Source organism: Hirundo rustica, chromosome 22 (assembly GCF_015227805.2).
Source record: "Hirundo rustica isolate bHirRus1 chromosome 22, bHirRus1.pri.v3, whole genome shotgun sequence".
NCBI classification, from domain to species: Eukaryota; Metazoa; Chordata; class Aves; order Passeriformes; family Hirundinidae; genus Hirundo; species Hirundo rustica.
In genome coordinates, this window is record NC_053471.1 from 364,447 (window position 1) to 638,383 (window position 273,937).

The 273,937-nt window shown below is 50.7% G+C and overlaps 8 protein-coding genes across 41 annotated transcripts in view; 1 reads left to right on the top strand and 7 right to left on the bottom strand.

Moving 5' to 3' along the window:
- The window catches only part of KIF17 (kinesin family member 17), an 18,785-nt gene extending 3,669 nt beyond the window's left edge, over positions 1–15,116 (bottom strand). Inside the window, 14 exon segments of the mRNA XM_040084854.1 lie at positions 767–888; positions 1,014–1,102; positions 1,878–1,973; positions 1,976–2,024; positions 2,646–2,726; positions 3,289–3,305; positions 3,767–4,044; positions 4,046–4,202; positions 7,603–7,676; positions 8,463–8,581; positions 10,832–10,933; positions 11,296–11,434; positions 12,118–12,131; positions 14,913–15,116. Coding sequence (XP_039940788.1) covers positions 767–888; positions 1,014–1,102; positions 1,878–1,973; positions 1,976–2,024; positions 2,646–2,726; positions 3,289–3,305; positions 3,767–4,044; positions 4,046–4,202; positions 7,603–7,676; positions 8,463–8,581; positions 10,832–10,933; positions 11,296–11,434; positions 12,118–12,125 — 1,331 coding nt within the window. The 5' untranslated portion in view covers positions 12,126–12,131; positions 14,913–15,116.
- A 5,752-nt stretch (positions 15,117–20,868) lies between these two features.
- Positions 20,869–28,887, bottom strand: SH2D5 (SH2 domain containing 5). 6 transcript variants are annotated; one of them, XM_058423328.1, is made up of 11 exons: positions 28,384–28,843; positions 27,832–28,031; positions 27,069–27,292; positions 26,824–26,904; positions 26,638–26,712; positions 26,000–26,143; positions 25,702–25,911; positions 23,317–23,587; positions 23,129–23,231; positions 22,129–22,288; positions 20,869–21,195 (listed from the first exon to the last, which is right to left on the bottom strand). In XM_058423328.1, exons 3-11 carry the CDS (start codon positions 27,150–27,152, stop codon positions 20,986–20,988), a joined length of 1,338 nt encoding a protein of 445 aa, XP_058279311.1. In that variant the 5' UTR covers positions 27,153–27,292; positions 27,832–28,031; positions 28,384–28,843; the 3' UTR covers positions 20,869–20,985. The 6 variants fall into 6 exon arrangements, with proteins under 6 accessions (XP_058279311.1, XP_058279312.1, XP_039940509.1 ...); XM_058423329.1 differs by lacking the exon at positions 27,832–28,031 and having other exon boundaries at positions 28,384–28,887; XM_040084575.2 differs by having other exon boundaries at positions 23,317–23,479; positions 27,069–28,031; positions 28,384–28,887.
- Positions 28,888–30,488: 1,601 nt separating this feature from the next.
- Positions 30,489–51,216, bottom strand: HP1BP3 (heterochromatin protein 1 binding protein 3). Of its 3 annotated transcripts, none has more exons than XM_040084467.2 (13): positions 51,141–51,216; positions 43,463–43,661; positions 42,951–43,053; positions 41,572–41,722; positions 41,061–41,220; positions 39,922–40,065; positions 39,014–39,094; positions 37,119–37,273; positions 36,280–36,370; positions 35,450–35,609; positions 33,411–33,522; positions 32,390–32,527; positions 30,489–31,626 (listed from the first exon to the last, which is right to left on the bottom strand). In XM_040084467.2, exons 2-13 carry the CDS (start codon positions 43,556–43,558, stop codon positions 31,341–31,343), a joined length of 1,677 nt encoding a protein of 558 aa, XP_039940401.1. In that variant the 5' UTR covers positions 43,559–43,661; positions 51,141–51,216; the 3' UTR covers positions 30,489–31,340. The 3 variants fall into 3 exon arrangements, with proteins under 3 accessions (XP_039940401.1, XP_039940402.1, XP_039940403.1); XM_040084468.2 differs by lacking the exon at positions 51,141–51,216 and adding an exon at positions 50,735–50,751; XM_040084469.2 differs by lacking the exon at positions 43,463–43,661 and having other exon boundaries at positions 51,141–51,195.
- An 11,894-nt stretch (positions 51,217–63,110) lies between these two features.
- On the bottom strand, positions 63,111–204,929 carry EIF4G3 (eukaryotic translation initiation factor 4 gamma 3). 16 transcript variants are annotated; one of them, XM_040084802.2, is made up of 37 exons: positions 204,815–204,929; positions 162,255–162,330; positions 154,265–154,393; positions 136,594–136,689; positions 135,106–135,219; positions 131,675–131,707; positions 124,427–124,447; positions 121,855–122,034; positions 120,788–120,902; positions 117,479–117,579; positions 114,730–114,852; positions 110,091–110,226; positions 104,084–104,941; positions 97,215–97,303; positions 95,399–95,657; positions 93,777–93,934; positions 92,541–92,666; positions 91,364–91,474; positions 87,561–87,731; positions 86,405–86,602; positions 85,396–85,542; positions 84,884–85,120; positions 82,719–82,823; positions 81,287–81,419; positions 80,194–80,288; positions 78,572–78,665; positions 77,887–78,004; positions 76,377–76,600; positions 75,100–75,215; positions 72,934–73,106; positions 70,809–70,934; positions 69,782–69,863; positions 67,876–67,974; positions 66,862–67,008; positions 65,673–65,754; positions 64,174–64,320; positions 63,111–63,292 (listed from the first exon to the last, which is right to left on the bottom strand). In XM_040084802.2, exons 4-37 carry the CDS (start codon positions 136,621–136,623, stop codon positions 63,111–63,113), a joined length of 5,130 nt encoding a protein of 1,709 aa, XP_039940736.1. In that variant the 5' UTR covers positions 136,624–136,689; positions 154,265–154,393; positions 162,255–162,330; positions 204,815–204,929. The 16 variants fall into 16 exon arrangements, with proteins under 16 accessions (XP_039940736.1, XP_039940727.1, XP_058279330.1 ...); XM_040084793.2 differs by having other exon boundaries at positions 110,091–110,199; positions 154,265–154,408; XM_058423347.1 differs by lacking the exon at positions 204,815–204,929 and adding an exon at positions 204,017–204,069.
- A 5,656-nt stretch (positions 204,930–210,585) lies between these two features.
- On the bottom strand, positions 210,586–223,226 carry ECE1 (endothelin converting enzyme 1). 7 transcript variants are annotated; one of them, XM_040084585.2, is made up of 19 exons: positions 220,829–220,860; positions 219,866–219,927; positions 219,698–219,784; positions 218,648–218,789; positions 217,729–217,941; positions 216,309–216,433; positions 215,818–216,030; positions 215,543–215,734; positions 214,870–215,012; positions 214,671–214,785; positions 214,351–214,461; positions 214,003–214,101; positions 213,815–213,892; positions 213,346–213,449; positions 213,032–213,142; positions 212,840–212,907; positions 212,573–212,763; positions 212,384–212,479; positions 210,586–212,102 (listed from the first exon to the last, which is right to left on the bottom strand). In XM_040084585.2, the coding sequence occupies exons 3-19, from the start codon at positions 219,782–219,784 to the stop codon at positions 211,926–211,928; spliced, it is 2,265 nt and encodes a 754-aa protein (XP_039940519.1). In that variant the 5' UTR covers positions 219,866–219,927; positions 220,829–220,860; the 3' UTR covers positions 210,586–211,925. The 7 variants fall into 7 exon arrangements, with proteins under 7 accessions (XP_039940519.1, XP_039940518.1, XP_039940522.1 ...); XM_040084584.2 differs by lacking the exon at positions 220,829–220,860 and adding an exon at positions 220,220–220,297; XM_040084588.2 differs by lacking the exons at positions 219,866–219,927; positions 220,829–220,860 and adding an exon at positions 223,081–223,226.
- Positions 223,227–224,499: 1,273 nt separating this feature from the next.
- Positions 224,500–233,035, top strand: ALPL (alkaline phosphatase, biomineralization associated). Of its 2 annotated transcripts, none has more exons than XM_040084461.2 (12): positions 224,500–224,640; positions 225,651–225,741; positions 225,815–225,934; positions 226,899–227,014; positions 227,567–227,741; positions 227,829–228,004; positions 229,477–229,620; positions 229,760–229,829; positions 230,548–230,682; positions 231,327–231,518; positions 231,615–231,734; positions 231,833–233,035. In XM_040084461.2, exons 2-12 carry the CDS (start codon positions 225,684–225,686, stop codon positions 232,084–232,086), a joined length of 1,560 nt encoding a protein of 519 aa, XP_039940395.1. In that variant the 5' UTR covers positions 224,500–224,640; positions 225,651–225,683; the 3' UTR covers positions 232,087–233,035. The 2 variants fall into 2 exon arrangements, with proteins under 2 accessions (XP_039940395.1, XP_039940396.1); XM_040084462.2 differs by having other exon boundaries at positions 224,514–224,613.
- Positions 233,036–233,871: 836 nt separating this feature from the next.
- On the bottom strand, positions 233,872–242,214 carry RAP1GAP (RAP1 GTPase activating protein). Of its 4 annotated transcripts, none has more exons than XM_040084458.2 (21): positions 242,136–242,214; positions 240,552–240,628; positions 240,423–240,470; positions 240,267–240,305; positions 239,995–240,180; positions 239,154–239,248; positions 238,996–239,074; positions 238,859–238,912; positions 238,697–238,780; positions 238,517–238,617; positions 238,310–238,439; positions 237,647–237,802; positions 237,498–237,569; positions 237,328–237,414; positions 236,797–236,934; positions 235,821–236,071; positions 235,667–235,738; positions 234,736–234,829; positions 234,563–234,644; positions 234,415–234,482; positions 233,872–234,334 (listed from the first exon to the last, which is right to left on the bottom strand). In XM_040084458.2, the coding sequence occupies exons 3-21, from the start codon at positions 240,459–240,461 to the stop codon at positions 234,326–234,328; spliced, it is 1,836 nt and encodes a 611-aa protein (XP_039940392.1). In that variant the 5' UTR covers positions 240,462–240,470; positions 240,552–240,628; positions 242,136–242,214; the 3' UTR covers positions 233,872–234,325. The 4 variants fall into 4 exon arrangements, with proteins under 4 accessions (XP_039940392.1, XP_058279289.1, XP_039940393.1 ...); XM_058423306.1 differs by having other exon boundaries at positions 240,552–240,726; positions 242,136–242,195; XM_040084459.2 differs by lacking the exon at positions 242,136–242,214 and adding an exon at positions 242,013–242,050.
- Positions 242,215–243,257: 1,043 nt separating this feature from the next.
- Positions 243,258–273,460, bottom strand: USP48 (ubiquitin specific peptidase 48). Of its 2 annotated transcripts, XM_040084470.1 has the most exons (27): positions 273,327–273,460; positions 272,267–272,387; positions 272,039–272,180; positions 270,868–270,995; positions 269,311–269,435; positions 268,646–268,754; positions 267,323–267,456; positions 267,070–267,152; positions 266,383–266,562; positions 263,692–263,817; positions 261,418–261,567; positions 258,882–259,082; positions 257,510–257,624; positions 257,245–257,375; positions 255,868–255,939; positions 252,956–253,080; positions 252,679–252,801; positions 250,758–250,819; positions 250,203–250,313; positions 249,450–249,580; positions 248,676–248,782; positions 246,738–246,842; positions 246,190–246,345; positions 245,910–246,035; positions 245,134–245,182; positions 244,959–244,985; positions 243,258–244,860 (listed from the first exon to the last, which is right to left on the bottom strand). In XM_040084470.1, exons 1-27 carry the CDS (start codon positions 273,458–273,460, stop codon positions 244,838–244,840), a joined length of 3,096 nt encoding a protein of 1,031 aa, XP_039940404.1. In that variant the 3' UTR covers positions 243,258–244,837. The 2 variants fall into 2 exon arrangements, with proteins under 2 accessions (XP_039940404.1, XP_039940405.1); XM_040084471.1 differs by lacking the exon at positions 246,738–246,842.
- Positions 273,461–273,937: the final 477 nt, after the last annotated feature.

The following is a 273,937-nucleotide window of genomic DNA, read 5'->3' on the forward strand; positions in this document are numbered from 1 at the left end:
TGTAGGGACATGAGAGGGCTCCAAGTGCCCTTCAAGGACCTCTTTCACGAGGAAAAGGAAGCATCTCCATAACCTGTGTGGGCACTTAAGGCTCCCCTGCCTGCAGCTCCAGGCAGCATTTGTTACCAGGAACACACACTTTTTGGCATCCACGTTTGCTGACTTGAACATCTCAGTTTTTCTCTCATAATTCTGGCGCTTGGCCTCACTGAGCGCCACAGGGAACAGCTCTTCATCCACCCAAATGGGGCAAAGTTAGTCAGGGGGTAAAAACAGCCTGGAGGCGTGAAGGCTCCAGGCAGACCTTAGAGCTTCTTCCAATGCCTAAAGGGGCTCCAAGGAAGCTGGAGAGGGACTTTGGACAAAAGGCTGGAGTGCCAGGACAAGGAGGAATGGCTTTCCACTGCCAGAGGACAGGGTCAGATGGGATACTGGGATAAATCCTTCCCTGTGAGAGTGAGGAGGCCCTGGCACAGTTTGCCCAGAGAAGCTGTGGCTGCCCCTGGATCCCCAGAAGTGTCCAAGGCCAGGCTGGATGGGGCTTGGAGCAGCCTGGGACAGTGGAAGTTGTCCCTGCCCATGGCAGAGGGTGGAATGGGATGAGCTTTATGGTCCATCCCACCCAAATCAGTCCGTAACTTTCACTCACATGTGCCTGGTTTGGGGTTGCTGGAGCTCAGCAGCTGTGGTATCATGGCAGAAGGTACCTGGTGCTGCCTGTGGGTGCTGCCCAGGGACAGCTGGCACAAGAAGGGATGTCACTGACCTGGCAACCAGCTGCTGGTCTGCAGGCAGGCAAATCCCCAGGGCAGTGACAGCTCCTGCAGCTAAAGCACTGCCCCTGCTCACCCCACCACTGTCTGTGAGGGTCCCAAGTGCTGCTGGCTCCTGGGGACAAGAGGAAAACAAAGGCTGTAGCTCTTCAAAGACGCAGTCAGAGTCCTGGGAGATGAAGCACAATGTTACTCACTCAGGTTTGTTCATCCCAAGGGGAGAAGGAGCCTGGAGGGTACCTGAGCTGATGTTGGCTCTTCATGTGCTGCAGCAACAGCATCTTCCTATGAAGGTGTGTGGTCAGAGGTCCTTCCAGTCCGTGTGTCAGCTGAAAATAGGAAATCCCCACAATGTTGGTATGGAGCTGTGCAAAACCAGACATAAATCTGTGAAACCATCTCCCAAAGCCTTCACCCAAAGCTAGGAATGATGTGTCTGAAAGGAAAAGAGCTGTCATTCACCTACTTCTGCTGGTAAGTAAAAACCACGGAAGACTGAGAGGGTGTATCAGGTAAGGATTGTAGATTGTACAGGGCTGGGATAGCCTGGCTCCAAAAATAATCCATTTCAGAGCCTGGGGGTGCACATGAGGGGAGCGGAGGCGAGGCGAGACAAGCAATGGTGTGGATAATCCACCGGGAGAGCAAGTGCTGCAGCACATTTGCATACGGAGAAAGAGACTGCGGCAGGCAGCCCGGCCTTGGGAATGAGAACCCAGTGGGATGGGGACAGAGCAGCGACCTCTGCTCCAGAGACACACTGCCCTCAGTCAGGGGGAACTCTGCTACATGAGCAAAAAGCAGGCGTTTCAGTCAAAAATGAGCTTTTCATTGCCTCAAGGCTTATAGGGTTGGGTCAGGGTCAGGCTGGTCCCGGCAGGGAAAGAAGACAGGGAAATAGGGAAGAGGACAAAGCTGGGACAGTCTTAAATCTGATCCAGGAGAGGCAGAGTCCCTGCTCCCGCTGTGGATAAGGCTGGGTTGGGAGCACGGACTGTTGCTGCACTTGCTGCAGTGGCTGCCACAGATCTGAGTGCAAAACCAGCCTCTGCTCCGGAGGGAACCTGGGCTTGGCTGCACAGCCTCCACCCACCTCCTCCGCACCTGCTTCCTTCCTGAGGAGGTCCTGGAGGACAGACACCTTGAGATCAAAGTCATCCCTCAGGCAGCTGATGTCCTTCTCCAGGCGGGTGTGGGACCCTGCTGTGCGTGGCAGCTGGCCTGGAGCTGGGCCAGCCTCTCCTGGTACTCCTGCAAAGCACAGCAACAGCCCTGTGACTGTTCCCGAGGTCACATCCAGGTCCCTTCCAGCTCACACCTTATGCCCATCCCAATACAACTCCACCATCAGTATTCACTGACTTTTCCTGTGATTCAAGGTGACACAGTAGTGATTGCTGTTGATTAAAGTGACTGTTCAGCCCTAAAACCAGCTGCCTTTGGTGGTTGTGGTGCCCTGGAATGAACTTTCTAAAGAGCAAGGGGAGAGAATTGTTTCCCTCTGGCTCCTCGTTCTTCCTCCTGGCTCTGTACTCCTCCTTTTCCTCATCTCTGTACTGTTCCTAACACCTTTGACTACTGCTTTCCTCAACTCTATTCCTCCCTTTTCTGACAATTTCACATGCAGTTCCTCCAAAAATTCTTCCTGGGAATCCATTCCAATCCATCCCCAGAGCGGTGGGAACAAGAGGCGGGTTATAATAAGGCATGTGGCCTCCATAACACATGGTCTGTTCATAGGAGAAGTCCAAGGATTACAAAATATAGAAACAGAAAAAAGAGAAGTGTTCTGGAAAGGCTGTAATATTTGCAATGATTACAATGAAAAAAGTTTTAGTCAAAGCTACTCTGGGATTTCCCTTCCCAACTGACTTCTCTGATCAGTTGCTCCTCTGCTTCCAGATCCACCAGGGGCTTGAGGCAGGGAGCTGGATTTGCTCCCAGGTGAGCAGCCTAAGTGCTACGAAACAAAGTAGAAATAAAAATCACTCAGAGTCACTGGGTGGGATTGTCTGCAGAGTCCCTGGAAAGAGAACAAAGAAGCTGAGTGCCAGGAAAGAACATGTGTTCCAACATGCACAGCAACCCCTGTGCTCCTTCAAACTACGCTTGCTGCCAAAGCACCGCTGGCCCGGGGCTCCAGAGGTGTGGGGAGAGAGGGAGAGGTTCCAGCTTCAGGGAAATGTGGAAGTGAATGTAATTATATGGTATTTATAAATACAAGTATCTCTTTCAAAGAAAATCAGGAGACTTGTTTCCAGGGCTATGCTACAGATCTGGGAGATAAAAGACATTGCAAAGATGAAATATGCAAGGAAATTACCTTCTTTATTCACAGCTCTTTCTAAAAGGGGGCAGAAAGGGGGGAAAAGTCATCCTACAGCCTTATTCCCCTGCTGAAAATTGCTCTTTTTTAGGGACTAATTCTCCACAGGTGAGCATCTCCCTAAAGACTGTTCCTCCCTATTTGCTCCTACATCTCTTAGTCCTGCTCCAGAGGACAGAGCAAGTGTGCTGAGGCTGGGCTGAGTCCTCAAGCACTGCCATAAGGAGGGCAAAACTTCTCTTGTAGTGTCAAAAATTCACACTGTAGGAGAAGAGGGGCTGAATACTTACTTTGAAAAACATACATATATATATTTAATACAGAATTTTATGGTATTATTTCTTTTGCAGCTCATTTTTGTTCTTCCAGCTGAAACCTCTCTTCTGCAACTGACCAAATTCTATCCCACAATCACCAAAAATAACCAAGGATTTGAATTATGTCAGCCTTTTCTAACAGAATTTGTCCCTATTGAAAACACTGGGTTATTGAGATGGCCTTTGCCAGTGGAATAAGGTCAATTTGGCAGGAGTGAAAGAAAAGTCCGTAACCAGAATGGAGAACTCTTCCTCCAATAGGTAAGGGAAAAGTTGAGGTAAAATTTAGCTAACATTTTATGTATAAAACCCCCTTTTTTGACTTCTCTGCAGCCAGTAAAGGCTCCTACCTGACAAATCCCTCGTGCCCATCTGTTCAGCCAGAATGGCTTTCAGTTTCTTAATCTCCTCCTGGTGCTCCCTCAGCAGGGCATCCTTGGGGTCCTCCTTGGTGCAGGGCTTGTTCCTGATATTCCTGGCTCGATTTGCGTAGCGCAAGGTGCTGAGGCTTTCCTCCTAGCTGTCGTCAGCCCGAGACACGCATGCCACCATCAGGGTCCTGGTGTTCCCCCCCAGGGAGTCCTGGAGCAGCCTGGTCAGCTTGGAGTCCCTGCAGGGAATGTGTCTGGGCTGAGATGACATTGCCCAGGGCAGACAGGGAAAGATGGATTTTGGTGGCCTCTTTCAGCCATTCCCCTGTGGCACCAGTCCTTGACTGTCTCTCACTTCCTGCCAGATCCACCAAGGTGAGTTTGGCAGCCCTAAGGTGGCCCTGCCCTCGCTCATCTGCAGGGAAACAGTTCCCAGTTAGCCCTTAGAAGGAAGCGTCTCAACAATCAAGAACCAGGACTCTATCAGCACCACGTCCTGTTCCAGCCCTGTCCTTTGTCTGCTGTGGGCCCTGGCTCCCTGAATAAGTAAATATCTACTTAATCTGATTAACACTGCACATTTTAGTGCTTTCCTCAACAGGGTCCACAGCAAAAATTCATGCCTGTTCTTACCCTCCCAGTGAGCTCTGAACACACACACCCCTCCACATATTTCAACAGTATTTACAATTTTAGACAAAGCCTTCTACAAGTAACACAATCAGACCATGAGTTTATGCAACCTTTTTCCTCCTCAGTTTGTTTCATGAGAGGAAATTTAGGTCAGATATATAGAAATCCTTCCCTATGAGGGTGGGGAGACCCTGACCCAGAGAAGCTCTGGCTGCCTCATCCCTGGAAGTGTCCAAAGCCAGGTTGGACAGGGCTTGGAGCAACCTGGGATAGGGGCAGGTGACCCTGCCCATGGCCCAAACCCCCCAGATGAGGAGATGGATCCTGGTGAGCATCAAACCCAGTGAGCTGGTGCCATTCCCATCACTTTACGGCAGGAGCAGATTGAGCTGAGGCTGCCCAGCTGCCTGGACACTCACCTTACACGTGGAATACCTGCTTCCTGGCCTGCAGTTGAGGCTGGAATAGTGGGATGGCTCAGGGTCTCTGTGAGGAAGACAGAGTGCATCTGGCTCCTTTAGGAGCCCTGCCTTTTCACTGGCTCCTTACCTATCCCAGTCTCATACAGAGCAAAGAGTTGGACAAACATTCCTGAACTGCTGTCCAAAGCACTCCAACACTCTTGGATGTCCACATCCCAAATATTCCATAAGATTGCAAATTCAAGGGAAGAGCTCCTTTAGCACTCCAAGCAGAGAAAGCATCGAGATTTTAGCTGAATTTGTAGCTGCCCTTTTCAAGGCAGACTTCCACAAATCCTGGCCTTGAAAGGAGTCAGAGTTCTGCTTTACAGCTCTGGACAATACCTAAACATGAGCAATGAACAATCTGATGCATGAGGGAAAGCTGAAAGTTCACAGGTATTAAACATGATTTTAAAGAGTTAAGGTTTTAGCTAAGGGTTAGAAGCAATTTGTATTGATCAAGATGTAAGTTAGATTAGTAAATGGTAGGTTAATGATTATTAGATGCCCAAGCTAGAGCTAACTGTTATATTATGAGCTTGTTTATAGAAAAAGTGGAGCAATAACAGATTGAAACCACCAAGAACAATGGCCAGCACCTGGACTTCATATCAATCAATCAATCACAAAGCAGGAGACCTTGGATCATGCCAGAGGGTCACAGAGACCTGATGAAGACTCTCCTGACTTCATCCTTTGAGACCACTGACCCAATTCGAGACCACCGACCCAATTCAAGAGAAGAACTGCACACACATGAAGGACCGATAGCCTCATTTTAATACAGAGCGGGGATGGGAGGTGCTGGAGTTATGCATATGTATTGTAGGTAAGGTCTTGGAAAATAAATAGAGAGCAAAGAGCCTTGTTCGGGGCGGCCACGCCTTTCAGAGATTAATCCCAGTGAATAAACATCCCACTTTCTAACTTTAATTGGTTAGAGGGTCTTTGTCCGTGACTATATCGGTTTGCAATGACTCAGGTAAACACCAAAACCTCTAAAATTTGTTGTCCCAGGATATTCCTATTACAACAACACATTGGTAACTGTGGAGTTTAATGTTTGCTGGTGAGCAAACTTGTTTCTCTCCAGCTTGTTCTCGTGGGAGACGTGGGACAACAGGGTAAAAACACATGAGGCTGTAACAGAGCACCCTCTCCTTATCCTTTCTGAGTGCTGGGGTGAGCGGGCAGTCACAAAAAGGAGATTTTCTAACCCTTTCCCTTCTTCCTTTGACTCATGTAAATGCTGAGAGGCAATCAAAAAGCTGTTTTGGTTCCTGCCAGTCCTTTTACCCACCGAGGCTGTTTCCAGCTGAGAACTCATGGTTTAGTTCCTATGGTATGAGAAGGTCCCCAGACTCTTACTAAAATGTCTGGAGCAGCCTAAAGATCTTCCCTGTTTAATACCCTGTCAGCCCATTGGCCTGGGCTGATGGCAGCACACAACGTAAAGGAATAAAACATCTACTAATCTAAATAGGAATACTGTAAAATAAATAAGTATAAAAAAAAAATTAAAATTTTTAAAAGGTGTAAAAATCTAAGTAAAAATACTGATGGGAACTTGCATATTTCAAACATCTGCAGCCAAGATCTCAGTATTTTTCATAATTCCTAAATGTGTTACTTAAAAAAAAGGGTAACTTTATTCCATTTAAAAGATGAACTCTTTGTAAATTATTATTTAATACACCTGGAAAAGAAGTTTGAACTCTTTATGAAGCCCAAAGATGACAACAGAAATAGCAAATTCCTCAACTATTTCAGCCAATGTTCACCCCAGCAGAACCATCCAGTTTATGGGGATTGTCCAGAGCCCTCACCTTTCCCCTCAAATATTCCAGCTGGTTTTAACTGCCAAAACTGCAGGTTCCCCACCTGCCATCCCATTCCATGTCATGTTCTCAAAGCTTTAAATCAGAGAAATTCGGGATAGATTGAGGGCCCTGCAGCAATCTTGAGCACAGAAGAGGAGTGCAAATACTTCCTCCCTGTTGGGGTAAAGCTGGGATTTTACAGACCCACACAAGGCATCCAGTGTCTGCGCTAATTGAGAAATTCCCCAAAGCTCTCACTTAATGAGGTACGGTCATCAACATCTGGAGCCACAGTTTTGGAAGACATTTTGTAACTTTCCCCATGACTGAAACAGCTGAGGAAAACGAAGCCAAGCTGTTCTCAGCTGGGGTCAAAGACAAGGCAAAGGTTAACTCCTTTCTGCTCCCAGAAAAACTCTCTTGAGGTCCTCGTTCAGACCCAGAGAGGCAGCCCTTCCAGCTAAAGAAATGCCAGTAAGACACTCATGAAAGGAAAATTAGTCACTAAAACTTTATTAAAGGATTCTTTAATTCAATCTATAAGAATTATGCCCTATGATTAAACTCAACAAAGGAATTGTCAGGTGATATGACCTGAATGGTTTCATTTGGGAGGGACCCTAAGACCTATCTCATTCTACCCCCTGCCATGGGCAGGGACACCTTCCATTACCCCAGGGTGCTCCAAGCCCCATCCAACCTGGCCTTGGGCACTGCCAGGGATCCAGGGGCAGCCACAGCTGCTCTGGGCACCCTGTGCCAGGGTTCACCATCCTCACAGGGAAGAGGATTTTTCTCCTGGATCTACAGTCATGTGGGATCTAAGGGGAACTGTGGGATGATGAGTGAGCACACAGCTCCTGTGCCATGCTAGGCCCAGGGCAGGGCACCCAGGTACCCACCACAGGGCAGATTTCCATCCTGAGAGCGCGGATGGAGCGGGAGTGGGAGGAGCTCTTGTTCATGAGGGTGAAGGCTCTGTCCCTGCAGCTCTGTTCTTGTAGCTCTGTCCCTGCAGCTCTGTCCCTGCAGCCCGTGTCCCTGCAGCCCGTGTCCCTGCAGCTCTGTCCCTGCAGCCCGTGTCCCTGCAGCCCGTGTCCCTGCAGCCCGTGTCCCTGCAGTTCTGTCCCTGCAGCTCTGTCCCTGCTGCACTGTCCCTGCAGCTCTGTCCCTGCAGTTCTGTCCCTGCAGTTCTGTCCCTGCAGCCCGTGTCCCTGCAGCCCATGTCCCTGCAGCTCTGTCCCTGCAGCTCTGTCCCTGCAGCTCTGTCCCTGCAGCCCGTGTCCCTGCAGCTCTGTCCCTGCAGCTCTGTCCCTGCAGCTCTGTCCCTGCAGCCCGTGTCCCTGCAGCCCGTGTCCCTGCAGCTCTGTCCCTGCAGCCCGTGTCCCTGCAGCTCTGTCCCTGCAGCTCTGTCCCTGCAGCCCGTGTCCCTGCAGTTCTGTCCCTGCAGCTCTGTCCCTGCAGTTCTGTCCCTGCAGCTCTGTCCCTGCAGCTCTGTCCCTGCAGCCCGTGTCCCTGCAGCCCGTGTCCCTGCAGCTCTGTCCCTGCAGCCCGTGTCCCTGCAGTTCTGTCCCTGCAGCCCGTGTCCCTGCAGCCCGTGTCCCTGCAGCCCGTGTCCCTGCAGCACTGTCCCTGCAGCCTGTGTCCCTGCAGCTCTGTCCCTGCAGCTCTGTCCCTGCAGCTCTGTCCCTGCAGCCCGTGTCCCTGCAGCCCGTGTCCCTGCAGCCCTGTCCCTGCAGCTCTGTCCCTGCAGCCCGTGTCCCTGCAGCTCTGTCCCTGCAGCCCGTGTCCAGCAGCTGCTCACACTGGGCTGTGCTGTGCACGGCGTGCAGCGACAGCCCCTTCACGTACACCCCCTGCTCCGGGTGCTCCTTCAGCTGCCAGCAGGACAGTGCAAGCCAGGTCAGAACAGGAGGCACTGAAACCATGGAAAATTACACTGGGAATGGCCTGGAAGCTTGAGGGCTATGTGAAACTAAACTGAAGTATAAGAAAAACAGATCTGACTGCCACCAAAAACCTTGATTTCTTGAAGGAGGAATAAAACCACAGAAAAAGAGGGAACCACCTTCGTGGCTCAAAGTATTCAAGTTAAAAGTTGCTGATTGATTCAGACATCCCCCAGGCCATGAGGAACCCGGCTTCTATCCACCCTCCACCTTCTCTATTATTAAGCTGCATATTTTAAACAAGAATCAAAGCACATTTCACCTATTATGGCAAAGGCTCTAAGATCTCCTCAGTCATAGGAAGCTTTTTTTAATAACAAAGCACAGATACAGTATTCCCAGATATTGTTCCCAGTGCTTTGCTGAACTCCTTGCTCTGAGTGGGTGGATTGAGCTCACTGACAACATTCCCAAAGTACCACCCGTCACACACATGTGAACTGTCACCATTTTTCTCCAGATTAATTAATTTTAAATAATCAAAAATCCTATTTAGGACCCATTAAATACCCAACAGCATCTTCTCAGTAATTATCAACCACACAGATGAAGTTTCATACAGAATGTTAATAAGCAATGGAAATATCCAAACTTTTGAGTTACCCATCAAACCTACATAAAAAAATACAAAATAATCCAGAGATCCCTGCACTCCTACACCAGCCCCCTCCACACTGGGAATTTTAAATGAGCTGAATTAATTTTCCACAGCTCTGTTACAACCCCACATCTGCTAAGTTCATCACCAAAGCTATCTTTATCATGTCAGCTCGGATATCGAGTTATAGTTTTCATGATGGAGCAACAGAGACCACATTTGGCACCGTGACTTCCAAAGAGGAGGCTCAGATACTTCAGTGATGTTCACAAGAAATGATGTAAAATAGTGTTTGCTGTTAAAAAAAAAAATCCCACAAAACAGAGCAAAAGTGGCTGAAAACTTAACGGAGTGGGATCTATCCTCATTCCAAAGCCACGATGAATCCAGGTGCAGTCCCAGCCAGTGCCCTGTGATGGGTCTGTGCCACTGAGAACCCCAGGACTAGCCTGGCTCTGTCTGGGGCTGTTGCAGAGTCCCTGAGGAACGCCTGACCAAGGACATGGCTGTAGTCACTGAGCTGAAAGGCAAAGGAATGAACAAAAATAGGATCCTGGGGGCAATTGAGGCACTCAGAGGAATGCAGTGGGGCAGCCTGGGATTTGTTTCGGCAGGACACACTCCCGCAAGTACTCAGCGCAGGCAGCACCAAGGCAGAGTTACCCTGGAAACTGCTCTGCCCGGCTCCTGCCCTCCCAGCGCCAACGATGTCACCATGGAAACGCATGTCACCGCCGATGTGGAACAAAGGATGGGAAACTGCCGCAAGAAGTCCCTTCTCCCACTCTCCCTCTGCAGGAGACAGGCAAAGTACGCTTGGCACATGGAGCAGAGAGGGGTTTGCCTGCCTTAAAGCCAGAAACCTGTTAGAAATTCCTGCCCTGTAAGGCAGTTTGGGGCTGTTGCCACCCCAGAGTGTCACAAGGTGCTACTGCCTTGGCTACTGCCAGGGCAGTCCTACAGGGAACTAAATTGGGACAGGAGATTTCTTGCTCCCTCCAGAAATACATACAAAAGGATCTGCAAAGCCACCAAGAGGTAAATTTTATAAAGATCAGCCCCCGATTAGGGTTTTGGAAGAGTTTACCTTCCTGTGGTCCTGTCAACGTCACATGTACTCCCATGGGGAGTAATATCTGCTGTGTGTCCTCAAAACAGAGCAGCCTTTTTGGTTTAGGCAGATAAAGAGATCGTCCATGGCTCCACTAGATCAGATTAAACATTTATAAGGCCCAGAATCCTCTTGCTTTAGAGACAAGTATGAGATAAAGAGGATGAGGAAGAAATTGAACCATAAACACTTTATTCTGTCCTTGTCCAGTAAGGATTTCAAAGAGCTGCTGCTGAGCCACCAGTCACGGTCATGTGGGATACACTGGACATGTCTCCGACTGCATTCTGTTCCTAAACTTTCACTAAAATCCCACAAAAGTCCCTCTTAGCTTCCATATTCCTCATGTAACTTCATATTCTGGCATTCAAGCTTCTGACAGAGACCATTGTTGCCCTTCTGTAAGTCATGGTAACACCCCTCCGAGCTAATTAAAGCACTTAATTAAGACCCATTGAGCCTGCCTCACCTCCAGCTTCTGCTTGGTGTCAGCTCCTAGAAGGTCTCATATGTCCTCACTGTAGATCTCCAGGTAGGAGGCGCTCAGCGGGACCTTGGCATTTTCAGCACACTGCACAGCACACAGGATTTGGGGTGAGGCTGCACCCCACAGGCAGCCCGGGGAGCCCCTCCCACAGCTGGGTGCCCTCCACCCTGCAGCACCTCATCCAAGCTCCCCTGGCAGCTCATTCCAGGTGGAACCACTCAACACACTCACTGCAAGGGACTTTTGGTCCCTCCACACCCCAAGTCCACAATGTCATCTGGGATGAGGGTGCAGCTCACCTGACTGTGGACAGGCCTCAGCTTAAGGATGAGAAACAGTGCACCCCGAACCTGTCCTCATTCACACTTCACGCCATCAGCACTCATTTCTTGGGATAGGACACCAAAATGTTTTTAGCGAAAACTTATCCCCAGGATCTCTTTCACACCCAGCTGTATGCTCCCAAAGATGTGTTCAAATGGCCTGGGAATGATCCCTTTCTGTGAGGAAGGATCTGCAACTCCCTGCATGGGGAATGGCTTCCTACTGCCAGTCTGGCCATGGGCAAAGATGGTGCTGTTGTAATGAGACGTTAATTTTGAGGAACTAAGGATTTTTTAGGAAAGTTAAGATAATAAGTTGCTGAATTAGCTGAAGTAGATAGGTAATCTTTGTTCGCAGTTAACAGAAGCCGGATCTTAGATAAGCTACCCCGGATCTTGTAACTCATTTCTTGTCAGTTTATGTTTATGTAGTTGTGCTTGTAATGAAAAACAAAATGTGGTAAATAAGACATAAGATAGCTGCAGATTTCCTGCTTAAAGGACCCATTGAACACAGGAAACTGTAAGTTCTACCAAGGAATCATTTGTCACGAATGCATTGAAAAGGTAGAAAGGTCAGGACGAGGAAGACTCATCTTACTTCCTCATTTTAGGTGACCCCTCCCCAAAATAGACCCCCGACTCATTTTAAGAAACAAAGTACGCATGCTTAATAGCCTTTTTGCCAATTAGCATATGAAGCGAGGAATGGGAGGTGACAGGGGTATGAATATGCATTTGCATTTTGGATATTCAACACTTTTGTAAATAAAAGACTTTGTAATTACCTGTGAATTTCGCAGTGCGAATTAGGGAAATATCCCGCGTGCTGCCCGGCCGTAATAAACACACACTTTCTAACTTTAAACTGTTAGAGAGTTTTTGTCCGTCACAGTTGGGTATCGATACTAGATCAATACCCATATTTCTTTAATAAATCAGTAGCCTTCCATGACACCCTGGAAATGGGGGCAAACCAAAGAAAACAGCCATCATCTTTGCCTAACTGGAAATACATCGTCCAGATTCATTCCCACCCCCTAAAAGGTATTTTAAAGGAAGAGCTGGACGTAAACATCAAATGGCTGCTTAATCTTCACACGCCATCAGAGTATAGCAATTACAAAATTAGCATATAAATCAGTGTTTTTCTCTCAAAACAGGGAATCTTGAAGGGGTTGAAAAGCAGTTGACAACATCAACACTTAGAAAACCATAATATTTTTGCCACAAGGCACAAAAATCTTATGAGATTCAAAGAGACAACTAGAAAAATAGTTGGTTGTGGGGTGCCCAAGGGGATGGTCTCTAGCTTTGAATAATTTTTGGGCAATCTGCTCACTGCCACTTGTCCCTATTTCAGAGAAGTGTGGTAGGAAGAAAAAATAACAGGATTTCTTAAGGTTTAAATAAGAAAAAAAAAAAAAATCCTCTAATATCTACTCTTTCTAGTGCTGCTCATTCTCATGATCAGGAACTTCCATCTTAAAACCATTACGAGCCATTTAATCCATGTTACTTCTTCTAACAAAACTTTTTTGGGGTGGGAGGTTGGGGGGTTTTTTGTTGTTTGTTTGGGGTTTTTTGCTTAACAGGTTCGTTTCTGTTGGGGGTTAGGTTTGTTCCTTTCTTTTTCTTATAGAATTTTTTCCCGTAAGTTCCTAGGAGACTAAGTACTGATGCTTAGGGGTGCTTGACCAACACAAAGGAGGTGGCCATCGGGAGGGGAAAGATCACAGAGTTTTGGGGCAGAAAAAGGACAGGGCTGAGGCAGCTGGGGGTTCTTCTTGCTCTCGGCATCGGAGAGGATGGCCAGGCTGCTGCTTACTGCGAGAGGAATCCACTGTGCACACAAAGTCCGGTCCTGGGAAATCTACCATCATCTTCTCGTGTGCCCAGGAATTCTGAGCTCTTCTGCCTGCCTTGCTGGAGCTGGGCCAGCCCTGCCCGGCCATCACGGCTTCCCCAGCGCTGCTCTTTGTGCTACGCTGTAATCCCACAGCCCCCTGCCCTGCCGGGGACATCCCTCCTGCCCTGCCGGAACATCCCCCCTGCCCTGCCGGGACATCCCCCCTGCCCTGCCGGGATATTCCCCCTGCCCTGCCGGGACATTCCCCCTGCCCTGCCGGGACATTCCCCCTGCCTGCTAGGACATTCCCCCTGCCTGCTAGGACATCCCCCCTGCCCTGCCGGGATATTCCCCCTGCCCTGCCGGGACATCCCCCCTGCCCTGCCGGGACATCCCCCCTGCCCTGCCGGGATATTCCCCCTGCCCAGCCGGGACATCCCCCCTGCCCAGCCGGGACATCCCCTGCCCTGCCGGGACATTCCCCCTGCCCTGCCGGGACATCCCCTGCCCTGCCGGGACATCCCCCCTGCCCTGGGGGGACATCCCCTGCCCTGCCGGGACATCCCCTGCCCTGCCGGGACATCCCCCCTGCCCTGCCGGGACATCCCCCCTGCCCTGTCGGGACATCCCCTGCCCTGCCGGGACATTCCCCCTGCCCTGCCGGGACATCCCCTGCCCTGCCGGGACATCCCCTGCCCTGCCGGGACGTCTCTCCCTGCCTTGCCGGGGACATCCTGCCGTCCCAGCCACCAGCCCGGGAGTTTCCACTGCTCCAACTTGGTGCTCTCAGAGTCCCAAGAGATCAGACTGCCCCGGGCTTTGTGAAACAAAGCCCCTCGAGGTTCCTGGTTCTGTTTATTATTAATGCTGTAGTTGTTGTTATTTCTTTGCCTTGTTATACTTACTAGTAAAGAACTGTTATTCCTTTCCCCATAGCTCTGCCTGAAAAGCCTCTTTAATTTTCTAAATTATAATAACTCGTAGGGAGGGGATTTGAATCCCTCATTCCTAGAGAGAAGCCCTAACAGATACCTGTCTTTCAAACCGAGACAATTTCCCATCTCATCTGTTTTCTGTGCTGATTTGTTAACAAGGAAACAAAGGGATCCCCTATCCAGTCTAAGCCAGGCTGAGGTTCCCCATCTTCTCTAAAGTTTCCCACTTGACAGTAAAAATGTCCCTAAAATCATCAGTTTTACCAGAGAAGTTGTGGCTGCTCCTGGATCCCTGGAAGTGTCAAAGGCCAGGCTGGACAGGGCTTGGAGCAGCTTGGGACACTGGAAGGTGTCCCTGCCCATGGCAGGGGGTGGGATGGGATGAGTCTTAAGGTCCCTTCCCACCCAGACCCGTTTTGGATTCTATGGTGTAAACATCCACCTAAAACAATTAAATGTAACACTCTCCTCAGTGCCCTGCTGGCTGCTAACAAAGTTTTGTTTCTTCGATTTCCCAGCCTGTTGCCCAGACACTGTCTGCTCTCCTCTCCTCCCCAGGCTTGTAGCTAAACCTCTCAAAGCAGTGGACAGAGCTTTCTGCCCATAAATCATAGAATCCCAAATGGTTTGGGTTGGGAGGGACCTTAAAATTCATCTCGTTGCACCACCCTGCCATAGGAAGGGACACCTTCCAGTGTGGGGAAGGTCAAGTGGATCCTGCTTCACTCGTAAAACTCCTCCACCCCTGTCCCAAGCTATGTGTTCACAGAATATCCTCAGCTGGAAGGGACCCACAAGGATCAGAGTCCAACTCCTGGCCCTGCACAGACACCCCAACAATGCCACCCTGCACCTGAGAGCATTATCTAAATGCTCCTGGAGCACCTCCTTTCATTGTGCTGCCCAAAACTGCCCCCATGTCTGGCTGCGTGGGGTTGCCCTGGGTCCCCACTGACCTCCACGAGTGTGTAGGCGATCTCGCAGATGTGCTCGGGGCTGTGCTCCCCACCGAATGCCCCATTGAAGGAGATCTGTCTGGGGGCTCCACAGGGGCAGCGGGGTTCTGCAGGAGGCACCGGCCATGCGCCGTCCACGCTGACGATCACCCAACACCCCAGGGCCACCTCACACCCGCTCAGCGGCCGGCAGCGCACGGCCACCTTCACCACCTCCACTGCCCCTGCCAGCCACACACACCGGGGTCAGTCACACACACACCGGGGTCAGTCACACACACAGGGATCAGTCACACACACACACCGGGGTCAGTCACACACACACACACCGGGGTCAGTCACTCACACACACCGGGGTCAGTCACACACACACACACCGGGGTCAGTCACACACACACACCGGGGTCAGTCACACACACACACCGGGGTCAGTCACACACACACCGGGGTCAGTCACACACACCGAGGTCAGCCACACACACACACCGGGGTCAGTCACACACACACTGGGGTCAGTCACACACACACACAGGGATCAGTCACTCACACACACCGGGGTCAGTCACTCACACACACGGGGGTCAGTCACACACACACACACCGGGGTCAGTCACACACACACGGGGTCAGTCACACACACACACTGGGGTCAGCAACACACACTGGGGTCAGTGACACACACCGGGGTCAGTCACACACACACAGGGGTCAGTCACTCACACACACCGGGGTCAGTCACACACACACCGGGGTCAGTCACACACACCGAGGTCAGCCACACACACACACCGGGGTCAGTCACACACACACTGGGGTCAGTCACACACACACACAGGGATCAGTCACTCACACACACCGGGGTCAGTCACTCACACACACGGGGGTCAGTCACACACACACACACCGGGGTCAGTCACACACACACGGGGTCAGTCACACACACACACTGGGGTCAGCAACACACACTGGGGTCAGTGACACACACCGGGGTCAGTCACACACACACAGGGGTCAGTCACTCACACACACCGGGGTCAGTCACACACACACAGGGGTCAGTCACACACACACCGGGGTCAGTCACACACACACACCGGGGTCAGTCACACACACACACACAGGGGTCAGTCACTCACACACACCGGGGTCAGTCACACACACACCGGGGTCAGTCACACACACACAGGGGTCAGTCACTCACACACACCGGGGTCAGTCACACACACACACCGGGGTCAGTCACACACACACAGGGGTCAGTCACACACACACAGGGGTCAGTCACTCACACACACCGGGGTCAGTCACACACACACACCGGGGTCAGTCACACACACACAGGGGTCAGTCACACACACACCGGGGTCAGTCACACACACACACCGGGGTCAGTCACACACACACACAGGGATCAGTCACGCACACACACCGGGGTCAGTCACACACACACACTGGGGTCAGTCACACACACACACCGGGGACAGTCACACACACACACCGGGGTCAGTCACTCACACACACCGGGGTCAGTCACACACACACCGGGGTCAGTCACACACACACACCGGGGTCAGTCACACACACACAGGGGTCAGTCAGTCACACACACACACCGGGGTCAGTCACACACACACACACAGGGGTCAGTCACTCACACACACCGGGGTCAGTCACACACACACACACCGGGGTCAGTCACACACACACTGGGGTCAGTCAGTCACACACACACACCGGGGTCAGTCACACACACACAGGGATCAGTCACACACACACACCGGGGTCAGTCACACACACACACCGGGGTCAGTCACACACACACACCGGGGTCAGTCACACACACACACACAGGGGTCAGTCACTCACACACACCGGGGTCAGTCACACACACACACACCGGGGTCAGTCACACACACACACACAGGGGTCAGTCACTCACACACACCGGGGTCAGTCACACACACACACACCGGGGTCAGTCACACACACACACTGGGGTCAGTCACACACACACTGGGGTCAGTCACACACACTGGGGTCAGTCACACACACACACACTGGGGTCAGCCACACACACACACTGGGGTCAGTCACACACACACTGGGGTCAGTCACACACACACACCGGGGTCAGTCACACACACACCGGGGTCAGTCAGTCACACACACCGGGGTCAGTCACACACACACACCGGGGTCAGTCACACACACACTGGGGTCAGTCACACACACACACAGGGGTCAGTCACACACACACTAAGGTCAGTCACACACACACTGGGGTCAGTCACACACACACCGGGGTCAGTCACACACACACCGGGGTCAGTCACACACACACACCGGGGTCAGTCACACACACACACCGGGGTCAGTCACACACACACTAAGGTCAGTCACACACACACTGGGGTCAGTCACACACACACAGGGGTCAGTCACACACACACACAGGGGTCAGTCACACACACACCGGGGTCAGTCACACACACACACCGGGGTCAGTCACACACACACACCGGGGTCAGTCACACACACACACAGGGGTCAGTCACACACACACCGGGGTCAGTCACACACACACACCGGGGTCAGTCACACACACACACTGGGGTCAGTCACACACACACACCGGGGTCAGTCACACACACACAGGGATCAGTCACTCACACACACCGGGGTCAGTCACACACACACACTGGGGTCAGTCACACACACACAGGGGTCAGTCACACACACACACAGGGCTCAGTCACTCACACACACCGGGGTCAGTCACACACACACACTGGGGTCAGTCACACACACACCGGGGTCAGTCACACACACACCGGGGTCAGTCACACACACACAGGGATCAGTCACTCACACACACCGGGGTCAGTCACACACACACACTGGGGTCAGTCACACACACACAGGGGTCAGTCACACACACACACAGGGATCAGTCACTCACACACACCGGGGTCAGTCACACACACACACTGGGGTCAGTCACACACACACCGGGGTCAGTCACACACACACCGGGGTCAGTCACACACACACACCGGGGTCAGTCACACACACACACCGGGGTCAGTCACACACACACACCGGGGTCAGTCACACACACACTGGGGTCAGTCACACACACACAGGGATCAGTCACTCACACACACCGGGGTCAGTCACACACACCGAGGTCAGCCACACACACACACCGGGGTCAGTCACACACACACTGGGGTCAGTCACACACACACACAGGGATCAGTCACTCACACACACCGGGGTCAGTCACTCACACACACTGGGGTCAGTCACACACACACACCGGGGTCAGTCACACACACACTGGGGTCAGTCACACACACACACCGGGGTCAGTCACACACACACACCGGGGTCAGTCACACACACACCGGGGTCAGTCACTCACACACACCGGGGTCAGTCACACACACACACCGGGGTCAGTCACACACACACCGGGGTCAGTCACACACACACACCGGGGTCAGTCACACACACCGGGGTCAGTCACACACACACTGGGGTCAGTCACACACACACACACAGGGGTCAGTCACACACACACTGGGGTCAGTCACACACACACACCGGGGTCAGTCACACACACCGGGGTCAGTCACACACACACACCGGGGTCAGTCACACACACACCGGGGTCAGTCAGTCACACACACCGGGGTCAGTCACACACACACCGGGGTCAGTCACACACACTGGGGTCAGTCACACACACACTGGGGTCAGTCACACATGCACACTAAGGTCAGTCACACACACACACTGGGGTCAGTCACACACACAAACCGGGGTCAGTCACACACACCGGGGTCAGTCACACACACACCGGGGTCAGTCACACACACACAGGGGTCAGTCACACACACAAACCGGGGTCAGTCACACACACCGGGGTCAGTCACACACACACACTGGGGTCAGTCACACACACACTGGGGTCAGTCACACACACACACCGGGGTCAGTCACACACACCGGGGTCAGTCACTCACACACACAGGGGTCAGTCACTCACACACTGGGGTCAGTCACACACCGGGGTCAGTCACTCACACACACCGGGGTCAGTCACACACACACACCGGGGTCAGTCACACACACACCGGGGTCAGTCACACACACACAGGGGTCAGTCACACACACACACCGGGGTCAGTCACACACACACCGGGGTCAGTCACACACACATCAGGGTCAGTCACACACACACACGGGGGTCAGTCACACACACACACCGGGGTCAGTCACACACACACCGGGGTCAGTCACACACACGGGGGTCAGTCACACACACACACCGGGGTCAGTCACACACACATCAGGGTCAGTCACACACACACAGGGATCAGTCACTCACACACACCAGGGTCAGTCACACACACACTGGGGTCAGTCACTCACACACACCAGGGTCAGTCACACACACACCGGGGTCGGTCAATCACACACACACACTGGGGTCAGTCACACACACACAGGGGTCAGTCACTCACACACACAGGGGTCAGTCACTCACACACACCGGGGTCAGTCACTCACACACACCGGGGTCAGTCACACACACACACTGGGGTCAGTCACACACACACACTGGGGTCAGTCACACACACACCAGGGTCAGTCACACACACACACAGGGATCAGTCACTCACACACACCGGGGTCAGTCACACACACACTGGGGTCAGTCACACACACATCGGGGTCAGTCACACACACACACGGGGGTCAGTCACACACACACACTGGGGTCAGTCACACACACACCAGGGTCAGTCACACACACATCAGGGTCAGTCACACACACACACAGGGATCAGTCACTCACACACACCAGGGTCAGTCACACACACCAGGGTCAGTCACATGCACCCAGTCAGCCCCACACATCTGGATCAGGCCTACACACTGGGGTCAGCCTTCCCCCACAGGTCCCCCCACCCATCCAGACCAGCCCCACGTCCTCTCACTCGGCGGGACTGGGGCAAGCCTAACCCTGGGAATCTGCACCCATTGTGGTGGGAAGCACTTACACCTCACTGGGGGCATGCAGGGGAACGACCCCCAAGGCAGGGAGCCTGGGGAAGAACGGGAAAATATGGAGAAAAAGAGCTGGGAAGTGATGCAGAGAAAGGGGGAATTTGGGAACAAGTCTGAGGGGGAATTAGGGCAGCTCAGGGAGGAGGAAACCTGAAGGGGGGGATTTGTGAGGTAAACCCTGACGGGAAGCTGAAGGGCGGGAAAGCCAAGGGTAAGAAGCCCAGAGGTAACTTTAGGGAGCCGAGACACACCCAAAGGGACTGAGCAAGGGAACACCTGAGGGCCGGAGGGCGCGCACGGAGGGCGGCCAGAGGCGGCGGCCCCGCGCATGCGCGAGTGACCGCACGAGGTCGCCGCAGCGACCGGGGCCGCTGCGGGGGAGAGGCCCCGCCCACCGTGTCACGTGACTGCAGCGGGGTCACGCCTCTGTGTGTGTGTGTGTGTGTGTGTGTGTGTGTGTGTGTGTGTGTGTGTGTGTGTGTGTTTGTGTTTGTGTGCGCGTGTGCAGGGAGTGCGCGAGCACAGGTGTGCAAGGCGTGGTGGCACAGACGTGTGCATGTGCGTGATGGCACCGGTACCCAGCTGTGACCCCTGCGTGTGTGAGAGAGGGTAAATGAACACGTGGGTGTGCAACCTCCTGCGAGCACACCTGCGCCACTGCAGCAGCGCGTGGGGGTGCGAGAGCGGGAGCCCAAACGCGTGGTGCACTCGTGTAAATGCGTGAGTGCACAAGCGCGTGGTGCATTATGCAAGAGTGCATGAGTGTGAGTGCATGAGGTGCCTGGGCCAGAGAGCGTGTGCACACAGGTGTGAGCACACAGGCATGCGGCGGGTCACGCCGTGGGTGGGTGTGAGCAGCCAGCAGAGCCCTGCTCCGGATGCACGAGAGCCTTTATTGCGGGCGGGCAGGACAGCCCGGGCAGGGGGATAAGGCAGGCGGCAGCGAGTTAAAGCTGGGGGTGTCGAGGGACAGCCGTGCACGGGGAGGGACCCGGGCTTAGCCCCGCTCGTGCTGCACCCCGATGGGGGCGGCGGGGGCCCAGGCGGCCTCTCTCGCCCCGGCACCGGTGCTGGCCCCGCCGCCGGGGTCCCGCTCCTCGTAGCCGGGGTTGCGGCGGCCAGGGGCCAGGCGGCAGAAGCAGCCACCCGGTGGCCCGGAGTAGTGGGCGAGGAGGGCGGCCACGCTGGCGAACTCGGCGTTGGAGTGCTGCCGTCGGGAGAGAGGGGAGAGGGAGAGGTGAGCCCCTGTACAGGCTGTGCTTACACACCCTTGAACTGAGTGTGCCCACGCAGCAAATCCCTGCGTGCCCCTGTGCCAGCGCACCCACGCACCTCGCACACCCCTAGGCTCTGCACCCACGGAGCCAAGGCACCCACGCACCAGGCACAGGTGAAGGCGTGAGTCCGATGCAGCTGTGCATGCACCACACTGCACCCCCGCGTGGGGTACTGGGGCGCTGTGCGTGCCAGATACACCCACAGACCAAAGGCACCCTGACCTGGCTGGTGGATCAAATGCACAGCAGTGCACTTGTGCATCACATACCTGTGCATTAGTGCACCCAAAACTCAGGTATGTTACACACCGAAGGGCAGATGCACCGGTGCACCCACACCTGCGTGCCGAGCCCACAGGCAGCTGTGCCCCAAGGCACCCATGGATCGATGTGCCCACACTCCCACACCCATGTGTGCACCCACACCTGCACCTGAGCCCACCTTGGCGCATCCCTGCACCAAGGCACCAGTGCAGCCATGCACAAGCACACCAAGTGCGCTTACATGGTGCATTAAGCGCATGCACACAGCAGTGCATCCTTGTCCCGATGCACCAACACACCGGTGCATCAAGGCACAAATGCACTCACAGCCCCGTGCACCCACGCATGGGCGGTCCACACACACACAGAGTGTCAAGTAGATGCGTGTACGCACCGGTGCATCCATGCATGGGCACACCAAATGCACTTACGCAGCGCAACCCCGCGCCGAGGCACAACGCGGCAGCGCAGGGACGCACAGATGGACCACGCGCACTCGGAGCCCGGGGCTCCAGGTGCAGACACAGCCGCTGCTTACCCCGCTAAAGCCCCCGTGCCCTCATGCACCGAGCACCCCTCAGCCGCAGCCCCGCACTCACCTCCACGCAGAACCGGCCCTGGTGCGTCCTGGCCAGGCCGTAGCACACGACCCCGCAGGGCACCCGCACCCACAGGCACCAGCGCTTGGGCAGCCCGGGCTCGGGGCGCAGCAGGAAGGCGCCGGGCACGTCCCGCTGCAGCAGAGCCACCCCGGCAGCCCTGGGATCGAGGCGGCGGTGGGGCACGGCTGGGGATGGGGCAGGGGCGGGGATGGGGCAGGGCCGGGGATGGGGCAGGAGAGCCCAGGATGGGGCAGGGCCGGGGATGGGGCACGGCTGGGGATGGGGCAGGGGCGGGGATGGGGCAGGGCCGGGGATGGGGCAGGAGAGCCCAGGATGGGGCAGGGCCGGGGATGGGGCACGGCTGGGGATGGGGCAGGGGCGGGGATGGGGCAGGAGGGCCCGGGATGGGGCAGGAGAGCCCAGGATGGGGCAGGGCCGGGGATGGGGCAGGAGAGCCCGGGATGGGGCAGGGCCGGGGATGGGGCAGGAGAGCCCAGGATGGGGCAGGAGAGCCCAGGATGGGGCAGGGCCGGGGATGGGGCAGGGCCGGGGATGGGGCAGGAGAGCCCGGGATGGGGCAGGAGAGCCCGGGATGGGGCAGGGCCGGGGATGGGGCAGGGGCGGGGATGGGGCAGGGCCGGGGATGGGGCAGGAGAGCCCGGGATGGGGCAGGAGGGCCCAAGGATGGGGCAGGAGAGCCCGGGGATGGGGCAGGAGAGCCTGGGGATTGAACAGGAGGACTCGGGGATGGGGCAGGGCCAGGGATGGGGCAGGAGGACTCGGGGATGGGGCAGGGCTGGGGATGGGGCAGGAGAGCCTGGGGATGGGGCAGGAGGGCCCGGGATGGGGCAGGGCCGGGGATGGGGCAGGAGGGCCCGGGATGGGGCAGGGCCGGGGATGGGGCAGGAGAGCCCGGTGGTGGGGCAGGACCCGGCAGTGGGGCAGGGCCGCAGGGCTGTGGGTGCCGAGGATCAAGTGCTCGCACACGCCCACTCACCTGGCGATGCCGGCGAAGGCCCACACGCTCTCGGCGAGGACGCTCTCGTTTTCGGGCAGGAAGACCAAGCTCCTTGCCCCTTTGCTTTCCCCTCCCGCTGCTGCTGCGGGAACCCGTTAACCCACTCTTCGCCCCCAAACCTTCGCGGTACTTGTGTCCCCGTGCCTCAGTTTCCCCCCGGCACTCACCGGCGTCGCGGGGCTGCTGGTGGAGCTGTCCGTCGCCCCCGCAGTCCCGGTAGGCTCCCGAGCGCAGCACTTTGCTCCGAATGGCTTTCTTGCGCACCAGCACCGGCGAGCAGTAGGGATTCCCCGGGCGCCAGGCTCTGCCCTCCGCCTCCAGCCGCCGGTCCTGGGGATGGACGGGCTGCGAGAGCGGCCTGGGGGCTCTGGCCGTGGGGAATGGCAGGCGAAACACCATGCAGAAAAATGCTGTCGAAAGGATGCGGCACCAAAAAAGCTGTGCAGAACACCATGCAAAAACAAACGAACAAACAAACAAAAACAAAACAAAACAGTCGTGCAAAACACTGTGGGGAGAATGCAGTGCAAAAAATGCTGTGCAAAACATCATGTGCAGAAGAAGTGCCATGCAGAACACCATGGAAAAACGCCGTGCAAAAAAAATCACCGTGCTGTGCAAAAACAGTGCAAAAAGAGCTGTGAAGAGCATTTTTACTATGTAGACATTTCTGCAAGAAATGCCATGCCAAAACAGCCAGTGCAAACCGCCCTGCAAAAAGTGCCATGTCAAAAAGTTATGAGGAATGTGTAAAAAAAGTTATGCAAAAAAAGAGCATGGAAAGAAAGCGCTGTGCAAAAATGCCAAGGAAAAAATGCACCGTAAAACCTCCTGCAAAATCACTGTGCAAATAATAGCTGTGCAAATTGGCCGATGCCAAACGCCAGGCAGGAAAAGCCCTCAAGGAAAGGCTGTTTAAAACAGGCTGCGCAAAGCAGCTCGTGGGGCCGGGCTGTGCGGGATGGGCCTTGCAAAGCACAAAATACCTACGAGAAAAGGTTGTGCAAAACACTGCACACACACCACTGCGCAGAGAAAGGCTGCACGGAGAGGAGATGCAAGGAAACACCACGCAAGACACCAGGTAATGATGCGTGGTGTGATAACGTGCTGCTCAAAATGCGACAAAAGGCCACGCAAGAGCTGCCTGGGAACACGCTGTGCAAAAAACCCCCCTCTGCTAAAAGCACCATACACAGACTCCCGTGAAAGAAACGGGGCTCTCCTGTGCAGGGCAGGAGCTGGACTTGGATGATCCTTGTGGGTCCTTTCCAGCTCAGAAGATTCTGTGCAACGCCGTGTGAAGTAAAGGCCGTGGAGGAAAAGCCACACGAGAGCCCGCACACAAACAGGCTGTGCCAAAGCGCTCGTGTGAAGCGCCGGGCGAGGAAACAGCGTGTGAGAATGCCAGGTGTGGGAATGCCAGGTGTGAGAATGCCAGGTGTGAGAATGCCAGGTGTGGGAATGCCAGGTGTGACAACACCGTGCACACAGACGAGCAGAGGAGCAGCAGCCGGGGCAGGGCAGGGCAGGGCAGGGCAGGGCAGGGAAGGGCAGGACAGGACAGGGCAGGACAGGGCAGGGTAGGGCAGGGCAGGGAAGGACAGGGCAGGACAGGGCAGGACAGGGCAGGGCAGGACAGGGCAGGGCAGGGAAGGACAGGGCAGGACAGGGCAGGACAGGGCAGGGCAGGACAGGGCAGGACAGGACAGGACAGGGCAGGGCAGGGCAGGACAGGGCAGGGCAAGGCAGGGCAGGACAGGGAAGGGCAGGACAGGGCAGGGCAGGGAAGGGCAGGGCAGGACAGGGCAGGGCAGGACAGGGCAGGGCAGGGAAGGGCAGGGCAGGGCAGGGCAGGACAGGACAGGACAGGACAGGACAGGGCAGGACAGGACAGGACAGGGCAGGGCAGGGCAGGGCAGGACAGGGCAGGACAGGACAGGGCAGGGCAGGACAGGGCAGGACAGGGCAGGGCAGGACAGGACAGGACAGGACAGGACAGGGCAGGACAGGGCAGGGCAGGGACAGGGCAGGGCAGGACAGGGCAGGGCAGGACAGGGCAGGGCAGGGAAGGGCAGGGCAGGGCAGGGCAGGACAGGACAGGACAGGACAGGACAGGGCAGGACAGGACAGGGCAGGGCAGGGCAGGGCAGGACAGGGCAGGACAGGGCAGGGCAGGGCAGGACAGGGCAGGGCAAGGCAGGGCAGGACAGGACAGGGCAAGGCAGGGCAGGAGAGGACAGGACAGGGCAGGGCAGGGCAGGAGAGGACAGGGCAGGGCAGGGCAGGGCAGGACAGGGCAGGACAGGACAGGACAGGACAGGGCATGGCAGGGCAGGGCAGGACAGGACAGGACAGGACAGGACAGGACAGGGCAGGGCAGGGCAGGAGAGGACAGGGCAGGGCAGGGCAGGGCAGGACAGGACAGGACAGGACAGGACAGGACAGGGCATGGCAGGGCAGGGCAGGACAGGGTAGGGCAGGGAGGACAGGGTAGGGCAGGGCAAGGCAGGGCAGGACAGGGCAGGGCAGGGCAGGGCAGCAGCACCTACCCCGGTGCCCAGCGGGCCGGGGCCACCGGCCGCAGGCAGGCGCCGGAAGGACACGAGGGCATTGACATTTCGTGACACCTCCTCGGGGTTGAGGGGCTCCAGCAGCACCCCAGGCCCCGGGAGCTCTCCCTCGCCCGCCTGCTCCTCGGGGTGTGCCAGGAGGTAGCAGAGCTGGAAGGAGCGGCAGAGCAGGAGGTGCAGGGTCTGGACCTGGGGGAGGCAAAAGACACTGCGTGCAAATATTAAAAATAATAATAATGATGGTGTTTTGGGGGCTGTGGGGGGGTTGGGCCACCACCTCTCCTGGGAGCCCCACGAAGAGGTGGCAGAAGAGGATACTGGGGGGGCTCTGGGGGTTGCGGGCCACGAAGGCAAACTGGCGGTCAGGGAGGCTCCAGGTGCTGTACAGGATCCGACGCAGTGCATGTGCCATCAGCAGCGTCTGTGGGATGAGGGGAGAGGGGCTCAGGGGCACCCAGCTCCCCTAGGCCCCCCCAGGGGCACCCCTGTTTGCACACACAAAACAGCTTCTCAAGAGAAAAGCAATGCTCAGAGAGGTACAGCCCCTCTCCCAAGCACCTTTCCAGCAGAACACTGACACTTCCCCAGCGTCCCTGACTTCCTCAGCACCTCTGAGCTCTCCCCCCAGCATTCCTGACCCCCGTCCCCAGCACCTGTGACCTGCCAGCCCCAGCAACCCTGACTCCTCAGACCCCAACCCATCTCCCCAGCACCCCTGGCCCCCCCATCAGGCCTCAACAGCCTTGACCCTCCCAGCATCCCTGGCTCCCCTCCCCAGCAACACTGATTCTCCTCCCCAGCACCCCTGAACCCCTCAACACCCTGCAACACCCCTGACCCCCCTACTCAGCCCCCCTGAACCCCAGCACCCCTTCCCCATCCCCTTTGACCCCACCTCCCCCCCCAGCCCCCTACCTCGCCATCAGCACCGAGGACCTTCAGCCCCTGCAAGCTGAACCTCAGCACCACCGACCTCCTCCTGGGACAGTCCTGTCCGGGGGAGATGTGGCACTGGGGGTCTAGGCTGTGCCCCCTGTGGGTGCCCCAATTATTCGGGGTTCCCTGTGTTTCCCAGCGAGGGGAGCAGTGGTAGATCCTGACCTTCAGCGCCCTCAGCTGCTCCTCCAACTGCCCCACTCGCTGCTGCAGGTCCAGTTCCTCCACCATGAAGGATCCCACGTACTGGGGGGGCAAAAACCCCACCTGTGTCAGCAAAACCCCCCCACAAGGCCCCCCCAGGGCAACAGGCTGACACTGAGGTGATGTTTTGGGGAGTCCTGAGGGTGCAACAGCACCCAAATCTCATCTTGGGGTGTCACACCCCCACCCTGCCGTGGGTAAGTCACCTCTGCTGCCTTGGTGACAGACCGGGCTCGCTGCTGGGGGGCCGCAGGGTCTGGCCCCCGCCCATTGCCCGGCTTCTTCTTCATGGCAGCGGCGTTTGGGAGCGGAGGCTCGATCACGATGGGGTTAAACAACTCCAATGCCACATCTGAGTTATCCGGAGCCCTCCAGGGTGCTGGTGCTGGTGCAAGCACGGGGAGCCAGGGTCCGGCCCCGGTCACTGTCCCTGTGAGAAGGGAAGGGACAGACACAACTTGTCCCCACTGTCCCCTGTTTCCAGCCCGCTGAGCCCTGAGGAGGTGCTGCAGTCCCTGCACAGAGCTCCCCAAGCCCTGACGCCAATGCAGATGTCCCCAGGTCCCGGTGCAGATGTCCCCCAGGTCCCTGCCCCAATAAAATGGTCCCAACACAATGGTTCCAGCACCGTGACTGCACGGGTGATGTGAGGGTCCCCATCTGCTGTCCCTGAGCTCCAGCCGAGGGCTCCATGTCCCCACTGCAAGCAGCATGCAGGAAGTCCCTCACGTCTTGATCCCAAGGGTGATGTGAGGGTCCCCAGACCCCCACCCCAAACGTGATGGATGCAGTGCCCACATTCCATCCCCAGATGAAGCCCAAGCAATCCCTGCACGCCGGACATCCACTCTGGACCCCAAGGGAGGCACATGCAGTCCCACATCCCGAACTCCAGCAAGGTTTTGGGGTCCCCCCACATCCTCCCTCTCCCATCCTCCATCCCACTTCCCGCGGGTCACGCAGCAGCACCGAGACCCCCGGCGCTCTCCAGGGGTGATCCCAAAACACCAGCGATGAGGGCAGCAGATTTGAGGGTGCTTTTTTGGTCCAGAACAGCCACGGGGGAGTGCGGCGGACCCTTCTGCAGCCAGCCAAAGAGGGTTTGTGCTCCACAGCCCTCGGCCGGGCTGAGACCGGCAGAACTCGTGTCACAGAGGCCCCGCAGCCGCCTGGGGGCAAACGCGTGAAAGGGGGAGGGGGTCCGGCTGCCCCAGGCGCATCCTGATGGTGCGGGGGTCCCTGCGGTGCCGCGTCCCCGTCACCAGCGCAGGTTGGCCCCTTCTCCTTCCGGGCACAATTTGGGGGGTCTCCCCCCTCCCCCAGCCAATCCGCGGACAGGCAGCCCCCAAGCCCCGCCCCCCTTTTCCCACGTTTCATTTCTCACTGGAGCCCCCAGCCCACCGGCCACCCCGGGGGTCCCCGAGGGAGGGATGTTGACCCCCCCCCCGAATTTAGGTGATGCGTGACACCAGGCGCTAAGCATCCCCTGGGACCCCCATCCCACCGGACCCCCCGGCTCACGGGCAGCTCTCGCTCGGATGGCTCCGGAGAAACGCAGGTGAAAAATTGCCGCTGCTCCGGCTCTCGGCCTCCGCCGGTCGCTTTTCCTTCGCCGGCGGCTCCTCGGGCAGCTCCGGCCGCGGCGCGGGGACGCTCGAGCCGTGGGTGTCAGGCCCTCGCCGCCAGCCAGGCCCCGGCCAGCCCGAGCCCACCGAGCTCACGCCGGGCACGGGGCAGGCGGCGAACTCCCGTTTCCTGCCTCCGATCTGCCCGCGATGAATCACCGCAATTTTCCTCCTCGGTTCTCTCCGTTTCTTGGAAGCGACCGCCAGCAGGAACGCTCGTTCGGGATTTTGGAAAACGCGGCGGCAACTGATTTTCTCTGCGTCTTTTCCCGTCCCCTCCGGCGTGCCCAGCGGAGCAGCGATTTCTAACCCTGACACGTACACACGTGGCTGCTCGCTCGCCACCCCCTGCCCTGATGCTCAGACCCTTCTCACCCCAATTTCTACATTCCCTTTGGAGTTTTGCCCACTGCTGCCTGCTTTTGCTGGGAACAAAAAAAAAAAAAAAAGAGGGGTGGCCCTGGCCTCACTGCAGAGCAATGCCGTAACCCGGAGCCTCCCTCACACCCTCTGGGCCAGCCGAGGGAAGAAGCTGCCCTCAAACCCAGGGATGAACGAGCTTGGCTTCTGGAATAGGAAAGAAGTAGTTTGGGGAGGAGATGGGGACTAACCCTCAGTGCTGCATCCAAAAATCCCTGTCTCGTGCCCCAGCAATCCCGAGGGTGAGAGGAAAAGGGTCCAACCGGCAACATTCAACCCCTGGGTCACTGCCAGCACCAGCTGCTTCCAGACAGCACGAGCTGCGATGGCAGAGCCACCCGATCATCGACAGTGGAGAAACCGTGGGAAAAAAAGGAAAAAAATAGGACAGATGAGGCTGAAGAAACAACATAATGGAGCCCGGTCTGGCCAGGAAGCAGAGACTGGGGAAGAACGAGTGGCAGAGCCGGCACAAACCCCCCAGAAGGCGTTTGCTCTGCTGGCAATGACGACTTTCCCATTTAATCCCAGTCACTGCTCCTGGGAAGAGAGGATCACTCCTTTGGATTAAATACAACCAAGCCTGTGTCTTCTCTTTGGCTCGGTGTGCAGAAATGACTTCAAACCACAGCCAGAGTCTGGTGATGACCAAGCTTTTGGCACAGCTCTTATTTCAAGGTGCTCCTGCTCAGATGTGAGAAATCTGTGTCATCCAGAGCAGTGTTTTAACAAACCCCCATGAGATTGTTGGTGTGGGGATGCCATTGGGAAGAGGGAGATTGAAAAATGCCCAGCACCTGGGTGAAGACTCCTTGTCCCCATAAATATGCAAGCACTGAGAAGTTTCTCCTATTCATCTCACCACAATGCCAACAAACTCCATGGCTTCAGTACAAGCAGCCCTAGGAACAAGCCATTAACTAATATTTCTAATTGCTTTACATCCCTGTGGATCACTCTTTGATTAGAGCTTTCACTCTGTTTCCCCTCAGCTGTGATTTTTAACCTGCTGTTTGTACCCTTCTTACAGGAACAATTTGGGCCATTTCTATAGGAATTTTTTTAACTCCCAGTTAGAGGTAGCATACTGAGACAGCAGCTGAAAAGAATAAATTCAATGAAGCTGTTTTCTCCCTTTCTGTGTAATTCCCCTTCTCCCAGTTCTTTGCAGCAGCACATTGGAGACTCTCAGGTTCCACTGGCATCACTGCCCCGGGCACGGCAGAGTGGGGATGTGGCGAGATGCACTCTGAAGGCAGGTGCTGCTCTGCTGAGCAAGGTGGGGGAAGGTTTCAGCTGGGTTTTTTTGTCCTCACTGATCACTGACAAGGGGAGAAGAGGACCAGGAGGAGGTTCCAATGGAGCTTTTCTTCTCACTCACCTTTGTCTCCAGAGAAACCGGGGATGAGAAAGGTCAGGAGCTGGTCCAACTACAGAGCTTGGCAGTGGTTTGGGCTAAATCTTGTTGGCTTTGAACAAAGATCTGTCTCTGCAGCAATCCGTGGTGACTATATTCCCTCCACTCTACCATTCCAGGAGGAGAAGCTGGGGCAAGGAGAGAATGAACACAGAAGGCAGGCCTGGAATCTAGTTTCATTTTATTTTAGCAAACCGCATGTTCTTCACTTATCAACATCTCTACATTAGCAATTGTATAGCTCTCCAACTTCTCTTTAAAAAAGGGTAAACGAGAGGTGACAAACTCGGGCTTTTCATCTCTTAAAAACAGTTGAAAGTTGGGTTCAAGAAGACTTTGATATATTTTGGTTTTAAGGTAACAGATGTGGTGTGGAAACACTAATTCAAATCACCCGCCTAACCGAGAGCTGCCCCTTTTGGAGCCCCTCTGGCACCAGACCCTCGGGAGACGCTGAGGAGCTGACTCAGCAGCACCCCTGGGGCTGTGGCTGAGGAAAGCAGCACCTCGGGGCTCAGTGCAAGTGCTGTATGTACATGGCTCCCTCATGGAAGTGCCAAGGACCTCGGCATGCAGGGATCTAGAGAGGACTCCTCTGCCACGGCACCTTCTCATTAAAGAATCACATTCCCCCGATCATCCTGCTCCTGCTGTCTAAAGATATAAAGATCTTCTTTGAAGAATTGTTTTAAAAGCCAACCCTCCCCCCTCAAAACCCACATGGAACACCATAAATGTACAGATTAGAGACGTCCTAGAAAAGTCCTAAAATTATTGCAGAAAGTAAAGATGACTTGTTTCAGGGGAGGGACAGGCACGAGGCATAGCATCGAGTTTTAACGAATGCTCGGGTTGGTTTGATTTAGTTTTCAGCTTTCCCCCATCATTCAAGAAAAAAAAAAAAAATTAAAAAATTAAAGAAGTGTTTAAGCATCAGAACTAAAATACAAATGCACGTTGACTTATAAAACAAGATTGTGGATTTGACCATGGGATTCCCTGACACTGGAAACATTTTACTTTTTTGCCCGGAGAGATTTCCTCATGGTGGATTTGCCCTTGGCAGAGGGTTTCACTTCCTTCCTCCCACTGGCTGCTGGTTTCTTGGAAGAGCTGCCACCAGAGGCTTTCTTGATGGCTGAGGCTGCTGGTTTGGCTTTCTTAGCAGGGGTTTTGACCTTGGGAGGGGGCTTTGCTTTGCCCCGGCGGGCAGTGGGAGTTTTCCTTGGCTTGGGTTTGGACTCTCTTCGCTTCATCGGAGGGGCCCTGCTCCGGGATTTGGGGGGTGGTCTCTTCTGCATCCTGTCAGGAAGAGACAGCACAGGAACTCAGTGGAGACACAAACGGTACCCAGAGCAGAGCTGCTGTCAGCAATTTGCATAAATGAAGCACATCTTGGCATCCCTGTTCTTTGCCAGCACATTCAATGAGCTAAATCCCAAAGAGCAAGAGCTCCTCTGGTATCTCTACACCGAGCACTTCCCATCCCCACAGAGCTGCCAGAGAGGCTTCCAGCCCCTTTGTTAGGCAAATAAACATATAAATAATGACAGTGAATCAGTCAGCTGTCAGAACAATTAAGAGCCTAAGCACTATCTCTCCTCTCTAAACGGGATTTTATTACTTAACAAACAACACTCATATTAAGTCCAAATTCTGAGTGAGGCAGGTCTCATATCTGGCTACAGAGCTGCAAATAATTACTGTAGGGAAGAGCTGCAAATAATTGCTGTAGGGAAGCGGGTTTTTTAAGAAACAATAAATACCAAAAGTTCCATGTGAAATATCACCACACTTTCTAAAGAAGGAGACCCAAGGCAACACAAAGAATAAACACAGGCTCTCTCTCATCTGGAGGAGAAAAGAGGAAGGCTTCAAATTATGGAATGGGGGAGGTCAGTATCTCTGGAATAAGGAATAATTAGAAACTTCTGCCAACACCTGCAAGCAACAGCCCTGTGGATAGGTGACCACACTTAGAGACACACCTGAGCACTCTACAGCTTTATTATTTCACCCAAATATTTCACCCGAAGGAGCCCACTCATCTCTCACGCTGCCATACCTCTTCTTTGGTGGTGGCTCTTCCTCCTCAGACTCTTCCTCTTCAGATTCTTCTTCCTCCTCAGATTCCTCCTCTTCTTCCTCATCAGATTCCTCAGAATCCTCATCCTGCTGTTTCTCTGGATAGAGCACATCTGGGCTACAAGAGGGGTCTGGTCAGAGCGTGATTTGCTTCTCAGGATACAACTCCAGGGTAGGCAAGCCCTGGGTAACCCTGGCTCTCCTCTGGCACTGCAGCTTCCCCCTAAGGTTACAGCTTTAGCCTAATCCAGAAATACCCTCAGGAATTCTGTGATTGCTGCCGTCCCAACCCAAGGTCATTTAGTCTCTGCAATGTCAGAGGCATGACAGCCTGGGAATGCACCAACCCTAAGCTGTCCCTTCTCCATTTCCATCCCTTGTTGCTCCTTCCCTGCAAACCCAGGCAGAGAAACAACAAGGGCAGGATCAGACTCCAGCAGTTAAGCACGGCTGAAGCTGTGGGGACTCGTGTGCAATAAAGGGAGCTGAGGAGCAGGCACCTCAATGACTGTGCTGCCATTTGGCTCTTCCTGGGACACCAAGGCCTCATCCCTGGGCTCCACGTGACCCAGCACAATATCAGCTCACAGCAAGAGAAGAAAGGCTGTTTAGACTCAGAGTAGCTAATCTAGGTCATCCTCCCTCCTCCCATCTCTTCTCTCTTAAGGAAGGAACAGCTGGGTCCTGCTCCTCAGGATCACCCTGGCATGGAGAACCCACCCCACTCCCTTCTCAGGTGAATTGGTTTTAGCACAAAACACTTAAATAGCCCAGCCTGCAACAAAAGCAGCACAACAGACTACCTGAGATCCCCAGCCCGGTATTTCTACTGCCCTTAAAAGCTTCCCTTGCTAATGAAGTCAAGTCTCTGTTCACCCTCTTCACTAGTGATTAAACCGTCCAGAAGCTCTCTGTAGACAGGAGGTTAGCTCATGAACTTCAGCTCTGATACCTGAGCTGTGCAAAACTCCTGAACATCATTTTACAGACGAGCTCTTTACCTGGGATAATAAGGGAAGCAAAGCTGAAAGGTTCCACTGAAGCCTTTCCCAGAAATTTGCTCCATCCAGCCATTCTTCTCACATTTCTGCAGGGTTCTCTTCAGTAGATGCACTGTGAAAAAGAAATCAGAAAAAGGTTGTGTTACTATCTTTATCCTCTTGTCTGATCTAACTGCTCTCTGCTGTGCCCTCTGAAATCAGAGCTGGAGTCAGGATGGGAAATCCTCTCAGTCAATTTTCAAACAAGATAGAAGATACTGTTCCTGAGCACTTGGCAAGAGTGGCTTTAAACTCTCCAAAGGAAGGAGTTGAGAACAGTGCATGTTTCTGACGTCATGATCATGGGATGCTCCTTCATAAATAATTTTACAGCACCATGTAACTACCTCTTGTCCAAATTTAACCCAGATCTCAGACTGTCCTCTAAAGCATGTTTTAAAACGAGCCTTTTACCCTGGTTTTGATCTCCTCATGTTCTAAATGTTGTACGTGCTGCATCTTTCCCCATACTGTGGTTTGCTTTTTGTTTTGCTTTTTAAAGGGTAAAATATTTGGTCTAGAAATACAACAACTGAACTTTTTATTCCAGACTTTTATTCCAGCCATTCCATTGTGTACTGTGTAAGAAGTGAAACTCAAAAAGCAAGTACAGGGGAGCTTTGTCTCTGGCAAAGAGCTTGGGTGCTTTAGTCAGTTCAGAACCATTTTCAGCTTGAATTAGAGGGGCCATTTACATCTTGAGCTCCCAGAGAGAAATAAGGTTCGCTCTCAAGCATGTTCCAAAGTTTTTATAACCACTGGTCATAAAGGCTGGTTTTACTCTGCGTGTCAGAGGTCAATACCAGCACATAAAGGGTTTGACTCCAGTCAAGCCCAGTTCTGCGATGACGCATAAACTGGGGAGGAGAGCAGAGCTCTGGCTCTGCAGCGTGTACCCGCCTGCTCTTCACATCTCACATCTTCCTCTGGCTGCTCTCAGAACAAAGCAGAGATCATCAAAATTCCTTTTATGTAACGGAAGGAGAAAGAAAACAACAGATTGCAAGCTGAGATTTCCTTATCGGCCTTGCAGGCGTGACAAGCACTGGAGGCTGGCTCAACAGAGGCCCTAAGCACCAGGGACATTTCCAGTGGTCCTGAAAATAAACCATGCAAGGCCTCTGCCCTGAGATCAAGAAGTCACACTCAACACCAATTTCTAATTGGCAGAAGGCCTGGGGGCAGTCCTGGAACCCTGCACCAAACAGCTGTGCTGATGCTGTGCTCCAGCTCCAGGTGAAGACTGTGGGATCAGCAATCTCCTCTCTGCTCCTGAGGAATGGCACCAGCTCAGTGACACCACAGGAACAAAGTGATCTATGTTCAGGTTTGAGCAGAGACTGCTGTGAGCTCAGCCTGTCTTAACTGACCTCCAGCACCAAGCAACTGCATCAGGACTCAGCCCAAATAACCCAAATAAGCCATCAGGAGATCTGCTTGAAAACTTCTACTCAGGCAAAAGTCAAACCAGACATTAGTGTCACTCCTGGGAGCAAAGATATGCCAAATCTCCCTTCCAAATAAAATACAATTGGCTTTTCTCCTTACTTGTTTGACCTTTTAAAAATCAGATGCAAAGCAGGGCTTCAAACAAATCAGTAACTGGCATGCTCTTGAATGTTTTTAAAAAGTTAAACTACACAATTTCTCTAAATAAAAAGCAATAGTAACTGCATTGATACCAAGCTGTCCCTTTCAAAGCAGAGAGGGATGAAATCAACTTGGTGATTTAAGAACAATAAAGTACTTAAATACTATTCCCCCTTCCTGGCTATAGACAAGAGAATCGTGCATTCTGTCTCAGGAACTGGCCTTTGTCCGGCTTGAAAGGGACTGATGGGAATTAAAACCACAGAGCATCTTTGCAGCACAAAGAGCTGAGCAGCTGCAGCTCCCTGCAAGCTCAACAGAGCAGTTTAAAGGTGCTGCACAGGCACATCTGCAGCTGCAGGACTCTCTCAGCATGCAGAATAGAAGCGGCACGTGGATCAGTACTTTACCCTGGAAGTTGGAGTTGGTCCCTGGGTAATTTTCCAGGATATACTTCTTCAGCGCTGTGGTGGAGCAGGTCTTCGGTTCATTCATGGCCGCAATAGCAGACAGGATGGCATCTTCCATCAGAGTCCCACCCAGCAGGGGCTTCTCCCCTGATTTTTTCAGCTATTTTCCAAGGAGGAAGAGAAAAGCATCAAGACAAAATTCTCCCAAACCAGGTCAGGACAAGCTCCTCTGCACCAGGTGGGTCGGCGCTCCTGCATTAGCACAGATACGTTCAATATTAAAACACTGCACAGGGAACGCTGCTCTCCCAGCTGTGGGTGGGAGGGCAGGCCTAGTCAGTCAGCTGGCCTGGGGGGCTTTATCAGCAACACCTCACCCCAGTCCCCAAATACACTGCAAGGATGTGGCGGTCTAAGGGCCTATTGCTCAGGGGAGGAAAGAAAGCAAAATAAATCAAATCTTCCTCCATCCCATGGACCAAATGTACCCAAGAGACTTCCGTGGCACACACATGAGTAAATGATATCAGGCATCAAGGGTACCTTCTGCACTTCCAGGGAGGGATGGAAAGGAAAGCTTACCCCACCAGCTCCCTACTGTGCTGGTAAATCAGAGCTGAGCAGCGCATGCAGCACGCTCAGCAAGGGAACGGGGGTCTGCTCCCGAAACGGAGACCAAGAGGAGAACAAGAGTCCTACTGCTTCATAGCTGGACAAGTGCTAAGCGTGCCAGGCTGCTGAAGAAAGGGCTACCCAGTGAAACCGGGGGACAGGGCGCAGTAACTGACATCCAAGGCTTGCGGTCAACAAAGATGAACCCAGTCTCTGACCTGGAATGTCCCAGATGCTCCCTTCCCTGTGATCTGCTCTAACTGGCCCTTCTCTACAGCTCTCTGCAGGGCGTTCTTCAGCAGCTGGGGTCTGAAACACAGGAGGAGAAAGCTTTACTGACACACACTGACAGCTCCAAAAACAAACAGAGACGCAGCGCTTTGCAGCGTGTGAGCAGAGCGGCACTTCAGAGCGTCTGCCTACATGCAGACACTGTAAATGGAGACCTGTCAGCGAGGCTCGATGCCCAGGCAGAACACGGCACCACACTGGGAGCTGAGCAGCAGCGCGGGCTCGGTGTCACAGCACCGCCAGCACAGCTCGTGACACGGCAGCTCCGGGCACACGGCCCTGGCAAGGATCCACTCACCTTGAGCAGCACATTTGGACGTGGTGGGTACTCAGTCAGCTCACGGGCAAACAAGGGGCTGACAAAACCCTGGTAGAGGTGACCCGCAGGGTTTTCCTAGTATTGCTTCCCAAGCCTCAACTCGCTCTGTACAGGTCAGCTTAAAGATTACTGTACGTATGTGCTGGCTAAAGCATCCAGATCCAAGGGGGATGAGACCCCAAGGAGAGGCCTTCACATGCAGGCAGTAAAGGAGTGTGGGTGTGGTTAAGGTGTGCAGAGCAGCGCGCTGGTAGCTGTCAGGAACAAAGATGGGATGTGGAGGGATGCAGGAAAGGCACAGCTTTTCCTCAAGCTTTCCCACAGGCCCTGCAACTTGGAGCAGCACCTGGCTTAAATACCACACTGAATCACCATGAAGCGAGACAGAACCAGAGGAAGGCCCAGTTTCCCCAATCCTCTGCTTGCTAAAGCAACTCCAGCACTTACCTTATATCTACTTTGAGTTTGGGGTAATACTGAGACACGTATTTCTTGATCAGGCTGTAAGAAGCTTCCTTGGGCTCACACAGGCGGGTGAAGGCCAGCGGCAGGACGTCCTCCAGCTTCACCTGCTGCTCTGTGCTCGGGGCCAAAGTGCTTTTCTGAAACACACAGACTTTCATGCATCAGCAGGGCCTAAAACTCTGGGTTTCTGAATCAGCAATGCACATGTGGGGATAAGTGCTCCTGACACTTGGCTGCTGAGCTGGAAACTCAGGCGCTGCAAGGCAGCTCTTTAACAACTTCAAACGTTTTGCAGCTTAAGAGATATACAGCAAATCTGGCTGAATTTTCATAGGAGGTTTAGGAAAACTTTACAAATACAAATTGCTGAGTATCTAACATCTGTATTTTTAATTATTTCCTTCCTCTTGCTATAGATGTTTTCCTCTGCCACCCTTCAATGAGACAGAAGAAAAATCAGAGTCACAGAATCATTCAGTCTGGAAAAGTCTTCCAAGACCATCGAGTCCAAATATTAACCCAGGACTGACACATTCACCACCAGACCATGTCCCCAGCTGCCACATCTGCAGGTTTTTTGAAGACTTCCAGGGATGGTGACTCCTTGGATCCCCTGTGCCAATGCTTTACAACCCTTTGTGTGAAGATGATGATACATGCTGACACGAAACTTAAAACTTATCAAAGACAGAACCTATTTACACAAATCAAGTCTTCCCCAAAATGAACAGCTAAACAGGAGTCCTTTTTTCTTTTTTTTGAAGTAACATAATAAAATCTTGATTGAAGCCAACATTTCATTCTGAGTTTTCCTCCACCCCTTTTGTTACAATGAGAGGGGACAATCAAGGAAAAATGGTCTATTCTTCATACAGAAAATGTGCTGAAATTCAGTGATTTGATGCTGAACAGCAGCTCTGTGAACAGTGCAATGGGTGAGGGAGCTGCTCCCCTGCCAGACAAATTCATCCAAAACGTTTATTTTTGCTGCAACACAGAGAAAGCAACTGGGAACAAAGACACCCATATGCTGCAGAGAGAGGTGATGTGTCAGCAGGTATCAGCTGCCCTGCTCACACTTCTCATGGAGCCAGCGAGCTCTGTTTAAAAACTTCCACTGCAATTGGTTTTCTCCAGGGTCCTACCCCAAGTCTGTGAACATTTCCTTCAGTTTCAGGGTTTTTGGTCTCCCCAGAAGGCAAGAGATGACCACCAACTGGTCTAACTTCACCTGTCTCATCCCAAGGGATTGGCAATTCGAGCCAAACATTTTGTAACTGGAGCATTAGGAATGTGTTTTACACACTCAGCACAGCATGGAGTGGAGATCAGCAGTGCTGGAACCAGAACTAACTATAAAGCTCGAAAAACCATCCCCTTCACGCTGGCCCCCCACAACACCCAGCATCAGATGCTTTCTCCCAGAAGCCCTAGGATATTTTCTTCTTCTTCCCTCTGTCCTCACAGCTGATGGGAAAACATTCCCCTCAGTCCTAAAAACTGGAGTCTCCCTCTATCCACACAACAGATAAAACTCGCAGCAGTAACATAAACCCCTTTTCCAACACCTGAGAGGCATCTCTCTGCCTGGCAGAGACAGAGGAAGAGTTTAATGGTTATTCAGTTTTCTGCCTCTGAACCAAAGCCTAGGGGGTTAATGTAAACATTTTAAACCTGAGGTTTTGATCATTTGACTTGGGGTTAATTTCTCATAGTAGCTTTCTGATTCTGATACCAGTGGGATGGGTGTTTTAATTGCCATACTTGGGGAGAAAAAGCACAGCAAGGAGGAGAACACTGTACTGAGAACGTTGGGTAAGGTACAGGTGATTCAGTGCAATACATTCCAGAGTGTTGTTTAAAATGATCCATCTCACCTTTCTGTCTCTGGCCTTTGGAACAGTTTTTCCTGCATTAGACACCACCACAAAGCTCCCAGAAGCTCCCTTTCCTTTCACCTGGTTCAAGAGAAAGTCAGTTTCAGTCCTTAACAGAGTAACTCAGAATACTAACAACCTGAGAGCAACTCACTGACATCATGATCAAGATTTTGAATGTCACCCTGCAGTGAGTTTTTATGGCAGAGGCCTGATTTGAGCCCACTGAAACTTCAGTAAATTAGAAACTACAGCTAGACATTGGGATATATTCTGCTGTCCTGACCAGGAGATCCTGACAGATAATACAGGCATAAATTACAGAGTTAAAACCCACACTGCTGCAGTGTGACACTGCTGGACTCATATGCTGCCACAATGCTGAGTGACACAACACAGAAATGGCAGGAATGGCACAGAAACCAAAGGTGCCAAGTGTGTGACTGATACAACAGTGCTGACATCCTGCCAGTGTCCAACAAAGCAGAGACAGAGGGTGATGAACCTCCATGAGAACATGCTCATTCCACAGACCTTCTAATGGAGTTAAAAACTCCTGTGCAGTTGCCAGAATCATGGAATGGTTTTGGCTGGAAGGGATCTTAAAGATCGCCCAGTTCTACCCCTGCCATGGACAGGGACACCTCCCACTGTCTCAGGCTGCTCCAAGCCCTGTCCAGCCTGGCCTGGAACATTGCCAGGGATCCAGGGCCAGCCACAGCTTCCCGGGGCACCCTGTGCCAGGGCCTGCCCACCCTCACAGGGAAGGATCATTTTCCAGTATCCTATCTAACCCTCTCCTCTGGCACTCCAAAGCCAATTCCCCCTTGTCCTGTCACTCCAGCCCTTGGAAAGAGTCCCTCTTCAGCAATGCCATCTCCAGTGCTGCTCCACAAAGCAGCTCTTACCTGCCTAATGATTCCCCTCTCCAGCTCCCTTTTCAGTGCTTGCTTCAGGAGGTAGCCCCTCCTCTCCAGCTCCAGGGAAGGGTATTTGTGGATGATGTATTTCCGTATTGCAACGACCGAGGCCCCGCTCTTCTGAAAGCAGGCCTGAAACAGAAACAAAACATTAGAAACCACCTACACTGGAATTATCCTGAGTGAGGTGGAAGAACAGAGATTGGACTGATGCACACAGGCCACCGCAGGACGCCAGGGCTGGCCTTTTCCCCACTGTGAATCAAGTATAAAACATGACTAACAAAATACTTAACTTTCCTCTTCTGAACGCAATGCAAATGACACAAAAGCAGCGCAGCAAGCACATATCTACTACTCCCCTGCTCTGAAGCACTCACAAGGAATGGCTTAAAATACAAAAGTCACCTTTTGGCAATGCTGCACAACTGATTTACTAACATTTTATTAATGCCAGACAGAATAATCATTAATTCAGAACAATCTTTCAATTGTTTTTTTTTTAGAAGATGGAGGACTGACATCAGTAAATTAGTGAAACTTAAGGTGAAGTTCATCTTTTGAAGATACATGGGAAGGCCATCTTGCAGTTAAGGCTGGTGGAGTCCAGGCCTCCTCTGAAGGGAGCGACCAAGCCTTGAGGGGAGAGTAGCAGCACAGCTACAGCAGAAGTGATCTCTTACAGTCAGGAGAGATAAAGTAAACCAAGACCACTTTGGAATGCAGGTTTACAGTATCTCGGTCTGTCCTGAGTTAGAGTAAGTTAATACTAAAAGAAAGCACATCTATCAAATAGATGGATGAATCCAGGTAAATGAAGTTAAATGTGGCTAGGAGGCACAGCAAAAAAAATTATGACAGCAGTCAACCAGGTTATGCCATCTTAGCTGTGCCTCATAATGTAATTAAGGAGAGAAACAAATTTTAAACAAAGAAATGAGCTACAAGGCCCCTCAACATCCTCACGGACTCACATGTTAGCTCCACGGGCTTCCAGGCACAAGCACGCCCATCTTACACACTCAGCTTCCTGCTAACACCCAGTACTGTCACCTGTACCTCAGCAAGCTGAAATCGTGTGTTTTAGGACATAAACTGAGTAAAAACCACATTTGTGTCCTGCTTACCTTGATGGCCTCAGTCAAAATTGCATCCATTTTGGGCCGGGAGGTGGCTGCCATCTGAGTCTGCTTCTGTGCCCGAGCCAGCTGGCTGGCAGAGAGCGTGGCCCACGCAGGGATGGTCTTCTTCACCTTCTTCTCCTTCTCCTTAGACTGATCCTTCTCACTTAGGCAAAATACAGAGCAATAGTAAGACAAGTGGCACCAAAACAAGCCAACAAGCAGGACAAGAACACAAAAAAAAGCCCAGAACATCTGACATTATTTAAATTAACGTAACTTAAGGACTATTTTGATGTTTCTGTTAGCAAAAAAGAGACCATGTATCACTATTTAGCCTCACATGTTCAAGAACAGCAGCTCCACATGATCAGTAGCTTCTTCCTTAGTATCTTAAGGAGCAGCATCTTAAGACACCCATTTTCCTTTCCTCTCCCACTATCTTTTCTCTCTGTGGAGCCTGACGTCCTTCAGAAGCCTACCCAAATCCCTGAATTCAGCACCAAGCAAGCCTTACTCCTTTTTGGTTTCTTCTGAGGACTTTGTTTCCTCTTTCCCTTCATTCTCAGGTTCCTTTGGCTGTTCTGCTTCACTGGATACAGCAGGCACGGTTTCAGTCTCTTGTTCCTCTCCAACAGAGGCAGATTCCTCAGAGGTGACTTCTGCATCTAGAAAATGTGAAAAAGCATCAAGTCACTGTCCAAAACCAGCTTTTATTCTTTAGGAAGGTGGAGGGAAAAAAAGGCTAAACTTAAGAACACACCCCACAAATTATTTCCCACCAATTTATTTTCACTAACATAAGTGTGCTATTTAAAAGCAATTTAAAAAGTGAAGTACTGAAAAGAGCTTCCGTAAAGATGCAATCAGCCCCCAAATGCCAGAATAACTGCCAACAACATCATGCAACATTTTCACAATTAGTCAGTTCCAACAGTGTTCTCCTCTTAACTCCACAAGCTGCTGCTGCAGACAGGCCTGGGATTCTAAGAAGTAGCTTTGTTTATGACCCAGTTGTTTTCAAACACAAAAGCACCTGAAGGATAATTACAATTCCATCACATTTTCCCAGACTTGGCAAAGCTTTAGGTGGCACATGCATTGGCAGGAGCACTTGTATATCAGAAGGATCAAATCCAGTTAGAATTTAACTTACCAAGGAAATAAAAAATACATAAAAGTATATTTAGCTGAGAACAGGCCTTAGTGACTGGGCTGCCTATTAGATAAATGCATATAAATGGAAATTCCACACTCTCTGGATAAATAACTGCCCACCAACACTGCCCTGTGCAGCTTAAGCATTTCTGACACATTCCTGTGCAGTTTTCCCACGGAGGCATTTAAAATACGCAGTGAATTAAGAGTCAGTTTTGTAGGTAGCCTTTTTATTTGTGACACCAAAGAGGACAAAGAGTGAAGACTGCAGTAGTGAAATGACTCATTCTGGGACACTGAGGCCAAGCTGGTAAGACCAGCCACGTTAACATCAGGCTAGATTGCATGACACATTGTGGTAAAACATTTTTGCTCAAAAAAATAGAGAAAAAAAATTTGAATGCTCTGTTCTTCCATTCATGAATTCCATCTTTTGATCTCAAACCATCTTTCTGACATTACTGAAATTTCATAATCTCTTTACTCTAAAGGATGTGCAAACTTAAAAGGGACAATATTTAGCCATATTTTCAAGTCTGGAGTGACACAGGGTATAAAAGACAAAACAAGCGGGTTCAGACTGAAAACAGAGTCTGCAAAACACAAATCCTGGAAAAGCCTGGGACAGGGAGCCAAACATAAATAATTTTTTCATCCTGGCTGTAGTGTTTTCCAGGAGTTTCAGAGACAGCCTGTGTTTGGATATACATGAACCCCCCACTAGAACTATGACTGTACCTGCTTTGACCTCTTCCCCTTCGGCAGGTTTGCTTTTGGGAGGAGTTTCCCGGGAAGAAGAATTCACCGAGCGACGGATCGGCATTGTGTCGTCTTCCACTTTCTACAAAAAGCACGTGAAAATCAGCACAAGATGCTGGAAAGAATAGGAAAGTTTTGAAATGGGATTAAAGTAAATCAAAGCAGCATAGGGAGAGATATTGTGGTTTGCATTTTTTAGGATGTTAAAAGACAGTAGCCCTCAAACCAGCTTCTTCAAAGCATACTAGGAGAGGAGATAGTTCCGCATTTTACGGTTATAAAAGAAATAATTTCAATTCCAAATTACATGAGATGAGCATTTGAAGATTTTGACAGACACATCATCTCAGGGAAAGCAGAGAAGGGGAAGGAGAGTTTGTTAGACTCCCAGCCGAGTTTCCTACAAGCAGGGGAGAAAGAGTACTGAGTAACCTTGAGCAGGACTGGAAGTCAAGGACTGATCCAAGCTTGGAGAAAGGGCCAGCCCCTACCTCACTTAACTTGTCCGTGTGGATCAGCTGAGCTCCCGTTAAGAGTGGAAGCGCCTTATGATGCACGGGTTCAGCTTCAGACAGATCAGTCGACATTTAAAATTAATTTCTAGCCCCAAGTGCAGGCAACTGTGGAGCCCCAGGTTTTAACCCCAAGGACTTTTTCCTAATGGTTTTCACAGTGCAGTGAGGAGTCAACCTAAAGTACAGAAAAGATGTGGTGTGAAAATTAACAAAACAAAAACATCTGTGTCCACGCATCTATCAAATGAAAGATTAAAAAGAAAAGGCTAAATGACTTAATGACTAACACAACTGACAAGCAACACTTGCATTCAACAAAGGTGCTAAAACACGTATGCAAACTCGTGCGCTATGGCTGAAGCAGAAATGGGAAAGGTGCAAGCCAGACCTGTTCCATTAGAAGATGGCTGAAAGACAAAAAGGCTCTTTAAGTTAAGGGCAAGCATCGATGAGAAGCAGGCATTGCACTGTGCCCTGAGTGAGGGAACTGGCCACTCAGTGACTTTGGGTAAAAGCAGGAGCTAAGGAATTGCACCATTACATCTGTGAGGCAGAAGACACAAGCACTGGGAACCCAAGCCATGCCCCCTCAAAGTAAACCCAATGCAATTTAAAGAAATGAAGGAATCTTTTGACAAAAAAAATGACAATCAGAAGAGCAGTCTCCATGCCTTCTACCAGAAAACATAAGCTTGCCAAAGCTCTGCTCCAAACACATGCACTGTCATGGATAACAAATGAGTTAAGCTTAGTTTAACCTTCATCAAGTCTCACCCCCCTACTACCATTATGCTTTTACAGCCTTTCTTACCTGCTGCCCATCTGCCTGCACTGGCCTCTCCTAAGGAGAGGGGCTCCACTAATTCCATCACTTCCTCTCAGCATCCCCTTTAAAAACCTCAGAAGCAAAGCCTCACCTCCAGCAAACCATGGCTGGACCTGTCCCAACAGCACCCAAAGATAAGCTCCAGCCTGCCCTCCTCCCTTCCTGACAGAGAAACAGCCAAATGCCCCATCTTCACCTACTCTGGGTGTCTCCTTCTGCTCCAAAGGCAGACACCTACCATAAACTTTCTCTTTCAATAGGTATTTCTCCAGTCTGGGTGTTTTCCTCTTGAACAGACCCAGCATCAGTCCCAGCCCTGTTTTCAAGCTGACTTTCGCCACAGTTTCAGCACTGCTCTCCCCATTGCACGGGTGGATGCTCTGTACCACACCAACACCACTTCTTGTACGCCCAAACCCACAGTCCTGTCATTACCCAGCAGTGGGGATCCCTAATCAGTCAGAGGCACTTGTGACAGAAACTGAACAGCCACTCTGGAAACCCTCAGCATCAGGGAAAGCAAAGCCCAATGGCACTGCATGTTTTCTTCTGAGGCAAAACAGAAAGATCAAAACACACCGCATGCCAACAAAACAAAAAAGAGATGAGTGAAGCTTTCTTGTGAAATGTCAGGATGTGGAAATATACTAATTGCCAACTAGAATATACAGAATACAGCACAGCACTTAAAAAAATAAAATTGGCCTGTTTTATGGGACCTTCCCTCCTCAAGTGTGGAAAGTGAAAGGAAAATTTTCACCAGGCTTCAGCTCAATATCCAGTGTTTTTTCTAGCAAGCGGAGTCTAAAGCCCTTTAAGAAAATGCCAGAATTTTGAAGTGAGTCCTAAAATAACAAACTACAGACTCCTCCTCAGGGAAATCAGTTGGGAGCTACAAAAGACGCATTCCCTGGGATTAAACACAAACACAAGCCACACTGTGCCTGACATGGTCCCGGGGTTTAATTATTTTTCAACTGTGTGACCTGCACGACACATGCAGGAAAATAGTACTCCCAACTTTGACTTAAAATTCCCCAAGTTCCGAAAACCCTTTTGTTTAATCAGTGTATAAAGCACTGGAGTCTTTTTGCTCTCAAGAGTACAACTCAACACAGGACAGTTCCTTGCTTCTGCGCCTACAATACACGCAAACAAGCTGATACCCAGCAGAAATTCAGGCTTGTTGATTCCCTCTGCATTCCCAGGCATGGATCATATCCTGCACAAAAGGCCCAGGGAATCAAAGGGGCAGGAGTACAATCTCCTCCTGACTGCAGAGCACTGACCTCCAGGGCCAAGGTCAGAAGCCCCACCTTGTGAGAGCATCCTCACAGGGACTGCACCTGCCCGGCCCATTTCTTTCCACAGGGGCATCAGAAGTGGTTTTCAGTACTGAGTGCGAAATGTCAAGCACAAACAGGCCTGAATTCAGTTCCTCAAATAGATAAAGCAAAAAAAGAGAAAGTTTTGCAATGACAATGCAGAAAACCTCCATTCCCCTCTCCAAAGAAAACAGACCCGTGTAAGGAAGAAATCAAGTCACCCAAATCAACTGTTACCCGGACACTCTATTTCATAAGATAACTTTAAACCACAACCATCACTCAACAAAAAATCACAATCACAACCATCACTCAATAAAAAAATGAAAGTAACAACTGTGTTTTGCATTTACACAAACATCAAACAAACACTGTGCCTTGAAAGGGGGTAGAGGCCACCAGCTGAGGATGCAGTTTTCAAGGTGGCTGTTGGGTGATTTTAATGAACGTTTAAATCTGATCAACGGTGAGAAAAATACAATCACATCAGCAGTGAACACACCAGCAGGATACTAACCTTCACCAAAGTACAGAAAGTCACTCCTCACAGAGTTACACCCCTTTTTCTACAGGAAAACTGCAGGTACACAGGCTCCCAGACTATCATGAACTAATTATTCCAAAGCAGGTAATCCCGCAAGGAGCTGATAAGCAACACCCACCCCCCACAACTCCTGGATTTCTGGATTTCTACATGAGCAGGAATGTGTCCACTCTCCCAGCTCAGAGAGTAACTGCTAATGGGAGATTCAGTATTACAAAGAGGTTTTCAGGAACTACTCTGAACCACCTATAGCGATTTCCTCCTGAACTATCACATCATGAGGAATAAATAAAAGCAGGCTTCAGGTGAAAGATGTATTTGACAATATTTCCGAAGTGTGGAGTCTCTCCACTAATCTAAGATACACAAAAATGTTAAAAAAAAGGATGAGTTTTTGAATTTCTGCTGGCCATAAGATTCTTCAACTTATCTCAGCCTTCATTCTCCTTTGAGAGAGAATGCTTCAGGATAAATTAGGTTTTGAATGTGTCAGTCCAAGTAACAGGCTGGCAGAAAACTCCAGCTCACAGGGACTCAGGGTAGGACGAGCAGGCTGAAAACAAATATGCAATGGAAAAATGAGAAAGTGTATCCAATCCTGGGCCAGTGGGGTGTTCCCTTACTGTCACACGACACCTACGGGCAATTGATGTACTTAGATGTGACTGGGTACAAAGTACATAACACTAACCTAGAAATGAGGTCAAAAAGGGCTAAAAAAAGGTTTTATACACTTGCAGGTTAGAAGGCAGGGCGTCAAGGAGTTCAAATCCAATAACCTGACAAGTGATGCAAGCAAGAACAGCTGTTTGTTATCAGAAAGCCTTAAAGAGCAAAGTAAAACTGGGTTTAAAAACCAGGCTATTGATTTATTACTTACTTAATAGATTTATTACTTACTATTCTATAATGCACAACAGTATTTAAATTACTTGGAAACTGCAGGGGAAAAAAAAAAAAAAGCACAGGAAATGTTAATACCTCTGCAAATCCAAATCAAACGTGCCAAAACTCATCACCTTCTAAATTGCAAGCTGCACAATTCTTTCAAGGCTTTGTTCCCCCTGAAATCCTCAAAGCTGTTCCTTAAAAACACAGCCCAGGTAGCAGATACTTTGTCACACCCTCAGTATCTACATGGTCACAGGATATCCTCCAGCATCATCTCAGATACAGATGTGTCTGTCAGGAGTTCTCAGCTGGTGCTCTCACTGCCTGCCTGCCCTCCCAGGTGTTCCAACACTCTGCCTTTGGCTTTTCCACTCATGGAGCTGCCTGTGGTCTTAGCTAAGCCAGCCCAGGAGTACTTAGTCATTTAAACCAGCCTGAAGTCCTGCAGATTAATAAAATATGTTACTGAATAAAGAATACAAAGTTAGTTCCAACTTCTGATCCTTATTTGTCAACTCACTTGGAAACTCCTTTGCATGCGGCTCAGCACAGCTGGCATTCCCATCACTCCTGCTGCATCTGACAAGCTTTGTCCTGATTCTTAGGGCCACCACTTCCCAGGTGTCCCAGCTCCCTGGAATTTCCCCCTGATTCAGCTCCAAGGTCTGCATTTGCAGCTCCCCTGTGGTGGAGGCTCTCAGGGCTTTGCTCCAGGCTACCTGAGCCCTGTGCACCGCAGGCTGCACAGAGCAGCTTGTTTCAATTAACCAGGAGCAGTGGTCCAGCACACACTTTCCAGAGCTCTGCACTTGCCAGGCAGCACATTCCTCAGCCTGTGTTACAGCCTCCATTTCCATCCACTCCTGCCCTGGATGGGGTTATGGGGGAACAACAAACCCCACGGACTTTAGGGTTCAGGGGAGCACAGCAAAAATCCTTCACACTTGTAGCATCCAACCGCAGGAATTCCTACACTCAAAGATCCAAAGGAGGGTTTTTTTTAAGCCTAAAGATATATTTTCATTTGAAAACATTTTTGTTCAGTATTGAATTTGAGCCTCTGACTCCAAATGCCATGAATGCAACCCAACTTACACCTTGCCTATCCTGATTTTTACAGTGCACAGCCAAAATTAGACCCTGCCCTTCTGCACACACAGACGCTGCTTTCACTAAAGGGAAAAAAAAAAAAAAAAAAAAAAAGGTGGCACGTTATTAGAGTGGGGCTGATGCTCCTGCCCAGGCCTGAGCTCAGCACTTGTCTCTGTCAGGGTCCAACACAAGCAACCCCAAGCCAGCTCAATCCCCACATCTGCTAATTAAAACAGAAGTAACCACCCATGCCTCACCTTCACTGCTCTCCACACAAAGAACACCAGCTCAACAGAAAACCACTACAGGTTTCTGATTCTCTCTCCATCAACCTCTGACCTGCACAGAAGGAAGTAAGAACAGATCGTTCCCGTTGCCTGGATTATTTTCCATTCCTACACCCAGGAGTTTTTCCTCATGTCCCCAAAGAGCCACAGCCAGTGAGCAACTTAAATTACACCAGCATCAAACCTAAAACTCCCAGAAACTTTAGCCAAGGGATTAATACAAAGCAGAATTTCTGCCTGCTCGGCTGCCTCAAAATAATCCATCTCCACACCGATGCTCAGGATCATGACAGTGACAAGCTCCGAGGAAGAACAGTTTTGAACAGTTTTTGGCTAGAATGGCCCTTGATCCAAATTCTCCACACTCTGTCTATGCCACATGTCCACTGAGGGATGAAATCGCCCCCGTTAGAGTGCACAGAGTTCAGCTTTAAGTTTAAAACAAAGCCAGGTCACAAACTTAAAACAAATCCAACACGAAAATCCTCTGCTGAAAGTTTTCATAGCCTGGGATAAAATATCTTAATTCAGGATCCAGCTTCATGAATTTTGACAAACTGCTGACACCTGAATGAAAATTTAGGCTGCAAGTGTTACAAATCAGGGTTAGAACACTTTATAGGCCATCTTCTCCTTGCCTAGATAGATTAAATTTAAAACCACTGTATAAACTCTCCTCCCAACTACTACTTATTCAGCTATCATTTATTATTCTACAGACAAAACTACACATGATAAAAGCCATTATTTCATTGCAGTCTGTAAGAAATCTGCCCACACCTCCCATTACAGTCCATCAATGTAACACTTTTATTCCTTCTCACAGAAGTTTAAATCCTCAGAGGACCCCAGGTCACTTGTAACAAAATGCTGCCAAAAGATTTACATGTCACTTTCTGCTGAAAGGGAAAAAACCACAGGAAAAGATATTCTGAAGACAAAAACAATTCAAGGAGTTTCTGCCTGACAATTGTGCATAATGAATTGAGAAGATCATTAATTAGCAAGCTCACACAGGTAAATGAAAGCTCCAAAAGCCACTTTTTTCAAGGTCATTTATACCAGGTTCTTTCCCCCAGCAGGAATTATGGTGGTTTTTAATTTTTTTTTCTCTACTCATTTTTTATTTCTAAGGATCTCTCACTCTATCCAAGAATTTTTTGAAGTCTCACCTGAGGAAGGTCTGTGCTCTCCTGCCCAGTCCATCAAACACCTCCACTCTTGAACTGAACTCACCTCCCTCTCCTCTCACTGCTCTCATGGAGAAGGGATGCTGTTTACAAACACAAGCACTTCCGAACCTTTCCCGCCTCAATGGGAGCTGCTTGCCAAAGACTGCTGGCCAACTCTTTCTCCAAGATACTAAAAATACTATTTATGGTCAAAGCAAACAAAAGTCACACGCTGGGAAATCAGAATGCAACACTTACTGAATAGTTAGATAAGAACTGGGAAGTGACACACTTGCTAACCCAGAAATAATTCAGTAGGGCTCCTAAGAAGCGATAAATAATGGAGTATCTGAGAAACACCACAGCTATAAACAAACTATCCAAACTATCAGCTTTGCTACACTGTATAAAGGAGCGAACACACCCACCACCCCACATTATCCAACTCTTCTACTGCAGCACAGGCTGGGCAGCTCCCCAGCGATCTGCAGACACTGCGTAAACAGTCAAAATACACGTGGGAAGGATTTATTCTAAACAATGTTCCCAGTCTGGAGCTGTCCTCCGGTGGAGCAGGTAAGGTGCTGGGGCCCCCTGGCCTGGCAAGAGCCACTCCAGAAGCTGCTCCTTCTCTCCTTAAATCTTTGCGATGTTTTACCCAAAACCACCCCACAGCCTACAGCAGCAAGGATAACGAGACAGGAACGGGAGCCTGCCTGGAACAGCCCCATTCCAATTTAATCCGTGCACTACGGGGAAGAGGGTGATTAACATTCCTCAAGCGGGCTGTGAGCACCTGGGCGCAGGGAGGCACTCGGAAGCGCCTGGGAGCCCCACACGTCGGTCTGTATGCATCGCTATCAGCGCCGAGGGGGATTAGGGACCTCTTTTAGGAAACGGAGCCACAGCGGAGCCAGACTGAGGTTCCCCTCGAGTGGTGGCACTTCTCGGGCGTTGAGGAAGTGAGTTAGTGCAGGCAAAGCCCCAGACAACCACACAGCCAAGCAGCCGAAAGGCGGGAAGGCCGCGGCGGGAGCCAAGGCGCTCCTTAAGTTTATAAATAGCGATTATTTATTGTGTCGCGGCCCTGTCAGCCCCTTCCGCCTCTGACCTTCCCTGGGGCTCGCCCTGTGCCGGCGGGACGGGAGAGGCGTGTCTGAGGCGTGTTTGAGCTCCGCAGCTCCTTTGTGAGGGCCCGCGGGCCCGCACCCCGCCAGGCCCCGCGACACCCGAGGCCCGGGGCCGCCTCTTCGGGCCTGTGCCGGGCCGAGCCCACCGCGACATCGCGCCGTGCCCGCGCAGCGTGTCGCGACTCCCCGTCACGACACTCCCGCTCTCCCAGGCCTGTCAGGGCAGGGAGGGCGCGGGGGGGGGGACGCGCTGAGGGCAGTTCCGGGGCCCCTTCGGCGGCGCCGCCAGGCCGCCCCCGCGCCTCGCGCGCAGCACCCGCGGCCTCCCGGGCGCGGCCCCGTGTTCCGCCCGGCGCGGCGCCGGGGGCGGGCGGGGCCGGGACTCACCGGGCCCGGCGGACACAAAGCGGCGGCGCCTCCAATGGCGGCGGCGGCGGCGGCGGTAGCGGCGGGGGGGGGAAAGCTGAGGGGCGGGGCCGAGCGGGGGAGGCGGGGCCGCGGCCGGCGGCGAGGGAGGCGTGGCCGGGGGCGCCGCCGGCCAATGGGAGGCCGCGGGCATTTTTCGAATGCCGCCCCTTCCCCCTCCGCCAAGTCCCGCCGCTTCCAAGTCGCGCGGGAGCGCGCGTGCGCGGGTGGGGTTGCGCGCGCTTCCCGCCGCTGCCCTGCTGAGGTGATTGCTGGGGTCGCCGAGGGGGCGAGAGCCGCCCCGCGACCCTCCCCAGCCCCACCGAGCCCTCAGCTCGGCCCCGCCGGACTTCTAGCTCAGTCCAGCCTGACCCTGAGTCAGCCTCGTTGGATCCTCACCACAGCCCCGCCGGGCTGGAACCACGCCGCCGCCTTCTCAGCCCTGCCAGAGCCGTGTGGACGTGTCACTGTGTCACCTGCTCCAGGTGACTCTGCCTTGGCAGGGGTCTGAACCAGATCTTCTCCAGCGGTCCCTTCCAACCCCAACTATTCTGTGTGTACCCGGGAATGTCCGTTCCGAAGCACTCCAGCCTGTATCTCACCTGCAGCCTCTTGCTGCGTCGTCTTACCCTTTGTGGTATTCCCAGTGCCGCCTTCCCTTTGCCTCAGCCTCTTCACCCCCATCTCTCATTAGCTGTGTAATTATTGCCTGCCGCAATTACACCAGTCCCAGTGCTGAGGTCTGGCTGCAAGCTGGGAATTTTCTGCCACAACATGCTCACAAGTTCTCACATGCAGGAAGGATCTCTTTCCTGATGATGTTTTGCTCTGTTTCAGTCAGTTTTACCTGTGCCTCTGCTGCTCAGGGTGAGGATTATCATGGCAAGGCAGAGCTGAGGTGTGACCCACACTTGTATCTTCACTGTCACAGTAATCTCAGGGCTGTGCAGATACACTGAGAGGTAAAAACCGAGCTTTTCTTGTGTACCTCTTGCTATGCTTTTGTTCCAAGTTTACTTTATTTCGCTAGACCCACGGATGTTCTTTCGCCCCCCCCAACCCCTTCCTTCAAAACCCACCACTTTACTTAACTTTGAGTTTAAGGTAGAACTCCTAAATTCCCTACCTATTCTGATTTTCTGCCATAAGCATGCTTAGAATCACAGATTTATTAAAATTGGAAAAACCTGTTAAAGTCATTGAGTCCAGCCTTTCCCCTGGCACTGCCAAGGCCACCACTAAACCATGTTCCCAAGTGCCACATCCACACATTTTGAACAGCTCCAGGGATGGTGACTCCTAATACACCACAGCAATTTCATCAGCTGTCTCTTGTCCGAGTTTTCTCATTTTTGTTTTCTGCACGTTATCTTTACCATCTCCTGCCAACCCCTTCTGCATGCTTACAATTTGAACACCATATGGGCACTTAACCCATTTATCTGGGCACTTTTTTCCCTGCTGTGATGGGAAACCCCTCTGTGAGCACATTTAGAAGCATTTACATCATTCAAAGCACTGCAGAGGTGTCTCATTTCTGCAGTAATGCCTGTTTCTTGTCCAAGCTTTTCCCAACTCTTTCCCCCTTAGGTGACTACTGTAAGTTTACTACACCTGAGAATGCCACCTTCTAAAGCCTGGCTCTGTTCAGTCCTCTCCACTCCAGATGATACCTGTGATGTGGAGCCGACCAGCCCTGGAAGTGCCTGAGACAGATGGCTCCACTTTGCTGAACGTTCCTGTCTCGCCTCTGAGTGTGAAACACGCCCTGTGCAGCTGCAGAAAAATGTGTTCTTTGGCTTTTCTCCCCCTGCGGTGCCTCTCTGGCAGGAGGGGAAGGTAGAGCAGAGGGGAAGAAGAGGGAATGTGCTCCCTTACTGCTGTTTGTTAAGACACCAAGAAGGAAAAGATGAAATCAGACCAGCAGCTCTCCCTTTGCCCACTGCAAGGACGTGCGCCAGCACCTGTGCTGGCTGAGCCACAGAGCTACAAGCAGAGGAGAAAAGCTGTTGTTGTCTCCTTCTCTGGTTTTTGCCTCAAAATCCATCCCAGAGGGGAAGAGCAGACCCTTAACGTTCCTTACAGCCACACTGCAGGATCACAACCCACTGCTCTGTCTCCTCTGCTCCACTTTTTGGGCAGGTTTGTGCCGTTTGTGTCCCTCTTCCTGTTCCCACTGTGACACACAGTGTGTGTGACAGTGGCAGGAATGACACTGTGGGAACCTCAGAGCCAGCACGGGAGGAAGGAACAGGGAAATCCATGACCAGGGAATCAGACCACAGCAGGGAGCTGCTGCCAGAGTTATTTGTGATGGTGTCAAGCACTAGCATCGTCAGAAATACTTCTAGTAAGTATTAAACACTTTTAGTAAGTACTAAGCACTGTTAATAAGTACTAAGCCTTTTCAATACCTTTCCTGTCTGCATGTGCCATGGACTAGAAAGAGTCCAACTGTTTTTTTTCCCTGAAAATCATTCCATTTGATTCCACCTTGATGTCCCTTAGAGCTTTCCTAAGCCTCCCCACAGTTTTGGGCTTTGGCTGTGCTGCTTGCAGATCACCCGGACACGTCGCTTTTGTTCCCGAGGAGTCACTGCAAAATTTGCTGGTCAAGGGTTTTACTGTTTCCACCCAGTGTCCAGAGCAATGCCAGGTGTTGTTTTTCTCCTAGAAACATAGAACCTGTTGTGTTTCTGGTTTAGATAGTTTTGAATTATGTTTTAAATCTGCCCATGGAAACTCCATTCCAGGGGATATTTTGCTGACTTTCTTATCCTACACCAACTCATGTTTTCCCCACTTTGCCACATTTTTTATTTAAAGCGAACACTTTTGAGTTTAATAAACACCCTTCTGTGAGGCTTAACATCTCACCTGCCACATGATTATGACCTTTTTTTATTACCTCTGTCAAACTGTGCACCTGCTGAAATCATCTTCTGCCCATACATTCTTGAACCTGCTGCATCTCTGTTGTCAAATGTTGTTTCAACACTGACCTGCAGCTCTGAATACATTCAGGCCTTGCCTATGGTGTTGTCACCCCAAGTTTTGGTCGATTTTCTGCTTTTTCCCTTTTACCTCAGCTTTTACATTTATATTAGGAAGCCTTTTATCCCCTTCTGACCTGCAGTCTACCTGTCTTAGGGAGAATTAGAGCCTTTTTCCATCCCATCCCATCCCATCCCATCCCATCCCATCCCATCCCATCCCATCCCATCCCATCCCATCCCATCCCATCCTCCAGTCACCCCCAGACTGGGAAGCTCTTCCCTGTCACTCTGCTCTTTCACCCCTAAATCACCATGTTCTGCTGCTGCTTCTTCAGCATCTTCTTCTCTGAAAAACCAACTGTAATATCACATATATATACATAATCCAATATTCCCTGAGAAGGTTTTTACCTTCAGATCTCATTATCCCTGAATGTGTATCCAAGGGGGTTGTTTTGGTTCTGTGCCCAGCCATGAGGGGATGGTCACTGCTCTCTTTACCTTGACCCTGTGTATGTGCACAGGGAGTAATGCCAGGCACAACAATCCCATAACCATCACTGAACCAAACACTTAATTAATGTGGGTCTCTCACTTGTTGAGCCACACACAAACTTCCAGAGGCTTTCTGCCCACAGCAAAATAAGCATTACACAAGGACCTGTTATGTGGTGGTGTTGCCCTTCCTGCAGACACACACATAATTCTTGTCTTTATGCCTGGGCTGCTGTTTTAATTCTTACTTCTACTTTACTTATTAAGGGATTTTTTTTCCCTTTTACAGGTCCTGTAGAAATAGGGACTTTTAGTCCTTTAAACTGCAATTTTCCACTTTGGCGCTGATTCACTTCTCCAAATACATCTCTAATTACCACCAGAACAACTCACAATCCTCTTCCTTTACTTTCTTTCAGATGCAGAGTCTTAGTGCCACCCCTGCAGCTCCTTTAATTCTATGCAAAAATCACTCCTTTTCTGCTTTCAACCCCAAAAAGCATATTCTCTACATCTTCATGGCTTTCAAGATATCACTTTTGATCTCTTTATTCCCTATCAACTTCCTAATAATTAGTTCTCCATACAGTGTTACTTTACACCATCTCCCAGCTGAGCTCCCTTGCTGCCCCTCTCACACCTACCCTTAAGGTTCTACTTTCTTATCTTTATCTTTTCAAACATTCCCCCTTTTCCAAGGAGTAGCCCACTCCTCTATTCATTTTCAAACCAAACGACCCATTTTTACATCAGATCTAGCAAGTGAATAAAAATACACTTCAATACACCACAGTTTGTTTCATTCTGGAGCAAGTGTAGAATAGAAACACCACTGGAGCCAACAGGAATTTGCAGCAGGAAAATGTCATGGACTGAGGAGCCTCCACAGGCTGCTGCTTTTCTAGAAACATCCTAATTTGAAAAAAGATCCCAAGTGCTAATGAGGTGGATGCTGTCATCACTGGAGAACCAGGGACTGGAAGTTGTGCTTCTTTTTCTACACCACTTTTGGCATTGCAGTAAGACTTATTTTACCCAAAGCAGGCACAGGAAGTGACACCTCCACTAAGCAAGGAGCAGCTGAAGACCACCAACTCAATAATGCACACAGGGACAGCTCTCCCAAAGCCACATATCCCCACAGTTAAGAGATCTGACAGCAAGAACTTCCTTAACTCTGAACCAAACAGTTTCAAATGGAAAGTGAGCTGCATGCAGGGGCCGCTTCCCTCACCCAGGCAGGTAATAACTCGCTGCCAGACCTCCCTGCTGCAATGGTTTTACAGCCACAAAAGCTCATTTTTGGCTGGTGCACGTGCACTGCACACCCCTGCCACAAACAGCCTGGCTGGACTTCGGCCTCTGTGCCGTACGAGAGCACTGCCATGCCTATGAGCCTTGCTGGCAAAACAGTTCAACAGGAATTTAAAGCTTTTTTTGGTGATGGCTCTTGCTGGAAGAGCTCTAGAGCTGGCTCAGTCGTCATTCTGTGGAAAGTCTTGTCACTTGGCTTTTCTTTGAGACGTCTCAGCTGCAGCTCAGGCTCCTTCTGCTCAGAACATCCACCTAGTGATGCTGCAGGAGGCCTGGAGAATCAGATGCATTTCCTTGGAGAACAGGTAAAACACTCAACTCCCGTTTTGCAGAGATGATGGAAATTCCCTGAGCTTATGATCCTGGTGTATGAGCACACCCCGGGCAGGACAGAGCTGTGAGCTGGGCCCATTGCCGTGAATTCGTGCAGTGGTGGTGCCGAGTGCCTGCTCCCTTCACAGGAGGGATTCCCTGCACCCACACACGAGTGGGAAGTGGCCAGGACTAATGGATTATTCACTTCATGCCATCTGCAATGTCACAGAGCATTCACACCAGGTGTTATTTCAGAACAGCTCACCCTGCAGTGCTGAAATGACCCATTTCCCTTCACAGGTGAGACCCGAACGTACCAGCTGCACCTGCCAAGATGATCTTTACGGCTCCTTTCCATCCGTTCTCCAAAACGCTGTGATAAGCCACTTCTAACAGGACTCTGCTCCACACTCACAAATGCTTTGTACCTTGGGAGCTCAGTAAAATTCTGCCTTATGATAACATCTGCCATTAATTCTTGCAGGGGGCTGCAACAGGACAGCCAAGAGCTTCACTGCTCTCTCCCCTCACTCAGTAACACTGAGATTTCCCAGCCAACAGCATCTATTGCCTTCCCCACACCTACTCCCCTCTTTCCACATTTTGCAGCCACAGCATATCCATCCCTGCAGCTGGGCCAACAAATTGGGCAAATTCCCCTATGGAAAGGACTGAATGGAGCGGGGAGCCAGTTTTATTCCTGTTGCCATTTCAGCACAATTTAGCAGCTGGAAATGAGAAAAGAGAAGCTGGTGCTACAAGACAAAGCTTTCCACAGTCAGCATCCCCACAGCTGCGTTTAAAAGAAGCAGGAGTTATTTCAGCAAACAGATAGACAGTATTTCACCAAAGGTGGCAAATGGAGCCCCTTGAATAATACAGGGGTAGACAAGCTAAGGTTTCCTTGGATATTGTGATTTAGTCACGCTGCTGGAAGCTGAGTTAATCCACCTCTTGCTGCTGTTCTTTTCCCTTCACTGCTTTTCCTCCAATGGCTCCTTGCAGGTCGTCTATCCAAAGAAAGCCAAGCAGGATCCTCTGGGCTGAAGCCTCCCAGTCCCCAGGCTTCACCCTACAGCTGTTGCAGGTTGCATGTTGCCCCAGGCACAGCAAACCTGGAGTTTCTGTCAGCATGTGGGGCCTTGTGCAAACCTCAGGGCTGGCACCTCATGAAAAGCCAGATGTGTGTGAAGAGCTCAGGCTCCTGCTGATGCTGCTTGGCTTCAGATACTGCTCAGCTGGCAGCTTCCAGACCAACACCTTCCAAAGGGCAGAAAGGCCAAGTTCTAGTTCCAAGCCTGACTGGGAGGAACAGGAGCTTGGAGCACTTGCCAGCCCAAACACCTCCCAATGGGTTCACCCCCAGGTAGAGCCCAGCATTCCTGGCCCAGCTCCAACCACGCAGCATCTCACCCTCACATGTAACCTCCAGCCTGCAGCCAGCTCTCCTACAGGTGGTTCAGTGCCTCAAGGCCAGGGTTGTTTGATCTAAGGCACAAAAGCATTCTGGGGAGGTCTGATTTTGAGCTTTCTGCCACCAAAGTTATACCATCTAGAATCTGTGAAAGAAACCAAGCATAGAGGCCTAGCTAACAGCTTCTCTGCTCTGCCCAGGACACTTCTGCCAAAGCAACCATCTTTAGCACATCTACCAACAACTCATCATGGGACCAAATGCAGCAGAGCAATCAGCCATCATCTGGCAATGAAATAACAAATGTTTTCAGAATGCTCAGCAAATTAAGGGGACTTTTTAGAGACCCTGTTTTTCTTTTATCAGTAAAAACAATCTATAGCTTTGGAACAAAAGATCTGTGGGTCACAGCAACAACTGGTCTAAGTTACTACTGGCTTAAACCTGCCTTGTGCACACTAAAATCCATCCCTGCAGAGGATTCCCTTCTCCTGAGCCTCTCCTGCCACGTGGCCTACAATATCCTGCACCAGGGAGGGCTGATCCCAGGCAAAAAAGCCCCAGGAGCTGGATTCCATGATCCTGATGGTTCCCTTCTAACCCAGCATATTCTAAGATACTATGAAAAGATACTTGCATACACCAAGATCTGCTCTTGGACCTGAGGCTTTTTTGGAAGATAAGGTAAACCTGAACATGTTGACAGAAGCAGAGAGAGCACAGCATGCAGGATCTGACCTCATTCCCAGAAATGGCTGATCCCTTTCTGAAAACCATTTCTTACAAAGAAGCCAGTCTTAGGCAGACACCTGGCCTGAAAATGTGCTGTTTGGTGGCTTCAGGTTAGGGGACATTCTCAGTAATAGAGGGATGTAAGCAGTGCATCTGCTCCTTGCCTGTGCTTCTGGCAGTGCCCCAGCCTTGAGAAAATAAAGGTTCCCAGCAGTAGAAATGTTTTTAATGCCAGTCTTCTTTGCTGAGCTGTTAACTCCCTGCCACAGACAGGAGCCTGCACACAAGATGAGTTTAAATAGGAACAAGACTAGGAGAAAAAACCTCAGCATAACCTGCAGTATTCTTGGCGTAAACCTGCTGTCCTCCCCGCTGAGGCTTTGCTGTAACATCAGGCCAGTGACCATAGCTCATCTCTCCTCACTTACACAAAATGAGGCTCCTGCAAATGACATTCCCACGGGAACCTGCTTAAAATTATAATTCCCTTTTCTATTTCATATATCTTACAGGTTTTTTTTTTTTTGTATTTCAACACCCTTCACCAGAAACCGGTTACAAAGATCTTTTCATGGACTGCATCCTGAGGAGCCACAACCACCTGCAAACCTGTGCTGATCTAGCAGGGAACTGGAAAGCAATTGGGTGCAGTAAATACACGGCAAAGAACACAAGAGGAGCAGAGGAAGGAGTCAGGAGTTCTGCTCCTTGCAGTGACATTGTTGGGAGGCTGAAACTTCAGGTGACACACCCACAGCTGGAGACCTCAAGGCCTTGTGCATAAACTGCTCACAGCATGCAGCTGAACTGATTTAACTTCAGAGAACCCAAAACCTGCCATGCTGCAAACCCAACTTTGGGCAATTCTGAAAAACCCCTCGTGGAAATCTCCAAGTTCCTTCCTGGCCTTTGCAGGACACTAACAAGGCAAGTTCTCACCCCCTGGAATGTCTAACATTAAAGGCTCTAACAAAAAGGGGAAAGACTTTCCCACCTCACCTCTATCCACCTGCTGGCAATTCCCATTCCTTCCAGCCAGTGGTTTTCCAACTCTTTCTGCCAGAAGATTTAAGCTCCCCAGACACATTTCCCAGCCCTGACACACTGGATTCACAGGGCTGTTCAAAGGCTTTAGAGCAGATTTGTTCTTTCTGATCCAAGGCAATGAGACAGAAGTCAGTCCTTGCACGGCTCTGCAGTTGCACACTCACATTCCCAGCAGCTCTGACACTGCCCCCCTGAGAGGAATCCCATCATTTGCCTACACCGACTTGGCGAATATTTACCCCAATTTACATACAGACTGGCATCCATTTAATTCAACTATTTAACTGCTACAAGCCACCACATACTGCTCAAAAAACCCCCTTTTTGGAAGAAGAGCACCCCCAAGACCTTCTGCAGAGGTTTAACAGACACCCTGGAGCCCTGGTGGGTGAGGGTTCTGTGAGGACAGACGTTTTGGAGACCTTGAGAGCCCACCCAAACCTCTGGGCCCAATGGCAAGGCTGAGGCATCACTGGATGTGGTACACGCAGATACATGAGCATATATTAACAGTGAGAATATTTTTTTTTTAACAAAACATCAGAGAAAAGTGTTTTATTGTTACTAAAAAAAAAAAAAAAAACCAAAACAAAAAACCCCCAACCAAACAATACTCTAGTGTTTTAGGCCATGGATTCTCTATCTCAGATTCATGGCATGGAACACGTTAACAGGGCAAGTGGCAAGTGTCTCACGGACATCTCCCCTCTGGCCACAACCAGGCACCTCCTCCCTTCTCCGTGGTGATCAAATCACATCCTCAGGCAAGTACAGCAATTGATTATATGTAAAAGTAAGATTAGGAAAGTATTTAATGCTTTTGTAGCCTTTCTTCCCTTTATTTTTTTGTTTTGTTTTGTTTCTTTTTGTTGCTGGGATTTTTCGTTTTAAGAAGTGATTTAGCAGCTGGAAAGAAAAAAGACAGCATCACGTGAGCAGTCAGTGCTGCAGACACCCCCAGCAAGTGCTCCACAGGTTACTCACGGTCCATGGCCCACAGTTCACAAACCACATTTCAGGGCTTCCCCAGCTTTGATGGCGGGTGCTTCTCACAGCGAGAGCCAGCGGGTCATCTCTGGCGGCCGGAGAGACACGCGAGGGCCTTCCCCTCCTCAGCAGCAGCTCGGTGCGGGGGCCCGGCGGCCTGAGGCGCGGCGCGCTCGGGGCGGGGCGGGGCGGGGCGGGGCGGGCGGCTCCCGGCGCTGGGCTCCCCCGGGCTGGGCTCCCCCGGGCTGGGCTCCCCCGGGCTGGGCTCCTCCGGGCTGGGCTCCCGGCGCTGGGCTCCCGGCGCTGGGCTCCCCCGCGCTGTGCTCCCGGCGCTGGGCTCCCCCGGGCTGGGCTCCCCCGGGCTGGGCTCCCCCGGGCTGTGCTCCCGGCGCTGGGCTCCCCCGGGCTGTGCTCCCGGCGCTGGGCTCCCCCGCGCTGTGCTCCCGGCGCTGGGCTCCCCCGGGCTGGGCTCCCCCGGGCTGGGCTCCCCCGGGCTGTGCTCCCGGCGCTGGGCTCCCCCGGGCTGTGCTCCCGGCGCTGGGCTCCCCCGGGCTGTGCTCCCCGCGCTGGGCTCCCCCGGGCTGTGCTCCCGGCGCTGGGCTCCCCCGGGCTGTGCTCCCGGCGCTGGGCTCCCCCGGGCTGTGCTCCCGGCGCTGGGCTCCCCCGGGCTGTGCTCCCGGCGCTGTGCTCCCGGCGCTGGGCTCCCCCGGGCTGTGCTCCCGGCGCTGGGCTCCCCCGGGCTGTGCTCCCGGCGCTGTGCTCCCGGCGCTGTGCTCCCGGCGCTGGGCTCCCCCGGGCTGGGCTCCTCCGGGCTGGGCTCCCGGCGCTGGGCTCCCCCGGGCTGGGCTCCCGGCGCTGGGCTCCCGGCGCTGGGCTCCCCCGGGCTGTGCTCCCGGCGCTGTGCTCCCGGCGCTGGGCTCCTCCGGGCTGGGCTCCTCCGGGCTGTGCTCCCGGCGCTGGGCTCCCGGCGCTGGGCTCCCGGCGCTGGGCTCCCCCGGGCTGTGCTCCCGGCGCTGTGCTCCCGGCGCTGGGCTCCCCCGGGCTGGGCTCCCCCGGGCTGTGCTCCCGGCGCTGGGCTCCCCCGGGCTGTGCTCCCGGCGCTGGGCTCCCGGCGCTGGGCTCCCGGCGCTGGGCTCCCCCGGGCTGGGCTCCCCCGGGCTGGGCTCCCCCGGGCTGTGCTCCCGGCGCTGGGCTCCCCCGGGCTGTGCTCCCGGCGCTGGGCTCCCCCGGGCTGTGCTCCCGGCGCTGGGCTCCCCCGGGCTGTGCTCCCCCGGGCACAGCGCGCAGCGGCGGCCGCGGCGCCGGCGGCTCTCCGGAGCTCCCAGGGCCACAAGTCCCTGGATGACGCCGCTGATCCAAGTCACGCGGGAGAAACCCAGCTGGGGTCGGGCACCGTCTGCGCTCGGGTCACATCCCAGATTCACGAACCAGCTGCACCCACGCGGCCCTGCAGCCACTCACTGACCGCTCCCTGGCCAGGGAGTTTCTCGGCACAACGACCCCTTTTTTCCCTTTTTTCTATTTCTTTTTAAACAACAATTGCTCTCACCCTTCATTTTTGGTAGTCACACATGTGGACGCACGCTATATGTACACAATTTGGGCCCGAGGACCTACAGCATGCCAAGGAAGCCAGCACCGCTCAGGGTGGTGCACACATTCAGCAGCTGTCAAAGGAGAAGTCGTTTTACTTGCTTATAAACTTGCAATGTTTGTCTTTATTTTGTTCTTTATATTTTGAAAGTGAAAAGAAATAGTACTGAGTCAATTTCTTTTTTTCTTTTTTTTTTTTTTTTTTTTTTTAAATATTTGTTCTATGTATTTACAAGCCTTAAAGTTGCTCTAAAGGTTCTCAAAGTATCACTAGTACTTTTTTCCCCGGGGTAGCACGGTTTTCAATGAGTTATTTTCGGAGCACTCTGGTCCGCAGCGGTTTTCTCAAATGCATTTTCCTTCTGATCCAAGGTTATGTACGGTTTGATTACTATTTTCTTTTTAAATTTCTGAAGCAAGCTGAGAGGCAGGCAGAAAAATCTGATGACAATAAAAAAAAAAATTGATCTTGTCCTCATCTAGCTCACCCCAACCCCCTTCAAAGTTTTGTCTATTTATCATGCTTTGAAACAAAACTGAGGTGCGTATGAAGGGGAGGGAAATTTATTTCTCTGCTTTTGTTCTATTATACAATTTGTTTACAGAAACTGCAAATTTAAAAATTACACTGGCATTTGCAGTCCTTAAAATAATAAATTAAAAGTTTTCAACTTTTTGCTTTTGCTAAACAGATTTGTTTTGCTGTGTGTTTTCCTAAGTATGAGTCCTTGTTTAAAAAGAAAAGAAAAAGATTAAAACAGAAAATATTTTCTATAAATAATACATGTATTTTGGTTTAGTGCTCCCGCCCTCAGGTTTGAAGTTTACTTTTGTGGGGTTTTTTTTTTTTCAAGTACCTTTTTGCCTCCATGATCACCTCGGTGTTTATCGGGTTTTACCTCTCCCACTCGTGCGTGTGTGGGGCAAGGGGGGTCTGCGAGAGAGAATTGGCCTTGCTGCACTGTGATTGGCGAAGATGTGAAACTTTTTAAAAAAATACTTAAATTGTTTCTTTTTTTTTTTTGTTTGTTTGTTTGTTTTAAATCTGTATTTTAAGTTTTAATTATCCTCTGACTCCTCTTCAGCCTCCCGTAGCCACGTGAAGAACGCCGTGACAGATTTCAGCGCTACTCCTTTCCCGTTCTGCTCTGCCGGGTCCTTGCTGCTTTCCCACTTGTAGAAGGCATCCTCCGAAATGACCTCCTCGTCATACAGGCAATCAAAAAACATCCGCAACAAATCTGCAGTGATGGAAGGATGGGAGGGAACATCTGTCAGCGGTGCCCGAGGACACACACGGCTGCACATAAGGGGATTAATAAGACCTCTTGGCACAGGAGGTGGAGAGACAAGGAAAACAAAGGGTTCTTACTCAGTTATTGCTTCCTGGCTGCTCACACTCTGGTGAGGGGGAAAACCGACCCCTCTGACAGTGTCAGAGGAGAGGGAAAGCTGGGAATACGTTCTCTAGAGATGGGCTGGCAAGCAGGACCCACAGCAGCCTCTGGACCACGGATCTGGATTCCCTCCAACCCTGGGTTTTTGTGGCTCATCAGGAGAGATAATGCCCAGCTAATGCCATAAAGGACACTAAAGATGATCGTGTTGGATGTTTTGAGGCACTCTTTGATTTTGTGCTGCAGATTCCTTGGGAATCCCTGTTTCTCTGGCTACTCCCTTGCCTCTTGTCCCACAAGAGTTTTCTGTAGCATCTCTGGGACAAAACTCATCAGTGGACCAACTCATTCCCTCCAAGCCTACAAACATCTGTGGAGTAGTAATGCAATAACAACACCCATGCTGTCACATGCCCAGCTACTTCAAACTCAAAAGATTATTTTTTACTGCTCTTTTTTTGCTCTCTTTTTATCAACTGAGGTGTGTCCTTCCTTCTGTGTGGCTGCTCACAGGAGCAACCAAAAGAAGAGCCAGCCTCTGGCCAATCATTTGGGAACTTGAGCTGCTCTGAAAAGCTGGGATCTGTACAAGCTGACCCCACCCATACCAGCTTCCCTCATCTGCTGCCTACAAAGGTAAGGAGAAGTACATCCTCTTCCAGTCTCGCACAGAACCCCTCTTCCCTTATGCGGGCTCAAATCCCCAGCACAGAGGTAACACTTACTAGGAGGTTGATCAAGTTTTACTATTGATGCTTGTAGTGCATAAAGTGCTTGTAGTTCCTTCTCTGTGTCTGAGTCCAGGTACTTGAGTAAGATGGGCACTCTCTGTTTGATAACAGCAGTGTCCACTCGGAAGCTGGAAGAGTCCGCTGAGGGGAAGAGGAGAGAGGGTCAGCTTGGCACACGGCAACAGGATGTCTTTGACTGCCTTTATTTATGCAAACAGCAATCACAAACACAGATTAGAGGGGAAAGAAAAGGAAGATGAGAAACAACAGGAAGAATTTTTGGTTAATGGCTATTTCTGGAAGTCCTTACAGTTCCCCATGTTCAACCACTGCCTGCAGTGACCGCAGCTCTAACACACGCAGAAGCAGCACAACCTTACTTTGGAGTGCAAATTGTGTCTCCACAGGCAACTGCATTTAGAAGGTTAGAAGGTTTCTTTAAAAAATTTTTTTTTCTAAAAATACCAGGGCAGAAACAGAATCATAAGTTGCACATGATACAGGAAAGAGTGAATATATAAAAAATATGCATTAGAAGTCTGTCAGTCACAAGGATAAATTATTCAGCAACTTTCAAGTAAATCATGCAACCCAATTAAGAGATATTTTGAAAAAAAATAACCCTCACCTCAGCAAGGTCAAAATTTAAACCAGAGGATGATTTTCCTTACACAACAGGGAACCCTTAAACACTGGAAACCAAGTCCTGTGTCGTGTCTCTGTTAACACTAGATGGCACGAGCAAGGTTCTGTTCCCAGTTCCCAGGGAAAGGAAGGAGCTGGGCTGTCCCTCACCTCCCTCACACGGTGGAATTCAGCCCGTTCCCTCCCTCAAATCACAACTCAGAGCAGAACCAGACCCTTTACAAGCACCACTTTTTGCTGTGCCAGAAGGCAACAGTAAAGTTAAAGAAAACCAAGTGAAGCGAGCAGCTGTTTCTGGCTGCAGTGCTTTACTCAACAGCCCCCGCCCGAGGTTCAGAGGCTCACGTGTCTGACTTGGGAGCCCTCCCTTTCCTGTATTTCCAGCTGTACAGGCAATCCACATAAACCAGCTTTCCAAAACTGGAACTTGGGATATAAAACTCCTAAAAGCCTGAACCCCAGACTGGCTTCTTCCCGCAGCCCACGCTGGGTGCCCACGCATCTTTGCTGACACGGGAGCGGACGTGTTAATTGCTTTAATGATGATCTCAGTCATTTCCACCTTCGTTAAGAAAATCAATGAACAACGTGGCATTACCAGCGCTGTCTGAAACCCCTGCTCACACAAAGCCACTGGGACACACCAGGGTCACCTCAGCAACACGGCACCCAGGAAAGCACCCGGCTGTTACATGGGAAAGGGACACCTTGCTCTTGGGCACAATCCCAAATGATGGAGAAGCCTTAAAACACAGTCTAGGGCAGGGAAATGTGATATAAACCCGGAAAATACCAAATAATCCTCTGCAAATTTGGTTTGTGTGGTGTTTACGTTGCAAGTTACTCACCTATAATAGCTGCTTTACAAACTGCTGTCATTAAAGCTCTAAGGAATGTAGGTGAACTCATCTGGCTTTCGTCTAGATTAGCCTGGAATCAAGAGTAAATTGATTTCAAATTTACTTTAAATTTAAAATTTCGCAGGAGCGCGACCGCTTCCCAGCTCCAGCGCTGAAATCTCAGGCTCAGCTGCTGCTGCAGCGCAAACCCAGCTCACCCCTGCAGCACTCGGCCCCCCACTCCCTCCCTGACACTCCCTCAGGGACTCAACAGGCAGCAGCAGTTCCCAGGGGATCCCTGTGCCACCGAATGCCTCCCACAAGGAGCTGTTTGTCTGCAGAACCCAACCAACCACGCTGGGCTCCTGCAACAGCCTTACACAGTTTCAAAGAGTTTTAGGCTTTTCTAACAAACTTTACAGCGTGTTCCTTGGGTGGAGATTGTTTGCTTTGTAAAAGAAATTCAGGGAATGGCTGTGGAACCCGTCCAAGGCTCCAAAGAGCCTGTGGGTGATCCCAGATTTTCAGTGCTGCTTTCATTCCACTCTCAACTCCACTAACAGCAGTGGAAAAATGACATTTCTAACACATTGCTCTGCCATAGAAATAACTGAACTGAAGCTGACCAAGATTTAGTGTAAGCACAGATGGAAATGTGTAAGTTGGGTATAATTTCAGACACTTAACATCTGAGTTAAAGAAGGTAGCCAGAGACAGAGTAAAGACCAGGGGGTTGACAGGCCTTTTCCCCTTTTTTTCCTTTATTTTTATTTTCTCTTCCAGTGTCTGGCCCAGTGCACTGGGAAAAGGTGCTCTCAGAGACTTCCCAGGATGTTTTTACAGGGGGAAATTTGGAGAGGTCATGTCGGAAAAAAAGTAGTGAGAAGGTTCTCCTCCCTATTTTCTGAAGAAAAGATGTAACAGTGTACATCTAAAATGTACTAAGTGGCAGAAGCAGGATATTCAGTGTCCGAAAGTCTACAGTATTTAAAAGGTTACACAGTTAATATGGCTCAAAGTCTTCCTTCCTGAAGCTGACTCTTAAAATACTGATTATATTTTAGATTTTAATTCTTTGGAAGTGTTGATTGCACAGACCAAATCCTCACAACGTCCCATACCCTGAGATGTTCACACCAGAATATATTTACAAAAGCAGTTTAAACGTTCTGCAGGGAGGGTGAAAATCTCTTTGTACCTCTACCCAATCAAAGATTTGTTCATCATTCGCCTTGTCCTCAACAATGAGTTTTTCCAGCTGCTTGTTCAGCTCTTCTGCAGAGAGTTCTTTCTCTGAAAGTGCTTCTGAGGAACTGGAACAGTCAGACTCCGTGAACTCCAACTTCTGCAACACCACACGTGACGATGAGAATTAGTGAAATGTACTTTCATAGGCTGAATTACACCAGATTGATGCAGGAAACTACATTTAGTTCTGCTTCCTGACATCTTTCAGCTGCTCAGTCATTGTTCCAACAATATAAACATTCCCTGTTCCAAAGGTTAGGAAGTATTTTACAAACACGTGGGGACTCCATTATTCAGCAAAGACAATGAGGCACCTCAGCCAGCTCCAGCCCTGCAACAGCAGAGCAGAAAATCAAGTGTGTGTTGCCTGGCTGGAGCTACAGGGGCTGGAATGCAACAACCAGAGCTGGCATTGGCTCAAAGGAATTGCAGCCAATGTCCCAATTCCTTGAAAACTGTGACAGAAGAGCCACAGTCCCTTCAGCAAGGCCCAGGCCATGGCAGTCATTTCATTTCCTGCAGCACTTCCAAAGTGCCAGAACAGGGCAGTGGATCACTCGAAGCTCCAAAGGGAGACAGTGACTTCCTGAGGAGCAGCACCAGCAAGACGTGAGGTGTCTCCATCAGTCCTGCCTCCCTCCAGGATCATAATCCAAGGTGGGATGAGCGAATAACTGCTACAATTGTGGCACTTCTGCAGATTGTCCGTCCCTGCCCCCAAACTCACTTTTGAATGTTTTTTTTTCCGAGCTGGAGAAACAGGTCTCCTAGAGAAAGCCAGGAGACTGGAGATGTATGTCTGGGAGCAGTGGGGACAGGTTTGTCCTCCCTGTGCTTTGAAAGGTGGTGCTGAAATCATGCACCCCAATTTAGAGATACCTCACCCCATATTCCAACTTGCAGATAAGAAGGGGATGGAAGAGGATGAACAAACAGGATGATCAAGTAAATGATCTGAACTCACTTGTTCCATGAGAAAGGTATGTACATCCTCCCCTTTGGGCAAGTAGTCCTTCCAACTGAGGCCAGACTCTCTCCATAAGGCTCCCACTTTCTTATGGCTCTGAAACACAAACGGTTTGTCTATTGAAGGAGCTGAGGGACACCCCAGGAACTCACAGGGGCCGGAATGGTGCAGCTGTGTCAGGAGGAATAAAGGACAGTTCAGCCACCCAACAAACACCCAGCAATGAGTGAGAACATCTGGAGACCTCGTGCAAGAGAAACCACGTGTGCAATCCCCCCGGGTACGCACGTCCTCTCAGGTGGGCAGCGCCTCGTGACGGGGAACGGGCAAGGCAGAAGTGACACGGGGGGCTCACAATGACCTCCGAGGTTACCCAGGAGCAGTGACACGTGGAACAGGTCACTTCCCACGGCCTGACACAGAGCTGGCACCAGTGACTCAGATCCTTCTCCTGACTGATTCTGTCACTCACACTCCCTTGCCCTAACAGTAAGGCTCTGGCAAACTGCTCCTTTGAGAAAGCTCCTCATTTACACGCTGTTTTCTGCCCAGAGACCATGCCTCAAACTCAGGCACGTAATCCCAAATTCTCTCTTCAATTCCTAGAGTTTATGCAAACCTTGAGAGCAGTGCCTTTGAGCACAGACAGTTCAGCCTTTTGCAGCCTCTAATGTCACACTGACCTTTGAGCCTCCTGCCTCAGACAGCACAGTTCTGACATACACGGTTCTGACAGGAATAAAAACGCTGAGCACAACCAGCTCTTTTCACCCAAACGCTTTGCCAAAGTTTCGCCTTACAGCACCTGCTCACAGGAGATCACTGAGTAGCCTAAACCAAGCTGAGAAATGCAGCCTGATTTAAAGTTTACAAAGCAGATTACAATTTTCAGTTTACGATATAGGTTGTTAAGAGCCCACTGCGCATAGTTCCTGCTCTGACCCATCAAGATCTGGATCAGATGGCTGATGTTACACTGAAATACCTGAGTCCAAGTCTTGGCCTGGACAAGATCAGATCAGAAAGCTGTGGCAGAAACAAAGACCCAAGGCTGTGCTTCCACACCCAGAGCACAGCAGCTTTTCTTTCACAGTTTAAAAAAAAAAAATGGAATTTGACTCTCCAAACGAGCACAAGACTAAAGTAAATAAATAAAAAGTCACTCTGCACTGTTGGACTGAAATGCTCCTGGAACATTCAACCTTACTTGAATGCATGCTTGAAAAATAATAAAAAAAGGCAAGTGAGGGATTTTACAGGGTTGGAAATAGACACTATCCAAAGTGCAGGATTTAGCTGGCTCAAAAAAACCAAAAAAACCAAAAAAACAAAAAAAAGACAAAACCGGAGATGAGTTATAGGGAAACCACCAAACTGGTTGGACACGCAGCTGTGAGGTGTGAAAGAGAGCTCTCGGAGTCACGGGGTGAGGAGGTGTCACTACCCCAGTGCTGAGTGAACCTCAAGAGTCGGCAGGTTTAGTTTGGATAAGCACACAGCAGTCTGAGGCCATCGGAAGCTTATCCGAACCCTGAGAACCTCTCCGGTCTGCAAGAACAGTTCTCTCGCAAGATTCCCGGCACTTGCTGCTTCTGGTCAGCCCAGAAATCCCTTGAGCATGTCCCTCTTGCAGCATTTCAGCACTCTTAGCTTCTGGGAGAAGCCAGGTGCAAAGGTACCTGCAAAAGGGAAAAGCGATGAGAAAACAAAAAGTTAACTCAACTTTTTGGAACCTCGTAAGGCTTGGTTGGAAACTGGGGGTGCGAGGCAGGTTTCCTAAGTTATCTGGACTGGCTGGCCCATCCCTAAATGTCCTCACATGGGAATGGTGTAGGTTTCATGCATGAACACAATCGCTGCATCCACTCCTCCCTCCGGAGAACAGGACTACTGGGGCACTCACCATTTGTTTGCATAGAAGGTGCAAGATTTCAGCAAGCAAGACGCCGGCTCTTCCCACAGGAAGCAAGGGTTTGCTAAATTCTCTAGAATGAAAGAAAAACAGAAGTTTTTCCTTTATAGCTTCTATTTGGAATGCAAATCCAAGGGTAGTGATCAAACTGAGGCAGGAATCACCTTTAACTTCTGCCAGGAAGGATTTGATTAATGCAGCACTACTGATAAGAAATTTAGTGATGCAGTGACCTTCTCACAATATGGCTAATTACAAAGACTTGAATTTTACATTTTAAAAAAAAAAGTTATATTTAACGTCAAATCCACTCATTTTTGTGGGACGCTGCATTTGGGTAGAAGGAAAAGACTGTTATTTTCTTAATAAACTGGTAATAGAAATAGAAACCATTCAACTGGCTCACAGTTAGTCCCCAAATATGTAGGGACAGACAGAAAAGACAGGAATTCTGGTCCAGGAAATGGTTTCTGGTCTTGCAGACAAGATTTTGTGCCTTAAGGCAGTGTCCAGGTGGTAGAGACATGGAATCTCACCGTTTGGGCAAGGGTACCTCCCACTATCCCAGGGTGCTCCAAGCCCTGTCCAACCTGGCCTTGGATGCTTCCAGGGATGGGGCAGCCACAGCTGCCCTGGGCAAACTGTGCCAGGGCCTCCCCACCCTCAAAGGGGAGAATTTATTCCAAATATGCCACCCACCCTAGCCCTCCTTCAGTTACCCCTCTGAGCCACACAGCCCCTGTGTGATACCTCACTCTCTGCAAGTCTAATTCCCAAAGCCTCTGTGCTCCCAAATGACTCCACTCTACTGCAGTGGGATATTTTTAAGCTCAGATGAAACGAGCAGCAGACTTATGGATGAAACCCTTCTCCAAGGGTGCAAGCAGCAAGCTCCCTTCCCAGCAGAGCTCTCAGGCCGGTGTGGGCACCCAAGGATGTGCAACCAGCTTTCCATCAGCTCCTGATGGGAACCACGCTGAGAAAACACTACAGGCACAGCTGGGAAAACATCACTTACTGTATAAGTTCTCTCATAGAGATTCCTCCTTCTTTTAACATGGGGGTCACCAACTCAGCCAGGTACAACCAGATATGGGGTATATCTATGGCCATGTCATCCGCCATCTCTAGGGTCTCGGAAAAACTTTTGAAAGAGGAAAAAACATCGAGTATTAAATAAAATTTAACTGGAGACATTTCCTTCCAAGAGATCTGCACTTCAAAAATGTTTTGTAACGTGAAACAGGAGTAAAGAGTGAGAGGAGTGAGGAGAATCACAAAGGTAACAAAAAGCCTATTGCCATTTTATGCTTTTGGTACTTCCAAACTGCCATGACTGGATTTCTCCATGCAGTAACATGGAGAATATGTGGAAAAGACACCACTTTGTAGATCCAACAGATACATCCAGGAAACCTCTATTTATAATAATTCTTATATCCCAGTACCAAATAATTTGCTAAACAGTAAAATCTATAAAACTAAAAAGCATTTTTGTCTGTATATATAAACCATCGAGTAAATGAAACTTTCTTAAAAATATCCAAACGTTTAGGGAAGGGGGTTAATCCTAACAGAATTCCAAATGTAAGGTAAGCAGTGAAATGTCTGTAAGGAAGAGCTCAGCTCAGCTCAGGAGAGTTTCTGTCTGCAGCAGGAATTATAGGACTGCTCCCCAGTGATACACTTTTCCAGAATGGCTCAAAACTCTTCTTTCCCATTAAACCCTTGCAGGGGGCTTCACTTCCCATGCCTGGGAGATGGTAATTTTTCTGCTCTCCTGCCAGTTTCTGTCATGGTTCATTTCTCCCCAAAATCCTTGAAAACTCCTGTGTCCTGTTTAGTGACTATAAATACACATTTTCTCTCATGTTTCAAACCAGAAGACACCTCCACTGCTTTGTTCTTTGCATCCTCTGCTGCTCCTCCAGCCTTTCTGCCAGAAATTGTTTTCCTGTTGTGCATCTCCCCAGACGTGGGCTGGGACCAGTGTTCATCCTGTGATCCCTCATCACATGGTCACTTCTCCTGTGTCAGTAAGTGAGATGGTTTCTGGTGTTTTCAGCACCTACTGAACACCACTCGACCTTTCCTCATCTTCAGGAGTTGTTTCACATTGTTTATGGCACATTCAGAGCACAGATCCCAATATTTCATCAAGGTCCACTTATCCAAACCCCAGGAAACTCGAGAACAGCTTTAATCACAATACATTTTGAGGATGTATCACCTCAAACGAGTCCCTCTGACCATCAGTGCTGTGTGGATGCATTCCCTGTGGATATAGATTTCAGCTGTTCCATAAGGTTTTGAGCTCAGGCTACCTAAACCTTTCCTGTGAGCTGGATGAAATTCAGGGACAGAATTTCAGACGGGTGCAGCGATTCAAATTTAAGCCAGACAGAGCCAACTCCTCAGAAACTCAGGACCAAAGGGTTACTTCATCTGCTCCTCCACTGCTGCATTTGTGATTATTGCTGTTTTAACCCTTCTGCTCTGCACCCCAGCGAGGAACGAGTGCTGCCAGGGACCTCCATGGGAACAGGGACACCAGGCTGGGAACACAAAACTCAGGGAGCTGAAATGAACCAGCAGCTGAAACTTGGGTTTCTCAAGGCAGGTCCAACCCATGTGCTGCATGCTCCTCCTCAGCCCCTCGAGGATTCGGCCGCTCCAGCTGACATCCTGAGAAATGGCATTGTGTGGGTGAAGCCCTTTTCCCACTGGGAGGGTGGCTGAGGCTCTGGGTGCACGGGAGCTCAGGCTCCAGAGCTCCCAGCTACCGATGCTGTGTGAAGGATTCTCACTGTCAGGGATTTGCAAAAGGCAAACAGGGAGAAATGCAGCACAGAACAGGGATCTGAACACCCACTTTTAAACAGACACCTAGATCTGCTTCGAAATAAAAGCTGATATAAATATGAACACATTTATGTTCACTAAAGCATCTGAAACGCTTTAAAATGTATTACAACAATAATACTCCTTATAAATACACCCAGATGATACAGTCCTTCCAAAAGAATGTGTGGAAAGGGCAAGATACCAAAACGAGGTGGGAGATAATTTCTCTGCAGCACAGCATCCATTTGCAAGAAACACTGAGGAAAACAATCTGTGGATTCTCCGTGCAGAATACCAACCCCTTGAAGAAATCCTGCTTGCTCAGCTTTCCTGACTGCACCAGCTGATGTAACAACTGGCCCATGTGATCCCTGGTGATCTGACTCCGCTCCAGCGTTGACTCCACGCCCACGCGCACGAACACGGGCAGCAGGTTCTGGGCACTCAGCTCCTCCACACACTGCATGGCCTCCTGTGGAACGACACACATCAGTCACCCCTCAACTGAAAAGCAGCCAAAACGTGGCACAAGAGTACTGTAACACTGGGGATTTTTAGTGGAATGAGAATTTAGTGAGGCTGTCAGGCAAAGTGCTAAATTAGACTGTGGAACCTCATCACATAATAATAACAACAAAACCAACAGTAACAGCAATAATGGAATTTATACCACTCAGGTAACAATTTTTAAAATACACAATCACATTCCAGGGCTGCTTTGTGAAATGGTAGGATTGTCTTCTGGGTGCCACCAAAACACCTATTACTGCATCAAACATCAAGCCAAGTCAAAAAAAGGGTATCAGGTCAGATTTGTTACTGGTCTGACCTGGCACAACTGCCTGTGTTACAAACCCACAGCCCATCAAGAAGCAGAAAATAGCTGGGGAGCACTTGGAGGAAGACTTCTCCTTTCTAAAGCCCCCACTTTCTGATTTAAGCATTTTGCAACTTAAACAAAGAAAACACCAAGAAACTTCGAGAGCAGCTCTCAAAGTCCCACATCAAAAATCTGCATTGCGATCACAAGGACCTTCCAATGACCTTCTGAGTCCAGCCCACAGATCTCAGCGACCTTCCTGACCACAGACACCTCTCTGTGACTGGTGATGCCTTGAGTTACCCAGCCCTGGCAGCCCCAGCTGTGTTTCCTCAGCCCTGTAAGGCTTTTTCCTGCAGTCAGGAGCCCGGTGGTCCCGGCCTGCGTGCTCAGGGTGGAGCTCATCAGACAGATCCTGCTGTCCCAGGACACACAGAACCCTGCTGGCCAGCCCTGCTGTCACCTGCTCAGCAGTGTGAGTTCAGGCTCAGGGCACACTCTGAGGACCAAACACCTGCAAAGGCAGGAATTCACTCATGGGTGGCTGCAGGAAGATGAGTTTAAGCAGTTAGTCAGAGCTTTGCTGCACCTGAAGAGCACCAAGAATTCCCCAGTACCAAGTAACTCCTGATGCAAAGGAGCTGCCACGATTCCATGGACTTTTAACCAGCCCTGCCCTGTCTAATGCAATTCAGCTCCATTTGCAGCCAGCCACAGAAACACATCGCTGTGTTTGCAAACAGGGAACCAAAGTGGCTCCTTCATCACAGGGGGAGCCTTTGGAGTCTGTCCTAAGCAGGGAAAAGAGCAGAGACTCCTTGGCTCACCAGCCCCTGGGTCACAGGCCAGCTCGCTGGAAAGCAGAGCAAGGTTTTTCCTCTCCAAACGAAGTATTTAATAATTTATCCCAATAACTAGTTGTGAACTCTAAACAATCCATCATGACAATATTCCTCTTTCCAATTATTAATTGGAAGTCCAGTGAAATGGAAGCAGCAACTCTGCTTTTAGGGTGCTAAACCAGCAACTCCCAAGTGCTGCCATTTCAGACTTGGCAGGTTTAAAAATTTATTTCAGTGAAAGATCAAATGAAGCAGCTTTGCAGCCAATGTAACACTTCTTGCAAACTCCCAGGACGAGCTAAAAAATCCCATTTACAAGGGAAACAAAATTTCAACCTTTTAACTAGGAAGTGATGACAGCTGCTCAGTAATTTCCAATGTTTATTAAAGATCCTCTGGAGTGATTTGTTCAATATTTAGTATTGCTTTATCTGCCTCCAGATCAGAACAGCACATGCTTTGATAACTAAATGAAAACCTCTGTTTATTTTCCCACTAGCTTTTCTGCTTCCAAAATTGTTGGTATTATGGAGCTACTCAGTGATTCATGACAGATACACATCCATCTTGCTACTTAAAACACAAAGGCTGGGCTTTTTTTCCTATAACCCGCAGGGCAGAAGACAAGCCTGGGAGACACCTGTCCTGAAAGTGCTCATGGAGCTGCTCTTGCTGCCTGGATTCTGTCTGACCCTGTCACTTCTGCTGCCTCTGTGTGGGCTGGGCTCACAGAGACACAGCCAGGCCAGAAATCATGGCAGCCCTCAGAGCTTTCTATTAAGTGAGGTTTTCGTCTTGCTTACCTTAAAATCATTAATATGCAAGAACTCATCAATGATAGATTTGCATTTTCTCTCTATTTCCTCTTCTGACAGTGAAGGCTTTTCTTGCACTGGAGCTGGGGGAGCTTCTGGCTTGGCTGGTGGAAATATAACAACAAAAAATGTTTGGAAAAGGAAAATCGGCATTTTAGAGAACAGAAGTCACTAGGGCAGGCGTGTCCCTGTGCCCTCCTTGGGCACAGGGTAGTGCTTTGATGGGGCTTGGAGCAATCTGGGATAGGTGGAAGGAGTCCTTTGCCCACAGCAGGGGGTTGGAACTGGATGAGCTTTAAGGTTCCTTCCAACTCAAACCATTCTGGGCTTCTGCAATTCTTTCCTGGCTACTCTCCCCCCATATGAACTCCCAGTATTTCTGTAACTTGCCCTTGCAGGATCACAGCTGGCAGTGGCACAGGTCGAACACCTTCAAAGCTCTGCACCAACATTAAATAATTAAAATAGGCTGACTGCGATGGGCAGCAGCCCAAGGCAATCTCCCAATCACATCCCAAAACCCTGGTCCCCAAGGATTGTTCACAACATTCCAAAGCTTTGGGATAAGCCTGTGCTGGGGCAGTCGAGGTGTTTCCCTCACTGCAGCTGTTTCCAGATGTTTCCCAGGGAAGGAGCTGAACGCTGTCCTTAATAGAAAGGTTCTGTCCACTGGGAACACCACCCTAACTGTCCCCATTTTCCCAGTAACAGATCAGCCCAGGCTGGCGGGAGGGAAAAGCAGGAGCTGCGGGACTGACAAGGTGACAGATGTGTCACCCTGGTGTCACCAGGGCCGGCTCGGAAGGAGGGCTGGCAACAACACTAAAAAGCTGCTGTGCACCACCTGTCCCAGACCCAAACCTCTGCCCTGGGCACGGGGAATGCTTGCAAAGGGTCGATGTGGCTTTACTGGGCACTGAAGAAGCATTCCTGAAGAACTGACACTGGTCTGGGGGACTTTGTGCCCAGAAGCCAGAGGGACAATGACAGGATAAAAGAGGCAAGACAATGCCACGGGGTGATGTTGTGTTGGCACCTGCAGCCTTTCGACCCCACTGGATCCTACGGAGGATGGAGGGATAGATGGCAGAGGGCCGAGGCCCGGGCCTGCCTGACTCAGTTGTGTCCCCCAGCTCCGGGAGGTGCACCCCAGCTGCAGCAGCCTGACAGTGCGCTGCACAGACACCTGTCCTGCTCCTGACAGATTCTGCCTTGTGCCTTTCCACACGTTCAGCAAGACGCCCCGAGCACAGAGGAGCCCTTACCAGGTTCCTTGGCTTTGCTCCTTTCGGCCTCGGTGCTGTTCCTGTCCATCTCCATTCCTCCTGTCAGCTGCTTCACCGTCTCCAGCATCTCCCTGCGCTGCTCCTCCTGGGCCTGGTTGTCCAGGAGCAGCTCCTTGCTGCTGCTGCCCCGGAGGAAGGTGTTGGGCCGGGCCAGGGAAGGTGGCAGAGGTTTGTCATTCTTCTCCCTGCCCGTGCTCCCGCGACTGCCCAACAAAAACAGAGGTTAGAAAAGGCTCTGCTTCACTGCAGGGAAAAACCACCCCCAAGCCCCACAGGACTGCTGACTCCATTACTTACAGCTGCACCTACAACCAAAATTAACTGGGTTCTAGGGATGCATGAACACAAATAGCCAGGGTGGACTGGCACAGCTGATGCTTCCTAGAGCACATACGGAAAAGCAATGCTCTACAGCACCCATTTCATACATAGAATAGTGAATTTTACAACGCTGTTTCACTTTGAAATGGTGTGAGAGCTTTAGATTAGATGTAACAAAGAAGTTCCTCCCTGTGAGGGAAGTGAGGCCCTGGCACAGGGTGCCCAGAGAAGCTGTGGCTGCCCCTGAATCCTTGGAAGTATCCAAGGCCAGGCTGGACAGGGCTTGGAGCACCCTGGGATAGTGGAAGGAGTTCCTGCCCATGGCAGGGGGTGAGAACGGGTCATCCTTCAACTCTCTCCAACCCAAAGCATCCGGTGAGTCCATGAGAGTTGTATTTTTTACTCATTTATTGAACAATACCTCCCAAACAACGGGTGACAACAATCTATCCTACTGTGTTAATAGGTAAGATGGGCAAAACGATGCCAAAATGGAATAATTTCCAGGTAAGCCCAAGTTTTACTTGAAATAGGAGGGAAAACATTAGAGACACAACCCAGAAAAACACTTCAGCAGCTTGTGTGCACTGGAAGGAAAATCCAGCGACATTTTAAATGAACTGTACATTTATAAAATGTGTCCAAAGTTATTAAATTATTAAGGGTTAATATTGAGGGTTTCATGCTCCAAGCTGGTGTGGTTGCAGCCCTGAAGGAACTGGAGTGAGAGAGAGACTCTGCAGCTTTTTGTTGGATGTGAGAGCACGGGCAGGTCACACCTGCTGGGAAGGGGTTTATGCTGCATTTCTGCCAGGTTTTAGGTGTGTTTTCCTGGATAAATAAACCTACTGACCTGGCTGAATCCACAGCCATTAAAAATCCAACCCATTTATTACTACATTTTACCTGAAGAGTTTTTAATCTGTTAAACACAACTACCTTTGGCTGAAGGGCGAAGTGGAAACTAAAACATTCATCAAAATTGATTTAAAAATTAATTCCACCTCTCTCTCTCCTATGATATTATAAAACACAGGTGTGCTCAAAGCTAACTCAGAGGGGGAAAAGGACCCAGACATTCCTGGGAAAGCATTCTCTTCTTCCCAAGCACTGGTGCCCAGAGCAGGGGGTGCCAAGCAGCAGTGCAGAGTGATGGAGCCACACTCACCTCGTTAAGGCCCTGCGAGATTCTAGTTCTGAAGATGCAGATGAGGCAGATACTGGGGAGACTGGAGGCTGCAGGGCAGAAAATCTGTTCAGACTTGTGGCACTTGGTCGCAAGGAGTCTGGAGATTGTGGAGACAACACAGAGCAGAGCAACAAGGTCAGGAGCTGCTGACAGCTCAGCATCACTGAGCAGTTCAGCCAGAGTGATGGGGACAGAGCTGCAGGGCAAAGGCTGCTCCTGCCCCACTTCAACCCTTCTTGGCAGGAGCTCACACACAGAGGGGAGGACAGGAGCCTGAGGGGAGCCCTCAGTGGGGGCTGCAGCTCCTCCTGAGGGGCAGCTCTGATCTCTGCTGTGATCACGGAGAGGATCCAGGGCAGGGCTGGAGCTGTGCCAGGGAAGGGTTTAGGCTGGACATCAGGAAAAGTTCTTCCCAGAGGGTGCTGGCACTGCCCAGGCTCCCCAGGGAATGGGCACAGCCCCGAGGCTGCCAGAGCTCCAGGAGCCTTTGGACAGCGCTCCAGGGATGCCCGGGTGGGATTGTTGGGGTGTCTGTGCAGGGCCGGGGGTTGGACTCTGATCCCTGCGGATCCCTTCCAGCTGAGGACATTCCATGGTTCTGTGAAGCCCACCTGAACCTGCTCCTTGGCAGCAAAGCCGAGGGTGAGGGTCCATCCTGACTTACCCATCTCGCTTGCCTTGGCTCCACCACTGCTGCCCTTCCCCCAGCTGCCCAACTGGGCTTTAGGCACAAGCTGAATCTTCTCATCTATTGTGGGCTGTAAAACACACCAGGACGTACAATTACAAGGGCAAATCATATCGTTTAATAATAAATGGGAGATTTTTTTGGCAACAATCCCAGTCTTGTGAACACCAAAATACACTTTACATATTTTTGGAAGACCAAACCGTGGGCCAAGACAGAGGACACAAACAACAAAGGGCATCACAAAGAGCCTTTTCCAAAAGTCAGTGAGAGACATTCACAGTGAGCAGGAGCTTCTTTTTATTGGGAAATCTGAAACTCAGTATATCCATATTTGAAAAATGTTCAGATTATTTGTGATGTGTAAAACCAGTTTCACTGCCTGTCAACTCTCCAGTCATGGCTTTGGGGGATCTGCAGGGCACCAAACAATCCAGAGGGCAAAGGACAACAGGTTGCAGAACTTGGAGGGAAGAAGCGGTGTCTGTCAAGAAAAGAACATTGATTTTACAATGTTCAGTGGAGAATTTATTGACAAGGAGGTTGTGACCTCACAGATCTCAGGGGAGCTCCTCTCTCCTTCCAAAGCAGCTGCTGTGGAACCAGCTCCATTTGTATGGAACAAAGGAGAACAGCTTTTCCCAGGTGAGCTGTAAGCCCAGGCAGAAGGACCTGAACATCTCCTGCTAATGAAGCTTTGGAGACTGTTTTATGACTTTCAGAAGGAACAAACTGATTGGATCTGCATAAGGGCTGCAGTCTGGCCAGGTCCTGCTTTACAGCTCTCCAAGAATCCAGGCACTGAGTGTAAAAATTCAGGGTGAGTGGCATTAAGTGGGACAAGGGAATATTTAGGAGTCAATGATTTATGCAAGCCAGACTTCCTTGGCAAGAAAACCCAGAGCTGTTCTGAAGTTTGACAAAGAAGAAGTCTCCAACTTGCCCAGCCTGCAGCCTGGAAAACTGTCCCAACTCCAGCAGTCTAATGGTGAAATAACAGGAAGATGCTCATATGGAGGACGAACACGACAGTTTATCACACACTGGGGGATGCAACCGTGCCACCAAATTGCAAAACCTCTAAAAGCAGACAAGCTCTTCCCATTCTACTGGAGCCTCCTAAGTCTGGAGTGCTGCTGTTTGTGACACATCAAAGTGGATTCTCTCCCTGTTTTATTGAGGAGCAGTATCAGAATACGTCTCAAGAACTTGGGGCAGCCAAGGATTTCCAGCAGGTGTTTGAGACCCCCAGGTGATGTGTTTGAGACCCATGGAACACGGGTGCTGTGCTGCATCTCCACGTCACACAACACTCTGGCTCACATTTTCATCACTGAATAAAATGCGGATTTTCCCACTGTGAGAGCTTCCAGATTACCAAAAGGACACTGTGAACCTGAGAAAGAAAGTCTGCACCCTCCTTTCCTCAGGACAGAACAGGAACATCCAGAAGATAACACAGCTTGATTTACACCCAGTATGAACTCCGAGGGTTTGAAGTGTTCCAGCCCCAAGTTCTGACCTGTACACACTATCCCGGCGTTTCCTGGACTAACAGATGTTTTATCGCCCTGAAGGAGGCTTGTGCTGGCACCTACCTTGGTGATTTTAAGGAACTTGGTGGGGTCCAGCACTCTGCTGTTCTTTGCCCCCTGCACAGTGTTCCAGCCGCCTTCATCAACCCGCAGGACACCTGAGGATGACAAACAGAGCCACCCTCAGCTCACGCCACTGCTCGGAGTGCCCCGAGTCCTGCCCAGGACCAGCCTCCACACTGACGTGACAAAGCAGCCTGCCTGCCTGTGTCCTCACACAACAGCCTGCACACACCAGCTCCCACTGCTTCCAAGGGCTGCTTCTGCAAGGGACGGCTCCTGGCTGCAGTTTCTGCATTCCTGTGCCTGCTGCACGTTCACCAGCTCACGGAAGGAGCAGCTGAGATGCCTTCCTTCCCTGACACAACTCCTGCAGCGCTTGGCTGGTCTGATACAGAGCCCCTCAGGCATTCCCAGGCTCCTCACCTTGTCCTGGTGTCACTTTTAGGATAAATAAAGTCTGTATCTATTTTCTTTACACCCTGTTTTCAAAGCACTTTCATCTGACAATCCTTAGTATTAAAGAATCCTCAAAATTACTTTCTCCTTGCTCTGCTCTGTCCCAATCTTCATTTTCCCAGTCACTCCAAATTCATCTTCAGATAGTGCCCTGAGGGCCAGGAGCAATTTAAGGTGACACCAAAACACTCCTTCACACTGAGTCAGCACCTCATGACTTTAACAACTAAAGACAACACAGTTACTCCTGAAATGAGATGTTTTCCTCTTTAAATGAGATTCTGCAGTGCATGAGAATGGATGGCAAATCCGACTCCTAAGCATTAACTTGTTAGAATGGATTTTTGGCAGCCTGTCACAAAATCAAACACGGTTTGCATGAATGGAACTCGTAAGCACTGGTGGCCTGTGGTTGGTTATTTGCACCCATGAGATTTGCCCCTGAAAATCCCCACAGCCAATCCATGGCAGATCTGTTCCTTTTCCAGCCTCTTCCATATCAGGCCCCAATTCCCTTTGCTCATGACACTTCGGGAAAAAAAAAACTCAGAGATTTTTTTCTTTTATGTGTAATTCCCTCTAAGGCCACTGGATGTGAAATGAGTGAAAGGAGCAGCCAACTTGGCTTTTACTTTACCTGGTCTCCTCTTGTCTTTGGTCATGAGTTGTTGCACCTTCCTCTGTTCTTCTTGCTCTTCAATCTTGGCTTCTTTATGGATCTGCTCGATGGTCTTGGGGCCCTGGTCTGCTCTCCGTGACACCCAGTTGCACTGAGGAAGAAGCAAAAAAACCCAAACACATGCTCAGGGAAACTTCCAGGAGAGCCTCAAACACGGAATTTGAACACTGGGAACGAGGCCTAATCCTCCCATCCCTGTCACGCCTTAGAGGGGCTGGAGAAAGTCCTGTGGAGCTGGGACACATTATGGACATTATCCCAGCAGAGAGCAGAGCGTTGTACTCGGGTACAGAGACTGCAGCGAGGACCTGACTGAATTTAGGACACGTTAACCCCCAGCCTGCACATTCCCAGCTTCTCTTTCAAGGTTCAGAGGAAAGAGAAGAGCTGCTGTCACCCTCTGTTTATGACTGATACCCTTTGTGGGAGCCTTTCCTCCAAGCTTGAGGGAAAAACGAAACCTTGAAAATAAAAAAAGCAAGAAGTGACTGATTTTAAGTGGAGACAGTGCTCTGCACTCCAGGAATGGTGATGGCTGACACAGGAATCCTGCAGAGTGGAGCAGCAGGCACTCCAAAAACACTTTCCTCGCTTGATGTGTCTTTTCAGCCATGCAGTGCCCAGAACCTTCCAGCCCTGGAATGACCACACTGTCCCTTATCCTGCTGCAGCCTCATTTACAGCTCTTGGGGCAATTATCTGCCTGCAGCCAAAATGGTGATTTCAGCCTCCACACAACCCAAAGCAGCTCCCCTGGGGGAGAAATTAGAGGTGCAGGGAAGGTTTGTTCCACCCATGGTCACATCTTCACCTGCACTGCACGTGTACTGCCCCAGGACAACATGGAGACATTTCCTGGCTTTGAACAGCCAGACTTTGGGGAGAAGGGGAACAGATCCCCCCTTAACATCCCACCTGAGCTGTGAATCCCTCCTCTTGCATGAGAGCTTATCCAGCCTTGATATGGAAGGGAACCTGACAGACTGGCATGAGAGCTGGGCACGTTCACATGGGGGAGAGAAAGCCCCAGAAGACCCTAGAGCCCCTTCCAGGGCCTAAAGGGGCTCCAAGAGAGCTGGAGAGGGACTGGGGACAGGGGGAACGGCTTCCCACTGCCAGAGGGCAGGGCTAGATGTGATAGCAGGAAGAAATTCTTCCCTGGGAGGGTGGGCAGGCCCTGGCACAGGTTGGCCACAGAAGCTGTGGCTGCCCCTGGATCCCTGGCAGTGCCCAAGGCCAGGCTGGATGGGGCTTGGAGCACCCTGGGACAGTGGAAGGTGTCCCTGCACAGGGCAGGGGTGGAACAGGACGATCCTTGAGGTTCCTTCCAACTCAGACCAGTCTGGGCTTCTACAATTTCATGCTTTTACTCACTGGAGCTAGGACATACCAGCCTTAGGTCTATTACATCCTGAAGCATGAACCGAATCCTTGAAGAGGTTTTCCTCTCTTTCACAATCTTCTCCATCTGGTTAAAATACTGATCCATGCGGGGCTAGACAAGAAAAACATCATCAGCACGCTGGGGAGGAAAATGACAACACTCCCTCGAGGGGCACCCAGTGGGTCCTGAATTCTGGGATTTCTGTGCCAGAAACACTGGGGACACAGGGCTGCTCTCCAGAGAGGTGAGTGCTGGGTCTTGCACACTCCTCCAGCATGGATTGGAGGGTGCACAGGGCAGCACGTGCAGGAGATGAGGCACTATGTGCAGGTACACACTTTCCCTGGGTTTTCAATTACACAAACCATCTACAACCTCTGCATATACATAATAAACATTATATCCATTAAAAATATCTCAACCTGAGCTTCCTCTCCTCAAATCAGCTGTGTGCTCACCTCAGCCCAAGAAAAACTGGCTCAAGAAACAAAATGGGTACCAAACCAGCCTAAGACACATCATTCCGTGGTTCATCCCCCGAGCTGAGCCGGGCCAGACTGAGCAGCAGCTCTAGGTCTCTCTGCAAGAACAGTTTTATGGGCTCAGCTCACAAACTCCTTCTCATCCAGAAAATCGTCATGTGGTGGAATCCCAATAGGTTCACACTAAGACATGAATCAGGATCAGCAGAGAAGCTCCTGTTAGGTCTAAATTTGGCCCACCAAGCTCTAAAAAGCCTTTTTCTCAAAACAGGGCCTCTGGTTATTTCAAACAAGAGTTTCAGAGCAGTTTTCTATCACGTTTCTCACCTTTCACTAAAAACAGCTAAACCCTTGTCCTTGTAGTTAATCAAACAACAACAACAACAAATATCTATTAAAATTTGTGTCTGGTCTTGCCTTGGAAAGTTCCAGCTCTGGGAGCAAATGCTTCCAAAGTTAGGGATGATGGGGAAATATTTCCAATGGACTTTGTTCAGGAGTTTTAATTAAACTATGACTAACAGTTCAGCTTCAATAAAAACACATATATAATGTTTACCCCATTAAGAAGGATTCTCTCAGTCCTGACAGAAATAAGCAATCCCAAAGACAGGGCAGAGGTTATCTGGAATTGCTCTCTCTCTCAGTGCCCCACCATGCCTCGAGGGTGCAGAGCACCAAAATGTGCTGCTCAAAAAGCTTTCACAGTGCTCAAAGAGACCAAAACAGCAGCCAGGCCTTGCCCAGCCTGACCCCAGCTTGGAAGTCAGAGCTGGTTTTCTTCCCAAAGTCCACGGAGAAGCTGAACCCTGCGCTGGTGCCGCGCCTGGAGCTGCGTTCACAGCGCAGGGTGTTCAGCCTGGCGCTGCGGATAAACCACGCTGTTTTGGTCAATGCTCACAGAACAGGCTGGGAAATTCCCTCCCCTAAAGGCTCAGGATTGATCCTCTGTGATCCCTGAGATCCAGTGAGTGGAGAGGGAACTCCCTGCCTGGGGCAGCTGAACACAATCAGCTCCATTTGATCCCAGAGCCGAGTCCCACTGATTCCTGGCAAAACCCTCGAGTTTTTATCCCAAGCCAGGTTTTTGTGAAGGAGCAGCAGAGTGTCTGTGCCAAGAGAAGCTCTTGGAGTGCGCAACGCTCCGTGCTACAGATGTATTTGCTGGAAAACGGGGAGGAGGCTGCAGGAGCGCTGCAGCTGCAGAATGGCTGCCACATCCCGGCACAACTGGAGACGAGGATGACACGAAACACAGCACCCCCGAGGCTCAGGTGGGGTTTGGACCAGTTAATGAAGGTGTTCTAGATTTAACCTGAACAATACATTTCATGGTGGCTTTTGTAGGCAACGTAAACCTTCAACTGGAAATATTAATGTTTTGGGAACTACAAAGGAAGAGGGACGTTCAACTTGGGAAAAGTAAACATTGTGCATTTCTGGGCTGCATGTTTGGATAAAATCTTTGGAAATAACAACTGGAGAACACTGTTGAAAATGATACAGAATCTATTACAGAGCAGGGAGCGAGGCCAGGTCATGATGAAACTTCCACAGAGGAGTGGATGATTTCCTCATGCCATATGGAAATTCCTGAAGAAAAAACAAATCTTCAAATAAAAACGCTCCACACCCATTTTTCCAGCCCTGCCCAGAGAGCCTCATCCCTCGCTACCATTCCTGCCCCACCTTTGCCTTCTCAAAGTCCAGGTCCTTGCCAATGGTCGTGAGCAGGCGGCAAAGGCACTCGAGAGACTCCTCGTCGTGGTTTTTCAGCAGCTTCACCACGCAGTCGTGCATGATGGCCTCCGTCAGCATCTTCAGCTTGAAAAGCTCGCCAATGAATTTTATATTCCCGATGGATCTTCGCCGGGCTTTGTCCTTGGCCTCTTCTAGCTCGTCATGGAGCCGCGTCTTCTCCTCCGGCTGTAAAACAGGAAAACAGCTCTGCTGTTCCCAGCGCACAGAACTCTTGAAAAGGTCCAGTTTTATGTTCATAGACATTGTTCACTCTTTTTCTCCTAAAGCCCAAAAAGATGTTGGGATAAACCTACTGTCAAGGCAAATATTTTTTATTATCCTCAGGCACAGTGACAGAATGAAAGTCTCAACTCCAAAATCCCCCCAAATCAACTGCTGTCTCAAAAGGAAATAATTTTCTGAGAGAGCTCTGAGAACTTATGGAGAAAAACACCACTTACAGTGGTGGCAGCTTCGAGTTCTTTCTGCTTCTTTTCAAAGACATCATCGTCAGCCTTGTCCTTTTCAAACTCCTTCTGGCAGCGATTTAACAGCAACTTACGGAAATTTACCGTGCTCCCAGGTTTGTCTGCCATGGGCACTTTCAGCTGGAGTGAGAAGGAAGAAAAACATAAGCAGAAATAGGGATAAACTTCACAGAGGAGGGGTCACCCATAACAATTGATTTTGCTCTTCATGTTGAGCTGTGTGGCTCTGCAAGGCTGTGAGAGTAAAGCCTCACACCAGGATTCCCAGTGGAGTTTTATACTGCAGATGTAAGTCACACTCCAAACCTGGCTGACGCCACCTCTGCCCGGGGATGAATTACATTTCCATCCATAGCATCCCTTAAAAACACCCCCTGCTTAAAAACACTCCTGTTCTGTGCCGAAGACTTAAGCCATACTCCTTCACTGCAAGTCATGAAGGACTTGGGGACACGGGGGCTCTTTCGTCCCACATTCACCTCTGAGAATGATCTGTGCAAAGCCTGGCTCATCTTGAGCTCCCTTGGAACTGACAGACACAGAAGGGTGCTGAGGCCCTGGTACAGGGTGCCCAGAGCAGCCCTGGTTGCCCCACCCCAGAAGTGTCCAAGGCCAGCTTGGACTCGGCTTGGAGCAACCTGAGATAGTGGAAGTTGTCCCTGCCCATGGCAGGGGGTGGGACGAGAAGAGCTTTAAGCACCCCTTCCCACCTATGCTATTCCATGCTTCTGTGATTCCATGAACGCCCCAAATATGACTCACCTTGTGACCAGGTGGAGCAAGGAGTCCTCAACTCCCAACAACTGCTCCAAGCAAACCCCTCTGCCTTGGGCACGGCCAACAAACCGATACTCCACATTAATTATTCTTACTTCCACTCCCAAACCAACATTTAACTCGGCTCCCTGCAGCTCCTGTCACCGCCCAGCAGCCCCTGCTGAACCCTGCCCGGAGGAGCTCCCGTGCCGCGGGCACCTCTTACCGTCACCAGGCACCGGCACATGTTGGCATAGGCCACGGAGAAGCTGGGCTCGTCGATGGCCTTCTCAAAGACCAGGTCGATGACTCCCTTCAGCCTCTCCTCCGTGTCCACCGTCAGGTCTGTCACCTGCTTCATGAGCTGGTTGAACATCTGGGGCGTCAGCTTGTTCAAGATGCTTCGTACCTTGCGGAACAGCTCCTGGGCGACAGAAATGCTGCGAGTTCAGGCACAAGTGGTGCAGGTGGATTTCAGGAATGAGCCAGGACGCTTCCCACAGGGGAATGGAGACATCCTGCAGGAATGTCTGGGAAGCTGAGTGACACACCACACGTTTCTGCACAGCCCAACCCCAGTTCTCACCTGGCCAGCAAAAGACCAAGACTACAGGGCAAGAGTTTTGGAAACACCCAAGTGCTTTTGGCAAGTGCAACAGAGGCACAAAGCCCTTCCTGTCAGAAACACTCTTCTTTATATCAGTTTAATCCATGAGATATAAATTAACAGGGAGTGGCCTCTGTTTTCTTTAGCCAGAGGCCATCAACCTCTCCTATAACTTACTTAAAGGCACTTTATTTTTTCCTACCCAGGATGAAAATGAGGTCAACAATTCCACCATTAGCTCCAAGAAGAGACTTCCAGTGTCCTTCAAGACCATCCCAACTTATCCTACGAATTACAAGCTTTACCACCAGACAAACATCTCCCAGAGTGAGTGCCCCCAGAGGAGAGGAGGGGGAGAAGGACAGAGGGAGCTTCAGATGGCACTGTTGAGCACGGCCAGCTGAGGGATTCCACAGAGGAACCTCAGTCTTGCTGAGGATTCAGGGCAGAAATATGGTCTAAAAGATGAAAACCAAGTTCTGCGCTGGAAATGCAGGGTTCTTTGCTTTAGAATGGAGACAGAAATATTCCAGTAAAACAGCAGTAGGAAAGCAATACTGGAAGAGACAGGAGGTGGTCTGGTGTTCTCTGCTTAACATACAGGACTGGCATTTAAACACCAGGTCAAGAATAAACATACAAGAAATACCATCAAGGTATGGGAAAGCTGGGATTCCAACTGGAATCCACTGCCCTTTTTCAATGTCTGATACAAGAGAAGGCAAATCCCCACTGTCCGCAGCTGCTGTACCCTCAGACCCGTTTACACTCTCACCTGGGTTTTGACATTTTCCGGGTCCTCCGTTTGGTTTTCCCTCTTCAGGCTCGGCTTCCAGGCGTTCTCCGCCTTCTTCAGGTGCACATCCTCCTTCACACACACAGTGATGATCTTCCTGGGCTCCCTCCTCTGGCCCGGCTGAGATCTCCTCGGTCCAACATTCAACAACTAGGACAAAAACATCCCTTGTTATATCCCACTTAAGCTCAGGCTGGATAACACACTCCAGGGCAAACACCAACGCCCGCTGACGGCACCACTGACCACCAGCACACCTGCTGCGACACCAGGAGTCCCTTTGACCCAATACTGCTCTGGGCTGCTCACAGGGAACGTGGAGACACCAGACACATTTCTCTGGGCAGCTTTTCCCAACAGAGATAGGATGGCTCTGCCTACACAACACAGCGGCGCTCCGGGTGCTGCTACAGCGGGGCAGAACTGACCCCGACTGGCCAAAAGAGCCTCTTGGGAGTCAGAAACTCCACAACTGAGACAACACAGCAAGGTGTGGAAGAATTCAGCCCTTACAGGTGCATTTCAACCATGCCACCCCAAGCACTTAGACAATGATAAATTAGCAGCTCTGCCAGAAATGTTAAGTTTTACTTGAGATTGTTTCCAGTGAAGCCATTTTGAGGTGGGAATTATGTAAAACACAGTGTAGGAGTATCACTGCAGGTCCTGCACTCTAAAAGCCTAACAGATACAGGACAAACTCTGTGGTTTCACAGAAGAAAGAGAATCAGGTGCTCTGGAACTGCCTAAGCACTTCTGCCAATCCTGTGTCATGTGATGCTCCTCCTGAACAGGCACAAAACCTGCCACAGCCAGGGAGCTTTTCATCAGATGTACAGGTGGGAGGGCACAAGTCACCCCCAGACCTCCTCTTCATCATCTGGGGGCTGCTGATTAATGACTAAAGGTACCAGGTGCTGTTGGGAGGTTGCTCTTCCCCCACACTCTTTCACATTTCTGAACTCATTTATCATGAATGGCCAACCTCAAGGTACAAATTAACGCAGCAAAACTCCATTATCAAACCCGGTACTTCCCACAGCAGTAATTAATCTGCTCAGCAGCCACTCATGGAAGACGGGCCATTTCAAAGACGGCTTTGCTCAACAAAGGGATTCAACAAGCATCAAAAAGGCCAAACCACTGCAGTTACTTGAAGAGCTTCAATGAATAGGAGGAAAGGGCTCTTGGCTGGTGCCTCTTATGTCACACATCAGCCACAAACCTGGGTTTGTGGTTACTGAAAGGCAGCATTCTTCTTAAAGGCAGAAGGAGTTGAACCACTTTGACTGGTAATGTGTGCAAATGAACAGGATCACCAGCAGTGCTGGAGCTCTTGTTTGGGCGTCATTATGGGGTAACAGCAACAGAGGAAGATGTTGTCAGAAGACAACGACCTCACGCCATGCCCTGCTCCGTGCGCCCAGCGGTGCCTGGGAGAGGGCTCCCAGGGCAGGGTGTCACTGGGCTCCCCTCACCTTACAGAGACCCCTGTTCACATCCCCTGCCACACACAGAAAGAGCCCAGCAGGCTGAAACTGCACGGGGCGCAAGCCGTACGTACGAGCGCTGTAATTCACAGCATCATTTATCTCGGAAAAGATCGCCAAGATCATCGAGTCTGACCACTTGTATCACAACCGCACCAGCTGATCACTCCTGAGAAAACAACAGTGGAACAGGGAGCCTTCAGGGTGTTTGTGGGTGTCAGGCTGACACTGATCCCTCCCTGTGTCCCCTCGCTGTTCCGTGACCGACACCGGTCTGGCACAGCAAGGCCTGACAGCAGCCACGCCTTCACACACCTCTGGTGTTACACCGCCGCTGCCCAGCCTCTGACCACGCCGCAGACGCGAAGGGAAGAGACTTCCCTCCAGCTGAAAAACTCGACAATGATGTAACAGAAACTGACTGGCCACAGCCACGCGTGCCTGAGCTCACCACACGGCTCCTGCCCGCTCTGTAATCAGAGCCAGGCTGGAGTGTGCCTTGAGAACCCAAACCTTTGAGCCCATGCCCCCCAGAACAGGGGCAAAGCCAAGGGGAGGTGACCTGCAGCCACCCCATCTCCTGCACAGAGGCAGCTCTGGGCTGAAGGACCTCCCAAACACGCCAGGCTGCAACGCACCGGGACCGAGTCGCAGGGGCCAGCGCTTCCTTGGGGATGGAACCTCCTTGGGTGCGGGTCCATGCAAACGTTCCTTTTTAGCAAACACCCACCCCTGAAGGAGGTGACTCCCTTGGAAAACTGAGGGATGCATGGAGCACCAGTGTGTCACGTCACCTCCTCACATCCGACTGCCTTTGAGCCCAGACCTTTCAGGCATCATCAAAACAAGACTTTCTTTGAGACTGACCATTTTAATATCTGTGAATAAACTCAGTTCAAACTGTGTGATTAGGTTTTCAGTCAGTGAACAGAAGCTTCCTTTGAATATGTAATAAAAAAACAGATGGATCTAACTTTTAACAGAAATGGTCTAGGGGTCTGGGGTTTTCGGCTACAGATTTACACAGCAAGTTTAAGTGGTGCCTGAGCTCCGGCCTGGCTTCTTTTAAATAATGATGGGTCTGGGGCATGGGGCAATTACCAGGTGTTCCTGCACTAATCTGAATGACCTCTCTTCCAGAAAACGACGAGGGAAAGCAAAGGAACACAGGTACAGGACTCCAGCAGAGAAGCCAACGACTCACAGCAGCACAGACTGACCTGGTGCTCCCACTCAGGCCACAAGTCATGGAAAAACTTTAGAAACCATCCAAGGAATTAAGGAAGTGCTTCTCCCTCTCTAAGAGACTTTGAATGCAGACAGTGATATTGATCTTCCAAGGCTGGGAGAGGTTGTGCCTTCAGAGCAAGAACTGAGGTGATTTCAGTTTCCATCACCTCTTGGGAAGGACAAAGCAAATGCACCCTGTGCAGGGACAGACCCGCCTGCTCCAGCCCACCATCTCTGCTTGCATCTCCTCACCTGCCACGCTCCCCATACCCTGCCTACACCAAAGAGCCTTCGCAGCTGCATTCTGCTCCTGTGCAACTCCACCCCAGTGCCGTCTGACGCAACATTGGTTAGTGCCAGAAACAGTCATAAAACACATTCAGGCAAAAAGAGGGAAACAAAGACAAAAGCCAAGGAAGCGAAACAAAAGACTCTCAACGTGCTGGACGTGGTTAGCGCTGAGCTCTCAAGGTTACTTGGGGCAAGGAAGAGGCAGTGGTTTGATGGTTCATGGCATGGCCTGTGCAGAGGTGGGATGGCTGGGGACAGGCAGCGCACACGCAGGGATTGCCATGCGTCACGAGAGGGGAACGTCTGGCATTGCTGCGGCTCAGAACCCTCTGACCCTACAACTGCTGGTGTTGAGGACAGGCTGCTTAAACCAGGTCACCTTCCAGCCCTCCTCCAGAACAAGGCAAAGAGAGGCTCTGCTCTGCAAAGGCGCAAATGTAAGATGTATGTTATGTGCTGAATGCTCCAAATGAACGGGGTAAGCAGGACTTACCTTTTCTCCCCCTTTCCACAGGTCTGCAAAGTGCAGACCCTCGCGGATCCCGCTCAGGCCAACGTCCCAGCATGCCCTCAGCTGGTGATGTCCCACCCACCACTGAAGACTGCCTAGAGGGGTACAATGCAAGTCTTGTTTCGGTTTTTTTTAAACAAGGTTGCACCTTTTTGTAAAGTTTTCTGCCAGTCGTTCTTTATCAACAGTGGGTGTTGGGAAAAAAGGCAACTCTACAAAAAGGTGCAAAGTCTGGGGGGAGAGGGAGGGATTTGGCTTACCCCTATCGGCAGGTTCCTCAATGGTGGGTGAGACGAGACCAAGAGAGGGCATGCTGGGGGCCCACACCGAGCCAGGGAGGGCAATCCAGGGGTGCTCTGCACTTTGCAGGCCTGCAGAGAGACAAAGAGTGACAGCTGCGTTACCCAGACGCCGCAGGGCTCAGGACACTCAGGACATGGCAAGAGAGGAGGTGCTGCAGCACAGCCTGCACGTCCTGAACACCGGAAGCACTGACGACCTCACGAGGTTTTGTGGTGCTCCAAGAGAAACTGTGGCACCAAGGCAACTCCAGGACACAGATGTGCACCCCGTAACTGAGGCACCGGCCACGAGGCTGCTCCCAAACCAGAAATACTACATTGACCCAAAATCGCTGGGTTTGACTCCTGGAAACCTGCACACTTGGAAGTCGGGGTGATTCAAGGAACTCTTCTGGAAGCAGCAGGTTTGAAAGCTCCACAACGACTGTGTCGTTAGACACATCCAGATGGACGCAGCAGAAGCATCTTAATAGCTGAAAATCAGTGATTGCCCCTAATGGCGGCAGCGTCCTCCTCCAGTGGCACTGACGGGGTAGCACGTGCTGGGGGCACCTGTGCCCCACGAAAAGATATGGCAGAGGCACAAGTGAAGAACTCACAGTGGGATTTCAGAGTGTAGGCAAAGCCAGACACAGGGAGAACAAGGGAAAGCGAAAGAAAAGCAGCGGAAAAGGTGGGAAAACAAGGAACGAAGTGACCAAAGCAGCACATGGAAGCACAGAGAAAGCAGCAACACACAGGTGCCGGCTATATTTTGTTAGTTAAGAAAATCGCTTTGCTCTGTTGGTGGGTTTTGCAGCACAGCCCCCGGGGCTGACGCGCTGACGCCAGGTTTGCTGTACGACGAACGCGCGACCGCGCACGCGACTGCCGGGTCCTGGTGTGGAAACGCTTCCACCCCTCACACAAGGAAACGGGAAGGAGATCGAACCCTTCCCAAACAACACCTACCCGTGACAAACGTCCACAACTGTTTCCAATTTCCCTACATTTTGTCAGCCAAGCAAACATCACCCCTGCATTCATCCCGACAAAACGAGAACCGCCGGCGCATTGGAAGAGGCCCAAAAGCCTGAAGAGGGACTTCATCACTGTTAAGGCCAGTTTTTAAATGAGCAAGTTGGGGTAAACTCACACTTCCAGACACGTTTCTTCCCCCGGGGGCTTGCCTCCCAAAATCAGCGAAGGCTGGCGTGAAGTCGGGGCCTCGTGGCAGGATCCGAGGGTCCAGAGTCCTCAGTGGCAATTTTGGCTGACTGATCTGTGCCGTGAGCAGAGCACACAAACAGGGGCTGCTCAGGGGTGCTGAGCTACCAGAAGTCATGCAATCTACAGACAACATCTGCTAAACCGTAAGAGTCATATTAACATCCAAATTAAAGCTTTTAACAAAATGGTCAAGTTTTAGGCATCCACACTTATGCTAAAAATAAGCATTTAATTTAAAATACATCTTCTTCAGCAGACTATTGAGGAAACAGGTAGAGTTCAGAAACATTTCAAAGCTGACAGGAACTACGTAAATCATGGTAACATGGGCCTGTCTTGGTTCAGGAGAATGAAACTGCCACCTTCCCACAAAGCAATCGCTTTTGTGCCAACGTGAGAGGTGGGTAACCGAGCCCAGGAAGGTCGAACACAGAACAGCGAGAAACAATCACGGGAAAGTAGAAGGTAGCTGAGATAATTTTGGGAATAAAGCTGTGTTTTACAATTTGCCTGGGTATGAAACTCAGAGCAGAAATGTTTCTGCACACAAGGATCACCCACATGCCTGAGTCTCAAGAGTGAGTGCTGCGGTTCCATCAAAGCCAAGGAACTCCCCAGTTCTCCATGAGAGCAGAACGAGGCCTCGGTGTCAGCACTCAGAAATCTCAAGTATTTCACTAAGCCCAGACCTCCAGCAGAGACAATCAGCTCTGAGATCAGGCTGGAGAGAAATCCTGAAACTGCCCAAGAAAAGAGATCTTAAAGATCTTTTATTAGATCAGCTTATAAATAGTGAAGAAACTGCTTCAGATCAAAAAAGTTTGCCCAAAAGCTTCCCTCTGCTTTTTACTTGATCTAATAGATCAATTAATTGATCTAATAAAAGCCACTGTCTCTCCATCCAGCCTTGCTTGGATCCTCAGCTCTTTATGGCTGGGTCATTTTAACTTTTAATAACAACCTGGTATAACTTAATCTCAAGACCATCAAAAATACTTCAGTTTTTAATCATCTGTGCACATTCATCAGGCACCCCAACACCCTTATTTGCAGAATTTTGTGATGAGACCAACTATTCCCACTTCCCACCAAAACCCGGCATGGAAACAGTTCCATAATGAGGCACTGGGTATCTTTATTTATATCAAATCCCTGCACATACCTGTTTTATGGGCTCTCCTCTCACCTTGTCGAGCACCACGTCGCTGATGGGAGGCAGCCCCTCGGGCTTCTGGATACAGGCAGGCATGAACTGGATATCCAGCAGGAATTCCCGGTCGTATTGCTTCTTCCCCTCTGGGTCCAGGGGCTTCCACTGCTCTATAGGGAGAGAAGTCCCTGAGAGTCACAGGAAACAAACCCCCTGCTCACCCAGATGTGGTTCTGGTAAATCCAAAGGGATGAGGCTGCTGCACCAGCCAGGGAAATTTCAATTTAATTTAATTTTCATTTTGAAGGGAGAGAGGAGGGCAACACATGTAACATTAAATGGACATGAACACCAGGGATTGTAGAGCCAGGTCCAGAGCAACCACACCTGATCTGGTCACTAATTCCAGTTCTAACCCATGTATCTAACTTTGACTTCTGCTCTCCTGTGGGATATGGTGGAATGGGGAAAATTCCCTGTTTCTGCGTGAAAATGCAGAAGTTAAAGGGCTTTGTCTGGTGTAAAAGGGAGTCATAAACGTGAAGTCAAGGAGAGCAGAGCACGGAACAAAACACCCTCTGAAAATGTGAAACCATGGAACTGTGAACAAACCAGACTGGAGATAAAAACAGAAACAAGAGAAGCCACAACCACAGGCTTCCACAACCTGGGAATTACAACTTTCCACCTATTCTACATGAGGTTTTTTGGGTGTGGAGGACCCTGCCTGGTACAAAACCACAGCATAAATCTACAACTACTTCAGCAGAAGGAAAGTCAGCCTCTGGTGGCCTGGAGATGGGATTTTCAGCACTGGCCACAGAGTTTGTTTGAAATTAGGGAAGAAAACATGTTTTATCTGAAGGAAAATGTGTAGGAGATGCTGCCCTTGGATCTCCCTCACGCCAGACTGCATTACTGAGCATTCATTCATCAGCCCTTCAGGCATTTATTATTGCTTTATTTCACCCCCTGAGCCCCGAGATCTCTGGGATCTCACCATCTGCACCCCCACAGAGGCAACAAGCAGGGACTTACTCCAATGATGGATTTTAATAACTGGAATGAAAATACACAGAAGTAATTGCAGACTTTAGCCCTTTATGCAGTTTTTTTTTCCTGCAGAGCTTCAGGATACAGGGGTGCAGAAATGGTTTGGCTGCAGAATGGTGCAGAATGGATCCTGGCTGGAATTCCTGGCCTGCCCACTATAGCTGTCATTTACCATGGAAAAGCTCCACCACAACAACAAGCAGTTTACGTGTAGTTTCCTTCTTCTGGAAAGCTCTCAATGAGCTGGTTTAATGTGAAGAGCAGCTGGGCAGTGTCACAGGAAAGATCCCCAATGCAGGGAGAGACAGGGATCAACTCTCTGTCATTTCCACTGTGCTGTAGCCAGCATCCAAATGCACAAAAATTTCAAGGAGCTAGGGATTTTCTCTTCTCTTGACGACGACCAGCAAGACAAAAACAATTTTCCCCTTCTGCCCCGCTGGAAGATCTCTGGGGGCTTGCTGGGTTGCAGATCTTGGCAGAGCTGCACATGGTGAACACTGAATCCCCTCGCAGCCCCAATGGGAGGTGCCAGCAGCCCTTACAGGAGGGAGGCAGAGAAGCAGTGGAGCAGGGCTTACCTGGTTTGCACTGGTACACGGGGCCCTCTCCGGAGCTCTCCGTGCAGCCGGAGTTGGCGTCAGTGCCTTCGCCCTCCGAGACACTCTCAGCACCGTTTCGCACCAGCTCTGCCTCCTGCTCCCCGTTCTCTTCCATGGGTTTCACTGGTTTGAGCTCTAAGGGTTCCCTCTCTGGTTGAAGCCCATGGGTCATTTTCTCCTGGTCGGATTCAAGTACTTTGTCCCCTGAAGGTTCCTCCTCCTCTTCCTCCTCCTTGGGCTGGAGCACGGACAGAGGCAGAGGTTTCGTTAGAAACACCCTGACAAATTCAATCCATGTGAAACAGTTCTTCATGGATTCACAGGGCATTTTTGGGAGCAGCAGAACACAAGTGCATCTTACACAGGGATATGGAACACCACACTGAGCCACTGGGTGATTTATCAGCTCATTCCCATGGATAACCCACTGATAATTAATGGTGCAACTGGAAAGACTCAGCACTGCCCATGAAATCCCCACGGGATTGGATGGAGGGAACCGTTAAGCCATGAGCAAACCCAGCCTGGAAAGACAACTCTGCTTTCCTCTTCTCCCACCATCCATGACAAAGGGAAGGTAAAGTGCAGGTGGTGCTTGTTTTGGGGGATCTTCCTTTAAATGCCTGCTGCCAGCTGGAGCAGATCCCACCAAGGAAGGCAATGTGAGATCCAGCCACAATTCCAGCATCTTGGTTTCAGGAAAAAGTATTAATAGTATCCCTGGCTGCTAATTTTAGAGCTCTCCAAGGATACAGCGTGATTGTGCATTCAGACGAGGAGGCGTCAATGCGCTCCTCCTGGGAGAAATCCCAGCGCATCTGAACAAAGGAATAACTTCATTGAGGATGCTCTGGAGGAGGCTCCTGATCCTTTCGCCTCCCCACCTCATGGCACCATATCCTAAAACGCTTATTGCAGATTTTTCAAGGGAATTCTCTGAAGAATTCCTCAGTAGAACTGGCGGGTGGCGCAAGACAGGGGAGGACGATGTGGAGGATGAACCTTCTGGTGAAGCCCCAGTGACACCCTTTGCTCTCCTGCTCTGCATCACATCTGACCAATCTCAGCTTTTATCCACACAGACTGGGCAGTCTGAACTTTATCTTTTTTACTCTCTTGCTCCCTTTCTGATTGATTCTAACCCCATATTGACCCAGGATATTAAGCACAGCTCCCTGCTGCAAAAACCAGAGCAGCAGCGAGGGAGGTTTTCATTTACTCATCTAATCACTCAAGGTGGTTTTGCCTGAAAACTTCAGCATTTTCCTTTGTCAGCTTCTCCATCAAGAAAACTATCCTTTGCCATGATATCCCTGTGCAGAAGAACCTGCCAAATGTCAGGATGGTGGCCTGGGACCAAAATGGGGCAGTGCTGAAGCATCCAAACCCACTTTTCCCTCACTCCTCACTGAAAGGGGCTCCTCAGTGCTGGGAGGCTGGCAGAAGTTTACTGGAACCTTCTAGTGAAGGTGTCCCTTGCCATGGCAGGTGGAAGGTGTCCCTTGCATTGCATGGAATGAGATGAGTCTTCAAGGGCCCTTGCAACCCAAACCAGGTTGCGATTCTGTGACTATTAGTCATTAAATTAGGCAAACCCAAAGAAAAATGAAGAGCTTTAAAAGGGAGCAGACTGACACCTGTTACCTAAAGGATGCTGAGGAATACCAGAGTTCCTCCCCAAAAGTCTGCCCTGGATCCTGTGAGACAACGAGGAAGCAATGTCTCTAAAGTACAATTTCAAGAGAGGAACACCATCTTTAAAAGTGGGTAAAGCAGGACTTTGGTTCCCTCTCACCTCTGTCTCTGCCTTTGTCACCTCCTCAGTGGCTTGGGTCCGGTCTTTTGGTTTCTTCCAGGTCTTTGGTGCAGTTACAGCAGTTTGGGCTGCAATACAAACATGCATCTGTTACAACACTGAATGACACAGAGCTGATGTGGCCGTGGGTGATGAGCTTCCCTCTCACGGGCTGGTCTGAGGCACAGGAGAACGAAACAGTTGCAGCCTTATGGAGGATTCAGTTTGCTTTAACCACTTTGGCTTTCAATGCAGCAATAACAATCATTAGAATGACATTAAAAGAAAGGATTGTTTTACAAGTTGCTCATTCAAGCTCCAAATGGCACTTGGGGTGGAAAGGAGGTCACTGCCGAGAGCACAAGGATCATGCAAGGAAAAAAACCTTCAGGGAGTCAAGTTTTTTGAAAGATGAGGCTGGGAGAGAAGGCTGTTCTCAATATATTTTTCTCAAGAATCCTAACATGATTATAATATTAACCATAAACCAGCTCGAATTTCCAGTATCTCATCCAAAAGCAAAACTCCTTCAATCCTGCAGCACTGCTCTGAGCTGGATTTATATTTCAATTTAAAAGCAGGTTCATAACTCTACCATTAATGATCTCCCTGGCTAACTGAGCCAATGGAAACACCACAGAGTATTCCCAAGATCCGCACTGATTTACTCCAATCGTGTTTTCCCTCCAAAGGGTAGAAGAAACCACACAATATATTAAGAGGAGACAAACCCATTAATCCAATCTGCTCCTAATTTGTGGCAACTGCTCCCAGCTTAAATTCGGATCCCACGCACAGATGCCCAGTAATCAGAGTGTAAATGGGATTGATTTTGTGACTGAAGTTTATTGCAAACAGATTTCCCAGCTCCAGCGTTTGGTTTCCAGCAGATACTGTGTAAAAACCCAGTGTGCACTTCCTTTATCACAATAAAATACAATTTTGAGAAGTTCTTCACTATGGATAAATAAGAAAGTTAGTAACAGCCAACTCTGTTCGCAAGGGCATGGAGCAAATGGGATTTGCTGTGTTCCCACTGCCCCAAAGGATATCTACGAGCTTCTGTGGCTTCTCCAGAGTGCTTCACTGTTTGGAGGGTGACGATGGACCTGCAGACACTGCAGATTCCCGTGGGAATCATCACGTCCAGGCCGCAGCCCCCAGAGCAACAGGAGCTACTGGTGATGATGGAAGACTTTTACCTTCAGGTTGAACACCCCAAAAGCAAAGTTAATTTAAAAAGGAAAGTCTAATTTAAATATTCAAACATCACTTCTTTGGTCACAGAACCAATGGCTGGAAAAATCACCCAGGATTCCCAAGCTCCAGGTCCTGCACATCCCATCCATTGCATCTCCCTATGGAGAGGCTGTAAGGGCTGGGCAGAGCCCCTGCACAAATCCTGAATTTCCTAGGGCTCAAAGGAGGGGAGAGGAAGGGCCAAGCACTGCAACACGGCTCTGTCTCCCACAACTGGGATCAGCCTTTACTGTTGCTCCCAGCAGCTCCTGGCACCTTGGCAAGAACAGCCCAGTTCTTCCCACTATCCTGGGGTAGAACCAGGGCTGGGAATGATCTGTGTCCATGCAGGTGGTCATTTCTGGAATTCAGCAAAGCACAGATCTAAGGCAGGCTCTCTAGCTCCCTCCATCACAAAACCTGCTAAAAATTCAGTGAAAACTTAGCACTTTTCAAAGCGCTATTTTCAGTCTTCTGGTTTGGTGATGTCACTTGCACACTTCCAACTTGGGGTTTCTCCAAGAAGGGATTAGGTCTGCAAAGCAGCAACCTCAATTTTGCCTGAGCCAAGTAATTTAACTGATCAATCCCAAAGTTTTTAATCTGACAGAATTCCACTCCCCTTAAACTCGAACTATGGAAACCATCTACAGTGTAAAATATAGTTTCATTTTTAACCACACAGAAATAAACCACAAAAATAAACTCAGGGATCATGGATTTGGGGCTGGCAAAGGTCCGGGGTGTTTCCTTCCTCAGCTGTCAGGATGTGAACATTACTGCTGCTCAAGTATACATTTTTTCCACCTTTTTTTGGCCAAGAGGGAGGCTGTAGAGGCTGCAATCCTGCCAAGCCTCCTCAATGAATCTTGCCTTAAATCCCACGACTTCCATCAGTGAAGCTCTCCAGGATGGATCTCCAGAGATCTCTGGAGATGTCGCTCAATTTCCCCCCACTCTTAAAATAGCAGACACTGGATTCCTTTTTTTCTGTCAAGTTCACATTTCTGCTGCAGGAGGTCAAAGGAGAATCTGCACTGACGTGAGTTTGGGTGCCAACCTCCCCAAACCCCAAATCCAACAGGGCAACGGCATTATTCATCTGAAGATGGAGTTTCACCTGTGAGACTGTAGGGAAATACACAGTAATGTGTCCAGTCTGGCTCTTGGAGAGGGCCAACTCCAGACACTTCTGGTCTTCTTTTCAGTTTTCCTGTCCCCAGCTGGAGCAACTTCATGTAGCTTAATTTCTGCCGAAATGCAGGTTCATTTTTGCCACTATTTACACTTCCAGACCTTGTTTTTGGCTCATTTAATTCCTTTGGAGAAGGGACTGCAGAAACCCAACTAACACTCTGAGCTCTTATCACAGCTTACAAAACCAAGGGAGATAACAGGAGTGACAACACAGATTTACTTTGGGACTGGAAAAAGGAACAAACCCTTAATTCCAGACTATCCCGGACACCACTCCCAGTGATGACCCCACCACTGCAGGGATCTGCTCAGCAAGCTCGACGCTCCCTCAGCCCATTTCTCCAGCTGTGTCACATTCCCCAGTGGAACATCTTCCCACAGGATTTAACGACCCGCGAGCTCATGGCCCATCCGGCAGGACACGAGGCCTCTCCTCTCTGATGTGGTGCCAACTGTGAAGCCTAATTAATACCAGCTCTTATATTTTTATTTTATTATCCAACATGCCATGAAAGACCAAAGCAAAGATTCACCATCGCCTTCCAGCTCATGGAAAAGAAAATGTATTCCAGTGGTTGTGGCAGCAAATCAAGAGAAAGGCGACACCTGATTTATGTTTCTGCCTCTCCACGTTTCGGTGCTGGAGAAATTTCTCCAAGGTATTTCCAATTACAGTCCAAATTGCTTGTTACAGTCTCCTCAGCTCAGAAACTGCAGGACTCACCACAGCTGGGCTACTTAATACAGAAATATGTCTCATAAACGAGCTCTGCAAGAAACAGCCCTTTGAATTCCACGTGTATTAAGTTCTTTCAGCTTCCTGTGTTCCAAGGAGTTCTGTCTGGGACACACATCAGTCTCTTGTTTTCCTCTTTGCTCCTTGTAACAGCCATGAGAGAATGGTGACATCAAAGGCCTCAGGTCTCTGGTAGCAGCTTCTGCAGAAATTCCACTCCACCAACAAAACGCTTTTCCTGTTTTGTTGCCTGGAAAGTGCTGGTCCCTCACTGTAGCTACAGAAACATCAGAAGTTAATAAAAAGGAACAGTTGTTGATGACTTTTAGCTGGGGTGATGTTTTTACTGCGGACTGGAGTGCCCAGTTCCTCTCTTGATAATCTATTTTTCACCTTGTAGAGCAGATGAGTAGGAATTAATTACTTTAAAAGCATGTGCTCTTGCCCCTTCCAGGTTCACAGCTCTGCCTATCCTAAAAACTCCAGGCAAAAATTCCTGATAGGCAGGAACACGATCTGGGCCCTGAGAACAGGGGGAATGTGTCCCCTTTGGGCAGATGCTCAAACCAGCAACAAGGTCAGCAGCAAGAAACCACCCGTGGGTACAACATCCTGCACTGCTCAGTGGGTTAATGCTCTGAAACCAACCAAATCCTCCCCATTCCCAGGGACGCACAACCAGTGATGCTGACGAGCAGGGAGTGATGATCCGCTGACGCACAGACACAGACTGAGCCGCTAAAGCTGCCAACTTCGCTGTGAGGGTGTTCAGAGTAGGCAGAATTCAGTGTAAAATACAACAAGGGTGCTCCAGTAGAATCCCCTGACCTTGGAAATCTGGTAGAGACCTAATGCCAGGGGAAAAGGAGGAGCGGAGGTTCCCGTGGATCCCCACAGGATCAACTCAGCTCCAGCCTCTCCCTGCAAACACTGACAAAGTTTTTTGTTGAGCTGTAAAAAAAGAACTGCTGCAGGATAAAGATGTTTAAGGGTCTGAATGTATTTTCTTTCTTGCTGCAGAGCTCGACAGTGTAAAAAATCCACGTCTGGTTTCTCTGTTGGATAGAAGGTGTGTCCTGTAAAATACTGCAGGAACAGGAAAATCCCTTTGCTCATCCCCAAAAAGCTGCCACCTCCGGAGCAAAATATGGGGTCCACCTGGGAGCTTCAGCAGTGCTGCCCCAGCAGCTCGGCGAGGAGGGGATGGAGGTCTCCTTCCCAAAAGCAGGCAGGCCAGGTTCCAGCTATGAGAAGGACGTGCAAGAGGAACTGCTGCAGGAATGAGATTATCCCAAGAGGTCCCAACACTGTCCCAGCCAGCCCAGCTCGGCTCCTTTGGAAGGGAAAGCAGCGGGGATGATTTGTGGCCAAGCTGCTCTGTAATAAAAACACCATTCTGCTGAAAACCCCAAAGAAATATTGCTCAAAGTCACAGAGCTCACAGCTATCAGCACGTGCTTGAGAAGTTTCCCTTATCCCAGGTTTAATTCTAACTCCAGAGATCATAAAAAAATCTCTTGGCCTTTAGTCCAAGAAAAACACAACAATAGAACCCTTTCCCCTTGCTCCTGGGGGTCAGCATCTGGATTTTCCAATGTATGTGGCAGACATGCTGTTCCTCGTTCCTGAATTAGCAGGCAGCCTCAGATGATGCTGTTTAAATCCCTCTTCCTCCCTCCAAGAAAGAACTGGAAAATTATTGCTGAAAAGAAGGCTGGCAGAGAAATGCAAGAGTTCAGGATCATTAAATTGGGGTGAAGCACAAAAAAACCCTTGGAGAGCTTCATGCTTTCTTTGAAGCCCTGAGCTTTTAACAGAAATCTCAGTTTCAAGCCATCTTTTACATTACTTGAGAACTCCTTGTTTCCATGTTGCCAAAGCCAATGGCTTGGCTAATGTGTGCTCTGGAGCATAATAACATTACAGCATTAAAATTAATCTTCTGCATAATTAAAAGCCCAAACACTGTAAGTTAATTTTTTTTTAATTTAAACTACAGGCCATTACAAAGCCAGCAATAACACTGCAAGCTGGAACCTGCCTGTGCAAAACCTTATTTACAGAGTCCCATTTCTCCTCTCCTTTGTAAGGAAATTAATTTGGGTTATGAAGTAGCTTGGATTGAAAGAACAACAAGTGCCAGAGCAGTGAAATGACCCGAGTGAAATAAAAATAGAAGAATAAAAATAGAAGAAGATTAACAGGAAAAAATCCTCATGGTTGGTGTAGTAAAGGGATCTTTCTTCTCCTCTGTAGATACTGGATTTTAAAATCAGCATATTGAGCAAACATGGAGCAGAGCCAACCTCAGCCTTTCAGTGCATTTAAGAGCAGAGCCTGAGATTTCTGAGCCCATTTCCCATTTATCAAAACAAACAAACAAAAAGCGCTAAAAAACCCAAACGTATAGGGTTATGTCACCATATAGGGTTAAGTTACCATATAGAGTAAATGTTACTTTAAAGAAATGAAACCAGCAAAGATCCAAATCACAACTGGCTGTTTGTCCTCTTTGTCCAAGCTTCACCAAGTTCCAAGGAATTGAAATAACTGCAGAACAGGACGTAGAAAATGTGACACGTGAAATGCTGTAACACTGCTGCGTGTGAAGAACAGCCCTCATTACACCCCTCCAGCAGCAAATAAAAGGAATTGATCATTTAACTTCTCTTCCACAATTTGATCTCCAGGTAGTCCTGCAAAAAAAACCCATTTTCCACAGGAAACACAGAGTGTTAAAACCACAGTGCCAAAACAGAGATGTGGCAGGGCTGAAACCAAAGGCAGGCAACAACACTTGGAGAAACAGGCTGGATTTTAGTGACTTTTAAATTGCAAACTGCAGAATTTAAATTTAAAATTGTAAATTGTACATTTTGCTTACATGTGACTTTTGCAAACGATAAGCAGAAGCATCACTAATGAAGGCTGGGCAGGGAGAGGTGTGTGACATTGAGGTGACAATGGGGTGTGACCCAGGTGGGTGATACTGGTGTGACCATGTGGGTGATACTGGTGTGACACTGGTGGGTGATACTGGTGTGACACTGCTTGTCAGTTGTTTGGGTAAGTGTGAATGGTCCATTTCATTTTCCCACATCTGAGAACACCGTGACAGATTTTTACAGCTGGAAAAGATCCCAGTCCAGCAGCTCTGGAAATCGGTGGCTCAGGGGCTTCATCCCAAGAGCTTCAGGGTCCCAAATGGAGAGCCACAGGCCCTGGGACCAACCGCTCACCTTGCGGGGAACAGAAGCTGTGGCTGCCCCATCCCTGGAAGTCCAAGGCCAGGTTGGACACTGGGGCTTGGAGCAACCTGGGATAGTGGAAGGTGTCCCTGCTGACGGCAGGGGGTGGCACTGGATGGGATTTAAGGTCCCTCCAATCCAAACCTTCCTGGGATTCCATGAAGAGCGTTGTGCTCTGCACTCCCTCTCCAGCAGCCCTGTGTTACCATGAAAGCATGAGCCCACCCCAGCCCAGGACACACAACCAAGAGAGTGATCAATTATGAACAATCAGGAGGGATTTCTATCTCTGCCAACAAAGATCAGCATTTCACAATCACAGCAGCCACGAGGCACCACCAAGCTTTTTTCTTTTGCAGATAGAAACAGAAACATCTGTTGGAAGAAGAAAAAGGCCCTTTCCTTCGTCCTGCAGTTCACGACGTGAACCTACGGAACCCAACGCTTACCTGGGACAGGACTCCTGCTCGAGTTCACACCCAGAGCCTCCTGGCTCTCCTCCAGCTGCCCATCTGTTTCTGCCTCTTCCTTCTCTTCAGTATCTTTTACCTCTTCACTAAGAGTAGTTCTTGTGCTCTCCTCTCCTTCTAAATCTCCCTGGACAACAGGGAGGGCACTCGAAGACAGGAGAGGAGGTGGAGAAGGAGTTGTAGTGGTAACAGCAGCAACAGAAACCGGAGGGGACGGGGGCGGCGGGGTGGGCGGAGGGGTGGGAGGAGGAGAGGGAGCAGTGTGAGGAGCACTGGGAGGTGATGGAGCACTCTCCAGCTCTGCTGGGAGGGCCTCGGAGGTCTCCAACTCCACAGTCAACGCTGCAGCTTCTGCCTGGGCCGCCTCTGCCACAGGCTCGGCCCTGGCGCTGCTGGTGTCACTGACGACGCTGGGCCCGGCTGGCACCGGCACCGGCACTGGCACCGGGGCGTCACCGGGCGATGCTACCGCACTGCTGGGCTCTGCGCACACCTCGGCACCGGGCTCATCTGCAGGAGGGGCCGCCGGCTCCGGGCAGGCGGCGGCACTGGGGGTAGGCATCGCCTCCTCTCTGGGAGAGGCCGGTTCGCGTTTGTCCTCCGGCTCGGCCGCGGGCGGGGCTTTGCCGGGCGCGGGCACAGCGGTGGCAGCCGCAGGGACGGCCGCGACCGGAGCGGCCGGGGCTGGCGACGGAGCACGAGGAAGCTCTGCTGGCGTTTCTGCTGAGGTGGGGGCCTCGGTTGTCTGCCCGGTTTGATCTTTCTTCTCCCCAGTAGGTTCTGGTCTGAGGACTGGAGAAGGTGGTTTTAATACTGGATCTGGTTTTGGCTTCTCTTCTGGGAAAGGAGAAAAAAACCATTATCAACAGCAAGGCAACTCCGTGCTCCTGCCTGGTGCCTTGGCTCCCTCGGTTCCCATTCCTGCATTCTGCCAAGGAGCTCTGAGGAAGACACCAGAAGCCCCTGCACTTCACTGGGAATCCAAATCTGAAAATACAACCCCTGAGAAAAAACGGATCTGGAGAGACTCACTGCGGCCTCCCACTGTCTTAAGGGGGCTTAATAAAAAAAGGAGAGCAACTTTTTACATGGACAAAAACTTGCAGGACAAGAGGGAAGGGGTTAAACTGAAAGAGGATTTAGATTAGATGTTTGGAAGAAATGTATCAACACAATCTCCAAAATCTGGTGCAGAAAGAAATCCCTGCACTTATCCCATGATCAGCCACAGACTTAGTGATCCCATCCCTGTCATGACCGTCACACAGCTCCCAAAGCTCTGCTGCAGGTCTGCTGCTTCCCACTTCTTTTCTACAAAAGTATGAGCCATTATCATTTAGGATCTTGCAGGAACACTAAACTTCTTCAGGACGCTGTTACACCAGCAAAAATAATTCTGGAAAAGCCAGAGGCACAAATCTGCTCTTCAGATTAGGAAGCCAAAAGCCACAACCAACCCCAAATCACCAAAATTCATCAAAAAACAGGTTAGATTCTGCTGGATTCCCATTTGGGGCTTATTCAAGAGCTCAGCTGAAGGAAATGGGTTTTTGAAGGAGAACCCATTTGAAACTGCCTGGAGGATCAAATCCCACCTTTAGGAATAGTGGGAGCAAAAGCCCCAGCAGCATTACAGAGGCCCATGGCCAAAGCAGTAGTTTATCAACCTCATGAGGCACCCAGGGGCACGGCTTTGGAGGAGGATGACAAGTGAGGAAAGAGATGGGGAAGAGTACCCCAACAGCTGATTTTGATTCTGGAGGCTCCGTGGAAGTAAAAGGATACGGGAACTGGTTTGGAAAAAGAAAACACGTCACCTCTGATTTCTGGAACATCCTTTGCAGGAACTCCTGGAGCATTCCTGACATTTACAGCTTGCTATAAACAACTGCCTGGATATTCTCTCCCTGAGTCAACGGACAATGCTCAAAAATCCCCCAACCAAATGCATTTGAAGTGTTAAGAAAACAATTCTGAGAGATAAAACCAGCACAAATCCACAGCTGCATTTGAAACCAGAGGTTTCACTCCCTTCCTTCAAACCATGCCTTGTCTGGCCAATGTTCTCGTCATGGATACAGGCTGTGTGTGCAAAATCTCCGAGAAAAGTGATTTGAGGAGGGATTTCAGAGAATGAGGAGCAGATTTGGCTAATGAGAAGCAAATCTGAACTTGAACCCCCATCCCAGAGAACAAATCTCCAAGTCCTGGCAGAGGAGGACTCATCCCTGCCAACTGTTACAAAGAGTCACGTGAACAACTCACAGCTGGGGAGGGGAAACAAAAATCAACCCAATTCATCCCAACTGGATCAAATCCCTCTTCCTGAATACGCTGAGATCATTCCTCATGCTATATTTAGAAAGTATTTACAGGAAGCACTGGCTACTCCAGGGGAAATATCGATTTTTTTTTTTTTTTTTTTAATTTCCTGATAAATACAATTTTTGCAAAATTACTCCTTAAAGATTCTTTCACATATCCAGTGGGACAGACTCTGCTGGCTCCTTCATGGAAAAGCCATTGCTGGGCTGCTGGGTGGTCCCAGTGGCACAGACTGGCCAGGGCAGAGGGTGAGGAAGATTTTACTGGATACAGGAATTTGTTCCTGTTCTGTGGTGTTTATCTGACAATAACTGCTGGGCTCGCTGCCATTTTTCCATCTTTTGTCCTGATGCAAACACTCACGAGGCAGCACCAGGACTGACTCAGTGTCAGCAGAGGGGCTTCAGAGCTTTCCAAACTCCAGGGTCTGACATTAATCTGTTTTCCACAAACCATGTTGGCACATTCTCCACGTCTGATACACTGCAAGACTTGGAAAGAGGTTTAAAAAGAGGATAATACCACTCCAAACATCCCCCTGAACCTCTGCAAGTGGAATAAATGCGGGCAGCTCTGATTCCATGCAGTTCTAACCCACTGCACCTCCTGCACCTCCTGCCCTGCAGCCAGGCTCCGCACTGCCTTGTCCTGGATTCTCCAGCAGTATCCCCCTCCTCTGTCAGCCTGGCTGGTATGGACACACCAAGGGCATCTACAGGAACCACAACTTGCACCTAAATGATGTGATTTTTTCAAGGTATTTTAGTAGCAATTCCTGTACCTGGTCCACTGGAAGGTGTCCCTGCCATGGCAGCAGGGTCAGAATGGGAGGAGCTTTAAGGTCCCTCCAACCCAAACCATTCTGGGGTTCCACAAAATCCCAAAGTCTTGTCTTTAAAAAAAAGAAACAACCAAGGATATAAATAATGCAGTCCCAAATCCAGCCTCAGGAATGACTTCCAGACCGAACCAGCAGGGGCTGCAGACCCTGCTCTGCCGGCAGAGCACACAGCTCCAATCCTGAGCCTGACCCGAGCCAGGTGGACCAGCCAGGTGCTGCTCAGTTAGAAGCAGCTGCACAAGTGGCACTGAGCATCACAGAATCACAATGAAAGCCTGATTCCAAACTTTGGCTGATTCCAGACTTCAGCGGCTGCAAATGGGCACAGGAATGATCCAACCCACAGGCTGAACTTGGCAGAGGGGACTTTGGAGAAACAACAACGCTGGTTTTAATGAACACTTCAACCATGCAGCCCTATCTGTCACTGCTTTTGTTTTGGAAGCAAAAAACCTCCAACATCAAAGTCAAAAATAATTTTGATAGCTTGGCCCGTATTTCTGAACAGACGTGCCCCCCAAAAGTCATTAGTTCAGTTTAAATATTATTAACGGGGTCTATTAACTGACACTAAACCCTACGCTGCTCTGCCCCTCCCAGCCACAGCCGGGTGTTATTCCAGGGCTTTCCCTGCAGTGCTTACATAAATGTGCTCTTTAGCAATTTTTGGACTGGAACAAATGTTTGACTCTTTCTGGGATGGAACAGAGATAAACACAGGGAAGCTCATTGGTGTTAAACCCCAGTCGAGCCCTGCTTTAGGCTCAAACCAGCACTGTCCGAGCTGTGTAACTAAATAAACACATTTACTTCCAGTTTACTCACAGCTGCCTACAAAGGAATTAAGTGAAAGAGAGAGAGAAGAGGGGTAAGACCCATTTATCCTGGAAATCCGTATTTTCACGCACAGAGATGAAATACTGTAATGGAAAGCGCTGGATTTTCAGAGATCAGGGCTCAAGGAGGTCCTGGTCTATGGTTCAGTGGTAGGTGGTCCTGGAGGAGCATGGCCTTGGTGATCCTCACGGGTCCCTCTTGCTGCAGACGTTCTGTGATTGCACAGCTTTACAGCTCTAAGCCCAGGGCAGATGCACTTCAGCCGTCACCGGTGCCACCAGGTGACCAGGGGTGTGCTCAGAGGATGTCCCTGGCAGCAAGAGGGACTTGGGAATGTTGGCAGAGGGGGCACAGACAGGGAAGAGCCGCTGTGCCACAGCTGGGCCGCACCAAACAGCCAGGGGAGCTCAGGCAGCACGCTCACAGCAGAGCCCAAGGACATCAGACCCACCCATGCCTTCTTCAGGTGACACTGGGGACATCAAAGGTTTGCACTAACATCTAGACAGAGCCACAGCCTGCCTTTAAGCGGGAGATGGGATCACACCGGCCCCAAAAGGTCCTTTTTCAGCCTCTTACAACCAATTTCTAGACACTGCAGCAGTTTGGAGGCACCACACTGGAAGAAGGAAACCCTGATGTCCATGCTGTGGCTGTAAGAACAACCCCAGGGACACCTTGGCTTCCCAGCAGTGACTGTGCTGCACCAGGATCAAGGACATCTGCAGCACCAGAGATGTTGGTTTGTCCCCTTTGCTACCGCTGTGCTCCTCTGGGGCTTGCTTTTCCTCTAGCAAACCTCTCCCAGGAAATATACGACAGGACAAGAGGAAATGGCCTCAGGTTGTGCCAGGCGTGGTTCAGGTTAGATTTTGGGAAAATTCCTTCACAGAAAGGGTGGCCATGCACTGACCTGGCCAGTGGTGGAGTCACTATCCCTGAAAGTGTTAAAAAAAATGTGTGCATGTTACACCTTGGGGACATGACTAGTACTGAACTTGGACTCGAAGATCTGGGAGGGATTTTCCAATCTTGGTGATTCTGTGACTCTGTGACTGAAATAAAAATCTCAGCACTCCAGCACTTCCCTGCACGTGTGGCTCCTGGCACAGCCCAGGAGGCTGTGATGCCATGGGTAAAACTGGGAAGCAAACAGTGGTGTCAGCTCTGTACCCCAGCACCAATCCTGCTGTCACGCATCAGAACCGCAGCTTCCAATGGCTGCAAATTCCAGTGTGGGAACAGCCTGGGCCTGCTATGGCAGCCTCCTGGGACAATTAATTACCTGAACAGTTTTTAAAATCTCCCTTCCAGTGTTTATTATGGAATATCCTGAGCTGGCAGCGACCCATCAGGATCACTGAGCCCAACTCCTGGCCCTGTGCAAGGACCCCAAGGATCCCATCCTGTGCCTGAGAGTGCTGTCCAAGGAAATGGAATTTGAAGAAACTTTTTCCATCTGTGCCATTTTTACCAAAGTCAGCAAAATCTGCGACGGGCTTTATGAGACACCTGGCACACAAATGTGTTTTTTCCTAGTTAATGTTGCTCGTTCCTACAGGACTGGACACACAGGGAGCTCTGGCCAAGCCATTTGATCCTCTCGATCCACGCCATCGCTGTGTCTAATTATCCAAATGATCCAGAGCCTCTCTGGCTAAAGCGTTCCCCTGACAACACGCCGCTTTCTGGAGGATGGCACTTGGGTGAGAGGAGCTTCATCCTTCTGTGTGCTCTGAAACAACGTTTAGGACACAGAAGATTGAAGACAATTATTTTTAACCAGTTCCACATTAGCAAATTCCAATTAATTGCCTTAGCAACACACTTAAAATGTTCCACTGGAGGAAGAGAAGTTCCTCCCCTCCTATTTCTGCTGCCTGCTGGTCTCCCTGCCAAAAATATTCCAACTAAAACAAGGAAGGAGGGAAAAAAAAAAGAAATTATTCAAAATAACGAGGGAAGAAATCTCCATGAACCGACCTTGTTTGGAGGCGGGGGCCGTGGTGCCGGGGGTGCTGCCAGAGGGGTGGGAGCTCTCCGTGGCTCCCAACGCCGTGGGAACGGGCTCGGGGACCTGGCTGGGCACCTGCTGGGCAGGAGGGACAACAGGGTGAGCCTGGGAACATAAAAAAAGGGAGCGAAGGCAAGGGGGGGATGAGACAGGGTGGGATAGAGAGGAGAAACCAAAGGTGGGGAGAATAAAGAGAAAAAAATAAAGAGAAAAGATAAGCACATCAGTGGGATAAATCCAAAAAGTTCAAGGGAAAGGGTGGGAAAGGCAGCAGGAAAAGGGGAAAAGGATTCTCACTGTTAAGAACAGCAAGGAAGGGACAGCACAGCGCCGTTATCAACGTGCTCTGCTCTCCCAACACTTCCAGCTCCTCCATGCAGGACGCACCAAGGCTCCTGGATGTCCTGTGAGTGAAGCTCACTTCTGGGACTCCTTCTTCTACTGATCCATTATTTCAATCCTCTTAGAGATTTCAATCTCTTGATTTACTCTGCCGCGTATTTATCAGTAGCTGATGTGTGCAGCACGGGATGAATGCTGGACAGATGTATCTGCACACACATCACTCGTTATCCCAGCAGGAAAATCGTCCCAGACTGGGAATGCTTGCATGAAAAAACCCCCCAGTGCCACCTACAAATGGGGGGTGGGACCTGCGGGGCAGGAGGAGAATAAAACCAGCTGGGCAGCAATCTGAGGGAGAGCAGGAGAAGCAGATTCACAAAGAACATGGACTGAGAGTGTCTGTGTAGAAGAACAAACCAAAAAGGCCTGCAAAGGCTGAAGGAAGGCTGAAGGAGCCCCAGCCTGTGGCAGACACACGTATTTTAATTATCTCCCACCAAACACTCACTTGTGTTCAAGAAAGTTTGCTAAAATCCCTTGTATTTAGTCTCAGAATTTAAGGAAGACCAAGTCAGTGCCCCAGACTTGAAGGTGAGACACTGGCTGGAGTGAACACAGACAAGGCAAGGCAGCTGGTCACAAAATCCCCTCAAATACACACTGGGGACCAGGCACAGAAGAAAGTGGGGCTAAATTTTCATTTCCTAATCTCAAGTGGAAAGCCAGGCAGCTCCCTGCAGGTCTCTGCTCTCACCCAGCTCCACAACCATGGACTTCTCTGAGGATCTACAGGAAAAGGAATTTTGAATCAATCCAAGCACAACAGAGTGTTCGAGACATAGGTGCCCAACTCCTCACTGTAGACAGGCTCTCAGAAATCCATGCAAAACTTATTTCCCGATAAAAAGAAACACTCTGGCAATCTGGTTCTCTTCCTGGGACTCTGTTTTTTCCTCCCATCTCCACCTTTTTGCCTATTGCATCTAAACAGTGCAGGATAAAGAGGGAATCATCTCCAAAACACTATTTTTCACCATTTCAGGAAGACCAGGAAAAAAGCATATCTGGAAAAATAAGAATGAAGATTCAAGTGGGGGTAAAAGGTTGACGTTTTAAGTGGGATTGCTCCTCTTTCAGGAAGGGGAGAATGGACTAAGAACTGCAGCCCAGCCTCCAGCCAAAGGGAAGAAGCCAAAGAAAACGCAGCTTTACAAATAAGCAGGTTTCAAAAATATTTTCCCCTCGCACTCAATGATCGTGATTTGCATTTCATAAGAAAATTTATGGATGAAATCAGTGTGGAGAAAGGAAACTGAGATAAGAACCACAGGAACCTAAGCAAACCAATGAAGAAGAAACTTGTGAGCCCAGAAACTTCTTGGGTCAGGAAACATATTTCCTTAAAAAATGTGGAAAACACTCATTTATTCTGTGGGAATGATATTGCAAATGAATAAATGGTCCTTATGCACTGAGCCTTGCAGCTGCAAAATGGAGCATTGAGAGTGTTTTTAGGAAAACAATCCCACTGCAAATTACTCCTCTGATTTATGATGCTCCAAGGGTTGCTCTGCGTTATTTTACCCCACCACGATCTGGACACTGAGCAAACACAACTCTGACAAACTTACTGAGACTTGGTAGAGTTTGGCCAGGAAAATAAGAGCATTAACTCTCTAAAAAGTGATCTAAAAAGCGGAAACCAAAGCTGAGGAAATCCCACAATCAGACTCTGGCCCTGGGTTTTCTTTCTCTTCCCAGCAAAAAACCCGAGTGAAGAGAGTGTCCAGCTAGAAATGGATAAATCGTATCTCCATGTACCTCCAGCTTCTCTTGCAGGAACTTTAAAACATTTTCCTTGCTCAAAAGCAATTAAAATACCCTGCAGAGGCACTGGGAAACTCCACCTCCACCACTTTTTTGTCAGCGCTGCTGAGTGAAAGGTACAGAAATGGCTGAAACCACACAGCTCATCTTGGCAGCAGTGCTCATCTTCTGCACAATCCAATACCTTGCTGATATTAAGCACAATTCCAACAGTTTTTCTGATGTTCACCACTTAACTTATTGAGAGAAGAGAGTACTTTGGGCTTGTTTTCTGGGCAAAGGTTTGGTTTATTTGTGTCAGTTAACGGAGTAATTCAAATCTAAAGAAAAAATGAAAATTTGGAAACTATTATTATTATAAAAGGGTTTCTTTTTCAAATTCAGAATTTGGGACAGGGCCTGGTCTCCAGCACTTCCTGAGGACATTTCCTCCTCTGTGTTTATACCATTTAAATAATAAGATAACAGATTCAGAAGTTTTATTGGAATTTGCTATAATTCTGAAAATCTCATTGGACTGGGAGTCGCTTTGATGCTGCCTTGTCAGGCCCTGGGGCTGCACACTCCCATTTTGGGTGCTCAAACAGGTGAAATCCCCCCGAGCACCCTGGTGAGCAGTTTGATCCAGGGGGATGAGCAGGGTTCGGTCCAGGGGATGGAGCAAACAACAGCAGCTCTGCTCCCCCTGCACTCTCCCAGGAGCTGCCCCAGGTCAGGAGCATCTCCAAAGTCCTTGGTTGAATATTGAACATTTACTGACTCGAGCCTGTTGTAAACAGTAGCACCCCCACTACTGAATTCCTGAGCACAGTTATTAAGGCACTACTTAATTTCACCCAAGATATTAAACGTGCTCCAAAGACTTGATTTAGAAAAGCTATTGGGACAATAATGTTGAATTTCCTGGCTTAAGTGGGCTTAAATTTTCAGTTATGCTACACTAATGAACTTATTCTGGTGAGCCCAATTTTAGAGCTCTTCTGTGATTACCAAAAGTGGTTCCAAGCACCTAATCAAAAGGAAGGCTGGCTATTAAACAATGGAATATTTGCATACCTTGGAGGAGATGACTGGACATCTGTGCTCTGCATATAAATTACAGCTGATCAGAATTCAGGCCTATTAACCTCCTCTTGAAACACATTTATTTCCTTCTGTTTGACTTAATAGTAGTGCCTTAAAATAGATTTCAGAGTGTAAGAATGATCAGGCAAGTGCCTGGATTCACTGCATTGTGCAGGAATACCACGGGAAATCCTGGCTGGCTCCAACTCTTCCCACTTCCAACAGGGAAAAGTCGGGTAGCAAGAAAAAACAGGGAGATGATCTCACCAAGGTTCCCGTGTTTGGCAACTCTACTGTCTTCTCTGATGGAAAGAAGTTTAACTGGTGCCTTGCTGCTGCTTGCTCTCGATGGGGACCAGAGGACAAAGCACAAGGTGCTGCCTTCAGAAGACACAAGGATTTGACTGAGTTGGGAACAGCTGGAAGCTGAAATCCTGCTGGTTTTAGGGAGGGATCTCTGGGCCAGGCTCTCACTTCACCTCGGTGATCCCAGTTACATCTCTCTGGAATCCCAGGCTCCCACTCCAGCACAGCTGGTGCTCCCAGACAGGGTTGTGCTCCTGCCTCAGCACAGGATTTGCAGCAAAAAATCTACTCCCACACGGAGAGGAAAGAAAGGTTTGAGCTCAGGAAAAGCTGTTTCACCTAAAAGCTGCCAAAAGCTGGTGACATCCGACAGGGAAGAACGTGGAAGAAGAAGAAATCACATCCCAGCACCAGCTCTGGTCTACAGCCCAGCCATCACCTGGAGAACCATCCTGACCTCTAACCAGGGACTTAAAGAGGTCAGACTCAAAGGTGTACAACAAGAAGGGATTTGGAAGCTATAGGAAATGATTTGGAATATTTATAATTTTTATGTCATCAGAGAAACACGTTTTTGAGTTTGTACACCCAGAGACCAAATGTGTGATAAATTTGTTACAGTTTTGTGAGAAAATTCCTGAGCTCCAGATATTCTAGTGCCTCTCAAACAGCTCCACAAAGGCAAGAAGAACGATGATGCAACTGAAGGTCAATTAACCTCAATCACCTGTGTGACATGGACCTTCCTCAGGTGCACAAGACCTAACAGACACTTCCTTTCTCACAGATATTTTGGCTCCTGCTTTAACACTGAAATGCTTGAAAAGCTCTGAAAATCTACTGGTGATAGAAAACCAGGAAGGGGGAACGTGAAGCAGCACTGAGGCTCCACATCAACAAGCTAAGGACTGCTAAGAATGAACAAACTTGAGAAAAAATAATCCCTGAGGAATACTGATAATTTAGGAGCATGCAGGTCTCTGAGATGGTCAGAGGTGTGGCTGGAAGCGTGAGGGAGAGGCACAGCAAGGCAAAGGTGACGCGAGGAACGCAGCCCTTCCTTACCTGAGGTGGAGTCGGGGTGGAGCTGGGTCTGACGGTGGGGGGCGTGGGGTTCCTGCTGCCCCCTCCAGACATGATTTCTTCTGTTATGTCTTTGCCTCCCTGGTTTGGATCCCGGATTCGGATCTACAGGATTGAAAGAAGGGCAATAATAACAAAGGAGCCATTCCCACAGGGGTCCCTGCTGCTGCTGCCCTTGTGGAGGGCAGCGTGGACAGCACGTGCTCCCACCACACCCAGCAGGAGATGCTCAGCAGGAGCACTGCGATGTGGCTTGTTTCCATGGCTTGGAATGCATGGCATGTCATCCCTTCATCAACACCTAATTTAATCAAAACCTAATTTAATCATCAACCACGCCAGTTCGGTCTAGATATGTGCAACCCTGTAATTCCAAATACAGCCTCTGCTGCTGGAACGTGAGTCTCCTGCAACTGAGAAAATTTCAGAGACGGTTTGGTAGAGGACTAAGCTTGCCCAGTAGTGGAAAGGGCAAGAATGGAGAAAAGGTTGTATTTTACCCCAACAGGAAACTCTGTGACCTCGCCAGTCCAGCTTCTGGGAAAGGGGGAAAGCAAATCAGCAAATCAGTCCCGAGCTCCACCAAAACCAGAGGGAATCAAACAAAAATACTGAGTGGAGGAAAGGGAAACTGAAAGAACAAACTCAAGACCTGTAGAACTCTGCAGCATATAGAGGAAAAAATGGGATTTTTGAGTCTCTTCACAGCCCCAAAAGGGGAAGGAAAAATTATTCTAAAATAAACCACTCCAGAACTCTCACTGAATCCTCAACTGACACTTGAGCCAATCTGTGTCCCTGAACAGGGGGAAGAGGCAGGATGTCTGGCATAATGTGAAACAGAGCTCTCACTCTCCAGTGCAAGAACTGAGATTCTGATAACCCTGAAGACAGAGTTCTGTGTGTCTGCCCACCTTCTCCAAAGCTCTTGGCTGAACTCGAGATTAATTACAGGCAGAAATCCAAATAGACAACTCCAAGCAAACCAAGAGACACCATCACCCCTTCCAGGGCAGGGGTTCTGCTGGAAACCACGCTGCGACAGCGCCATGGCAGGGGGTGGGAATGGTCCTCCAGGTCCTTCCTGGGGGATTGGGGGATTCCAGGCTATGAAATCCTAACTGCAGAAGGGTTTTGTGATTTGCCAAACTCATCTGGTGGGATGGCAGCTCCACTGTGGGTTGTGAACACACAAACACACACACTGTACTCAAGATGTTGCGTCTGGGCATCTCTTATTTTTGATGGAGTTTTTTTGCTAAAATATTTCATGAACTAGAGCAACAAGAACCTGAGAGTTGGCACTAATTCCTGCCCTCTCCTCCCCCTGACACAGAGTCAATGGCATTAAAAAAAAAAGAATTCCCTCCCTGGAAGTTTGTAGTACTCAAATACTCAGCTCATGGTTGTGGGCATGTGCACATTAATACATTTAACTTTAATTTTTCTCATTTCTCCAGTTGCAACACCAATTACCAAATTGAAACAGCACATGCAGAGAGAAGCATCTCAGGCATTAAAAATCCCTTTTCTGCCTCAAAGAATGCAGCTTGGCTGGCATGGAACTGCCTTAATCCCAGCTGAGAGTGTCTGATCAGCTCTGCATTTCAATGGCATCAGGGATCTGGGCACGTCGTGTTTGGGATGCTGAAAAGAGACTCCTGGGGACTGAAGAAGTGACAAAAAATGCTGCTGGGAGCAGCCACCAAAAAGGCCTTTCCTGCAAGCACAGTCCACACATTGTTCAGTTCTTCCAGTCTCCCAAATCAAGTGTCACCCCAGATCATCCTCAAAACTCCAACGACACAAATATTCTGCATTTTGAGGCATGTCCAAGTCCCTTTATTGTTTTCTACCCCCAGGAAACTGTTCTTTTACCGTTTCCAAATCACTCTCACACAAACACTGCTGTAATTTCCTTTTTGGTCCTTTACAAATGACTCATCCACAAGTTGAAGCCCACATCACCTTTTCCTGGTTGCACCTTACATTCACCCCATATACCTTCACTGCTCCCCACCATCCACCTGGGGATGTGTTTAAATTCCATTTGTTGCCTCTCTCAAATTTCCCCTGTGCTCTCCAAACCCATATCCACTTGGATAATGTGTTCTTTCAAGCCTGCAAATACTTCCACAACTTACTGGTTTTCCACCTTTTTCGAGGCATAATATTAAATAATTTCTAATTTGTCACTTTGAACCAATCCCCAACATTCTCCCAAACTGCTGACTTCACTCATTCCCACATTGCTTTTTGGGAACACTCTAAGCAGCAGCACAGGTGAGGATTCCAGGCTTGGGGGGACCATGCTGCTTTTGTTTATGTTTATTTTAAACCAGCAAAATTATTTTCCTTTTTGATTGGCTGAGATGCCACAAACTCAGAGCAGAGGGCGCCCATAGAAAAATGGAAAATAAGGCACCACTGTAGCAATGTGTAATTTCACTTAATCTCTTTGGGAATCACAAAATGACTGGTTTGGGATGAAAGTGACCTTAAAGTTCATCTTAAAGCTTGGGCAGGGACACCTTCCACTGTCCCAGGTTACTCCAGCCTGGCCTTGGACACTGCCAGGGATCCAGGGGCAGCCACAGCTGCTCTGGGCACCCTGTGCCAGGGCCTCCAGTGAAGGTAAAGCTCAGGTTTAATGTTCTGAGTATTATTCAGGTCCTTGCCCCTCCCACCCAAGGCAGAGCCCGGTGCTGAAGTCCCCCAGGGCCCCACTCACCGTCTTCTTCTCTCTCTTGGCAGGCGGCGGCTGCTGCTGCTGCGTAGGCACAATGATGGGTGCAGACTGGTACACGGGCTGGCTGGGGTAGAAGGGTGTTCCTGGGGCAGCAAGGACACAAACCACACACACAAGGTCAGCTCATGACAGAACACCAAGGGTCACAGGCACAACTGGCCAGAACTTCCACCATCGGCCTGGGAATGCTGCGTTCGCTCGGCTGCGCTTCCACTGACCAGAAGCTGATGCTCCATCAAGGTGAGAGATTCAGTCACTGTTTCTTATTTGATTGCCATGACCAAAAACATCATTTCTGAGAGGCTGTGAACACCACAGAGGCACTGCAAGACCACCCCTGGACTACTCTGCCTGATAAACAGAAAGGTTTTTTGCTGGGTTTGCTGCTGGTTTATCAGGGGTTTTCTGCCTTTGCAGAGAAATTCAGTTTAACCAATAGAAACAATTTGCGAGGTCAACTGCACTCTGTTTGGAAGCATAACCAGAAAATTTAATTACGAGCAACGTTCTTCTCATGCTGCAATACACAAAAGCACAACCACGGTGCTGAGTGCAGAATTACACCCCGGTGCTGATCACACTCCTAACGGCCAATACGGCTCATTATGGTTTTCTCAGTGGAATGAGAGTGGCTCAATAAATAACCAAGTGCTTTAAGACCATACCAGAGATGAGAGTGGCAGAGCAGAGCTGCCTCCTGCCTGTGGATCAGGTGCAGTGTGTAAGGTGCTGCTGGGTGTTTCCCCTTCTAGGCAGGGATGCTGGATGAACTGAGTGCTTGCACTTGCCTCTGGAGCAATCTGATCTATTCTTCAGCTGAACGAACCTTTAACTGGGAATGGAAATCGGGATTGTGCCTGTAACCCAACCCAACTGGATCTCAGGCAAAGGATTAAATCCAAGCAAGCAAATTAAATCAGCCCAGCACGGCCTAATTTGCAACTTCCAGGGACGCATTCCTCCTGCTGAGACCTGGAAAGCCCCAGCTGGGAGCAGGCTCCCTGTCTGCATCCTCAGAGTGGGAACTTTTTCCTGTCCAAGAAGAGAGCACTGCACCAAGGAGCTCAAAGTGACACTCCTGGGTGGGCTGAATCACTCGAGAAATGTCTCATTTTGGATGGCAGGGTCAGCAGAGCCACTTCAGATCTGGCCTCAAAGTCTCTATCAGCATCTCTGCAGGCTGGGAATCAAAAATTATTGCCCAGAGCAGCTGTGGCTGCCCCTGGATCCCTGGCAGTGCCCAAGGCCAGGCTGGACAGGGCTTGGAGCACCCTGGGACAGTGGGAGGTGTCCCTGCCCATGGCAGGGGGTGGCATTGGATGGGATTTAAGGTCCCTTCCAACCCAAACCATCCTGGGATTTTGTGATTCTATGCACCCTGCTGATGAGCAGGTTTCCAAGCAGAGCCTGGGTAAGGTGAGGGAACAGGAGGATCTTGGGATCCTGCAATGTGTGAATTCCCTTCATTTGTAGTTTCCTAGAAACCAGATCTAACCACATCACCTGCAGCATGCTTCCTGCTGGAGAGACTGCTCCAGCAGAACTCAGGGAACAACTCTCCCTTTATGAAAAGTATTTTAAAAACCCAAATCCTGAAAAGAGTAACTTCAGGGAAGAAACAGCTTCCGTGACAAGCCAAGTGCATTTGCCAGTGCCACTCTGCTCTGCTCCCTGCCTTTGATCCCTTCCAGTTCTAACACCCAACTTTCATTCTCCCTCCTCCTCACTGATCATTTCAAGGTCTTTCCCAATGTTGTACAGAAACCCCCTGATATCAGAGAACGATAAACTGCAAAACTGAGTTCTAAAACAGCACCGTCCATCTTCACAAGTTTTGTCTTCCACTGTATTTTCCCTCATCACCTCTTTTAGGTCCTGCCAAACTGCAAGGATTTTGCTACCCAGCAGCCACACTGGTGACAAACCCTGTGCTTTATGGAAAAGGCATTGCCAGCAGCATTGTCCATGCCTGGACCATAGATTTAGCTGTTCCCCAACCCTGGCAGCACCTGGTGAGAGACTGAGCATTCCCAGTCCCTACACACAGCCAGAGTGACAGGAGAGGAAGGTGGATAAGTACAGGCAAATCCTTGGTGGAACCTTCCCTGCCTGGAAAACAATGCAGGACAGAGAGCTCTGGCTTCACCCACTGGTGATCCACAGGGGCAGCAACCTAAAGCTGGGACTGCAAGATTCCAAGATTTTCTGCAAAAAACCAAGCGCTTCCAGGAGAGGAAAGGAGCTGGAAATGAACCTTTTCCTTATTACAGGAGTGAAGCCAGAAAAATGGAACTAAGCAAGCAGGAAGTAAGAAAGCAGACCTGTAACAGCACCAAAATTGGGGAATACCGGGCAATTTCCTCATCCAGTGGATCAGATTTGAAGAACCATTACAATATTTCCTCTATTTTCTCTAGGATCAACCACCAGGAAGGAGCTGCCCTGTAATTACCCTCTCTCCTATTCTGAAATTGCATTACCAGGTTCAAAGGCTTCATGGCAACCTTTTAATGATTCCCATGAGTTCCACACAGACCAGATAAATAAAAGCAGTAAAAGAGGGAAAATAAGAGACTTTTCTGAAAGATGCACAAGGAAGCTAGTGGGTTTTTCTCTCCTTCCAAAGGATCCCTTGTGTTCAGAACAAATTGCAATTCTGCCACAGGAGCAGGGCCGTTACTGTTCAGCCTGAAGGGAATCGGTCACCCCAAGGCTCCAAAATTCCACCAGAGAATTCCCACAGGAGGCTGAGAATATCTCTGCCCCCAACAGGTTGCAGTGGGCAGGGAGCAGTGAGTGACCAAATGCATGAAAAGGCCAAGTTTTGGCCTATGAAGGGGTTACAGACTCTTCCACTGAACTAAACTACCTTTGAATCAATCCAGGGGAAAACCCCACACAGCTTGTTTTTACCCCACCACACACCAACCAAGAAATGCTGGGATAAGAACTGTTAACTGTTCTTAACTGTTAATGCTGGAGCATTCCCAGAGCACGGCACAGCGAAAACCAGGACTGTCAAATAAATAATGATCGAGCAGGGACTAACAAACAGCCCCATTCCTGGTCACAGGCAATCCTGGGCAGCTGCAGCCCCTCCTGACACACTCACACAAACAATACTCTGGGATTTTTCAGGAGTGAATAATCAGGGCTGTGACACCACCAAATTTAGCAGCTATGTGAAGTTCAAACAAATGCTAATCCAGCTTGTTATTATAAATCTTCAGCTTGACAACAGAAAAACACACCAAGAAAAGACTGTGTAAGAACTCTCCAAGCAGAACTTACCATAGGCATTGGGGAATTCTCCAGGACCTGGGCCTGGATAAAAGGGTCCCGGTCCTGGAGGCTGCACGGGATATTGCTGGGGCGGCCCGACGTACGGGGGGCCACTGTGACGATACTGGGGGGAGAAAAACAACCATCACTGCACAAGGACTTGGGCAACCTGTAACTGAGCCCCCCCAATCAACAGGGATCTGATCCTCAAGCTGGTTAATTACAGCTCTGGGAATCACAGAATCATGGAATTGTTAAGGTTGGAAAAGATCTTTAAGATCACCGAGTCCAACCATAAACCAGCACCACCACCAAATTCACCAGTGACCATGTCCCCAAGTGCCACACGGCTGAACAGGGATGGGCACTCCACCTCTGCCAGTGCCTGACCACCCTTCCCATGAAGGAGCTTTCCCTAATATCCACCTAAAGCTCCCCAAATTTCAGTGCCAAAAGTAAGGCAAAGCCAAGACAGGGAGGATGCAGCAGCTGAGGTAGAACAGAGTCACTCTCGTGATTGCAGCACCACTCTGTGTTACCAGGCCCAAGGGTCTGGAGTGCCTGTGCATCCATTAAGTCAAATTAGGTATTTTTAAAGCACGAAATATTTTCCAAGAGCTTGGTTTCCTTCTGTGTTTGAGGGAGGCCTGAAAAAGGAGATTGATTCCTACTGCCTCCAGGCACAGAAGAAGAGAGAAAGGGCAGAGGCTGAACCACTGAATCCTGGAATCATTTAGGCTGGAAAAGCCCCCTACAGTCACCAAGTCCAACTGTTCCTCCAGCACTGCCAAACTCACCCCTAAACCTTGTCCCCAGATGCCACATCCACACGTTTCTCGAACGCTTCCAGCGATGGTGACTCCACCACCACCCTGGGCAGCCTGTGCCAATGCCCCAACATCCTCCCCACGCAGGAATTTTTCCCAGTATCTAATCTAAACCTGCCCTGGCACATGATATGCAGCCCCCAGCCTGATTTCAGACACGTCCCCACGCACTCCTGGTGGGTCCTGAGACAACCCCCACGGAGCAAGCGTTGCTCTGCAGCTCCCCAGGGGCCCGGAGGCTGGATTTACCTGTGGGATACAGTACTGGGGGCCCTGAGGCATGGGGTAGGGCATTGGCAGGTGGTTGACCATCATGATGTGCTGGTTGGTTTGGTACACGGCAGTCGGGGTCTGCGCTCCGGGACGGATGGAGGGGCTGCTGTTCTGGATGGTGGCTCTGGGAGGCTGGATCTGAGGCCTCTGAAAAAACTAGGAGAGGGAAGGGAGAGAGGAGAGAAAACGAGGAACCGGTCAGACTTTCTGGGAAGAACTGGAAATCGTATCCTTACAATATTATAGTTACGGTGTTAGTTTCCAGGGGTTGCCACGCTTCCAGAAAACCGCAGGACAGTCCGTGTTTCTCTGTGAGCAGCAAAGCCATCTTTGCCTTTCTATTTCACAAGGCAGAAACAGGCAAGAAACTTTACAAACTAATAATTATTAGCTTGTATCCTCTGAATTTTACAGCTGTACCTTCAGAGCAAACTTTGGAAAAATGAGTTTATCTCATTTTCTTTTTATAAGGTGGGCTGGCTGCTAAAATAATGCACCTTTATAAATAGCTCAGGGAAATAAAAGATCAAGGCAGCTGTTCCAATTTATCTCCCAAAGACTGAAAATCCAGAATTTCACAAAGCCCAGAGGCAGCTCACGTCTCTCCTTCACATTCAGGTGACCTGTCCTGCCCTGTTTTCCCAAGGGTGGCAACCTGGCCCAGGGCGGCCCCAGAGCCTCGCAGCGCACCGGCACGAGGCGATGCCCGGCGGATGGGCCGGGCCCTGGCAGCCGAGCCGACCTTGGCACCGGCCCCATCCTCGCCCTCCCGCGCTGGGACCGGCCCTGGCACAGGCACTGCAGGCCCTGGCAGCCCCAGGACGGGCACTGCGGGCCCTGGCAGCCCTGGCACGGGCACTGCAGGCTCTGGCAGCCCTGGCACGGGCACTGCGGGGCCCGGCAGCCTCAGCACGGGCACTGCAGGCCCTGGCAGCCCCAGGACGGGTACTGCAGGCCCTGGCAGCCTCAGCACGGGCACTGCAGGCTCTGGCAGCCCTGGCACAGGCACTGCAGGTCCTGGCAGCCCTGGCACGGGCACTGCAGGCCCTGGCAGCCCTGGCACGGGCACTGCAGGCCCTGGCACGGGCACTGCAGGCCCTGGCAGCCCTGGCACAGGCACTGCAGGTCCTGGCAGCCCCGGGACGGGCACTGCGGGCCCTGGCAGCCCTGGCATGGGCACTGCGGGCCCTGGCAGCCCCGGCACGGGCACTGAAGGCCCCTGCAGCCCGGGCACGGGCACTGCAGGCCCTGGCAGCCCTGGCACAGGCACTGCAGGCCCTGGCAGCCCTGGCACGGGCACTGCAGGCCCTGGCAGCCCTGGCACAGGCACTGCAGGCCCTGGCAGCCCTGGCACAGGCACTGCAGGCCCTGGCAGCCTCGGCACGGGCACTGCAGGCCCTGGCAGCCCTGGCACAGGCACTGCAGGCCCTGGCAGCCTCGGCACGGGCACTGCAGGCCCTGGCAGCCCTGGCATGGGCACTGCAGGCCCTGGCAGCCCTGGCATGGGCACTGCAGGCTCTGGCAGCCCTGGCACAGGAACTGCAGGCCCTGGCAGCCCCAGGACGGGCACTGCAGGCCCTGGCAGCCCTGGCACAGGCACTGCAGGTCCTGGCAGCCCCAGGACGGGCACTGCAGGCCCTGGCAGCCCTGGCACAGGCACTGCAGGCCCTGGCAGCCCTGGCACAGGAACTGCAGGCCCTGGCAGCCTTGGCACAGGCACTGCAGGCCCTGGCAGCCCTGGCATGGGCACTGCAGGCCCTGGCAGCCCCAGGACAGGCACTGCAGGCCCTGGCAGCCCCGGCACAGGCACTGCAGGCCCTGGCAGCCCTGGCACGGGCACTGCGGGCCCTGGCAGCCCCAGGACGGGCACTGCGGGCCCTGGCAGCCCCAGCACGGGCACTGCAGGCCCTCGCAGCCCTGGCATGGGCACTGCAGGCCCTGGCAGCCCCGTCATGGGCACTGCAGGCCCTGGCAGCCCTGGCATGGGCACTGCAGGCTCTGGCAGCCCTGGCACAGGCACTGCAGGCCCTGGCAGCCCCGTCATGGGCACAGCAGGCCCTGGCAGCCCTGGCACAGGCACTGCGGGCCCTGGCAGCCCTGGCATGGGCACTGCAGGCCCTGGCAGCCCCAGGACGGGCACTGCGGGCCCTGGCAGCCCTGGCACGGGCACTGCAGGCCCTGGCAGCCCCAGGACGGGCACTGCAGGCCCTGGCAGCCCCAGGACGGGCACTGCGGGCCCTGGCAGCCCTGGCACAGGCACTGCAGGCCCTGGCAGCCCTGGGACGGGCACTGCAGGCCCTGGCAGCCCCAGGACGGGCACTGCAGGCCCTGGCAGCCCTGGCACGGGCACTGCAGGCCCTGGCAGCCCCAGGACGGGCACTGCAGGCCCTGGCAGCCCTGGCACGGGCACTGCAGGCCCTGGCTCTGGATCTCGGCAGCCTGGCACGTCAGGAGGTGAGAGATGCACCGGACACCGAGGCATTCACTGACCGAGGAGCGACCAGGTGAGAGACACTGATGCCATGCAGAACCAGGAGTTAAGAGTTACCTGGATAGGTCTGAATCCTCCCTTCAATAACGAAGCAAGAAAGCAGCAGGAAACAGAAAGAAAGCCAATGGAACAGCTTACAGATCAACAGGAAGGAACAGGATACAACATGCACCCTAAATGCACACAATTCCAGTCAGCTTCTGCCCTGCTCTGACTCATCCCTTCCAGAAACAGCCCGGAAAAGACACTGAGTGGTACCACAGACTCTGCTGCCAGGATGCCACGGGGTCAGAACTCTCCTAGAAAAGTTTTATATGGAAGTACCGAAGTTTAAAAAAGAACAAACAAAAAAAGCCAATCAAACTATGATTTACTGCACGAAATGTGACACTACAGAAAGACTTTATGCTTACTCTGTTCCTAAAACATCAAATAGTTCTCCTTCTGGTCTCTTTCAGTGGTACAGAGAGAGCAGATAAAGCAGAAACCCTGGTTCCAATCATGGATTTCTCTCCTTATCTGCACCAAGACTGGGAGGGGAAGAAGTGCCACATATTTAACTGTTAGGTAAAAAATAATTATAATAATTAGACCACCACACATCACACTGAATCCTGCTGGCTGCTCTGCAGTGATGTGTTACAGGCAGTAACCGTGCCAAGGGGAGTGAGAAAAGAAGAGAGGGGAATGAAGGGATGAGCTGGGATTATCTGCCCCAGGTTTGGGAAGGGTGGGGGAGGATGGAAGGAAGCTGTGATGTCTCTATCCTCGACACGACAACGAGCTTAAAATGGCCATTCTGGTGCTGCTGAAGACTTCACGACACCTGAGCTGTTCCCCACAGCAAACAACTTCTCCAGGAAAGCCCTGGATGACTCTCTTTCAGATAACCAGACATTGGTAAGGTGAGCACAATGACTTTATGTCCAGCCCTGTCCAACCTGGATGAAGAGCTGTTCCAGCACGCTGGAAGTGTGACCTGAACCAGGAGAAGGCAATTGTTTTGGGGGGAAAAGTTTGGAAGTGAGGGTGGAGAAAGCAAATGAGAAGAACAACAGCCTGCCATGGTCCTGCTCTGATAAAACTGTGTGGCTGTGAGACGTGGGAGATGCAGGAGTGTGGCATGAACCAAGCACAGGTGATGAATTTCTAATGAGAATCACCAGAGTCTGTGATTTTTTAATATCCAAAACCACCAGAAGGCGTGAAAGTATTTTTTCACTGCAATTCACTGAGTAACGATCATTTCTGAGCTGCACGTTGCAGTGTCCCACCGAGGGAGAGCTGGAACAATTTAATGTTTAAATGTTTGTTTATACAGAGTGAGAAGGGCTGGAGGCAACAGTGAGACCTCTCTCTATCAATAGCACCTCCATGCACAGAGCAGGGCAGCAAAACCCCCAAGGCCAGAGATGGGGATCCTCCAGCTGTGGAATTTGCTCCTCAGGCTCCTGCTGCACCTACAGCACCAGCTCACAACCAGCTGAGCCCACGGGGGAACGCTCCCAGCACTGGGGGCTCCGTGGGCACGGAGAGCTGCTCATTCCCATGGCTCCCAGCTGCTCCCTGGAGCCCCCCCAGCCTGGGGAAGCTGCATTCTGCGGGACACAGCCCAGGGCTCTTCCCTGCTGCAGCAGAAGGAAGGACAGCCCTCTGTGCTCTGGAATGGGGGTGCCACTGACCTGCCCTTCCACGAGCACTGAACGCCCCCAGAGCTGCTCAGCCGCCCCACGGCAGCAGGGGGGGGCTCTGCTAAGGAGACTGGATGTCAAAAAACCTCTCAGAGCCCCTCTGTGTCCCCACACCATCCCAGAGCTGGCTCAGCTTCAGAGATAGGAAGAAAAGGAGGAGAGTTCCACCCCTAGCAGGAAGACAGAGCAGCAAGAACTGCAGATCCGTTATTCCAAGCAGCAGGACCATCAGAAGCTTTTGGAAGTGGCAACCTGAGACCTCTCTGACAAAGTCTGAATGACTTGTAGTCACTCCAGTTCCTGTAAATAAAGCCAGGATTCTGCAGGAACTCTGGTATGGGAGCACTGTGCATCTGACCTTGGCGTGGGTCTGTTCTAAACCTGCAGCCCTGACAAACTGCTTTATGCTCCATCCTCACCCCTGGCCCTCAGGAGCTCAGCCAGCAGTAGTCACAGGAATGTTTAGGAATGTTTTGCTATTTGATTTGCTGAAATAGATGGGCACTCATCTAGGGTTTTGTTCCTGTTTTTTTGCTACTTTATTTGTTATTAATTTGCTAAAAATCAGCCTTGCAAGGTCAAAGAGATGCCTGCACAGGCAACACCTTCATGTAACACTAATCAAGTCCTATGGAAGAACAGCAGGAAGGGAAAACTCCATAGATTAGGTCTCTCTTTCTTCTAGAAAGTGCAGGATTTGGAGTGGAGCACACCCAGAACCAGAGCAAAGGTACCCTGGGCCGCAGAAAAGCTTCTGAGAGAAACTCTGCATTACACCACCCCTTCGCTGACGCTTTCCTTCAAAGATTAAGCCCTGCTACGTCTAATTATGGTCAAATTTTGTTCAGCAACCAGTGAGGACCTGGGCCATGGTCTCTGAGTCGTGTCTCATCCCTTATCTGTCCAAGCCTGTTAGGGAGAGATTTCTTGGATCACTTTGGACTCAATGCTCCTGGGCAATGTCGTCTTCATCCAGGGCTGCTCCCTCTCCCTCCCAGAGGAGCACAAGCAAAGCCCTCTGACCCTGCTTTCATCAGCTGCCTGAAGCTCAGCTCCTCTGCCTGCTCATTCCATGAGCCCCCATCGTCCCAGCAGCCCTTCCCTCCCCGCTCAAGGAAGCTGTGGAAAATCAAAAAGCAGAACTGCACACAGGCTCCACACAGGGGTTCCCCCAGTGCTTCCCAAAACTCCGTACTGGAAATAACTCCGGTGCTTTAGCTGAAGGTTGCATTGCAGAGATGGTTTCAGCTGGTGAGCTCCCACTTCACGGAATTAAACCTTCTCCTGGGAAGGCTGCCTGTCACCTGCTCCCATGCCAGCCCTCCATGCTCACCATGTTTTCCAGCTTCACACTCCCTGAATTTGCTGCAGACACACACCTGCTGTTTGAGCCAGAGGAATTAACACTAATTTTACAGAAATCCACTCCAAACCTTCTGCCTACCCCTCCTGCACTTCCCTGCCATTTTCCCTTTAGCCACTGCTCACATAACCCAACCCCCCCAAATCCTTTTATTTACCATCATCTTCTTCATTTTCTTCCCCAGTCACTTTGTACCCAGAGGAAAAAAATCGGTGATCAATGTGCCATCTAAGAAAAGCAGAGATCAAGGAGAGCCCCAGCCCCCTCTGATCACCCACCACCGCTTTTCATGGATTTCCCACTTGCTCTGGATTTCCAGGAGTGCTCCCTCGGACCCCAGAGCTGCACCACAATAGAAATTTGAGATAAGAACCTGAAAACAAACCTATGCTAAGCTCAGCCTGGCAAACCTGGACATTCATCTCTTTTTTTTCCCTAGGATCCCGGCTGGATGTTGTGATGGGTCCATGGAGAATGGAAGCAAAAGGAATGTTCAGCAAGTTGTCACCCAAGCTCTGCACTTCAGTCCAGCTTCTCGTGCCCCTGTTACTCATTTTTCTTTCTGGTGCCACCATGAAGGCTGGTGGGATAACCTGAGCCTGGCCCGTGGGAGGGAGGAGGTCCCTGCACAAGCAGTGCAGTAGGAACTGAGGAGCTGCAGCCCTGAGATGTGAAGATCAGAGAACTGCACTATTCTTTAGGCTGGAAAAATCCTCCAAGATCACTGAGTCCATCCCTAACCCACGTCCCCAGGTGCCACACCCACACACTGAACACTTCCAGGGATGCTGACTCTGCCTCTTCCAGTGGCTTACCACCTTCTTCATGGACAAATTTTTCCAATATCCAACCTAAACCTCCCTTGGTGCAGCTTGAGGCCATTTCCTCGTGTCCTGTCCCTTGCTCCCTGGTGCCAGGAGCAGGAGCTGCAGCACAAATCCCCAGGTCCTGCTTCCCCAGCACCTCAGGGCAGCTCCTCTGGCTGGCTCAAGGCAAGGTTCCTTTCCTTCCCTTCACACTCTCCCAGTTTTACTATTTACTAAGTGATAAAATGAAGGGGAAAAGCCCTTTATGGAATTTAGATGTGGCAGCTCCTTCACACACTCATGGATGCAGACAGGGAAGTGATTGCAGCAGCTGTTTCCCGTCACTTTCTTGCTTAAAACACCCCCAAAAAGCTACAAAATGGTCAGTTGGGTCCGTTTGGGGAGTGAATTCCCAACCTCTCCAAAGCTTTTTCACAAGAGCACCCAGCCAAGCCCATTCTCTGTTGTACCAGTTACACCCAGAGGAACTCAAGAAACCCTGAGCTGAAACTGGAACAAACTCCATCAGCAGCCTCAAGTGAGGGGCTGAGCCACGAGCAGCAAATCCATCTCAAACACGGCTCAAGTCAAAAGGAAATGACCACATTTCAGCTTCTATTTCTGATTTCTGTTTTTAATTACACCAGCCTCTTCTGAGCACCAATTTCTAAAATAAACCCCATGCTCCCCAAGTCACTTCATGAGTGAAGGGTTTTAGGCAGATTCAAATGTAACAAAAATTTGCATTTTGGGGCTCAGAAGAAAACTGCTGTTCTGAATTGGGCTTTGTGAGGATCAGAAGCAACAAAGTGACTCCAGAGCCTCACTTAGGAAGAAAAAACAGGGAAACTCCATGCATGACATGGGAAATGGAGCAGCAATTCCAGGCAGGGAATAGCTATGTGTGCTACAGCATTTGGGGAAAAACACAAGTGTTTGACAGTGCATTTAAAAATACTGCCCAAAAGACTTTGTAGGGGCTGTTTTCTGTCTCCTATAAAGTGAGGTTTCCCTGCATCCTGTGTCATCTCGGAATCAGGGATTACTGATGCACATTTTAACTTCCAGTCAGAACTGCTGCAATTATTTCATTCCCTTCAGCCACTATTGTTAACACCCTAAATCTCCGCTAATTTCTCTCACACAGTGTGGTCACACTTTCTCCAGCATTAAGTGGCTCCACCAACTCCCACTGTAACTGTCCAACTCCAGAGCAGGCATTTCCTCCAGGAAAAAAAAAATGCTTATAAAGCTGCCATTCGACTTCAGGTACTTAAATTATGCTCATTTGAGTACCTTAAAGATCTAATAATTACAGGCAGTAACACCAAAGAACAATCCATTATTTGCCTGAAGGAGACCCAGAATCAATACAAGGCACATGTTAATAAAGGCTGGGATGGACACAGGGAATTGCAAACCCCACACTGCTGCTGCTCCTTCAAAGGGAACGAGGAGTTGCTGCAGTAAATATTAGCCCTGCTGAGGCAAATTTACTCATTTAGCATTTTCCAGCTTATGACTCTCAGGCTCAAAGCTCTCAGCTTGTGTAACACAGTTTAACCAAGTTTAAAAATTCCCAAGTGAGGATAATTATTTATGTTCGTCTCGAACATCCTGTGAGTGCTGGGTTTAGGATGAACTTGCTCCCACAGCCATCACCCTCCTGCACGTGGCAGGGGCCAAAATCCCTCTCTCCACCCCCAATCCACAACATGGATGTTCTGGATCCACAGCCCAGTTTTCTCCGTGCCTGTCCTGACGCAGCACATGACAGATGTTAACTGGGAATAAAGCTGGGAATATTTTTCTAATGGTGACATCTTCTCACAGATAATTATAAGCAGATTCAAATGTAACAGAGACAAAAATCTAACTGGGATAAAATCAGGGAAACACTTGGAATTTACAAGTGTAGTAAGGACAGGGCCATAACTGGGTCCAAAGGGAAGTTCTGGATCCAGTAAAGCCCCCAGTGATGGGAATATTTCCTCCACAGCTGTGCTGCCTCGAGACTCATGGCCCAAAACCTGCTCAGAGAGAGCTCAGTAAATTTTAGGAGAACATTAAATGGCTCCCAGTGAATAGATCCCTTAGGAATGACCCATAAGGAATTAAGGAGCTGCAGAGCAGTAATGCACTCTCTGTATTGTGCACTATAAACACCGACCTGAAGTCAGGGTCAAGAACAAAAGTATTTTAACAAGATCCTGACCCCACCATTGCCCAGGCCGCTCAGTCATCCTGCAAACACTCCTCTACTTCTGTCCACGCCATCCCAGGCACACACAGAAATCACTGCTCCGTCCCATGTGACCTTTGCCTATGAGTGAACAACTGCCAATGTCCCATTCTACTCTTTAAACTCCTTTTCCCCCCTCTTCTGGAAGGCTCCATCTCACCTGCTGCCCCCTGAGCTGGAAGGAACAAGGATGATGGGGATTTTGGGGTGTCTGTGCCCACCTAACTCTTACCTGCTCTCCTGAGACAGAACTTTCCCCATGCTGCCCATCCCGGTGTTCAACTGCTCAGTAGCACACGTGAAGTGAGAACAAAGTAATTCCCTGGAACAAACCTTCCATGCCTCAAGCCCCTGTTCTGACACCACAGGATTAACAGGATTTTTTTTTTCCTATTAAGTTGTGGAAACAACCCAATTCTTCCAAGCCAGGAGAGCTCTGGGAGAGCTTTCCTGCCTTGTCCTGCCTCTCCTCCTCTTTCCCACCAGCAGTGCCACCTCTGTTCCCTCAAAACCTACTAGAAGCATCAAAATCAGTCCCCAAAGATAAGAGTTTTGGCAAAGAGGAGTGTAGGGGCTGAAGAAAAGACAATTCCAGACACCCTGACTAGGACACATGGGCCTGAGTATCTGTACTGACTCCGGAGGAGGCCCAATGCCACCCCTGAGTTCCAGGAGCCAGAACTATTCCTAGTTCTCCTTCTCAATAATGAAGTGGGTCCTTGCAAAGTCCAAGTCGTGCAACAGGAATACTAAACACTTCCTCCAGCTCTGGCTTTTGTGGGCTAAATGAAAATGACATTAAACAATGCAATGGTGACAGATAAGCAGGTGTATCACACAACAAATGCAGGAACTGGGAAGTTGTTTGCTTTGCTCCAAGTTGGAAAAGCAGGATTTTTTCAGGTGACATCTTCAGGAAACTCATTTGGGAAATATTTGGAACAAGTTTCTAGCGATGTGAGAAGGAATCCCACAAATCCCTGGCCGTGATTCCCGGAGGTTCTCACCCTCTGCGGGTGTGGGGTGGTTAATGGGGTGAAGTCGGCGTCACTCAGCGGTGCAGGCGGCTGTTAGCGGGGTTATGCACGTGCCAGTAGCTGCTACAGGGCTGCTTTTCTCCACTCGAGTTAGTGGGGGATTCACCTCCACCCCCACCCCCCAGGCAATTAGTGCAGGGTGATAACGAAGGGGCGGGTACTGTACCTGGTGATGGGCAGGTCGAGGCCCCGCTGCAAACTGAGGAAAAGCGGGAGAAACAAACACAAAAGGAAAGGCACAAAGAGTCAGAAACACCACAAGGAACCAAAATGTCACACTCTATGCAAACTAAACCCACAGAAAATAAAATAACAATGACACAGTCAAAAGCTCTGCTGCAGGACAGCGACACACAGGGACTGAGGTGTCACGACGGACGTCGCTACGGGCACTGTGCTGGGAGCTGGAACAAACGGCCAAAGCTACCCAGGGTCTTAAAGGCACTCAGGGATGCAGGAATTTCTTATCCTGCTTGGGAAGAAAACATAAAACCAAAAAAAAACCCAACTTAAAACGAGCAGCAGTGGAGATTCTGAAACGGTTCAAGGTGGAGGTCAATGGTTAAAGCAGCTGGGCCGGAGCCATTGCGGGGATTTGGCGGGAGCAGGGGATGGAGACTCATGGCTGGGAAGAGCCAGGGAGGCTCGGGGGAGGTGGGACATCCCTGCGAGGCAAAGGGCAGCCCTTCCTTGCATGTACACCCCCTGCCGCTGCACTTCCAGCGTTATTCCTCCACTGGGATCACAGCAAACCCCTCGTTAACACGTGGGATTTGTCTCCCTCTCTGAAAGCGAAGGATCAGGTTATCCTGAGGAGCTGAAGGCATCAGCAGTGGAGCCTGGATGGAGGACAGGAGGTCCTGATGTGTAACCGGGTTCCCAGCCCTGAGCTCAGGCTACTGAATCATTTCCCACTCGCTTGGGCCACACGCAGAGGAAAATAATCCCAAGGCAACATGCTCAGCTGACATTAAAAGCATTTCCCAATAAGGAACTGATTGTTAAAATAGAAATAAAAATGAATGCAAGAAATGGAAAATATAAATAAAGATGACAAGGTCCCCACTTCCAGAGCCGAGTTAGGTGTTGAAACCCTTAATTCTCAGTGTAATGAGCAGAGCACCACAATGAGCCAGAACACTGATAAGAGCTCCAGTAATTAACTGCAGTGACCACAACTACATCCAGAGTGGATTTTACCCACCACGTGCCTCTGCTGTGATGGCTCAGCACAGCCACCTCTGCTCACTCACTGTGGTTTACCTTCTGCCTCAGAACAGTGATCAAATCTGGCTACTAATTAGTGACTTTCTTAATAAGTTTTTTTTCCATAAGGAAAAGTGGGCCTGAGTTCACTTGCAGCCCTTCCAGCTCCTCTAATGCCATCAAACATGAAGCAAAGCATAAATATTCACTGGTCCATTTGATCTTTTCCTTTATAAACACTTAAATTGCCTAGATTTAAAGATTTCCAAGAACTAATCTGCTAATCCTGGTGTTTATATATTCCTTCTGCCTTCACCTCGTGGTGGCACTTGGTGACACTTGGATGAAAGTCATAAAAATCTTTAGAAATGAATAAGTATGGACACAGACGGTTCCTGGGACAAGAGTTTACGAAGAATGACCTGCACTGGTTCACCAAATAGTTTTCTCACCCTGGAAAATTTCCCCTAAGCCTTACATTGAAGAATAAAAAAGCAAAGCATGGTCACCTTGTGAAACTAAAAAGGTGTGATTTCTATTTTAATAAAACAGAGGGACTCAGAGCCTCTCAGCATCCTCCCGAGGCTCAGGGGAGAGGAGGGCAGGGGCTCTGCGGATGAGGAAAAACAGGTACCTGGATGAGTCTCTGGAGATAAAAGCACTTCAAGTCCTTATTTTCCCAAAGAACTTGCCCTAAATCAGCTCAAATATCTTGTGTTTGGGAAAAGAGACTAAAGGTACCCTGGAAGGGCTGAGCCTTTCTGTGGGGCTGCATGTTCCATGTCGGACATTGATGGAAGAAAACAGCCAAAAAGAGAATGTTGGGGTGCAGAAACCTTGTACTGCTTCACTTCAGGGCCAAGGCACCTCTCTCATCCCTGCTGCACAGAAAAGATTTGTTCTCACTGCGCCTAAAACAAGAGCTGGAAGTTTATATCTGAAGAAAGCGAAGTTTATTTTATGGTGGAAAGTAATGTGTGTTACAAGAAATAAAATAAAATCTCCAAGTTAGAGAAAGAAGCCCTCATCTGTTTTGCACTGGTCACCACTGGCTCTTGATTTTTAAATTTTTTAAAAAGAATAATTTTAAAAGTAATTGACAGAAATTATTCCCGTTAATAGCTGTAAGCAACAGAACAAACTGTAGTCGCTGCTGGCTTAGAACAGACACTTTGGGTTGTTTTTTCTCCGTTTGATGAAGACAGTAGATAGGAAAACCTAATGAATCCTGGGTCCAACCTTCCTGCCCCATCCCCTCCACTCCCTACGGTCCTTCCCACTGCTCCATGGACCAAGGAATGTTCTCTCCCTGCTGTTGGGCTGGCACACCTCACCCCTCCTGGACTGCTCCAGCACACCTCTTTTTTGGCAGAAGTCCTAAAACTAGACAGTTTGTGTTCTGCTTGGGGCTGACACAGCCAAGAGCTAACGGGGAATTTTCAGCAGTGCTGAAGGACCTAGATTCTGTTTTCCTTCCCCAGCTGGAGCTTTGCAATTCCTGCTGTGGGAGCAACGCTAACGGGGAGCAAACATGAAGCCCACTGGATTGCAAAGGCAGCTGTCCTGGGAGGAGGAGAGAAGCCTGAGCTCTGCACTTCCAATGGCCCCTGGATGCAGAGCAGGATGGAGGAAGCCTCAGCTGCAGGGAGGGGCTGCCTCAGTCCTGCCTGCCCACGTCGGCCGTGCCAGAGCGCGATGGAAACCCAGGGATGGCACAGCCACCCCTCCACCCTCCTCATCCCCTCCTCACCCTCCCCTCGCCACCAGATGGGACGGTTCAAAAATAAACCACAAAAAATGATAATCAAATTACAAATAAATAAATCAAGCAAAGAACCAAACGCAGGAGTAGCTCAGGCCTGGGCTAGTCTTGCATTTGCTTTGGGGTGGGAGGTGGAATGAGATGTGATGGGTGGGAGCAGCTTTTAGTCATGGGGTGAGATGGGCACTAGCAAAGCACATGGCAAAACCTGCACAGAGGAGAGCTCAGAACAATACAAACAAGGCCAACAGGTGAAGATAAATTCTTCCTCGGGATCTCCTTAGGCATGGGGCCAAAACCCTACGAAATTTGACATTTACTGGCCAAATTTCCTGCAGATTCTCTCTCTGCTGAGTGACAAAGCCCAAGGGGGCCAGGTCTCTGTCCTACCCCAGGTCAGACCCCCCAGCTGTAGCTCAGCTTTGGGCCCTTGTGGTACCACCTCACCTGGCAGAGGCTGCCACGGCAGCTCGTGTTTTCAGCAAAGAAGCAAAATCAGTGCATTTCTGTAGCCAACAAAAAAGGATGTGGTAAAAAAATATATATAATAAAGAAAGGAAGAAGAAATAAAAACAGTGCCATAGGCACAATTGCCTGCAAGAAGGAGTACAGTTTGTTATATTGCTTACAATGCAGTATTTTATCCAGCCTCTTCCAGCCAGGGACCTGTAAACCGGACTCTGTTCCAAAACCTTCCTCCTCTTCCAGTTTTCTGTGCAATGTATTGGCACTGTTCTGCTGGGCTGTCAAAAAAACTGGTTTAGAGATGCAGCTCTTCAGTCAAGTTTTTGCTCCAGTTCTAACCACACCAGCTCAGTTGTGCTTTGCAACAATTAAAGAGAAAGATGATTATACTTACTGAGGAAAGAGTTTTACCAGCAGTGTCCTGCATTACTGATGAGAACAGGGCACTAAGGACAAATTTCCAGCTGTCACATCAAAGAGCTTTAAAGGCAGCATTACCTGGCTCGTTCATCAGCAGAGGTTAAAGGGGCCTCAGAACAAACCCTGGCATGTCCTGAAGGGGAAACCTCTAGAGCAGGGCAAGTGCCCTAGGGATGTTGCAGGTTTGGGGATTCCTGACCTGGGTTTATCTGTATTTACACCTGTTTTGTGGACAAACTCCTTTGTTTCAGAGGCTTTCAGTCTGCTCCAGGAGCATTCACCCTACTCTAAAAAGACAAGAGCGCTGGGAAGGCACCAGGGGGTTATGGTCACCTGAAGGTGTCCTGACACAGAAGGGCAGGAGGCGCAGGATGCTGCTCCCTCGGCTGATGGAGCCTTGAGATGTGGGCATGGGAAGCCACCATGCTTCCAGAAGCTGGGCAAAACCTCTGATGCCCTACGAGGGTCTTCTAACAGCATGTGGAGCAGAGAATCCCCAGGAAGTACTTGGTTTGGGGAACTGAAATCCTACAACAGCAGAGCGGTATCACAACAAACACCTACCCCCAAAAAACAGACTGTGAAGGATGATCAGACCTGAAGTTGGATGAAAAAGGGGCTCAGCACAAAGAGATCTGAGTACACAGAAGCTCTAGGTTACACGTCAGCACCTCCAGGTGCAGAACAGCTCTAACCCCTCCAGGGTTAGAACTAATAGGTGCCACTGATTTAGGAGCAAAGCCCAGAGGCCACTGGAGACCAAGTGCTGCTGCAGAGAACTGCTTATGTTTGATCTTTGGTCTATCACCGTGTAAAGCACGTCCTTAAAGAAAAAATAAGGGAAAAAAAAAAAAAAAAAAAAAAAAAAAAAAAAAGAGAAAAGAAAAAAAAAAAAAAAAAAAAGAAGAAGAAGAAGAAAAGAGAAAGATTCTGGAAATGAACCTGAACTCTATAATGAAGTGAATGTGAAAGCAACTAGGCTAAAAATAAATGGTGTTATTTAAAGGTAGATGAGAACCCCTCCATCACTTCTTTGGGAACTTCAGAAGGAAAATTATCCTACCAGGATAGTGTCTGAAAAACTCAGTCAAAGTTTGCCATTGGGGATGTGCTTCCAGGTCAGTAAAATGGGCTTTCCAGAGAACCAGCCATGTGCTGTAGACACACAGAGACAGAGAAACACACGAACGAGGAGGAAAGAACAGGAGCTGAGGCCAGTGCGGGCTCCTTACCGGTGAGCGGGTCTGAGGCTGCGTGCTCATTGTTTGAGGGGCTTGAGGGTACACCAACGTGGTTGGAGCTGCATTCTGTCCTGAGGGGTAAGGAGCCTGCCAGGGAATAAGAAAAGTAAAGTGAGTGGATCCAACGATTCGTCCCAAAAACCAGAAACAGAACATGTTATCAGTTGGAGTGATTGATAGGGAGACAAAGGTGAAAAGATTGCAATGGAGAAACCTTCTCTGTTGAGGACCAATTCATCAACACTGCCTCTCATGGCAGCAGCTTGTAGCTCCACTAGTAAGCAACAGCTGCATTTCTCATTATTAGTCAGTTCACTACTATTTTAGAGAGTTTGCTCCTATCTATCACCTGAACTCCCCAAGTGCTGCAGTGGAAAATAACCCACGAGAACCATGACCCCAACACAGTGTCACCAAAACCCTGAGAGTCCAAAGGCCTGGCCACCCGTTTCCAAAAGCCTCCTCTGAACCAGCATCCAAGGAAAGCCAGAGCTGCAGATGATGCCAATAAATCCCCCAAAATCAGACAAACGGCAAGAAACAACCTTGAGTGTGTTTAACAGAAGCTGCTGCCGCACTAAAGCATTTCCAACACAATGGAAGAGCCCCAAACCATCCCAGATGGAAGGCAGACCATGGCTACAGGCTCTGCACATTTTTCCTACTTCCAGCCCTTTCCATGGGCTCTAACAATTTATCCCACCAGATGCTCTCCCTAAGTGTTGTTTGCCCAAAGTAACAATAAACTGGAGCTCTGGAGCTCTGCCGATGACGCATTTTAACAAGACATTTAGAAATAACTTTTCAGAGAGCCTTTCTCCTTATTCTTTTGGAACAAAAACATTATAGTTTACATTACTATTTTTCGAAATAGTTTATTATCGCAATGGCACAAAAACCAGCCACCGGCCTGCAACAGCCTTTGCTCTCAAGAACCATAGAACCATGGATTGGTAATGTTGGAAAAGCTCTCTAAGATCTTCAAGTCCAACTGTTCCCCACCACTGGCAAGGCCACCACTAAACCAAAAAAGGAAAAAATACAATAAATACCCCTCCCCAAAACATGGTAGAAGGGAAATGGGGAATGAGCACAGCTCAAAAATAGCCTCATCCCAAAACCCAACTCCTGCAACACCTTCTATTCCTACATTGGAACTGCTTTTTAAAGAGCAAAACTTAGACATGACTCCACAGACATGCGAGGACACTGCTCCTACCACACAACTTAACTAAACAGTTGGGTTCAGCCTCATTTTCACAGCTTTTGGGTCAAAATGATGACAAAATGTGTCTCCAAATACATTACTAGATCTTTCCTGTGATCCAGGACACCAGACGCACCAGGCAGGGTATTTAGCTGGACAATGCTGTTCTAGAGGATTTTATACTGATACAGCAGCACAGCCTCTGCTTCAAGAGCAATTCAATGCTTTGCTCAGCTCCTGATGGCAGCAGCATCCTCTGAGCATGGCAAGGCAGGTTTGCCCTGGCCCTCACCTCCAGGAGCTCACTGATCCAATCCACTCCAGCCAACACTTCCCTCCCTTTTCACCACTGCCCAAAACCTAATTAATATAAACAACTAAATGGAAAGAAGCTTTCTAATTTTTTTTTTTTTTTTGAGATGTCAGATGCAGCATCAACTCTTTTTCTCTTTTACTTGATGAGTGATTCTGCTGGATCTGGTGGTGTCAGTGTCATTCCAGAGTGGATAACCCAAAGCTAAGCAGAAGAAGGGAAGCTCTTTTCATCCACTATGTGGAGAAGTTGTCCTGCCTTTGTAATATCCTGCTGCTGACTTTCTGCATCTGGGATCTCTGCCTAAAGTGAGATTAAGGCTTCTTCCACAGGTCCAGATGCTGCTGTTCATATCACAGAATCATGGAAGGGTTTGGGTGGGAGAGACTTTAATCATCCTCATCCAGTGCCACCCCTGCAATGGCAGGGACACCTTCCACTGTCCCAGGGTGCTCCCAGCCCCATCCAGCCTGGCCTTGGACACTTCCAGGGATCCAGTGCCTGCCCATCCTCACAGGGAAGGATTTCCTGCTAATATCCAACCCAGACCTCCTCTCTTTTAGTTTAAAGCCATTCTCCCTCTCTCTCCAGGCAGCAGTGAGCACACAGGGTAGGTGACTGCGTAGGGAAATATTATAAATAAATAATACCAAAAAATGCACCAACTGATCACTGGCTCCTTGTGTCTCCAGCTCCACATCTCAGGAGATGAGACCTCATCCCAAACTGCTGCTCCTACAGCACCTCATCAACAAGAGAAGAAAATACCTACTATTCCTCCCCATCTTCAGGCTCATGAAAACATTTTCTTCAGGCTTAAATTGCATGTGACAGAGCAGAGCTCTGATATGACTCCCAAAGGGCAAGGCAGATATCTGATGCTGCCACAAAATCAGTACCCGCCTCCAAAACAGCCCCCATTTTCTTTTAATCACCCAAGCCAAAGGAAATGTGAGAGAAAGGGAGCACAGCTATCACTAAGCCTAAATATCCTCTGAGTTTCAGCAGCAAAACTCTAAAGCAGGTATTTGGAAACACAGTGCCAAAGGCACTTCACTGGTGACACTGTGACACAATCCAGGGTTAAACTTAAAGCCTACCAGAACAAGCACAGCATTAAGTTATAAATAAAGAAAAAAGCATACAAAGGCTGAACTAGAGGCCACACAAGGGTTTCTGCTATTAAGGTGTCAGCAACCAAGGCAGTTTTGGACAGATGACCCCCATGGGTGCGAGGTCACAAGTAAGGAACAAGTGCAATACAAATCTCACTGAAGACCATAATCATCAGCTAAATAAACATGTTTTACAACTATTGCACAACAACAAATGCTTCTGCTCCACATGTTTCCAACCAGAGGGACTCTGCCTTAAGTGGTATTTGTGTTGAAACCATCAAAGGGGGAAGAAAAGGGAGGGAAAAGTAGTTTATAAATTTCTGCAGGTATTAACTTCACATTGGCTGTAGGAGCCTAAATAAACTATCAAAGTTCCAACAGAATAAATCACAGCACTTTGCTGCTTTTCACACACATCAGATGATTAAAGCATTGCATCTCTTCATCTGCCAAAGGCCTTTTTCCTTCCTGTGCCAAGCAGCTAAATGGGTGCAGAAAGTGACGTGGTCACGCGCAGCCACACAGGGCTCCACGCACCAGGGCTGGAACGCCCGAGTGAGGGAATGAAGAGATCAGCCAGGAAATGCTCCAAAAATCCCCTCAATAAACCCCCACGGAGGGCAAGGCAGGGAAACAAGTACTGCTCTGCAGACAAATGTTGATTCGGAAGCATCTTAAGGCTGGATTGAATCCCTGAAGTTCAAATAACTGCTGGAAGAGGACAGAGTGCTGCTGAGCTGCTCCACTTTGAGACGGCAATTTGCTTTCCCTTAAAGCTCCCACCTTCCTGATTTTGTACTTCAGCTGTGGCTGTTCAGAGGAGGAAGGTGATAATAGCTGAGTATTTATGTATTCCCACAACTTGCTGGGGAAATCCTTTCTCTGGGCTGTTTCCACCTCGAGCTGCTGCCTGCGCTAAGCAAGGAAAAATAATCACTATCAACAAAACAACTGAAAAAAGTTATTCTTAGCTCAGGCCCCGAGCTGGTTAATAAACAGTGAGCCTGCAGCGTAATATGACTCCCTTGAGACTGCCTGTCCTGGGAATAAACAGGCAAAGTACACACATCAGGCTCAGAAGAGCTGAGTCACCCAGCTCTGCCTCTGGAAACATTTTTGGGAACAAAACCCTTCCAGCCCCAGTCAGAAAGGTGGCGTTTGCTGAGCTCTGTGGCTGGGTTGGCTGGGAAGGGGTTAATCCCTGTGGCTGATTCCCAAATCCTCTCTGGACTCAGGGAAGAGGTTGCTGGGTCTATATTTACTGAAGTTACACAGGAGGAGGAGAACTGGACTCACAGCTCCAGCACATGACCGTGACTCAGGAGCTGCTGCCGCTGTGACCTTGGGGAGGAAACCGTGACCTGGGAACTCCCAGTGACCCCCAGTCCCAAACCTTCCCATTCCCAGTCCCAAACCTTCCCATTCCCAGTCCCAAACCTTCCCATTCCCAGTCAGAAACCTTCCCATTCCCAGTCACCCCCAGTCCCAAACCTTTGTACTCCCAGTCACTCCCAGTCCCAAACCTTTGTATTCCCAGTCACCTCCCAGTCCCAAACCTTCCCATTCCCAGTCACCTCCCAGTCCCAAACCTTCCCATTCCCAGTCATTTCCCAGCCCCATCGGCATGGCCACGGCTCGGGGTCCCCCGGGACAGCAGCACAGAGCTTAAATCTCTTGGGAGGAATGTGACAGAGTAAGCAGAACGCTTTAGAACAACACGGGGTTTGCCGGGGCCGTGGCAGCCCCTGGCTGTCCCACAGCAGCCCCAAAGGGCTTTTCTTGCGTGGCCGCAGACCAATGTGCTGCTGCAGGGCAATAAAAACTACAGCCCCTTGCCCAGGTGGTTTTATATCTTGTTATATCTCATGTATCACTGCACTGCTGATGGAGAGCACCCAGCTAAAATCTCACCCAAGCGCCACCACAAACTTTTTCGAAAATATCTTGTTATTATTTAAAGTCAAGACATAAAATATCAAAAATATGCACCGTCTGGAAACAGGAAAAAACTGTTACGAGATCCATCTCTTTCCCCAGACAACACAATACCCCCAGCCCACACCTGTTTCTCCTGCAGTACAGGGATTTCTGCATAAAACCTGCACTGGTCTGTTCCCAAGCCATTCCCTGACCTGGTTAAATGCTAAATATTGATTCCAAGCCCTCAGCTGAGCACTCAGAGGCACAGTCAGTGTTCTTTATACTGTATGTTACACTCACACAAGCCCCTAAGACCAAAGGCAGCTGCCCTAGAGCAAGGTACAGGAGGGGGAGGTCATTGCACTGGAGCCTCCTCTTTATCCCTGTTTTTAACAACTGGACTTGGTTTTCCTTCCAGCTGCTGAATGATTTTCCTTGAGGAAAACCACAAGGGGAGCTGTGTTGATGCACCAGCCCTTGAGGCTGCTTTTGCAGAGTTTTCTCCTGGGTCACTGGGCTGGACAGCAGGAATTTGGCCTCAGATGCAGGTGACGAAATCCCCCACAGCGGCAGAACCCATCGCCTTGCTCACAAGTGTGGAGTGATGGTGACAGCAAGGATGTGGCTTTTAATTCTGAACCATCATTTCTTTGTGGAGCTGGGCTGGCTCTGCCCTCCCACAGCCCCAAATCCAATCACTGTGACAACTCAATCACCGCAACCCAAACAACTGCAACCCTCCAATGAGGGAAATCTCTGGGCATTCAGCTCTGGGAAAGTAAGAGGATTATAATTTAAACCCTGTATCTTCATTTCTCCCTAATGAACCCTGCAGGCAGTGCAGGCCGGAACAGCAGCTCCTCAGGCACACCCAGCACCTTGATTTCCCCCAAGCTTTGGTTTCTGCATGCCCTGGATTTTGAGAAAGGTGCAGCAGCACAAATTCAGTGCCAGGGAAAGAGGCTTTCCTGGCCTCCCCACAGGCAGCTGCTCCCGCTCCTGTGAAAATGCACAAAACCTCTGAAGACTGAAGGTAACAGCGAGATTTTACTTTTTATCTGATGTGAAAAGCTGTGTTATTGAAGGCAGAGAGAACAGCCTCAGCCAGAGCATCCCAGAGAGTCTGGAATCTCTTTCTCCCACAGACACTTGGCCACTGAAATGCTCCTCTTCCATCCAGGCGCTGCCTTAGGAACACCAGCAGCATCCAGGGAAAGGCACAAGAAGTTCCTGCTCTCCCTGTCTCCCTTACCACACCCCCAGGGGCTGCAGCAGAGAGCAGCGAACACAGGAGACAGCAGCTTTTGACATAAAATCAGTATTAAGGGACAAAATTAACCACATTGTAACTGTGTCACCAAGTTCTGGAGATGCCCAGGATCAGCCTCAGGCACCTCCTGCATCTCACCACAGACAGAGCTTCGCTGGCCCCTGCACCTCTTCCAGACACATCTGAATGTCACCGTTATTTTGGCAACTGCATAATTCAAGTCTACCTCAATATTTTTCCTCCCTGGTGTGCTCTGCACTCAGAACAGGCTTGGAAGCTGCTGGCAGGAAAGACTCCAGAGTATCTGTACCATACAGATCCAGCCCATCTGCAAATATTACAGGTGATGGTGGAGAAACCTGAATTATTAAATTTATTCATTTCAGCCTTTTTTATACAGCACCCCCTCAAATAATGAATAAAGCATGTCCTCTCACTATTCCTGTGAATTATTCCAGCTTTAAAAATAGCACAACAAATGATTAAACCACTAAACAAGGACAATTCCCCTCTAAATGCTCGCAGTTTGCCTTTCATTATTACAGTATTTCAATGATCACCACACACACTCTCAGATCCCTCTGCTTGAACACAAGTCCCCCGGCACAGCTATGTGCTCAGGTATGCAAGTCTCACACCAGGAATGCCATATTTTTTAAGCAGCTCATTTGCAAATTATCCAGAATCACCGAAATTAGCTCATGCTCACCAGGGCAATGCTGCAAAACAAAAATATGCAGCGGTTCTACTCTGCTGCCTCTCTAAGCCCCTGCAGGGTGCATCAGCACCTGAGAAAAACTGCTTTCCTGCAAATATTGCACAAATTCCAGGTATATAATACCTGGAATATACAAAGTCCCATTAAAGTCAGTGACAAAAGGACTAGAGCTCTTCTCTGACACCAAACAAATGGTGCAGATGAAGAGCTTCCACATAAAAACCAGAATTCCAGTGCAGACACTCTGCTCCCCACGGAGGGGCTGGGATGGCACCAGCCTGGGACATGGTCCAAACCTTTGCACACTGGGTTTACCGGGAAGTTTTGAGGTTTGGATTTGGGTGAAGGCACATGATAAACAGGAACTGCGACTGTTCAGTGAGTTTATTTAGCTATTTCCTCAAAATGCCAGGACTCGGCTCCAGGTGTTTTGCCTGATTTTAGGAGTTTAACAAATTACAGACTAGTAGAAGATGCAGAGAAGAAGTAGCTGGCATCCTCATTGCCCTTCTCTTGACAAGTACACTGGTTTATTACCTCTTTTTCCATAAGCCCAGCCTTCAGGGAATCCCTCTTGTTGGTAAATATGAAGATTTTAGTGGAAGGTGTCCCTGGCCACAGCAGGGGGAGGAACAAGATGAGCCTTAAGATCCCTCAAAACTGAAAACACTCTGGGATTCTGGGATTAAGCTCAGCCTTTAAAAGGATATAAATATCCTGACCCAGGAGGAATTACCCCTCTCTTTCCCCTTTTTCCTCTGCAGCAGTTTGTCTCAGGATACATCACCTGTGTGATTACCTGCACAGCCAAATTTGTAACAAACTTTTTTATGGCTTTACATGTTTTCACCTCACACATCTGAGTGGGCAAAGCAGCAAGGCACAGGGAAACTGAGGCCCAGGTAACATCCACAGAGCTCTAAGTGCTTTTCTTATTTCAGCATGGATAATGAGGTTGTCCCCAAGGGAAGATGGTGAAGGAACATGGTCTGCTGTTCCCTGGACAAGGACTGTTTGTGCCAGGGACCCTAGAGACACAAAATGCACATTCTTGACCTGCTGGAGTGAGTCCTGAGGAGCCCATGGAGCTGCTCCAGGGCTGGAGCCCCTCTGCTCTGGAGCCAGGCTGGGAGAGCTGGGGGTGCTCACCCGGAGAGGAGGAGGCTCCAGGGAGAGCTCAGAGCCCCTTCCAGCACCTAAAGGGGCTCCAGGAGAGCTGGAGAGGGACTGGGGACAAGGGATGGAGGGACAGGACACAGGGAATGGGTCCCCACTGCCAGAGGGGAGGGCTGGATGGGAGATTGGGAAGGAATTGTTCCCTGGGAGGGTGGGCAGGCCCTGGCACAGGGTGCCCAGAGCAGCTGTGGCCGCCCCTGGATCCCTGGAAGTGTCCATGGCCAGGCTGGATGGGGCTGGGAGCACCCTGGGACAGTGGAAGATGTGGGACTGGATGAGCTTTAAGGTCCCTCCAGCCCAAACTGTTCTGGGTTTCAGTGATTTTCTCCTCAGCTTTACTGGGTGTATTCTCCCTCCCCACGGGGCAAAGGCAAATAGAACACCCAGCTTGAGGGAGGAAAGAATCATCTTCCTCCCTCCCAGGCAAGGCTCCAGCCCAGGAGCCCGTGCTGAGCTCCAGACCTGGAGTGAAAGAGCAGTGTGATTTTGAGCCACGGGCATGGACAGGTGTCCTGCTGGTGGCTGCTCTCTCCCAAAGCCATTCCTAAATCCATCAGCATGGAATCTGCTGCTAACAAAGGTGTGAAGCCATGGATAACGTCACAGGAAATCATTCCATACCATCTGGAAACACTGCTATGGCTTCACCTGGCTCCTGAGGCTGAACTGCCACGCTCTGCCCTGGCTGGAGCACCTGGCTCGCAGCCTGGGGTGGTCTGCTAATGACCACCATGTAATTAAGTAAATTGACATTTTCTGTAATAAGGGTACTCAAAAACATAGAGTGTATGTCTGTGCTGAGGGCAGAAATTCCAACATCACCGCTGAAAGCAGAGCTGGGACTGTCTGCAGAAACATCCTTGAGTTCAGAGGGCCTTTCTCTTGTTCTATAAAACTGCCCCCCATTTCACAAAAATAGGGTTCCAAGACAAATACTTGTTCCCAGGAACACAACCCCAACCAGCCAAGACCCTACTCCACATCAAAACAGCATCAGCAGCTTTGCAGTTTTTCTCCTATTTTCTTCCGAACGCCAACAAGAAGCTCCAAAAATGTGTCATCTGCTCTCTCTGAGGAGGCTGCCACCCTTGGAGATACTCAGAACCCAAGGGGAGGTGGCCCAGAGTTATCTGATCCAGCTCAGAGCAGGCACCTGCACCTGGGCATCCCAGGGCTCTTCCACCCTCCACCTGGGTGACAGCAGCAATCAGATAAAAAATTCAAGTTTTACTGAATTACACTAAAGCCCAGAAATACCCTACATATAAAGTGAATTTGCACAAAGCTAAAACAAGTAAATAAATTATGGGTTTCTAATGGCAGGCTAAGGAGGGATCTGTGGAGAACACAGGCACAGCCCTTCCAGGCTGCAGGGAGTGGAATTACGGTTCCATCATCTTTGTTGGTTCAGTGGAAAGCAGCGCAGGGAGAGCTCAGCTGGCAGCAGAACCAGGCTGCTCATGGATTCAAATCCTCACCCCCGGAATGTGGCTGTCCCAGCTGCAGCTTAAATGGCTCCAGAGGTTCCTCTGTTTCCCAGCCTGACACAACAGCTAACAGTGGACTCCAGGAACTCCAGGGCTCCATCTCCCTGGTTTCTCTAGCTGCAGGGATATTTTATGCTCTGTGCTTACAAAATACAGTCTGTGTGAAACCCTGACTTTTGTGCTGACTCTGGTGCTCTATGGAACACATGGTGTTTGTTTAAAAACTGCGTACTTTCTGGAGCATGCAAGAAAACACCCATTAAATTGCATGAACAGGAGGTACTATTACAGAAGGAATTCCAGAACTGAAATTATTAAAAATAAGAAAATGGCAAATTGTCTGGTATTGTTGTATCTTCTTATATTACGAATTAAAATGTGGTTCAACAAGTGGCAAAGTCCGAAAAGCACCAAAATAAAGCCCAGGGCACGTGACTGTGAGAAGAGAAAATGCACACGGAAGAGTCCTGAAGAAAGGGACCTGGAAAATTTTTAAACAGATACAGAGAAGTTTGATTTTCTATTGCAAATGCTGTTTTATTCCAGCCCAAACCAAGTTACTGGCAAGTTGAAAAGTACTTTTGATTCCCAATAATGTCACACGCCAAACAAAGCCGCTTCCGCTTGCGCAGCAGCCAGGATGTGCCGTGAGGCCAGGACACCCACTGAGAGCTTTCCCATCCCAAATCCCTGCGCCTGCACAGGGTGGAAGGGCCAGGGAACACCCAGAGCCAGGTCACAGCTACTCCAGAGAGGAAAAGCTCAAGCAGCAGCAGAAAAACACTTCTCTCCCCACTGGGCAAACCAGAGTGCTTGGAGAAGGATTAAACACACCTCTCAGAGCTGGAATTTTTTACAAGGGCCTGGAGTGCCAGGACAAGGGAATGGCTTCCTACTGCCAGAGGACAGGGATAGGTGGGATACTGGGATGGAATCCTTCCCTGGGAGGGTGGGGAGGCCCTGGCACAGGGTGCCCAGAGAAGCTGTGGCTGCCCCATCCCTGGCAGTGCCCAAGGCCAGGCTGGACGGGGCTTGGAGCAGCCTGGGACAGTGGGAGGTGTCCCTGAACAGGGCAGGGGGTGGAATGGGATGGGATGAAAATCCTTTCCATCCTTGGACTCTATGATAGGATTCTATGAGGCAGATGAGGGGTGGGTCTAAAGCCAGATCTAGTCCCAGCTAGACTCAGTATTTGTGTTGTAATCTTTTCTTTGCACAGGTATATGATAAAACTGTAATAGGTCTTCCTTTCCTTGCTATTTAAAAAAAAAAGAATTAAAGGCTCCTTCCGTCCTTCTCGAGTGCACAAATACTAAAACTAATTCATACATCCCTCCTACGTTGTGCCTCACGAAAGCCAACTGCTTCCAAGGTTAAATGATTAAACTAAATGGTGTTAATCAGCATTTGAAGCTACATTATGCCTTCCCAACTCTCCCTTCCTGCAGCTCTTACACCCAAATTAGGAGACACCCATGAAGCCGAGCATCCCCACACAAAAGCCCCCTGAAGCCCAAAGGCACCAAGACACAGGACATATTTGATGTTTCCAGCCAGATTTGCCCAGATCTAACTTAATGAGGTAAAAAGCACAGTAATGAACCAAAAATAATGAAATACATTCTAGGAGGAAATATTCCCAGCATATTAACCCAATCAAAAAACCCCTAATCCTATTACGAACCAGAGGGTTCAGCTGCACTTCCAGCAGGTCTTGAACACAAAGGCCAAAAGAAGATTACACTTCTGGATTTATCAGCTATTAAATAACTCCCAGTTTCAAATCTCCACCTGCAGTCACATACTCCTGCAAGCCTGGAATTTGAAAAATGCATTGGGAATGTCCTGGGATGAAGCCTGACCAGGATGTACAGAAGGATGCACAGGGGAAGAAGTGAGAAGAAAAAGAGGTCAAACTCTTGACTGGTCAGAAAAAAAAATCCCTTAGTACATTATTAATCAGGTTATTTAGGTAGGTTTATTGTTCACAAAACACTATCAGGAGTTGAGTTGTTCAAATTTGCTTTATTCTCATTATCTGGAATGGACAGAAGATCTAAGAAACTGCAATCTGCTGCTTGGAGGAGCAGCACAAACCGGCAACATCTTCCCTTAGCTGGTCCAGCACCCACTTCATTTATACAAGGAGGGTTTAATCTTTCATTCTGTGTCTAAATCATGAATAAATACCCTGACTGACAACCATAGGAGTTACAGGATTCCAGGTGGCTTTAACCAGCAGGAAATTGGCTGTAACTGCACCTTACACAAAACAAAGAGGTTCCTACACAGGGAAGTTCTCTGGGGGAAGAGCTCCCTTCAAAGCTTGGTGATCAACTCGCATCAAGGGATCCACAACAATCCTCCTAAAAATGATGGACAGAGGGTTTTTTTGAATGAGACAATACGATTGGGAGCCCCTCGTGCCCCAGGGGCAGTGGAAATTTATTATCTGATTTTATGCCGACAATTTTCTTCCAGCAAAGCACACATGGACCCAAATAATGAGGAATCACGGATCTGGGAGGGATCCACAAGGATCAGAGTCCGACCCCTGGCCCTGCACAGACACCCCAACAATCCCACCCTGGGCATCCCTGGAGCGCTGTCCAAAGGCTCCTGGAGCTCTGGCAGCCTCGGGGCCGTGCCCATTCCCTGGGGAGCCTGGGCAGTGCCAGCACCCTCTGGGGAAGAACCTTTCCTGATGTCCAACCTAAACCCTTCCCTGGCACAGCTCCAGCCCTGCCCTCAGTCCTGTCCCTGGTCACCAGAATTTGGGGGAAGACAAGTTTAATGTGTAGCAACCAGACTCTAAAGGCAGCCGCCTCCAACAGAAGGAGAGAACAAGGAGTAACACTCTCCACATCCCAGGGCACCTGACTGACGCCAGGGCACCAATGGGTGACATTACAATTAAATTACATCCCTCCTTTTGTTCCAATCCCTTAATAAACATCCCTTTATTAAAAGCATCTCAAATTGGGCTGCAGAAGATGGAAGCATTGAATAAACATCATGGTTCTAACAGGATTATTCCAGCTCCTGTAGAAAGGATCCAAGATCATAAAAGAGGGGCTTGGGGATTGCCTAATAAACATGCCACAGATGGCAGGCAGACTTGCTTCCTGGCACACATTCCCAGACCTGAAGGTACTAAGGAATGTCTCCCTGCTATTACAAACGCTAATTTAACGATGGTGACATTTTTGAGGACCAGAATGAGACCACAAAACTCTCTTCACTTCAGGCACAGAACCAGATGGTTAACAAGTTTCAGCTGGTACAATCTGCTCTGGATTTAAATCAGCCACCTAAAAGTCAAGGTCTCCGTGCACCAAGATCCAGAGAATTCAGCCCTCTTGCACTTCTGTTCACCTCGGCGAACTTTTTAGGAGCAGCTGAAGGATGTCCACAACTACAAGAGCTCCAGAGGAAAGTCCCCATCCATGCTGTGGGATCCTCTGCTCCCCAGAGGCTCCAGCATTCCAGCCCATTCCAAGAGACAGCCGTGGGCAGGCAGCACCAATCTGCTCAGTGCACAGCGCGTTCTTAATGAGAGCTGAAGCTATCCTGATTACAGAGGAAATTCCTGACAATTTGTTCCAAGCGTGGTTACTTAATACTTCCAAACTCTGGGCCTGGGCTAAGAGAATCCCTCAGCATCCCATTGGAGCCAGCAGTTCTAAAGCTGAGGCAGAGAAAGCCAAGAGTCTTTTCCAAACCATTCACCCTCACATGCCAGAACCCACTGCACTTGTTCCTTGGGATCCTCCAAAACACTCCCAGGTCACAAGGAGGATGAAACTGTCTTTTCCTGGTGCCCTAAGTTCTGCACACTGCCTCTGGAGGAGCCCTCTCCCCCTCTGCTCACTCCATGGACAGAGGGAAGCTCTTTCCTGCTGCTCCCAGCCCAGCTACTCTGAAGTGCTTTGCTTTCCCATTATCCCATCCTACCATGGCTGCCCCATTCCTCAGTGTAAGGCCCAGCTGGAGTGGGGCAGATTCACAGCATTTCAGCTGCTCTCTGTTAAGGGCTCTGGGAACGCTCTCAGTCTGCTCTGGATTCTCCCGTCCATCACAGGATGGTGCCTGACTGTCAATCCAGGCCCCACCTGAGCTCTACTCTGGATAAGCTGCTCTGGGAGCCATATCCAAGGAGGAGCTGCTCTGCTCCTTTTCCAACAGCTTCTCCTTTCCTCCACACACGGAGAAAGGCAATTGTGTGAAACCAGCCTTTCTGCAGCCTCAAGCCAGGAGAGGAAGCAGAGGGGCTGTGTCCCTCCTCTCCCTGGCAGAACAAGGGAAAAACATGCAAAACCCACCAGGAATATGAAATTTTATGTATTTGGGGCCACATCTGGCCATAACACCACTGTAGCAGCACGTGCTGTGCACTCCCCTGCGCCAGAGCTCAGCACATTCCCAAGAGCAGCACTATGATTTCAAGGCCCTGGAATTTGGGAAGCAGAGATGCTGGCTGTTGCTGCAAAGATGGGGGTGTGGGGCTGTTCCACATCGCTGCCAAGGTCTCCTGACTGTGCTGCACAAACTAATCCTGAAGGGCAGCGGAGTGCCAGAGGGTGTCTGTCAGGAAAGCCCTCAGAGGAAGTGAAACACAGAGCCGTGCTCTTGTTTTGGCTTCATCAGATGGAAACGGTGGAGGAGTATGAGAAAGGGTCACTCAGCCACAGCACCACAGAACCAGCTGTTTCTGTCTGTTTAGATAAAGCTAAAGGAAACCAAACAAAGGCACAACGTTCACTTGCACCTGACTTTTCAGGTTAAATATCCCATACATTCCCTGATCCCTGGTTTCCAAACTCCCTCTCAGACCACTCAGCACAATGTCGTCATCTCATCACACACAAGCTTACAGTGAACTGCTCCAGCTCCTAGAGCTCTGGTAAGGGACAGCAATTCCTTTTATCACTTACTAGAATTCAAGGTATTACCTCATCTCCCAGCCCCTAGATGTGCTGGGACCGGCAGCTCTGGAGCAGCCAGGACAGTAAGGGGTCACTGGTGGAACAAAAGCATTTGTTAACCCTCATTCTCCCCCAGAGCATGGCTTCTGCCCAGGGTGAGGGTGAAGGGTCTGGAGAGGCCACATGAGGAGCAGCTGAGGGCACTTGGTGTGTTCAGCCTGGAGAAGAGGAGCCAGAGGGGAGACTCCATTGGGGGCTGCAGCTTCTCCTGAGGAGCAGCTCTGATCTCTGCTGTGAGCAGGGAGAGGATCCAGGGCAGGGCTGGAGCTGTGCCAGGGAAGGGTTTAGGTTGGAGATCAGGAAAGGTTCTTCCCCAGAGGGTGCTGGCACTGCCCAGGCTCCCCAGGGAATGGGCACAGCCCCGAGGCTGCCAGAGCTCCAGGAGCCTTTGGACAGCGCTCCAGGGATGCCCGGGGTGGGATTGTTGGGGTGTCTGTGCAGGGCTGGGGTTGGACTGGGTGATCCTTGGGGTCCCTCCCAGCTGAGCACATTCCATGGCTCTGTGAGATCCCCACTTCAAGAAACTCTTGAGCCTGAGGAGGCGCTGTGATCCCACCTGGGTAACAACAAAGAGAGACTCTGCTGAACCTGGGCTGAGCACCCAGAGCAATCTGCCCACACCAGTGGCACACATTCTATCTCTGCCCAAACTCTATTTAGTACCAAATGACATCCAAAGCCTCAAACATCTAGCAGTATTTTCACTCACTACTGCCTCAAGAGCAGCGGAAAAAACCACCTTGGAAAGACTCACTTTGATGAGTATTTATTAACTCAGGGGTCTGATGGAGAAATCAATGGCCCTTAATCAGACTCTAATTCAAACCAAGTGGTCTTGTCCTTATCTTTTATGCACAAACACTCCCTCACTATGCTGGGCATAACTGGACAAAGGCAAAGACAACCTCTGTTCAATGTTCAATCATCAACGCAGTGTGGGTAGGTAAAATACAGTTATTTGTGGTTTATTGCTGTTAAAGTAATTAATAATAACACACTCATGTGAATCCTACGTTAGCCTGAGCCCCTTTATCTCTAAAGGCAAACAGCAGGATTTATGGTGCCCAAAAATCAGACAAAATTACCCAAAAATTACTCTCTCATCACTTTCTAAAGAAAGCAAACAAATGAAACCATGATGGAAATTCACAAACTACAAGAGGTGTGGAAAAGGAAACTTCCACCCACCTCGTTCTTATCACAAGCACCAGGGTGTTCCTTGAGGCCCAGGGGACACAAATCACAGATGCAATGAACAGGTTAAGCTTTCATCCAAATCTCCACTTAGCTTGGGAATTTCTTACCGTAACATAACACAGAAACTCAACTCCTGACAGGGGTCCAAAGTGAGATACAAAGAAAAATATTCAGAATTTATATTTATCCAAATCTCTAATAGTTCAGGGATATGGAAAACTGCCCCTGGGACAGGTTATTCCTTAAGGCTTTGGGCCCCTTTCAAGCCTTACCAGTGTCCCGAGTGCAGGTATCTGCATTTTGGCAGAATCCCAGAATGATTTGGGTTGGATCAGCTTGTTCCAACTCTCCCCCAGCCACGGGCAGGGACAACTTCCACCAGAGCAGGCTGCTCCAAGCCCTGTCCAACCTGGCATCACCACCCAACCTTTGTCCAAAGGAGAGGGTTCCTGAGGGGAGCCCCGACACTGGCTGGGAACAGACAGGAGCCACCATTTGTGCTGCTTCACTGCTGAATCCCACCTTGGTAGGAATCACCTGGGGAAAAGCCCTGTGGTTCCCAGGCCCCTCCGGCCCAAAGGCCACAATGCCTGAAGCTTCACCTGCCCCATACCCCTGGGTCTTGCCGCTCCTCCCTGTCCCTGAGCAAACGTGGGCTGGCAGCACGCAGCGGGAGCACGGGCACCCCTGGAGCCCCGAGTGCCACACGGGCTCTGAGGTCACTGCAGCAGCACGGCAGGGACACAAGCTGACCCCGCTTCTGAGAGCCAGCAGAACAGGGAAGCAGCATTATCCAGCTGCCTGGAGATTTGGCACACAGCCCACTGTCTATGGGTGCACTGACTCAATGGGAAAATATTAAGGGAAGACAAGAAATCCCTTGATTACAATCGATTTAAAGAGGCTGCCCAGAATGTTCTCCTCTTCCCCTCTCTGCCACAGGAGTAGCTTCCCTGTGTTGATAAGTTCTACCAGGAAGGAATGTCTTGATCCATGACAAAAGCCAGGCAGCATCTAAGGGTTTGGTCTGCAACCCTGCTGTGTCCTCCCTGTTCTGCGAGCCTCAGTCCTCAACCCAGAGCCTTTACTTCCAACAACCCTGCAGCAAGAGTGCAGGAACTGCTACAAGGCCACGAATGCCTGCCACACACTTCAGCCTCTCATTTCCCATCCATGAAGGATGAGCATCTGCACATTCCCAAAGACAAGCAAAAGTTTCAATCTCCCCATCATGTTTTACCAAAAATGTGCATCATTCAGGTGAAGTGTTCCTTCCATGATCTGTTTCCAGGCATCTCCTGGTCTGAAGGTCAGCTGCAGTTTAATGTTTCAGAGGCTGGCAGGGGGGCTTGGATCCACTTGAGGCTCTCCCCATCACCTCCCCATTCCCAACCCACCCTGGGCTTCTCATCCTGCTCCCCTTGCTCAGAACAAACCCACTCTCCTTAGCAGCCGACCTGCTCAGGCTTTCCTGCTTGATCCACACAAGTATAAATTAACCAAGAGCAAAGGGAACATCAGGCTTTCCTCTATCACACACCTCATTCCTTACACATCCTACTTTCCCCACCCCAGTATCTTTCATCTCCCTTTTTCTCCTGCCCTTTTACTTGCCTCTTTTGCTCCTCCTTTTTCAGATAAGCTTCTCTACTCTCAAGTCAGCCCTGCAGAATATTTACCTAATAGAGGCTAATAAAGACCAATTCATTCCACATATCTCACTAAATATTTCTCCATTTTTATTATAACTCTGATTTATTCTGGACTTTTCTGTAACCAGCCCTTTGTCTCATCTCTTTTATGAGAAATCATTTGTGCAACTCGTTTTCCTGACCCATTTCTTAGAATTACAGAACTGTACCACATTGTACAAAAGGCCCCTTGGAAAGCCCCCAAGAGAGGACACAGGGCACTTTTAGGGTGTTTAACCTGGAAGTCAGGCCGTGCCCCAAAATGCCTGATCCAACAGCAAAACACATTCCTCCTCACCCATAAATATTTTCTCTAATTTTTCAAGGTGCTGTTAGACTCCATGAGAAACTAATGTCTAATAAACTTGTATTTAATTGAAAAATACCAATTTATGGCGTTGATGTGCTCATCTAAGCGCTGCCCATCGACCACAGCAAGGTTCATGCCACACCCTTTATTCATTTTGTTTCTACACTGGTCACAGACAACACAACTCAGGTGTTGAGCAGAGGAAGCCGAGAGTGGGATGGGAGGAGGAGGAGGAGGCTGGGAACGCCCTGCTCCAACGCCAGGTCTTACCTGTGAGAGCCCAGGGGACGATGCATGTCCCGGTGGTGTTGCAGCAAGGTTTGGGTGTCCCTTATTTATTTCATGTGCAGTGTAAGGGGATGGGGCAGGAGGACCCGGTTGTCTTGCTACTTGTGTTACCTGTGTGGAGATAAACTGTTAGTAAAACATTACATTAGTAATCAGCCTGCAGAGACTCCGTTGTACATATCTAGAGAGAGAAAATAATATATATATATCTAAGTGAAACACTGCACAAGTTATTTAACTATTTATGTGATTCAGGAAAATGTGGAATGATCAAAAAACCAGAGCACCAGCTGGAGTCAGTGGTGGAAATGGGTGGGATCCCTTTGCATTCAGGCCTGGGACCTTCTGATCCCTTAATGAGAAGCCATATCAAAAAATACTGGGATTTTGCAAGGGGATACACACTACCAGCACAACAAAGTAAGGGGGAAATCTGCATATTCCCCTCCAAAAAGGAAAAATAAAGGACTGTGGAGAGGCCATGGTATCTGCAGGGCTTGCCACAAGCAAAGAATGAAATAGTAATGCAATTCTCGTATATGTTTATCTTCTTTCCCAACTTCTATTAAAAATACTTAACAAAACACATTAAGCAAAATGTTAAAAAAAAATTTTAATAGGACACAGATATTTGCTTCACTTTACTATCTCCATGATGGAACTGTTTTAAATATATTTCAGAGAGTGGCTATAGTAACAGAAAATGGGAATCAAAGGAAAAAAAGACTCACACAACTATTGGGTGACACCTCCCAATTGTTCAACACAACTAAATTTCGGCAGATTGGGTTAAAACTCCCACTATTGAAATTCAGCATTTGCTTCTCACTGACCTTTTCTCATTTGTTGGCTGAAAAGCACCACTTAATCACAGAATGGTTTGGGTTTGGAGGGACCTTAAAGCACATCCAGTGCACCCCTGCCAAGGGCAGGGACACCTTCCACTATCCCAGGGTGCTCCAAGCTCTGTCCAGCCTGGCCTTGGGCACTGCCAGGGATCCAGGGGCAGCCACAGCTTCTCTGGGCACCCTGTGCCAGGGCCTGCCCACCCTCACACAGAAGGATTTCTTCCCAATATCCCATCTAACATTCCTCAGCCTGCACTAAAGGCACCTGAAGCCCACACAGGTCACTGGCACTGCACAGAAATGTCCTTAGCAGGGTGAAGAAGGCAGAAAGAAATTCCTGACTCCTTCAATGGAGTATTAGCTCCACGCTCCAAGAGAGCAGAAGTCACAGAGTTCACCACTGAAGTGCTTTTCCCAAGTCACTTCACTGCTCTCAGAGCGTCCATGCCTGTCGTTACAGTTCCTAAACCGCCACAGCAGCTGTGCCAGCACCCAAATCCCAAGAAATCACAGTGGGCAACAGCTCCAGGCTTAAGAATGGGCCAGGAGCCTTCACTGCGGGAAGATTTACAGCCCCCAAGTGCACATCAGAGGAAAGGGTGGGTGGGTCAGTCACAGAACCTCATCCTCTGTCCCCACGGGATCCTTCCCTTAGCCAGGGATGAATCATCTCTTTTTCGGGCTGATCTCTCTTGGCAGGTGTGCGCACGCAGCCTCGGCTGAATCAGAGCCAGCCTTACAGAGAGCTCCATAAAACTTTCCACAGCCCGTCCCCGAGAAAATGAAAGTCTCTCTCATGACTCCTGTGTCACCCCTGACAGGGCTGTCATGTCACCTGTGCAGCACCTGGTGCTTAGAAGTGACTACGGATTGTGATGGATATCAAATAATGCAGTTAGGGAGGGGGAGGAAGCAAAGGCAACCCAAAACACAAGGAAATCATTCCTATCAACAGCCCCGGTGGCAGGATGTACCCGTGCTCCTCACCAGGGTTCTCCCTGAATACCCCTTCTTGGGGGAAAATAGAGGTTATTTTGTGACAGCTGCTGGACTTCAGCCACTGCCGGTTTTCACCTCCCTACTCTCAGCAGTGCGAACACTGCTCCAGCTAGGGCTGGAGCCAACCAAAATCCTCTGATCCAACAGCAGCCAAGTCCACACGGGGCCCTGACAATGGGGACACGGGCACTACCAATACCCCAGGTGAGTGTGAGCATCCCACAATCCTCAGAAATTATAACGTGCAAATAGAATCATGGACTAGAACCACAGAATCACTAAGGTTGGAAAGCCCTCAAATATAATCTAGGTCAGCCATTAACCCAGCACTGCCAGGTGCATCCTTGAACCATGTTCCCAAGTGCACATCCCCACACCTTCCTAACACTTCCAGGGATGGCGACTCCAGCGCCGCCTTGGGGAAAATAACCTAAGTTGGAAATTACTGAAGGACATCAACAAATGCTCTCATGATGGATCTGAAATCTGGGAGCTGAACTGAGAGGAAAACTGCAGCTGCTTGAATGAGTCCATGAAATACCCTCGTGCAGTGCGTCAGACACATGACAGACACAGGCCTGGATCTACCAAAATCAGCTTGAAAGCCTAACGAAGGTGGCAGAACAATTATAAAATTGTACCAGCTTGATCGTTTGGCAACAGCACAGTTGGATAGTATCCCATAGGAGCCTACCACTGATTTTCCAGGACCTCCTAAGGCTAGCCAAGCCTAGCTTAGTGCACCTAAACCAAGGACAGGTATTTGTTCCAGCAGACGGAAAAGCACAGAGATCCTTTCTCAGCAGCTACAGCAACACTGGTGTTTCCACACCTTCGTCTTGCTACAACAAGTTATTTACAAATAAACTGAATTATAAGATACTGATTTTAATGCAAACAGGTAGTAAAGGAAGACAAACTGTTTTTTCAGTAGTTTTTAACAAAGGCAAAAGGTAGAGACTGTCTAAGCTCATCACTCCTTGGGTACCTGCCCCCACTGAGCCCAAGGTGTGGTTTGCTGTTTTTTAAATGGTCTGAGATGACTATGGAAGCAAATATCCTCCTTAAATCTATAGGTTAAATTGTTCTCCTAAAAATGGATGCACAAAATTATATATTCATTTGCTAGGGCATCACTTTCTATTCTCCCTAAGTAGCAAGAGCTAATTATAATTTTCCAGAAGCCTTAATCCTGTATTTTAAAGAAAGCAGGTAAATGAAACACAAAATACTCAGTCTGGAATTCTTGCTTTTCTTTCTGAGATCTTTTACACCTTTTGGGCTTAGCATCTTCTACAAGTTAGAGATTACTCTTTACCCCACCCAAGTACCTGGTTTCAGGTACTTCAGAAGCTGTGGCTCCCCATCCCTGGCAGTGGCCAAGGCCAGGCTGGACAGAGCTTGGAGCACCCTGGGGTAGTGGGAGGTGTCCCTGCCCACGGCAGGGGGTGGCACTGGATGGACTTTAAGGACCCTTCCAGCCCAACCCATTCCATGATTCTAGGCTGGAACAGCATGAGGAACTGAGCTTTGCTCCTGCACATTCCACAGCTTCTGCAGCAGCCAGGCAGGCACAGCATCGGCCTCCTGACCCACATCCTTCCTTTAAGCACAGGGTGCCCAGAGCAGCTAATCCTCCCTAATCTCTTTTCTACAGGATTCGCTCCACTGCAGGAAGATCCCTTTAAAGAACACGAAGGTGAACCACGGAACCTCTGCTGGGTGTGAAACACTCGGGAGGACCAAATGGGACAGAAAACAACCAAACACCCCAGGAGGCAATGATGGAGTCAACCCTTAATCCTTAAACATCTGGGACAAGGGGGTTCCTCAGAACCTCACCTCCCCATTACCTTCTTTGCCCCAAGCTGGCGTGAGCTGAGCTCCCTGACAGGAGGTGGCACCTGCTCCAAGGGCACATGGGGGACAGCAAACGAGCAGCTTCAACCAGTGTTGGATCCAGCCCCGCCACAGGGACCCTGCTCCAGGCTGCACCTGGCCAAGTGACTTCTCCCCACAAACACACCTTGCTAACACTCACTCCCACTCAGCTTTCATGCAGAAGTCATTCACAGAAGCATGGGGGTTTGCATTGGAAGGGACCTTCAACTCATCCCATTCCATGGGCAGGAGCACCTTCCCCTGGACCAGGCTGCTCGGGGCCTCAAGGTTCCTCCTCAGCTCACGAATGTTTATCCCAGAGAAGTTTTGGTCTAAGCTTCAGCATTTCCAATCACAAACATGCTACTAAAGCAGATACAAACCTCCACCATAACCTGCCAAAACCAGTTATTTGTGGGAAAACTGGATGTCCATGAACATTATTCTTCTAATCTAATTCCAGAGTAGTGCCTCGTGCTGAATTTGAAGAAGCTCCTGCTCATCTCATTTTCCACAGATTCAGTCCCATTCCCCTGGGCACAGCACAGGGGTGGCTGGTGGGATTTACAGTCACCTTTTGTGCAGGTCCCTTCCTGTTAAGAGGTCTGCATCTTTCAAAAATCTCCAACCAAAAAACTCTCTTGAATATATTTCTTTGAAATAATTTACAACAGAGACAGGATTTCTTCTTATGCACCTTCTGAACTCTGCAGGTTTGGGGTCTTTCAGAGGCCACACAAGTAATCACCCTCATTTCTTGCAGTGTAGAGGATTAGGAAACACCAGGCAAGAAGCTGTTTACAGGACAACCCCCAATCTTTATGTCCAGCTCTGCAATAGAGCATTTTCCATTATTGTTGAGGGAAAAATATTGCAAGGTTAGTTCATTGAAATAAGTATTTCCAACAGTGACCTTTCAAATAATTTTACTGCTGGATTTATTTATTTAAAAACCCCAAACAACAACCCACTCAGCATAAGGTGTCACAATAAATAAATAAAGATGACTTATGATGAATTTAGGTGGGTTTGGTTTTAATACCAGTGTGATGTCCTTGATAAAGAGGTTCTACCAAAGCCTTGTTATGAATTTTGAGCATCTCCAAGTTCTCACACAAACTTTGTCCCACCTGGCCTCTTCCTCACCTCTGTCCTACCGGTAAATTTGTTCCTCAGATTCAGTTTTATTATTGGGGCTCATAGTGGAAGCCACATGATTTTTCATTCCCCTTTTTGCAGCTGTGGGATAAACAAAGAGCTCTGGAATGAGCAACCAAGGTCCTGATAATGCATGTGGAAAGGCATGGAAAGGATAATTGAATTATTTTTCATCTTTTTCTAACTGAAAATTGGGGATTCCTCTGTGGGTTGTCCATATCTCAAATGATTTCTCCCCACAGCAGCCATGCTCTGAAAAAACACACACCTCTGAAAATGATGATCCATAATCAACATGGAATCCCACAGAAGATGTGCAAGCAAATAAAACGATGATGGGAAAAAGCAGCCCTTGGGTACTGAGGATGCACTTCAAGGTTGGACTTGAAGATCTTGGGGGCCTTTTCCAACCTTCATGATTCTGTAGTCTCATAGTGCTCTTCAAAATGACTATTTAATGCAAACCCAGGCCTTAAACACATGGTGCTGTTCCTTGTGTAACAAACCACTGAGACCTTTCATGAATGAATTTGTCAAGGCCCTCCCATCACATCCTTTTCTTTCCCAATGCATTTTTCCCTGGACTCCCTGTGAATCTGAAATCTGCCTGGAGCTTCAAATGGAAGCCTGAAAGGAACCCAGCTGAGAAAATTTCTCTCCCCAAAACATGGAATTTTCTCTCAAACTTGTGCATTCTCAAATCCTGGAACTGAGATATTCCCAGCCCTGATATTCCTGTAACATAGCAAGGAGTGATATTTTTCCACACTGTACCGCTATTTTAGGTAATTCTTCACAGCTACTTTTCTATTTTACATTAATTTAAATTTTTTACTGTCATATTTTCCCCACAGACATCTGCATTATATCTTGGGAAGAAAGAATTGAAAAAAATAACCTTCTTTAAAGGACTTTAGGTATTTTTAAAGTGTTTTTTAAGCGCTGTATGGGGTATATAAAAGATACTATAAACGGAATTATTTATTATAAGTCTGTACATTTATGTTCACAGACTAGTTTGGGCTGGAGGGACCTTAAAAGCTCATCTTGTTCCATGGCCAGGGACACCTTCCACTATCCCAGGGTGCTCCAAGCCTCGTCCAGCCTGGCTTTGGACACTTCCAGGGATCCAGGGGCAGCCACAGCTTCTCTGGGCACCCTGTGCCAGGGCCTGCCCACCCTCACAGGGAAGGATTTCTTCTGAATGTTTTTGTCTGGTTTTGCTTTTCTGCACACAAACATTTCTATGTCTCTATATATCTATATTTTAAGAACAAAGGGCGCACAAAGCCTGAAGCTCGCGTTTGTGATTCACCGCTGTCAATGCCACAAACCTCAAAATCCTCAAGCCTTGTGAGAGCTGTATCCCAACCACTCCAACTCCCCTGGATGGGAATCCATGGCTCCCCGGCCACAGCTGAGTCCTGCTGCCACCACAGCCACCTGAGCTGCTGCATTGCTGGGGCCAACGGGCACCTGGCAGCACTCTTACCCGTAATGCTGCCCAGAGCTCAGCTCAGCACCCCTGACAGCCCCAGCAGAGGAGGCAGGACAAAACTCCTCTACAACCCCAAAAAGGGAAGGGCTAAACATATCATTATCACTGAATCATCATGGCTGGGCTGGGAGGGACTTGAATTCTCCTCATCCAGTTCCACCCCTGCCATGGCAGGGACACCTTCCACGACCCCAGGCTGCTCCAAACCCTGTCCAACCTGGCCTTGGGCACTGCCAGGGATGGGGCAGCCACAGCTGCTCTGTTCTCACTCTGGCCAAGAGATGCTCCAGCCCCGGGGCCCTCCAGGGAGCCAGAACCAAGAAATCCATCCCCAGTCACTCCTGCAAACAGGGAAGGAGAAAACCTTGCACAGCAGGTTATGTTTTTCCATAAGCAGCTTATGTTCCTGCATAAAATGTAATGAATTTATCCCATCGACAGCTTTTCTTCCTGTTTTCCGAATAATTAAAAGAGCAGCTTAAAAGCGGTTTTTTTTGGCATTAAAAATATTTGCAGTATCCCAACTAGAAAAGCAAAATATGACTTTCCCAGGGCTGTGCTGATTTAGCAAAGCTTATAAATAACCCTGGGCTTCCAGCTATTGCCATCGGAAAAAAAGGAATTAATAAAAGGAAAAAACTATCATGTTCACTAATAAACATAGCTGTTTCTAAGCTGAATTTCTAGAATAATCAATATTATACATTACCATTCATCTAGGACAGCAAGCCAAAAGCACCTAGCCCAAATATTTTATTTATTATCAAAATACTTCCTCCGTACAATGGAATGTTTCACATGAAAACTTGAAATGCTTCACATGAAATCTTTCTTGATTATTCTTCTCCTAAGAAGGTATTAGAAATGTGAAGCCACTAGTACCCAAAAAAATCAGTCTGTGAGATTCAGGGGAAAGGAAAAAGATGGAGTCACACAAGTGAAAATACGGACAAAACTCCACCACTCCAGTGATGCTGTCAGGAACATGCACTTTCTAATATGCTAAATAAAACTAGAGTCACTTAAAAATACCAAAGGACCCACAACTCCTCCAAAGATTTCTTCCTCTCTTGCTCCCATGCAACAAAAAAGGTTCTTCAAAAAATCACAGGAGCATTAAGGTTGGAAAAGATCTCCAAGATCGACCAATGTTCAACCAACATCCCAATACCCACCCAACCCCTGCCCCAGGTGCCACATACACACATCTTTTGAACATTCCAAGGATGTGACTCCACCTCTGCCTGGGCAGCCTGTGCTAATGTCTGACCATGCTTTCAGCGAAGAGATTTCCCAATATCCAATGTCAACCTCCCTTGGCACAACTTGGGGCTGTGTCCCCTCGTCCTGTCCCCTGTCTCCTGGGAGCAGAGCCCAACTTCCCACCTGGCTGCACCCTCCTGTCAGGGAGTTGTGGTGAGCCCCTTCTTTTCCTGCTCACACGCAACCAAGAGAGTCTTTTCAAGCACCGTTTATTTCAGGGGGCAAAAAGAAATTGCATTTTCCCAAGGTCTCCTTTGTGCCTGCCCTGGGGCTCTGCACACCCGTCCGGTCCCCTGGCGCTGCCCCGGCCCCGGCAGATACTCACAGTGCTGTACACAGCCGACACGGTCGGGGTGAAGATCCGATCCTCCAGGGGCTGCTGGACAGGACCTCGGGGGATTCTGCAACACAGCCAGTCAAGGAAAGCAGTGTGGAAGGCAGGGCCGTGCTTGGGGACACCCCCGGGGACACCCCCGCCCCGGACCCGCGGCCTGGCAGCTCCGCTCCCCCAGGATCTCCCACGGCGGCCGTTCCCACGCTAGGAACCAGGGGATCGACGCAAACTCGTCACCGAATAATCCACAAAACCTTGGGCCCGTCAAGAGCATCCCCCACCTCTGCTGTTATTTGAAAGGGAAAAGCCCTCGAAGCCACAAGCCCTGCAGATCAGCAGGGCGCTGCTGCACAATGGCAGCTCCTGTTTTGCTAAGCACGCAGGAATCCTGCTGGAATTGTTTCCTTGTTTGCCTCTCTTCACCCAGTGACTCCTCATCCACCCACCCACCGAAAGAAAGGGCTGTCGGAGGGGTGGGAGGTTTTGAGGAGCTGCTGCAGGGTGACTTAAAGGCAAATTGCAAGAGTTTTCTTAACTGTAAAGGCATCGCGGAAATCTAAAGGAGAAAAAAAAAAAAGGGAAAAGAAAACTTTGCACAAAAAACCCCCTCAACAGAATCTGGCTTATTTGTAGAATAAAACAGGGGGATTGTAGGGATCCAGAAGAATTAAAAACCTGACTTGGGTAACACCTTGTAGCCTCCCACGGATCCAGACAATACCCAGTGTCCACTGTCACGGAAAGGGCACTTGCTGAAAAGTTTTCCTAAATGCCATAATCGGATTTCGCCTTTTTGCTGTTTATGTTTTACACACCAGAATTTCATGGGAGATGACATCAGCTGGATTGATTGAGGTTCTTGCACACATGGAAGGACACAGACCTCACATGTTAACATGGTGGGATATTTTAACAGATAATAAAGTCATTAAAACACCTCTTAGTCTTATTCTAACGAGGAAAAACACTAAGTTAAATTCTGAGCCCAGATTAGTTTTGAGTTGAAATTTAAAGGGGCTCTTTGCACCCCAAGTTTGATCCCCAGATTAATGCTGCTGCCCAAAGCTTTGCAGGGACCAACATCACAGTGACAGGACAGACCCTGCTGGCATCACACAACTCAACAGCCACCCCAAGCTCCACAATCCCAACCATTCCCCTTAAATTGGATCAAATGTTTTAAGGTTGAAGTAAGGACTGCTCAGACACAACCTGCTCCGCCCCTGCCGACCACGCACAGCACATCCCAGCTGGATCATCTCCTCCTCCAGCAGGAGGCAAATTTACAGCATCAGAAACACACACACAGAGTTAAACTTACAGTGTCGCTCTGCTCTGGCTCTGAACTCACCAAACAGGCTCAGAAATTGCTCTAAAACTTCTCAGTTTTGTTCTACATTCAATGTCTGAACATCAGACACGACAAAAAGCTGCTTGATGGGATTATGCTGGGAAGAGCCCAGGCCTGAGCTTTGCAGCACCTTTGCAGGGAGGCCCTGGCCTGTCACCCTGGCAGGTGACAGAGGACAGCTCAGGGCCAGCTCCAGGGCACGAGAACCAGGAACAGGATCCGGCCCCGGTGGTGCTCATTCACCCTACAGCTCTTTTTGCCTTTTTTTAACGACTGCAAGAATTTGTTTGCAGGGTCTAAGGCTCATCTGCACTCTGCTCACCTGCCAGCTCAGGCCCAAGTAGTGTCATTTGATAAACAGAGAGTTTTTTAACAACAGAATGGGATTTAAAACCCTGACTCAGCCAAACAACAGTAAGATTTGTCACAAACTTTGACAGAGGGACTCCCAGCCTTCATCCCAAGGATCTTGAATTCACCCCCAAGTTTTGGAAAACGACAACAAAAAAGCCAAAATCTGGGAGAGAAGGATTGAAAATGAACTGGAAGACGGAATGAAAACTCAAATTTTCTGCTGTAGCACTATTCCCACTCCCCCAGAGCATCCCTATGCAGCCCTAGGCCCAGGGATGGAGCTACCCCCCCTTGTGTCACAGATGAGATTTCCCTTCTCCAGGCACTCCTGACAATTCATTGAAGCAATTGCTTCTTCAAAAGGGATCATTCCTGAGTTTGGAAAAACGGTTTCATCCTTGACAAGGTTGGGATTTATTTTCTTATTTTAGAACTTATATAAGTCAGGAGGAAATAATCTCCTTTGAGCAGGGCAACTGTTCTTTTTGCACCCAGGAAGAGCTGCCTGAAGGAAGGAGCAGTTTAGATGGATTTGCAGAGTTTGGGTCACTGTTTAAGATCTCTCCTAGGAAGGGATGATTCTCGTCAGACCCAGAAGAAACCTTTTAAGTCCTTTTTGCCAAAGGATTTGACCTGCACACAAGACTGATAAGAACAAAATGCCTTAAATTCCACTATGCCTTAATGAAATAATGGTAGGAGAAAGTGATTATTTCCAGAGTCCAACTTGTGGCATCCACAGACTGACTCTCTGCAAGAAATTGGGCAAGTAGAAAGGTTCCTGCTTCCCTGAAAGTAGCTGGGCAAGTGGAAGGGCTTCTGGCTCCCACCAAACCTCTCGGAGCTTGCTCCTGCTCCCCAGTGGAAATCACCACCTTCCCTCTCCCTCCAGGAGCCTGTCCTGGGATAACAGCTGCTGTTACTGCGGGAGAAGCGAGCCGGGGTGACAGCAAAGCTCAGCACGATTCGTGCTGATGAGGCTCTTCTCCTAGGAAGGGGTTAAGTGACAGCAGGGACACTCCAGCACGGGAGGTGAACAGCTGAGGCAGGCAGGTGGGAGGCAGAACCTCATCCAGCAGCATCATCACACGCACACGCACACACCCCCCACCCCCAGGGCACTCACTCATCTGCTCTCACGCACAGATTTTGGTGCCTGGTGCCGCTGGGGCTGCACATCCCAAAATGCAGCACAAGCCTCGGGATGTCTGCCCTCAGGCTGCCCCAGCACACCCAGCAAGTGCAGGAACTAAAATCCAGCCAGCCCAGCCTCGCTGCAGCGCTGGATTCACCACAGCCAGGAACACCAGGACAGCCTGAGTAATTCAGGCAGCTCTTTTGTGTTCTGACCCTGCCATGCTGAGATCCAATTCAGGAGCATCCTGCGCCCTCCTTCTTCCTCCCCTTCCTACTCTCCTCTCCTTATATCCTGCCACCCACATCACTGATTTGTGCAACTACGCTCTGAAATCATCCAGGAGGGCGGGAAGGTGGGGAGAAGCAAAGATAATCCAAACCTCACACAGTTTTCAGAGCTCCTTCCACAAAGGTCTGAAAGGGAGAAAGAGGGAGAAAAGACGAGGAGAGCAATGAAGCAGAAGAGCAGGAGCAAGGAAATCCTGTTAAATCCAAAAACCTCTTAAAGCACCACCAGGTTTGTAAAGTGGAACTGCAGCCTCTGCTTTGCTCATGCCAGGCTGAACAACTCCTTAGAGCTCTCCCTGCTCCATCAGCACCATGCCAGGATCCAGGAGAAGGATGGCAACCCTGGCACTACCAGCACTGGATTCTCCTCGTTGCTGTTCAGGGCTCATTAACTAAGAAATATATTTTTAAAATCTCACCTAAGTGAGATACTTCTGGCAGATTCATAAACACAGGCACAGATGCAATGGGAGTTCCACCTACTCCCCATCTGGCTGCAGCAGTGATTACAAGCTGGGGAATTTCGGGATCTATTACAGACCCAGAGGGAGAAAGAACACTGGCTGGAAACCAAACAGAATTTTTCTGGAAACCAAAAATCTCCCCTAAAAAGAGAAGGATATCTGTTAATTAGACAGCCACAGCCACACTCTAAGGAGAAGGGAATATGTGACTGCTCTGTAAAGCAATTAAGGAAAAAAAATCCAGCCTGGAGCTGCTGGAGCAATCAGTGACACTGCCAAATGCTGAGTGAAACGACAGTCAGCAGGAATTCCTTGCAGAAATCTCCTCCTTGTATCACATTTCTCTGCTTGCTCCAATCACACTACAGAACTCGATTCTGCGAGATTGCTGTGTGCTGTTACAGACCTGGAAATACACCAAAATCAGCCCTTCCATCAGAATTTGTACAGGCTTCTCTGCTCCACCAAGATTGCAGGAAGACAGAAAGAACATTATTCCATTTTCTCACAAAGTGGATTCATTTACCCTCAAATGATGCTTCTCACCTAAACTCATTTCAGCAACTAGCAACCATTTTACCCCAAGCATTGCTGGCCTCTCCTCCCCTTCCAGCTCACAGCTCCAAGGAAGCATCTTTTTCCAGAATAAAAACACCCACGGTGCCCATGGGCACCTATGCAAACACCTTACACAAAACCATTCCAGAACTCCTGATTTTCATGCCTGCCCAGAAATGGAGCCAGTCTCCCACCAGCTTCCCCAGGGTTATATAATCCCCACACGTGTCCCCACTTGTACTCAAACTGTGCATTAAAAATCACACGGAAAAACCGTCAAGCAAGATCACAGGAGGGCAAGAAACCACATCAAATTTGAGCATTTCTTTCAGCTTTCTGGAGCAAGGAATCTATAAAACCCCTCCAAGCATGCAGGGATTTGATGACAGGGTGCTTTCAGGAGTGTGTTTCTCCTCTGCAGCCTCTTCTCTATTCACTATCCAATTAAAATGCAGGAGGTAAACATCCCAACAGCAGCAACACTTCATTGAGCTGGCTGAGAAACCACATGGCTCTGAAAAGGTTCAAAGGGAAAAGCTCTGCCAGTCACAGCAGCTGGAACTTCCGTGGCATCACCCCATCCTTCCCAGCTCCACCATCCTCCATTCATGGGGCCAAGCCTTTTGTTCAGCATGCTCAGTCTTACCTGGCAGTGAGCTCCAGCAGCGAGATCCAGGGAGCTCCAACAGTGAGAACCCAGAGGATTCCGGCAGTGACACCCTAGAGAACTCAGTCAGGGAGACCTCAGAGAACTCAGTCAGGGAGATCCCAGAGAGCTCCTGCAGGGAGACCCCAGAGAGCTCCAGCAGGGAGATCCCAGAGAGCTCCGGCAGTGAGACCCCAGAGAGCTCCGGCAGTGAGACCCCAGAGAGCTCCAGCAGTGAGATCCCAGAGAACTCAGTCAGGGAGACCTCAGAGAGCTCCAGCAGGGAGATCCCAGAGAGCTCACACAGGGAGATCCCAGAGAACTCAGTCAGGGAGATCCCAGAGAGCTCTGGCAGTGAGGTACCAGAGAGCTCCGGCAGGGAGACCCCAGAGAGCTCTGGCAGTGAGATCCCACAGAGCTCTGGCAGTGAGATCCCAGAGAGCTCCAGCAGGGAGATCCCACAGAGCTCTGGCAGTGAGATCCCAGAGAGCTCCAGCAGGGAGATCGCAGAGAGTTCCGGCAGTGAGACCCCAGAGAGCTCTGGCAGAGAGACCCCAGAGAGCTCCGGCAGAGAGACCCCAGAGAGCTCCGGCAGTGAGACCCCAGAGAGCTCTGGCAGAGAGACCCCAGAGAGCTCCGGCAGGGAGATCCCAGAGAGCTCCAGCAGGGAGATCCCAGAGAGCTCTGGCAGTGAGACCCCAGAGAGCTCCGGCAGTGAGACCCCAGAGAGCTCTGGCCACGAGCCGGCTCAGCACTGTGTCCTGTCCCTGCATCCATCAGCAAAGCCCACATCCTATCACAGCTACATCACATCACGGTCACATCCAATCTGTGCCACGCTGGGCTGGCTCGGAGCTCTTCCTGCCCATCCCTGTGCAGGCAGAGCTTGAGCTCTTAAAGAGGCAGCACAAGAGGGACTCCGTGGGGTTTGGTACCCAAACACTTCAATGCCACTGCAATCTCACTGCTTCCCTGCCTTCTGTGCTGTGCACACAGAGGAAAAGGGATGGGAGGCAGCATCATGCTCCCCTTAGCAAGCTGATATGGGATAATAATTAAGCCAAGCTTATAAAGGAAAGGATAAGGGGAAAAGATGAATTCCCCCACAGCACAGAACGGTTTGGAAAGCTGCATGGCAGTGAATGAGGAGCTGAGAAAGCATCAGTGCTCCCTATGAGAAGAATTAAATCGCTCACAAACTCCTCAGCATGAAATTTTACAGCTTGTTTCCCCTCAGCTTTTATCATGCTACCCCCAAATGTAGCACCACGAACCCCTTTACTTAGCAACTACTTCAGCAATCCATTTTCTCTTCAAAATCCCTCTTTTGACAGATCACGTTTCAGAAGCCCGAGGAAGGAATGCTGGCAAAACAAACTACAGCCTTTAGAAGACAAAACAACAACAAAATCCCAAAGCAAGCTCCACCAAGTGACACATTACCTGGGAAAAATTTAAATATGTAAGATCAAAACAGTGTCGTCATCTCTCTGTGCTGGAATATGACAACAAAACTGATTTCTTCCAAGAAAAAATAAAATTCAGGTTACAAAGCAAATAACTCCAAACGTAGGGAAAGGCAGGATTGATGTTTCCTGGGTGACCATAATTCAATCTTCCTGTATATCTGCAGAATCCAGCCCCTAATTAGAGGCCCACGCTGATTTCCCCCACTCCCTGTCACCTGCACGTTTCCAGCTCTTACAGGACTCGAGCACCCTGACCCCTCACAGCTGAGCTGCTCTTGCTCATAACAGATGAGAGATAATTCATATTACAAAACTCAAGACCTACACGATTCAAGGACTTTGGAAAACGTTAAAAGACGCCACATAATAAAACGCTGATCCTCCCTCACCATTCCCCTGCCTCCATCCAATGACGTATCACATCTCCCATCCTTGCAAAGATCACATTTTATTTTAGGGTGTGTTTGGGTGGGTTTTTTGTCTCTTCAGGGTTTTTTTTGCTAGTGGATTCCTGACAAGGGGATCAGGCCTTTTGCCTGAGTCTCAAAGGAATGAGGTGGCCTCTGTATGAAAAGAGTGCTTTTATTTCAGTTTTCTCAGCTGGATGCAACTGCTCTTGCACAATGTGACAGGATGTCAAAACAAAGCACAATTCTGAGCCCTGACTATACCACAGGTCAAGCTCCACTGGTGTTTCAGTGTTTGGTGTTTATTGTTATTATACCAGGAAAAAACAAGCACAACTTTTTGCTAGCATGAGCACTCAGGAATATGGTCACGGTTAAGAGCTGCAGGTGAGGACTTCCTTAAAAGCCCATGGCAGCTTTACACCAGTACTTAATTCTGATCTAAGGACTATTTCTGGCAAGTCAAGTGTTTTAAAAACAAAGGAACACAATAAAAAGTGTTTGCAAAGTGGCAAATATGGGGTTCATGGTTCAGAAGTACCGAGATTTTTAATAGAGCAGTACATCATCCCTGTCAAGAGATGCAAACCTCCGGGGTCTGCAACTTTCCAGAATGACTTATCCCCAGAAGGATCCGATGGCAAAAGCCATTATTAAGCTTGTTTCAATATTTTATGGCCCAGTATAAAGCTCCTTAGTGCCATATGTGTAGTCAATGTTCACAGCCCAAGTGCCATTTATCACACATATAAATTTTAAGTGGATCAATGAAGTGTTTGTACAAACAACCTCTTTAATCCTCCATGTATTTTGTGTATTAAACTGCATCACCCAATTATCTTTGAATTCTTCTTTATGGGCTATTTTATACTTGGAATAAAACCTTAAATAAGGTATTTATCTTCTCCTTTTGCACCAGAAATTCACCTAAATAAATATTGTTGATGTTTCACCACTCCTTTATTGCTTCATTCAAAATGCCTGACTGCAGGACTCACTCCTTGCTCCCCAACTGCATTCTGAAATGATAACTGGAAGTGATCATCCCTCTGCATTAAGTGCTCCTCATTAAATCATCCTCCCCAAGCTCTGCCTGGATTCAAGTGTTACAGTGAGGCTTTCCCTGCTTATCCCAGCTTATGCCATGCTCTAAATGAACACTCTCCTCATAACAAAACTTGCCTTGAAATACATCTTGTGCTTTTTACCTAATTATGTATAATTAATCTCAGCATCAGCTTCCAAGTAATCCCAAACACTGCCTTTCCCTGCTGTCTGCCACACAACGTCCCCTGAGCTGCGCTTGCCCGGAGCTGAACGGGAACAAGGAGAGCTTTCCAAAGAGAAGGGGCACACAAATCCTGATGAACCCCAATGCCTGTCGGAAAACAAGATTTCCAGGGCCCAAAATTGCAGCTTGAAAGGCAAATGTGACCTTCAAATGCTCACTGCAACAGTATGCTGTCCCTCTCCTGTCGCTAAGCAGATTCCTGCTCCTCTCCCTTTGGGAGCCCCAAACGTGTTTTGGGAATCTGTGGACGTGGGTGTTGGTACGTCCGACTGCGCGGCAGAGCCCACCTGGCACATCCCCAGCCCTTCTGTCTGAGCAGCCACAGCCACAGAGCACATCCTGTTTGCACCCAAGCACATCTCCAAATCTCCAGTTTACATCCCTTTAAATATCCATTCCACAAAATGCCCCGGGATCCCAGAATGGTTTGGGTTCTGAGGGTCCTCAAAGCTTATCCAGTGCCACTCCCTGCCACGGGCAGGGACACCTCCCACTATCCCAGTTTGCTTCCAAGCCCCATCCAGCCTGGCCTTGGACACTTCCAGGGATGGGGCAGCCATAACTGCTCTGGGCAACTTGTGCCAAGACCTCCCCATCCTCACAAGGAGGAGTTTCTGCCCAGTATCCCACCTATCCCTGCCCTCTGGCAGTGGGAAGCCATTCCCCTTTGTCCTGTCAGTATCTGCCTGTATAAAAAGCCCCTTTCCCTTCTGTCTTTGGTCCATGCGTGATAATCTCACAGTCAAGCCAAACAGGAATGCCAAAGGAAAGCTGGGGGCTAGGGAGAACCACCCCACCTTTGTTGCAAACTGTCTGTATTCCCAGCATCCCACTGATTCCATGATGCTTTCAAATACAAACCAGCAATATTGGGAGCACCAGCTGCAATAGTTCCACCTGCAGACAAGCACCTAATTAGCCAGAGCTCATTATTTCCAGGCTCAGTTTTGCATCTCTAAATTAGCCAGCACTGAGACAGCTCACCCGCACTAAATCACCCCAGACCTCGCCTCACCCCACGTGTCTGCTCCTGGTACAGAGAGCTCCTGGGGGCTGATAAGACCCACACCGAGCAAACACCACAAAACCCCAATCAATTCTTCTGCCCAATACAAATGTGTTTCTAAGGGCAACCTGATTTTGTTAGCTCATCTCTGTCTCCCTCCACTGCAACCTCAGCACGGAGGCAAACCAGCTATTTTCAGCTGAGACCTGGAAAGGTTGTTTGGGGTGGAAGAAACTGTGTCTAAACCCTGCTAATCCTGCTGGGATTTTCCTTGAAGCGGGGTGTTGGTGGGTGGGGGACGGGTCTGGAGGCGACACACGGAATATTTCTATAACTGTGAACTTTGAGGTGTATTTTTAACGCTCCCAGAAGTGGTCACAGCACAGCCTGAATAAGGTCAAATCCAGGTTTCAACCAAGCTGTGAAAGACTAGTAATTACCAAAAAAAGGCCACAGAGGTTGTTCCCTGGGTCGTGCCTGTGCCAGCTCAGGTAACAAGGTGAATGACGTGCCAGGAGAACATCTCTTGCTCAGCTACAGACAGCTGGCTTGTCCTGTTTCCTCCAGAAAACATCAGCCACTTCCATATTTTTTTCAATTCACATTTTATTCTCAAAATATATGGACTCTTCTAAGAAATTATAAAGTCAATATATCTCATCAGCTCCCTTCAACTGGAAATCATGGCATTGCCACAGAGAGGCAACAGCATCACGGGAATGTGCTGAGGTAGCCTGAAATTCCATTAATTTTAGGAGGGTTATTTACGATTGTACTTGTCCATGTTAATTGAAACTCCCATTAGGCTGCAGGAAACAGGCAATGCTCAGGAACCTAGAGCAGCCCTATTTGTCTTCCAACAGACCCTGCTGCTCTGAGTGATTCCTCACGGATGTCTAGCCACAACCCCAGGGCAGGCATCTTATAAACACCCCAAAATATTAAGGTGGGGAGAAAAGGCTCAACAAGGTGAGCTCTGGAGACTCTAGCTGAGTTCTAGAGAATCTAAGTTACAGAGGACTCTGGTGGGCCAACATCCCCCAGAGATATTCCAAATGAGGCCTGACCTCCAAAAGGCACCCAGTAAATGGGAAGCAGAGCTGTCACGCCAGCAGCATGCACAGCCAGCCAGCTCAGAACAGCTCGGCCCCAAAAACAGCCCTAAAGTCCTAGGCAGGGCAATGCCAGGAAGTTGGGCTCATGCCATGTGATACAGGGCTAAATACCTCCTAAAATTCCATGAAATGACTACAGATCTCTACTAGAGCTGCGCTGCTCTCAGTAATGATTAAGCTTCTCTTTGCTTTCTGAGCAAGGAGAGAGCCAAGGTGGGGGAATGAAGAATTTTGGTGCTGCTGCTATTTACATCCATATATTAAAGGCAAACCTGGATTTTTGTTTGTTATCTTAAGGTCTGCACCAAGACATCATTTCCTTATTTCTCGAAACAACTACCAAGTGATCAAAATACAGAACCAGAGTAGTCAGAATGTATAAGGATCCTATAATGTCTAAGTGCATATTTGCAGGTGATTCACAGATATATAAAGCAGGGGAAGAAAACCTGCATTTCCCTGTTGTTTCAGAGGAGCTGCACATTCCCAGGCACCAGCCATGTGTAGGAATAAATCACATCCAACATGCCCTAGGTAAGATCTTTGTCATCCTGGTACCAAAATTGGGGCGATGTTCTTGGAGAACCCACTTCCAGCTGTCTGGGAGGTCTGTGGGTTTAGAAACCACAGAGGTTTCCAAAACAGCAGGACAACAGGAAAGGAAATCATGGAATGGGTTGGGTTGGAATGGACCTTAAAGATCCCCCAGTCCCACCCCTGCCATGGGCAGGGACACCTCCCACTATCCCAGGTTGCTTCCAAGCCCTGTCCAACCCGGCCTTGGACACTTCCAGGGATGGGATAGCCATAACTGCTCTGGGCAACCTGTGCCAGGGCCTCACCACCTTCACATGGTAGAATTTCTTCATTTATCCAACTTAAATTTCTCCTCTTCAGTTTGAACCCATAACTCCTTATCCCATCAGTACAGTTCCTGATGAAATCAGCTCTTAAGCTGTTCCCTCCTTACAACACAGCAACTTCCCATTACTCAGTCCCTCTTCTCAAACCTTTCATTCTGCCTTTTAAAACTCCAAATGCAGCCCTAGGTTCCTTTCAAGGGACAAGGTGATTATGAAAGAAAGCAACTGCAGCAGCTGGATGCTCTCAGACCCATCCCTAGGCAGTTCCCAGCAGAAACAAGGGAACAGACAAGCCTCTGCTCCCAAGGCTCCTGAGGGCGAGGATAGGTACCCATGGCATCTTTAAGTTGTCAGGTGGGATCAGAGGAAAACTACTGTCAGGAAGGTGTAATCCAAAGGGCAGGATCCTGCAGGCAAGGATGGAGAGGAGGTGGAGGATTAAGCTGTCACCCAGGGGAAGGCTGCCCATAAAATGCTCTTGGTGTAGATTCCCTAAGCACATCCCAGCACAGGACTGTGGGGATGCAGGAACCCCAGAGGCAGCTGGCAAGGCAGATCTGAACATAACCCAGCGATCCTAAACATCAGAATCATGGAATCGAGGTTGGAAGAGTCCCCCAAGATCACAGAGCCCAACCATTAACCCAGCACTGCTGTGTTCTCCATTAACCAAGTCCCCAGGTGTGACATTCACACATTTTTTTGAACACTTCCAGAACTGAGGAGTCCACCACTGCCCTGAGCAGCCTGACCACCCTTTCAGTGAAGAGAATTTTCCCAGTACCCAACCTGAACCTCCCCTGGTTTCCTGTCATCCTGTCCCTTGTTTCCTGGGAACAGTCTGACTCCCCTGGCTGCACCCTCCTGTCAGGGAGTTCTGGAGAGCCAGAAGATTCCCCCCTGAGCCTCCTTTTCTCCAGGAAAATTAAACTACTGAATCTACTGAAAACTGCTGAATCAGATGCTTTTCCAGAATTATTTGCACTACCAAATGAGAACCAAGCAGATCCCCCTTAAGAAATCATTTTCCTTTACTTTGTTGACACGCTTGAGCACATCCAGAGGAGGGCAGCAAGGCTGGTGAGGGGCTTGGAACACAAGCTGGATGAGGAACGGCTGAGGGAGCTGGGGTTGTTTAGCCTGGAGAAAAGGAGACTCAGAGGTGACCTTATCACCCTCTACAACTTCCTGAAGGGTGGTTGTAGTCAGCTGGGGGTTGGTCTCTTTCTCCAGGCAGCAACTGACAGAGTAAGAGAACACAGTCTAAAGCTGCACCAAGGGAAATATAGGCTGGATATTAGGAAAGTTTTTTACATAAAGACTGATAAAGTACTGGAATGGTCTGCCTGGGGAGATGGTGGAGTCACCGTCCCTGGATGTGTTTAAAATAAGACTGGATGTGGCACTCAGTGCCATGGTTTAGTGGAGGTGTTAGGGCTGAGTTGGACTCGATAATCTTAAAGTCTCTTCCAAAGTAGTGATTCTGTGATTCCCATTCTAACAGCCTGAACCTTCAGAACTTGAATCCCCAGCATAAGAACCACGAGCTCCACAAATCAGGCAAGTCTGGGAGGACTTAATCAGAGGACAGAGGTTTGATGGGACTGGGAAAGGAGGAGCAGGTACACACTCTCACCACTGAGCTGAGGCAGTGCCGTGCTACACCACAACCATGCATCTACCTAAGCAATGCTCTGACTCGAGGCCGCAAGGGGACTTTTGAAGATGCTGCTCCCCACACCCATATGCATCTCTTCTAGGAGCACAAACCACTCCAAAAGCAGCAGCTCAGTCATCTGGAAGTACAGGGGATAAAAAGACGTCAGTAAGATAAAGGAAATAACAAACAGCTTTTAGTTTTGCCCTTCCCAATTACAGAAAAGCCACCAAGCCATCCTTGCCCTGCGCTGTCCCCCAGGGGCTGACCAAACTTGACCACACCAGCAATGAACAATCTGGAGGCTGCAAATACAGATACAAATGTTAAAATGATCCAAACTGAGTAAGTAAAAGGCTTTCAGTTGACCAGAGACAGTGACATTTCTTCTAAAATTATTCTCGCAGCTGGCAGCAGCTGCTAAATCACTTTCTGTGCTCTGAGATAACCCAAATATCTGCACACTCACAGAGGCAGGAGGTCTCCCATTGAAATTGCTGGAGGGGCAGCTGTTCCTGCGTCGGCTGCTCCAGACACAAAGCAAGGCCACGTTGGACAAGGCTTGGAGCAACCTGGGATAGCAGAAGATGTCCCTGCCTGTGGCAGGGGTGGGACTGGATGAGATTTAAGGTCCCTCCCAGCCCAAACTATTCTGGGCTTTTATATAACCCATTAACTTGATTTAAACAGGAGAAACCTCCATGATTCCTGATGAAGAAGCTTTTCCAGACGTTCTCACGTCCCCAAATAATTACCATTTTAGTGGCAGTTCACAAGCCTAAATAGCTCAGCTGCTTCTTTTAATTAGAATATTTTATTGCACCCCTGCTATTCTCTGAAATGAGACAAAGCTCTGAAGCTCCCCTGCCACTGAAATATTTCTTTTTGATGGCCCTGACAAAAATAAATTCCCTTTTGGTGTCAGCCAGCAGTCTACCTCTACACCACCTCACCTTGCTGCCCTTCCAACACAAAAAATTCTCATCTGTCTACTCAGGTAAAAGAAAAGTAATAAACAATATTAATTCCAATAATAACAACAATAATTTATTGTAAAAGTGACTGAAGTCTGTGGCTGTTACGATTTTACACAACTCTGACATTGCACATCTCATGCTTTCAAAACACAAGAGACAATCCTGGATCAGAACCACAAAAAGCTGGAAAAAAGCCCGAGTCCTCCATCCTGCAATTCCTCCATCCATCCATCCACGCCTGGGGGGCCAGGAGGGAAAGGAACAGAGACTTGAAAGGTGCTGCAAGCAGTAGATCTAAAAGCTGATCCTCCCCTTGCACCCTCCACCTGCATGGAGCATTGCTTAGAAACTTTCTGGAGCACTGTTAGCTAGAGGGGCAAGGGGGAATAATTCCAGGTCATGGGGTAGCCCCAGTGTCCCTGGGAAAAGGGAAGAAAACCAAGGCATGGTTCTCTGAGGGCACAGTGCTTCCCCTTCCCCTGCCACAGGCACTGGGCTGCCACAGGTCAGCTTCCACGGGATCCCAAACCAACGTGGAGACACACATTGGCACCCACAGCTTCTGCCACCTCCCTCAGCAAGGAACAGTGTTTCTCAGAAAGGACTGAGGATCACAAGATCCCTTGGTGAACCAGCTCAGCCTGGTGATTCAAGAGAAAACTTTTTTTTCCTTGGCTGAGTGAAGTTTTCCATGGATTTTGTGAGCTGATTTAAATCACCAAATGCTCACATGATCATCACATCTGAGACCAGGATGCAGACACGGCCCAGTCAGCAAAGGCAGAGTCACCCTCTCCACTGCAGCTCAGAGGGACATCTCTAATCCCAACATGAAACCACAGCCATGAAAGCACCCCCAGAACATTCCAAAATCCACACTGTGAACCAGAGACCAGTGCCTTTCTCAGCAGAACTCCTCATCCTGCCCTGTAGCTTTGCCTGGATATGGCTACACACCAGGCTCTTCCTACACCCCAGGCTCCTCCCTTCTTCCTCACTCTTCCCTTCCTCCTCGTGTTTCCACACCTCCACGACACGACTGCCAGAGCTGGGAGAATGGCCCAGAAGGGCCAAAGCAGATTCTGAAGCTATGAGAAAGGAAGTAAAGCAATGGGCATGTTCACTGCAGCTGGAGTCACAAGAGGCCCTGTGATTGTCCAGGATTGTTTTAGTCCTTCATGTGAGAGGGCAAGGGGGTGAATCTTGGTAGGACGCAGCTTATTCCTGAGGGATGGAGTCTGTCTAGGTGAAGTAAAGTGATGCAGAGCAAATGAGCAAGAACCAACACAGACACCACAAGGACCACTTGAGCCTCAAGGCAATTCAGGCCCCAGGACAGGACACAAAACTTGTCATCTATTTACCAAAGAAAAAATAAGGAAATACATGGGGAAAGCAACACTTTATCTGAGAACAGATTTCCCAGTGCTTCCATTTAACACTGAGATTGTTCTCTATGCTACCACCTGATTTGAAGTCTTCTAATTTTTTAATGAGCAGTTCATTTCAGTGCCATTAGTTCATTAGCACGCCGAAGCTTTCAGGAGATGTTTTACATACCACCTTGAACGTGTCAGCTCTTGCCTCCTCTGGAAAGACACTCTGGGAAGGGCCTTCCATCTGGAGCCGTGTCCAGCAGCACACAACCCCATCCTGTTCTATGGAACGGGTCCAAATCCTGCAGCTCCACCCCTGCAAATGCTCCCAGTTTTGTTTAAAAACAACAACCGAATGCTACGGTCACAAGCCAAGCTGTGATGGATATTTGGGATCTGTCCCTCCACAGCCCGCTGACGAAATACAGCACGTGCAGTGTGACCCAGGTGGTGACTGTAACACAGGAGCGTGTTTGGAAGGGAGAATTCTGAGGGAAGACAAGTTTACACAGGGGTCAGGCTGCAATTCCACATCATCTGCCAGGCGAGGGGCTTTAAATTGTTCCTTTTTCTGGTTTAGGGATTAAGTGCTGTGGGGGAGGAGATCACCAGCACTGGGAACAGGGACCAAGGAGAGATCACGAACAGGGTCCAGCCTGGAGCTCATGATTCATCCCAGTTCCTACCTCTTAGTGCACTGCTGGGAACAGTATTTATAGGAAGTGACACTAAATGGAGCACTGAGTATTAATTTATATCTAGGGAGTCTTTATAATGGACATGACAAGCAAAAAACAGTCAACACTGGAAAAAGGTAAAATCAAGGGATCTGCTGTTGAACTCCAGACATGAAGGTCCTGCAATTCAAGATATGGGGCAGGTCCAGCTGGCACAAGGAGCTACAGGGCACTTGTGTCTATGTAGGCAGTTCCCTCCAGCCATCTGGGGACTTCAAAGGAGAAGGGAGGGGAGGGAGGAGGTGACCATTTGTGCTTAACTGTAAAATTGTTTAGCAAAAATTCATGAAGGTTTTAGCCTAATGGAACTTGAGATAGAAGGCTGATGTCCTCCCTCATCCCTTACAAGGAAAACAGGAGATAACTGTCATTTAGCCTTCCTCCATATGAGAATTATGCCCAGAAGCTGCTGAATGTCCACAGCACCAAACCCGCAGCTGCTCCCAAGCTTGAGTCCAACATAAGTCCATATATAATCTACCTATATAACACAAGTGACCAAGGGATAAGACTTCTTAAAACATCCCATAATACCAGAGATATGTGACTGCTACTCAGACAGCTTCCTCTTTTTTGTATTAATTTCATATGAAGGCCCTCAGAGGTGGCAATGCTGGTATTGGAGGACAAACTGCTTATTAAGGAAGGAGTTTCCAGCTTGTGCTACTTCAGTGCAGAAAGTTTTCTGGCACATCTTGAGAAAGAGCAATTTAGCAGCAGCTTGTGCAACTGGTTGCACTCTGCTCTAAACTGATGAAGGGATGATGTTACCTGGGATACTGAGGCCCATGCCTTCCTTAGCTGAGGGGGTCCCTCGAGGTGGGAGCCAGCTTTGAGGCCCAGGATCCCAAGGAGCAGCTCACCAGCACTAACACAGGGTGCAGCTCTCAGGAAAGCTGCCGGGACAGGAGCAATCACACCAGGAGCTCCCTCAGAGCCACAGGAACAGGGACAAAGATCACCAGGAAGCATTTTGGAGTGTTTGTCCTCAGTGCAGCAAGTAACTGTATCCATCACTAGAGGGGTCAGGCACACAGATATTTACACCATCATTGGAAATCTCCATGCCAGAGGTGGAAGTTGGATGCCTGTTTTATTGGAGATATTAATTCTCTTAAATTCAGGAACAATTAAAGAATACCCATGCTGCACAGAAAAAAACACAGAGCGATGTAGATTTTTAAGCAGATTTAACTGAAAACAATTCTCCTCGATGCCTGAAGCACCACATGTGGCTTTTCCAACAGTTACCGCATCCCTATCAGCATAAAGAGCTCTCATTCTATAATCTTCCATAATGCTTTAAGATGCAAAGTATCCTGCCCTTCCCATTTCTCCTGAGTCATCTCACTCTTCACGCTCCTCTATTTTCTCAGCAAATGCCAAGATCAGTGAGATTTTCCTGGGCAAACAGTGTTATTTGATGGCACAAGAACTGAGAGGTGTAAGAACCACTTACGCAACCGAGTGGCTTTAACGTAAGCCAGGAGTATCCGAGGTCAGCGCTCACCTGGGCAGCACAAACACAGCCCTGATTTTCCAAGGGAGGAAAAGCTGCTCTGGATCACACAGCAGTGTAATACCCCACCATTTCCAGTGCAGTTATGCTGCTGCTACCAGTAAAGCAACTTTTCATTTCCCTAAACATTGCTGAAATATATTCCTTAAATATTGTACAGGAACAGCAATTCAGGAGCATTTATAAGGTTTGCATCCAAGTTTGTCGTACCTGTATATTTGCATTATATCCAATAAAAGGGACGGATTTATAACTTTTCCACCTGTGATTAAAACCCAGTATTTCTTTAAAAAAATAAAATAGGGGTTAATCAGGAATACCTGCGGCACTTTTGCCCCAATTCTCCCAGCAGAAGTTTCACTAACTATATCCTTGGACTGATGTGCAAATCTGATGCATAACATCAGCTGATGTTTCCTGCAATTGGTGCTGAGTATGGGCACAGCCAGACCTGCATCCCTGAATACTCCAATCCCCCAAAATCATCACATTTTTAGCAACAAATTATCAGAATGCAAAAAAAACCCCCAAAACCTAGTCCCCTCAAAGCCAGGCAAATTCACCTAAATTTAACCTAAAGCACTTTAGTGAGTTTGTTTACTTAAAAAAGGAATTTTTAAGGACCCATATACATAGAGTTTGCAAAACTGCAGAGATAACTGACTCTTCCTTTAAGGAAAAAGAGAAAACATATGCTGTAAAATTCCAGAGCATCCAAGCCCAGCTAACCCACAGAGCTCTTCAGAGACCATCCCCATTAATTAAAGTGTGCTGAGCTGTTCACAACTTCTCACACACGTTCACTACATGGATCAACTGACAATACAGACAATGACAGAATCATTTATAGCAAATACACGTGATTTCAAGATTTATGTAAGTATACACCACACACACTACCTGTGGATTTGTGTGAGGTTTCTTAGGATTGTGGATCAGAGCTTGCTTGAGAAGTTGCTTCTCCAATTAAGTGGAATATTAAGCATGCTGCCTCTCCATATTTTATACATAACTGAGTGATTGTATCCACATCCTGTGATGTGTTCCTCCATATTCAAGAGCACACAGCCGAGAGAAAGCATTCTGCAAGGTCAGCTATTTCATCAGCCATCCCCACTTTTACACTTTCTTCCCTTTCATCCCACAGGTTATTAATCCCACAGGTTATTAATCTTTCCCCTACCCTGATGTAACCAAAGGCACTCTTGAAGGGGAAACCCAACTGGAAATCCCCAGCAGGAGCTCCACATCTTGAATTCTGATTCATTTAATCACACTTGCTATAGCCTGAAGTACCTGGCCTTGGCTACATGAAATGTCTTTTTCCTCTTACTGTTTAAGTGGGCACTTCCATCTGGGTTGACTCACACCCAATGTGCCCAGAGAGACTCCTGAACCTCCAGGGTGACCCAACACAAGGCCTTTTGTAAAAATAAGAAATGAAAAAGCTTTTGGGAGGGCAAGCGAGGATCTGTGCACAGATAAAGGACAAAGAAGGCTGTTTTCCAAGCAGAAGCAGTTGTCCAGCCAGGTGGGTAAAGGCAATCCTCATCTGTACCTTGCAGTGACAGACCTGTGGCAGTGGGAAGCACATCATGGCATATAGGGCAGAGGGGAAAAGCCCACTTGGCCCTGCTTTAAGGACCATCTCTGCCACAGGTGAGATGAGGTGCTGCCATGGCACCCAAGGAAAGGCCAACACATATAAACCCTGGCTGATATACAGCCACTCAAACACACCCCACAGGCTTCATCCTCTCCTGTTTCCTTAATAGAAGAGCTGGTACACACCCAGGACAGCAGAGCTCTTGAATGGAAAAATCTGAGCACTTTTCAGGACCCTCTGAGTGGCACTGGGAACCTGAGATGAGCTGAGCTATGGAAACACCCACCTGAGGCCGTTTATTGCATTGCAGGCACAGAGCTGGGGCCAGTGGCTCAGGGGAGAAGGAAACATTAAGGCACAGAACAGTGCTCAAGCAAAAAAAGTTAAAATTTCACCATGCAGCCCTTATGAAATAGCGAAGAATTAATTTTATTATGGATAAACTGATTACCACTTTGATTATTTTCATTTTATGTTACTTGGCCTGATCGGCTACTTTGTAAGGAGCTGCTGACATCAACACTGAACAATCAGCTTTCACATGTTTTCCCAGCTCCTGGGTCTCTCACACTCTTGCTGCAGAAGGACAGGGACTCCCATATGAGCAAAAGTTAATAATAATAACAATGATTATCACTGCATTTTTTCCTTCAGTGGCATTAACCTCCCTGGCTCTGGACATCAGAGAAGACTTGACTCAGAACAGAGTTCCCATTTTGTGATGTCTACAAGAGCGTCAGAACCGGTGCATGAGTAATGGCTGTGATGTAATGGCCTCTGAGCCCAGCTGATCCACATGGGAGCCAAGGTTCCACCTGGATCTTCCATGCAGCCCTGGAGCACCTCTCTCTTCCATTCCCAGCCAACTCAGGAAGCACAGTGACCAGCAGCATCCCCCAGACACTATTTCAGAATTTTTGCAAGCACAGGGACATCTCCTCTGTAACCTCCTGGAGGTGGTGCAAGAAGAACAAGGCATTTCAGAACTTCCCAAAACTGCCACAGAAAGAACAGTGAGAAACAAGGTTTGAAAGACAAGCTGAGTGAGCATTTGGTTTGTTCCCCCTACACTGCAGCTCCTGCCATTTCTCCTCATCATGAACCAAGCGATAATTACAGCTGGATTGAACACCACCACTGCTCCATCCAGCTCACTCCAGTCTCCACACTGGAGCAGAGAATCCCCAAGACACCCTTCACATCCTGCTCCAAAGAATTTTGGTCAAGGACCTGGAGTGCCAGCACAAGAGGGAATGGCTTTGCACTGCCAGAGGACAGGGTTAGATGGGATATTGGGAAGAAATCCTTCCCTGTGAGGATGGTGAGGCCCTGGCACAGGGTGCCCAGAGAAGCTGTGGCTGCCCATCGCAGGCAGTGCTCAAGGCCAGGTTGGGTGGGGCTTGGAGAAACCTGGGACAGTGGAAGTTGTCCATGCCCATAGGATGAGCTCTAAGGGCACTTCCAACCCAAACCAAAAGCCACTGCATTCCGCTCACTTCTGAAATCTGAATTTTTAATACTGCTCAGTCTTCAGGGATGAGGTGTGTACATGGTTTTGGGAGCAATCCCATGGAACATGGCAATGCTTTGTTGCCTGAATTAAAAGCCTCAGCTCTGAGGCTGGCACTTACACACTTTGCAGGGTGAGTTACGAGCAGCACTAATGACTGTAGCAGAAGATCCAGTGGGATCCTGACCTCCTCTCATAGCCTGGGGCCTCCCAGTCACTGAATGAAGCACTCCTGACCACACCTGTGCCAGCTTCTGGGACTCAGGTTCTTCAACACCTCCACTGAGCAGGGACAGCTGACTTGCTCTTTCTTGGGAGAGACGTGGGTAATGGTAGAGGCATGAGAAATGGATATTTATGGCATTTGGGAAGGAAAAAAACAAAGAAATTTGAGGTTCTCATCCCCCGCAAAAGCTTTTGAAATCCAGTCACTACTTAGTAAAAGGAGTGAACAGCACTGCCAGATACTCCTTAAGCATCTGAATTGTGGTTCCTTGCTCCCCGCACTGATTTTGGTATGAGGTCACAACAAATCATCTGTAACCCCACAGAATAAATCTCCATTTACCTATTTCCAAGGAGGTTCAGACTTTCAAAGGAAAAAAACTCCAGCAATATAAAGAGACCTCAAGAGGACAAATACCTGAAACAGAACCATGTGCATGAAAAGTACTGTGACAATTAGTAAGAAAGTGTGAAAAAGCAAGTTAGTACTTATTTCCTAGTAGAAGAGCTGGAGCTGAACACACATCGAAGGGAGGAGAAATTAAGGAAGAGAATGCAAGGACCCAAACGAAAAGGAGAGTGGATCCAATTCCTTCAAAGCCCAGCAGCTGGGTGTGAATGTGGCCACTCTCAGTACAAGCCCCACGGTAAAAGGAGCAGCTCCTCTTGTCATTCTCTGGTTCATCTCCTGCATTCCATGTGAGGGAAACAGAAAAGCTTTCTCTAAGATCAGCCCAAATAGGAAAGGGACCATTGCCCCAGCTCCAGGTTTTCATCACCACCCCAGTCAAACACACATTTAATACGCTGAGTTCTTCCACCCCGTGCATTTGCCAGGTCAGCTGAGCCAGTATAACAGGCATGCAATTGGATTTTGTGTTTCTGGATAGCAAAGGCTTAAGGGACTAAAACGGGGATTGTGCCTTCCCACGGCTGATGGAAGGACAAACTCAGATGGTTTAGAGGATCAAGCATCACACAAGTATGGTCAAGACCCCTCCTAACTCAGCTGCAATCCCCTCCCAACCGTCCTGGAGCTGCTTCCTACCTTCACACTCTGACACCACTGCCACTATAATCAATTATCTGATTTAAGAGTTCCAGGCTGATGGTTCTGCATTACAAACATTTCTCTTTACTCAAACCTAGTCAAACTGAGCCTGAGCACTGGTGTTTTAAGTCCAGAAGCGCAGCCGTGTCTGTCTGAGCACAGCACATGCCTGTGAAAATCACCATGAATAAATATGCAGCACTCCAACATCAAAGACAGGAAAAGAAGAGCAGTAAAAAGGGCACCCAAGGTCAAAGCTGACACCAGGGCTGCTAAACCCACCCAATCCTTTTTACTAGAAAAAAACCTTCCTGAAAGACTTGCAGAGGAAGGTGGCAGATTTCCTCCCAAGAGAAAGAAAACCAAGATCTGAAAACCTGCATTTCAGCAGCCAGATCAAAGCCATTGCGTGGATGTGTGCCACAGGTGATGCTGAAGCATGCTGTGGTTTGGGTGACTTTGGGAGAAGGGGGATTAGAAGAGTATTCCTTGCTTCAGTCAGGGCTATGTGCCAAAATCCAGCTCATTTAGTCCAGTCCTGAGGTCTAAATCCTCTACCACTGAACCAAGAAGTGTTTTAATCACTGAAGATGCCAGGGACACAACTTATTTTTACTTTGTTGGGTAAGTTTGGGCAAAAATTTTTAAGAAACTATTCATAAATGTGTTTCATGGACACATCTCACACTTTTTAAGAAAAGCAAATGCCCCAAGGGCTTCAGATTTTGATTTAAAAGCCTCCACATTTATTAGCCTTCTGGACATGCAGTGAGGACTATCCTTTGTACAGGGAACTGGAAGAAATTCAGACAAGGCTTTAGTTAAAATTCACACTCCCCCTATTGGGCTCCACTGCCACACAGGGATTTTACCCCAGGCACTGACTTCCAAAGCTAAAAAAACCCCAAAAACCTAGAACCAGACACTCTGACAAGAATAACAGAATTAAGACAACACTTACTAAGGCATGAGGAGTGTTCGTATCGTGCAATCAACCAGTTGTGAAGTTGTTTCTGGATAAAGTAATCCCTTCTGAGTAATTAACAAAGTATTAGTGGCTTTTTTGGTCACAGAATTCTAGAATGGTGTGGGTTGGAAGGGCTCTTAAAGCTCATCCTGTTCCGCCCCTGCCATGGGCAGGGACAGCTTTCGCTATCTCAGGTTGCTCCAAGCCCTGCCCCACCTGGCCTTGGACACTTCCAGGGGTGGGGAGCTCACTCCAGGATGGAGTACACTGCAATCAGATAGATCCACATCCCTCCACAGGTGGCAAAGAAACACCAACCTAGGGGGTTCTCCCACCTTCCATCCCCATGCTGCTGTATCTGTCTGAAGTTGGTTTAATTTATTTAAGACTATGGGCCTTCAAGTCCTTAAAAATAAGCACATACCAGCACAGGTACTTGCTATGGGTGACACACGAGCTGGCTGAGGGGGACTGATGAGCAGTCGTGCCTGGGGTTACTTTTTCCAGTTTGAGAGTGAGTGTACACTTAGCAGCCATCTATTGAAAAGTTTAGATCATTCTCCATTTGGTGAAAAAAACCCAATCAATCAAGCTCTCTTGACATGGATTTCTCCTGTGACTTGCTCAGGCTCCTCCATGTGTCTGAACACTGTTTTTCTCCCCGTTTGTTATATACTCACTACAGAGGGTTCTGCCATCCTTTAAAAGGTGCAGAAAATACAGCCTCACTTTTCCCAGCTCCACAATTCCTGTTCCAGTCAGGGTGATGGAAACCAAAGACAACAGAGCTTTACATGCTATTAAAAATTGGTTTAGAATACTAAAAACCCAACTATTTTTAGAAAAAAAAGCTGCACTGAGGTGCTTTGAATTCTGCAACAGCCTTTGTGGTCATCTCTCAACTGCTGACACTACCTCATTTGCACAATCAAACTTATCCTTGTCCTGTTCTCCCAGTTTGTTTCACCCGACAATACATTTGAGGCACAACCCCTCCAAAACCTGCCTGCCTTCAGGATGAGAAACAACCATTCCCGCTCCATCCTCACCCCTAGAAGCATTTAGATTTATTTTTGCACACCTGCTATGCTGTGTGCTCTCCATTAGCTGCTTCCTAGCAACTTATTTCCTGGAATTAATTTCACAGTGATGTTTCACAACGATTAGAGAGCACCTACCAGCACCTTTCAGGTTTATTAACATGGAATTGGTAAAGTAGCTTTGCTTTTGGTCATCTCTATGTACCGGTAGGAAATGTGGACCTAGGAGATTCTCCCACCTTCCATCCCCATGTTGCTCTATCTGTCTGAAGTTAGTTTAATTTATTTAAGACTATGGAACTTCAAAAGCCTTAAAGCCATTAAAATCACAACCCCCTCACACAACAGTCAGTCTGGGGTGATGCTGAGTGAGTTTCCCACTGTTGCACAGTGCGCCCTGACTCGGCGCTGTCATTTAGCAGAGCAGCGGTTTTAATAAGCGCTTACATCTTCAGCTGCCTAACAAAATAAGAAAATTAAACAGGACAACATGGAGCCTAATCCAGCAGGGTGGGGGAAAGGCAGTTAGTGTTCCCAGGCACCGGAACAAGGCGCTGGGCTCCGCATGCGCAGGCAGTGCCGCTGCCCTGCCACGCTCCGCTCGGGCATGGATTTGCCAGGATCTGTTTACACAATCCACTTTTCCCGGCAAAAAGCATGAAAGAAAATACTCTGCAGAGAATCTAAGAGGCAACATGTTCTCTCTGCAGCTTTTTGCATCTTCTTCCTGCGAACTGAGCAAACAAAATGAATTCAGAACTATCAGCGCTGCTCCGGAGCTGCATTAACAACGAGCGTGAGGCTGCCCGGAGAGAAAGCGGGGACTGAACAACGTTAACAAAAGCCCAGAGCGCGCTGGCTGTGGCCAAAGCCGGAGCCTGAAAGGCTCCTTTGTCTCGCTGGTCAATGCAAATCCATTCAGCAGCCCACAGACAGCAGAAAGAAGTGAGGGTGGGAGGAAGAAGAGTCCCGTCTCTTTAGGGGACGTCTCCTCAGCTGCCAGGCTGCGAGGCAGAGCAGGGACTCGCATGGACACAGAGCAGCGTTCCAAGCGCCTGCAACCCCGGCACTGCGCACAACAAATGCCCGCTGAGGACATGCTCTGCTCGCACCCAGCCTTCCTTGACCAAAGGACACACGTTCCAGGAACTGGACATCTAGTCCCCAAAAAGCCTCCAAGTGCAATACAAATAGTAAACTATAGAAAATAACCCCCTATTTCTGAGTCTGCTGGCTTTTCTGCAATCCCTTCCTCCCAACAATGAGCTATTGTTCCACTCCTGGGACTGAGGAAATGTTTCTGTTCGTTCTCAAAGTCCTTTACATTTAGAGACCTGCTCCTCATTCCAACCTCATTCCCCACCGTGCTAAAAGCACCCAGCCATTCACAGTTCCAGAGAAAACATTCAGTATTGACTCCACAAAACAAAATTAACACCCTCTTCCTCATTTACTTAGTGCTACCATAAAACAGTGGAACTCAACAGCAAACCAAAATATCTAGAACTGATCAAAGGAGGAGGGTCCCAGTTGGTACTGGAGTTCCATTTAAATGTGGACACATGCCACCACCAGTCTAAAATGCAGTGATAAAGGCGAGCACCACCTCCAAGGATCTGATGCTTGCCAGTCACGTTTCTCCTCCCAGACGTTGAAAGAAGGGTACACACACTCCTCACCTCGGCCACACAGCCACCAGCAAGGCATGATCCTCCATGTGGTGGAAGACGTGGCCATGGAAGGAAGAGATTTCTGCAGGGAGTCTCACCCACATACAAAAGAAACATTTAAGTGCATTAAGAGCAAAATCAACAGTGCCTATTTCCACTGCTTTAATTTTTCTCCACCTCTGTGCACCAGGATCACCCAACTCTCCTGCCCTAAGCAAGGAGCTCCTGAGTCTCCACACACAGGACACATGCACTGTCTCAAAGGAAACTGGCTCCATTTTTCTTTAGCAGCCTGACCTGGGATAATCACACAAAAAGCAAAGCTGGCCAAATCCTGTCTTTTTCACCACCCCATAAGATAATGCATACGCTGTGTTTACACACTTCACTTTTAGGGACTCTACATCTATTTTTGGAGATGGCCAAGGGGTAAGATATTTCTCCATACAAAAAAGTAAGCTAATTTATTTTTGCCTAAAACACAAGGGTTTCTTAATTGCAATCACAGCAACAACTTCTGCAAGAACAGCTTGTAAAGATAAAAAACTTTCTTCTCCCTGTGTTGTAGCTGAACTAAAAAGAATAAAAGCCCCACCATAACCAGAATTTTACTTAAAACTGATTGACAGCCCATTCACACGGGCCACAGCTCACACAAGATGACGTTTCCTTCTGGGATTTTTCAATATAGAAAAAACTCTTGCTCTTCACCATTGAGATAAAGATCTTTTTAGAGGTACTGATCTGTTGCTTCATTGGAAAATGAAAAAAGGTTTCATTAAGAGTCAGCTGTGCGAAAAAAGTTACTGCTCTTCACACATCCAGAGGGGAAATCCACTCAGAGGGACCAAGGCTGGAGACATATCCAAACACACCCCTGGCAGCACAAAGAAGCATTTCAGACACACACACACACTCCTGCTACTCCTGCTCCACTGCAGGAATATTTTCTACCTCTTTTGTTTCCTTACAGGTGGGGAATTGCAAGACAGAGTAGGCAGCTTGTAAAGAGGGGAAGAGGAACTTATAAACCAACCTGCACAGTGAACAGCCATGGACCTGTGGCTGCTGCAGAAGTGGGAATTTACAGCTGCCTTTGCAGCACCTATTTTATTTTTCTCTATTTTTGTCACGTCCAATACTCTCAAGTCCAATTATCAGAACATCCTCAAAGGTGAGAAATAAAAAAGAAGCAGAGAAAAAAAAGAAAGTTATCCTTGGGGTATAAAAGAAAGTGATTCTTATGCAGGGTCAGGAGCTGGACTTGATGATCCTCGTGAGTCACTTCAAACTCAGGATATTCCACGATGATCTGGCGTGAAATCAGGTAATTCTTCGTGCACTCAAAACTCCCATGAAGGAAGCGGCGGCTACATTACACAGGCTTGAAAAGCCTAAAGAAATGTGGAAATAGAGAACAAGGAAAAAGTCCTTAAAACACCTATTGCTGATTGGCAATGACTTGGGCTGCCACTGGCAACTCTGGCATGATGAACAGCGATGGGATAGAAATAGGAAATGCCTTTTTACCTTCCTAAGGTAGAGCTGCTGTGTTGGTCATTGAGAACAAACGCAGAGAGTCAGTTGTATTTATTTATATTTCGAATCACAACACGCACCACACAGCATTAAATAACAACTCCTTACTCCAAAGCTTTAGTGTTCGTACCATAGATAAGAGAATGTCAATAATCTGCAGCAAAATACACCATGTTTCCAGATAAAGTGAGATGTATTTGCTCTATTTAATTCTGCTTTGTACAGTCCAGATAACATGTTTTTGCAATTATGAAATGCCAGCATTTAAAATCAATCTATGATAAAAGTTAATTTAACAAAAAAGGGGAAAAAAAGCAGTTCTCAAATACGCTAATACATGGTACAGGAGACCGCCAAGATGCCACTTATACTTGAAAATTCATGTAGAACAAAATTAAGACCTTAGAAAAGCCAGACAAAAACCACTAGAAGAGCTCCAAGTGTAGATGCCCCTGATCAGGTGGGTTGAAGTCCCAACTGCTGGGCTCTTTGCTGCTTTCAGTGCAAACACTGCAGCCAACACTCCAGGCATAAACAGGCTTAAAGGGACAAGCAATACAAGCAAAATGTGTCAACCAAATGAGCTTCTTCAAAGCATCATTTGTAGAGGTTTCCTGGGTTTATGTTCTTTGCTTTTACTGAGTGGTAAACTGCAAAGAGGGTGATGCATGTTTTGGGTATAGAGATAATACAATTCTGTTCACTGATCTCACCCCATTTCACAGCTGCCCAAGACAACTCTGAGATTGGGATGATGTTAAAATACTGTCCTGTCCCCTGGCACCATGCAAAGTGACCCCAGAAACTGTGCTTTTCCCTTGGAAATGAAAGCCTGCCCTCTGATTCTACCTGCTCCTAATGCTTGCAGTAACTGGCACCACACCTGAGGCTTCTCAAGAAAACTTTCTCTCATGGGTAACTTCACACCTTGACCGCTCCCACCCTGTGATTACACTGACCCAGAAACCCAAACCTACAAATGGACATCCTAGGCATGGCAAAGGCAAGCCCAGCTTGGCAACAATGCAGAAAAAAGTCAAAATTCCAGCAGACAGATGAACAGCTCCTTGCTTGAGGGCACCACATGATGAACCATGCGAGCTTTGGCCTTTTCTGCCCACTGATACTGAAGGTTGCCAAGGGAAATCAATATTATTACTAGACACAACCAAAATGACATTATCATCCAACATCTGCAGCTGGTCTTTACTTTTCAGACCCTGGAAAGACTATTTTGTCACAATTCCCTTGTATCTAAGAAGAGTTCAGCAAGACAGCTGCTCTGATTCTCTCTGCAGTCAGGATGTGTCAAGAAAGTGAGGAAGCTCCTTTAAAATAATCCTGATTCATTCACCCTCCCATGCAAGTGACCCCACTTTCTTCCACTCAATTCTTCTGCAACCTGGCTTCTTTGGAACAGTGATGAACAGCAAACAGCCTCAGCTGTTTCACAGAATCACAGACTGGTCTGGGTTGGGAGGGACCTTAAAGACCATACAGTCCCAGCCCCTTGCCAGGAGCAGGGATGTTACTTCCCAGGGCTATGTTTCCACCCCTCCTGGCCCATCACTGGCTCTTAGGCTTTAATCCAGATAAACTTCCTGAATTCCTGAGTTGAAGATAGAAGGTTACAGTGAAGAAACAGCTTTTTTTCTCACCTTTAAGCAAGATAAAATAAAATACCTCAGTTACACCACCCTGCCAGATGACAAAGGACTGCTCTGCAGGGCACCACAGTGAGGGCCAAGGCCTCCAGCTGGACAAGATCCGCTTCCCTTGAGGCACTCACTGAAAAAACCAACACAGGCAAAACGTTCAGGACCTCACACTATGACACCAGTGGCAGTAAGGGCAGAGTCAAAACTAAGGGATCAAAAGGTGAGTTTTAGTGCCTCACCAAATGTTTCTGAGAATCATGGAAACATTTCACGTCATGGAACATCTTGAGCTGGATGGACCCACAGGGGGCATCCAGTGAACCCCCGGCCCAACACAGACACCCCAACAATCCCACCCTGGGCATCCCTGGCAGCGCTGTCCAAATACTCCCAGAGTTCCGACAACCTCGGGGCCATGCCCATTCCCTGGGGAGCCTGGGCAGTGCCCAGCACCCTCTGGGGAAGAACCTTTCCTGATCTCCAACCTAAACCTTCCTCTGACACAGCTCCAGCTGCTCTTTCAGTTCTGTCTCTGCTCACAGGGAAGGGACTGGAGCTGTGCCTCCACTGCCCCTTGGGAGGAAGCTGAATACAAAAGGAGGTGAAGCCCCTCCATCAATACCAGCTCAATGTTTTCACTGATATATCTGAGCTGTATTTTGGGTGACAACGCTCAGTGCTACAGTGGAATCCCCTCGCTCTGATTTGCTAAGCTTTGTCACAACATGTTTATTATGGGATGTGTTAAGGGGATGAAGCTGCCAGCAGCAGCAGAAACTGGAGCAGATCCACTCTGTCCAATGGCACTTGGATCAGTCTGCCTTCAGAGCCATGTTATGGACAACCTGGGGAGCAGCACATCCCAATCCCCACCTAAAAATAACTGCATTCCAGGAGCGACAGTCAATTCTAACTCCATTACTCAATCTTGATTAAATCTAATGTTCAGTATATTTCTTAATCAACTTGACTCAAGTGACTACCTTAAGATTAATCTCTCAAAGCCTTTTTCAGGGGAAAAAAGATCCTTTCACGGTCTGAACACACCAAGGAGCAGGTAGAACATGAAAACGATTATCCACAAAGCTTGTTCTTTCCAAAAATATTTGGCAAAGCACTGGGGGGTTTTTTGTCTGTTTCATATAAACACGATGTAAAATGAAGTTAAAACAAAGTCTCAAAAATGCCCTTCAGCATTTAAAAAGGATCCAAACTCAGGGGAAAGAAAGCATTTTGAACATGGAATTTCACAGCACGGTGTGGCAAAGAAAAAAGTCATTTGGATACTTTTAACTGCATTTATTTTTGCAATTAACTATGACAGAAGGGAAAATAAATCTAGTACCTAACAGAGCCGTATCTTTACATTGCTTTCCTTGGTGAAGTTCCCCTAGAGCAGCCTTTGGCTTCCAAGCATTTGGTAAGTGTTAAAAACCATATTTATGTATAGAAGAGCTCAGCAGGGAAATGGCATGCCAGCTGCCAGACCCCTAAGCATGCATGGAGGCACCTCTGCACACTGCAAACCTCCCTCTGGAGACCATGGAATGCAAAGGGGGTGCCAAAAACCCTCCAGCTGCTCAGGAAGGCATTTCTGCTCCAGCTGATAACACCCCCCACAAAGCCAACTACATCCACCCCCAGGCTGGCAGCTCAAAAGTCCTCCCTGACCTGCGAGAGTAAAACAATCCTTGCTTGAAACAGTTAAACGTGGAAATGAACGGAATCATGGAATCCCAGAATGATTTGGGTGGGAAGCAACCCTAAAGCTCATTTGAACCCCTGCCATGGGCAGGGACATCTTCCATCAGCACACGATGCTCCAAGCCCCATCCAACCTAGCCTTGGACACTTCCAGGGATCCAGGGGCAGCCACAGCTTCTCTGGACCTTGCAGAAGGGTTGGGAGAAAAAGAGACGTACTAGGAAAAATTCCTGGGTCACTTTTTCAAGCAAAGCCACCAACCAAACTAATTTCAACCATCCCTGGGGAAAATGGAAGATGCCATCCCAGATAGTGGTCAGAACCATCACTCCCAGAGAATGAGAAGGAGTCTTCACAGTGAAGAAACTACATTGTTCAAGAAATGAGTAAAAGCAGTCTAATATTGCTCTCTCTAATAGGAGACATGCATTCAAAGAAAAACATCACACACATGACATTCCCAGGCACTGGCCAAGGAAGAGCAAGGGGAGATAGAGGCAAATTTGACATGAGGCAATACCAGAGCCACAACTTGCAATTTCATTTACTGAATTTTCAAAAAACCCCCCCCAAAACGTAACAGTAGTAGTCTCACACTGAACAGTAGCTAAACAAGGGTAAGACTGAGCAAACCTCCTGGTAAATGCTGTAAAAATATCCAAAGGCTGTGAGCAAGCTGGCTTGATGGAGGTGACAAGGAGTGACTGGGAGGAGACAGTTGGGGAGAACAAAGCTTTGATCTCCTGTCTGGCCAGACACACACATCAGCCTACTCCTTTCTGGAGTAACTTTGGCTTTTGGTCTATTCCAAAAGGAACAGGAATGATTCTTCAGCTGTTCTCTGCACTTCTGCTGCATCAGATGCTTGTTTGACACATTTAGTCTGATAGAAAAAAGTTTTTTAATAAAATCCCACAAAGCAGATGACACAGCTGAAGCCACACCCATCTTTCACTTTTCCCATTCTGAAATGCAACTGCAGATACAACAGTTATTTTCAAATACTCCTGGATTTCAATCCTTGAGCTTAAAACAATTTACACCAAACAGACAAACCAGGCACAAACTGAATCACATTCCAACAAAAACAAAGGTCCCCAAATTCAGTGTTACTGTCCCCTTAGCAGTGTAGCAGCTTAAACAGCAGTTTCTGGCCTGATAGCAGCTCAGGGAGAGGCTCTGACCTGCTCAGCCCCCATCCATGAGGCAACCTGATAAACACACCCTGGGTCTGGGTTAGGAAGTGCAGAGCCACTGCCAGTGTGGCAGAAGACACCAACCGGGAAAAACACTCCAGTCCTAACAGAAAGAGAAAATTTGGATTGTTTGGGGCTTGTTTCCTCCAGGGCGGTTACTTAACACACACACACACACACACACCAAGTTATTTCTATACCAAGTTTGCCCTGCACACACATAACCAGGTAAGAGCATTAAAACCGCAAGGGCCAAAGCAGACAGGGCCAGGTGACATAACTAAAAAGGCACAAACAGAGGAAGGCAGAGCAGGAGGAAAAGGATCTCACTGCAGAGAAAGAATCTCAAGCTTTTATCCAGGCCTTATTCAGCTTACAGCCTGGAACAAACTTCTGTGTGGGTCTGAGAGCCTACCTTCCCTCGTGCTGAATTCACCAAGTAAAACCTCCCATCTCTGGCTTCCCTTTGCTGCCAGCAGTTACTGCAGCTGGGGCACGTTGTTATGCCACCAGAGAAAAAAGTTTCCATCCAGACACGAGCACCCGCGGTGCTCATTCATGGCAATTTTCACCCAGGAGTCTGAATTTCTGCAAAGTACTAAAAACCAGCTGACTTTTCCCCTCCCGTGCATGCTATTAACAGAAAACTAGTTGCCCCTGCACACTCACTTCAAATTTTGTGTCCTAAAATCACAAATAAACCAATACAGCTTGCCAGGCTTTACCCCCCACATGTCTCTGCTCCACAGGGATAGCCCCTGCTTGTGTCCTGGGGGTTGGGGACCCTGCAGCAGCATCCATCTATTTCTGAGCCAGGCTCTCCATTTGTACGATAAGCAGGAATATCAAACAGCCTGATATTTTACTGTCTCGTTCACTCAGCTGCATTTCCTGTGGTGTCTCCACTACTTCATGCTGTGACCTCATGGGGAAATGCAATGCTCTGCTGGTCACTCTGTTGTGGTGACAGCAGTGTTGTCACCTAGAGTGATGGTCCTCCCGTCAGCTGAGCAAGGAATTCTAGAAGGATGATTCTCTGGAGTATTGACGCTCATTTCCATCCCCAGTTTCTTAACTTCTTGTGGTTCTCAGCCCATAATCTTTATTTCATCCGTTTATCAAAATGAAATGAAATCCTAAGTACCTTCTTGCCACATGCAGAACTTATCACTTCCCCTGAGTTAAAATTCTGTGTCATACAAAATAAAATCCTGGGAAAGCTGGCATCCCGGAAGGGCAGTGCAACACATCTTACTGCTGCACAAAACCCCAAGTTCATAGAGGGCTGTAGGTAGGACAGGAGCCCTGAATCTCCTCAGTTCAACCCTCTGCACCTCTAATTTCCCTTCAACAAGGAATCTCGGGTGCACACCTCACACACCTGTGCAAGGGACTCCAAGAAAGTGCAACGGCAATGATATATTCACCCCAACAGTGTCTGAAGATGAGCAGTAAATCAGCCTCTGGGCGTTTCCCATTAAAGAAATCCTGGTACACTTCCATTGACTCTGCCTATTGGATCCAAGGCTGGGTCAGATGGGCTTTGGAGCAGCCTGATCTAGTGGAATGTGTCCCTGCTCGTGGCAGGGGGTGGAACAGGATGAGCTTTAGGGTTAGGGTCCCTCCCAACCCAAACCATTTGGAAATTGTACAGATTCACACCACAAACAGCGATAAAACACAGAGGGAAGGCTGCAGCACTCTCTGAAGAGATGCCACACAGCTGAACCAACATACAGGTGGAAGTCAGTGAGGATGTACCTGATACACTGTCCCAGGTGAGAAAGAAAAGTGAACTCCAGGACCTGTCCCTGCCTGGTTGCTGAGGCCTATCTGCACCAGCAGGACAACCCATGCACCACCACAAGCACCATGGCTCCTTTTCTGATGAGCATAAACCCAGCTGTGCTGATGTCAGACTGCAGTATCTCCACAAGCACAGCAAGACTTTAGGATTCAACTTTCCACCAACAAACACCACCCAGACACTTGGATTCACCACCACCATGGCCACGAGTGCCATCACCACCTTCAGCAGGCACAGGGAAGCTCTGAGGACTCTGCTGGTGAGCTGTGCTATTTTAGCAGCCTTTTTTCAAATTAACCACAGCTAAGACCAACACTGTGGATGGGAGGAATGGAAGAATAAGAGAAGTATTTTTCCTGTAAAGGATGAAGTTTTGGAATACCGCAGAACAGGAATGGATCAAATCAAACATTTCTGGTTATCCCTAGCATCTCTGACATTATCAGGGGCTGCAGGGCAATTTGGTTCACCAAGCTGGTTGAAACATGTTGCATCTTCTTCCTTTTTCCCCACAATCCAGAAACATTTCGGACCCACTCAGAGTCAGTGTGGATGGTACCAATCTTTTGTCTCCCATTCCTAAGCAGAAACACCGCCTTAAGCACAACATAAAAGACGGATGAAGCTAGATCACAAGAAAAAGCAATCCAAGCCTGAGGAGTGAGTTCTCCTTTGAGGGAATATTTGCAGTGGTGGAAGTTCAGCAGATTTCTCCAAGAGCTTCCAAAGCATTCCTTTTGGAATTCCTTTTGGAATTCCTTTTGGAATTTTAGCCCAACAAGCAAGACCTCAAACTCCCTGATGGAGACAAGAGTTATCCCTGCTGTCAACACGTCCAAGTCTGGCTGTGTTCTTCCCCCAAAAACTCCTTTCAAACAACAAGACAGAGCTGACCTGACAACAGAGAAGCTGCTCTCCCCACCCTCCGTGTCCATGGTTTTATTGCTGTGCTCCAGCTCCTTTCTCCACGCCCTTCCCAGGTTGATTAATACTCATCCTGGACAATCAGACATCTGGTAATCCAAGCTTTTACAGCGCCCCACAACATAACTCCCTGTAAGGCTCACACATTTCACCAGAAAGGTTTTTGCTGACTGTTCTCACTCCTGATATCCCGGGCACTCAATAAGACATTCTGGACAGAGGTCCCGGCTATAAAACTCTCATGTTCTTCGGCTGCCAGGATGGGAATTTGGTGACAGTACAATTCATTCATTTATTTAATGATCCTAACATCAGCCTGAGTGGATGAAGTGTGCTTTGGCTGCAGCAAGACAGTGAGGGGGCTGTGCCAAGGGCCAATTGTTTTGGCGAATGCCAGCGATGCCAGATACCGCTGCCAGAGCCACTGCCATGAGATGGGGTAGTTTGGGGCAAAATGGCATCATTACAGGTTAAACGTGGTGCACAACCTCACAACCAAATATGGAAATATAAAGGAGTTTATTTGTGCAGATGAACTTTTTCAAAATTAAAAAAAGGTTCTGGAAATGTCATCAGTGAAATTAAGGTGAACAGCTTACGTGATATTTGCATATCAGCAAAAATTAGGTCTTTTTCATTTTGAAGACACAGACGTAAAGGCACTTTGAAAACTACTTTAAAACACAACACTGGAGGAAAACATAATACTCAATTCAGACAGGTTTACAGCTGAATTATTTGCATTCACAACTCTAAACCACGAAACACAGAATCCAGAAAAACTGAATATTTGGAGAAAGACTGTCCAGTGACAAGTATTTATAACCGTGTGAGCACTAGTGAAAAAGAGTGACACAAATTCAAGTTTGTTTTATACTATACAGCAAGTGGAATTTAAGACGTCTCACCAGCTCTAGAAATACTACATCCAAAAGCACCTTCCAAACGACTAAAGCTGCTGAAATCCCATTCCCAGCACACTCCAGAGTTCAAGGTGCACCATGAATTTCACATTAAAAGTCACAATAAACAGGCTTTAAATGTTTTTGTTGTTGTTGTTTCAGTTCTTGAATTCCCCCCAAATAACTGGTATAGGTTACTCACCCTCAGCTACAAGAACCCTGCTGAGTTCCTTTTCCAATATAATATACCGAGTCAGCTCTATGATTCAGCTGCACATTGCAAAACAAGTGTCCAGTGTGAGCCTGTACATCCTCCCAAACAGGAATTCAAGACTTCCAGACAGTTTTCAGGCCAGATTTCAGCCTGAATTTCACATCAGACCTGATGGCTCTGTGGAAGATCTTGTGGCAGCCCCAGGACAGAAGGGCTGGGTCTCACCACTCAGTAGAAATACACTGGGATTTTTTTTTAAAGGTCCTTTCCTCTCAGGATGCTTAGGAGCCTTCCCAAGAACATAGTTGATTAAAAAAACAAAGCTGAAAGTAGCATCACTAAAAAAGTCCTTCCCTTTGATGCACATAGGAAGAGACTCCTGCTTGGTCTGAAAGACCAAAGACTTCTCTCATTTTCGCCTTTTGGCAAGAGAACAAAATAAGCCCAGAAAAAGCCAGTTTCAAGACACAGTAACTTCTACAACTTACTAAAAACACATAGAGGAGGGAAATTAGTTTCCAGACCACCATTAGCAAAGTCATAGCACCAGCTCAAATGGATTTTCACCCATCACCAGCGACACAGACACTACAATCAGACTTCTCTGATTACTCTGAGTAACTCAGTAACTCACAGTCACCCTCACGTGTAAATCAAACCAAACACAAATTATCATCTGGCAGCCCCAAACAGAGCAGCCCTGCAATGTTTATTAGTTTCCACCTTCCAAAAGCTTTCCAAACTTAGGAAAATCCGTGTTATTTAAGACCTTTAAGTGCATTAATTCCTCCTCGCTTGGCATTTTCACAGCAACAAGAGCAAACTCCAAGGCTGGCAAGGAAATTTCTGTTCGCACCATATTCAGTCCCCTCCCCTGCCAAAAGCAGGGAGGGTCTTTGTGCTTCCAACTTGTACAGCTATTCCTGTGCAGATACTCTTACTCCAGATCATAGGAGCCTCATTCCTGCTGAGCTCAAGCACTTGGAAAGGAGCAGCTGCTCGCTGCACCTCAACAAGTCCTAACCCATTTCAACACTCCACCTTGGAGAGCACTACTGGGATCGGTCGAGGACAGGGTAAGTTTTATTTTCAAGACACACATTCTGGAAGCCACATGGCTTTTGTTTCAAGCCTATCTAAAGCTCTAGAAATATTTTAACTCTCGTGTAGATAAAGGAAACACAAAGTTGTTACAACCAACAACCGAAACATCTTATATTTTGGTGGTAGAATTGATTTAAACCTGATACAATCTCAGTGTGGGGAAACTTGTCCATTTCTCTCCACCGTAACTGTGCAGCAAACAAAGGTAAAAACAACTCCTCAGGTACAATTGAAACACATAGTGTGTAATTTTCCTTTCAGGAAAGAAAAAAAACTAATCACATTGTCCCATTAACCTAGTTACATGCCCAGCAGCAATTTGACTCAAGTCCCATCAGCAACAGTGTGCCATCACCTATTCCAAAAAGAAGGAGCGCGCCCTGGGACACCTTCCAAAGGTAAAGAATAAACCAGAGGAATAACATGCACCAGAAAATTTCACTAGCCTAAAAGCTGATTTTGCTCTCCTCCCTTTGATCCTTGTCTTTTCTAAGAATACATTCTCTTTTCTTCTTCCAAATGTTCCACATCATCAGCTCCTATTTGGGAGGCAAAACAGAGTCCAGGGTTTGGGAAGGAAAGCTGTACAGAGAAGTGCTTGAAATTCCAGCAAGTGTAAAATACAGCACCATGAGAGTCCCATCAACTGTATTTCCTTAAAAAACAAGAAGAAAAATTAGTTCCCCTGGCTCCTCCAGACCACGGGGCACATGACTCCTCCCCCCACATGTTCATGCCTTGGAACAAAAACCCGTTTTCTCTTCCCCATTCATTCCAGAAAAGCTTTTGCAATTGCCAGCAACCACATTCAAGTCACAGATAAAGTTTCTTACCAAAGCAATGCCTGTAAAACAGCGATACTACCCATCTGTAATTCCCCCGAGTAAGAATTCCAGCAACTCTAATCATATTAGCGAATTTACACACAACTAAACTTGACAGTTGACTAGCCCTGAAATTGCTGGATTAGGAGAAAAAAAAATAAATAGTTACCTCTGCCTTCTAAAGGGAGATCTTCACTGCTAACTCCTAATACTAAACAAAAGTGGAGCAAATGCACCAGCTCAACACATCCCAATGTTTGCTAATGACACGGAAAAGCCCTTCAGCCTGAAAATGATGGACAAAATCCATTCACACACAGATAAAAATCCTTCTATGTCCCAACATCTAAAAGGGAAGTTATTTGTTCTGAGTCTCCTGTTACTCTCTCAACAACTTCTTACACAAACTCTGCTCCCAATTTAGAACTGCTCATTAAACACACATATATTTAAATGGACAAAGTAACCTTCTCCCACAGACTCGTGCCAGAGAACATACACAGTCATGTCCTCAGATGTGAGAAGAAAATAAACCACTTGAAATCACATTTTTAGAATGGTTTTCTCCAAGAGATTTCACCACAAAAATCTTACTAAGCTGGTAAAGTGACATATCTGCGCTCTAACATGATTAGCTTTTGTCATTAAATAAATTAAAGCTACTGCTGCTTGAAAGAACACTAAGATGTGCCAAGGCTGGGGAACATCAACAGGGAAGATGGCAGAGAGGGGCTTAAGGCACTTAAATTTTTGGCAACATGCTCCCCAGTCTGTGCCCGTTCCTCCCCTGCAGAGGAGCCACCACCATGGAGCAGCAGGAAAAGTCTCTTTTCAAAGTTCTTCTCCTGCTCTGATCCTCTCAAGATGTTTGACCTCCACAGCTTCAATACTTTTAAACAGAAACACCTCCCGGGCAACACCTCTGCCCCATTCCCTTCATCCAGCCGAGATCTCAGAACATTCCCTCCTCAACTCAGAAACACGGAGAGCAAGGGACACATCTGATCTCCTGCTCCCTCCTTCCCACCTCTCACCACTCCTTCCCTCTTGGGCCCATAATGCTCCCGACACTTTCCTCACCTGCAGCTGCCACTGGCATCTGGGAGAGGACTTCCGACTGCACTTTGGTGGATGTCACAGCCGCACAGGGAGTGCTTCACACGACCACACTCTTCAAGCTGACTTTTGTGCCCAAGTAGCTTCCAAATACCTTGTCCTCAACTTCAAAGTCATCAACAGACAAACCGTGGAGAGCACAGAGCTGCTCCCTCACGAAGTATGGGAAAACACCTCTCAAAATGAAAGTATGGAGGGAGGGAAGATGGCATTGGCTCTAAACTTCCAGAGGGGATCATGGCAACCCAGAGACCCTGACCCTTTGGTGCACACTGTTGATTCTCTCCTGGGCAAAACTATTGGACACTTTCTCCTCCAGCTCAACTCTTTGTTCACGGAGAGACAACAGAGGACCCCACGCACCCAATACTCCTCAAGAATCTTGATTTAACCAGATCTCCAAGGCAGGCTTATTCTGGCATGGCCTGCATCCCTACATCGGGCAAGCACCGCCAGGAACTCACCCCAACTTCTCACACGGCCTCAGACATTCCTGAATGCCATCCTGTATTTCTCGCTGTCCTCCTGGGCTTTAGGGAAGCTGCTTGCATCCAAAATATGCCACCCAACACAGCAGGAACCAGCACAGCACTTCCTGAAAGGGACTACAGCATAGTCAGCTGAACAATGCAGGAAAAAACTAAAACTCAATTACTGAGGCAACGTTAGCAAAACACACGTTTCCTTGCACATCAACGATGGAATTCAGAGGTCAGCCCCCAAACACTGATCCTTCCTCTGTGCGTCTCGGAAAAGGAATTAACAAGGAGGAAGAAGGGGAAAAAAAAAATTAGCAACAGTCTTTTGACACCCATCCTGAGCCTGCCACAACCTGCAATAGCCTGAGGAATACCCAATTTTTCAGAGATGCTCAATCCCACATGGAAGCAGCCATGGGGATAGAAAAAAGTCAAATTTACCAGTGCCTGCACATCAACAACCAGCAACTCCCTCCAAACATGAAGAAGTTGGGGAAAGAAAACAAAGCCCTGACACCACCCTGATACCAGCCCTGAGCTGCAGACAGCTCTGATTTGGCTCTGACTGAATAGTATCACATTAACCAGCAGCCGGGGAACCTCACCCCAGGTGCCATCTATCAACTCAGCTGTCCCTAACAGGCAAATGCTTGCCCATGTCTAGACTGGGAAGAAACTGGTTATATTGATCCTCAAAATTTATTCACAGCACAGAGACCTTTGAAAGAACAGCTTAATGTAACACACACCAAAAAAATACTTCATTCCTAAGTGGGAGAGTAAAGAGCAGGGTGGAGTGTGACACATGTCAGAAGTACCACTGAGGTAAAATCACAAAGGCCCCCGGTGCCCTTGCAACACCTTTGTTACTGTACCTTTCTACAGAAGAAGTCACACTCCAGACTTCACTGGAACTTCTGCAGAGGCATTCTGCGAGTCAAAACCAAGGAGGGCAGATTGGGATTTATTTTATTATAATATCCTTTCTGTGTGTCATTTCACCCTCACTTGTCCGTTCCACCCAAATAAGGGTCAGACTCCTACTGAAGGATTTATCCATACTGACAATTTCTGCCTGAAATCAGGTTTGGCTGAGTACTCCCCACTACCAGAGCCACAAAACTATCCCAACTTACTTTTACACAAGAAATTTAACTTCTTGAAGCCGTTGTGTTAAGGAAATTCCTCACAAGTCTATCTTGTCTTACAGCACCTCCAATAACTTCCTATATAACAGGAAACAGAATGAATCTCACATCCAAACATTTCTGTTCTTCATGTCCATCACTTTCCAGCTTCTTTCTCTCAATAAATATTATTTTCTGAAAAAAAATCCTTCTTCCCCTTGTATTTTAATTTTCCCTCCCTCATGCCTTGTTACATGCACATGCTGAACACTTTTCTCTGACACAATTCTTTTTTTTTCCAATTACACAGATATTGTTTAATTTCATGATGCATTAATTCTGAAACCACAGGTATTTCCGAAGTTAAAAAGTTCACCACTAAGAAACTGCTTTGGTTTAAAAAGCCCAAGTCAGAGAAACCTGCAACTCTTTTATCTGCTGTGAGGTAACAGTGGCTCAATAGTTGTATCAAAACACAGAGAAAAAAAAGAAACCAAAGAGGGCTAAAAATAAGGCTGAACTCAGATGACCCCCTGCACTCCAGTAAATCAGGGATGAACTCTGCTCCCTGCGTCTCACTCAGAGCAGCACTGAGAGGTAACAGCTTTTGTTTATAATCAAACACAGGTTTTGGTGGAGGATAAAACCAGCCAGGGCATCTGAACAAGCACCAAAAATAAAGTGTTTGTATATATTCCAAGCACAGGTCAGTAGCTTAGGAGTTAAGGAGAGATATCGGTCAAACACAATGTTTTCAAAATAGGCATGTCTAGAAATAAAAATGAAACTGTCATTTTAACCTCCCCACTTCTATAACACTAACTTGTCATATCCACTGAACGCTTCTCCCTCCCTCTGTCCCTCCTGTTGACGGTGTCCAGTTGGGTCCCCAGGACGGGACACACTGCCACAGCAGCTCCAACTTCTCTAAGAGCTTCTCCAGGCTTTCCAAGCCCTTTTGTTCTTAGGCTAGTTCTTAGTGCTCAAAGTAAACCCAAACTTCATCCCTTGTGTGCTTCATGTAACACTCACCAAAAGCAACAGCCACAACAGCACAGCCCCTCACCTGACCCACCAGGCTCCCCCTCAGCAACACACCGAGAAGTACCCCAGGGAATAAAGTGCTTTGGAAAGCACAGCCCCAGAGCCAGGCAAATTTCAGCCTTCAACTGTCACGGCATCCAAGTGCCACATTCCCCGATAAAAAAGCCCTTCCCCAGACAAACCAGCACCTTGCTGGGCAGATCAGCTGGGCACAGCCTGCGCACACCGGCCGGCATTCCCACTCCGACTCTTGGCATATCCCTCAAAACTGAAGCAAATTTTCCCTGAGCAACAGTTTTAATTACCACCACCCCACTGACTCTACCAACAGCACCGTCCCACTTTTTTATTCCTAAAGCGCTGGTTAGAATTACGGAATACCACACATCAGGCAAAAATCAACCAGCAAAGAGAACGTCCAGGGGTTTCCACTTGACCCAAACAAAACCGTAAAGTCAACAGTCTCACGATTTAAGCAATGAATTTGTTGTCATGGCAGGGGTGATTCTTGCCGGAAGCTCAAGAAAACAATGGACCTAAACTGATTATAAAAGGGCTGGGTTTTCCCACCTCCAAAATGAAAGTGAGAGCAGGAAAATGCTCATACACAGGGAACACAGTTCTGAGAGCACAGCCCTCGGCACGAAAACCAACCTGCACTTCCACCTTAAAATCCAACACACCGCCAAACATTAATAGGAAAACACACTCCCCGGATAACACAGCACGGAGATATTTCACAAAGTGTGTTTTCCACTTCATACTCCCCCCAAAACTCCAGGGGCGAGGGGGGAGAGAACAGCTAGTTTGCAACGGGATGCTGTCGGATACTGCAAACAAAACCTCAGCCGGCAGGCACTTTCCTGCTGATCCCTGCAGTATTTCCCTCCTGACTCGGGGCCTACTCGCAGCACAGAACCGAAGACCTTTAAAAAGCACTCGCAGCTCCGCCGGCCTCTCTTTGTAGCAGCAGCCGCTTTGGTGGGGGGATTTTGAGGAGTGGGAGCCTCCTCCCCATCAGGCATGGCCTGGCAAGGAAAGCTGCTCAGTGAAACGTTCCACCTGAGATTTAGTCCCAGCAGCCAAGTAGGAAAAATTAAATAAAACAAATCACATGAAAATTGTCCCCAGCTGTAAATAAAAAAACCCTGAGTTTAAATTCGCCTGGAAAAACAACAAAACCAAAGCACTTACCTGGGCAGGACCAGAAGCTAAACTGAAGAACGATTTACAATTAAAAGTTTACCCTTGGGGGTCACCGCTGCTTTGGGGACGGGGGAAAAGGGAACCCCTGAGAAGGGCTGAACCTCCAAACCAGCCCATTGGGGAAGTGGACGCACCCCCTTTCCCCGCACCATCCCAGCAGGTGCAGCCCCCCTTTGCAAGGGGCCCCACACACAAACAGACGCACAAAAAAAAGCCGGGAACCCCGCAACAACCCCCACCTCACACACGGCCCCAGCTCTGGGAGGCCCCGCGACCCCCTACCCTTCCCCTGTCTGGGGGGCCCCACGACCCCTCACCCCCCACCGCCCCCAGGCCTAGGGAGTCCCCGCAGCCCTCACCCCCCCCGGCTCCGCTCGCTGTGGGGAGGGAGTGTCACCCCCAAACCCCCGGGGCAAAGGATACTGCTGGGGCGGCTGTGGCGGCAAGGCCCTGATGTTGGGGTGAGGCGCCGGCGCCGGGTGAGGGGGAGCCGGGGGAGGAGGCGGCCCCGCCGCCGCCCCGCTCCCGGGGCCGGTCCCCGCCGCCGCCGCCGCGCCGGGTTTCAAAGCCGCCTTCTGCGGTAAACTCATGGCCAAGCGCAGCCACCACCCCGCGGCGGGGAGCGGGGCCGGGGGGAGCCGCGGAGCGGGCCGGGGGAGAGCCGGGGCAGCGCGGCGGGCCGGCACCGGCGCCGGTCTCCGTGACAACGCGCCTCCCGGAGGGCTCGGGAGAGGGGCCGGCGGGGAGGGAGGGAGGGAGGGGAGGGAGGGAAGGGGGGGCGGCTCAGGCCGCGCTGCTCATGAGCCGGCGGCGGCGGGGGGTCGCGGTCGCCCTCGCCGGGGGCAGCGGAGCCGTTCGCGGCGGCGGCTCGGGGGCGATGCCGGCGGATTTTCCTCACTGGAGTAGCGGAGCATCAAACATGGCGCTGCGGCCGCCTCCAGCTGTCCGGCCGGGCGGGCGCTCGGGCGCCTTCGGGCCGCTCCGGAGCCGCTCGGCCCAGAGCGGATCGGCGACCTTCGGCTCTTTCCGGAGTAGCTCGGCCCACCGCTGATCGGCAATCTTCGGCTCTTTCCGGAGTCGCTCGTCAGCCGGCGCCGCTCGGCAAACCTCGGGTTCTTCCGGAGAGGCTTTCGCCGGCGCCCTCCCTCCGCGCTCAGCCCAGCACCTCCCGTGGCCCCCGCGCTCGGTAAACTTCGACTATTTCCGGAAGACGAGGGCGTGAGACAGTTCGGAAAGCTTCGGAGGGGCTCGGAGGAGGGATTCCCGCCCCGCTCGTAGCTCTTCGGTGCTTCACGGCGATCTTCGGAGTCCATCGGAATCGGCGCGGCCGCATCTTCGGGCACACTCGGGTCGGCTCGGAGAGACTTCGACAACGCTTGTCAATGAGGGATTGGCCCGAGGCTGTCAGGGGGTCCTGGGGTCCCTCAGCACCCACCCCACTGAGGGCTTCCCCCGACCGAAAACGTACCCTCAGCCCAAATTCCTGGCTTCTGGAGGGGCTGTAAGGGGCGGCACCACAGCCCCCCCTGAGGCACCGTGAGGGCCGGCAGCCATGAACGGCAGCATGGAAGCCTGGGACCCTGGACCTGAGGGGTCCCGCAGTATCCACCCTACCGCAGGCCCGAGGAAGGGGCTTACCTAAAACAACCTCACCCCTGACTCCATTACCAGCCCTACAGACACAATTCCCAGCTCCTGGGGCAGCTGACAGGGGCCTCATGAGGGTGGCAGAGTGGCTGTGAGGGACCCCGGGGACCCCCAAGGCAGCCCACCTGTGGCAACGGGGTCCCTCCAGACCTGCCCTTGTGGGGAGAGGTGTGCACTTGACCCCATGGTCACACCAAGCCATCACCCCCCCAGGGTTGCCACACCACCACTACATTCACCATTTCACACCTAACTCGCAGAACCCTCCCCACGGCCACCACCTGAGCTTGACAGCAGCCAAGGTGGTTTGTAACATCTCGAGGAGATAAAAAGCACCTCAGAACAGATTCCAGCAGCTGCCAGATTGTCCTGACTTGTCCTGCCTTGCCGCTGGCTGCCGAGGGCTCATTCCAACACGCTGGCACCTTCCAATATTCCTGCTGAGCCACACGTCCCAGGGAGACGCTCACAGCACCTTTGCTGTGCCCACAGGTATTGCTGCTCCTGTCACCCAGCTTAGGGTGCTGCTCTAGGAAACCTTCCCAGAGTTTGTGTCCCGTCTGCTAGAAATTCTGAGCAGCTGCAAGTTTAGGAGGAAGATAATGCTTTAATGCAATCACAAATAAGCCCTTAAACACGAAAAGCTTCTTTTACTGAAGTGAACAGCTCTCAGGGTGGTGTATTCAGGCACCTGGAGAGCAGCTGGTACAACCATAAACTGAGAGAAGAGGTCTTCTGCACTAAAGAAAACCTACCTGAAGAGTCACATCCATCCCTGTCTGTGCAATGGTCCCATTTCTACAAAGTCATTTTGAATTTTAAATATAAATCTGAAGGTGGAGAATCTGGACTGGCTGTTCACTGGAGCAGAACTCAGCACAGTGGGCAGTAGATTGTAGAAGGGTCTTGAGTATGTTTTCCTTTGGAGTCAGACTCTGAGTTATTGAACAGTGGGGTTGTACAGGGCAGGTTTAGGACACACAAGGATTGCAGTGTATCCAAAAGCTCTCCCTCCTCTGAGGTATGTTCTCAGAAGAAAAGCTGGGACCTGCCACGCAGGTCTCCATTAAAAACAGCCCTGCAACTGAATACCTTTTTACTTACGTGCTACCCAGAGGGTACAGCTACCTCCTACAGTGCCAGCAGGCATTAGTGGGGCAGGGGAAGGTGACTCATGTGCTGCTTAGTGTCCTTTTCAGTGCTCTTTGTTCTGCATTGGGGTAAAGGAAATACCTGGGAGGAGGTGAGCTTGTGCATACCTCACACTGCCTGTAGGAAATGGGGGGAAACAGGAAACACTGAGATTTCTGTTTGAGGGTAAAGTCCTTCAGCTTGCCAGCCTGTAAAGAAGTCCTGAGTGGGGGATATTTCCATCTGAACTCAGGAACAAATATTTAGAGGGGGCTCTGGCTGTTTTTTTCTGAGTCAGTTTTCCTCAGCAGCCTTCAGCCTGCCATATTAACTCATTCCCCTACAGGAAAACTGAAGAGAGAGATAAGAATGACCAAAAAGAAAGGCCAAGTACTCCTCCATTCCCCAAAAATGGGAGAAAGGAGGAACTTGGCTCATGGTATGGGATTTGCCTGAGAACTAATAGATGTCCCAGCATCCCAGAGAGCTGCTGTGGTCACAACATACCTCTCCTGCCGGGAGGACAATTCTCCCTCCACAGCTGGTAAAGACTTGGCTGTTATTACTTGGAGGGTGGAAGCAGAGCTGCGTGTTCTGGGCAGGCTCGTGCCATTCCATGACCACCTCCTGGCACGGCCCCTCTCTGGGTACCCCCCTTTGCATGGAAGGAAATTCATCTCAAAAGCAAATTGACATCCATGGCTGCCTCTGTTCTACAGAAATAGCTGCCTGTAAACACAGCTGCAGAAGAGCTTTCGAACTCCAGGATCTTTGGCTATAACACTTTTTGCCTGTTTAGAAAGGAAAAAAAAATGGCATTTTCAGCATATTGTCTGCTGAAGCTTCCAAATGCTGGCCAGGCAAAGGGGCCAGGCTCCCAGCTCTGCCTTAAAGCCCTTACAGAATCAATGTCTCTCCCCAGCCAAGTTTTCCCTTTCTTTTTATCTTTTCCTGAGAAGAAAAAGCAGATATGTCTCTCTTCTAACCTATGTAGGATTGTAGGATGATTTGGCCAACAAATCCTGCAGATTTTAGAGCCTGAGTGAGTTCCAGCTGGATTCACACCCTTCTTGCTGCCTCTCCATTTTGTTTTTCCTCCTCTTTTTCCTGCTAGCTTTATTAGCACCTGGGAGCCAATGTGTCACCATGGACAGCTGGAGCCTACAGTGCTGAGCTCCTGTTTCAGAGCATCACCAGCCCTTTTTCCAGTCCCACCAGTCTCTCACGTACCTGCCACAGCAGAGATACAACCCCACAGCACAGAGTGTAGCAGGAATGCTGGAGCTGTTGGTGAACTTAGGAAAATACAGAATTGGGGTATCACTGGAAAATGGCAGTTTTCCTGAGGGGAGGCTCATGAAGAGGAAAGTGTAAAGTGAGAAAAGCATAAAGCACAAAGCCGTTGTCCTGAGAGCGAGGGAGGAGATACAGCCTTCTTATTGCTTGGCTCCGACTGAAAACTCACAGTGATCAGGATGAGCAGGTCCCAGCTGCAAGGTGGGATTTAGAAACCTGCTCCCCACCTCCCACCTTCAGGAAGGTATGGCTTGTTCAGGGAAGCTTTTGGCCCTAAAATCTGGTCGTGCTACTAGATGACCTCAGCACTGTTGTGATGCGTTAGGGGTTAGATCCTGCTTGGAGGGAACAAAGGCAGAAGGAGAAGGGCAGTTCAGATGGTTGGGTTCAGCCTCTCACCAGCTCTCTTGGCCCTGCCAAATCTATGAACAGTCCCATTTCCAGCTCCCTTTGGAAGCTCCAGCACGCTTCAGGTGCCTGCTTTCAACCCAGCACAGCAGCACCTCCCTCTTTTGGCTTCTGCTCTTCCAACACCCCCCAGACAAAAAACCCCACACAACGTAAAAAAAAAAAAAAGTTCCTGCTTGGAGTTTTCCCCATTCCTCCCCCTGCCTGGGCTCAGCCCTCAGCAAAAGTGTCAGCCCTCCAGGGCACAGCTGAGTGCAAAATAAAGCAAATACCACCCAGGACCAGGCAAGCCCACACCAGGCGCTGGCACAGAGTGGGATGATTCACCTCCTGCCCGCTCTCCCTATGCCCACAGCCTCCAAGGGAGGGAAACTCCCAGCACCTGCTCCCGGCCCGGCACAGGCAGCCTTGACCACGGACCCCTACCAGAACACAGCTCATCGTCACCCTCGAAGTCCTTCCTCCCCCAGAGCTGTCCCTGAGCCATCATCTGCCTGTTCCCTCCTTGCCCCAGAGAGCCTAAGTGTTTCCTTTTTAGATGGTTAAGTCACTTCTAACAGCATCTCCACGTGATACCTGTGCTCCCTTCCCTGCTCCTTGCAGCTGGGAAAACACCCTCTCACTCCAGCCCCACTCTATTCCTCTTTGCCTTACACCCACGCTGCTCCTCTTTCCCTAGGAATGAAGGTATTTCACCACAATTTAAACATGTGGGGCCACATCCAGACCAAAAGAGGACTCCAGTAACATGGCTGGTTCCTGCCAGCCAAGCAGTGGAGGGTGCAGGCAGCGATTTTCTCGGCTCCACTGCCCTCTATGGGTTTGCACCATTTCCAGGCAGATCTCCAGCACTGCAGGAAACAGAGGGCCTCACACAGAGTCATGCAAGCAGAAAGTGAGTGCTATTACTACATTTCGATTCCCTCTGAGTGAGAAAACACGGTAAAAACAGTCAAGAGAAGTATTTGAATGTCTTATTTACACAACACCCATGTCTCCAGCTCACTGCTGGCTCGGTCCTGCTTGTGCCAGCAGCAGAAACACTCTGTATTCCCAATAGTTTGCTACCAGTGGGCTGTAGCCTCCTAGTTTTGCCCCAAATCCAGCCCCTGATAACAATTTGAAGGCCAAATCACAAAGGAATACCGAGTACTTGGCACGGTTAATGGCCATCAGCCCTGCCAGGTGCTGGGGTGAGGCTTGCCGGGAGCCTGCAGTCCAGGTCCTGCCTTGCATTTTTTGGGCAAGCCTGATGAAGCCATGGAACATCTGCTTGAAATGAACGTTGGCCTGTGTTGCAGAGCTGGCAGCATCCCACCAGCATCACCAAGCTGTAAATAAGGGAGTTTGGAAAGAAACCTGTGCGTGGCCTGTGCCGCTGGATCCGACCACAGTCCAGCCGGCCAAAAACTCACCCGGGAGGAAGGAAAAGCATCTAGGACAGACCTCCCTGCCGGAGAGCTGCGTGGGGCCATGCCATAGAGATGGAAAGCAAAGAGCCACCTGCAGCGAGAGTGAGGTTTTTGGGCAAAACCCCATGGAGTTATCCTCCAAGAGAGGCAGCAGTCACCAAGCACAGCCTGGGAAAAGCCTCATTGGCTCAGTTTTGTCAGCATGGGACAGTCTCAGTGGTGTAGACAGGGAGAAGAGCACAAATAAAGGGATACACACCCTCCTGCTACAACAAAATATGAGTTGTGATAAGCTCCAAATCCAGTAAAAAGTATTTATTATTTCAATTACAATAAGCCCCACGCCTAGGGTGAAAAAAAAGTTACAAAAAACCAGCCCCTTCCATCCCTCCCTTTACATATAAATATTAAAAATCCCTCTATGTCTCTGCTCTGTCTAGAGCAAGAAGACAACACGCAGCGCCTGAGCTCCTCTCAGTGCTTTCCCCTCAAAACAAGTACTAAAAACATCCCTTAAAAAAGTCCCTCAGCCCCATCCTGATCACTTCTCACACTGGTGCCAAACCAGCTGTGGAGGGACAGAGTTTTGGGGCCACATGGTGCTTTTGGGGCTTGCAGTTTCCTGGGCAGAGGGCAGGCTTGGCATGAGAGAAGCAGCGGCAGGAACCGCCTGCACTTGTCTGGGAAGCTTTAGGGCCAGGAAATCCTGGCTGGCCTGGCTTCAGAGGGGACAGGAAGGAGAACAGGATGCTTCACCCACCCCATCACCACCTTGGTTACATCTTTGGTTACGTCAATTTTTCCCTTTACGCTCTGAAATTAAAGCTAATCCCAGGAGCTGCAGCATCCCGGCACAGCCTCTGTGACTTGCAGCATCCTCTAGCCCTGTCCCTAAGCTTGCTGTCCTCAATTTTCCCATCAACATCCTCTAAGGACAGTCGCTCCCAGAGAAACACAGGATCCGAGACGGGAAAGATATCCATAGCCCTTACCCAGCTTCCCTGGCCAAGGGACTGTCACCACAGGGTACTGCACCTACAGCTGCACTAAGTAAAAAAAATTAATAAATATACTAATCTTTTACTAAAAAAAGGCTTTAAAATGCATTTTCCCTGAAAATTTCCAGTGTATTCCACAACACATGAAAAAAATATATGAATTTCCCCTCCCACCCCCAAAAATATATCTCAAAATATTTTTGACCCTCGTGTGCGCATCTTTGGAGAGAAGGTGGTACATCAGGTGCATTTAGACACGCAGACAAACCTGCCACTGTTGGGGGCTCCCTTTATCACCTCCAAAACACAGGGGTTTTCCGGGTGGTGGGTCAGCCTGGAGCGCTGAGTGTGTAAATACAGGCAGTACCCACAGACACATGCACCTCGACACTTGGCCCGGTCATGGTGGGAAAGAAGAGACCCCCCCCAAATCTAAGTCATTTCACCAACAAGCCAGGGGGACGAGGAGTTTTCACAGTGGATTGAACCTCGGACATTGCCAGGGGCACACATACCACTCCAGCTGAAGAGTTGGGCTCTCCCTGGCATGGAGAAGTGGTTTGAGCCGCAAAGGACTGGGGAAGCCCAGCTATTGGCAGAAGACAAAGCAACCGGCCGCTGGTTCCCTCGGGCACTCGCCCATCACCAGACTTCACACTTCTTAAGGGGGTTCATGGGGGAGCCCGGGGGGCAGCTGAAGTGCTCCGCGAACTCCTGGGAGTTGGAGACGGTGCCGATGACACGGAAACGCGAGGGGCTGTGGGGATCGGTGATGAGCCCCTCATGCGAGCTCTCTGGTGTGCGAACCGAGCACCACACCTGCAAATGGAAAGCGAGGGGCCTGAGTACTGACACCCATCACCATGGGGCCAGCTTGGTGCTGAATCCAACCCTTCTGCCTGCATGATGGGGGCCAAGGCAGCTCAAGCTTCAGCTCTGTCTTCCTTTGTAACCAGCACCACCCCAATCTCATTCTCCATCCACTACACCATCTCTGGAGGACTCTGTTTTGCCATCACACCCGCCCAACCCCACCCGGGCATGCTCCACCCCCAAAAAGTCTGTGTGCCCACCCTCCCAAGATCATCACATGACTTAACCTGTGCAAAGCCAACAAAGAAGAGCTGGTAGTTGGTGAGACCAAGAGATGGGAGTGTTTCTTCATCCCCGTTCTTTTTCAGCCAGTTTTGATACGCCTGAAAACCAGGGAGCACAGCGGGCTCAGGAGACAACATAAATCCCACCACACCATGTCCCTTTTCAAATCTCCCCCAGCCCTGTGGTCCTACCCGGTAGGCGGCCTTGAGGCCCCCGTTGTCGGCGATGTTCTCCCCGAGGGTGTGCTTGCCGTTGACTGCCTCACCATTGACAGTGTAGTTGCCGTACTGCTCCACCATGCACTCTGTCTGACGCTTGAAGGCCTCCACCGAGGAGTTCTTCCACCAGGGACGCAGGTTGCCATCTTTGTCATATTCCCGGCCTGCAAAAACACAGTGGATTCTTCATCTCATACTGGCCACTCCCCCAGCTCCCCACCCACCTGGCCGTGGTCATACCTTGGTCATCGAAGGCATGCGTCAACTCATGGCCTACCACCACACCAATCCCACCAAAATTCAGGGACCTGCAGGAGGGTAATGCAGAGGCTAAGAAAGCAGCCTCTGCTCTCCACAGCCACGAAACTTAGGCTAAGATTTGGCTATAGAAGGAAAGCTGGGAGTCCTGCCCTGTTTTCCCATGGCTCTTACTTGGGGGATGCACGGGTGTAAAAGGGGGCCTGGAGGATGCCAGCAGGGAAGACAATCTCATTCTTGGTGGGAGAGTAATACGCGTTGACTGTCGGAGGTGTCATGCTCCACCTGCAGGAACACAAACACAGCCAACATGGCAACACAAGCCATCACCAGCGTTTGCTCCAACAATGGCCGCTTTTATTGCCAAGCTGTCGTCCTAAATTTATCATCCCAAAACCAGCACAGGCTGGTGGATACCAAATCCCAGTGCTCCAGACATGCTGATATTCCTCACTGAGTATAACAGGGAAGTGGAGCAGAGGACTTACTGGTCCCGGTTTGGCGGTTTCCGGAGCTGGTCAGCTGTGACCCTGGCTGAGAAGTTGTAGAACTGCATGACGTTCTCAAAATAGAGGTCAGACACGGCCTCATACTGCAAAAGAACAAGGCGTGAGTGGTGTGTGGTGATGACCCAGCCCCACTCCTCCCTCCACAGTCATGTCTGGGCCTCCAGAGCCAGCAGAGTTATAGCTTCTCCTGTTTCTCCTCCTCCAACATCTGCAGAGTCTCTGGAGGGCAATGAATCACCATTATGAAAAAGGGCCCCTCCTTTTCCCAGGCAGGGGATACCAAGAGCCCCAGCCACCCCAGGACTGCCCCACAGCTCTCGGGGAAGTCCCTAGGGAAGGGCCAAGGACATCAATGAGATCCTTCTAGAGGTAACCTGCGGCCACGGGTGATACGGACACATCCTGTACATCCTATACAATACCCAGGGGATGGATCTGACCAACTCACGTCATTAAAGACTTTATCCAGCTCCTTGGGGTCCATGATGAATTTGGGATAGCCAATCATGTTGTAGATAGCATCTGCCTGGAGGATGACACCAGAGTGGTTTCAGTGCCAGAGATGGAGGACAGGCTCGGCCAGTTCCACCATCCTCCACCCTCACCCTCTCCGCAGTACAGCCACCAGTGTCTCACCTTCTCTTTGGCTGATTTCCGAGTCTCTTCATCCATCCACTGCAGAGTCTCCAGGCTTTCCTCGAAGGCAGTTTTAATCTCCGCGATCATTTCCTCCGCCTAGACAAAACAAGGCAGCACAGCCTCAGACCAAAGAGCTGGCTTCCTGTCCCAGAGAGGTCAAAGACCTTCCCACCACAGGGAGGAAGAGGCTGGAAGGCCAAGACAACACAGGGTGAAAAACCCGGCACATGGAGATGCACAGCGAGCACAACAAGGTGGTAAGAGAAACAGTCTGCCCCGACAGTTCCACCATTGTAGAGGCTTTCCCAGCACTGGGACTCGCATGCTGCTGCCTCGGGGACGTACCACCTGCTTGCTGTCCTCAGCAAAGGTGGCCTTGACAAACATGGCCCCCAGGGCGAAGCCCAGGTTGTTGTCCGTGTCACTGATGCAAAACTTCCAGCGTGGAAGGCAGCTCTGTGTGGGACAGGAGGTGGTCATCAGTGGTGGCAAGAACAAGGACCTCCACATTCCCACCCCTTGCTCCACTTGGCCTATCCAACCCTCTGGTACCCCAAAAGCTGCCCCACATCTCTACTGTTTGGATGCCACATGGCAGAGCCTTGACATAAAAAGCGATCACTATTTTAATGGTGATTCAGGGGCACTGGGGACTTCACCCTCACCTTCTTCGTCCCATACATCACTTCCATGAATTTTTCCTCAGCATCCCGGAAGCGCTGGTCAAGGAGTGGGCTGGTTTTCCGCACCAGGTTCCAGATCATGTAGTTGTTGAGGAGACTGTGGTGAGAGGTGGTGAGTAGGCAGCAGCACATTCCTACCCACCCTGGGTACCCGGGTCTCCATAAAGGCTGGGGTTCTCACCACTTATCTGTGGCCAGGATGAGGTCAGAGACCTGCTCCAGGTACTCCTTGGCATAGACCACAACAGGCTCTGACTCGTTGAGCTCCACAGGGTAGAAGACCGTGGAGAGGAAGGGCATCCAGTCCACAGCCGGTGCCAGCTCCTGCAAAAGCCACAGCACTGCTATGGACCTAAAAACCATCACAGGGAGTGGCAGCTGCTTCTTGAGCTGGAATTGGCTGTATCAGTCCCCATTTGATGGATTCAGCTGACTTTGTAGAGGCCAGTTCCCATAACAGCAGCATCCTTGAAAGGTTGGAGGGGAGTAAACAATTTCTTCCCACAAAGAAGGAAAAGAAAGTGGGGTGGATGTCAAAGATGTTGACATAAGTCATTAGAGCCCCTCTGGGGACACTGGGAAGTGACCAGGCTAACATCCAGGGGCAGCAGTGCCAGCAGGACATAAGTGCTGCAGCAGGATCCGGCTGCCGGCCCCAGGGGTGGTCCAGAGGCTGTGAGGAAGGGTCAGGGTAGGATTTCCTCAAGGAGGACATAGGCCAAGCTGTTGCATAAGAGCTTCCCAGGCTGTGTCAGCTGGTGTCAGGATTCCTAGAGGAGCTGCGTCATCTCCACCCATCCACCCCACTTCCCAAACCACAGCAGAACGGGGAAACTTGCCAGCTCCATTCCTACCTTTAGGTCTCCTGCTGTCATTTTATGGTAGATGACCTCCTCATCCCGGTGCTTCTCCTGCGGGATGGTGATGTTGGCCAAGGCCGTCTCAAAGTCCAAGATCTGCTGCATCTGCTGCCGTGTTGACTCCTCATCGGTGCCTCCCAGGAACATCCCCAGCTGCACCATGTAGTTCAGGTACCCGGCGAGCACCTGCGTGGTTGGACAGGTGGGATCAGCATGGCAGGTGCCACCCACCCAAGGCATCCTCCCAGCCAACCCACATTTGCCCTCACCTTCTCATTCTCAGTCTTGTTCAGATAGTAATCCCGTGATGGTAGGCCCAGCCCTGACTGATCCACCTGTATGACGTTGCTGTTGGAGTTCTTGGAGTCAGCGCTGACGTAGACAGAAAAGAATGGCGAGGTGCGATAATGCGCTGTCACCTCCCGCAGCGTCTCGTTGAAGTTGTCACCGGCACAGGTACCTGAGATGTTCCAGCCACCCAGCTGGGGACACACAGCAACCAACTTTCGAGTAAGAAACAGCCACTTGAAATTGCTTCAACATCACCTCAATATCCATCCTGTGGGGAAACATCTTGCAAGAGAGCTAAAAAGCTCCATTATAGGATTATAAACCTGCTTCTGTCTGCCTGACCTGGGGGATGGTCTTCTGCAGGAAGCACCAAGAAAGGAGCATGGAGGGCGGTGGGACTGCCCATGACTGAGCGTTTTTCCCCGTTTTGCAGACAGCAGATAGCTTTTCCACAATGAGTGGGACAAACCTTTTGGATGAGCTCCATGAGCGGGGTGGCCTGCAGCTCCTCGATCTTGCTCTCGTTCATGCAGGCTTGGTAATAGCGCTGTGCCTTGCGCTCTGCCTCGCTTGACACATTGGCCGTGGTGTTTTCTGCGGGAGATACCCAGGGAGAATCACACAGGGCTCCAGGGATGAGCATCCACTGGACCCAGAAGGATTCAGCCCTATTTTTGGCAAGGCTAGGCTCCAAAAAGGCGCCAAGGATTGTCCCAATAGTCCCCACCATGCCCTCAAGGGCATCCCATTGGCCCCATCCCTTCCTGGCCTCCTGCCCCCTGCCTCCTTTCCCACCCACAGTGACTGCTCCAACTCTTTGGGGACAAAAGATAAAGAAAGAAAAAACAAAAAGCTTTTTTTTTTTCCCAGCTCTGATATTCCCAGCATCATCCAGCCCCGGGTTGCTGCCCTTGCCTCTGTGCTGGTGCCCCCCAGACCTGTATTATTCATTCCTGCAAAAAGGAACAATAAATCCATTTTTCTCCTCTGCCTCCAAAACCTTCCTTTCATCTCCTCAGCTAAAATTCTGCTTCCCCAGAGGGTTTTTGGGTTTTTTTATTTATTTTCCTGATGACACAGCCTGCACCTTTGGCTTCCCAGCTGTGTGGTTTTATTAACAAAAGGTCCCTCAGCTCCAAGGAATTCAAGGAAATGCCGAACGCAACCACTTGGCTGGAGGCCCAGTCTCTTCTCCCGGTAAAACCAGCGCCAGATTTCTGCGGGAAAAGCCAGGGATGAAGCTGTTCCCGCGCCACCCCCTTTCTCTCAAAAGACAACACTCCTTGCAAACCTTCTCTTTCCAGATAATCAGCCCTGGCGCAGTGGAAAGTACTGATAAGGAGCCAGTTGTTTGCTCAAAGCTTGAACAAACCGTCCCCGCTGGTTGCTCGGATAAGCCACTCTGCTTCGGTGTTCACACGCAGAGGCTGAGCCCAAGACCCTCCCTTTGCTGGGGAGTTTTGGCCCCCCAAAAATGGCCATACTGGCAGCCAGCCCTGCAAAAGGCTGCTCACAAAGGCTGGAAACTATAGAACAGAAAAAAACACATATCCTCCGGGTGATACTGGGGCACTACAGCCTCTGGATGCAGTCTGGCGTGCAAATCCTGAATTTTAGAGCTCCTGGGAATGCCATCATGGGGTTTACAGAGCAGAGGCCTTTTCCCTAGGGAGCAGCAAAAGCTAGCAACATCACAGTCAAAAACCTCAGGACCATGTAGGAGAGCAAACACAGCCAGGATCCGTTTCTCAGTGTCCTCACGGCATGTGTATCACAGCCTGGTTTGACACTGGAGTTCAATTCTAACCTCATATTTCCATGTGTATGTTTTTGGCATCCCCTGATGGAGCCCTGAGCATCGCCGGGTCCCACCGCTCCCACACACTCACCCAGCAGGTGCTTCATGATGGCCTGGTTGTGCTCCCAGAGGTTGTTGAAGGTGCCCCAGCGTGAGTGACCGTCAGGGAGGGGGTTGGCCTTGATCCAGCCCCCGCAGGCATAGCTGAAGAAGTCCTCACAGGGATTCACTGCACGGTCCAGCGAGCTGAGGATGGAGCTGGTGACAGAGATGCAGGCTTCCGACAGGCACGTGGCGGGTGGCCCTGGGGAGGGCAGGGAGAGGTTCAGCTCCTCTGCTGCAGCAGAATGAGCGGCACCACAGAGCATCCTGCCCCAAGGTGAAAGATGCAGGAAACACTCCACGTGGTGCCTGAGCATCCCACCTTGTACCTTACCACCCTGCTCTAGGGCAGGCAAAACAGACTAGCACTGCAGACCTATGTCTGAGCATCCTGCTCAATACCCCCACTTCAGGGCAAGCATCTCACTTTATGCACAAAGATCCTGCCCAGTAACCAGTCATCCACCCTGGGGTGAAGGATGCAGAGGGAGGGTCCATCCTGTGCTCAGGCATCAGCTCCAGGATAAAGGACCAGAGACACCTTAACCTGTATCTGAGCATCTCGCCCTGGGGTTAAGGGGTGCAGGTGACCATCCTGTCTTGAGCCCAAAGATCCTACCCTACACTTGAACATCCTGCTGGATACCCAAGAACCTTGGTCTGGGGTGAGGGGCGCAAGTAAGCATCCCATCCTTGCACCAAATATCACATTCTGGGACCTCCCCAGCAACCCACCCTGGTTAAGAAGGCAGGATCCCTGTGCAACTGTTTGCTCAAAGCCTGAACAAACCATCCCCACCAGTTTCTCGGAGAAGCTGCTCAGCCTGTGTTCACACACAAAGGCTGACCCCAGGATCCTCTCTTCCCTGGGGGAGTTTTGTCCCCCAAATAACGACCAAAGGACTTACTGGCTCTGTACTGTAAGATGAGTCCCAGCAGACAGGCCACAAGCAGCACCACCAGCACCCCCACCAGCACCACCAGGTGCTTCTCAGCACGCGTCCGCTCGGCCCAGCAGCTCCGGCTGCCCCGGGAGCCGCGGAAGTTCACCTGTGGGAAGAGCAGCGTCGTCTCCCCGCTGGCAGAAAAACTCACTGACGCAGCCCCCATTTTGCTTCCCACAGCCCACAGCAGAAATTTAGCCCAAGCAAGGGATCTGTCATGGATTGGGCTGGGAAAGGCAGCAGCTGCCTTCCAGAAACCAGGCAGGAAGGGCTGCACAATGGCAGGAAAGGGAGCGGGACAAGTGCTTTGGAGGGCTCACCTGCTATCCCGTGCCACCCTGAACCCCTCCTCGAGCACAACGTAACCCCACGGCCGTCCCCGTCCCCACTGCCAGCACTGGGACAGGGTGGGGGCTGCATCGGAAAGTGCCTTAACAGGATACTCCCACTCAGCCAAAAAACATCCCCAGGAAACATCGCGATGTGACAGCAAGTGGAGGCAACCCCACTGGGAAAAGTAAAAACATTTAGGGCAGAAACCACCATTCTAGAGACTGATGGAGCTGGGATTGGGGTCAGGACAGAGGGGATCTCTCCAGACCTGAGCCTTTCCTGGTGAGGCTGGACACTGGCAGCCGTGAGCTTTTTTCTTGCCACCCTTGGCCCTCTCTAAGCTGCTTTCCCACTGCTTGGGGAGGAATTAACCTAATCCCCTTTTGTGTGGGGACAAAACTCCCAGTGCTGTGATAATGGCTCACCCCAACCATGCTGAGAAGGGGCTTGGCAGCAGAAAAACTGAGAAGTGGAGTGTTGAAACAGTGGAGGCAGGATATTGCCCTGCTGGCTCCCTGTGCCAGAAGGGGAGCAAAGGGCAGCAGTCAACACGGCTCTGCCCACACTGGACTTTACACCTCAGGCACTGGTCCCAGGTAGAAAACCCTTCTGCACCCCCTCTGCTGCTTGCCAGGACATAAAATCCCCTTTTTCCTCCCTAAAAGACACATGAAGCTATACCTGAAAGCCATTGGGGTATCCATCACCGTCACCAAGGGAGTCCAGGGGGTCCTCATCATCCAGCGTCGCCCGTTTGTAGGTCGACATCTGCACAGGAAGATCAGCAACAGAGGTGCTCAGTGGCCCGGAATCGAGGAAGAGGATGAAGGACAAGGAAGGTTTACACACCTTCTAAAGCCACCTCCTCCTCCGGAGAGCAAAATCCCGAATGGCTCTGAAGTAGTAAAGCACTACACAAACGCCAGAGGATGGTTATGGAAAGCAAAGAGGGCCAGAGCCAAGAGCTGAGCAAAGCCCGAACCCGCCTCACTTTCCCCCGGGGCCGGGTTGTGCAACCTCCCCTTCAGCCTGGAATAAAGCCAGATCCACCTCCGCCCTGCAGCAGGGAGAGGGACCCCCTGTGCCAGGGAACCCCGGGGTTACAGGCACCTGGGAAAGGCTGGCAGCAGAGAAAATGGCTTTTCACCCTGACTACCGGCTCGCTCGCTCGCGCTCTACGCCCCATCTGTGAACCCTGCGCACCGTGAAACTCCCGGAGACGTTCCTGTGAACACCCAAAGGCGACAGCACCAGGAATTTCAGCTGTGGACGGGCTCCCTCCCGGCACTGTGTCCCCCGGGTATTATCTTGTGCCTGTGCCCAGCTCTTATCTCATCCCCGGCAGAAAAACAAGGAAAACCTCAAGGGTTGGCAGCCGACCTTTATCATGCCACCGCCACTGTTTCCTTTCCCCTGGTACTGCCCTGCTATCCAGACAGATTGTCTCCCGACGGAGCAAACAACCCTCCACTCCCCACGGAGGGGCTGAGCACCCCAAAATCCACCCTGACCCTGCCAGCGATGGCCCAAGCAGCACCACTGACAACCCTTCACCCGCAATCAGTGTGGGGAGGGGGTTTACACCCTATGGATGTCCCCTTCTCTCTCGCTGCCATCAGTCCCAAAGGGATGAGCTGATCCCAACCCCGCACAGCTGTGCCTCAGTTTCCCCCGGCAGAATGAAAGCACCGGTTCTCAGCCTTGCTTCCAATACCAGCATTCCCAAACATCCCTTTGCACACTTAATAACAAGTCTCATCCTCTCCCCGGATCCTAAATCCCAACCTAAGTTTAATTAATCACAAAACCCACCTGTGGAAGAGAAAGGGTTAAAACAAAGAAGTGGTTCCCCTCCTTGGTTGTACCGAAATCCCTGTTTGCAGCTCCAAAATCTCCCCTGGGCACCCGCCTGGAGCCTGAGAACCATGAGGTGAAAGAGCCTCAACTGCAAGATTTTATCGTGGGGAAAAATCTCTGTTTGGATCCTATTTTTTCCCAACCCCTTTCACTTTTTCCCACCTATTTTAGTATTTTTATTTTGCACATGGCTGAAATTGGCAGCTCCGGGCACAAATCGCCGCTCACACGGTGGGGGTTCCATGAAGCCCCCACGGCTCTGCAACACCAAATTCCTGGAATCTCAGCTTTCACTCCATTTCCTGAGGAAATGCATTTTTTTTTTCCCCTTCAGCAATCCCCCACCCCGCCTACCCCAGCCTGAAAACAAAAAAAAGACAAAAAAATAAGCCCTTTCTGCTCTCCTTTCACAAGGGGTGTGCCGGCTCAACCCTGTACCAGCCATCAGAGAACCCAAACTGAGCCCGAGCTCCCCCAAAACGACCCCGAGAGGCACCGGGAGCGAACCCCAGCATCCATAATTTGAGGGGAGATCGGGTCCGGGAGGTATTTTTAACACCCATATCCCCCATATTGGGGGCACAGTAGCACCTCTGGGTGCTCCCCACCCCTCTCCAGCACGTGAAGCAGCAGCACCCCTTTTTTCGGGGGGGGGGGGGGGGGGGGGGGGGGGGGGCAAAACGGGGGAGTTTTTGTCACACACCTCCCCCCTCCAAGCCGTTATTTGCTTCCATCCGAACAAAACCGCGTTTTTCCCAGCTCCAAGAGTGGGAGGCACGCAGGGGTGCCCGTGGAGGAGGTACCCACACTTCAGCCCCCCACCCACGCACGGGATTTTCACTCTCTTTACAACTTATAAAAATCTCAGCATTACCTTAAATAGCCTGGCTTTACCCCAAATCGATCCTTCGCTTTAGAAACAATAAGCCCCACGTGCTCGGAGCCCGCACACCCCCAGGAAGGCTCGGGGGGCACCCGGCTGTGCCCGGCCCGGGGAGCCCCTCGCCGGTACCGGGGCACCCCGAGCCGCCCCCGGCTGCTTTCAATTCCCGTCCCGGCGCCATTTCGGAGCAGCCACGGCCGAGATCGCGATGGCGACTCCTCGCCTCCCTCCGGCCCCTCCAACCCCCAACTCCACCCTGAGCCCTCCCCAAGGCACCCCCAAAGCCCCGTCTGGCCAAGCGGTGTCCGCCCGCCCTACCGCCAGCACCCATAGGTGCCCCCGCACCTCTATGGCCCGGAATCAGCGCCCGGAGAGCCTCAGCCTGCTAGTTAGGATGTCCGGGGGCAATTAGCAACTCCTGGTGTTAATTAGGGGTGCCGGTGTTACTGCGGGGTGTTGGGAAAGGGATTTCGGGGGAGTCTCCAGTTTTGTACGGAGCCCCGGCTGCAGATAAATTAATTTTTTAAAGAAAAGCTTTTTTTTTTTTTTTTTTTTTTTTTTTTTCCCTGGTGCTTAAAAAGCAGAGAGAAAAAAAAGAAAAAAAAAAAAAAAAAAGAAAATTAAACTTTACATGGGGGGGGAAAAAAAAAGTTAAAAAAAAAAAAGGTAGGAGAACACGCCAACACCCCAGTTTGGGGGTGCTCGCAAACAGCCCCACGGAAGCGGGTTTAGCTGGGTGGGGGGCGCCCCCCTCCCTGTGCAGAAGGAAACACGGTGCAAACCTCCGCGGGTCTGAGTCAGGAATGGATTTGGGGGCGGCGGGGGAGGTTGAGGGGGGCACCCACTCTGGGTCCCCACCTGGTGAACCCACTGGCCACAAAGAAAACGCGGCGGGGGCTGCCCGAGTGGGGCGCCCAGGTGGGCTCGGGGGTGCAGCAGGGGTCCCTGGGGGTGTCTTGGGGGGTCCCTCGGGATGCAATGGGGGATCCCTGACGGGTCCAATGAGGGTCTCGTGGGGGTCCCTCGGGGGTGCAAAGGGGGGTCCCATGGGGATGCCGGGGGATCCCCCGGGATGCAACTGGGGGCGTCCTATGGTGTTACAAAGAGCATCCCACGGGAGACGCATCACCCGGCGCCCCGCTTCGGCCAAGCGCCCCCCACTCAACCACCCCCAGATTTGGGGGTGTCGCTGGGCCCCCCCACTCACCATGGCCGTCACCCCACTCCCGCCGGCCCCGGCCCCGGTGGGGCGAGCGCCCGCTGAGCCCCGGCCCCGCTCGTGACGCCGCCGCGGCCTAGCGAGGGTGACGAGCAAAGGATGTACCTGGGATGGGAAACCAATGGGGCCGCGGAGGGACGGGCTTCCCGCACGCCTCCTTTAACTCTTTCGGGGGGCCCCGAGCCCCGTTTGGGGGGGGCCCACGTGCCCCGGCGCTGCAAGCCCTGAGCCCGAGCAAGCCCTGGCTCCCCGGCCGGGGGGGATGTGACGTCCCGGGGCGGGCGTGCGAGGCGCGATCCCGGCGGCGGACGCTTGTGCGAGTGCGAAAGCACCTGGGGCTGCGGGGCCGCGGGGCGAGGGCACGGGGCTCTGAGCGTGCGGCCGTGCAAGCAAGTCGTGCAAACACACGAGCGTGTGACCGCCGAAACCGCGCGCGTGTGCGGGCGAGCGCTGACACCGACAGCGCAGCGCCGTGGCGCGACGGGCACGCGTGCAGTTGTGCCGGAGCCTGCGGGGCTGCTTGCACGCCTGCGGGGCTGCTTGCACGCCTGCGGGGCTGCTTGCACGCCTGCGGGGCTGCTTGCACGCCTGCGGCTGCGTGTGAGCACAAACGCGCACATTCGTGCGTGCCTGCGCTTGTGCAAGTGAGCCAGCGTGACCTTTCCCACACCAAAAAGCACCGACGGCTGCACTGCCGTGGTGGCAGGGATGGGAACACGCGATGCCGTCTCCTCCCCCGCGGTGCCTCCGGCCCCTTCGCTGCCCCGGCGGTGCTGGCTGAGAACTGACACACTCATCACATCCGCGGCGCCGCAAATCGCTTTGGCCGAGCGGCGAAAGTGCTGGGGAGCTTGACGGGTGAACGGGGGGGGGTGGAAAGGGGAAAAGGTTCCGGAGGGTTTTGGAGGGTCCACAAGGGGCTGCGCCCGTCCCCTGGCATCGCGGCGGTGTTGGGGCTCCCTTGGTTGTACCCCGAGGCTCCCGGGGTGCGGATCTGTGGGCTGAGACCGCCACCTTCTGGGAAGGCACGGGCGGCTCGGCGGGTCACGGAGCCCCCCGGGCCCCCGCCGTCGGGAAGTTGACGCAGGGCTGGAGTCACCCCCTCCCCTCGGCCCTCGTCACCACGCCGCGTTTATTGTAGTACCTACAGTAACGCCGCGGCATCCCGGCAGGGATCTCTCGTGGGCTGCTGCAGGAACCCGTGTGGGGAAACTGAGGCAGGGAGACCCTACTCATCGCCATGACCCCCACCACAACCCCTCGCTGGTGCCGCTAGCACGGTTTGGGTGAAAATAATGCAAAATCCGGCAAAACACACGCTACCCCACCAAGAGGCACCCCCGACCCCCACGTGTGAAGCGGGGGAAGGTTGTTCAGCACTTAGTCAGGCACAGTGCACCCCAGTCCTCCCAGTCCTCCCAGTAAAACCCGGCAGAGGGCACCAGTAAGCCCAGTTTGTGGCCTTTTCTCCCCCCGCCTCCCCCCCTCTTGCTGGCTGCAGGGGGAGGGTGGAGGAAGGGGAGGAGGAGGAGGAGGCGAAGGCCGGGTGCGGGGGGATTTAAGGGCTCGCGGTCCCCCCGGCCCGGCCTTCTCCCGCCGCCCAGAGGGACGTGGGTGTCGGGACCCGAGTTAGTGCGGGTACGTGTGTGGCAGCCCCCATTCCTGGTAAGGACCCCCTGGGGCCACCGCTGCCATCCCGGGGAAGGGAGAGAGGGGTGAGGGGGCGTGCAGCGGAGGGGAGGTGCCGTGGGGATGTGGGGGCGATGGGGACAAGAGCGTGCCATGGGGACACGGGACTGCGGCGGGAACGTGGGTGTGCAACAGGGACACGGACATGTGGTGGGGACACGGGGGCGTCATGGGGACATGGACATGTGATGGGGACGTGGATGCGCAACAGGGACACAGACATGCAGCAGGGACACGGATGTGATAGAGACACGAGTGTGCAACAGGGACACAGACATGCAGTAGGGAGCCAGGTGTGCGACAGGGACATAGACATGCGGTGGGGCCAAGGGCATGTGGTGGGTACACAGACATGGGATGGAGACACGGACATGCAGCAAGGACATGGATGTGTGAGGGGACGTGGTCATGTGGAGCCATGGCTGCACAATGGGGTACAGGTGTATGATGGAGGGGCACATAATGGGAACAGGCTGGGGATTGGGACAGGGGTGTGTGACGGGCACATGGGGGAATATTAGGGACATGGGCACACCACAGGGGACGTGGTGAGGACATGGGTGTGTGGTGGGATTGGAGAGTGCAGTGGAGACGTGGACGTGGGATGGGAACACAGACATGACAGGAACACATGATGGGGACACGCTAGAGGTACACAAACACGTGATGGGGGCACGGGCATGAAAAGGGAGCACACGTGTGATCGGGACGTGGCCGTGTCATGGGGACCCCACTGTGCCACAGGGGCCGTGCCAATTTCCTCCAGCTCGGGTTGGTGACAGTGAGGTGATGCCTCATGGGACTGACAGCCAGGGGAGGAGGCGAGGGGGGGGTGTGGGGGGTGTGGTAAATTGGCATGTTCCCAGGGGGTCACATCCGTGACTGTGCAGGAAGGGGACATTTCTTTCAGTCCTCGCTTGGCTGACCCCTGGGCAAAGGTCTCAGTGGGGAAACTGAGGCACGAGCGGGTGCCACCTACCCCACAGGTCTCTTTGGCAGCAGCCACTCAGCACCACAGAATGAAGGCTCTGTTCGTCCTCCTCCTCGTCCAGCTCTGCTCGGCATCGCTGGTCCCGGGTAGGTGAGGTTTGGAGGGGCAGCGCCCCAAAACTGTGTGCTGTCAAGTGCTCTGAGCCCGGTTCCCCCGCAGAGAGGGAGAAGGACCCCGAGTACTGGCGGCGGCAGGCACAGGAGACCCTGCAGAACGCGCTGCGGCTCCAGCGCCTCAACCAGAATGTGGCCAAGAACCTCATCCTCTTCCTGGGGGACGGTGAGATGGGAGGGGAGCACCCACCCTAGGTGGGGGCAGCAGGGCTTGGGGGTACGAGGGGGTATGAAGTGGGTGCAGTAAAGTCGGTGCTGTGATAAACTGGGGCTTCGACACATTGGGTGCTGTGGAAAATAGGTGCCGTAGTGAGTTGTGCTTTGGGATCAGCTGAGTGCTGGGATGAACTGAGGTTTCAGCAAGTTGGGTTTGCAAAAAGATCTGAGCCGGGGTAAACTGGATGCTGTGATGAACTGGATTTGCAAAAATATGGGTGCTATGGTAAATTGAGTTTACAATAAACTGGGTGCTGGATAAACTGGATTTGCAAAAAATATTGGTTGCTGCAATCAGTTTGGTTTGCATTAGTTGGGTGCTGGGGTTAACTGGGTGCTGGTATGAGCTGGATTTAGAGTAAGTTGAGTGCCATGATAAATTTGGTTTGCAGTGAAATTGAGTGCCAGGGCAAACCGGGTTGCAATAAATTGGGTGCTACAATGAACTGGGATTGCAGTAAACCGGGTGGAGGGATAAACTGGGTTGGCAAAGAATTGGATGCTCAGGTAAATTTGTTTTGCCATAATTTGAGTGCTGGGATAAACTGAGACTGCAGCAAAGTGGGTACTGGGAAAAATTTGGTTTGCAAAAAAATGGAGTGCTGGGATAAACTGTGTGCTGGAATGAATTGGATTTGCAAAAGGTTGGGTGTTGCAATAAACTGGGTTTTGTGATAAACTGGCTTTGCAATGAAAAGTGGCTGCTGGGATAAACTGGGAGCTGGGATAAACCGGCTGCACAATAAACCGGGCTTGCGAAAAATTGGTTGCTACGATCAACTGAGCGATGGGATAAACTGGATGACGGGCTAAAGTGGGTCTGCAGTGACCTGAGACGAGCGGGGCTTGCACGGAGCGGGTTGTGCTGCGCGGTGCCGCCGGGCTGTCCGTGCGCGGCTGACAGTGTCCCGCAGGAATGGGTGTCTCCACGGTCACGGCCGCCCGCATCCTCAAAGGGCAGCTGCAGCACGGGCAGGGCGAGGAGAGCCTGCTGGAGATGGACAAGTTCCCCTTCGTGGCCCTGGCCAAGGTGAGCCCCCTGGGGCGCCCACGGGGACACGGCACCCACTGCAAGGTCACTGGCGGGCGGCATCGACCGAGCCGAAATTAGGTCAGGGGCGGACGAAGGGAGTTGGCTCTGGTGCCTGCTGGCCGTGCCAGGGGCCGGCCGTGGGAACGGGGAGCGGGGGCAGGAGGAGCCTGGTGGCTGCAGGACACCACGGGACCCCCCTGCTTCTCCTGGGGTCGTTTTGCCGGACAAAACATTTTAAAATAGTAATTCAATTTGAAGTCAGCAGCCAACTCTGTTCACTCTGTGGGGTTGCCTGTGGCGGTGGCTTCTATCTCCCTGCCAAAAGATGGACTGAAAAAAAGGCTAAAAGCAGCAGTGAGGAGGGATGTGCCACCACGGTGGAGGGAGCGGGGGGTAAAATGGGGGAGGGGGCACAGGTGGGATGCTTGTCTGGTGCAGCCAAATAGCATCCCCAGAGTGGGAATGATGGTGCTGTCAGTGGTACTGGTGGGGCTGGAGACAACGATGGTGGTGATAACTATGATGCTTTATCTGTCTCCCACCTTCCAGACCTACAACACCAATGCCCAGGTGCCCGACAGCGCAGGCACGGCCACCGCCTACCTCTGCGGTGTCAAAGCCAACGAGGGGACGCTGGGGGTCAGCGCCGGTGTCACCCGGGACCGCTGCAACACCACCAAGGGCCAGGAGGTGACCTCCATCCTCCGCTGGGCCAAGGAGGCAGGTGAGGAACTGAGGCACTCCTGGGCAGGAGGTCAGGCAGGGGGTTTTGGGTGCGTTCTCACCGTTGTTCACTGAATCGGTGGTGCAGGCAAGGCTGTGGGCATCGTCACCACCACACGCGTGACCCACGCCACACCCAGCGCTGCCTACGCCCACTCTGCCAACCGTGACTGGTACTCGGATGGAGAGATGCCCCCGGACGCCCTGGAGGGTGGCTGCAAGGACATCGCCCGGCAGCTGGTGGAGAACATCCCTGAGATCGAGGTAGGGATGAGGACAGCAGAAATGTGCCCTAGAGTCAGTGGGGATGGGACCAGGACAGCCTGAGGTGGCGGTTGGAGCCACCCAAGGGTGGGGACAGGGCCATAGATAGATATGTATGACCAGGGCTGCCAGTGGTTGAAGAGCCAGGACTCCCAGGAGATGTTGGGTTGGAACCACCACTGATTGAAGAGCCAGGACTCCCAGGAGATGTTGGGTTGGAACCACCAGTGGCTGAAGAACCAGGACTCCCAGGAGATGCTGGGTTGGAACCACCAGTGGCTGAAGAGCCAGGACTCCCAGGAGATGCTGGGTTGGAACCACCAAGGGGTGCAGGGTCAGGACTGTTAGTGAGTACAGGACAAGGACAGCCCCGGCAAATATGAGGCTGAGACCACCCATGGGTGCAAGACCAGGATTGTGGGTAGATATGGGGCCAGGACCGCCAATGGGTGCAGAGTTGGGACCTGAAGCAATGGTGGACTGGGACCACCCATGGGTGCAGAACCAGGACCACCCAATGGTCAGAGTCAGAGCCCCCAGCAGATGGGGAATAAGACCACCCATGGTTACAGAGCTGGGACCCTCATCTAATATGGGACCAGGACCACCATGGGTGGGGTACTAGCACTTTCAGGTAGACATGGGACCAGGACACTCAAAACATAGGTCTGGGACCACAGGCACCTGTAGGACCAAGCCCTGGTCCCACAAATCTGTCTTAGCCTCCTCCCTTTCCATACTTCCCAGACCCAAAACTCTTCCTTTTCCCCCCAGTTCTGCTTCTTGCTGTGGATTTATGCAGAAATTCGGCACTGTAAATAAATCTTCTTCTGTCCTTCAAAACAGCCCCAAAACAAAACATCCCAGCCTGTTATTTAGCTCTTTAATAGCCTCTTTTGCTGTTTTTTCCCCTTTAATATAATTTTAACTCTGTCCCAGCCTGGAAATAATTATATAGTGGGGAAAAGACTTTTTTCTTTCCTTTTTTTTTTGTTAATAATTTTGGCGTTGGTGTTTTTCAGCTTTATAATTCACCTTCTACGTGGAGAAAAGGGGGAAAAAATACAAAAAACCATAAAATCTCTGCTAGGTTATAAATAACAGAGGCCAAATAAATCAGGTTCCAAAGCAAACAGGGAGAGCCACGGGATGGGGCTCCATCCCAGCCGGGTTCATGTGGGGATCCCGATGTGGAGCATCCTTCCCACAGATGGGGGAAAAAAAATATTCAAAAAGCCAAATCCCTGCTGGAAATGGTTATTTTTGTCCTGGGTTTTAATTAATAGGAAGAGATTCAGGGTTATTTTGAGCGAAGTGAAATTCCTTGGGTGTTTTTGCCCACAACACCAGGGCTTTCCTGGACATCCCGCTCCGCCCCTTTAGGGTCTTCCCCTATTAAACCCCAGCTGGAGGGGGGAAATGTAAAGTAATTTAAAATTATTTAAAACTACATTTCCTCCCCTCTTCTGCAGGTGATCCTTGGTGGAGGGCGGAAATATATGTACCCCAAAAATGTCAGTGATGTGGAATATCCCCACGAGGACAAGCATCGGGGCACCCGTCTGGACGGCAGGAACCTCGTCCAGGCGTGGCACGAGGCCAAGCCCCACGGCAAGGTGACAGGGACTCTCTGGGGGTGGGGGCACACACACATCACCCCACTGTAACCCTACAGAGCCATTCCTGGGGCACGGAATGTTTTGGGGACCGTCTGCAGGGATGGCAGAGGTGGCAATGCCTGTCCCCTGTCCCCAGGTTGCCGAGTACGTGTGGCATCGGCGGGGGCTGCTGGCGCTCAACCTCAGCCGCGTCGACTTCCTGCTGGGTGAGTCCCTGCACCTGAGGGTGCCCTGGCATCAGCTGGGTGCTTTAGGGGAACCCGTGTCCTGTCCTGGGGTGCTGGGGCAGCTGCAGTGGCCAGTTATCCTCCCGAGGGTGCTGCTCCTCCAAGGGATGGTGGTACCCTGTCCTGGACATGCTGGTAGCCCCCAAAGATGGCTCTATTCCCTTGGGGATGCTAGTACCCCCCCAGACGATCCTATTACCTCCCTGGGGATGCTAGTACCCCCCCAGACGATCCTATTACCTCCCTGGGGATGCTGGTACCCCAAAGGGATGCTGTTACACCCCCAAGGGTGGTGCTACTGCTGCCCCCAGGGATGCTGGTACTTCCCAAAGAGGCTGCAATTTCCCTGGAAATGCTGGTGCCCACCCCGGGGATGCTGGTGGGCTCTCAAGGATGTGCTGCCCGCCAAGGTTGATGTTACACCCCCAAGGATGCTGCTAGTCCCACCCTGGGATCTCACACATCTCCCTCCTAGGGATGCAGTTCTTTTGTCAGCAATGAAATTCCCGTCCTATCTGGAATGCGGAATCCAGCTGGGCAGGAGGAAGGAAGGGCTGGGATTATCCCCCGGCTTCTATCTAATCTTCCTGGATCCGATGGTGTGTGAAACATTTGAGTCAGCATGAAGAGCAGGATTTGGCCCCTCCTTTTTCTTTTGGTGGAAAAAGGATGTCCCCAGCAGTGTCTCTGTCCCCAGGCCTCTTCGAGCCAGGGGACATGATGTATGAGCTGGACAGGAACAACGAGACAGATCCATCCCTCAGCGAGATGGTGTCCGTGGCCATCAGGATGCTCCAGAAAAATCCCCGAGGGTTCTTCCTCCTGGTTGAAGGTGGGGGGTTCATGGGAGTGCAAAACTGGGGGATAAAAGGGGGCAGTGAGGGTCCAGAAAGGGGGGGATTTGATAAAAGAAGGGTACAAAAGAAGAATAAAGGGAGTGATTGGGATACAAAAAGGGGAGGATAAAAGGGGATGATGGGGAGCAAAAGAGGGTGCGAAAAGGTGAGGAACTGAATAAAGGGGAGGTACAAAAAGTGAGAACTGGAAGGTGCAAAAGGATGATAAAAGGGGGTGATGGAAGAACAAAATTGGGGATAAAGGCAATGGTGCAGAAAAGGAGGATAATGGGGAGATGGGAGTGCAAAAAAAGGGGATGACAGGTAGGACGGATATGGGGGTGACGGAGGATACACAAATGTCAGATGAAGGGAATATGGGGATGCAAAAAGAGGGGTAACAGGGGCAATGAAGGTGCAAAAAGGCAGGGATGAAAGGGGTGAAGGTGGAGTGCTAAAAAGGATAAAGGGTAGGGGGAAAAAAAGGAGGAATAGAAAAGCTGATGGGGATGCAAAAGGGAAGATGTGGGATGTAAAAAGGGGGGGATAAATAGGGGGATGGGGGGACACAGAAAGGGAATAAAAGGGTGTGCAAGGCTGGGAAGAGGAGGGCAGTGCCGAGTGGTGCCGTGTTCCGCAGGCGGCCGTATCGACCACGGGCACCACGAGGGGAAGGCAAAGCAGGCACTGCACGAGGCAGTGGAGCTGGACAGAGCCATCGGGCTGGCCACACGCCTCACGTCCACACAGGACACGCTCAGTGTTGTCACCGCCGACCACTCACACGTCTTCACCTTTGGCGGCTACACCCCCCGCGGGAACCCCATCTTTGGTGAGCTCTGCCCGGCCACAGCACTGGGGACATCCTGGGGACATCCTGGGGACAGCGTGGGGGGATTCCATCCTGGTGACTGTGCCACACCCCCAGGTCTGGCCCCGATGCAGAGCGACGTGGACCGCAAACCCTTCACCTCCATCCTCTACGGCAACGGCCCTGGCTATAAAATCGTGGCAGGCGAGCGAGAAAATGTCTCTGCCGTGGATTTCGGTGAGTATGTTTTGGGCCAAAACACCTTCAAATCACCCCAGCTTGGCTAAAATGAGTTGGGTTCTTAAACAATTCTCACTTCTGCTGTTTTCCCCCAGCACACGCCGACTACCAGGCGCAGTCGGCCGTGCCGCTGCGGCAGGAGACCCACGGCGGCGAGGACGTGGCCGTGTTTGCCCGCGGGCCCATGGCCCACCTGCTGCACGGGGTCCACGAGCAGAACTACATCCCCCACGCCATGGCTTACGCCGCCTGCATCGGCTCCAACCGAGGCCACTGCAACACCGCCGCCCGCCCTGCCACACCCCTGCTCCTACCCTTCCTCGGCCTCCTCCTCCTCCTCCTCTGCTAAAGTGCCTCTTGCAAATCACCGAGGGGGATTTATTTTTAATTCATCCCCCCTTTTTATTTTTTTGTGGACAGCAGCGCCCGGGAAAGAGGAGAGAGAGAACAGAGAGACTCAGCGGAGCTAGAGCAGCCGCCGGCGGTTTGGTGCTGGGAGCTGCCTCTGTAAATACATGGTTCCTTCCCTATAATTAGCAGCGTTCCCTGGCCTATCCCAAACCCACCGCAGGATTTGGGATGGCAGCTGGAGCCTCAGCGGATAAAACCCCCTCTTTGAGCGAAATGCGATGGGGCTGGGTCCCAAAATGCCTCTGCGGTCCCTTGGCTGAGGACTGACCCTGGTGCCCAGCTCGTCACGTGTGGGGAGCCAGAGACCACACGAAGATGGGAAAAAAATTAACTCATCAGGTTAATTTGTCCCTAAACTTGGGTTTTGTTGTCTCCTCAGTGATTTATTTTGTTTTAAAATTCTTCGGGTTAAAGCAATTCGCTGCCCCAGGAGGGATTTGGGAGGGGTTGGGGCTGGGATTGTGGAAGGGGTTAAAAGCAGCAAAGTGGGATGCAAAGGGTGGGACACCCTTGGACACACTGCCTTCATTAGGGTGAGGTAATTAGGGGGGCAATTAGTAGGTGGGGTCGCAAGGGGAAAGGGCTTGTGCAGCTGGAAGGGTTCTGGGAGCATGAGGGTTGGGCAAGGAGAGCGAGCCTGGGTGTGCAAAGGGTGCTGGAGCGGGCAAGTGTCACCGTGCTTGTGCCAATGTCACCGTGCAAGCACGTACAGTGCCTTGAACATGCAACTGTCACTGTGCCAGATGTTGCCTGAGCTGAGCAAAAGGTGCCTTGAGTGTGTAAATGTCACCGTACGTGTGCAGGCGTCGCCGAGATGTCACGGTGTGTAGTGTCTTGCATGTACAAATGTCACTGTGCTGGTGCAAATGGCTGAGTGCGCATGCAGATGTCACTGTGGTCGAATTCCCGTCTCCATGTACAAAAGCCCCTGTGCCTGTGTGACTGTCACTGTGAGTCCCCATGCACGTCCATACAGTGAAAATGTACAGTGCAAACACGTGCCAAAGCCACTGTGCACACATGAAAGCCCCACGGTGCCCAATGAGTTCCTGTGCTCATGCAAACAGCTGAGAAAACGCTGCCCTGACTCCCCCAAATCCCCCAGGTCCCTCCAAAACCCCCTAAACACCCTCCCTTGGTTTTTTTATTCATTCACCAGCTTTATAATTAAAAATCCAGTTCCTCTTTAAACAGGATCTTTCAGAGCTGGTGCCAGCGGTGACCCTGGCAGGGCTGGATCTGGGGGGCTCTGACTTTGCCTGGTGCCCTTTGCCCTGCCCTGGCATCGCTGGATCCTGACCGAGGCCGGCTGCTGGCACTTCCCAGAACTCGGGCAGCCCCGAGCTATGTTTAACCACTCCCGGGGTGCTGCGTGGTTTTGGGGGGTTGGGGGGGTGGGAACCACTTTCCCTTGGCTGGGGGGTTGGCAGGACGCCAATGGCCACCAGGGCCGTGGCCAAATGCCGCTCCTGACGCCGGGCTGACCAGCAGAGCCAAAAGAGGCACTTTGGGGGGGGGGGGGGTGAGGGCATGGCCTGCCATATTATGGGGTACACACAGTACCCCAAAAATAGGGACCACCAAAGAAAGGCTTGCTTGGCCCAGCTGCTGTGAAACCCCAACATTTGGCTAAATGACCCCCCCTGCCAAATGAGTGGTTTTATAGCCCCCACTCATGTTTGGGGTTTTGAGGACCCCCTAGATATTGGAGACCCGTCCCCCACTGTAGCGATAAATAAACCTTTATTTTATACAGGACTCAAGGGAAACACAAACACAAGTTTGGGAGGGTGTGAAAAAATATTCCTTCCCCTCCTCCCAGTTCCAGCCTCCGACCCATTCTGGAACTTTTTTCCCTAAAATAAAAGGGGGAGGGGGAGCTCCACTTTGGGGTTACCCTGGATTTGAGTCCCCTCTTTTCTGGGGGGAAGGGGATGATGCTGGGGTTGGACCCACTCTTCATTTTGGGGTCATGGCAGAGGGGGGGGCCCTTGTGGTGCATCAAAAAAACACAAGGGGTTTTTGGGGTGACAGAGATTGTCTGGAGGGGGGCACATCCCAATTTTTTGGGAGGTCCTCCCCAAATCCTGCACCGGGGACGATGGCTTCAGCTCCTGGCACGGGAGGGGCACACAGAGGGGGCGAAGCGGTGACACCCCCCGCGGGTGGGGGGGTGACTATGAGCCCTGTGGGAGGGACATCAGTGAGGGCACCCCAATGTGTGCACCCCCATACCGCACTGCTGGAGTCGGTGGAGGAGCCTCACCGGGTTATGGAGGGGCTGCTCCAGCTGGATTTTGATCTCAGGGCAGGGGGCGTCAGGCGGGCGACGGCCTGGGGGAAAGCGGGGGGTCATGAGCACCCCGAGGGGTCCCCCAGTCCCACGGCGCCCCGACCCGGGCGTGCTGGGCTACCTGGGGGCGTCCCGGGGGGGTCATCCGGCCAGGGGGTGTCAGTGAAGGCGTCGCGGTGGCTCCCCGAGGGCGAGCGGCTCTCCTGCAGGGGCGGGGCGGGGTCAGAGAGGCGTTGTCCAGCCCGGACTGCCCCTCCGGAGCCCTGCCCGGACCCCCGCCCGGGCTCCCCGTACCCGTCCCGGCTCGCCGGGCTCCTCCGCGGCGCTGCCGAAGCTGCTGGCGCTGGAGGAGGAGCGGGAGAAATCCGGCGGCTCCGGCTTCTCGGCCCTGCCAGGGACAGTCCCCAAGGCCAGGGACAGTCCCCAAGGCCACAACAGGCTGGCACCGCGCCTCGTGGCCACCACCGTGGCCCGCTGCGATGCTGTGCTGGCCCCGGGATACCCTGTCCCCACACCACCCCGACCAGGACACTGGATCCTCTCGTCACCCTATCCCTGGCATGTCCCTGTCCCCACCCCATCCCTGGGAGGTCCCATCCCTGTGCCACCCTGTCCCCATGTCTCTTGTCATCATACCAACCTGTCCCCATGCCATGTGTCCCTGTGCCGCCCACCTTCATGCCAACCTGAATCCAAGCTACCCGAGCGCCACCCCACAGCCCCCTGCCACCTTGTCCTTGGGACATACAGACCCTGTGCCACTCAGCCCCTGGGTGAACCTGTCCCTGTGACACCGTCCTTCTGGTGTCTCATCCCCATGCTGCCCTGTGCCAACCGTCCTGGTGCCACCTTGTCCTGGTGTCATCCCATGCCTGTGCCACCTCACCCCGAGGTCACCCTGGCCCACTGCACTCCTTTGCTGTCCCATCCCTCCAGTCCCTGTGTCATCTTCACATTGCCGTGTCCCAGTGCCCATCCCTGTGCCACCCCATCTTGGTGTCACCCTGACCTGGAGCTGCACTATCCCAGTGTCCTCCAGTCCCCGTGTCACCCTGATGTCACCCTGTCCCCATGTCACCTTGGGGTCACCCCATACCGGTACCACCCTGGCCCCTTGCCACACCATCCCAGTGCCTTCCAGCCCCCATGTTCTCCCACCCCAGTGTCACCCCATTCCAGTGCCCGCCTGTCCCCGTGTCCCCGATCCCGGTGCCAGCTGCGGGACCTGTCGGGGTTCCGGCGGCTCTCGGGGGAGCTGTGTGTGGAGCTGGAGCCGTCGGCGGCTGCGGGGCCGTCCCTGCGGGGAGGCGACGGCAGTGAGGTGACAAAGGGAGGTGACAGCGGGAGGGGACAGCGGTGGTGGCGGTACCGGCGCTCACCTGCCGGCCGGCGCCTCCTGGATACTCTCAATGCCGATGGCGCTGGAGCGGCGGGAGCCGAGGGGGCCCGGCCGCCGCCGCGACGGGCTCTTCCCGGGTACCAGCAGGGCCTGCGGGGCGCCGTTAAGCGGGGGGACACCGGGGACCGAGGGGACACCGAGGGGGAACAGGGAGGTACCCACCTCTTCCACCGAACCCAGCCCGATGGCGCTGCCGCGGCGTCCCCGGCGGCTCCCAGGCACCAGCAGCGACTGGGGGCGGCAGAGCGTCACCGACCGGGGACCACGGGAAGGGGGGAACCGGGCACCCGCGGGGGAACCGGGCACCGGGTAGGGCGGAGCCAAGGGCGCGGTGGGACGGGCTTGAGTTAGGGGCGGGGCTTAACACGGGGGCGGAGGTGAATTGGGCGGGGCTTATGGCGATGGGGGCGTGGCTGCCCGGGGTGCGGTGTGTGGAGAAAGGGGCGGGGCTTCCGGCCACGGGGCGGGGCCGGGCCATGACGGGGCGTGACCTGGACTGGGCGCGGCCTCAGCCACGCCCGGAGATCGGCTGCGCGCGCAGGGGGCGGGGCCGAGATCCGGGGGCGCGGGCGGTGCTGAGGGGGCGCGGCCCGGGCGGTGGCGCGGAGGGGCCCAGGGAGGGGGCGGTGCTGAGGGGGCGCGGGCGGCGCTGAGGGGGAGCGGGCGGCGCTGAGGGGGCGCGGGCGGTGCTGACGGGGAGCGGGCGGTGCTGAGGGGGCGCGGGCGGTGCTGAGGGGGAGCGGGCGGCGCTGAGGGGGCGCGGGCGGTGCTGACGGGGAGCGGGCGGTGCTGAGGGGGCGCGGGCGGTGCTGAGGGGGCGCGGGCGGTGCTGAAGGGGAGCGGGCGGCGCTGAAGGGGCGCGGCCCGGGCGGCGGCGCGGAGGGGCCCGAGGAGGGGGTGCGGCCGCGCAGGCCTCAGGGCGGGGCTGAGGGCGGTGCGGAGCCCCCCCGCAGCACCTTGAAGGACTCGAAGAAGCCCGGGGCGGTGCCGCCGTTGTCGGGGCGCTCGTCGTCGGGGCCGAGACCCAGCATGGCCTGGCTGCGCGCCTGCAGCTCCTCGTGCAGCGTCTCCAGCAGTGCCGCCCGCGTCCGCTCCTGCGCACCAGCCCCGCACTCCTGCGCCCACGCGAGACCACCCGGCCCCGCACCCACCCCCTCCGCCCAGCCCCGCAGGACTACAGGACTCGCCTAGGACTAACCCTGCTGCGCCCACGCCAGCCCATCCCGCACCACACGGCCGCACCCACGGGAGACACACACACCCCCACCCGCCCCCGCAGCGCTGCCACCCCGCGATCCCTTCTACCTCGGGCACCACCCTCCCGCCCGGACCGGGACCCAGCCCCTGCCCGCCCCCGCGCAGCCCCCGCGGTGCGAACAGGTCCCACAGTGGGCACGGCACCCACATCCACAGCCTCGTGCTGTGCCCCACGACTTGCCCGGCCCCTCTGGGTGCCCCCCAGCACCCCGCGCCCCCTGTGCCCGCACCTCCAGCTTGGCGAACTTCTCGGCCCGGTAACAGGCATACTCGGCATTGATGAGCTTCGTCAGCAGGAACTCCTGGAACTCGGGGCCCTGCGGGGTGGGGGCGGCCCTGGGTGGGTGCGTGGGTGGATGGGTGTCACAGGGACTCCCCAGCGACACCCACGGGCACTCACCTTCCTGAAGACGGCGGGGTCAGGCAGCGGCGGGCCGAAGAAGGGCACGTCGTCACGGGCAGTGACAGAGACCTGTGGCGGGTGGGGGGGGTGACGGGGCACCCTGCGGGCCCCCGTGGGGATGAGGACATCGAGGCACGGGAGGATACCTTGTAGAGGGTGCCCTGGGTGCCCCCCTGCTCCAGCTGCACCACCACGAAGGCGTGGAGGAAGTTGGAGGCAATCATGTCGGGGACGAAGGGTGTATTCTCGTCCTGGAAGACGACGGCCACGATGTCGTTGCCGATGTGACGCTTCCGCTGCAGCTGTGGGGACAGGTGGGATGCACAGGGGGGACATAGGGGATGCGGGCGGGGGGCACAGCAGGACATGAAGGACAGAGGGGGGGGTCACACCAGAGGCGTCAAAAGGAATGAAAACCCCTGTGCCCCGTAGATGCACTCCAGCACCCATGGGTGCTCCATCAGCCCCCTGGGTCCCACACTTCCCCCCTGGCACCCATAGGTGCCTTACCAGCCCTCTGCATCCCAAAGATGTTTCCTTACATCCATGAGTACCCTGCTGTATCCTGAGCCCCACAGATGTCCACCACCACCCATGGGTGACCCAGGAGTCTCCTCCATTCCATGGGACATGCCCAAAGTCCCAACAGCCCTTCCATCCCATAGCAGTGCTCCAGAACTACCTCCAACCCCTGTTCTCAAGCACCCAAGTGTCCCCCTTGTTCCCCCTCCTTTCACCCCCCAGTACCCATGGGTGCCCCAGGAGCCCCTGCCCGCCATAGACAGCCCCCAGCACCCATGGGTGCTGACCTGCTGGGCATCGCCCTCGGTGTAGGGCAGTTTGGTGGAAACGTGGAACATGATCTCCTTGTCACGGAAGTGGCAATAGACCGACTCGCTGCCTGTCTGTCCGTGGGTCACGTCCAGCCCCCCTCGGAACCTGCGTGGGTGGGTGGGTGAGTGGGTGACACAGGCACCCTGACGCTGTGGGTCCTTCCCCCGCATCCCTTCACGCACCCCTTGAAGTCCCGCAGCTGCACCCGCTGACCCAGGATGTCGAGGAATTCGGCAAAAGCCGGGCTCTCCTCCGTAGTACCAAAAAGCTCCTCCTCGGAGGTCTGCAGTGGGGTGGGGATGGGTGTCAGCACCCACCCAGAGACTCCCCCCACCCTAACCCCCACCCATCCCACACCATACCTGCCCCAGTTTTTGGTAGATGACCCCAAATTTGAAGTGGTTGCTGAGCACATGCTCGTCAAAGGCGAGGATGAGGCGGGATGCCTGCAGGTGGGGAGGGGTCAGAAGTTGGGGAGGGGCACCCATGGGCAGCCATGTGCCCTGTCCCTGCACCCCGTTCACCTTGGGATAGAGCACGGGGTAGAAGCGATCCACATTGATGTCCTCGCATACCAGCTGTGGGAAGAAAGACTGTTTCCATGGGGGTTTGAGGCTAGGGGCCACCCGTGGGTGCTGCTGGGAGGCAGGGTCACACCCACCTTGGCCATCTGCACCACATTGGGGAACTCTGCCAGGCAGGAGATGGGCACCACATCATGCAAGGTGCGGGCACGGGTGCTGCAGAGCAAGGAGGGGTCAGGGGGTCCCCCTCAGGGGATCAGGCAGCTCCCATGGGTGCCTCCTACACCCCGCTCACCGCAGCAGCAGGTGGAGGTGCTCCTGCTCGTCGTACTTGAGGGAGAAGACGAGGTGTCCCAGGGCCGGGTCCAGGGAGTAGTAGTTGAAGTGCTCCTTTGGGAAGGAGCCAAGCAGCCATGGCCAAGGGTGCTCACCCTGGGGGCCCTCGTGCCATGGGACACCCAGATCCATGAGCACCCACATCCATGGGGTACCCACACCCATAAGCACCCATCCCCATGGAGCATCAGTATGTGTGAGCACCTGTACCCACAGGGCACCTACGCTCAGTGAGCCACACGCACCTTGGGGCATCCAGGTCTCATGTCCATGCAAACCTATGGAGAGCTGATGTCCATGGGCACTCATGCCAGGGGCCCTCCTGCCCATGGAGACTCAACACCCTCCTCCTTGACCACCCATCCCATGGAGCACCCATGTCCACAAGCAGCCACGTACCAAAGCACCTGTGTTTATGAGGACTCCACGTCCTTCCATACCCATGGAGAAACCACCCCAAGCACTCTTGTGACGAGGCAGCCAAGCCCAGGGATACCCACATCCATGAGCACCCATGTCCATTGACCCATAGGGCTCCCATATCCATGGATACACACACCCACATCCATGAGCACCCATGTCCATTGACCCATAGGGCTCCCATATCCATGGATACACACACCCACATCCATGAGCACCGTGAACATGAGTACCCCTGCCACGGGGCTCCCATACCCACAGACACCACACCCACCTCCACTAACACCCGAGCTTACAGGCTGTCCGTGCTCCTGCCCACCCATACCCATGGGATATCCCCCCCACCCCAGACCCACACCTGCGGCACCCCAGGGCCTCACCTTGCCCAGGAAATGCTTGCGGTAGATCTTGGCCGTGTGATTGCCCTCCAGCTTTGCCCGGGTGCCAGGTACCGGGGTGAGGGGTGAGTCAGGGGCCCCGCTCAGCTGGTGGTTGGTGCCCTCAATCCAGTAACCCCCAAACTGCGGCAGGAGGATGAGGGGGAACGGCCCCTCTCGGCCCAGCACCTGCACCCACAGCCACAGTGGGAGGGCGCCCACCCACCCAGCCAGTGGCCCTCACACCCCTCTCTGGAGAGGGGTGGGTGCTCTACCTCATGCACGCTGGGGTAGGGGATGTAGTCCTCCTCCGTCTGCAAGACAACGGGGAGTTGACGGCCGCACTGGCACCCATGGGTGGTGGGATGGGTGATGCCCATGGTGGCACTCCAGAGCACTGGTTGCGTGCCCCCCACCCCAACAACACCTACCTTGAGTGGTGGGGGAATGGCATGGCGCTGCTGGGCCATCCTGCTGCCCTAGGGAGAGAGGGGCTGTGGGTGCCTGTTTCCCTACCTTGGGGTGGGCATCCTTGGCTGGGGGCATCCATGGGTGCTTACCTCGGGGTTGGGAGGTGCTGCTGGCTGAAGACGCGTCTAGGTGGTGTGAGGAAGTCCAGGGGGGCCCATGGCGCTTCCTGGGGGAGAGGAGAGCTCCCCCACAGCCCCTCTCCGAGGTGCCCGGCAAGCAGCCTTACCCCTGAAGCCAACTGACGGCAGCGAGCCGAGTGCCACCCTGCCGGTGCCCGGGGCCAGCGGGGCGGGAGCGGCGGGGGGGGGTCACTACATGGGGGTCGCTGAGACCCCCCGGACTCATTGCATCCCCACCCCCGCCCCAAAGGGCGCCCTCTGCCGGCGGGAGGCGGCGGCGCGGGGCAGCACCACGGACAGCGCCGGGACCCCGCAAAAGTGTCCCCGACCCCGTGAAATGTCACCGACCCCGTGTCACCCACCTCGTAAGATGTGATCATGCCCACGCCAGTGTCACCGACCCCGCGCCAGTGCCACCCTCCCCATGAAAGCATCACTGATCCCGAGCCAGTGCCACCGACCCCCTGCCAGTGCCAACCCTCCTCGTGAAACTGTCACTGACGCTGCCACGAGCACAATTTCCGTGCCAATGCCACCGACCCCATGGCCGGGGTCTCTCCCCGTGCGAGAATGATCATTCTCGCGCCAGTGTCACCGGCCCCGTGTAAATGTCTCTCTCCCCGTGCCAATGTGACCGTTCTCATCCAAAAGCCACCGTCCCCATGCAAATGGCACTGTCCCCATCAAACACAGCCCTGGTGCAAATGGGACCCGGCCTTGTGCAAGCACAATGATGTGCAAGCGCGTCCCTGGTGCAAAAGGGACCCTCGTGCAAATGTCTCGGTGGTGTCACCCTGGTGCAAATGGGTCTCGTCCCCGTGCAAAGACAACCCCAGTGCAGGTGTAACCCATCCCCGTGCAAACACAGCCACGGCCAAGCACAGCCCTGGTGCAGGTGTGACCCGTCTCCGTGCAAGTAGGACCCCGCCGTCCCCGTGCCAATGCGACATTGCCACCCGTCCCCGTGCAAACACGACCCTTGCCCGTGCACCCTCTGGGCCGCAGCGTGACCCTGCCGGGCTGGGGGCGACCCCGGGGGTTCCCTATGGCTCCCCGCACCCCCCAGCATCCAGGGTGGGGGGCTGTCCCGGGAGGGGGGGGAGCACTGGGGAGTGGGGGGGCGGGGGGAGACGTTCTAAATGTGGGGGCCAGATTGGAGGGGAGGGGAGGCGGAGGTTGGGTTTTGGGGGACACGGGAGTTAGACTGGCGAGACTGGAACGGGGGGAGCAGATGATGGGGCGCAGGTTTGGGGGTATCCGGGAGGGGCACAGGTTTGGTGAGGGGCAAGTTGTAGGGTGTAATTACGGAGACAACGTTTGGGGGGGAACGGCTTGGGGGGCCAATGGGGGACTCCTCCCTCCCTCCCTCCCCAACCCGGGTCTTTTCCCCCAGGCCCGAAGCATTTCCCCCCCCATCCTCTCCCCCGGTACCGGCAGCGGTGAAGGTCACGGGCGGACGGACCCGCCGGTGCTGCGGCGGGGATGAGGAGACATCCCCAGCGGGGGATTCTCCGGGGGCCCCGCGGTGCCCGGTCCCCGCAGGGCGGCACTTACCGGAGGCGGCGGGGCCGGGCGGTCCCGGAGCGGGGCCGGTACCGAGCGGAGCCGAGCGGGGCCCCGGCGCTCGCTGCCACCGCGCAGCGTCACGTGCGGCGGGGCGGGGCGGCCCCTCCGGGGGCGGCGGGACCGGGCACCGGTACCGGCAACCGGGCACCGCGCCGGGGAACGGCCACGGGCACCGGGAGCGGACCGCCGGCCACGGGCACCGCAAAACGGCACCGGGAACTGGGGATCCCCCTCTCCATCCCTGATGTCACCCCCCCGGACCGCCTGGGTGTCCCCTGCCTCCCCAGCGCCCAGGTTCCCGCAGAGCGTCCCCAAACGTCTCCCTGTCCCCCGGGACCCATCTCCATCCCCCCGGGCGCGGTTGGTACCCGGGTACCGTTCTGCCACATCTCCCCCCAAATTCAGCTCACGGGGTCCCCCTGCGTCTCTCCCTGGGACCCAGAGCCGGCTCCTCCCTTCCCCTCTTCCCACATCCCTGGCTCCCGGCAGACCCCGTTCATCCATAACCCCATCCCGGGTATTCAGGTACCCCACTTCCGTCCCTGGTGCCCGAGCCCCTCCTCCCATACCTCTCCATCCCTGACACCCCAGGAACCCCCTCATGTGTAATTCCCCATTCCTGGTACTCAGAATACCCCCCAGCCTTAACCCCCCCTACTCTCTCACCCCCAGGGTGAGACCCCCACTCCTAACCCCTCACACCTACAGCCCCCCAGCACCCACACCATTCCTGCCCCTCCCATCTCTACTGCCCATCCCCAGCACCCAGGGCCCCCCATCCCCAAGGCCTCTCCTCACCCCACCCCCAGCACCCACCTGCCTCCCCCAGGGGCTCAGGAGGACCCCCAGGGGGAGCTGGCACTGGCACCCGGGAGGGGCAGGGACTGCCCCCAGGGACACAGCAGGTGGGGACAGGGCCAGGGCTCCATGAAACCTGTTCCCTCCCTGTGCAAAGGAGGGGGGATTCCTGCTCCAGCAGGGTCCCTCTTGCTCCCACCCACCCCGCAGTGCCCACGTTCCTTTCTGGACAGCTCCAAGCGGGATTTATGGGATAATCACCTCCACCTTGCTCCAACACCCTCAGCCCACGTGTCCGCACGGTAACGAGGCTGCCACAGCTCCAATGACAACTTTAATCCGATAATATTTGCAAATAACAGACAAAACAGGAATGGGGCCTTGGCTCACACCTTGTTCCTGCATCCTCCATAGGATCCGGCGCTGCCGGAACTGCCACAGCCCTGGAACACCCCACAGGATTCCTTCCCACAACAGTGTGAGCTCAAGGAAGAGACTTTTTTATATATAACATTAAAAAAAATTAACAGCAACTTGAAAAGATGGAATTTCCAAGGAATATGTACACAAGTGAGTGCTTCAGGTTGGGAAGAAAAGCCTCCTGTGGTGTTGGCACGGAATTTGCCAGGTCTATACCTTGGGAAAGAATCCACGGGTTCAAACTGCCCCCCCAAAAAATGACTTTTTAGGAAATTTAGAGCCCCTCAAATGCTGCTGCTTCACCCCCAAACCCAGCAGGGACAAGGGAGCTGCTGGGCAAAGAGCAGCTGGAATTCTTCACATAAAACACTGGAGTAAAACACTGGAAATAAAACATTGGGAATCAAAACTAGTGGGGTTTTGGGGATGAAATTTGTGGCCCCCACCCTCTTCTTGCACCCCAAATTCTGGCAAATGTTGAAAAAAATAAAACTGATCTGATCTCTGCATTGTATTTCTTTGTGGAAACAAAGGAAAAGGTTGGAAAGGAAGAGGATCTCTAATAAAGAGATCTCTCAGCAGTGACCAGTGTGGATCAGTTTGGAAGTGGGATATTATTTCCTGCTAAATATTAATGGGGGGAAACTTTCCTGGGAGATTTAAAAAAAAAAATCAAAAAATTAGTGCATTGCTGAAAAATGAGGAGAGAGGAGTAAGAAAACCTCTTCCCATGGGAAACACAGCATCCACCTGCACTCCCTCACCAGCTCCAACTGCCCTGAGCCAGGAACACTCCCAGCAGCACCAGACGGGAGGAAAATGTTCTCCAGAGTCATTAAAATATCCCAAATTTCTAAAAAAACCCACAGTTCCCGGAGCCCAGGTGGTTACTGGATTGTCCAAGGGACGGAAGTGAGGGCAGAAAGATGTGGAGAGGGGGCAGCTCCCAGCCCCTGGGAGGGTTCGGGAGAAGATCCCAGCTTCCATTTTGGGTTAAGTAAATGAAGTTTTGTTGTCTGAAAGCGCTAGCCATTCCTCATGAAGTCACAGTTCCTGTACTTCCATGCTGGACTGAAAGCGTATGAGCGGATCAAAGACAGGATTATCCTAAAAAGTTACTGGAGAACCATCGGGATGGTCTGGATCTACTGGATCATGACCCCTCTGTGGCCGGGCCAGGGGACACACAGGGCCACCCCTCGTCCCCAAACACACCAACTGCTGCTCAACTTCCCAACCTTCCTGTTTTTTATTAAATAAACCCGGGAACGTTGTCCTGAAGCAGGATGTCCTTCAGTGCAATCTGCTTTGACATAAGGCATTTGTTTTGTTTCTTGGGGAGCAAACATCTCATGATGGATTTTTGCCTTCTGGAAGAGTCAAAAAGTACAGTATCCACCTGTTTTTATTCTTTTAATGCCCTACCATGTGACAAATCCTCTTCCCTTCCGGTCGCTCCTCTTGGAAAACCATCAGTGGCCAAGTAAACCAGTCCCTGGGAAGGAAAGACACCACTAGGAGATGAGGAGGGAAATGGGATGGGGGTGGGATTCATGCGAGGGGATACGAAGGGGACAAAACACCTGGACTCACCTTTAAATCCCTCTTCAGGCATACAAACTGGCATGGAAAGGGAAGGAAGGCGTTAGAAGTTGCTCTGAGGATGCCATAGTCAGTGACAAGGAAGTGTCACAGCCCCCATCTTCCACCTTCCCAATCCAAATCCTTGGCCACCGACCCAAGCCCAGCCCTTCCCCACCCCTCTCACCTTGCATAACGTCGTCCATGGCCGCGTAATCCGCGATGGGCTCATCGGCCTGGAAAGGACATGGGGGCAGGAATTAACGAGCGCAGCGAGCCGGGGGATCACGGTTCTGCTCAGGAGAGGAGCAGGGAACGGCTCTCTTACCCAAACACTGGGAACTCGATGGGAGGACTCACTCCCTAATTTAGTCGTGTTTTGGGTTGGTACCCACAAAGCTCAGCAGCCAAATCAGCTATAAAGCACTCTTGGAAATAAAAAAAGGGGGGGTTTCTCCTCCAAAACAATGATAAAAAGGATTTACCTCCTCTAAAACAAAATTAAGGATATTTCTCTTCCAAAACAAAAAAAAAGAGGATTTTCCTCCCCTAACACAAAAAAATATTAAGGCTTTTCCTCCTCCGAAACAAAAGGATATTCCCCTTCCAAACCAAAAAATTTAAGATTTTCCTCCTCCAGAACAAAAAGCAAAAACAAAAAAACCCTCGAGCACCTAAGGATATTTCTTCTCTGAAACAAAATAAGGATTTTCTTCTCCAAAACAAAAAAACAATGAGGATTTTCCTCCCCTAACACAACAAAAAATTAAGGATTTTCCCTCCCCTAACGCAAAAAAAAAAAAATCAAGGATTCTTCTCCAAGCAGCTCCAGGAGGGGCTCACTCTATTTGTCCCCGTTTCCACACACAAGCCCACACGCTGCTCTCGGCTCTCGCCGATCCTGCGGCATTCCTGAATCCCATCCCATCCCATCCCATCCCATCCCATCCCATCCCATCCCACCTTGAGCAGGATGACGGACTCGGGGATGACTCCGAGGCTGCCCAGCGTGGCCGTGTCGTCGCTCAGGATCTTCCCGTCCAGGGAGAGGTTCTGGTCGAAGGGGGCCACGGAGAAGGCATGCATGATCTGGGGGCACACGGACACCTCATCCCGGGAACCACGGCACCTCCCGCCCCAGCACCCGCCCCCACCTCCCGGGGGAGTCAGACCCCCTCCTCTGCGCCCCCTCGCTCCTCGTTTTGTGTTTTCCTCCTCGTTCCTGCAGGAGAGCCTGCCTCACCTGGATTTTCAGCTCTTTCAGGGTCTGGTTGGCTGACACAAGCAGCGCTTTCTCCCCCCGGACCTTCCGGTGCCGTGTGCTCCTCCTGATTCCCTGCTTTTGGTAAGTGATGTAGCTCTGATGGGAGAGCTTCTGGCGTTTCGTGCCACCGTTGGCCTGGAGACGAGGCAAAACGTGAGGAGATGGAGTTGTTTAGGGATAAACACAACCTTCCCAGATCCCAGGGAGGGCAAGCTGGTCATGCGAGGGAAGGCAGGAAGCGATGGAAAACCCTTGGAAAGCCAAATGAAGCATGCAAGTGTGGAGACAATCAAAGGATTTGCCTTCAAAGCTCAGTTCCTAGTCCTAATGCCAGCGTGGGGCATGAATCCCTATCCATATTTAATCTCTCCAAACCCAGCACCGGTATGGTTTCACTATTCAAATGACAATTTAAGACACTTTTCCACTGCCAGTGAGATGCAGACGAGGAGGGTGGTGATCCCATTATGCTGACTCAACAGGATGATACAAAAATCAAGGAACCTGATGGGATTTTTCATCTCTACCTGGTTAAAATCGGGATCTTGCTCCCCCTCTGGCTTGTTTTCCTCCCTTTCCTCTTCAGCTTCCGAGCTGCTCACATTCAGCTCTGGAGCCACGTCCTTCATTACCTGGAGTCATAAAAATCATTCTCCATAACCAACAGCATGCACACGGCCTGTCCCATCATGGCAAACAGCTCCCAGAGACCTCTGGGCGCCACCTCCCTCCAGAGAGCCCAGGAAGAACCCCGGGAGCTGTTCCATGAGTTCTGCAAAGGCTCCCCAACCCTCCCCAGCTGTGTGGAACCTCAGTAGGATTCAGCTCAGGAATCCCCCTCTGTGGAATTGCAGGTGCTTCCTGCCCTCCTCTTCAGGCAAAGGGAAAGTCTCCCGAGCCCCGGGCTGATCCCTTTCCCATCAGCTGGTTGATACAAGTGTATTACAAAAGCCTCAACATGGGGAAAGTATTTTCCGTGAATTAAGACATTTATTCGTCCCTGCAGCAGCCTGGCAGGGACAGTCAGCTTCATTACTTATGGGGTTGGGAGATTGTAAGTAAATGAAATCTAAATAATTTACACAAACACAAAAATAAAAAGGTTGTTCAGGCCAGTGAAAGTCACTCCCGGCATAGATTTGCCTGGATGTGAATTCCCAGCTATGCTGGAACTGGGCTTTGCAAGAGTCCAGGAAACCTGGATGCCAAGAGCTCTCTTCTCCATCATTGTATTTACAATTAATGATGCAATTCCAGCAAACATTCCCCAGAGCCCTCTGAATTCCAGCAGTGCCATCCTCCAATGATTTGATCCGGATGAGGCTTCCCTCTGCAGCACCACGCACGCCAAGGAAGAACCAGGTGGTGCAGAGGAGGGAGGAAAAGGGGTGAGGGGCTGGGAAACACTCCCTGACTTTGCAAAGCCCAGCAGGAAGGGCACAGTGGCTCCCAGTCCTGCTGACAGTGATCCTGGCCAGCATTCCTGCTGCTTCCCATCCTGCCAAGGCTGCCCTGCTACTGGGGGATTTCGTGGGCACGTTCTCGCCCCCTCTCTCCAGCTCCAGCTGCTCCACAAAGAATAGCTCCCTGTTTTTTTGCCAGCCCCACGTGTGAGCACAGTCCTGTCCAGTGCCAGAAAAACACAACACCCAACCCTCTCGTGCACCACAGCCAAGAGGGATTCAGGCTGGGGATTCAGGCTGAAAGCCCGTGGCTGATGGCTCCAGACAGCGCTGCGTGATCCACAGCTCACAACCAAGGCAGGAACCCATCCAGCCTCCAGCTCCCTGCGGCTCCTGGGCTCCAGCGCCTCCCTGGGATTCGCAGGGAGGTGGAAATCAAGGAAAAGAAAAAAAAAAAAACACCAAAGGTGGAGATGGTCTTCATCTGAGCTTGCCCACTTCTGGCTCCCTTCTTAAGAGCTCTAAGGAGAGGATTTTACCAGAACCAGCTCTGGGTACTTGGAAAAACAGTTCTAGAGCTGATCCTAACACTTAAGATTAGTAAAAACAAAATTCACAGCTTCGGGGGATCCTGAGAACCATCTCCAAGTTCATTTTCTCACCAGCACTGAGGGGAAGAGCTCATTTCTATCCAGGAATAAAAATGTCACTTGAGCAAGAAGAAAGGAAATGACAAATATTGGAGGGGGAGGAGAGCAGGTAGAGCCTAGGAACACAGCTAAGACACAGATAACAGCTGGGAGCATCCCTGAAAACACAAAGGATTTGGTTTGGCAAAAGGAAGCCTCGAGAAGATGGAATTTTCAGAGCCACAATGTCCCAATTTCCTGGTTTCACCGAAGCTGCCCAGAGCTGCAGAGCGGGGGATTTCTGCCCTCACCACCACCACAGACCAGCAGGATCCCCACCAGTCCTGAGGACATGGGAGCTGTGATAGCCCCCTCGGGGCATTCCTGGGGTGCCTGGAAGCCAGGCTGAGTAGGGATGGGGGAGAGTCCCTACCTTTTTATTATCCACCACTTTGTGGATGTAGATGGTGGCCTGGGTGTACTCGCGCAGGTCCCGCTGCTGCTGGCACAGGAGCCCTTCCCGGCATTCGGGGCACAGCTCTGGGCAAACACCAAGGGAAAAAGCATTTCATTGTTCCAGCTCCTCAGAGTCCCCAGTGCAGGGCCTCTCACTGCTAACTGAGTGAATCACATCAAATCCCAGAGCAGTTTGGGTTGGAAGAGACCTTCAGGACCATCATCCCACCCCCTGCCATGGGTAGGGACACCTTCCACTATCCCAAGTTGCTCCAGGCCTTGGACATGTCCAAGGATGGGGCAGCCACAGCTTCTCTGGGCACCCTGTGCCAGGGCCCATCCCTCATAGCCAAGAATTTCTCCACAATACTCCAAGTCCCTCTGGAAGTGGGAAGCCATTCCCTGTGTCCTGTCCCTCCATCCCTTGTCCCCAGTCCCTCTCCAGCTCTCCTGGAGCCCCTTTAGGTGCTGGAAGGGGCTCTAAGTTCTCCCTGGAGCCTTCTCCTCTCCGGGTGAGCACCCCCAGCTCTCCCAGCCTGGCTCCAGAGCAGAGGGGCTCCAGCCCTGGAGCAGCTCCATGGGCTCCTCAAGACTCACTCCAGTGGCTCCACATCCTTCCTGTACTTAAGACTCCAGAGTTGCACCCAGTGTTGCAGGGGGGGAATCTGCCAAGCCCTGTGTTTTCCACTGACCCCCTCAGACTGCAGTTTTTATCCCCAGGGAGGTGATCCCAGGAGCAGAGGTCACTCACGGGGCTCAGAGGTGTAGCAGACGCCCTCAGGGCCGGCCCCAGCTGCCTGTGTCCGGGTGATTTTGATGACGTGATCCACAACGAAGAGTTTTTGGATCCTCTCCCACTCGCTGGGCCATATCAGAGCTATACTGTGCAAAGGAACAGGCAGGTGCTTTATGACATGAAAAAGCCAAGCCCTGAACTCCCAAAAAATCCTCCCTCTTTGGCTTGTTGGTCTGTCAATGAAAGAAAAATTGCAAAATCCATCCAAAAGCCAGCTACACGGGAGGGCATGTACACTCAGATAACAGCAGCCTGTGATTAGTGACACGGCTGTGCTCCTGTCATGCCGGAGGGAGGGATGGAGGAGGAGAGGAGTGGAAGATTTCCTACTTTTAGTGCTGCATCACTGCAGAAGCAAGGCTATGGAGCATGAAGTCCAGCCCTGCAGCTAGCACTCTGGGGGGGAAGGCTCACGGAAAGCAAATTGTAAGGAAGCAGGATGTTTCTGCGTCCTGGCCAGATCCAGGGTGGTTATTGTCAGGAATAAACCAAGCTGAAGGAAGCTCATTTTCCCTGACCCAGCATCCTCCAACAGTTTAAGTCTTGCCTTGCAGGAAGGCCGAGGTGGCTCTGAAAAAGCCTCGGTGGTAATTTTGAGGGAAAGGATTACTCCTCATCTTGCTGTGGCTCAGCAGCAAGAGCATTCCTTAGAGAATGTTCTCCCAAGGCTCCTGGCAAAAGGGAAGTGTACAAAGGGAAGAAACTCACTGTTTGGAGTCTTCTTTGGTCATGGAAGCAAAGGTGAACATGAGCCCCCCGTGGGGACAGAGCAGGACATTGTTTGCTATGGAGGACATGGGGTTGCAGCGCGTTGGCCTCCTGCAAAAGGGAAGAGGTTTAGAAAGCTGGATCGGGTTATCCCACCAAAACCCTCACAACTCTTCAGGAAGCCAGGAAGAAATCATAGGTGAGTATTTACACAAAGCATTCCAACAAGAAATAGTAACTACTAGTGATGAGGAAATCAGATCTGCATTCCTCTGTGGTGCAGAATGACTGTCCAGCAGAGATTTCCATCTCCAGCCCAAGCGGTGACCTCTGGGATACAGCTCCAGACAGATGAAAAAACTAATCAGGTTACCAGCTAATCCGACCAGCTGATTAACACACAGCAAACGAGGAAATTAGTGTATTACAATTGATACAAGTCCTGCAAAAATCAGCTTCATTGTTTCCATGAGCTCAGTGCGCTGGAAAGCAAAACATTACCTACAGCCCCCAAAACAAGAGATAAAAACCACCAAAACCCTCCAGCCAAGTTACCTGACAAATTTCCTCCATTCTTCTACAAAGAACTGCGAAACAATATACAGCTCATCCGTCTCCTGGGGGAAAAAAGGAAGAAAAAGGATCTTTTTAATGAACCCAACAACGACTGTTCGGTTTTTCAGCAGCGCTCGCTCCCTTCAAGACCTCGGTGCTGCTTTACCATGACAACTCCATCCAAGTGGGCTGCGAAAGCCAAGGAAAATAATTTCGGATCAGGTACTAAGAACTGCCATTACTAATCTTGTGTTTATTACAAGTTACTTGAGCTTTTGATCCAATTACTTTTAATTCCCAGTGGGAAAGGGCATTTCCCTGGAGGAGCCAGGACTCCCCAGCGCTGTTTCTCTTGCTGGGTACTCAGCATCTGAAGCGGGTGAATCCCTGCACTCCCACAGGCGTGGGGTGAGACAACCCCAACACCCCTCAATTGTTTCCAACGTCAAAATCCACATTTTTTTCCTTTTGGTAGCAGCAGGGATACAAAACCACAGCTGTGCACCAAATGAGACATTGTATTTGGGATAATCTGTGGGTTTTTTGTCCCAATCTTCCATTAGATTGTTTGCTCCTGGACAGTAAGTCACCCAGGGCCCAAGAGCTGGTGGACAAAATTATTTCCATGCTCTCCTTTACCCACACCCCTTTCCCAAAGACACATTTAAGGGCTTGCTCCATCTTTTTGTAGGAAAACTCAGCACACCTGAGGAATATATATACACATACATATATATACACTTTTAAATCTCCCTTCATCTCTTGATTTCTGCTTGTTTTTCACTCTGTTTTCCTCCCCAAACCTCAACTTCTTTGGATCAGGAAAACTCCAAAGGCTTGAGGGAAAGGCCCTCAGCTCTCTTCTACAAGGCTCCCTTGGGAAATTAAAAGGGAAAGAAGGATAAAAATAAAAAGAAGGATGTAACCCTACTTGTGGAGACACTCCTATGTCTGACCCACAGTGATGAGCTCCAACTTCACACTCTCCAGCTCCAAAAGCAAATCCAACCAGCTACAACCTCAACCACCACTGGCAGGACCTGGACCTCCCCAGCACAGCATGAAAGAAAAACTCCTTTTAAACCATTTTGGGTTTCCTTGATTCCAAGTCATGGGTCTGTGTTGCCTCAGTTTTTATTCCAGGCTGGAGCAGCAAGGGATGGAGGCAGACATCTGCCAATGCACCTTGGCAGGATTGTAGAGTCAACCATTAATCAGCACCATGAGACTCCCAGGAGCCAAGGACTGGGAGCCAACAGCTCCTTCTGGGCACCTCAAATCCCCAAGAATTCCTGCAGAAGCTGCTAGGAGAGGGGTTTGCACAGCCACCGCTGCTCTTTGGAGGGCTTCAGCATTTTGGGAAGCTCCTGAGCTTTTGGGACACAGCATAATGCTGGAGCACACCTGAATTTTGCCCAAGCAGCAGCAAAAGGTGGTGGTGGGGCAAAGTTCCGGTGCGTTCCAGCACCCTCCTGCACGGGAGAGCTGTGGGAAGAGCTGTGCTGTTTCCGTCCCTCCGGGGATGGACACGACCGTGACAGCGACACCGTCACTGTTCTCTCCCTGACTGCGGGCAGCCGCAGCTCCCTGGCACACCAGCCATGGCCGGGGCTCTGCAGGGCTTCGTGCCAGCACGGCTAATCCAGGGAAATCAACCTCAGCACAACACAAGTGAGAGCTCTGCTGGCACCCACTGAGGGCAGTGACTGCATATGGAATGGTTTGGCTTGGGATCTCCTTCCACACCCCTGCCATGGCAGGGACACCTCCCACTATCCCAGGTGCTCCAAGCCCCGTCCAACCCGGCCTTGGACACTTCCAAGGATGGGGCAGCCACAGCTTCTGTGGGCAGAGAGGGAATAAAGCCGATAAAAGCCTCTCCCAAGCCTGGCTGCATTCCCTGATCCCCCTCCTTCCCTACCTGAGGCCAGCTGCCCAGGCAAGGTCTGCATTTATCGTGGAACAGGTTCTGGAGAGAAGTCTTCTGCTCACTGGCCATCATCTTATGCAGAGCTTCGTTTTCCTCCCCTTCACGCTCCAAAATCTGCAGGAAACAGTCAATCACATCCCAGCCCCCATTCCCAGCTGCTACTAAAGGTGACTTTATTCTCCTCCATGGCACAGGGCTGTGTTAAAAAGGAAAACCAGAAATACAACCAGTATTTACAGTCAACAAAAGGGGAGTATTTGGCAAATACCTTGCACTGGGAACAGCACTCTTTGTTATTTGGGAATTCGGGGGCTTTTGGAAAATATTGCTTGAGTTTCTCCCAGGCTTCCTTGGAAACCACCCTCCGCTCATTTTCAGAGATGCACAGGTCACCTGCAGGGAGAGAATCAAGGAAAGGCTTTGATCACAACATGCTCAGGGATGTTTTGCAGCCCTTGATTGACGAGATTACAAGGAACAAACACGGGGAAGAAATCCACATATTTATCAGCCAACACCACGTCAGCAAAAACCAGCGAAGTCACCTTCAACTCCTTCCTTTACACAGAGAATAATAATGGTGTGAGTTTAATTCATAAAAGTGCCCTTTAGATTTCCAAGGTCATGGCCTCAGCAGCTGAGCGAACACAAGTAGAGACGTGGGGAAAAGCCAGAGGGCACAGGGCTACTGGTTTGTGATCCCGGCTATCCACAGCTGCATCCTCATGCTGACCCCATTTGCTCAGGCCCAGGGTAATACAGGTTCCTGTGTCCCATGAAACCAGGTGCCTTCCACATCCTTGAAAACCCCAAATTCCCACTGCAGAATCTCAGTACAGTTTCATGTGCCCTATCCACGCACCTAAAAATGTGGAAAGGGAAGATTTTGCACCCTAAATCTGCTCTGGGGAATAACTGGATGTGACGATAGCAAGCAAGGTTTACCAGCTACCCCCCAGAACACTTATTTATCCATCAGGATTATTTATCCTGGTATCAGGGTTATCTCTCAGGCAGCTCCAAGATCCCAACAAAGATTTTAGGGAGCCATTTGTGCCTGTTGTGTCAGGGGTGGAAGCAGGAGGCGCGCTCAGGCACTGGGACACCACGTGCACAATGACACGTGCTGGCCGGATAAACAAGACTTGGAAAAATGGGAGAAGGCTCCAGGAGCTGACCAGCTGCCCACTTGCAGGGTTGCTGATGGCCAAGAGGAAAACACAACCACATCTCCCTCGGAGACAGCAGCTGGGAAATCCCTGTGCAGGGAAAAACACGAGGAGCAGCCGTTGCAACACCGGGATGCGAACCGGATTTGGGAATATCCATGTCTCGGTGGGGACTGCACCAGCAAGAGAGAAGGAAAACAGCAACTGTGGGGTCCAAAGGGCACAATCCTTTATTATCTGCTTTTCTATAGCCTGGAGAGCTGCAGGGAGAGGAGAGGAACTCCTTCCTCCCCACCCTCCGGCAGCTCTTTAACATGACAAGCAGCTTCTCAGGCCTACCAGCTCGCTCCAAGGCAAGCCTGGAATTTGGCCAGCCGTGAAGAGGAAAAAATAGCAATGCTCCTCTCCTGCTTTTCCTCTAATAAACAAAGGTCGGGCCTTGATGCAGCACTTGGCCACTTGAGCTTCAACCAACAAGGCCAAGTGGCTCCGGAGCTTGGCCCGGGAAGGTGCCCAGAGCCAGCGAGGACGGGGGAAAAAAGGAGTTTGTACAAATAAGTGCCTTGACACCACATGATTAATGAAAACAAATTAATATGGAGAGCGGAAGAGGTCGAAAAATCAGCTCTGGGCATGCAGGGCACAAGTGTTTTGCCATCTGGAAGATGAACCCAACCGCTGCTGACCCTGCTTCTCACTCCCAGCATCCAGGGACACGTTTTGGGCATGGACATCAAAGTAGGCTTAACTTGGTATCTGGAAAAAATTCACTGGGATCAGGCAGCTACTGGAGAGCGAGGAATTGCAGCAGGGATGCAAAGGGAGCTGCGAAGGGAACGCCCGGCTGGCATTCCTGGAGGCCAGCCAGCCCTCCCAGATCCAGCACGGCCTTTCCCAGAGCCTACCATGGAGGCAGGAACCTCCTCCAGCAACCACAAAATTAAGGCTGTAGGAACAAGACTACAGATTTGCTGATCCACTCCAGAGGGAATTTTTCAAGGTGGAAAGCTTGTTTTCCATGAGTAATCAGAGGTTAACTCAAGAAACAAAACCTGCCCTGCCAGCAGCCCCCTTATTTCGTATTGTTTATTCTGCTATGACCCCCAAGTCACAGATCAACCAGCAATTTAATACCATACATTTTCCAAAGGCCTACTGGCCTATTTGTTATCGTGTCTGGCTCCATAAATGTTCTGTCCCCACGCTCCATGCTTTTATTGAACAGCAGCAGCCTTGAGGCAATGGGAAATGCAGCGTTCAAGGCACTGAGTAACAGCTAAAATCGTGACAAAATGCTTAAACGCTCTGCTGGAAAATGAGATTTCTCAAGCCTTACTTCAGGTTCTTGACTAGCTCTGATGACAGGAGGTGTGTGGCTAATTTATGCCATTTTTCCTTCTGTTTGAGATAAGATGGAGCCTCCCGACAACCTGATGCCTACAAACAGGAGCTTAAGTAAAACTGGGTTTTATGGCTGGGAACGTAAGCTTTATAAAGTGAGATTAAAACAACAGGGTAGCCAAGGATGCAGCTAATGAGGCATCACTTGCAAAACAACTGATACGAGGTCAAAACCTTACGTAAACAGACACCAAAGCACAGCAGGTTGGGAAATCGATATCCAGGAGTGGTCCTGGCCCAGGTGCTGGGTGAGTGCTCCTGTTTTAATGTCAACCAGGATATTTAACATCTACTCTCAGCTCCCCTGGACTGATTACACCACCTCTTCCTCTCTTACTGCTTGCAGAGCTTCCAAGTGGCTGCAGAGCTTTGGTGCTGCCCATGAAAGGAAGGGAAGCTCAGCATCTGACAGCTCTGCTTGGCCGAGTTCTACAGACTCTGCCTGCAAGGAAAACTTCTGAGTGCAAGAGACACCAGGAAAATGAGAATGAAGCACACTTCAGCAGTGACTCCTCAAGCTGACCACAGCTGGAGCAAAGGCTGCACGGTTAATGTGTGCAGCAGTGGGCAACAAGGGAGATATTCAGCTCCATCCCCCGGAGAGACTCACCATGTGGGCAAACGATGTCTTCATTAAAATTTAACTCCTCTTCCTCCTCCCTCTTCTCTTCATTTGATTCATCTAAATTAAAAAAAAAAAAAAAAAAATTTACAGAGTTTCTCTCCCAAAGGAAAAAAAAAAAAAAAATTACAGGGAAAGGAGCAGGGTTTCTTTCAAATCACAGCAAACCCCCTCACCCAAGGGAAAATTTGGAAGGAAATTTGTTATTCTCCAATGTCTTGGCCTCTGGGCAGGCAGGATTACAGCCTCCAGGCCACGTAGGAGGGCTTTGAAGTGCATGGAGCACAAGCCAGGCCTTTGTGAGATTACAAAGGATGCATTTGTTAGGGCTGGAACACCGCAGGGGTTCCCTGCTCCCAGACATCTCCAAGTTTAACCTAAACACAAGCCTAGGTAAGAGCAAAAGGAGCAGAATTCCTGGCAAAATTCCTGATCTAAGCCAGATGCTGCCTGACAAACCGATGGGAGCCTGCCAGGGGGCTGACGAGCCCGACATCAGTCTCTAAATTAGTTAAAGTCAAGCGTTGGTCACTGAATGGGGCATCATCAAGACAATGACGTGTCAGCAAGAGCCTCTAATGAGCTGCCTAACAAGCAACTTCGCTTGTGAGTAATTCAAATGCACATTGGGAGTTGCAACCTGTTGTGAATCAAAGTCACCCCCGAGGAACGATGAGTGGTAACCCAGAAATACCCTCTTCTCCCTGAGTGCTCCTCCTTATCAGGGGGGCTGAGCTGCCCTCCAGCCTTCCAGCCCAAGATCAACGCCCTGAGCCACCATTCCCACTTTCATTCAACAAGCTTCTTACCCAATTCAAAGGAGCTCAACAAAATACGATTTTCAAACGTTTATAGAGCAGAAGGCAAATAAAACCTCCATCTATTCTCATGATATGGGCACAGAATGGAGTGCAATTCATGATTTTTGTTCCTAGGCTGTGTTCTCCCAGTGCCGCTGCATCAGCTGTGCTGTTTTATCCCTCAGCCTTCACAATAAACATCATCATCATCCCTTCCCCAAGGTAATTTTCACATTTCTTCCTTCCCTGTGCTCTCTCATTCAGAGAAGAGTGGATGAAAAGATCATGTGTCTGGGGTGGTAATTTCACACAGCTTTGTAAAACCACTTATCACCTCATCTCCCTCTCTAGCATGAAGATCACCCTGCAGTTTTCAAGCTTAGCAAAGAAAAAGCTCCTTAAATTAAGGCCTTTTTTATTCGATTTATTATCCTTTCCTCCCTACTCATACAAGGGGAGCAAAACAGCTACAGAAACCCCTGACGTGCCTTTTGTTAGGAGGGATCAGGCAGAGCTGGTATGTCTCTACAGCAGCAGAAATTAGGAGGAAATTAGGAGTAAATACCTTTGTTTTGAGCATTTCCATTCATTTTTCCATTACTGTGCTCTGCATCTTCATCTTGCTCATTTAACTGCTCCAGAGCCAGCTGACGCCAGCTCCTCAAGGATGCTTTTCCAACCCAAAACCCGTCGTTCCTGCAGGGAGACAACAGCGCTGGTACCCCAAAATCACAGCTCCCTTCTTCAGAGCCCAAACAGGGAAATCTTTAGGGAAAAGCTGTTTAAGCACTTCTAAAAAGCATCTTTGACAGCATTTGGGACTTGCATACCCCTTGACTGTCATCTTCAGCAGGTTGGTCACGGTTTTGTAGTCCTCATTCAGCTGGTTTTTCAGCCGCAGGATTCGACACCTTTCCACCACACAGTCCTTGCAAAGTGCTTTGACTGGGGTGGGGGGAAGGGGAAAAGAAACACAGTTCTTTACATTGTTTATTGCATAATTTATTGCCCAGGTAGTTTCCTGCTGGATTGAAGGCCCTCAGACAGGTGTGTACCAGCTATCCTGCCTCAGGATGGGTGATTTCACGTGTAAATGAGGAAGTCCTGGTGGTTACAGCCACCTTTGAAGCTTAAAGAAGCATAAAATATTTCAAATGAAGTGTGATCTGTTCCACTGCCTCAAAGGTCTGCTCTCACAGCTCCTGGTATCCACAGTGTGAAGTCACAGGGAGCCAGGGCAGCCCAGCACCCAGCCACGGGAGGCAGGAAATGCCAGGAAAACAAACACCTGTATTGTGGCACTTTGCCAGCTCAACCCAGAAAAACTACCCTCCTGCAAGGCTGCACTGGACTGAGGGAGTGCAAATCCTCCAGCTGGGCCTGTAGTTACGTTTTCATCCTGAAGCAAGAGGAGAAGGGAAGCAGGGTTGTCCATCCATCCTTTTACCCATCCCTCCCTCCCTGCCAGCCATACTCAACCCACAACCCTTCAGGCAACGCTCCACTAACAAACCTTCCTGTTCCCCCCACAAAGCCTGCCTGCGTCACAAGCAGTTTCTCCCCTACAAGCTCCCAGCAGGAGCTGAGCTAATTTGGTCACAGTGGGAGTTACTTGAGCAACTTCCCAAAAGGAACGAAATCTGGGGCTTGATGAGGGGATGTCCAAAGCCTGGAGGGGCTGGGCTGACCCCGAAGAGCAGAATGTGTGGTAGATGCTCCAGCAGGAGCAGACTAACAGGTAAGTGCTTCCTTGGATGAGGTGACAGACAGGAAGCGATATTTTTGGCCTGGATACTACATGAGACCCAGCCCACACAGGAGCTGTGGGTGCTGCAGGCACAGAAAATAATTGTCAGGAATTTGGAGTGTTGCATGTGAAAGGTTTATTTTCTAGAACCGCCTTCAAACCTTCCAGGTACTGTGTTTCCTAAGCCAAGTGCCCCTTTCCTCCACAGCAATCCCTCAGGCACAGCCCTTCCCTGAGCAGAGCCCAGGGCCAAAGCAGACCCTGCAATCACCCTAAATGGGTTTGAGAAATGCTAACAGAATTAAGTGATACTAAAAAAATCCCATGGAAATAAGGCAGCACTAAAGCCATGCACTGAAATAAAGTTATGATGATAAAGGATGGCTCAAAACAGGGCTGAGACCAGAACAAGGCTCCAAACCACATCTCAGGAGGTGACTTGGAGAGGATCTTACCGTTGAGCCGGGGCCCTCCTCCGTATCGCCGGTAGAAGAAGTCAGCCACGTATTCCGATATCCTCTTCATCAGGGATATTTTATCAGGATGGAGTTTGCCATGGGAGCACAGGCAGGCTGTGTTATCAATAGGCTTGGGAGGAGTGGACTCATCCAGCCACTTCTGCAGCCATTCCAGAGAGATGAAGTCGTAGGGGGAACCTGGGGTGGGAGAAACCGCAAAGAGAAACAAGCCCATGCATGTCAGCTCCAACACCACGTGGTTTAAGAGTAATTTTATAATTACTCTTAAAAATCAACAGGCAATCACTGTCAATTAAATCTCTGGGGTACAAGTTTTCAAAGGTCTGATCCAGCTTCTCCCACACCATTCTGATCTCGGTGCCACAGATTTGGAAGACAGGAGCTATGTGAGATTAAGATGTGCAAATCATTTTGGATTCAGCAATCAATATGCAACAGCTCCAAGGAGGAATGGGAGTGCTTTCAAACCTTTTGGGGATTACCAGAGAGCAGTCGAGGAAAGGGGAAGGTTTGCCTATCATCCATCAAGGGACTGATACAGTATTTAAATCATGATCATACGTTATAGGCTTTTTCTACAACACACAGAGCTCACTGGGGTAATTTGAAAATTAAAGGCAACAACAGCAGAAATTAAGTCAGTGTTTCCCCTTCCTTTCAGCACTCAAATTTTCAGTGTCTTACAATTTTGGGTAAAAATTTACAGTGCAAATGGGAACTTGCTTAAATACTTTGCTGAAGCAGAGCAGCAGGCTTGCCCTTGTTTGCTGAAGGAGAAGTACAAAGCCAAGGTTCAGGAGCAGGTCAGTGCTTGTATGAGCAGGCTGGTGTGAAACCCCTGCATCTCAATACTGAGGCACAGTATCACTACACAACTCTTCCGTGGGATGACTGGGAAATGAGGAGGAAATTAGAAAGAATTCAAGCCCATTCTGTGCTGCCATGAGGGCAGCTCTGAAATTGTGGGGAAGTGCACCCGTTGGTGACATTTATAACTGAGCACAAATCCTCCGTGTTTCCTAGGGAGGAGCAACAGAGAAGCAAGAGGGAAACACAGAAGACAGGAAAACATTGTCTCCAGCTTGCACTGGAGCTCTGGGAAGCCTCCTTTCCTCCACAGCTTCAATCCACGGTGTTTTCATCTTACGCAATGCCCTCCGCAGCCGTGACCTCCAGAGAATTGCATCGCTGTCAGAACGGGTTTGCTAGTTTGGGATGAAACTGCCTCCCCCAGAAAGGAGGGTTTTCTGGGCCAGGCTCCACAAAGCTGGCAGAAAACGTGTCTGCACAGCTGCAGAGACAGCCCCAAGCTCCAGAGAGATAGGACCCGGAGCAGTGCTGGAATGACGTTGCCTCCAGCTGTGCTGGAAGTGCTGTGCTCATGATGTGCCAGCAGCAGGCAGAGGGTGCCTCAGAGCAAAGCTTTAGGTCCTGTCATCTCTAAATTGGGGCAGAAGAGCTTCACCTGCACTTGTGAAAAACATTTTTTTTTTGAGATTTATTCCTCTGTCATATCAGAACTGCCAAGGGCAAACTCTTCTGCTCCTGCTGAGGAAAACCACACTGGAACTGTGCTGCTGCTCCTTTTCACTGGTGACTCAGGGCAGGTTCATCCCTCCAGCACAACTCTGATCTCACAGTGACATCTGAATACTGCTCAGGCTCCTGAGGAGCTGTGACACCTTCCTGCTCCAGAGTTAAGCACCTGCATTCCCACTGGAGAGGCAGATGTTTACAGGAACAGGAGTTTGCTGTTGGGCTACTGAATCTCATGGTGGATTCTGAGCATCCAGTAACAAAAGCTGAACAGTGAATTCTCTTACAGGCCACATAATTAAACCCACTTTTAAGCCTTCAATTACAATTATCCTGCAGTTTTTAGGAGAGCCACATAGTGAAGACAAATTCCCTGGGCTGGGTGGATAAAGCAAGTTTTGTGGGAGATGGGCAAGAAAAACAAGGTGGGAAATAAAACTCCAGGCACCAAGGCAACAAGACCCAAGGAGAAGGAGAAAAAGCTTAACCCCAGTCTCCCTACAAAACTGAGACATGGAGCAGTGAAGCACTGGCAGGGATGGATCCAGTAATTTTCTGCTGGAGGTCAGGCATTCTCTTAGCCCGTTACCTGCTGACGGATTGGGCTCACCAGCTCCCAAACCTGCCATGAGCTGGCAATTTGGGAGCGGGCAGATATTCTGCCTCAGTGCTCCTAACGAGCTGAGCTGCTCATCAGGCAGAAGAAAAGAGTCACGAAGCATGAGGCTGATGGATGGGGAAGGAGCAGGAGGGAATTAGCGATGCCAGAGGCCATGAGAACGAGCAAAGAAAGGAGAAAAATAGGTTAAGGCAGGGAAAGAAGCAAGGGAAACAAATGTAAGCATGCATAAAGCTCTCCCCTTCCAGAGGGCTGCGGAATGCCTTCCAGCAAGGCCACAGGAGCTGGGAGTTAGTCACAAATCATTCCTAAGCTTAACAGCTCTACTACAGCAATACTCCACAATGTCTTACAGACCAGCTTCGGCGGGTAACCTTTGGTAGAGCTCCTTCACCTCCTCGTGTTTGATCTTGCCTCTGGCCACGCTCTGTTTGCGCATCTCAGCCATTTCGTTGCACCACTCCTCAAACTTGCAGTTATCCCGCTCTACGAGCTCTTGCAGAAAAGCTGGGAAAGAAAAAAAAAAAAAAACACAAACCCAGGAATTGAAGGGAAAATGCCAGCTATGTTAATTACCATGGGTTATCTGGGGATAACAAACCTCAAAATTCCCTCCCGCAGCCTTGCTGGGCGAGGTCTTTCCCCAAGCCAATCACGGATGTTGCTCTCTCTGATACTGATGGTTGCAGATGATTAAATGCAAAGTTTTGCACCCAAGAAAATAATTTACTTGGGGTTGGTTGCAATGTTAAATGCAGCTCCTCTCTCCTGCCTCACCATTCCCGGGAGTGGGGGAAACAAAAGCTTTTCACCATCTGGATACACACAAAGCCTGTCACGACCATCGCAAACCCAAGGGCAAAGAGCCCTCAGGAGATGGGAGATTAGCCAGAGCAGATCAACAGAAAGGTGAGGGAAATGGGGATTTTTGCTGCCGCTGACGGAAAAACCCCAAACAAACCAAACCTCAGCAAGGAAAAAGAAGATAAACCACTTCCCTCACAGGGCTGGTGGGAGGGAGTGGGGGAAAGCTCTGCTTATCTGAGGCCTTTTCCTATTTAGAATTATTCTGAAGAGAAAATATCTGCAAAAAAGTTAATTCTTGACCAAAATATCCACCTTGGGAGAATATCCAGTATTAAAAAATAACCAGCCTGACCTCCTTGAGATCAGAGCCAAGTTACGTCTCTCCACTGTCCCGGAAAAGCCGCTTTTAACAGCATCAAAGCAAAATGCCTCAAATTTACAGTTCCATGAAACCTCCCCACAACCGCAGAGCTCAACTGCTGCCCTTTACTCCCTGTTCCCTGGCAGGATTCCACGGGAAACAAAGACAACCGCGGGGCTGTGCAGGAATTTAGAGCTGGGTGGGGAGGTTTTTCTTGAGTTATTGTTTTGGGCTGAGGGGTAGGAGGAAAGGGAGAGCAAGAAAGCTCAGGAAACAGGCTGAAAATACAGATCCAGGCAGGAATTAGTGCTAATTCCTGAAGTTTTATGTCTTGGAGGGTGTGTTTTAAACAGGGGGGGTTGGGAAAGGTTTGGAGTGTTATTAGGGGGGAATAAGGTGTATGATCTCTGCAGAGATCCAAGGGGACCTGCCACCTCTGCTGTCCCTGCTCCACAGAAAATGAGTGAAGGGGGAACAACACCTCAGCACCAGGGGCCTAATTAGTATTTCTAATCAAGGAGCAGCCAAACAGGAAACATTAAACCTACAGGCAAAGCCCACAGGGAGTTCTGGCACTCTTTTAATTCTGAAGCACAACACGAAGGCACTCAGCTCAAATTCCCATTCGGGGCTTGGAGCCTCTTTACTTTCATGCCATTTATTCCTGATGTGGCAAAGCTGAAGCAGTCACAGAGGGAACCTGACATCTGTCAGGATTATTCACCTCCTCATGCATTGCTGATGACATTTAAGCGCGCTGTTCTCCTGCACCTTTGGAATCCAAGCAGGATCACAGTGGTGAATCCCAGCAGGATGATCTCCTCCTGACCCCTTCCCAGTTTGACCAGTTGGGTAAGAAAGCAATGTCTGAGTGGGCACATGGGAGGGATTAGCAGAGGTGCTAGGAAAGCCCAGGGGTTTCACCGGTCAAGACACCAAGGTGCCACACAGCACCTTTGGGGCTCATGGCAAACAGTCAAAAATCACGGAAACTTGGAGTAGGTTGGGAGGGGACCTTGAAGATCGTTTTGTTTCACTCAGGGACACCTTCCTTCCACTAACCCCGTTTGCTTCAAGTCCCAACCAATCTGGCCTTGGACACTTCCACGGATGGGGCAGCCATAGCTTCTCTGGGCACCCTGTGCCAGGACCTCACTCCCCTCACAGCCAGGAATTCCTTCCCAATATCCCACGTGACCCTGCCCTCTGGCAGTGGAAGCCATTCCCCCTTGTCCTGTCACTCCACCTCTAGTCCTAAGTCCCTCTCCAGCTCTCTTGGAGACCCTTTAGGAACTGGAAGGGGCTCTAAGATCTCCCTGGGGCCTTCTCCAGCTCTCCCAGCCTGGAATCACAGCAGACAGGCTCCAGCCTGGCTTCCTAGCCCTAAATGGGACTTCAAGCCAAATTCTGCCTCCTGGCCCACGTGAAGCACCGCAGGAGGAGCCAGATCCCCAGGGACTCACCTGGCACTTGGACTGAGAGGGATTTCTCACGGGCCTGCAGCCTGTACACCAGCATGTAGGCGTTGCGGGAGCAGTGCGTGCCCTTCCCACACTTGGGCTTACGGCTCTGGGATTTCGACGGCTCCGCTGTGGGAACAAAAGGCAAAACCTCAGCAACATACCAGCTCCTTCCCTGATCCTCTGTTAACAGATGAGTTTGCCACCCAGGCAGCTTCCCTGTGCCAGGCCTCTGTGCCAAGCACCGGGCTTGGCATGACTCAAAATTGCACCCCAAAGAAAGCCCCGAATCTCTCCAGCCGTTCCGGGTAAATCAAAGGAACTAAATTTAGGAGCCTGCTCTGAACCTCCCTTCTCAAGAGCCTTTCTTCTCTCCCCAGTGGAACTTCTCTGAGCCAAAAGCCACTCTTGGAAAAACATCCCTTCTCCCTTTTGCCTCTTGTTCTGCTGTCCTGACTACAAAGAAAAGAGTCAAACCCTCAGGGAAGAAAATCGTATTTACAGGTGATTGTGGGTATGAAAAAAACACAGCAAAGCTTTTAGGAAGCCAAGAGGCATGGAAAGGGTTGTTTTCAAGCAGCTGCTGAGGGATGTAAAGTTGTGTTGCAAGAGCTGCTGTTTCCAGATGGATTCTCATGCAAGGAAAACACTTTTCTACAGCTGCAGCTTCTAAAATCAAACAGTTTTAAATAAAAAAAATTAAAAGAACAATGTTCCGTAAGTCAAACTCTAAATGGACCATTGAATTATTAAGTTTCTTTTTCCCAAATTCTGAAAAAATTCATGTGCCTTCCCCCCCCACACCATCCAGGGGACTTCCCAAACTCTATTTATTTGCATTTTGTCCAAGAATTTTCTAAATTGTTCCCATCTGCATGGCCAAGACTCTCCCTCCCCAGCCCCCAGACCTTCAGTTTATGTTACTGACCTTCTCCCGCTGTTACATGTATTTGTAACAAAGAAAAGCCTCAGTTTTGCCCGGAACAGGCTAATTACTTCAAAACTTGATACAAATATTGAGCTCCCAGCTTAAAGAGGCTCCTAAACATACTTTACTTCTATTCTCCAAACAGCCTTGAATTGAAATACAAGAAATAAGAACATTTACTTGTCATTAAGCATAAAACTATAAAATTGAGGTCACAGCAGTTTATTTGTATCTCATTTTGTTGCACTGGGTGAGTGCAAAGGGTAAAAACAAAGGCTGAACTGCTCTGGGTGCCTTTCAGGGCTCAGTTTCCCTGTGCACCACTAGATGTCCGGCCAGCGCCAGCCTGGGCCGGCAGCGAGCGGAGCCAAGCGAGCAGGACGGATCACGGAATCCGGCATGGGCAGGATCATGGAATCACTAAGACTGGAAAAGCCCTCCAAGACAATCAAGTCCAACCATTACGCCAGCACTGCCAGGTCCACCACTAACCCATGTCCCCAAGTGCCACGTTCATACACTTTTTGAACACCTCCGGGGATGGTGACTACCACTGCCCTGCACAGCCTCTTCCAATGCCTGACTACACCTTCCACGAAGGATTTTTCCCAACATCCAACCTAAATCTCCCCTGGCCCATCCTGAGGCTGTTCCCTCTCCTCCTGTCCCTGTTCCCTGGGAGCAGAGCCCGACCCTCACCCGGCTGTCCCCTCCTGTCAGGGAGTGTGCAGAGCCAGAAGCTCACCCCAAGCCTCCTTTTCTCCAGGCTGAGCCTCTTTCCCAGCTCTCTCAATTGCTCCTCAAAAGCTCTCCAGACTCTTTATCTTGTGCTCCAGACCCTTCCACAGCTCCAGTGCCCATCTCTGGACACATTCCAGCACCTCAATAAGCACTGTGCAGGTGAGAACAAGGAAACGGGAGAAGGATGATGCCCCATTACACCAAACCAAGGGAGCACTTAAATCTGCAGGTATTTTTTCAATAAAGATGCCTTAAAGAAAAAACAACATTTCATAAATTCTAACCACAGCAAAGAATCCTGGTGGGTAAGATTTCCTGGGAACGGATTGCTCGCACTGCAAGTGAATTTCTGAATAATTTCTCTGGTTTTCCCTGCTGTGAGCACCTGCACTACAAAACACTGAGCTGCTACAAAACCATTTCAACTCTAAATGAGCTGCTTTTATTTACTGACTCCAAAGTGAGAAATCCACAGGTCCAGCCCCAGCTTTCCAAGAAATCTCCAAGAAACCCAGTCCAGGAACACGGTGATCTGGGCAGCACACGAGCCAGTAAAACAGAAAAGCATCAAGGAAAAAGCTCAGAGTAAAAAGGCAGTTTTAGATTCCAAGTTGTTATTTGGATCAAAATCTTTTTTACTGCCTCCAAGTAAAACACCTCAGTGGAAATAGAACCATAATGTGTTAAGGAAACTGGAAGCATTCTCCTTATCTGTTCCAAGGAAGTGGCAGCCGCCTGTTGCTCCCCGATAGGAACCCGCTGCCCGTGTTATCAGCGTCTTATCTGCCATGTGGCAGCCAGAGAAATACTAGAGCAGTTGATCACGAGGTGTAAACACTCACAGGGGGCTGAAACGAAGCAAATCTGGCTGCAATCACCAGGATTGCTGTTTCCCACGTTCCTCCGAGCCGCGACAGCCCGTGTAGGAGCATTGTGGGGAGGAGCAGGAGGCTGCATCTGGGGACGCCCGAGGTTTTGGTAGAAAGAGTTATTTTAAAAGGGCACTCACAACTGAAAGGTTTTACCTAGATCTTCCTCAATCCCCAACTGCAGTTTCTTCCCCTCCATCTTCTCGATGTCCTCATCGTTGAACTTGTACCACTCGCCTGTCTGCGGGTCCTTCACGTGTGCGATGTAGTGCCCAGAGTAGGCACTTACTCCACGATGTATGAGCACAGCGCTCAGCTCGTACACGTACACACTGTCTGCAAGGCAAGCAACACTTACACACAGCTCTGCAGCCAACAGCACTCATCCTTCCTGCCCTAAAACTTCGTCTTTTCACCAGGCAGCAAAGCCTGCACTTGAACTCCCAGCTCTTCAGGACGTTGCTAAGAGGGTTGTGGCTTAATAACAAGGATGTTGTTTGAAACACGGGTTTCAAACAGCTCTTGACAGAATTTTCAGTCTAAAAGAGAATTCAGAGGAATTACAGGGTCCCAGAATGGTTTGAGTTGGAAGGGATTTTAAAGCCCATCTTGCTCCACCTCTCTGCCATGGGCAGGAACATCTCCCACTATCCCGGGCTGCTCCAAGCCCTGCCCACCCTGGCCTTGAACACGTCCAGGGATGGGGCAGCCACGGCTTCTCTGGGCACCCTGTGTCAGGGCGTCCCCACCCTCACAGGGAGGAATTTCATACTAAACAGAATTACAGATGAGACCTGCTAAGGGGCAATGGGCAAAGTAAACAAAAAACTGCCCCAAACTCACTTTTTTGCTCCATGAAAGGCTCCATGTCCAGCAGCTCTGAGAAGCCGATGTAGGTATTCAGCTTCTTCTTGTGGCCAGTTTGTCTGTGCAGAGGCAAAGCTTTGGCTCAGGGCACAGTAACAACAGCTCACATCGCAAAATACCTCCCTTGAACCACCCCTGAGAGGCTCAGACACCCTGTCACCCCTCAAATTGAAGGAGGAGGAGCAGGGTAGCTGACCTCCCTGATAGCTTCCAGGGTGTTCTCACTCACCTGTCAAACACAAAGCGCATGAGCTGCAGGTTGAGGGTGCAGGGCAGGCTGAGCAGCCGGATCTTCCTTGTGGCGTTTTGCTTGCTCTGACAAGTCTCACAAAAATAACGATTGTCCCCTTCTAATTTTTCCTCCTGAGCGTAGAGAGGCAGAGGGAAAGGTCTTGAGAACATTGTCAGCACTGAGAAGTCAATTGAGCTACTCAACAGCTGAAGAATGAGAAGCACCAAAGTTATTTTAACTATTTAAGTCTCTTCTCAGCTGTTTCCCAAATTTTTCTGAGTTAAAGACACACTAAAGACTGCACTTTACAGCATGGCTATAGCAGGCTGTTCTCACTTTAAGGCAAAATTTTGACTGAAACAAGCCCCATTCCAAGTTCTCAGGTCTCTTACTCTTGCTCCTCGCTTGACCAAGTTGGTTTATACAAAAAAAAAAAAAATTAAATCACCCCTTTTATGAGTTCACACAGACCCGGTTAAAGCCACATTTTAGCCTGAAAACTACAACCCTCTGCTCAGCCACCCAAAATCACCCTGCAGGAGTCACTCACTGCCTAAGCAGATCCAAGGGCAGCATTAGGCCAGAGGAAAATTCCAACCTCCTCCCCAAAAAATGTTACAGGGCTGTTTTGTGTGAAGGAGGGGCAGACAAATGTCAAGTCTGCCAACTCAGGAATTTAATGTGTGCACCCAGACAAGGGGGGTTTTTTTCACAGCAGACCTTCCAGGCAGAGCAACTGGTTTGCTGAGTGCACCCGCAAGCAAGGAGCTCCGGGAAGGGGTTCAGGTTAGCTCTGTTCTAAATAGTTCGAGTGGAATCCACACCTTAGTGTGCCAGAGCTGAACTTCAGATCCAGGCAAATTTTCAAAGTGAATTGGGAACACTTGCAGCTGTTCCTGCAGCTATTCCCGGCGCTCCCAGGCACTTCTGAGAGCACATTTTTCAGCAGGGAATGTCTCCTGTTGCTATGCAGATGAGCACTGACACAGAAAACACGGAAAGCAGCCATTCTCCCAGTGCTATCCATGACAAAGCAGGCAGAGACTTTTCCCTAACTTTCCTGGCAAAGTATTTTAACTAAAAATGCAACTTTCAAGTGCTTTTTAAAGCCGTAACAGGAGCATGTGATATCATGGAGTCATTCACTGCTCCATGCCTCAGTCCTCAATTTCGGGTCTGCTGAAAAAAAACCTTGGATGCACCTCCCTGAGCCAAGTCAGTGGCTTTACTCCGACACTGACCTCGAAGGCTGTGAATTGGAGGAAGGAACTGAAATTCCTTGCTAAAAATAGCAGGCCTCCAACCCCAACGAGCTCATACCTTGAGGAATTCTGTTATACAGTCTGTCAACTGCTTGTGTCCTTGGATGTTTAACTCCAGCTCGTAAAATTTAGACACCAGTTTAGATTCTCTGCCGCACTGGTTGCAGCTGGGATGGGAAAGAAGACAAAAATACATCTGAGGACAGGTCAGGGCTCACGTGTCGGGGCTCCCAAGCCTTTAGTAAAATATTCCTTGAATAAAACCAGGAGAAAATGTGAAGTCAGGGCTAAGGAGATTCACACCTTCACACCATAAAAACTCCAGCAGAAGGTTTAAACAGCTTAACAGCACCTACCAGGACCTGTAACAACTCGCATGCACCATTTTCTATGATTTTTAAGGTGAAATTCACAACTCTGAAACCACAGGAATGAAAATACAACACCCAGGATGCTGGTTTCTGTCTGCAGGACTTGCCACTCCATTAGCTCACTCGCAAGTTTAGTTGGTAAATTCTCATTAAAGGAGTAAGAGCAGCTGGAGAACTGTCACAGCAACACTACACACAAAGGAACAGGAAAGGAAAAGGTATATATTCCTCAGAAAGTGTTTCTGCTGCAGCTTAACTGCCTTCTCTGGTTGTTAGGAGGGATCTTCCTCTCCCAAATCCTTCTAAAAATTTAAGTATTTACAGAAAAGATCTTCCCAATATTGTTACTTACACCGTGACATAAGCATACTCTCCACAGAACTGCTTTTGCACAATATTCCGGACGTCTGGGTTTTTCTGCTTGGACAAAGTATCTTCCAGCAGGGACATGAACAGCTTGGAAAACTCCTGGGCATCCTGAAAGAGAAAACCAAGTCCATTAACAATCTACCACAGCACAATCTCAACCCTGTCACTAATTCACTGCTAATTACCCCGAGCACTTCACACAGGCTGTGCCAAGGCTCCGTGCACGGCATGGAAAATAAAGACCAGGCAGGAGAACTAAGGAAAACAGAGGAATTTTGCTAAAAAGAACATGAGGCCCTTGGCGTGGGAGCACAGCAGGAGCTGCGCTGGCTCCCTGCCAGCCCTGCCGGGGGCTTTGACTTCTGCCCCGCATCACCTAGGATTCTGGAAGGGATAAAAACCCCCCTGGCAGGGGGAGGTTTCGAGCCCTTTGATCCTCATTTTTGCAGCTGTCCCTGTTCAGATGAGAGGTGGGAAAAGAAATAAAACCACCCTAAAGATGAGAAGCTGCCCTATGGGTGATCCCAGTGACACTCCAGAGCTCTCCCACACCCAGATCAGGGCCCTTGTCTCCCACCCTGCTCCTCCTCTTCCAAAAACAAACAGATTTTGGCCTCTCAGCTGCCCTTTGGTCTCCCTGGTCAGCTTCCTTCCCCTTCTGACCCTCCCAAGGAAACATTTGCCAGTGCTCCAGCTCTTCCTCCAAAACCTCCTATTACCTCTCCAAGTGGGTTTCCAAGCCGTGCCCCTCTCCCAAGCTCTCTCCAGCTACAGCCCCACAGGGCCCTGCAGCACCTGACTCCTGCATGCCCCCCTTGGATCCTGGCTGGCTCCTGGTGATCCACCTTACCCTGAGGATCTCCTCACCCTTGGGAGGGCCCTTTCACCACCCAACACCCCCCCAGGAGAAGCAGGCCACGTACACCTGCAGAAGAACCCTCACCACAGCTCTGGCTCCCACCTGGCCCCATCCCATTGCTCCTGGTCTTCATCCCACCACTCCCTTGGCTCCTCCTGATCTTCTGCACTCATCACTTCCTAGCCTCATTCCATCACTCCCTCTGCCCCTCCTGATCTCACTGTCTCCATCCCACTGCCCCTGGGCTCCTCCTTATCTCTGCATCATTATCCCATTGCTCCACGTCCCCATCCCATCACTCCATGTTCTCATTCCCTCACTCCCTGGACTCCTCCTGATCTCCTTAGCCTGATTCCATTGCTCCTTAGCCCCATCCCATAATTCCCTGAGTTCCTCCTATCTCCCTGTCCTCATCCCAACCCCCCTTGGGATCCTTCTGATCTCCCTCTCTCCATCCCATTGCTCCCTGTTCTCCTCCTGATCTCCCTGGGCTCTTCCTGATGCCTCTGCACTCCTGACGTCCTGGTCCCCTCCTGCTTCCTCCCTGCACTCTGGGAGGGGCCTGGAGCCCCACCTCCCCCTTCATGTTTGCACCCAGAAGCCAGACCCAGCTGGGAGCTGCTTGACTTGCCCAAAGGTGATTCCCAACTTCTGGAAGTGCCAGGAATCCCCTCCACACACCTGCTGCTGCCCTGTGTCCAGCCCCAATGCCTTGACAAAGCCCGAGGGGTCAATGTAGCGCCGCTTGCTGTTCTGCAGCAGAGCAAACAGGTACTGCAGGTGCTCACAGATGGTCTGGGGCTCATAATCTGGGAAAAAACACAAGGCACAGCAGGAACTCAGGGTGAGAAGGGATCGCTCAAAGTGTTTCACAACCACTAAAAGTGATGGGGTTGGAAGGTAGTCAGGAAAACTGAAGTGGATCATGTAGACGATGATGCCAAATCCCAAGCCAAATATAGAATAATTTAGGTTGGGAAAAAACCCTTAGCATCATCAGGTCCAACTGTAAATATTTACATTCTGCAACTTGCAGATAGGAGGGTGGAGCCAGGCTCTGCTTCCAGGAAACAAGGGACAGGATGAGAAAAAATGATTTTGAGTTGTACCAAGGGAGAACTAGATTGGATATTAGGGAAAATTCCTCCATGGAAAGGGTAATCAGGCACTGGAACAGGCTGCTCAGGGCAGTGGTGGAGTCATCATCCCTGGAAGTGCTCAAAAACTGTCTGGATGTGGCACCTGGCTACATGGGTTAATGGTGGGCCTGGCAGTGCCGGCAGAATGGTCGGACTGATAATCTTGGAGCTTTCCAACCTTAGGAATTCCATGAGTCCATCCTGCAATGCCCAGCATGAGCTGTGAGTGAAGGGTTTACACAGCATGCACCAAAAACCAGCTTCTTATTTACCCCAGAAGGTGAAATGTCATTTACAATCACCACGAAACAGCAACAGAGCTGAGGCGGCTGCGCTGACCCAGAGCTTCCCCATTCCCAAGAGCAGAAAAAAACCTGGGAGCCTTAATCCTATCTGGGGCCCAGGGATAAGTGAAGCTCTGTGACAGCACAGACCAGCCCAGATCCACATGCTCCACCTTCAGCAACATCACTAGGCCACTTTTGGAAGCAAGACCAAACCAAATCGTCATTTTCCACCAGCTCAGATCACTCCGATCTAAGACGTTACTTGGATTAACGTTCATTCCCCAAATCCAGATGATGGCTCCAAACGAACAGTGCAGCGACAGCATGTACGGCTCTAGCTTCACCCAAGAATTTTCCTGATAAACCTTATCCCAACAGTGGTTTTAGGAGGAAAAAAAACAAATCAAATTCCTTTCTCCCACACACCTGTGTCCTTGGGAACACCATCCCCACAGGCGCTGGGGCACAGGTAGAGCGCCTGCCGCAGCTCCAGGTTCAGGAACCACATCTGTAGGAAGGTGTTGACGTAGCACGTGGCGCCGAGGTTCGTCAGGCCCACAAACGCGTTCTGGGGGGACAGAGGAAGGGCCAGAAAGGTCACCTCCCTTGCACCCAGGGTCCCTCCTGGGCCCCGAGGGTGGGATTTGGGGGTACCTTCTTGCGACGCTCGCAGTTGGGGTCATCGATGTTGTGGAAGCTGTTCTCGTCGATCTCGCCCAGCCATACGTGCTCCCCGATGCCCACCAGGCAGTTGGGGTTCCCCCGGCAGTTCCTCCTGGGGAGCCAGACCCCAGCTGTCACCCCCATGTCCCTTGGGGGCTGTGAGGGGTGACAGTGGGGGATATGGGGAAGCATATAATGTTCAGTGGGATGAGACACGGAACACTCCCTCCCTAAAAATGGTGGTCATGGGTGAGGAAGGAGGTGGAGAACTAGAAGGGTTTTTAGGTAAAAAAGGGGACTCCAGGAGCAAGTGTGGGACCAAAGGAGTCTCCTATATCTGGGAAGCCAGGCAGGGACAGGGTTTGCCCCAATTCCCGAGTGAGTGCTGTACATCCAGGCAAGGAGATGGGTTCCCTACAGCCCACAGGGATCCCCTATAAATGGGGAATCAGGCAGAGAGAGGGGTCCCACAGCCCTGGCGTGGGACTAGTTCCTTATATCTGAGAAGCCGGGCAAGAAGAGGGGCTCCCTACAACCCCGGGGTTATCCTACAAATGGGGAGGGACAAGCAAGGAGGGGGGCTCCCCACAACCCCATGGGTGCTCCCCTGTATTTGAAGAGCCCAGTAACAATGAGTCCCCCACAATACCAGGGTGGTACCCTGTATCTGGTGAATCAGGTTGGGAGGAGGGTCCCCCACCATCCCAGGGGAGTTCCCTACATCTGAAGACCCAGAGAACGAGAAGGGGTTCCCACAACCCGGGAGGGATCGGTCCCCTGTATCTGAGCAGCGAGGGACAGAGGTTCCCCACCAGCCCAAGGGAGTCCCCTATATCTGGGGAGCCACACAAGGAGACTGTGCGGAGGGCCACCCCAGCCCCCGGGAACGGGGATCCGCCGGAAGGGAACACGGGGGAGCCTCCAGACCCCGCGGGACCTCGGGAGGGGCAGGGAACGCCCCGCGCCTCATGGCGGGCGGGATCACGGGGGGTCCCAGCAGATCCCAAGCGCGCTGTCGGGGGCTTCGGTGCCCAGCCCGGCCCCGCGGTACCGGCAGGCGCCGCGCTGGCAAGGCTCCAGCCGGACGCGATAGGCCGCCTCGATGTGCTCCTGCGCCACCGCCTCGGGCGGCACGGTCTCGGTCCAGCGCCACGCCGCCTTCTCCAGCTGCAGCCGCGGCGCCATGACTCCCGCCGGCGCCCCGGGGCTGCGCCGGCCCGGCCCGGTCCTCGCCCCGGTCCTCGCCCCGGTCCCGGCCCGGTCCCGATCCCGCCCGGCCCCTCCCGCCGCCGTCAAGGCCGGTGACGCCACGAGCGAGACGCCGTGACGGCGCGAGGCGCTGACGTTGGCGGGCCGCGACGCTGAGGGCCGGGGGCGGGGCTTCGGCACGGGGCCGTGGCTTGGGCGCGCCAGGTACGGGCTCGTGCCCGCCGGGGGCGGGGCTTGAGCCGGTCAGGGGCGCGGCCTCGGCCTGCCCGGGGCCCGGCTGGCGGGAGCCGAGGCGTGGGGGAGAGCGGCCCTATGCGGACGCGGGGCGGGGCTCGCTGGCCGTGGGGCGGAGCTGGTGCGGTGTGGGCGGGGCTCGTCGCGCGGGGTCGCGATGGGTTCCGTCGGGTCCCTCGCCATCTGCAGCGTGCTCCCGAGCGCTCCCCCAGCCCTGTA

What these genes read in the sequence shown, in the direction of transcription:
- RAP1GAP (XM_040084458.2), bottom strand. Translation starts at nt 240,461, where the DNA reads ATGGCCCAGCAGCGCCATGCCATTCCCCCACCACTCAAG. An exon ending in AGCCGCCGGAACCCCGACAG is followed by an intron (nt 234,830 to 235,666) that starts GTCCCGCAGCTG and finishes TGTCCCTGGCAG; the next exon opens with GGCCGAGAAGCCGGAGCCGC. An exon ending in AGCCCGGCGAGCCGGGACGG is followed by an intron (nt 234,645 to 234,735) that starts GTACGGGGAGCC and finishes CCGCCCCTGCAG; the next exon opens with GAGAGCCGCTCGCCCTCGGG.
- USP48 (XM_040084470.1), bottom strand. Translation starts at nt 273,460, where the DNA reads ATGGCGCCGCGGCTGCAGCTGGAGAAGGCGGCGTGGCGCTGGACCGAG. An exon ending in GGGGATTGAGGAAGATCTAG is followed by an intron (nt 263,818 to 266,382) that starts GTAAAACCTTTC and finishes TTGTTCCCACAG; the next exon opens with CGGAGCCGTCGAAATCCCAG. An exon ending in TGGAAATGCTCAAAACAAAG is followed by an intron (nt 255,940 to 257,244) that starts GTATTTACTCCT and finishes TTTTTAATTTAG; the next exon opens with ATGAATCAAATGAAGAGAAG.
- SH2D5 (XM_040084572.2), bottom strand. Translation starts at nt 27,575, where the DNA reads ATGCTGCTTGCAGTGGGGACATGGAGCCCTCGGCTGGAGCTCAGGGAC. An exon ending in CTGTCACCAAGGCAGCAGAG is followed by an intron (nt 26,905 to 27,068) that starts GTGACTTACCCA and finishes TTGCCCCCCCAG; the next exon opens with TACGTGGGATCCTTCATGGT. An exon ending in GCCTTCGCCGGCATCGCCAG is followed by an intron (nt 22,289 to 23,128) that starts GTGAGTGGGCGT and finishes CCTCGATCCCAG; the next exon opens with GGCTGCCGGGGTGGCTCTGC.
- HP1BP3 (XM_040084467.2), bottom strand. Translation starts at nt 43,558, where the DNA reads ATGTCGACTGATCTGTCTGAAGCTGAACCCGTGCATCATAAGGCGCTT. An exon ending in TCAGAAGAAACCAAAAAGGA is followed by an intron (nt 41,221 to 41,571) that starts GTAAGGCTTGCT and finishes ATTTTGCCTAAG; the next exon opens with TGAGAAGGATCAGTCTAAGG. An exon ending in TGCTTCCCTTATTATCCCAG is followed by an intron (nt 32,528 to 33,410) that starts GTAAAGAGCTCG and finishes CCCCTCTTGTAG; the next exon opens with CCCAGATGTGCTCTATCCAG.
- EIF4G3 (XM_040084802.2), bottom strand. Translation starts at nt 136,623, where the DNA reads ATGAGCACGCAGCCTCAGACCCGCTCACCG. An exon ending in GGCCCCCGCCTCCAAACAAG is followed by an intron (nt 104,942 to 110,090) that starts GTCGGTTCATGG and finishes CTCCTTTCCCAG; the next exon opens with AAGAGAAGCCAAAACCAGAT. An exon ending in GAGCAAAGCCAAGGAACCTG is followed by an intron (nt 75,216 to 76,376) that starts GTAAGGGCTCCT and finishes TATTTCCACCAG; the next exon opens with CCAAGCCAGAAGCTCCCCCA.
- ALPL (XM_040084461.2), top strand. Translation starts at nt 225,684, where the DNA reads ATGAAGGCTCTGTTCGTCCTCCTCCTCGTCCAGCTCTGCTCGGCATCG. An exon ending in CCGCTGGGCCAAGGAGGCAG is followed by an intron (nt 227,742 to 227,828) that starts GTGAGGAACTGA and finishes TCGGTGGTGCAG; the next exon opens with GCAAGGCTGTGGGCATCGTC. An exon ending in AGAACATCCCTGAGATCGAG is followed by an intron (nt 228,005 to 229,476) that starts GTAGGGATGAGG and finishes CCTCTTCTGCAG; the next exon opens with GTGATCCTTGGTGGAGGGCG.
- ECE1 (XM_040084583.2), bottom strand. An exon ending in ATCCTGGCCACAGATAAGTG is followed by an intron (nt 214,786 to 214,869) that starts GTGAGAACCCCA and finishes CTCTCACCACAG; the next exon opens with TCTCCTCAACAACTACATGA. An exon ending in GGAAATCAGCCAAAGAGAAG is followed by an intron (nt 213,893 to 214,002) that starts GTGAGACACTGG and finishes GTCATCCTCCAG; the next exon opens with GCAGATGCTATCTACAACAT.